This window comes from Ammospiza nelsoni, chromosome 9 (assembly GCF_027579445.1).
Source record: "Ammospiza nelsoni isolate bAmmNel1 chromosome 9, bAmmNel1.pri, whole genome shotgun sequence".
Lineage (NCBI taxonomy): Eukaryota > Metazoa > Chordata > Aves > Passeriformes > Passerellidae > Ammospiza > Ammospiza nelsoni.
In genome coordinates this window covers 9878200-10127660 of record NC_080641.1, presented here as the reverse complement: position 1 = coordinate 10127660, position 249461 = coordinate 9878200, and the positions used below count along the sequence as shown (strand labels likewise).

The window sequence follows — 249461 nt, the reverse complement described above, 5'->3', positions numbered from 1 at the left end:
ACTCCTGAAATCTAGTGATGTGCTTCCATCTGAGAATTGGAACAGGGAAAAGACTGTAACAGTGGAAGGTATTTGAAAGTGACAGAGACCTGCATTTCACAGATCCTGGGCAGGTGATTTGGGGTTTTTTTTTGGTTAATTCCCAAAACAACTGAGGCAAGATGTTGTGATCTTCAGAAGGCAGGTGAAGATCACCTAGCTGTGAGGGGGAGACCTAAACCCCAGCTGAAATACTGAATTGGGCACCCCCCCACACTTGCTAGTTCAGACCCACCTTTGGCAAGAAGTAAAGGATGAGAGGTGGAAGAAATGAGCAGGGCCCATGAGGAGAAGGAGTAAGAGTGTCCTGTTTGGACCCCCATGCTTTTCCCTGAGCTGTTCACAGAAAGCAGCAGCCCATCTCACCCAGTGCAGGGCAGAGGATGTCTGACCCTGCCAGAGCTCATCTCATGTGTAGATATGGTTACCAGACTACCAAGAATGGCAGGGAATGAAAGCAGTCAGCACACCTATTTTATCCTCCTGGCACTGTATCCAGCAGTACAAAATGATTTGGCTCCACAAATAACAAAATGGTGACTCACTTAAGTAGCTGTTATTTACACTGCATGATGAAAACAGAGTTTACAGCTAAAGATAAAGCTTCTGTTAGATTTACTAGTTTGGGCTGGAGAGAAAAAACAAGCAAGGGGTTTTGGATATGCAAAACCCCTTTTAGGTCTTTAGCCATACAATCATTTCCCAAATTTCATTTGTTTTTCCAAATGTATCTGATAGTCTAATAAAACAGTGGTGGCCCCCTGCACCCATGGCAGCTGCCTTTAAGAGCAGTGCTGTGAGGCTGCAGCCTCTGAGGCTGCCCTTGCCATCCCTTGCTTCTTAAGGGTGGATTTGGTACCCCTTAGCTCCCTCTCCTGTCCAGCTGCAGACACATACCGACTGAACTTGTCTGAGGAGGTTTCTGGGTTTCACTCAAAGCAGTTGTTTGGAGCTCTCCCAAATGAAGCAGAAGTTCATTAGATAATGGAATACCCTTAACTCATGAGGCTGGTGTAAGGTGCTCTTCAGTTGTAATGAATTTACAGCATTTTAAACAGCATGGGCTGTGCTCTACAGTGCTACTGTTCTTGCTCTTACATTTGGTGTTTTGATTTCTTCCTCTCTGCCTTTTTATCTGCTTTAAGCAGTAACACTGTGCAGCATTTCCTGGGAGGAGCCAGCCTGCTTGACTTTTCTCATTTATCTAAGACAGACAAAGCATGGCCTTGTGTTTTTCTGTGGCCCTTTTGTGACTGCATCATTTCACTAATGCATTATAATTTTTGTTCTGCTTATCCTCAGAGCATTCTTCAGGGCCAGGCTTTTGTAGCCTGGTTTGCACAGAAAAGACAGACAATAACATCCCCATAGTCCTCCAGGGAGATTTGTTGAAGAGCAAGCAATTGAGATAAAATATTATTTTATAGTTTGATATAAACTCAGCTGTACTTCAGGGCTGGAGCACTCTTCCCTGGACGTCAGCACTGCCCACCAAGGACCTCCTCTGTACAACTTGGAAAGCCACTAAAACCTTACTCAACAAATTGTTTCCTTAAGGTGTTCCTAAAATATACAGAATATAGCAAGCACAGGATGAAGATTAGGGAGAAGCTGCTTCCAATGTTGCTACTTTCAACACATTTAAAAATTGGATTTATCTTGAGGGAAGTACTGCAGCCCCCTTGTTGGTACCTCATAAGACACTTTTTGATGACTGTTGTTGACTGAAAAACTCTTTGATGCCAGTGAAGAAGCTGGTATCCCATATCCAGCACAGACTGAACTGTAAAGCTCTGGGTTTCTTTCTATCCCTGTATTACTAAAGAAAACTGAATCATGACAGCAACAAAGCCTGTGAAGTCTTTCTTGATGTGCAGTGGGGGAATAAAGGGTAGAGGCTCTCAGCAGGCCACATGAGAGCTGTGCTCCAGGACTGGGGCATGGAGCCTAAACCTGTCCTATGTGTGAGTGCTGCTCAGAGCTGAGCCTGATGGACACTCCTGGGCAGACATGTGAGGAGCTCCTGGGCACTGCACAGCTGAGCTAATTGCTGGGCTCACAGAACATCCCAAACCACATCTGTAGAAGGTTTGCAGGGTTTGGCCTAGGACTCTGCTGCTTGCCAGCTGTGGAGGCCACCGGTGAACTTTCAGGCAGCTGCAGTTCAGCCCAAGACTTGCACTTCAGTTTGTCTTTTATTTCTGCAGTGGTGTAGCAGGACTTCCCCTCTGCCACAGAAGATCTTATCTGTTCCATCAGCTGGTGCAACAGCTCAGGGCATCTTCCCCCCTTGCAGCAATGTGCTAATTGGTGAGATAACCCAAGATAGCTGTACTGTAGTGAATTATCTCTGGTACCTGGGAGGTGGAATTCCCAGCTGACCACAAACATCTTGCCTTGAGAGCAGATTGAAGGGAGATAAGCCTTGACTGACAGACATTTCACTTTACAAACTATAAAAGCTACACAAAACTTTGACAAAGGAGAAGTCTTTTGCATATTCCTTGGAAATGTGTGAGGACCTCTCCTCAAGGTTTGGGAGCTGGCCTTGAGTTACTCTTCTGGAAATTGTGTTGAGTTCCATTTCTTGCAGCCCTTGGGGACCATATCCTTGTGCCAGCTCCCAGGCAGTGGGGAAGGCCAGCAGCTGTGGGGGCACAGCAGGAGCTGTGCTTTCTGTGCTTCTCTCCCAGTACCCTTCTCCATAGCAGCTTCCCAAGGTGAAGTGCCTCCTCCTGCTTTGCTCATGGACAGTTTTTCCTGCTCTGCTCACACAGTGAGCTTCCTCTGCCTGTATCACAGACTGCAGAATAGAAATGCCTCCAGTGACATGTGCACCATTTACCTGGCCAGGGATGGCAGCAGGCTGCTGCAGGTGCACTGTGACATGAGCACTGACAGAGGCAGAGGGACACTGAGTGGGGCTCTGCTCCTCTTCCTGCTTTTTGATCAATGTAATAACGTGGACATGATACAAATGTTAGTTGAGGCTCCTTTCTCTCTGCTGCACCCCTGTGTTTCAGCTCCTTCCTGAATGCAGTAGCATGTCTCAGGGAGGGCAGTGGCTGCTGGTGGGGTTATGTCTGTGTACAGTCAGTGCAGCTCAGCTGATGCCTGTTGGTGTTCTCATTGCTACTGCTGTGAGCATCCACCTCAGCTCTGGCCACACAGGAGCTGCTGAGTGACCTAAAGGAATCTGAAGGCAAAGGCATGGATGCCTTGAGGTGGGGAGTGTGTGTGAATATGGAGCAGTGAGGTCTGAGGTTCTCTGATAGCAATCTCCCTAAGCAACTGGAGAAAAATATTAGCTTTTTCACCTTTCAGTGATAAGCAATTTTTTTTCCACTGAAATAAATTGTTGTGTGTTACTGTCATGCCCCTCTGATCTTGGCGAAGTTTAGAGACCCAAATGCATTGTGGGTCTTGTCTAAGCTTGTTTTGTCTAAGTGTTCAGATCATGCTCAGATTTGTGGGAAGTAAAGTAAACTGTAAAGTTTGTAAAATTAGATATTTTTCCCAATGCTTATGTGCAGCCAGAAAATGCAGTGTGTGAATCAGAGAATCCAGGATTAAATAGGGCAAAGTTTTGGAGCAAGAGTCTTTAAATGTTCTGGGAAAAATAATATTGCAACACAGCCAGTCTTGTGCTGGTTAAGGTTGTTTGTTTCTTCTGATATTTCTGTCTCTTACCAGAAACTGAGATAAGACAGCATAAGCTTGGCAAATTGTCATGAAGCCTCAAGCAGAGAAGGAGGAGGCAGGAAATAGCTGATTTTACCAAAATGGTCATGGGGTGAGAGTCTAAGACTGCAAAGGTGAACAGGCTTCCTACTTTAAAGAGTAATTGTCTTTTATTTCTGGGTCTTGACAAGCTGTACAACCTCACAAGCAGCAGCTCCATCTGCTATGAACTCCATGTGGATTTGTGGGCAGCCAGAGAATCTGTGAGTTCCTCCAGGTTGCCTCAAGCAGGGAGAGATCCAGGCTGTCAATGGGGAATTGCAGAGGCAGTGCTGGTGGGGAGGGCCTGGTTCTGGTGCTGTCTCTGCACAGGGAAGCAAATGCTGGCACCTGGGTATTTGTCTTGCCAGTAGAGTGGGAGCTCCTTAGGTCAGGATGGATCAGATGTGGTTCTCTTTGAGGAGAAAAGCTCAGGGAGACTGAGGAGAGTGTGTCCATGTGCTCCTGTCTCATGCTGAACACAGGAGAAGGAGTTGCTTGTTCCTGGGGAAGAGAGGGCTCTGTGACCCAGGGAAATGCCTGAAAAGGCAAGTTGGGAAGTTTCTATGAAAAAACTGATGGGGCAGCAGCTTCTGGGGCTTCCCAGCTAAGAGGAAATAAAAGCATTTTTTATCCAGATGGGAGTTTGCTCAACAGCAGTGCTGGCTTCTGCCACTGGTAAATCCTTGTTGTGTCCACAGTCTTCCATTTATGCTTTAATACCTTCTTGCCGTGAGGTTTATATTTTTAGTTGGGAGGATCCACCCTTCTAATAGAGATTTAGAGATTTGTGGGCACACCTATCCTGTGCTGTGGCTTTCCCCTGCCAGGCCTGCTGTGTCCCACCTGAAGGGTGAGTAAGCCCTCAGGCTGAGCAGCTGTAGTAACTTAACTGTCTGTGTCTTTGATCTCTTCTTTTAGGGGATGCAAGGACCCCCCACAGTGGCTGGAAGTTCACAACATGGGAAGGGGACAATGATGTGGCTCTCAGCAGCTGTGCCCTGACACACCACAGTGCATGGTGGCACAAGAACTCCACCTGATCAACCTCAGTGAGAAGCACGAGGAGAGCAATCACTGTGAGGTGAGCAGCAGAGCTGGTGTGATGATTATCTCTCCATAGCCTGGAGAAAACAAACACACAGAGCTGTGTTCCCTTTCTGTCTTTCCTTGAAGCAGGAGGGATTGCCCTCCAACTCATTTCATTAGAAAGCAAAATGATTAATAACAAAACTTACACTCTTACTCTCTCCTCCCTGGATCCAGAGGACCTGAGCTCATGGTTCCCTGCTTCTTGTGGGCAGAGATCCTTGAGGTGGAGCTGTCTTGGTTTCTGAGGGGAACACCTAAAGGAGCACTCACTAGGAACCACACTGGGTGCTTGCTCACTGTCTGATGTAGCCTTTCCCTTGGGTTTTAGTGCACACCTTGGGGTACATCTCGCTGTACAGGCTTAATTTGGATTCAAGGTGGCTCAGTCCTGTTTTGTTCCAAGCTAGACAGAGGTTTGATCTATATTAATAGTGTCTGAAAGACTGATTATAGTTAAAGTCTCTGGTTATTGGAGGGTTAAATGGTATTTGAGGTGGGCAGTGGTAGACTCCTAGCACCTGGTCTGGGCACTTTAGTAAGAGAAATGTCTTGGTCTTTTCCCAGGGTGTGAACTGGGAGTCATGGAAAGGACATGAATTCTCCATCTCTTTTATCTGTCCTCAGTCTTCCAGTAATGAGCCAGTCCTGGGGAGGAGGAAGAAGTCTTTATCAGAGAAGAGGAAAAAGATTAGGGCTTAAATAGAACTCTGCAGAACAACCCAAAGATAATGTTTCAGTATTTCTTAACAAAGTTTGATTCAGACAGCTTTCTCCAATGCAAAGGAGACAAAGCTGACCAGTGTGCACCCAGGGACATCTGGATCTGCAGGCCAACCTGCTAGCAGCCTCTGGAGCTCCTGGAGGGTGATGTTCCAGATTCTGGGAGGGGGCTGGTGGGGGATCCTGCTTGAAGATACTCTGGTTGGCTAAGCATGACAAGGACCTGCTTGATGCAATACATGCAACTTCTATGGACTTTATGTCAAACAAGCCTTAACACATGTTGTTCTTCTGGAGCCTGGGCTGCAGACTCCTCTTAATTCTGTCCTTCTCTGGAGCCATCCACTTCAGACTTCCAAAAGTAAATTTGAACCTACTAACAAATAATAGCCCCCTAATTTACATCAGAGTGAACTCTTCTGAGACTTATCACCTCTCCCTGTTTTGGTCTGCAGTTCTCATTATCTGGGCACATTCCCTATTCTTCCTGCAGAACTGGGTTTTGGGAAACACTGCCAGTCTGCTGGCCAGGCTCATTAATCCATGTGTGTTCTGTAGACTGGGTTCCAGTATCACATCTCTGCTGGTTAAAATCTTGCTATTTTGCTTGTGTCATTTTTCCCAGCCCAAAGAAAATACAAAGGAGATGTGCAGTAGATTGATGTTCACTCTCCAGGATGAGGCCCAGAACAGGATGAATGTGAGGTCCACTCTCCTCCAGGCTCTGCTCACCATCGCAGACCTACCTCTCTGTACTGCTTGCTTACAGACAATTAACCAAATTCCCTATGTGACTGTTCCATTTGCTGCCTTCTGCTTTTTCATCAGTAGTGTGGCAGGGAGTGATGCTGAAATGATAACACTTGTCATCCACCTCTAAAATGAGCATCCCTTGGAGTTAAACTAATCCTGTGTGCCCCAGTGCATGGTTTCACATTTGACTGCCTTTTAAATTTTTTTTATTTTACTCACAGCCATAAAAGGTGAGGGTTCTTGGTTTTGGGTTTTTTTTTGTGGTTTTTCTTTTTTTTGGGGTTTTTTTTTTTTTGGTTTTTTTTTTTCCCTGAGAAGATATTAAAATTCTGGACAGCCAGCTCCAGCCAGGGAAGAAGTATGAGCTAACCAAATGCTGCTTGGTCAAAGGCTTCCTTGTCTGGGCACACTGGGACATGGTTGTCCCATGTCTTAATGGCTTTTTCTATTGCAGTGCTAAGCTGAGTAATACATTTTAAAGAATCCTTCCTAGACTTTGCAGAAAGTAATAACATCACAAATAAAGGAGGTCTTAAATATTTCTGTCTTCCTTGCTTTGGATGGTAGAATTGTTTTTCTTCCTATTTAAGCATTTTGCATGAAATGGAAGCATTACCCAGGTCTGGAGTGGGACTTTGCAGATTAGGTCTTTGGGGTCTGCTCCAAAACCAAAAACCAAAAAAAAAAAAAAAAAAAAAAAAGATAAAAAAGGGGATTGTGCTCTCTTTGTGACTTGCTTTGTGAAGTGCTTAACTGACCTGTGCTTGCTAGGACCTGGCTGAGGAGAGCCAGCCAGAGCGCTGTGTCTCAAAGGTGAGGACTGAATTCTTCACAGTACTTTCAGGGCTGTGCCTCTTAGGTGGGCAGGTGAGCAGAGACTCATCTGAGCTGTGTTAGGCTATCCAAGCCCTGGTTTGGGGGAAGGAGGAGACTAATGGTGAGAGGAGTGGAAGGGAAAGTTGCACTTGAAGTGTTTTGCAGGCTCTGTGCTAAGAGCCTGAGAGAAGGACATGGGAAAGCATTGAGGGCTCTTTACTGTGAAGTGTTTTCTCCCTGTTGCCCACTTGTCTGTAGGCAAGGACAGATTTCAGTTTGTTATTCAGTTAAAGGGCTCAGTGAAGTCATCAGGAAGGTGGCTGAGAGGGAGAGGAGGACTAATCTCACAGACAGCCACTCTAAAAGTAAGCCTATGCTCTAAAAAACAGCAGGCATTATTGTTACCTGTGACTTTTTCCTGTGCAGCAGCGAAACATAATCCCATCCTAAAGCTGAATCCCCCCTGGGAGCAGGGAGTATTCTTTGTGGTTTAAGTTTTGTTTTTGAGCTAAAGGCACATGAGGCACCTTATTTGCAATTTCTGAGGAGACTCTGTCTGGCACTCCTAATGTTCCTCTCTCACCAGGAAGGGCAAAGTGAGATCTGCTGGAAAAGCGCTGCAGAAAGTCAATATTCCCGAACAGCCACAGGATGGCATCATCTCTTCAGGCAGGACAGACTTCCCGTATCCAGCTGGCCTCTGCTGGAGGGAAAGGACCTTTTTGGGGTTAACTAGAGCCTGTGCTACAGCCGGGGAGGCTGGGACTGCTCAGATAATGCAGTTTGTTTGCCTTGAGGGACTGGCTGTTCTGGTTTTGAGGCTCAGGATGGTTGGGGTAGTGCCATAAAAATGTCATATCCCTTTGCTACCCTTGTTCTGCCATAATATGTGGCCCTGTAACAGTGATGTTGGAGGGCCAACACATTCTGAAAACCTCTGCCTTGCTCTGAGATCACCTAAAAGTTTATATACTGATTTGCAACACATTTAAGGCAGAATTTGAATCCCATAAGGATCCTCACTGCTTTGGCATTGCTGTGTTGATGAGGATTGTCCTGTAGCTGGGTCCTACCAGCCAGGACCTACCTGTTGTGATATATCTGCTGTTTTCTGGGACCCCAGAGAAATGTTTTCACCCAGAGAAATGTATTCCCCCATGAAGAGGAGGGAGAGGATGCCTCTTCCCAAAGATACTGTGTTTCTGTGTTGTTGTGATTTGGAGAGAAGCCTGAAGTGTCTTCCTGTGCTGGACACTTGGCTGGAAAGCAGTGCAGTTACTTTTGGTCACTGCTCTGTGCTTTGTTGGCTGAATAAGTAGTGGAATGGTCAGTGAGGATCCAATTTTTCCACCATAGAGCGATGTAATGGGCATTTTTGCTTCCCTTCAATCTTTAGGCTGCTACAGGATGCTAAACTTCACCTCAGCCACTGCATATCTCTAACCTAGGACCCTGGAACTATCCTTTCCCCGTGCAACTCAGGCTATCCAAGAACACCTTGCCCCAAATCCAGTGTCTAACATCTGGAGAGGGGCAAGAAGCTCCTTTTTACTCCAGGAAGTGAGCCTCTGCCATTTCTAGATGCTCATCTGTGCTCCTGCACTCCTCTTTCCCCAGCCTCTTCCGGAGCCTCAGCTTTGTGGGCAAGGACCAGCTTGGTGCCTCATCCGGATTAGCAGCAGGTTTTTTTTTTTTATTTTTATCATGGAGGCAGAGCTCCATGGTGCAGGATTTGGAAAGGCTCTGCCCAGCAGGCTTGCAGACAGCATGAAATATTTGTCTGATCAAAACCAACTGGGGTTAACTAGTTCTGTGCTGCTGATCCTCTGTAAGAAAAAACAAACCTACAGCCCACCTCCCACAGCACAAACCTTTTGTTCTTCCCACTACTTCTTGCCCTTGGGTAGAGCAGCTTGGCTGTGCTCATTAACAAAGCAAGGCCATTAACTTGATTAAGTTAAGCTGTTTCTTAAAAAAAAAAATCTCTAAGCTGCACAGCTGGCTGCAGGCAGACACTGCACAGCCTCTGCTCTGAGCTCTCCCTGTGTCTTATCTACAGCCAGGACACAGGTACGAGAAAGATTTCCCCAGCAAAATAAACACATGACCAAGAGATGGAAATACAGTGTTTGTTTGCAGTTTAAGAGTAATTTATTTTTCATTAAAAAAAAAAAATTGCACAAGATTTGTTTTGTTGTTGTTCCCTGTTGCATGGACTTGTTCAGGAAAATGGAAGGTTGATACTGAAATGCAGCTGTGGGAGGCAGGGCTGGGGTGTCTGGAGAGCAGGGACCGTGCATTGGAGTTTCTGTACTGTGCATTTCTGCCCCCTTGGTAATGTGGGTGCTGCAGGGTTCCAGCTGCCCAGCTGGTGGATAACAGGTTCCAGTGCACCTCAGGCTTTGCTGCTCTTTTGCTTTTTCCTCCAGAAGCAGCTGATTCAGTGGATGGTTTGGCCCAAACAGCAGACACCAAGGAAGCCAGCCCTGTTCTTTAGGGAGTGTGGAGGCTCAGACCATCCACTGGCTGGATGGATCAGGGCAGGGTTGTATCCTGGTCCCTCCCTGCCCAGCCCGAGGTGGCTTGAATGATGACTTTGGGGAGCCCTTGAAACTCAGACCTAGCTCTGAACTCCCCAAAGCCTGGATCTGGAGATGTGTGTGATCCACAGGTCACATTTTCCTGGCAGTTCTCTGGTTCTTGCAGGAATTGGTGGCCTTCACTTGAAGAGATACTTGCTGTGCTTTCTGGAGAAAAGCCTTCCTGCAGGAAGCCCTGCAAAGCCTCCACACCAGGCAGGCTGTACTCTGACAGTGCTCACTGCCTCAGTGCCCCTGCTTGTTTGGCTGAGCCTCTGGCCTCCCACTGTGTTTCCCTTTACTCTGATTTTTTTTTCTTTATTCCTCCAGGCAGCACCACCCTGCCTCCAGGGCTGCTCCTGCCTCTGGATCACAGCACCTGCATGGGCTCCTCTGGCCACCTGGTGAGCGTGGAGACAGGAGGGCTGAGAAAAGCACTTGGATGGGGAAAGGAGGGAAGGAAGAAGGCATAATACAAGTGCAGTGCTATTTCTAGCCAGTTCTAGGATCTTGGCTAGACTGGGAGCTTGGGACAGAGATCAGAGCTATTTCTCCATTTCCTAGCATGACATGTGGCAAATCCTAATTTTTATACCATTATATGTTGCTTCCTGTTTTGGAGCAGAAGGGAGTCACTAATTTCAATGGTGACAAAGCAAACTGGAAAATAAGGCACATATGGGGTCCATTTAAAGGGCTGTGTGAGGAGGAGCCCAGCCTCATGGCTGTTCCCAGCACAAACCCTGTGACAACATGCAGCCAAACCCTGTGACATGATGTGGCCATCACAGCCCTGCCTGCATTGGACAGAACAGCCTGTGCTGGGACTGGGTGGCACAAACAGCTGCTTCCAGCTGGTGGGTTTGTCCTCCAAGTGAGGGGAAGGTGGCATCACCCTTGCCTGGGCTGGAAGCAGCTGTGCCCAGCAGCTCTGTCCAGGCTTGCCCACGTGGGTTTGGCTGCTTGTTCCCCAGATGCCTGGCTCTGGCTGGCAGCTCTGGGCTCCTCCAGCAGCTTAAGAACTGCAAGAAAATGGAAGGAAGACATCCAGTGTACAGACAGGGCAAAACTCAGATGTGATGAGGCTTCTCATCACACACATGCATCCCTCAATGGAAAAAGAGACTGAGGAGACAGAGCCTGGTGGGGCAGAGTGGGGAGCACAGGAGACTCCCACCTCAAGGGACATAGGATGGGAACACGGGGCAGGTGGGAAGCAGAGCAGGGATGAGAGCTGTGTGTGGTCCTGTTAGCTGATGTGCCCAGCTGAACCATCTTTCCAGAACATGAGGACAGAGAGAGGTGCATGGTCTGCCTGTATAATGTATCCTGTGTAAGGGATGGCTGCACATGGAATTTACTTTGCTTCTACAGCACATTCAAAATCCCAGAGCTGGTCAGTCTGACAGGCATCCAGAAATGTTCAGTGCAGCACACAGAGCTGGCATCAGCTGGGGCAGTACCTGCTCATGGGTCTGTGTGTCTGACACATGGCACAAGGGCTGCAGGGAGAGGTGATGGCTGAGTGTGCCAGGAAACCATGTCTGCTGCTTCAATACTGCTTCCATGTCCCTGGCCCTGCTCCAGAGGGGCCTTTGGTCCTGCTCTTCTTTAGTAGTCATTCAATAAATAACTCTAATGCCCATAGCAAAGCTTTTACACAGCCTCAGGTTGTGTTTCTGCTCTTGCAGTAGCATGGTGAGCTCTTTAATTGCAAGTTTGTACAAAAGAGTCTTTCAAGGAAGGTGTTTTCTTAAGTGCTGGTGCAAAAGGGCTGGTCTGGCAGCCTCCTTCCTCCTGCCTGCCTCTAGCCTAGATGGCAAGGTATCCTTCTGCTGTGCTGCCTTAGCATGGTGTCTGAGGTCTCTAAGGTTGTGCTGAGGGCATCTAGCTTCAGGTGCTCACAGGAGACTTTGGTTTGGTGGCCTGGTAGATGGCACATCTTTGAGCTGTGGGGTAACTCAGCCTTGAGCCCATAAAGCAAGCTGGGTTTGGACGGAGCCTGGACAGTGAAGCTGTGCCACCCCCACAGCAGGGCAAGCAAAGGAGGTGTGGCTGTGCCTGCTTCACTCACAGCAGTCTGTGCTGTGCAGGGGGAACATGCAGGTGGGTGAGCATTGTCCTGTGCACCCCTGTGTGTGTGCTGGCAGCTGAGTGCAGAGGGAGAGCCTGGCACACCCGTCACTGTGTGCCAGCCCCACGGGTGTGCGCTGTGCTTGTGGCAGGAGGAACACAGGACCTGGAGGCAGGTCACCCTTGTGTGCTCACCTGTCCTTTGCAGGGGTCTGTGCCCCGGGGCATGCTGTCATGGTGGGGGAGAAGAGGCTTGCACAGCCTGTGCCTTGTTCCCTGCTGGCCCTTCAGCACGCTGGGGTCAGCCTCTGTCGAAAGTCACCACAAAGTGGCAGCAGCTTTGGTATCTCCTTGCCCCTCCTGGTGCACAGGTGAAAGGAATGGTGGCATCTCAGAGGAGAGGACCTGAACACCCTCCTGTCTGCTAGATGGGTAAGGAGGGTCTCTTGTCCAGCAAGAGCAGCTTGGGCTGAGCTGAAATCCACAGGTCCTCCTCATCCTGCTTCTTCTTCTTCTTCTTTTTCTTCTTGTTCCTGTCAGCATGCAGCTGCCCATTGCTGCTGGAGCCACCTTTCCCTGTGCTTCCTCCCCTCCTTCTGCAGAAGCAGCAGTGGCAGCAGATGAAAATGAAGGCCAGGATGACAACAAAGGGCAGACCCAGGAGCACGGCCAGGCAGACGGTGTTGAAGACGCCTTCCTCATGCTTGGTACGGATGAGCTCCAAGATGGAATTAAAGAAAGAGCTGATCTTCTGCTGCATGTCAGCTCCTGAGTAGGCTGCCTGTGTTGCTCCCTCTGCTTGAAAGGCACCTTGAGATATGCTCAGCTCCTGTAAGCGCTAGTGGGCTCCACAAGAGTCCTTGGATGGTGCCTGCAGAGACAAGAAACCATGTGGATCAGGTGCCTGCTGCCTCAGCAGTTTTCTCCATGGAGCTGCCAGAAGCCTCAGCAGGGTAAGATGTCTCCTGCCTTTGAGGGACCTGGAGCCATGGGGGATGGACCGTGCTGCCTGCTATGTCCCTCTGGGTGTCTTCATCTGAGAAACACAGCCTCCTATCTCCTGGGGTTTGTTCTTGATTGTGGGGATGGGTGAGGAGGGCTTTAGGCATCCTTACTTACCTAGGAATTTAGCCAAGCACAAATCCTGCCCCTTTGGGTTTACACATCAGCCCTGGCTGAGCTATCACAGCATGGAGCTCTTATTAGCCCTTTGCAGGGCATGTTTTGTAGCAGATGAAATACTGTCTGCAGGAGAAGCTCTCCTGTCTAGGAAAGGACTTGCCTGATGCAGACCAGTGACCATTGTGGAGACATAGTACTGCCACAGGAGCCAGGACTGCACATGTCACAGGCCCCTCCTTATTCCCAATCCTGGGACAGGGTACCTTTGGCCAGGCTGTTCCTCAGGGCCCATGGTCTGGGATGGGCAGCACAGAGGCAGGGTCTGTTCCTGCTGCCCTGGCACCCTGGGCACTGCCAGCAGGTTTGGGGTGGGGGCTGTGGCTGAAGCCCCTGTGTTTTGGATGAGGACTGTGGTCAGTGAGACTCACAGGTGGTGGAGCCCAGTGAGCAGCCCTGCACCCACAGCTCCAGGTACCCAGGGCTGGCCACAAAGGCAGCAGCAGGGGAGGATAAGGGTTGGCTGGGGTGGAGGAGCTGCTGCTGCTGTGCCTTACCTGGGAATTGCTCCAAGGGTTTGGGTAGGGCTGAGAAGCATTTCTGTGGCTTGACGTAAGGTTTTCCTCTTCCCTCAGGGAGGGAGAAGTGCTGCTGAGTGCCAGGGCTCTGAGGGAAGCCCTCCTGCAGGGGCAGGGAGCTGCTGCCTCTGCTCACATCTTTCTTCCCCTCCTGTGGCCAGGCAAAGCATCTGAGTAGAGCAGGGGCCTTTGTGCTGCGAGTTTGCAGCTCTGGTTCAACACAGGGGTCACTAAATCAGAGCTTGTACAGATGAAGAGCTGGCAGGGGCAGTATCAGGCTCCAACACCCTATTTCACCCTTGCTCAGCAGTGTCTTTGCCAGCCTTTGGGATTCAAACCCTGCAGCCTCTTGAGGGAATGCTTAAATCCCCACGTGCCCAGGAGGGGAAACTGAGGCATGGTAAAAGGGAAACCAAAAAACTTGAGAGGTACAGCCTGAACACCAAAGATGTCCTACAAGGGTTGCTCCATCTGTCCCCTGTAACTCCTCATCTTTTCTTCTGGCAGCTCTCACAGACCTTGGGGACTTTGAGGGAGGGACAGGAAAGGAACCCAGGCTGGTTTTGGCTGAATCCTCCTTGTCTGCACCACTGCCCTTCCTTGCTTTGCATCTCACTTATTCCTTGTTTGGGATGTGCTAAGGGATGCTCTCTTGTAGGGAGAGTTTTAGGATTCTCCAGCTAGCACCACTGTGCTTCCTCTGCCTCACTGTGCCATTACACCCCAGTCCTAAAGGAAGAACCAAGCCACCAGCCTCACCCAAAAAAGCCACAGGTCCCACCCAACCCTAACCACAGCTCTTGTGATGCTGCTTGGGCAGGAACTCCTGGGCAGCCCCCCAAAAAGCAGCTCCCAAGGGAAAACCTGCCTTCCAAAATGCTGTCCTGGGGCCTCCAGAACTGTACTGGTTTCACTGGTGTCCCCTGGCTGCTGGCATTCAGACCTGACTGCCAGGACGTCAGGAGCTGAATCCCTCAGCATAGATGCCAAACTCTCCATTTGGGATTCCACAAGTGCTCAGATTCTGTTAAAAATAAGGGGTTTATCCATGTCCCTCAGAAACAGACTGACCACTGTGGATTCATTGTTTTGATTTTCATGAGCACACAGCTGAGCTGGCCTCAGTTAGCTGGTGGTTTCTCTTTTGAACATGAATTTCTCTGGGTGCCTTTCTAAAAAATTCTCATTTGAGATTTACTGAATGAAATGCAGTGCTCTGGAAGGTGGTTTTGGCTTTGGCTGGAAGAAGTTTATTAGGATTATTGTTAATACTACTATTATTACTGGATTTTGGTCCAGTCTACTGCATCAAAACTGGCTGTTCCTCACATTCCCTCATTCCACTATCCAACAGGGGACAGCCATATCATCAATATCCCCACCTGAGAAATCACAGGCTACCACTCAGAGACTCAAATCTCATACAACCTCTGCCTAGCCCCTGCCTGGAGCCAACTGGGAGCATCCCAGATCTGCTTTTGCTCACAGGGGAGATAAGTGAGAGCCATTCTTAAGGCCTGCTCCCTGTCCTGACCTTCATCTTCACTTAGGTCTTTTTTTTGGAGCAGCTGTAGTAAAGGTTACACTGCAACATAAATAAACAGAGCAGCTTTTCTTCAGTGTAATCACCCATGTGATGCAGGTTTGCCAATTATCCCTAAGTATCCTGACAGCTCATTATCCAGGCAGGAATCCAGGATGCCTGTGATACACAGGACTCCAAAAAAATAAGTAAAAAACCCATACAATCTCCAAACAACAACTGCCTTAATTTCAGACAAAACAGGATGTACACTTTTATTCCTGCACTGAACTGCTTTATATTTATTGCCTCTAAACTTCTGGGTAGGGAAGGAGGGCTGGAACTTCCTTTTAAACTTGTAATTAATTGTTTGCAGAGGAAAAAAGAATGGGGAGATAAAAAAAAAAATGGGAAAGCCCTTTGATATGTTTCCACTTGAAACTGGAGCTGAATGCACTGCAGAGGCCCTGGCTGATTGTCACTGCTGGAGACATGTGGCCACCCTGGGCAAGCTGGATGTGCTTCCCTTGGAAGGGGAAGTTGGAGGTACCTGCCCCTGCCCTGACCAAGCAGCACCCAAATCCCAGAGCCATCTTCCAGCATGGCCATGCAGCTGGTTTTCAAATGCCTTTTCTCTCTGGTGTGTGCATTGCTTTTTGTTTCGTAGATGAAGGGATGCCTGTGTGCTAAATAATGGGATTCTTCAGTTTCATATAAAAATGGGAGGGGAGGGGAAAGTAAAAAAAACTGATGTGTTTGGAGGCAGCAACTCCAAGGGCAGAGGGGTTACCCAAGGCCACCCATTGCCAGCTGAAAACCTGAGAGCACCATGAGGAGCTGCATTTAGGAATATCCATGCTGCTGCTCAATTTGGTGTGACATCTCCCCTTGGAGATGAACATGCTGTGGTCCAGGATGGCTGTGAACTGCTTGCTGCAAGTATGTGGAGCTGCCATTGGGAGGCCAGCTGAATTTTTTGGGTCAAGATACGGGACCAAAAAACAGGGCCAGGGAGGTACTGGGAGACAGGGCTGTGTCTCAGGGAGGGCTGTGAAGCATCCTGCTAAATGAGCTCTTTGTTTTTGGTGCTGGCAGAGCCAGAGGAAAGCTGACATGGAAACTGGCCTGGGAACTGCTGTGGCCAGGGATGGATGGCTCCAGCTGATGGCAGCTCTGCACGACAGGGCTTCGTGCCACTTGTGTAAGTTTCAATCAACATTGCACATCCAGCATGAGGTTCTTTAATCCACACTGGCTTTGAAAGAGCTGGTTTGCAAGGGTGGGGAGCATCTGCCACTCCTCTGCAGTTATGGGAGGCCATGGGTGGAGAACAAGGTCCTTTTGAGGGACGGCTTGCGATGGCACCACAAACTGTTGGTGTGCAGGGCTTGCCTGGCTGAGCTGGAGAGGTAAAGGCTGCCAGCCTGTGCATGGGGAAACCAAAACAGAGGGGGTTGCCTTGGCAATGCTGGCTTGTCCACATCCTGTGCACTGCAGAGCAACCGCAGTGACTGGGGATGGAGGTAGAGTTTGCAGAACAGCTGCACTTTACTGGAACTGCTGTGCTGTGTCACTGTGGCAGAGGGGACAGAGCTGGAGGTGTTTAGCCAGTTAAGTTCGTTTAGGCCCAACCCTCAACAAGCTCTTAAGTCTTCATGAAGTTTCCTCCAACCTAACAAAGCTCAACCTGCTCCTCTCAGCTGAGATGCTGCCTGACTCAGGCAGGAGTGCTCTAAGGGGCTCCCTGCATCCACAGTGAGAGCAGCAGCAGCAGCTCTGGGGGGAACGGACCTGTGGGGTGTGCCCCAAGTATTTCTGGATTATTTCAACGCTCCTGAGCTCTGTGGCCAGCTGCAACTCAGGACTTGTGGAGGTGACATGAAATCAACTGACCTACAGCCACCCCCACTTCCTTCAAACAGAAGAGAACACACTTTGTGCAGTTGATGCTAAGGAGCACAAAGCAGGAATCACATTATTAAACAACCATTTCCGTCTGTTACTGGCTTTATGTCAGCTTTATACCAACTTTCCACTGCAGTGACAGCTCTGGTTCAGGCAGGGAGAGGCTAATTTTTGTTACAGCCTCTGAGCTCCCTGATCCACCCAGCAGGGACACAGCTATGCTGTCACACAGTGGCACCTATTTTCCCCGCTTGCACCTGCAGACTTAAAGGAAAACTGGATGAAACCTGACACCGAGGGTGAGCAGTTTCCTTAGCAGGGATTGCACGTTGCTGTTTCGGAAATGGTGACTAAGAAGGGTTTTGCCGCCGGTCTCGCAGAACTCGCAGCAGGCTACAGAGACCTTCCTCAAACGTGAAAGACAAACACCAAAAGCCACCACCCAGCAAACACGAGAAGCCGAAGCTTCATCTCTTTCCCACCACCATCAAGCCTTCCTCCCAGAAGCTACGCATAAATGCTTTCATTCCCTAAAGGGAGTGATTTGGAAAACTACTGATATGGATGTTGGATAACAGGGTTAAAGTGAAACTATTTTGCAAGCTGCTGCCTGGAGCCCACTCGTCATCGCCGTCTGCACAAGCGCGGCTGCCGTCGGCCCCGGGATCACCGAGACTGTGGCCATTAGATCAGTTCTGAGTTCAGATATCATCCCTGGATGCACTGGGAGCTCCTCGGAGCCATCCTGGGCTCCTCCAAACTACGGACCGGGCAGTGCTGCCGGTCCGGGCGGGCAGAGCCCCCAGCCACGGCCCTCCCTGGGCTCCATCACTTGTGGCTTTGGTTACAGGAGGCTCAGGGGGCTGCCGGAGAAACACTGGATGCCCCATCCCTGACACTGTTCGGGGTCAGGCTGGACGGTGCTTGGACCAGCCTGGTCTAGTGGAGGGTGTTCCTGCTCATGGCAGGGGTTGGAATGAGGTGTCCCTAAAGTTCCTTCCAGTCAAACCGCTCTAGGATCCCATGCTGTTCAAAGCCACAGTGGTTTTGCGCGCAGCCCCAAGAGCCCGGTGCCAGGCGGGCTGTCCCGGACATACGGCCCCGGAGAGCTGATTGTGCTCATCGCTCTTTCCCCAGACCCCGTTCTCACCCCCTCTCCCCGGGCTGCGCGAAGCAGATGATGTGGCCTTTTAAAAAAATAACTAAAAAGCGAGAAAAGCCCTGGATTTGACTAATACAGCGCCCAGGACAAAGCCCAGCCCCGGGATCGCCCTCCCGGGTACTCCCCGGACCCCCGACCTACCTCAGCGCCGCAGCCCCGTCCCGCCCGCTCGTCCCGCCGGCGTGAGGCGGCTCCGGCAATGGGCCGGGCCCGCCCGCCGCCTCCGCCCCCGGCCCGGCCTCCGGCCCGCCCGGCCCACCTGGGCTCCCCCGCCCTCGGCCGAACCCAAACTGAGGGACACACACACACACACACACACTAAGGGAGTTAGGCTGGGAGAGAGGCGGCCACGGGGCACAAAGCAGCCCCGGACCTGCGCTGAGGAAAGGGAGGGAGCCGAGTGTGTGGCTCGGCGGGCTTTGGTGCAGCCAAGAAGTGTTTTTGGGAGACAGCCGGCAGGGCTTCGGGGCAGTGATGCCGCTGCTGTGGTGAGAGGGCAGGGCAGAACTCCAGCTCCCCAAAAGCAGTGCCAGGAGTACCAGCCTGCACCCCTTCACACTGCCAGCCTGCTGCCTCTCACCTGCACCCAGCACGCCATCAGCACCACCCTGCGTGCTGTCACTCCTGCCCTGCCATCACACCCACCCTCTGTCCCTGCGGCCAGGCACGGGTGATGGAGCATCCCAGGGACTGCCCGAGGTGATGCAGCATCCAGGAGCATTGTGGCTGCTGTACAGCCGTGGATAATGATGGATACTTCAACCTGGCTGTGCAGGGTTTAGTGGTGGCCTTGGCATTCCTGGGTTAAAGGTTGGACTTGATGACCTGAGAGGGCTTTTTTGACTTAAATGATTCTCTGATTCAATATTTTCAAGCTGTGATCCCAGTTCCATTGGGATTGCCACCCCCACCCTTCACTTGCTACTTTCTCTCCCACTTATTTCTTTTTTAACACCGTGGCAGTGATACTCAGAAATTGCTGAATCCCATCTACTTTCCAGTCCTGGGCCCTACAGCTTCCACACAGTGTTGTGATGCTGACAGCTGGGCAAGCTGCAACTAGAAAAATGTTCTGCTGGAATTTTTCTGGTTGGACTGAGTCCTTTTGCATTGCAAAATCCCCACATTTGCCCTCCTTGCCCTCCTTCATGCTCCAGAGCCAGTGGCTTTACTGCTTCAGCCTTGGTGCTGATTTGTGGAACTGGGCTAGCCAGGGCTATCTGACCCTTCAGGGCTCCTGGAAAACAGCCTCACACTCCCAGTGCTGTGACTTGGCAGCACCAGGAGCAATGCAGTTCTGGGAATAGGCGGGAAGGGGGATGGAGGAAAGCTGGCTGCCAGCCTCTGCTGCCCTCCCGCTGCCTTCACCCTAGTGCTGGAGTTGGAGAGGTGAGGGATCCTCAGAAACACACATTGTAGGCTACAGCTTGTGCTAAGTGCCTCCTCATAGCCTTGGGGAAGGTGTTTATGTCCTGTGGGAAACACCAAGGGCTTTTCCCCTAAGGATTTGCTGCTTAGTGCCAGGAACTTTTCCCTTGGTTTTATGCTGGAGGATGAAGATTCCTGGGCTTTGCATCATGTGCTTACTGCATCCCAGTTTCCCTATCCTGACTTATTCCATCCCATCTGTCCATGTCCCAGCTCACCCCATCCTATTTCTCCCTTGTTCCCGGACCCTATCCCAGCTCTCCTCCCTCACTGAGCTGCATTCCCTCTTTTGGGGTACCAAATCCCCCTATGAAAACACCCATCCCAACGCACACAGAAGCACCTGGCTGCTGGCAGTCACCTGAGGGGTACCTGACCACTCTACTGCACCAGAGAGCACAATGCCACCTTTGAGCCCCCTCTAACAGGATTGACTAAAAACATTTATTATCAGAGCTCTCAGAGGGTGAGATATCTGAAAGCATTAGGCTCAAGGGTGCCTGTTCCTGAGCATGGGAATGTGAAAGCCCAGCCTATCCTTGGCACCTGGGATATTTGCTTCATTCCCTGGGCAAACAGCCTCACTGGGGCTCCACACTTCCCTATCACTAATTTAATTTGGCAGAGGCCTTGACAAGGGAGGGGCTGCTGGCCTTGCACCTTGCCTGGATTTTCAGGGTCCCCCCTGAACCTTTGGCAGTCTCTTGGCTTCAGGCAGGAGTGCTTTGCTGATATGGCAGAGGTGGTGGGCATTGCTAGTGCTGATGTCTTGGAGTGCTGCTGCCTGTGAAGGAGTCTTGATGCCATTAAACTCAGATAGACAGACTTTAACAAACTGAGAATTAATGTCAGAATATTCAAATATAGTCAGTCCACTGCTCTAATCCAGCACCCTCCTCCCCATATCTGACCTGTAAAGGTCCCTTCCAACTCCAACTCAAATTCCACAGTGGTCTATAGGAGATGTTTTGAATTAATCTAAACAGCATATGATGCCTGACCCCATGGATGTCTCCTGCAGCAAGGTGTGCCAAAGCTCCTTCCCTTGTAGCATGAGAAAAAGGTACATTTGCAGGGATTTTGAACCTGCCACCTCCTTGTTTTGTTTGGCACGTAGCAGATCTGGGATCCAAGGAATCGTGCTTTGTTTCTCAGAAACTTTAATGGGCGAGAGGAAGCCGTGACTCAGCTGCTGATGAATCACTGCAGCTCCAGATTGTCTCCCTGCTCGCTGGTGCCCCTCAAGCACAGGAACTGAGTGAGCCCATGCCAGGCAAGCTCCTGTCACCTCATGGGATGTCAGTTTGAGCCCAGGCCTCGGACCAGCTGGAAATCAAATCCCACCTCCCACTCCTGTTTTCCATCCATCCTTCCCAAAATCCTTATTTCCATGCTGTATCAAAGCCTTTCCCATGCCAAAAAGCACCCTGACAACTTCAATTTCCTCCTGAGACCCCCCCTCAACCCCTAACTTGATTTTGAAAACACTACTCATTTTACACTGAAAATAGAAACACTCTCTTGCCTCCCCCTTATTTCATTGGATTAATCTAATTTTGTCACCAGTTTTCCCTGTTACACAGCTGTGAGCTTTACTCCTTGGTGACACCCAGCTGGTACCCAGGGTCAGTTTATCTGGGGTTTTCTCAGCATGGTGGGAGTGGTAGAGTGACTGCAGACATGATCACACCTTTCTTTCCCAGCTGCTTCCTCTGCTCTCTGCTGGTGATTTCTATTTGCAGACACTAGTCTGGCTTAAAGTAAGCAATGGAAAACTCTGCTCCCAGAGAAACATTCCTCTCATTTTTCCCCCATGCTTCTGCCTTTTCCCCTCCCTCTCCCCCTCCCACAAAAAAAAGCCTGCAGTTTCAACACCAAAAATAACGCACGCCCTGGTCGTGGGCTGGATAAAAATAGCAGCTCTTGGTATTTAGCAGCAGCAATGGATTTTCTGGCTTTGGAGGAAAATCAGGAGGAGGGCTGGGATGGGATGGTGACTCTTGACGCACGAGTGGAGACAAACACAAAGCTGGTGTTTAGGGAGAAGCTGCTTCATCCCCTCCTCTCCCTCCTTTGTACCAGCTGGGCTCTGTCCCCTCCAGGAAGGGGGAGCTCTGAGGGTAGCTTGGGCTCAGCTGTCCCAGTCCCACCTTGGGCTGTTTTGGTGCTGCCCGTTAGTGTTGTGGCTAAGTCCCATGTAGGCAGGGATGGGGGCACATGCTGCTCTTAGGGAAAATGCCCCAAAGTTGGTGAGTTTTTGGGGGTGCCTCATGCCCACCCATCACTTGGGAGGCTTTGCAGCTGGGCTTGCCAAAGTGAGGTTTGCAGGATCATCCCCCCCTGGTGCTTAGACAAGAAGAATGCTGAGGTGGGGATTGAGGGGGGTCCTCAGGTGCCTCCTCAAATACTGCTGGATGCTTGTAGAGAAAGCTGAGGTGGTGTAAGGGACCTGTGTGCAGGTGAGGAGGAGGGTGGTGAGTGTCTGCTCAGAGCACAGCTCTGTGTTTGGCTGTTTAGAGCTGATTGTTTTGTGTGTGTGAGCCCTCAGGAAGGAGTTCCTGAGGAAATCCTACAAGGCAGCACTAGTGGCAGGCAGGGGGGAGAGGAGACACACTGGGAGGTGGGGAGAGCGCCGGGCTGGGCGAGTCCCACAGCATGACTTGCTGCCTTCCCCTCTGGAAACACTCAAAGATAGTTGTGGGAAAGCCAGGGAAGGAAAACCTGTTGGTGAATGGGCATGCTCCTTCCTCCCCTGAGCATGGAAATGGGGTCAGCAGCAGCCTCCAAGGGCTGCATTTGTGAAAGGTGTGAACCACAGGCAGAGAGGTGAGTGATGCTTGGGCACAGTCTGGTGTCTACAAGGAGCAGCATGTGCCCCCAGTTGTAGGAAGCAGTGGCTCGTGCCTCCTCCAGCCACCCCCAGGGGTTTCCCATGCTGGATGGGTGCTGGATCTGATTTGCCAAAGTTGATTTTTAGGTGAAAAACCGGTTGTGCAGGCCATCCCCGCTGTCACAGTCATTCCTTTGGCTCAGCCCCTCTGTGCAGTCCCTCTGTGCTGGTTTCCTCCAGAGCCTAGCTGAGACAGGCAGGGAGAGCTAATCCAATATATTTTTAACGATATGCAGATGCCAAATTAATACTAGTATTTTGATTATTTTCATTATTTGTTCCCCTCCATAAGCCACTCCCATGGGAGAAGCTGTTCCTGGAGATTTGTGGTGAGCCGATGTCCCTTGGCTCAGGATCACATGAGGATTTTGGCTGGTGGTATTGGAGCCATTGGAATGTTCTGTGCTGCCCTCGGGGCTTAGCTCCTGCCCGGGGGTGGGACTATCTGACCTTTGTTCTTCACACTTCAAAGTCTTCCTGCTCCTCATCTTGTTTGCTACCCCCGTGGGGAGGATGCAGCTGGGTGTCAGGGCTGGGGCAGGGCAGCCTGTTGGGAACTCACCCACCCTCCAGGAGGGAACCGAGAGAGAAATGCAAATTGTGGTGGGTGAAAGAGGGGAAAAAACAACCATGACCTTCCTCCTGGGGGTGTTTTGCCTCTTTCTGCCCCTCTGTGAGGGGAGAGCAGGTTCCTGTGTTTTGAGGGGTAAATTCCCCTCAGACAGGGGCAGAGGCAGCAGAGGGGCAGTTGTGACTGGGGAACCAATCCAAGGAGGGAACAGGGAGATGCCACCTGGTTTTGGCCTGACTTGGGTGCAGCCAGGGGACACTGGACCAGGAGCAAGGACAGATGCTGTCCCCAGGAGTGGTCAGCACTGCCCTGATGCTTTCCCAGCCCCAGCCCCTCTGCTGCTCCTCTCCCAAGTGCCCGTTTCCATCCCCTTCTGAAATTCTTACAGGGAGGATTTCCTACCTCATCCCACTCCTTCCCTTGCTTTTAAGGAGGATTTTTCTCATGACCATTTGCAGAGTTACTTCCTTCAACTCCCTCCTTTGTTGTGACATGGACAACTGCAGGGGACAGCATGGGGACAAAGGCCTGTTGTGGTGAACAGAGGCTGTTTGTGTCCCCAGCACATCCTGGTGTGCTCTGCTCTGCTGGTCAGCAGCCATGCCTGGCCCTGGTCCCTGTGCAGGAGCAATGCCAGGGAGATAACCTGGCTGGGAGCAAGAGGATCAGCCATGCTGCTGGGAGAAGCCTGCTGCAGGATTGCCGCATCCTTTGATGTTCCTGCTGACAGCAGAAAGCAGCCCAAAAATACTGGGAAGGGAGAGAGCTGCTCTAAGGACAAGGGCAGGATGGGTTCTCACTGACACAGGGCAGAGTTAGAAGGGATATTGGAAGAAATTCTTCCCTGTGAGCATGGTATGGCCCTAGCACAGGGTGCCCAGAGAAGCTGTGGCTGTTCCTGGATCCCTGGAAGTGCCCAAGGCCAGGCTGGATGGGACTTGGAGCAACCTGGGATAGTGGAAGCTGTCCCTGCCCATAGCAGAGGGGTTGGAACTAGATCATCTTTCAAAGCCCTTCCCAACCCATTCTAGGATGGATTCTGTGCTTGTTGAAACAAGTTGCAAACAGAAAAATTGCTGGCTATATCACAGGGAAGGGGGATAAGCCTGGAGGCTGCTGTTCACAGCATTCCTCATCCCAGGGAGAGGGGACACATCAATAAAATAATTTAAAATCCCTGCATTTAGATTTGATGTAAATAAATAATTTATAATTTTTTTACACTCTACATAACTAAACATTAGAGCCTGTAGCCCCAGGAGTTAAAATATAAAGATGGGAATGAGAGTTTTAAAAGGGATGATGAACACATGCCGTCTTATGAGGGGAAATTAAAATCTGGGAATGTTGAAGATGCTGCTATAAAAATTACATCTCCTAAGAAATAAAGCGGCTTTGAATCTATGGCACAAAGCTGCCCCTTCATCAACTGCTCCAGCCTTGCTCTGGAGCCATTGCAGCTCCTCCTGCCACACTGTGGCCACTCCTGGGCCAGCATTTCCCTCGTGGTTTTTTTGGGCTGAGGCTGCAGGATGTGTTGTTGGAAATGAGCTCTGGGTTTGGAATGGGTGCCCAAGGTCCTTGCTGAGGACCTTTGTACACCCTCCTGATGTTTGCTGTTGGAACAAAGTTCCTGAGCATCACTCATGCAAAAAGGGGACTTTGGTAAGAGGGCTGTGATGAAATATCTCTGTGTAAAGTGCACATGGGGGGGCTGTGGTGGCTGGAAGTGCCCAAAGAGGAGTCTGGCAGGCTTCTGGGAATGGCTGGAAATATGAGATCCCAGCACGTGTAGGACCATGTCTAGGTTATGGTGATGGCTCTGAGCTGTGCAAGGGCAGAGGGGCCAGAGTGATGAGGGCGTTGGGCACGTGGGATAGGGCAGGAGCATCCCAGGGTGTAGTGTGATGGAGCAAAACACTTCCCTAGCTTAAATCAAAACTTGTAGTGCTTAGAAAGTGCTTTTGCCAGCCCTCATTCCCTTCTCATCCCATCTGAAACATGGAGTTGGGCCTTGACTGTGATTTTGGGAGGTGGTTATGATCCAGAGGGATGCTACAGCTCCCCATGTACCTGCTACCCGCCTTCTCTAGGTACCAAGCTCTGAGTGGTACACTCCTGCCTCTTGTTACTGGTTTTTGCAGTAGGAAGCCTGTGTTTCCTCCAGGTGAACTTTTTGGGAGGTTCTCTGCAGGAAATGGAGGCCGTGGGGGCTTCACTTGGCCCAAGACATGCTGAGTGAGGGTGCACAGCGGAAGGTGTTGCCCTTTTCTTAGAGACCATAAATAAAACACCCTGGACAACTGTTGGTACACAGTTTTGGGTAATTGGGAGTGGGGCTGGGTTGAGCCTCGTCCCCCAACAGGCTATAGCTGTGAGAAGCAGGTGAGCAGCAACGAGCCATGGAGTGCCCAGGGGCGCTGAGCAACCACCAAAGGGAGCAGAGGGCACTCAGGTGCAATGTGTGAACATGAGGGGATAAAAGGTTGGGCTAAAGAACCAGAAGGGAGATGCTTGAAGCCTTCCAAAATTCTGTGGTGATGCTTTGTGTATTATGGCTGTCTCAACTGCAACGTGTGCTGTGACAGACAACAACTTGGCCAGGCACAGTGAGACTGGGGTGATGAGTACAGGTAACCCTTCCTTCCCGTCCCAAACTCATCTCCATCCCTCAGCTCCTCCCTGCACAGGCCTTGCATGAAGGGTCTTCCATGGCACTAACTACCTTCAGACACAAAAAAGTTCATTTATTCTAGACAGTCAAGTCCATCAGGCTTCACGCTTTGCTTTTGGTGTACTAAGGGTCATGACCAAGGTGGGATATCCCCTCTCTCACAAACTTCCTTTTTTGTCTCAGAAAAACGAGCAAGAAAGAGAAGTTGCCACCAAGAAAGCTCCCCTGTTTTGTCTCTACTAAGTCAAATTTAGAAAATGTTGAAGTGGTCTGGAGGAAGAGCTTCTTTCAAGCTTTCTCATCCTGTCTGGCTACGTGTCAAATGTCAAAACTTTAAACAAAGAGGTTTAGGTAAAGTCTTCATGTGAAATAAGAGAAGAATTTCAAAATCTTCTGAAGTTCATATTCACTCTAGAGATTTTTGCTAATTGGTGCTGGGGGTTCTTTGGGTGTTTTTGTTATTGTTTCCCACTGGGATATATTCTGCTGGAATGAGCCTTCCAATCTCCTTTTTGGTGGTGTTTCCATCATGTTGGAAACAGATTGCTGTTTAAATCAGGCAAATGGTTTTCGCTGAGGATTTTGGGGTTGTTTCCCTTTGCTCCCAAGCATTCATACCACAGCTTTGCTTTCTCTGGCTGCAAACTGCAGAGCCAAGAGCCTCTGTAGCTCATGAGAACAGCTAAATTTATTAGCAAAATGTCTCATGCTGGGCTGAGGCCAAATCCCAGCTCCCTGCCTTCCTGTGGTTAATGGACCGACTGTGCTGACCCGACTTCATGGCCATGTTGTTGCTATTTATTTTAACAGCATAGCTGGGCTGGGGGGGACTTGGGAGTCTCTGGTCCCACTTTCTGCCCAAGGCAGCCCCCCTGGGGTTGGATGAGGTTGCTCAGGCTTTTTCCAACCTGGTCTTGAACACCTACATGGATGGAGATGGGATCACCAGCCAAAGCTGGGCTGCCTCAAAACTTCCTCCCACTGTTTTTCTATTACATTGCATGTGCTGGGTCTATCTAACAGCTGTTCTGTTCCTCCAGGTTTGAGTGTGAATCCATGCTAAACCCCCCCATGCTCCTCCCATGGGATAACCAAAGATCAGGGATAGGAGATGTGTGTTCCTTCTTGGCATAAAGCTGGGGCTGAAATCTTGCTGGGCTTGGATACATGAGGCCCCTGGTCCCATGCCGCTCCTGGACAGGCACACAGATCACTCCTTCAGTATCTTTTATTAATGTATAGAAAATGCATTAAAAAAAGGAACTATACATAGCCTAAGAGCGGTCAGGACTAAAAATACTAGTTAACAATGGTTAACAAGCGTTGATCCCATTCTCCAAGCTACATTTTCATTACAGGGTGGGGAAGGTTGTTTAATATATTATTATTTATTTATATTATAGATTTTATTTATGCATTTATTTACTTTTCTTTTCCCCCTCATTTGGTTCCAGTGGTTTGAGTTCATCAGAATCTGAGGCATTTCGTTGCCTCTGCTCTCCCTTCTTATTTATGTTTTTAAACTTTTTTTAACATATTAAGAACATTTCCAGGATAACACCTGTACACAGGGGACTGCTTGTTTGTTTGTTTGTTTAGGTCTTTGTGTCACCATCCTTCTGAGAAGCCACTGAAATCTGAAGAACTGCAGGCTGGGTATTGAGGCAGGTCTAGGCATCAGGATCTCCCAAGGGAAGGCCTTTCCCTCCCACTTACCCCAAATTTCCCCTCTGGAAGGGGCAAGGAGCTGCCACCACCATCCCCTGATGGGTGGCATCCTTTTAGGAAAGGGGAAGGTGATCCTGGAGGTGCTGGTGGTCCCCAGTGGGCTCTGTTGTGTTTTATGGCCATCCCAGGGTGCTTGGCTGGCAGAAACAGGGATGGGCTTGTTCTTTGGCCCCAGAACAGAACCCTTTGTTAGTGGGTGTGAGCATGAATTAAAGGGTTTTTGGCGGGGTGAGAGTTCATTGCTGGCAGTGTTTGGTAAAGTCAAAACTTGTGGGCATGTCTGGGGGGCCCAGGATAGGGGGTGTGTGGTCACCCCCAGATGTGATGGTGGGGACACAGCAGCAGGGCAGCTCTGAGCTGGGATGAAGGTCAGGAGCTGGCATGGAGTTGAGGCACCAGGAGGGTCCTTTGGCTCCTGCTGTAATTTGTCAGGTTGCTCTGAGCCTGCTGTGGGCATGGGGACACCACTGACTGGGTCCTCACCAGTGCATCACTGGGAGTGAAGGTGGCATGAGCTGTGCCTTCCACACCCAGGCACTTCACCTGGGATAAGCATCCCTCTGGGAAGGAGGCAAGAGTGCTTTTAGGCTGATACTCAGCTTTGAGGTGCCCACGTGGCCCAGTTTAGGGCAAATCTGGGAGAGTAAAGTAATGCAAGGATAAGGAGTAGAAGCAGACTTCTCCCCAACCTTTGTGTGGATACTTTCCCTGGTACCTTCCTACCAAAACCCAGCTACCCTTGGGGAGAGCCTGGTCTCTCTCCTTCTTGAAATTATTCATTTATAGATGCCATCACTTTACTAAAAGCAGCTTTTCCTTTCAGGACTCTTTTTCTCTTTGGTTATGTTTCAGTGCAGTGTGCAAGGGGAAGGTGGACTTGGAGAATGGAAACAGAGGGAAATGAATATTGGGCACAAGATGAAAGTCCCTTTGTGTTTCCCTCTAGGATTTTGGGGTTAGAAATAAGAGGTGGCTTTGAAAGGCTGCAGGGTCATGGGCACACACGGTGTTCTGCTGTGTGAAGGGTTTGATGTGCAGCTTCCTGTTACACAAAATGGCATCTCACAGTGGATAGTGTGGTTTGGGTAACAGCCTCATGCTCCTTTTTGGGCTCTGGAACAAGCCTGAGCCACGCAAACCCAGGATGGCAGTGGAGCCACCAGAGCCCAGTGGAAGTTCACATGCTGAAGCCAAGTGTCTCAAGGTGAGCACTGCACCAGATCCAGGCTTGGTTTCTGGGAATTTCAGGGCCAAACTTGGGCTAGCTGGAGAATGAATGAGCTCATCCAGTGATGGAGGGTGAGAAGAAGCTACTTAATTATGGGGCCTTCTGAAGCATCAAAATTAAGCACAAATTTGCTGGCAGGAGCTTTGTCAAAAAAAAAAAAAAAAAAAAAAAACAACAAAAAAAAAAACAACAAAAAAAGTAAGGCAATATAGAAAAATAACTTTCTGGGAAATTGTATCTTGTTTATGGTCAATGTGAACAGGAGACAATGGCACAAATGACTGGGTCATCATTGCTGGTTGTGTGCCTGGGCTTGGGTTGGGTTAGCACCAGGAGAAAGCCATGATGTGTAAAAGTCTTTCCTTTAAAAGACTGTAGCAACTGTCTTTCACCAATGCCATGGAAAGGCAACATCCTGGTATCACATAAGGGGTCAGGGACCAGCACTGATGTATAATAGCACTGGAAGATTGGATATTGTCCAATTTCATACCTGACTATGCAGTTGGGTCAACTGGGCTGACTCATCCTGGTTACAGGACTTGCACAAAGGATGACAGACATGAGGAGGGAGGGAGGGAGAGATATATGTCAGTAAACCTGTTTAGAGAATAATCTGCCTTTTTGAAGATATTCTTTTGAACCTCCTGGAAAAGTTTGGCAAACTTTTTTTTTTTTTCCAAACTTTGTTTGAGTCTTTTGAAAAGAGAGGTTTCTTTCCTTTCTCTTGACTGTGAATGATAAGTGTATGTTTCCATGACATCTCTTCCTTTCTCCTGGGTAGGTAAGAAAACAGCACCATTCAATGCCAGTCTCTGCTGGTTAGAGCCATTGCAGCTTTTGTTGGGATATTTCTGCCTACAAATTCTTGATGGCTTGGAGACAAATTTGCTTTGCTGGTCTACTTAAAGCCTTCTTAGGCTTTAATCAGTTCCATCTGCTGCTTTTTGTTTGCTTTTGGGTCTTAAAGCAGGGTTGGGTTTTCAGGAGGCACGACATGCCACCATCTGTGACAGTAGCCATGTCCTGCAAGAGACCCCATCATCTGCAGCCTCTGACTCACCTGTTCCAAAACTGGTTCATTTGTTGCCTGATTTGATGCCAAGGGGGAGTAAGAAGGGACACCTCATTTACATATGAGATGTTGCTGAGCATCCTTTCTCCAGGCTGAAGGAGAAAGCTGAAGGAACGGGCCCTGTATCTGATCTTAACCTCAGTGTTAGCTGTGATTTCACATGCCAGTATGTGCCATGGAGAAGGAGGTTGTGTTTCCCATTTAATGCTCTTCTTCAGCTCTGCAGCCATCATGAATAACATCAGAACATTAAGGAATGTGACCATAAAAGATACATTGGCCTGAATTATAAGCTACTGCAAAGATGCCTTTATGTTGCCATCTGCAAGATGTTTTTGAGACAAAGCAGCTTCAGTGTGATAAAACCAGATAGCAGTGTTTAGCATTTGTAATGTTCCTTTGGCTGCAAATCCAGTGATGAGCTGCATTGTCCTTGGATGCAGGGATGAGTCCCTTCTTGGAGACCAGGCCAGTGACAATGCCCAGCATTGATCAGAGTCCTTGGAGAAGTGTGACAAGCATGGTGGTTATTTGGGCTCTGTGGAGGTGAGGACGATGACAACAGGGCACAGACAGAGATATCCAAAGGGCCCATCTTCCTTAAGGATGGGAAGAGTGAACTCATTAATTCTTCCAAGGGCCTTGAAGTGCTCCAAAATCTGAATAGAATCCCGTCCAGGAGGGGAAACAGTTGATTTCCTGTTAGAGAGCTGGCAATTCCAAGGCACTGAGATTTGTGTCCCTCTTTTGTGCTGGCATTGAAGAGGGATGGTGTAGGAGAAGGAAGGAAATGGGCATTCCTCAGCTTGCACTTCTCTTGCCTTAGCTGCATTGCCATAATTCCCTGTGTGGGTGGAGGGCCATGGACAGGAGCACCTGACCTGTGACAGCTGCTGGCTTCAGGTTGGGCTACAGTTCTGTGAGATCTTTTTATTGCTGCTCCTCCTTGAGACTCCTCCTTTTGTTTAGGACCAGTGACCTCAGTGAGAGAGAGCATGATGGAATGTAGAAATAACAAAGGAAATGGGTCCTAGGTTTCAGGAACACAAGTAGGGATTCTTCTCCCAAGTCTTCTAATTTAAGTCCTTTCTTCTCCATCAAGTTCAGCATAACCCAGGTGGATGTCATGGGCCTGGAGTGGGCTGAGTTCAGCTTGGAGGAGTGGATAATGAAGGTTGGGGCTGGTGGAGTAATTCTTATTCCCATACACCTCATGCACACGAGGATGACTTTGTGGTGGGACCAACACATGAGCTGTGGACTCTCTGCAGTTTGCCTATGTATGCAGATATTTGCCAAGCCCTCCTGTGAAAACTGGGGATGGGAGGAGCCTTTGCTCATCCTCACTTGGTCCCCAGGTGTCCAGAGCCTGCACACAGGGGAGAGATGGGCCTCTGCCTGCTGGAAGAGTTGGTGTCTACAGGATGGCACGAAGCTTGGGACCTCCCTGCCAGGAGGGGACAGGGAGGCAGGGAGAGGACGGGTGTCCCTGGCCATGACTGGGCTGGAAATGGCCACACCAAGGTACCTGTGGGGAGGGTTTCTGCCACAAGCCCTGTGACAAACATTTCTAACAGGGTTTGCTGGGGATTTCTATGTCTTTTAAAAAAATATCAAAAAATCTGTCTCTTTCTCTTTCTTCTCATGTTAAGGGCCAGAGTATTGGGATAGGGAGACTGGAAATTTGGTATTTCTCTGGGACAGATGCAAAGCAATGAGGTCTTTCCTTTCCCATGGCCTTTCCTTGTGCCATGGTTCCCTCCAGCACTTGTGAGGGGCAGCTTGCTATCTCAGACGAGTAGTAACTTTTTTTTTCCCTTTTCATATTATAAAATACAAACAAATGACAGAAAAGGTCAGGTGGTGGGAGGCAGGAGGGGTTCAGCTGGCTCAGAGCTGTAGGGACCGTCTCTTCCTCCCAGAGATGTTACGGTGGTTGTAAGGTCGCATCTTCATTTCCACAAAGGGGATGGAGAACTCATGGCCTTTCCAATGATACCAGTTAATGCCCTGGCAGGAGGGAGAGAAAGGCAGAGGGTAAGGAAAGACCCTAACAAGAAACTAGGGTGGGAGAGGAAGGAAACTAGGTTGATTGGTGTAGAGAAGATAGAAGGGAAAACCTTGCTGTAGCATGAGCAAGCAGTTCCCCTGCTTCTATGGCTTGATTGTTTTTTTCCCACTGCTCAAATTTCATGTAGGTATTTTTTTTTAGTCTAACACACTACAGCAGATGACTATGGCAGCGTGTGTGAGGCACAAAGCCTAGATGGCTTGAAGGTGGCTCCCTTTGCTCCAGCGGGTGTGGGGTCATGCCACCAGTTCTGACCCTGGTGCACAAATCACACCACCCCAGCCCGAACCTAGGCTTGCTGACATGTTCCCCTGGAAGAAATTCCAGAGGCTTTCAAGTCAGCTCTGCCCTTACCTGACCCTGGTGCACCAATCACCCCAGCCCTAACCTAGGCTTGCTGGCATGTTCCCCTGGAAGAAATTCCAGAGACTTTGAAGGCCTTACCTGACTGTGCCGGGACTCTCCGTACTTGCCATTGAGGTTGGTGCGGTGGCAGTTCTTGTACCACCAGGCCCCTTTGTAGGACATGGCACAGTTGGTCACAGCAACATCGTTGTCCCTGTCCTTGGTGGAGAAGGGGCGTCCCTGGTGATAGGTGAGGGAGTCTCCTGTGGAAAGAGGTGCTGTTAAAGGTGATGGAGTCTGTTATCTGGTCACTTCACAAGAAAATTGGGATATTCTGGTTTTGTGGTAATCATTCCAATCAATGGCCCAAACAGCTGACAGTCTGGGGATAACTGGAATTAACTGGATAACTGAATGTTAACTGGAATTGTTCACAACTGGCTCATCTGAGGTCCTCTGCTGTCTGTTTACGATCAGTGCAGACTGCAGCAAATCTTAGAGACTTCTTGGCATTGTCAGATAAAGTGCTTGGGTATGTGTTTGGATCTGAATTTCAGTGTTTCAGATCATTCAAATTATTTAAATCCCATATTTTGGCATCCCTGATTTCCCAAGGCTTGGCTCTGCTATATAACTTCAGGATGCTTTCAGCTTCCTTCTTTCCTGTTAGCCAAAGGGAGCTCTTTCTCTCAACAGAGATCAAATATTCATCTCTCGAACCAAGATGCTTGGCCACCTTTTCTCTCTTTGGATAAAGGGAAGAAGTTTTTTGGAAGGTATGTAATGTCTTCTTCCACCAAACCCTCTAACTTCATCTTCACTGGATAATTAGACAGCTGCTTTTGTGTGAAAGAAAAGCCGGAGTAAAATATGATGAATTGAGTGATGTACTTACAGGAGACATTCTAAATATGCTCCTTGGTAATCCCTCAGGACATATGAAGTGGATCCATGCTGGCTGTATGCAATCCAGCCATGGAGAGACTATTACTGCCATCCTTGGCAGTAGGTTGGGTGCTTTGTGCCCTGGGATCTGAGGTTAGAGCAAGTGTTTCATTGCACACCACCAAGATTCCTGTCACCTCTCTTCCAGCAGCAACTAAGTGGTATTGAATAGGGAAATTCCTGCATCTTGGCTATGTTGTGGGGTTCCACCTAGTACATGGTGGAAGTTCCATCCTGGGGGCTTGCACTGGGCATGTCTATCCCAGATGAAGGGGCTAGAGTTATACCCCTTCTCCCTTCTTGAGGAAGAGAACCCCTGTGCCCTCCCTCTAGCACCCACTCTCTTCTGCTGGGCAATTCTAACTCCTCTGAATCAACCGAGTAAGCAGGTGTGACAGTGTCCTTGCAAAACTGGGCAGTGTTTGGCCTTTATGTGAGGAAATGACTCAGAGGATTTCAGATTTTTCCATAGCTGTGGAAAGGCAATAAATACAGCCTCCAGCACGACATCAATAGCCAGCTGTGGCTACTGCCAAGTGAGATGACACCTCTGATGGTTGACCTGGTTATTTGAACAGCAATGTCTCTGATATTAAATATCTAATCCCCAATGGAAAATTCCGTGTCCTTAGTGGGATTTATCAGCCTGGTTTAAATGATGGGCTGCAGGAAGGCAGAAAGGACTATGGATGTTTTTCTCACCGCTCTAGACAAGTGAGATTTCATGTTGAGATTTCCTTTACAGTCTTGGACCAACCAGTCACAGGATTTCCCAAGACCCCTGCTAGTAAGGAGGCTGCAAGAATTTCCCAAGACCCTTTCTAGCAAGGGGTCTTGCTGTACCTGAAGTGCCATTGTAGTCCCCAATGCGCAGTTTGTAGAGGCTCCTGGAGTCACCAATGGAGAACTTGTCATAGTAGGCATATGCTGCCTCCTGGCCATCCCTCATGTCTATCCGCAGCTCGTAGCGCCCTTGGGACGTGATCTTGTGGATGTTGTCCAAGCCTGTGGAGACAGTGAAACACCCTATGAGACCTGGTGCCCAGATCTGTTTCATGAGCAAACAAGGAAAGCTCAAGGCAAATAAAACAGTAGTGAGAAATGAGAGCAAGGAGAGGAATCAAAGAGCAGCAGCACTTGTGGTGAGTTTGTGTGTCTCCTGGCACTGCTGGGGTCTGGATCTCTGTCCCCACTTGAGATTCACTTCCCTGTGAGCAGTGGGTTCAAGGCCCAGATTTCTTCAGATTTCTTCATGCTGCTGAAGCTTGGGACATTCAGCTGTTGAACTCTGATGCTACTTTTGTTGTTAAGCTCCCATACGAGCCAGAGTGTGTTTATGCTGCAGTCCCTTTGTCTCATGTTCAGGTTTTGGAGGAGCACACTCAATTTCAGAGCTGCACTGTCTCCCACTCACTCCTTTCCTGCTTTCATTGGACTTTCTGGCCACCAGTGCAAGCTGTAGTCATCCAATGATGGGTTTTGGTCCATGAAAACTGACAGCATACATGTCCCCCTTGTCTCCTAAAGAGAGCAAACTAGGGACCTGTTAACCTTCACAGTGTGCCTCTGCATGAGTTCCTGAAGTGAAGGGCAGGGAATGAACAGAAGGAAAACTGTTTGAGGGAGAACATAGAGGAATGTGGTGAAGGGCAACTTAGGTTTGACACATCAATGAAAGGCAACCAGGGAAGGTCATACCCAGCCAAAACTCATCCTCCAGGTTTCCAAAGCCAACGCGGTAATCTGCCCATTTCCGGAAGAAATCAGTCAGCCCATTCTGCCGCCGCTGGAACACCTGATGTGGAGGGAGAGCAGGGGGAAAACAATAATGATGGAGATGAGAGACAGCTTTGCCAGGCTCTGGACACATAAGGCAAAGACAATAATTTTTCTTTCCATTCTGCCTTTCAGGGGAGAAAATTGCAATGCCTATCCAGTTAGTGTTAATTGCAGGCATGCAATTAATTCATGTGCAGGTGGAGAACCAGAGATATTAGATAATGTCCAAAGCAAATCAATGGTAGAATAGGAAGGAATTGATCTTCGAGGTTTCTGCTTTAGTACATGGTGCCTCTGGTTTTCTAGCATGTAATTCTGCTTTGAGCTGGCTATTTCTGTGATGTCCAAGGAGATGTTCTGAAGCAGAGTGAGAGGGAAATTTACTGGCTAGAAATCAGCATTTGAGGAAGCCCATTTTTTTCAGTTTTGACTATATATCTAGCAGGGTTTTGTGTAATGTGTGTAAGTAAGAGTTTGACATGAATAAGATCAAAGCACCATGGCATTATTTACTTACACTGTCAGTCCATCTACGTCAAGACAAGCAGTGTTTGTGCAGCTCAAAAGCCAAACAGGCATTTGTTTCTATAGTTCTCCTGTGCAGACTCAATTGGGGTGACGCCTGACACCCTCCTTCTGCAGGCAGCGTGAATCATTCCCCGTGAAAGCTACCAGCCATTAATTTCATTTCTAGAACAATAAATCAGCTTCACTCACAGATTTTGCTCTCCAGAAGCACTGAAAACATGCCAAATAAATCAAAGGGCATTTCTCCAAGTGTAACTATTATTACCGGAGCGTGGGCCATTCCCTGCTGCGTGCAAAATGAAGCGTGTGATGCTGAGCCTGCTGTCATTCCTGTGCTTTGCTGGTAGGGGCTCAGTTACTTTGTGGTGGGGACAACATGCCACATGGATACTCACAATCCAGCCCCCTCCATCAGTGGTCATGTCACAGTACACGGGCACCCGCTGGCTGAGGTCCCCGTTGATGGAGATGGTGTAGACCCCGCTCAGCGTGTCTCCGTTCATCAGGTGCTGGGCACAGTCCTGAGGGTTAGCAAACACACGTCCTCCTGCAAAATCAAAGTAAAAAAAAAAAAAGGTAAAATTCAAGCAAAGAGACACCTTTTCCCCATGCTTCAGGCTCCACTGGTTACAATCCAGGAAAAGTCTGTCTTGGCTCCTGCACTCCAAGTAGGCAGTGAGACTTTTTATCTGCCGTCGACCTCAGAGGACTTGCTGGAAAAAAAATGTCTGCATATATTAATTATTCTTCCATATGTCTTATACTGGAAGGGTGCATGGTAATGTCACAATGAATGATGAGGGATGTCACTTCTTGGACCATCTTTCTGCTCTGTGTCTGAAACCCTGGGGTTTAAGCTGTCACCAGCATATTTAGACAGCTGTGAAAATACCAAAAACCTGTTCTCCTCTCAGGACTGCCAGCTCTAATCAAGTTTTATAACAGTACTCATTCCAGGGGGATTCTCCTGATTCTCCCTGCCCTTGGAAATGATGGTGGACTTATGCTGAGCTAATTGTTACTTGCAAGCTGAGCAGGAATGAGTCTATGTGAGATGCTAGAGGTAGGTAGCATGGGCTGTGTGACTGTGCTACAGGTGTTCTCTAATGAGGAAACATCTTATTTTGTGGTCAGAGTTTAGGAGAGTCCTAATTATGACAATTATTCTGGCAGTATCGGAATATCAAGTCTGGAAACATTTTTTTCTTATTTAAGAAAAAAGAGGGAAATAAAATACATCTTTTTGGTGTTGGTATGGATGGTTGGATGATGGAATAAATGAGTACAGAGTTGGCAATGTGGACGTGTTTTCGAGGATGTCTCTGTAACAAACTGAGAAGGTGTGAGGGACCTTCAGATCTTCTGTGCTGTGTGTGTCCATCACAGTTGTGCAGCACCCCATAGGACCAAGGCACAATCCTTGTCTGTTGCTCCCCACTTGGGTCTATTCTCCCCCACCTTGTGACCTGAAGACTTGAAAGTCATTGCTGTGTTCAAATGTTGAAGATCCTCTCTTTTTTTCTCCCCATCTTCATGGTCTGTAGCACAGCCTGGTGAGCCACTGTATTTTATAGCATCCAACAATGAAAACTTCTTCAACAATAACCACTTTGGGCTCCCCTGTGGAGATTGCTTGTTTCTTAATTTATATTCATATCTTTAAGAGCCAAGGAGACCTTGAAAGACATTTCAAACCACTATAAATTATAAATACTGTATCTGTTTCTTCCTTCTGTCTCATCTGTATACAATTCCCTAAGAACCTTATGCAAACATGAAACAAAAGAGGCTGAGCTATTAATATGTCAGGGGGAATAGAAGAACCCGGGATGTGTATGTAAGCAGAAGGAAGCAAAACAATTTAAATTAAGCCTGAGTGGCTTTCTTTACTTTTTTTTTTTTTTTTTTTTTTTTTTTTTTTTTTGTCATTAAAGACAAGTCCTTGTTCTCTGCAAAGTGCCTTGATGCATTGCCAGAGTAAACTGAGTTGCAGATCTGGAAGCTTTGATGAGAGATGCTGTCCATGGTTTGCATTGCCTTGGTGATAGCTCCTGGTTGCTTCTGTCTTATCAATACTGGGGTAAGTGGGAGAAACTGACCTGTTGCTAATGCCCATCTTCATCTTCAAAGCAAGTTAAATGTGTTGGATGCTGCATCAGCTGACAATGGGGACGGATGTTGCTGAGATCTGACACTTCTGTTTGATGGAAAAGGGGCTCTCCTTGCCTGACACAAGTGGGTTTCTGCTGCTTTATCCCACCTGAGAAGTCATCCCCATGCAGCTTCATCCCTGACTCCCAAGCAGCCTCAAAGGTTACATGTCTTTTTCTATCACCTGCCTGAATTGTACTGGATTTATGCACATGTGTAAGAGCCAAGAACAACAGGAGAGCATGTTTTGTAGATGTATTAGAGAAATCATTTCTTCTTTTATTGATGTAAATAGTTTCTGTTATCTTTTAAAAGCAGGTGAAGAGACCTTTGCATGTAACTGAGATGGGGAAGTGTATCCATAGCAGACTCAAAGAAGATTCTCCTAATTTGAGAATTAAACTGGCAGCACAGATGGGCGGAATTTTGGTGGACATCATCTGGAGACTTCTCAGTGCTGTTGATACCCAGGAAAAACATAACTGGATTCCTAGTCCCGAACAAGATGTATTCTGTCTGTAAGTACCCTGGCCTAGCCATGATTTTAAAAGAGGATGAGGCAAAATTTGTTTTGCATAGCTTCTATTGTGAATGGTTGCAGAGGATGGGAGCAATGGTGACATTCTCTTGCAAGAATGTCCATTCTTGGAAGAGTAAGTATTCTGTCTCTGAGGGTCATGGTGACTGTGCATGCCCACCTTTTGATTTAAAAATGAAAACATTCCCATTACTTTAGTGTCTTGGTAGATTGTGAATGCTCCAGAATGAGAGTGGAGAGGAATAATGCAATTAGATAAAGTGGTCACAGGCTCTGCTGTCTGTGACTCTACTGGTGGTGATGGAGATACACTTGCTTGGTATTTCCAGGGATACCCCAACCCTGAACACTTTCAAGGTCAAATTCAACAGGGCTCTGAGCAACCTGATCAAGTTGAAGATGACCTTGCTCACTGCAGGGGGATTGAAGCAGATGACCTTTAAAGATTCTTTCCAAGCCAAAGCATTCTGATTCATTGATATCATGTCCACAGCATGGCTGGGTCCTCTCCCGGCAGCATTCCTGTTGATATGTGTTGTTCCTTTTAGTGGGTATTTTTTCCTCTGTTTATCCACTTGAGGGCAGATATGGGCAAGACAAAAGGGCATGGCAGATGGTTACTGGTCTGAAGCTCAAACCCCCTTGCCCTGGGCTGGGTCTCATGTTTGAATCATAGCTCCTTCAGCCATTAACTTTTTGTAGCGACGCAGCACCGTGGGTCGTGGCATTGTGAGTACCCCTCTTTGGATCATGAAGGAATGCTGCCTGAGGAGGGACGGTCCCTAAGAGCAGTCCATTCCCACCAGTGTGACATGTCGGCCAGCCTGCATGTGTCTGGGTGGATGCAGAGTGAGTGCTCACCTGTGGTGAAGGTGGTGGAGACGAGGCCGCTGCGCACGGCGTTCTGGGCAGCCTGCAGGTGCACCGTGTACTCCGTGGTCTCAGAAAGCCCCTCCAGGCGGATCCACGTGTCCTCTGCATCCACAATCAGCTCCTGTACATGGGTCCCAGAAGGAGGCAGACACCAAGAGCAACAGATGAGAAAAGCGCTGGGAAGCCTAAAGAGCAAGTGAGGAGGGAAGGGAAGCCACAAACTACTGCAGCCCTTGGAGCCTGGCTGAGGAGCAGTGCATGATTGCTTAAACCCTTGGGCTGAGTGAACATGAGATCAGCCAATATACCAAACATTTCAGAATGGTTTGGATGGGGGAAAGTAACCTGGTTTGGAGACGGATTTAAATGTTTGCAGTCAGTGTCCTCTGTCAGTTGCGTCTGCTGGGACCTGTGTGCCTTCAGTAAAAGACATGACTGATTGCCCAAGCAGTGCAAGAAATTGAGCTGGCCAAACCTGGTTATCAGCCAGTTTTGACTCTGTTGATTCCTGTCATGTTCATTTTTCTGCTTGTTGGCCAGTGCCACACAGCATTATTGGACCCTTTGCAAAGATATTATCCTCTGGCTGCTGTGAGCCAATCACACCAGCAAAGGAAATCAGACTGTTTGCCATGACATATTTCTGATTGTGTTTGTTGCAGCTCCTCCAGACAGGCAGATGTGGACACACTCATTAAATAATCAAATGTATTGTATTGCAGAATTAATTAGCTCTCTGTGCCTATCTTCCTTTTTTGCAGGAAGGGTAAATGGCCTTTTTAGCGTCTCTGCAGAATAATACTCTCCCGCCTCAGCTTGCTTGTGTTTCACAAGCTGTGAATTGCCCCTGTTCCTCCAATCTCTCCAGGTAACCCCTCTGTGCCCAGACCAGTAGATGTGCATCAACATTTTACCTTAGGCAATCTCTTCTTGCTTTTTCCTGTCACCCTGCTTAGCAGGAAGTAGTGTCTGCCCTTCTGGCCTCCCTGAGCCACTGAGCATCATTCTTTTGCTTTGTTTGCTTCTCCTGCTTATTTTAACATGGTCTTATGACTTTCTGAGAGAATGAGGCTCTTTGGTGTGAGGACTCACTCACCTTCCTGCTGCCATCGGTGGATCTGTAGGTCATGATGTAATTCTCAATCTCTCCCACGGGAGGAGCCCAGGACAGCAGGGCGCTCCGTCGCGTGACTTCACTGGCTGTCAGATTGGTTGGAGGATCCAAAACTGAAAGAGTGAATAGGAACACAGGGAAGTGAAATTTCTCACACACAACCACCTCAGCCCTGCTTCCCAACTCAGTACACTGGGATTCAACCTTGCAGCACTGAGCTACAGCCCAAAGTCATCCTCACCCTCAGTTTCAAGACCTCATCACCCATCCCCAGGCTTGAACAGAGCTCTGCAAACCCTCTAGAAGTCCTCCTCTACCTGTGCACCACCTTGAGGGTAACAGCTGTGAAATTCATGTGCTATGGGACCTGTCAAGAAAAATGGGTTGTTGTGTTCTTCTGGACTATGGCCTTGGGCAAAAAAAAAGACCTGGTCCGGGGTCTGCTCAGGAAACCACAGCCAGGGGAAATCACCAAAAGAAAGGGATGGATGGATGGATGGATGGATGGATGGATGGATGGATGCTGAAAGAGTAAAAATAATGGTTGATGCTTGTTGTTTAAAATTGTGTTCTTGTGTTGTGCCCTGCACTGGTCATTGGGATTGGTGTTTGTGTTCTTTTGGCACATGGCTACCCCTACACTCTTGCTATGTAACAAGAGCTTTGGCTCAGCCTTGCTGGCTGCTTTTCCTGGGTTGAGTGCCTGGCTAGGGATGAGGAGTGAGGGAAGGGATTGCACGTACGAGTGGTGAAGTTGGTGCTGATGGTCTGGCTGGTGAGAGGCCCGCTGGTGGCATACATAGACACTGTGTAGGTGGTACTGGGCAGCAGGTTGGTCAGCTGGTACTCCTGGTTGTCTCCATCCACGAGAATTGTTTCTCCTGCAACTGTAAGAAAAAAGGGATCAGTTAGGGTATGTGACCGTGTTCACAGGGGTCCAAGGAAGAGGGAAGAGACAAGGATCTGACTCCATGTTTCAGAAGGCTGATTTATTATTTTGTGGTATATATTATATTAAAACTATACTAAAAGAATAGAAGAAAGGATTTCATCAGAAGGCTTGCTAAGAATAGAAAAAGAAAGAATGATAACAAAGGCTTGTGGCTCAGACGGGGAGTCTGAGCCAGCTGACTGTGACTGGCCATTAATTAGAAACAACCACATGAAACCAATCAAAGATGCACCTGTTGCATTCCACAGCAGCAGATAACCATTGTTTACATTTTGTTCCTGAGGCCTCTCGGCTTCTCAGGAGGAAAAATCCTAAGGAAAGGATTTTTCATAAAAGATGTCTTTGACAAGGGTAGACATTCAAGGTGGTTCTCCAAAATGTGTCTCTGGATATGACCTCATGACAAAAAGCACTTCTATTGCTGAAACAGTGGTGCTGTTCAGTCTGAAGGGTGGTCTGATTTTTCCCACAATCCCTATAAAACCCCAAGACAAGGGCTCCTTCCCTTCTCCCTCCGTGAAGGGCTCCCACTGTGCCCTGGTCTTTGGGATGAGAGGCTGGGATGAGCTGAAGCAGAGCCCTGGAGTACCTGCACGGCGGGTGAGGATGAGCACGTAGCTTTCCACCTCCGACAGCGGTGGGTTCCACTGCAGCAGCGCCTCCGTGGGAGTGATGTTGGTGGCTGTGACCCCCAGCGGGACATCCATGGCTGTGTGGGGGAGAGATGCAGAGAGTTAGAGGCACTGGGAGACTGGACTATGAGCTGGAAGGGCTTCCTGTGGCATATCACTCTATTTCCTGCCCTGCTGCCCAGACACATGTGCCTGCACAGGAGTTAGTGCTGCCCAAGCTGGAGTGCAGAGATGTTGTAGTTTGCATTACTCTGCTACCTGAGCTGCTCTTCCACTCTTTTCTAGATGCCCAGTCTGGCTTGTTAGGGATTTTCTTTAGGCTTTGAGGAGTCTGGAGATAGCAGAAGGTTTTATTCTTGCAGCAGATGCTGCTTGTGACAGGGCTTCCCTAGGGATTATTTCTGCAAATCTGTACTCTGTTTAGGAAAGGTTGTCATGATTGCCCAGCAGCATGTTTCTGGCTTCATGGTGCCTGGAACACAGGTTTGTCACTTTTACCCATGACTGCCCATGCATACTTGGGATAAACTTTGCTGAGACATACTTCAAAAGCCCACACTGAGGCCTTGTGAGCCCTGCCTATCATCTCCAGCTTGCTCTCAGTCACCTGAGTATTACTGCAAGCAGGGTGTGCCAGCCCTGGGCAGGGCTGGAGCTGACACTGTCTGGCTGTTCCCTGCCCACCAAGAGCTCCTTCTCACCTGTGTATGCAGTGATGGAGGCCAGCTCGCTCTCCTCCCGGCCCCGCACGCTCTTCAGCTCAATCTCATACTTGGTGGCAGGCTGCAGGTCCTGCAGGGTGTACTCAGTGGCATCCCTGGAGATGGCCATGCTGTCTGTCCTTCCTGCAGAGATGGAGCCAAGAGCTTTGACATCATGGCTGGCCCCATCCCTGGGGCTCAGGAGGGGCTTGGGAGGGGAGGGCAGTTCCACAGGACACTGGAGGTAACTGGCTTTTGTGTCTGCAGGTGCACTCCTGTGTGCCCAGCGCTCTGCTGGCCTGGCCTTTCCAGCATCATCCACAAAACTAGGGCCAAGGGACATGAGGTAGGTGAGGCAAATGAGGGAGCTGGGATTTCAGGACTGAGCCCTGAATTTAACCATCTCTGGGGAGGGCACACTGCTGGGGGCCATTCTGTGTGCCCCTCTGTGTTAAGCTGGCTGCAGTGGTCCCTTCCCATCCCTATCCCAGACATGCCATCCTCTGCTCTGGAGCCAATCCCAGTTACTGGTGGCTTTGCCCAAGGCACTGAGGTGCTGCCTGGGTGACGATGGCCTAGTGGCCTGCTTGGGCCAGCAGATGGAGGGAGGGCTGGAGCTGTGAGCTCAGGGCATGAACAGGAGTGGTGTGGCCCCTTACCTTCAGCAGCACGGTAGGATATCCTGTAGTGGTCAAAGGCAGCGATGGGAGCACTCCAGTAGACCATCATAGACTCCTGGGTGACATTGCCCACCCTGAGGTCCTTTGGTGCATCAATCCCTGGTGAGATGGGGCACAGAGAAAAGCTGTGGGAGGCAGGCCCACTCCCCATGGCCCTGCCTGCCCTCCCCTGTGCCTGCTGGGGGCTGTCCCGTGGTACCTGTAGTGATGGAGCCCAGGACAGGCTCAGAGCTGATGGTGCCATGCACGGCCACCAGGGACACCAGGTACTCTGTAGCTGGCTGCAAGCCCGTCAGGCTGGTGTGCCTGCGGGTGCCATCCAGTGTGACCTGCTGGGCCTCCTCCTCCTCCTCGTCCCGGCGGCTGTAGGTGAGGATGAGGCGGTCTGCTGGTGGGGAGGGGTCACTCCACGTGACATTCACACTGGAGGATGTCAGCTGGGAGAAGTGCAGCTGGGAGATGGGCCGAACACCTGGAAGGTGGAGAGGAGAGTTGCAACCCCAGATCCTTACCTGCAGATCCTTACCTCCATGTTATTCCCAGTGCTTGTATGGGAAATACTTAAAAGAGGTGGAAAAGCTGAAGATTTGGACTCTCCATTGATCTGAAACTGTGCTGGGATCAACCAGCACATCCAGGAGAGGAAAAATGGTGCTTTTCTCAGCTCCACCTGCAAACATCCTCCATTCCAGACCCATACAGTGAGTGATGGAACTGTCCCACTGCAAATGGTATCTGTTGTCTGCACTTCATTAGTGCAGACTTTTCAGCCAGAGGTCCTTGTGAGGTCCCCCAAGGCTTCATTCCTTCTTCCTATGGGCACACAGGCCACCCTGCCCAGAAAGGACAGCATAGGGCTGTCTGTTTCTCCAGTCTGTCTTGTTAGCAAAGCAAGTGTGTTCAGTGCTGCTGCCCAAAGGGATTGTGCCACCACATTGGTAGGGCCATCCTCCTTTTGGGGTCAACTGCTCCTGTGTGGACACACTGACCCCAGCTCTCATCCCCATCACCACCTTAAGGGTTTTGGTGCCAGGGACGCAGTGGGCTGGCAGAGATGCCAACAAGGTCTGTGCCCTTGCCCCCATGGCAGCTTGCGTTTCCCTACCTGTGAAGGCATCCACGGTGGCCTCCAGGCTCTGCTGCCTCCCCCTCTCAGCGATGATGGAGATGGTGTACTCTGTGCCAGGCTCCAGCTCCGAGAGGGTGAGCTGTGACTCGTCCCTGGACACTGTCACTTCAGAGGCCATTCCCGAGGCGGGGGTGAAGGTGACACGGTAGTGGTCGATGGGACCCATGACTTTGGTCCAAGCCAGTGAGATGGACGTCTCAGTGGAGGCTGTCACCAGCAGGTCCCGCGGGCTGTCGAGCTCTGTGGGAGAGGGTTGGTGCAGAGCTTTGTCCCCATGCACACACTGTCCCATGGGGGCATCTGAGCCATAGCAGCCAGCTGTGCTTGGAGCAGGCAGAGGGGCCAAACTCACCAGTCCTGGCATTCATGGTGGCTGGCACGCTCTGCTGGCTGTCCATCACGGCTGAAATCCCAATGCCATACTCTGTTCCTGGCACCAGATCTACCAGGGAGGTCAAAGAACACAACAGGGTTTGAGAGCAGCACCTGGTAGGGTGACCTCAGGGTGTGTGTGACCCCTTCTCCCACCTCCCACTGCTGGGGGCACAGGAGGGCCCTGCAGGGCATCCCTCAGGTCAGAGTTCCTCTGCACATTGCAGAAGAGCTGAGTCTTTTCAAAAAGCCTTGTGGATGCAATTGGACAGGGAATTTGGGTTATTTTAGCTCACAAACAAGCCATTTTTAAAAGTTGTTGCTGAGGTCTGCTGCAATTGCTGGCGGTGAGACAGAAGCTCTTGTGTGTGTGAGCTGAGATGGGAATGATAAAGTAGCTGTGTTTTTTTCCAAAGTGATGCAGGATCAAATATTGTCACAGGGCTGGTATCTTGGAAAGAAATAAACTATGCAGAGTAAATGAAATGCACATTAATTGGGCAAGGTGCAGTCTTTCTGGGAGCTGAATCAAGCCCTGTTCTTTAGGGTGGACTTATCTTGAGGTGCCTCTCTCAAGGAACTTGGGAATTGAGCTTGTCCAGCTCCTTTCCTCTTGCACTGTTTTGTCTCCATGGAATATCTCTTGCCTCTGCCTGTCACTTCTGCTTGGCTGCTGGTGGCTTTATTCCCCTCTTCCCTGTGCTTCATGATCTTTCCCACAAAGCTAGAAAAAGCCATAAACTTTTCAGCTCAGTCTCACTGTGCCTTGCCCAGGGGCAGCATCCCCTGGAGCCACCCAAACCTTTCCCAAGAGGTCGGGAGAGAGGGACACTCTCCTCCCATGCCTTTCTCTTGCTACAGTGCAGTCTTAGTGATGGGGAGAAGATGGACCCCCTGGTCCTGCTCAATAAGTGTCAGAAGTATTCTGGAAAGAATAGCCTGGCAGAAGGTAGGAGAAGGAAGAAATGAGCGTGAGGATATAAACCTTTTCTCTCCCAGCTCTTTTGAGATGAGCAAAATTATGGTTGTTTCTGTGCAAATGCTGATTTTTAATAGAGATTATGGGTCAGGGACAGGCTTACTGCACTTTTAAGTGTAAATCGTTGATAAACTCTGCTCAGTGCCATTCCACACTGCTTTTCCTGTAGGTAGATGAGATTGGCTGAAAGAATTGCTGGTTACTTTCATACCATGGATCCCATCAGGTCCTGGCTGACTGGAAAAAAACCCCAATAGGTTTTGCACAAAGTCCAACAAGAACTGGAGGACATGCCTACTCTGTACATAACAGAGCTATGGGAGATGCTCATGTGCCATCCACACTATGACTATGTACTTGTGTGATGATGGACACACTATATAAAAATTACTCTCTACAAGAATCTGCATGAATCTTGACTTAAGAATCTGCATCTCTGCAGCTTTCTTTAGTTGGGTTTCTTGCAGCCTTACCTGAGTCTGGAAGAGCCTTGGCAGCTTTTTTAGTTTTATTGAGAAAAAAAGAGACTTTAGGCTCTTGCCATATATTCCAAGGCAAGCTCAAGTTAAGTAATGGATATCGTCTCAGTTTGTGTCACTGTTGTGCCTCTGCTCAGGGAGGGGAATTTGGCCCATTTTCAATGCTTCTTCTCACCTAGAAAGCCAATAAATGTCCTAAAGGAAAGCTAGCAGGAGTTCAGCACTGAGTCTCTGATCTCATCCTACTTCTCCCCACACATCCTCATCAAGAACACAGAAGAAACCAGCCCTGATGTTCTTCTTTTTGCATTCCACATTTTTCAAGATAACTGCTCTAATTGCCTTGCTGCCCTCCAGCCTTTCTTGTGACTCTGCTGCTGTCCCTCTAACTTAACTTTTGGCTTTCCCACTGACCTTTCTCCTATAACTTCATATGGCAGATTCCTGAGCCCTTGAAGGTCCTGGGAAAGCAGAGAGTCAACATGGAAGAACCTAGAACCTGTTGTCCTTCCATACTGAAGAACTTCAAGACGAACGAGAGAACATTTTTGCATATAATTCTTTTCTTTACACAAAATATACCACAGGAGCAGCAAATCCATGAGGTAAGCAGTTCTAGTCAAAAAGCAAGGAAATCACATCTCACATGGTGCTTTGCTGTGTTGCTGCATAAGGTGTTTGGGGCTTTCCTGGCAGTGGGAGGTGGGTGGTGTTTGCAGTCCCTATGCTGACCTGAATAATGTGCCACTTGCTCAAAACCAGCATCTCTAGATTTGGGTCTGCTTTGAGCCCAATTTGGAAGAAGGCACAAAACTCAGGCACCCTGGCTCCCCATCACTGCCCATGGGGCATCATTACCCATGGCTCCTTCCAAACAAGCAAAAAAGGGAAGGGTGAAATAATATTTTCCTGTAGATCAGCCTAAACAGGCTTCTTCCCATTTCTCCCTTTGCTCCTTGCCAGCTCTATTTGCCACCTGGACAGATGACACTGTTGAGTCAGGGACAGAAAGACGACTCCAGTGTTCAGGTGGATCAGGAGGCAAAAGGGTTTAATGAAAGTAGCTGGGTCTTTTTACAATGTGACTCATTAAGGTGATACTTGATTGGTCTCCAAGTAGAAACATCTCATATTATTGGTGACTATGAATAGCACACTCTGGAGAACTGTATCTGTAACCATAAACAATGGTTACAGAAAGAGAGATAATAATTGTTTGAATTCTTTCATCTAAGTTCTCTACAGCTTTTGCACAGCTTCCCAGGATTTTCCTGGGAGAACCATGTCTCTCTCTGTTCAGAAGATATATAATTACTACAGACAGATCTTTACTGGAGGTGTGCCCAGAAAATGAGCTCCATCCCAAGGAAAACCTTCTCTCCAGTAAATAGTAAACTCCAGAACAATCTCAAACATATGCCAGCAGAAGGGCAACTGTGTCTTGGTGCTCATTTTGGATTTGCTTTGCCCTCCCTGCTTGAGAGGAGGGGGAGAAAGGGCACTGTGACCGTGTTCACAGGGGTCCGAGGAAGGGGGAAGAGACGAGGATCTGACTCTATGTGTTCAGAAGGCTTGATTTATTATTTTATGATATATATTATATTAAAACTATACTAAAAGAATAGAAGAAAGGATTTCATCAGAAGGCTTGCTAAGAATAGAAAAAGAAGGAATGAATAACAAAGGTTTGTGTCTCAGAGTCCAAGCCAGCTGGCTGTGATTGGCCATTAATTAGAAACAAGCACATGAGACCAATCACAGATCCACCTGTTGCGTTCCACAGCAGCAGATAATCAATGTTTACATTTTGTTCCTGAGGCTTCTCGGCTTCTCAGGAGGAAAACTCCTAAGGAAAAGATTTCTCGGACAATATCACGGCTCCAGGGCGCGAGGGCGCGTGCGTACCTGCGAGGGTGGCGCGGGTGGTGGGGCCGGCGTGGCGCGGCACCAGGAGCTCGTGGTAGTGCTCCCCAGCCAGGGTGCTGTACACCACCCTGTAGCTGTGTGCCTCAGCCTCGCTGTTGTCCCAGGTGAGCTCGAGGCTGGCGGGGCTCCGCGAGCCCACCCGCAGGTTCTTGGGGGCGTCGATCTCTGCGCGACACAAGGGACAGAGGCACGGTGTCACAGCAGGGAACACACCCCGCCGCCCTGCCACAGCCAGGGGGGACAGCCAGGAGATCCTCTTGCCCTGAGCATGGCCTGGCAGGAAGGGCTGGAACATTTGCTCTTACCCCCTGCTCAGCACAGGCTGGGAGATGCCACCCAGGAGGGTGATACAAATGCTGGCAGCATCCTCGGTAAGTTGGTTTGGCAGCTAGTTCTGCGTTATTTCAAAAAGAAAACCATTCTCCCTCATATTAAGGTAAAAGAAACTGAGGCACTATGAGTAAAAGGGCTCTGTAGTAGCCATGCATTGGCCTGAACTGCTCTCAGAAGAGAACCTTGAGCATCTTTACAGGCTCATTCACTCCCAGACACTGCCCAAAGGGTTTGTTTATTGGTGCTGCTCAGGCTGTGTACTGAATCTGCTCTGGTTTGCACAATAAACCCCTCTGGTGAGCAGCACTGGGGCTGGGCACCAGTGGACAGTGGGTAATGGTGATGGATCTGAGTTTGGGAGGGTGCTTTTATGTTGCCTTTTAGAAATAAAGCGAGGAAGGCCAAGGCAGCAAATCATTTGGGGTAAGCATCTCATCTGAAATGTTTATCTGTAGAGATATGTACACACACAATTCACGTCCCACAGTTATTACAGTAGGAGCCTCATAGCGAGCAGTAATGTACATGACAATTTATATACCATAAACCAGCACGGAAATACACGCTCTGACTCCTCCTTTATGGCACGGTAAATTAAATCCCTTAGCTATCTGCAGGCTTAACATTAATTAAAGTTTTACTGACCAGTTAGGGTGCTCAGATAACCACGTTTCTGGATGTGCTGGTTTCAGCTGCTTGACTGCTGATTCGTTGGTCAAGGCACCTGCCTTGGCTCGTGATGCTGAGTGGGAGTGAGTGTCCCCTTGAACTCAGACCTGTGCTGAGCATTTTGGTGCTTTTGAGAATTGTGAATTGAGCTGCGGGTGCTCTTAAGGACATAAACTGCTGAGTTCTAGAGTTCTAAGCTGTGGGTCTGAACAGGCACTGGAGCTGGTGGGGATGTGTGTCTCAGGCAGCTTCAGCCTTGATGCTGCAACAAGACATGGCCGAGATGGAGTTGGTTTGGGGTTTATCATCTAAATATGGGGGTTGAATCCATCCATGCCTTGCCACTGGCATCTGGGATCACCTGGACTGCCCTGGGAACTGAATGAGGGGCACAGGGCATTCATCACAGCTCTCTCACTGACACCCATTACAGCTATGATGCAGCTTATGCCCTTCTCTTGAGCTGGCTGTCGACAGTAATTCCTCTTTGACTTTTTATGGTGGTATTTCCCAGGATTTTGGAGAGTTGGATGGGGAAAGGTGGAAGCCTTGGGGACAAGAAAGAGGACCTTTTGCACTGGAGGTTTAGTGGCTAAACAGCCACTAGGAGTGGTGGGACAGAGGGCAGTTGTAGGGTGTGTATTTTAGGGTGAGCTGAATCTTTTGCTCTGTGATGGGATGCAAGGCACCTGCATTCAGGTGTCACCACTTACACCTGTATCTTAACCACTGTGCTTCCATCCCAGTTCTTCCTTCTAGCACATTAAACCCCAGCTCACTTATGCCAGCAGAAAAAAAAGCATCACTAACCCCAAGATGCAAAAAGCCCTAAGGTTTTCCTTCTTGCTGTGGGACAGCCCATCTGCAGACAGCAGCAATCCACCTACCCATGCTTGCCAAAGAGACTCAAAAATTCAGTTCACACCCAAAAATTCCATTCTCCCAGCCAGGGCAGCTCTCTGTACCTGTGGTGAACTGAGCGAAGGCGGGGCGGCTCTCGTTGGCGCCGCGCAGGGCGCTGACGGCCAGGTGGTAGCGGGCGCCGGGGCGCAGGGCCTGCAGGGAGTACTGGCTGAGGGGGGGCTGCAGGCGGAACGTGGTCCTGCCGCCCTCCCCGTCCGCCAGCCCGTACTTCAGCAGGATGGCGTCCACCTTGGCGCGAGGGGGGCTCCACTCCACGAAGGCCACCGTGTCCGAGACGTCCCGCACCAGGATCTGCGTCGGGCCGTCGATGACTGCGGGGGGGGAAACGGACACCTGTTATTGTGGGAAAGTTGGGTGGGGAAAGGGGGGAGATTTGGGGATGCCAAGGTTCAGGGATGCTTCAGGTTGTCCTTCGAAACGGCTGGAATTGGGATTTGGGCACAAGGGAGAGAGGTGGCATGGGCAAGAGGCATGACTGACCCCAAGATACTTAATGGGTTTGGTTCTCATGGTTCCCAATCCTTTGTCCCAATCTCCTGGCTCTTTGCTGAACCCTCTCCACTTTCTGCAGACACCAGAGCAGGACCCAGCAGCTCTCTCATTGACACCCATTACTATAATGCAGCTCATGCCCTTCTCTTGAGCTGGATGTTGACAATAATTCCTCTTTGGCTTTTTCAGGTGGTATTTCCCAGGATATAAAACTCCTATGTCTAACTGCAACACACGTTCTTTGCGCTAAGATAGCTGCTTGTACTTTTGCATTGAAAAAAACATGCAATTTTCCTTTGTGCCCAGCTCTTCAAACTATCCAAACAACTTTTATTGATGTTCTTCTATGCAATTTACTCTTTTCTGATCCTTTCCATCATTGGCAAAATTTATCAGCAACAGTATTATGTCTTTTGAAAGGTGTTGACAATGTGTTAAATAACGTGGAGCCAAGGACAAGATCCAAGTGTTGAGAACTGAGGAATATCTCTAGAAATGTTCCTGCTTTGGTGCCAGCTCCTGGTTTGTCCTTAAACTGAGGAATCAGCTCATAAAGCTGTTGGTGTCTTGGCAGTGGGAAGAGAGGAGAAAATGCAACTGCTCTGGTGAATCTTCATAACTAGCTGGGTGTGGGGCTATGGTTGGTGTCCAGAAAAACCTTTCAGATAAATGGTTTTTAGAAAAATGAATACTGGGACTCTACTGAGGGAGATTTTTTGACATTTCTGCCTTTTTTCTTTTTTTTTTTCTTTTTTTTTTTTTTTTTTTCCCCACAGAGATTTGAGCCCTTCTTTCTTCCACACCCCCCAACACTCAACCTTTGGATATCATGGGCTCAAGCCTGGCTGATGGATGCTTGGAGTCCAGCAGGACTGGATGGATGGATGGATGGATGGATGGATGGATGGATGGATGGATGGATGGATGGATGGATGGATGGATGGAGCCAAGTCTTGCCATTGCTCCTGTGCCATGGCAGTGCTCATACATGAAGCCTGCTGGGCAGCCTGTGTTATCACAGATGGTCACATAGGTGGTCACAAGGTGGGTGAAAAAGCCCACTTTGGTTCTGTAATTCAGACTATACCTAATATAATGACAGTATACAAAGAAGGGTCTGCTGAATGCTGCACCTGAAGTTCTGGGGACAAGCATGTGGGCAGGGGTGGGGAGGATCGGGGGGTTAGAAAAGGACATGGAGGAATTTGAAGTAGTGAGGTGAGGTCTGTGGGCAAAACAGCAGAGGAGGGAGCCCAGCTGGGAGTCCCAGTGTTCAGGTAGGAGCTGTCTGTCCAGCTTGGCCAGGACCAGGTCATGCATACCCTCAATCTCCAACTGCTTCACGCTGTCCAGCCACCCAGGTGATCCATATCTATTTGGCTGTGTGGCATAAAAACATGGCTTTGCTGCCTGATCCTGGCACAAGATATTGAGGAAGAGCCAGGGTGGTGGGGATGAAGCTCTGGGGGTGTTGCAGAGGAAGGCAGACACCAGCACGGGGATGCCTCCATGGAGCACAGATCCCGGAGCACTCTGCTCCACCTGCACTCCCTGCAAAGGCCAGCCCTTGAGTTTGAAGTACCAGCTTCTATTTTCGCTGACTTCCCAGGGAAAAGAAGTTTCGGCTTTGACCAGGAGATGTCTCTATTAAGCCACATCGAGCTGAACACAGAGGCAAAGCAGGAGGGGAGGACTGTGCTGGGGAAGATCAGCCCTGCAACAACCTGCTGCGGTGGAGGGACCCTCCCTCCACTCTCTCCGCTACCTCAATTAGCAGCACCTCATTACAGCCCTCCGGCAGCTATTTAAGTGCTGTTTCCTCTCGGAACAGCTCAGGCGGAGCTTGTAGACGTCTGCCTGGCTTTCAAGGCAGACTGCACCAAATCTGGTGTGAAGAGCCTCCTCTCCCCCGTGAGCTCTGCCCATCGCTGCCTCTCCTTCAGCAAGAAGGCCCAGTTGAATTTCCTCTGGTCTGCAGGAAGGGTCAGTGAGTGGACAAACAAATTGGTTAGGAAGGGACATGCTGTTGCTCCTGGCTCCCTGCCCTGCTGCCTGATTTGCCTGAATAGGTGGGAGTTGAGGGCATTTATTGGCTCAAAAGCGGGTGGGAGTTTTAATCTGTTATGTATGAGTAAGTAATACATTTGTAAATATATTTCTTGCGGGCATCCAGCCTCCAAAATGTGAGATTAGCAGAGAAGAATAATTTATCCAGCTATACAATAAAAGCAGAACTGAGTTTTCACTCCCAATCCCATTAACCAGTTTCTACACTTGTGATAATTTAGGAGCGAGAGGGACAAAACACTGCACGAGGAAGCTGTGGCTGCAATGTTTGCTGCAAGTTTCATCCCTGCCCATGGGACTTTATTTTTGGGACCTGCTGTGCTGCCCCCGGGTGGGGCTCACTCACGGGTTGAGACGCTGTCAGAGGTGGGAGGGCTTCTGGCTTGTTCCTTCAGGGCCACCACGGTGACAGTGTACTCCTCCCCCGGCTTCAGCCCCGTCTGGTTGAAGGTGGTGACGGTGCTGGGGAGCTGGGCAATCACACCACCCTCGTTATTCTGTCAGGGAATGAAACAAGCATTAACCCTCCCTCACCCGCTGGTGTTTCTGGGGGGACTGATTCACAAAGAGGAGGTGCCCCCCCCATGTTGCATCCTTCCACAGCCCACCCTGCATCCCCAAATCACATGGTCACCTTGGCACACCGCAGCATGGAGGGAGAAAGCTGGGATGAGGTCACCTACCAAGCGTGGAGTGCTTGTGTTGTTGGGCTGCAAAATCCTCCCCATCCCTCCTCCCTCCCCAGCTTCTGTGTATTTGTGCCTGTGCTGCTCAGAAAGAGGAAAGATGATTAAACCAAAGCCTTAGCTAGGCTTGTTTTCCCTGCTCTTCAGGTGCCAGGAGCCTTTTGTTGTTGATGTATAGGTATGAAGCTGTGAGGTCTTTATTTTGCTGTCACCTGCTTTTTAGCCATCTTTAGTACACTCATTTATGCCTTGTGGTTTTGCCCTGTGAGGCTTTAAACAACTGCACATGTCACCTTTCCTGCCAGTGCTTGGACAAAGGATCTTTTCTTGCTGCTGTCTTCACTAATAACATGCTAAACAAATCTTTGCACATAACTCTCAATTCATATTCATCCCTTTTCTCATTAAACAGGAAACCTTCCATTTTAGCCATCAGTTAGCATTTTACCTTTCCTAATTTTCTTTGCTAAATCCATCTTCTCTTTGTCTTTTCCAGCAGATGGGCAATCCTGCCTGACCCAGCTTTTGTGGGGGTGAGAGCATCACAGAGACCATGGAAGGAGAGTGGAAAGAGCTCTGCAGGAAGCTGCAAGCATCCTCGTTGGGCTGCTGAGGACAAAATTAGCATTTCCTCACCCAGTTTTTGGGAAGACAGGTCAGTTTTTCTCACAGAGGTTGTGATGCTTCAGTTATAACTCTTGTTTTTAGCCCTTGGGAATGGGTTTTGGGTTTGTTTGAGGTGTGGAAATATTTCAGCACTTACCCAAGCTTGCAGGGCAGTAAAGGACACAGCACCCTCTGCCTAATTTTAGGGGAAAAGGCAATGATAATGATCGAGACTCCAGAAAGGCCAGTTTTAGCAGCTGATGGGCAGGAACATGACTGTGACTTTATGTCTTAACTCATGGATTTGAGAACTTTAAATCCCAGTGAACTACATTCCTTCCCAACCCAAGACCCTGCATCCAGGAACAGTCCTCCTTTTGCATCTTATCTGCCTTTAAATCCAAAACTGTTTCCATGTATTCTTAAGTTTAAGGTTGAAAAAAGAAACAATGGTTTGCATTTATTTGCTTCAGAGGGATGATGTTCAACTTAATTCCTGAGTAATAGTAAAATGTTTAAAAGAGCTATTTTTTCCTACCAAAAGCTTTTCTCTGATATTTTTCAGCTTTAATCCTGATGGTGACTTCAAATTATCCCAGGGTCTATACCTGCATTACATGAGCTTCAACTTCTCACACAATTTGCATGTGGATGTAGCCAACATCACATCAATAATCTCCCAGCAACTCTTTGGAAATAAAAGGATTGAGTTATTTAAGGCAATTGGGCCCTTGCTTTGTGCTGTGCAATAATACTTCACAGTTAAGAGTATTTAAAACTTTGGGGCCAAATTCTGCAGTTCTCCACTGCCCAGAGCTGCCTTTGATTCCAGTGCAGGTTTTTGTACAAGTGAAAACATCATAATTGAGCTCTTAATCAGCATTTCTTCTACTGCTGGGGCTCGAATGCTCTTATAAAGAGGCTCCATGTACAATTGAAGCTGTACTTATAGCTAAATGGTGTAGAAATTATGAATATAGACTAAATACTCGATGTACAATTTTTGTTGCTGTGCACAGAAAATATGGGGTATTTAGGGCAACATTTTTATCCTTTCATCTTTTCTGGCAGGGTTTCTACCTTCTCGTCACTGCGATTAAAATTAAAATTCCATGGCAGGAATTAAGTGTGCATGTGACTCGGGAGGGGGCTGAAGGTTCTTGTCTGAGAGCCAGCAGCTGCTCACTCTGATCCAGGCTGCTTTGGGGAGCTTTGTGTAGAGAGCAGGGTGAGGAGGAAGAGGAGGAAGAGTCATTGGAAAGGAAAAAGAGGGTGCGACAACAAGAGTGAGGCTGGAAGGTTTTTTCCCCCATCACTGGATTTGTTTTGGGGGACATTTCTTTGAGGACCTGCATTGACACAAAAACTAATGGGGAAACGCAGGCTGGCAGTCTGGGGAATCTGATGTGCAGCACAGAAATGGCAAACACAGGCTGGGTGTTTTGGGGAAGGGGGTAATTGGAAGCTGATTGAGGATGCTCTCCCTGGATGCACCCTGCAGTGCCATGGGTGTAGCAGCAGTACCTTGGGGATGAAGCTGATCTCCCAGCCGTCCAAGGGGAAGGAGAAGGGCTCCCACTGCACCTCTGCTGTTGTCTCTGTGATGGTCTTGAACTTCAGCCCCTGTGGTGTAGCGAGGTCTGCAAGGGAGCAGGGGTGGTGAGCAGAGAGGGGTGGGTGTGCACATGCTGTACCCACCCTGCTCCCCGTGGGTATTTTGTATCTGGGCAATAAAAACAAGGAAACTTTTGGTGTCTGTTAGCAAAATTCTTTTTCCCCTGCTCCACGTGGGTGGGAAGGAAAACAGGGAAATGCCTGGACCTATGGACACTGAGGCATCATCCCACTGCATTATCATGTGAACAGAGTGAATGCTGGGGCTGCAAAGGGGGGTGTGGATAGTTTCTGTTTTTCCCATGCCCTCTGTATCCTTAGTCTCCAAGAAACCCCTCTGGAGGCTGGCATTACAGCTTGATACTCCTGTTTTCCTCTGTGCATCACAGTCCTGGTCAGGACTGTGTTTCTCCTGATGCACAGCAGCATCCCCTCTTGCTGCACCATCACCCACATCATCATGGGGAGTCATCACAGGGAATCATCTGTTCAGGAGGGGGAGGAGAACCTGAGATTTACATGTTATATTGTAGTATTTTCTCTGAGGAGAAGCATGTAATGTTTTGGGCCACATTCTGGGGGCTTCAATCAAACTCTGGAAGTTTTTTCTTTTTTTTAGACATCCAGTTTTTCATCCAAACTGAGTTTTTCTGAAGAGGGTGGACACATTTCCTCCTTTCCTATATCCCTATACTGATACAATTCTTTTTCCCCTTCTTTTTGAAGGCTCAAGTTTCTGCTGCTAGAAGGTTTTTATGTAAAAAGTGAGCCAGCTTGAGCATCCCCTCAGGACACATGGGCAGCAAGCAACAAGTGCAGTAGGATACTTACTGGTCATCACCCTGGAGGTAACGGGGCTGCTGAAGACGTCACTGATGACTGCATAGATGCTGACATTGTAGGCAACACCTGGCTCCAGATCTGTGATGGTGATGCTGCTCCAGTCCCCAGGCACCCTCTGCTGGAGCTGGGTGCCCCCTGGCACGGCAGACTGGTAGGACACCACGTACTCAGTGGCTGCCCCAGTGCTGTCCCAGGCCAGCTCGATGGAGCTGTCGCTGATCCCCGTCACCCGCAGGTTCTCAGGGGGAGACACTGGGGAGGACAGAGGTATGGAGAGTGTCAGGGTGTGCCTGGCTTCTTCCACTCCTGTGGGAGGCTGTGTAGGTCTGCTGGTGGGCACAGGCTGGGTGTTATATGGTACCTGTGGCTGTCTGAACAGCTATAACAAGGTAAAGGCTCAAGAGAACCTGTTGCACTGTTTAGCCCCCATGCTGGGATGTGTGGGAATTTTTAAAATTAGAGGGTTTCGGGGAAATTGTAAAAGATAGGTTTTACAGACAGTAGAATTGTGATTAGAGTTAAGTAGTAGCTATAAAATTGGTTGGTAGAAAAATTAGGTAAGAAGTAGAAAAGTAAGGATAAATAGAACAATGGTTTGTGTGTTGATGTTTGTTTAGAATAACTTTTTAAGTTGTAGAAAAGTATGTTTAGCAAGATACTAGGAAGTTTTAAGCTTAATAATGGAGTTTTGTGCATTGTGTTTTAAGGCTTACAAGTAGGTATTATATTTTAAATAACCAAGCACTGTTTTAACCAAAGGTACGTGTGCTTATAGTGGTTGGATGGAAGTACTGTCATTGAGCTTTTGCTTTGTGTGGTTGGTCAAAAAACTTTTAAAGTAAGTTGAGCATTAAGTTCTTGGTCTGCTGCCTGGGATGTGAACTGATGGCATCTTCTCGTTGTCATAACCATGTAATGAGGCTGATGCTGGAAAACAAACAGCTCAAGGCACATTCCTAGCAGTCTCATCCCGTTTGTGATTTTTACATAGCCCCCAGCCGGCAATAGGATGAACCTCACCAGCTTTTTGCTCATCTCCCAGACTTTTGTCCATATCCCTGGGGGACAGGGATAACGGGAAGGCGAGGGGGGGCTCAATGTGTCCTAAGCGATGCTCTCCGCCCGGTAAGGATTTCTCCCAGATTCACGGCGCTCCTATGGGACTCTGGGCACCTCGAAACCCTTGCTTATGCACCACTTAGGCCTGACTCAAGCCCCACACCCCCTGCTGTACCTTCGGAGCAGTCGTGGCCGCCGTAGCCCGTCTCGCAGACGCAGAGCCCGTCGCGGCAGAGCCCGCGGCCGCCGCAGCCGGCGGGGCAGCGCTGCCGGCCGCAGTCGTGCCCGGCGAAGCCCTCGTGGCACTCGCAGGTGCCGTTCACGCAGCGGCCCCGGCCCGAGCAGTCGCGGGGGCAGCGCAGCTCCGAGCAGTCGTCCCCGGTGAATCCCTCCTCGCACACGCACTCGCCGTCCACGCAGAGCCCGCGGGAGCCGCAGCCGGCGGGGCAGCGCGGCTGGGAGCAGTCCTCGCCGCCGTAGTCGCTGTCGCAGATGCACTGTCCCTCCAGGCACACGCCGCGGCTGGAGCAGCCCCCCGGGCACAGCGGCTCCGAGCAGTTGCTGCCCGCCCAGCCCTCCATGCACACGCAGCTGCACGACTCCAGGCTGAAATTCCCGTGGCCGCTGCACTGCGGGATGTAATCCAGCTGCCCTGCAAGGACGCGGGAGCGAGGGTCAGAACGCGGCGGGTGGGAGGTGGGAAAGGTCGGGGTTGGTCTCAGGTCAGCCCTCTGAAGGGCTGGAGAAGGTGTGGGGCAAGGTGGGGATAGTTCTCTCTCTGGCAAACTGGCGGCTTTAGGGCTAAAAGGGGAAGAATTGGTGGCGTTTGGGTGGATCTTTCCTTAGGGAGCGGTGCCCCCCATAACCGTGGGTGCCACCAGCCTTGTGGTGGTGCAGGGGCTCCCTTTGGTTTCTCTCCAGCTTAGCACTCAACAGGAACTTCCTTAGACCTCTTACTGGAAAAAAACCTTCCCTGGAGAAACCCTCTGCACCAGCCATGACTCCTCTGGTCTCACATCTACACACTTCTCCTTTTTATAGCTGAGAGATCCCCGGCTGCTTTCTCTCTCTCCTCTACGAAGTAGGTATGTACCCAAAGGCATCGTCCTCATCCCTATCCTGGAGAACCTGACTGGGACAGGACTGCTGGCTTTGGGCACACTGAGGTTGTGGAAAAGCAGGGACAGCACCAGGGCTCTGTGGCCAGCACCTCTAATGCCCCCTCTTTACCTGGCAGCCTTGCACAGGATGCTCTGGGGTGAGGAGGGATGATGGGGATGAAGGCACCAGTCACTGACACTGCTAATGCTCCCCTGTTTTGCCCTGAAACAGAGCCATTGCTCCAGCCAAAGGTTTATCCCAGGCAGGCTAACTTTTCCTTGCTGATTTGTACTGCTTTTCCTCATGTGAACCAAGGAAGGACAGAAACCCTTTCTGTAATTCTTCCAGACTTTTCCACCCCAAAGACCCCCCAGCCCCAGGACTCTGTCCCCAGCTAAATTTTCCATCCTAGCTGACCTTTCTGAGCAGCTCTTCCAGTGGGGGATGTAGCAGATGCACATATAAAAGCAGCTCAGTTACATGCTGTGCCAGACAGACACATTTGGGTTACTTTGCAGGACAATTTCCATGCAAACTGCAAATGCTGGGAATGCCAGGCAGGATCTCTTCAGATCTCAGCCTCTAGCTGAGTTATCAAAAGATAAGAGAGGATGCTTCTAAGTGTGCTGGAGAAAAGAGGCTTTCCTCAGGGAAATTGCCTTGGGTGGTGGGATAGGGATCCTGATTCCTTTCCAGTGCAGTGAATTGAAAGCAACTCTGGTAAAAATAAATGAAATTATTCCAGTTTTAGCTCGGCACATCTGTGATGGGAGTGGGGACTCCACCAAGCAATGAATATTTAATGGGACTGTCTATGCATGTTGCAAGTAACCCAAATAGGCCCATCAGAGTTTCAAATTAATTCCTTTAAAACAGGTTTTCCCCATAGCATTTCCTGCGTGATTTTAACCCTCACTTTGCACAGACTGTTTTTCCTGTTTTGTCTTAGTTATTAATGCAGCTGATGGATGTGGGCTGAAGCCATGGCTGGGAACACATTGACTTCCACTGGCCAATGAAAGATGCTAGCCCAAGCCACCCTGCTGTGTGTCCATCCTTGTTTCTCCCTCCCTGACCAGCACACCTTTGGTGGAACTCTTGACCTGAGGATTGATTGCACCCATTTCATTTTAATGTGTCCTGCACACAGAAAAATGTGTCCTTCCACTGGAAAAATCACACTAATAGCTGCAAAACTTAAAAATAAAAAAATGCAGTGAGTACCTTGGGGGTAAAAGGGTTGGTTTTAATTTCTCTTCCTTTCTGTTGCTGTTCTTGGTGTGAAAAGCATTTTTCCCCTGGAAAGATGCCCTGTGTGGATCTCCTTGCTTAGTGTTTTCTTCCCTGCAAGGAGCCCTGGTGTGCTGCAGCCACGAGCAGGGCTGGGCTGCATTTGGGATGGATGGCCTTTGGGACAGCCCCTCTTCCTCCAGACAAGGAGAACTATCAGTATGCTGGCTCCTGGACCATGGAAATGCAGCTGCCAGCCCAAACCGTCCTGACCCATCTCATTTCAGCCTTCAATGGAGTAACCCTAGTGGGACCTCTTGGAGGTCTCCACAAAAGCACATCTTTTTATTCAAATGGAGTATCATGCTGATGGTTTCGTGCCTTTTTTTAAGGGTTTTGTTAGCTTATTTCATTTTTTAAAATATATTTTAATACTTTTTTTTTAACTCAGCTTTTCAGACGTGTTCACTCCCCCTGCAGAGAAGATGAAGGGGCACATTGCCAGCTCCCATGGGGCTGCCTTCAGCCCAGGGACAGCTCAGGAGAGCAGCAGCCACATCTCTGCCCCCTGTCCCACAAGCAGTGGCAGATGTCTAAGAGTGCTGGGAGGAGTGCAGAGCTGGGAGATCCCCCTGCTCACCCCTTACGAGCTGTAATTTCATCCCCAAAGGGGTTCAGCTCTCTCTCCTTTATGGAATTTTCACAGAGTGTGGACAGGCACTCAAGTGACCAAAGCCCTCCCAGGGCTTTTCCTGCCTTAGAGGACTTTAGCTAAGTTTTTTCACTAAATCCACAGCCCCATAATGGGTAAACACTGGTTTTCCTCTGCCACACTCTGAGTAGCACCATCAGGTTTTGCATTATTCCTCCTGCCTCTCTCTCAAGCCCTCAGCCCCCAGCAAGAGCTAACAGGATGGCGTTACTACCTGTGGCTGCATTTTCTTGGCAGCAATTGGAGGTGCATTGGTCCCGGAGGATGGAGACCTCCCTCTCCAGCATCTCAATCCTGCTCAGCAGCTCCTGCAGGGATGGGAGGGAGGTGGAGCACTTGCAGGCCTGCTTGGGCATGTTTATCCTGTGGGTGAAGGTGACCTGGCTCTCGCTGTCGGAGGTCTGCTCCGTGTACTCTGCCAGCCGGTCGTCTTCTGAACTCACCTCCTCGCCCGAAGACTTGAACATGGAGGAGCAGCAGCTGTCCAGGGGGATGTTGATGTTGTAGATGTGGTGGAAGACCATGGGCTGCTCTTTGGTGGGTGGGCTGCAGTTGGTGAGGCCAGCTGCCTCATCCACCACTGTCCTCTGGGCCGGCTCTGTCGTCACCTCCAGGCGGCACTCAAACGGCTTGAGGACAGCGCCCAGCAGGAGCAAGTTGAAGCTGATGACCACACTCCTCAGGATCGGATTTTCACCATCGGTCCCCATTTTCCTGGGAGAGGGAAGAGCCTTCCAAGCTAGTCTTGGTCAGCCAAGAGTGGGGAGGGCCTGGGAACACAGAAGCAAAAGAGCATGGTTGGTGTTAGCCTCGAAACTTCGGCACAGAGAGGAAAATCCTTCTTGTTATCTAGACACATGTGGGGCCAACTTCACCCACATGCAGTCCTGCTGGCTTTGGTGTGTAGGGACACAGTTTGTGGTAATTGGGAGTGGGTTACAGCTGTGGCAGCAGGTGAGCAGCGCTGACAGCAATGAGCCATGGAGTGCCCAGGGGCACTGAGCAACCACCAAAGGGAGCAGAGGGCACTCAGGTGCAATGCATCAACAGGAGGGGATAAAAGGTTGGGCTAAAGAACCAGAAGGGCAGATGCTTGCAGCCTTCTGGGTTGAAGCTTTCTGAAATGGTATCATGTTACTCTGTGTATTGTGGCTATCCCAACTGTGACATTGGTGGAGCCTGAATTAACCTTGAATGGAACCCATGGCTAATGGGAACACCTTGTCATGGCCCTTGAGCAGTGACAAAGACACATTCTTCTTGTTGTTGTAGTTTTTATTTAGGAAACAATTAATCTGGTGCTATCAAAGCACCAAATACTCATCTCTGGGCCACTTAGCACATCTTACTTTGCCACCCTCTGCCAATGCCATAACCTCAAGCAATTGCTACCTCTTGCTTCTAATGCTGCTCTGGAGCTCCTCTCCAGCTCCCTGGGGAGTATCCCTGCTTCCCCCATTACCCTGAATGAATGAAAATATGTTTGCTGGTTTCTCTCCAACAACACCTGGAACTCCTTTGGTAAGCTCTCTTTTTTTTTCCTTGTTTTAGGAAAAGCAAGAAAAATGGAAGTAACTCTGCAATGGGATGGTGCTGACTGTGCTCACAGGCTCTGTAAGTTGCAATTTGGGGCTGCATTCTCAGACCCTGACTCCCTCGAGTCCTCCTCTGCCTTCTGGGCTCCTGGGTGGCCTTGGCTGACCCACAGGGAGATTCCTTGTCTCTGCACAATGGCAGGGACAGGGACTAATGAACACTGACTGCCTCTGATTGACTCATTGGTGCTCAAATCTCAGCACCCCCTCCTTGGCCTCTCCCCTGGTTTTTTTGTGTGTGCTCAGAGTGGAAGTAATTGTGGCCATGGGCCAGCTGCTCCGAGCCAGGCCTGTGCTGCGAAGGAAAACTCCTTGCAGGATTACAGGAGCAGCTTAGGCACAGGGAAATGAAATGCTTCCTCTCCCCCTCTGTGCATCCAGCTTGCCTCAAGAGAGACATCAGAACCTGTTTGTGAGCACAGCTGGATGGGGGAGAGGGGCTCTGTGTGGGTGCAGGAGTGAGGGAGTGGAGATGGATGGTGGATAAAGGAGGGTGAGCAGACACACACAGCACTAATCACAGTGAGCAGGGTGGTTGGGCAGTTAACAACTCCATAACCCACATACTGAACCCATTTATCTGCTGCTAGGAACTGCCAGCCTTATTGATCTGAATCTCTTTATCAGTACATTCATTACAGCTGCCCAGCTCTCCTTCTGAGTGGCAAGTCATGGCCTCATTCCCTCCTGCCCCTTGGGCAGGGCATGATGCTGTGGCGAGGTTGGCATCCCTAGGGAATGATGCCAGGGAGATTTCTTGTAATATCACCGGTTGGGCTCTTAGTTGTGAAGTGGTGAAAAGTCACCATGGTTCAGGCTCAAACCAAGGTGAATCCACAGGACAGGTGGATGCTCCTTGGTGTCCTCCAACCCACAGCAGGCCAGACATCCCTGTTAATCCTCAACTTCTTCACAGAGGTATTACAGCGACCTGAGGAGGTCTTCATGGTGAGAGAGATGGACGAGAATCTTGTTTGATGATCAGAAGGCTGGATTTATTGATATATAATATATAATACATTATAACTATACTAAAAAGAATAAGAAGAGAAGTTGCAGAGCTGCTAAGCTAAGAATAGAATAGAATGGAATCTAAAAACAAGAGAGTTCTCTGTCCCTGTGTTCCAGAGAGCTTGCCCTGTGATTGGCCCTTAATTGTACACATGGAACATGAACCAATCACAGGTGCATCCTATTGCATTCCACAGCAGCTGATAATCATTGTTTATCTTCTCTTTCTGGGGCCTCTGCTTCCCAGAAGATGCACAAATCCCAAAGAAAGGATTTCTATGAAAAAATGTCTGTGACACAGAGGCTTGGGCTGGCAGCTCTGAAGCCCTGCCAAGTTTGTGGATGCATTCCTGAGCTCTGTCATTGCCATCCCCTCTCTGGTCCCGCTCTGTCTCCTGTTCCTGGTTTCACCAGTTTTTGCTTTTCCCTAAAGGAGCCATCACAGTGAGCTCAGCCAGGGTGGGCTGGGAGGACTCTGGGGCTGCAGGAGCAGTCTGGAAGCTTGACTCATGTCTGCCTGGGGAGAGAAATATTCAACATTCTCCTCTGGGTTCCTCATTTTCCTGTGCTCCTGATGCTTCCCAGTCCAGCTCACACTGCACTGGCAGAACCATTAAAAACCATTGGTGGGGGGAACAGAGCCAGGACTGGATGTTTTTCATCTCTCCTTCACAAGGAAAATAAACCAATTTCTGTGTCATTTAATGTGGAAAATTTGCATTAGACCAAATTCACCTAGGTTGCTTTTAGTCTTTTTTTTTAAATGATGGATTTGTTGTCCCTAAGCTCAGACAAAACTCCCAGCTGGTGGCTTTCTGGATGGCTGTGATCCTTTCATCCCTAGAGGTGGCCATGGAAAAGCTCCCATGCAGGGCAGTGAAGGCAGCTTTGGGCCTGTCCCTTTGCTGGTGTCTGCTGTCAATGTCCTTCTCCTTCACTTTCTGCTGGACTGGCACAATGCCTCTCCATCCCAGAGCGGCCTCTGTGTGACCAGGATAGGAAAGCACAACCCTTTGGGGCTGCTTCTATATTTTACCAGAACTGGTTACCTTTAGTTTGTTTTGCCTTTTTTTTCCCCCTAAAATCCCCCTGAAACATGAGTGTTTGAATTAAAGTTCAAATTAAAGAGTTATTACAGTTAATTATGAAGTTTGGCAGGCATTGAGATTTTGGCTCCAAAGCATTTCAACTTTGGGGAGCTGTGAAAGGATCAATCTGCTGCAATTTCTCTGTGGTGCTCAATAAAAAATACAGGCAATAGAAAACTGAGAAAAATATTTGAGGGTTTTGCCAAACATGAACCACAGCAAAGCTCTCTCTTTCCCTCCCCATCAGCCTCTCTCCATCCAGGATTTGTGCCTTATGGGCCAGCAAAGGAAGAAACATAAAAACCCTATTAAATCCACAGCACATCCACCCTAATTATATCTTTTCAGTTATTTTTACATTTTGCTGATGGGCTGTATCTGTGTGAGCAGCTTTATGAGGATGAATGCAGAAGGAAACCTGTGTGGGGGGATGCTTGGAGCAGCTGTGCTGAGAAAGTCATTAATGGTGGGGAAAGTCATTGGAGGGTGGGGGAACAGTATCCCCCAAAATGCAGCATCTGCAGCCCTTTTTTTATAACTTAGCAATGTGAATGTAGCAAATGCAAACTGGGCTCTTGCAGGGTGGGTGCAGAGACATCAGATCTTCACAATGAGTGTGATGCCAGCAGTTTTGTCCGTGGCATTTTGTGGGGACAGTTTAACATTTGGATGGTCCAACAGTATTTCTATTTTTGTGGCAGTTTTGATGAATTGCTTTGGTAAAAAAAAAAAGTCAAGTATTGCCTGGGAAGCTGCTTGAGGACAAAAAAAGCATTTTAATACACAGTATATGGCTGAAGAAACAAATCTTTTTCTAAGTCACTAAAGATGTGAAAATGAAGCAAATGGGTTGGGTTTTTTTGAGTGAGAAATCTCTAAATCTACCCGTTGCATATAGAGATGGATATGTGTGTATATGTATTTATTTACATTTATTGCATTCCCTTTTTCTGAACACCAGGTAAACCCAAGCCCTGCTGTTTGGTGCAGATGACCAACTGGAAAATCAGATTTATTTGGACTTCAGGCCTGTGCTCATCCTCAGTGCTGACCAACAAACCATCAAGAAACAGAGTTTGCTGCTTGTTTCCTTGGCATGGCAGAGGCAAGCAGGTATTTGCTGACAGCCAGCAGTCCCTGGACTGTGTGATCAGAGCTGGGATGTGTTCCCTGCTGCGGCACAACTGGCAGGAGCCAGAGCTCTGTGATGGGTTTGCTCCCACTGCTGTTAATGGTGGGAGAGACCCCAGGGTATGGGGATGTGGGAATCCTCCAAGTGTGTTATTTGCACTTTTTGTCACTGTGATATTTTATGAAAATCCTTTCTCTAGGATTTTTCTCCTGAGAAGCTGAGAAGCCTCAGAAAAGAAATGAAAACAACAATTATCTGATGGGTGTGGGATGTGGTCAGGAGATGGTTTACCAAGAGGTGCATCTTGGATTGGTCTCATGTGGATTGTTTTTACTTGATGACCAATCACCGCCAGCTGTGTCAGACTCTCTGGTCAGTCATGAGTTTTTTATTATCACTCTTTTCTAGCCTTCTGATGTCTCCTTTCTCTTTCTTTAGTATAGTTTTAATATATAATTTTCTTTTAATATAATATATATCATAAAATAATAAATCAGCCTTCTGAAACATGAAGTCAAGATTCTCATCTCTTTCCTCATCCTGGGGACAAGCAAACAGACTTTTGTGTTGAAAAGTGTCCTGCAGGTTTTCCAAAAGCCAAAACCTGCTGATGGATGTTTTTCAGGGCTGCCAAAGCCAAGTGCTTGGTGCAGATGGTGCCTGTTCCATGCTCTGGCAGGGTGCAGCCCATGCATCTTTCCTCTGGGGTTTACAGGGAAGGGAATTCAGCTCCATGGTGTCTCTGGTTGGTTTCCCAGCCTTAGACTTATCATTCCAAGGCAGTCACACAGCTGGAAAACTGACATGGATTGCATTGCAAACTCAGAATCCCAGCTCTGGAGTTTTTTGGGATCTCCAAAGTGAGGCTGCTGTACTCTGGTTTAGGGCAACTCATCATATCCATCCATCAGCATCATTATTGCCTTGGCATTGAAATCTCTCCTGGGTGCCGTGTCCTTCAGCCATGGCAGGTGAGTGTCACCCTGTTTTTTTAAGTTCTTCTAAACCTTCTGATGTTTACATTCTTGTAATGAACTTTCTGACACACTTTATGTAAATAGCTTATTGTTTTACAATCTTTTATGGAGGAGGAGAAATTTGATCCAGTGTCATTGGGGAGGTGACACTGTCACCCTCCAATCCACTGTCACTTTTGGAAATCTATAAATGTTGGAGTCAGAATTAAACGTTCCTTCTTTTTTACATTGAAGAGTGCAGTGTCTGTGTTGTTTTATTTTGTATCCTAAAGCAACAGGTGAGGATGTGTACATGGCAAGGCACTGGCACCCAAGGAGGGGGTCAATCACCATCCTTGGAGGGATTTTAAAAATCTTGTATATAGGGCACCTGGAGACATAGTTTAGTGGTGGGCTTGGCAGTGCCAAATTCATGGTTGAACCCTGATCTTAGAGGTCTTTTCCAGCCCAAATGATTCTAGGATTCTCAGACCCTGTGGTGTGGGCCGTGCTTTTGCTTTGCTTTGTGATTCAGCAAGAAACTCTTGTGATTTCCCTGTCCCACTGGATTATTTCCACAACTTCTCCACTGCTAATGGAGAAATAGTGGAAATATTTCTCCTCAGCAGCTGAAACTGCTGCAAATTTAGTGTCATTAGACTGGTCTGTCAGTAGGATGCTCCTGAGCAGATGTAGAGATGCAGCATGTCCTGCAGACCAATTTCCTCCTGCAGCCTTGTGAGGGAAAGCAGCCCTGGTGCCCAGTTATGACTGAAATACTGATGGGTAATTTGTCTGTTTATAATGGTTTTAATTGTGTTAATTCCAGGGGGAGAGTGAAGGTCCTTGCTGTGCGAAAGCAAATGAAGCCTTCTCCCTTATCAACTCCTTCTGCACCTCCTGCTTAACTGCAACCCTTATCACCCCTCTAAACACAGCCTGTTGCAGGATTTTGGGGGAATTAAAGGAGGTGGAAGGCTTAGAGAAGCAAACCATCCACTCTAACAGTGGTTGCTTGATTGACAGATCCTGTGGACTTATGGGACCAAAGCTGAGGACCAACAAGGAAGCCTGAACCACACCAGAAAACCACAACTGTTTCCATTTCCATCCCATGCTGTCACCATCAGCCCTCAGAGGGGAAATGACCAGTGACACATTTAAGGAGGAAATACTTTGATGCTGTTACCAGTTTTCCCTAACTATATGCAGATGAAGGAATCTATGGATCTCCCAAATGACTGCAAATTCTGCCAGTTTAAAAATTCACACACACCTCTGTCGTTGACATCTACGTTGTGCTTTGCTTTCATTACATATTCTTTTATTGAATTGCCATGGAATATATCAATAGCCTCTGTAAACTCCCACAGGAAAGCAAACACCAGCTTAGTGCAGAGATTTTGGGAGGAATCTCCTTTTATTTTCACATTTAGTCTGCATCCACCATGTCTGGTTTCACATCACCTCAACAGCTGCCTCCTGTGAAGTCTGGGAATCACCAGGTTAAGTCTTATTTTAGTGAGGGTGCCAGCTTTAATCTGAGCCTGTCCCGGCATTTTAAAGAGCAAATTTTGGTGCTGTCTTCATTTATATATATAAATATAAAATATTTATATTTACAGGTATGTTATCAATTCCCCAGTCAAACCGTGTTTAAACACATGCCACAAAGAAGTTCTTGCTCAGTGCAAAATTACCTTTTGTGGCTGGCTTGCCAAGGTGGGCACCTAATTTTACACAGAAGACCAAGGTGTGTGCCCAGTTTCACAGTGAGATCTGTTAGCAGTGAGCTTGCTCTGGCCACTGCCTGTCCCTCTTCACCAGCCCCAGTGCCCCGTGGGCGATGCTGGGATGCAGCACAGGCTGGGAACAATGCTGTGGCACAGGATGACTCATGGGTAAAGGCTTCCCTCTCTTCTCCAGCACGAATATGAAGACCTAGAAGCACCCACAGTGCCCCGTGTCCTGCAGGAAGGTGACCCATTCCCCTCTGCATCCAGGTGAACCAGCCTGGTCCAGTGGTGCCTGAAATCCCAGCTCCTGATGGGAGTTGCTGCCTGCCAACACTGAGCTCTTCCATGTTGGGAAGGATGAAAGTTTGACAAGAAAGTCTCACAGATATGTGTGCTTGGCAGAAAGATTTTTGAATGTAGAGTCTGAATAAGGAATAGAAATGAAAGCAAGTTTTGATATAGAAGAAAAGAATTGCTGAGCCAGTCTTACTGGATAACCAAGAAGGCAAAGGGTGTGTTAGTTAGGGTTTTTATGACTTAGAGCAAAGGATAAACCCACCCCAAACAAGATGTTTTTACCAAGCAGAAAGCACAGGCAAAGAAGTCAGCAAAGTTGCAAGTAGAAAAAAGGTCTCAGAATTTTCCACTGCAAGAAAACTGAAAACCAACTTCTAGCTTAAAGTGTAATGTACTGACTTTTAGTGATTGGAGAATAGTAACATGAATATGGTAATTATGGTAGTTGTGATAGGCTATAGATAAAAGTTAAGGTATAGATTGGTTCTACTGTATTAAGATGCTCAGCAAAGAAAAATACATAATGCATTGTAACCAAAAGAAAAGTCTATAATGCATTGTAACCTAAATTAAGGGTGTCCAGGCCTGCCTGCAGCTGGAGCTGACAGCTGTAGGCACAGCTCTGTCACCCACAACCCTGGACTGCTGTAACACTTGGATGGAATAAACTGCATTTTGCAGAGCTGCCTGGAGTCCCACATCCCTCATTCAGGCTCTTACACTTCCACTCCAACTTGTGAGGCTGGGCATGTGCTTTGAGTTGTGACAGGTGAGTGTTTGGGTACCCTGGCACTAAGCCTGGCCCCTTGAGCACTAGGATTTGATGTCTGTTGGGGTGGCCTCAGCTGCCCTGCTGCCAGGACAGCCCTGTCCTTTGAGATTCCTGCCTGGGCAAAGTCCTCACACCCTGCACTTCACACCATGCATTTATTCACAGGGAGCTGTGAAATGAACCTCCCTGAAATGAACCTCCCAGGCCTGCATGTTGCAGAAGGGTTTATTTCATCCTTCCATAGTGCCTCTGGGAGTTTAAGGAGTTTCACCAGGGAGAGCTGGGGACAGGTCTGGGATAGCTCCTGCTGCTGTTCTCACCAGCACCTCCATTTGCACATAGAGGTGCTTCTGGGTCATCACTCCTGCCCTGTGCCTGGGGAGAGTTTAACTTTGTGAAGCATGATTTTGGGATGGGGACAGACCTTTCAAGATGCTAGCCTTCAGTGCTAAAGCTCTGCACTGTGTTCCCAAGCCCTGTGATGGCCATGGTCCCTGCCCCAGCAGCTCCTGCAGTTCCACTGGAGATGCTGAGAAGCTGTAAATGAGAAATTAGCTGCAATTATGAAACATCACAGGGCATAAATACCCTCTAAATCCTCTTTAATTACATGGTAGCACTTAATTACATGGCAACAAGAATGTAAGCACAAAAATAAATATAATTTCGGTTTTATCTTTAGCAGAGGCACTGGTAATTAATTTTGGAGGGTGATGTAGGACTTGCATGGTGTGGACTCCACTAACACAGTACTGCAAAGGTGCTGCTGCCAGGACAGACAAACCTCACTTCTTCTCCTTCTCCCATTCCCCACTCAGTGTCATCCCTCTGTCTGTCTGTCTGTCTGTCTGCATGGTGATGCACAGGCAGAGACTTGCAGATGTCAGGATAAGGCAGGACCTGTCAGTGAAGTGTCCACTCATCCTCCTTGTCTCAGGTTGAAAGGTGAAGCAGGGTGTGTGTTCTATCCCCATCTGTCAGAGGTGGGGCAGTTATCTTCTGTTCATTGGGCAGTTTTCTTTATCTCTACCATAACCCATCCTCCCTTCAGGAGATCTCTTCTGTCTATGGGCCATTAATTATTAATTAGCTTCTGTTCATGGCCCATTAATTATTAATTATCTCCTGTCCATGGGCCAGCGAGTGTCCCTGCATGGCTGATCCAATTCCACCATCCCATGGGGAGATGCTCCACCCAGGGCAGGAGCCAAGCATTCCTACCTGGATACAATCTGAGCTTTGGGACCCCACAGCAGCCTTTGCCCCCTGCATTGCCGGAGGAGCAGCTTTCTGCTGCCCTGCATTGCCAGAGGGAGCCCAGGCCCATCTCCAGCAGCCCTGGAGCGGCAGAGGAAAACTCCCCCCTTGTGCAGGATCCCTGCTCCAGCAGAAGCACAGCTGGCACTGCAGGAGGGCTGAGCCCCCATGGGGTGGGGCTGGGAGACCACCCTGACACACAGGGGGCAGGGCATAGTCTGACTCTGGCAGTGTTGGTTTGTACTATTCATTTGTATTTTAATTTTCCTAGTACAGAACTGTCATTCCTATTCCCACATCTTTGCCTAAGAGCCCTTTAATTTCAAAATTATAATAATTTGAAGGGAGGGGGTTTACATTTTCCATTTCAGGGGAAGTTCCTTCCTTCCTTAGCAGACACCTGTCTTTTCAAACCGAGGCACTCCTGCATGGAGAGAACCAGGCAGGAGAGCCTCCCTGGTGACACTGCTGAGTGAGGGATGGAAAGAAGACTCCAGTCTTCAGGTGGATCAGGAGGCAAAAGGGTTTCATGAAAGTAGCTGGGTCTTTTTACAGTGTGACTCCCTAAGGTGATACTTGATTTGTCTCAAAGTAGAAACATCTCACACCATTGGTGAACTATGAATAGCACCCTTTAGAGAACCAGATCTATAAACAATGGTTGCAGAAATAGAGATAATAATTGTTTGAATTCTTTTGTCTAAGTTTCCTACAGATTCTACACAGCTTCCCAGGATTTTCCTGGGAGAACCATGTCTCTCTCTGTTCAGAAGATATGTAAGTACCACATCACGGTTCATTCATCCCACCTCAGTTATGCTGGGAACTCCCACTCTATGACCAGCCATGGGGATTTGGATTTTGGGCTTTGTTCCCACTTTGCTCCCAGCATTCTGCTCAGGTGCAGTGAGTGCTTGTGCTCATCTGGCTGCTGCTTGGCTGTCAACTTGCATTAGAGTCTGCAAATCACCCCAGAGCTCCTCAGGGCTGAGCTGAAGAGGATGCAAACCTGGCTTGGGATGATTCTTTGCCAAAATGCTGCCACCCATTACCCCCAGCACGGACTGAGCATATGCCTTGATGAAGATAAAGGGGAGTGCAATGAAGCACAAAGTAACCTTGGAGAGCTTGGATGCACCTTAACCTCTGTCACCCCATACAAAAAAACACTTAATTTAAATGGAGAACAGTGCTGTGGACCAGCAGAGGAAAATCCCTGCTAGTTCCCTGGTTTTTTAAACCATAATTAGTGCATTGCAGCATGCTCCCCTGGGAGCTCTGAGCAGGAGCACACAGGAACTCAGTTTGCTTTCAGTAAAAGCAAACCCACCTGCTGAAGTCAAATAAGCACAGGTTTTTTACTTGCTCTTTGGTTTGCCACATTAGTTATACCCTCACCCAAAATCAGGGGGATGGAAAAGGAATGCTCATTTGGTGCATTTTTGATTAATTTCCCCTTCACATGTAATTTTACACCACAGGGATGAAGCAGAGCTGATGTGATCACAGTTGAGTATGCTGTGACTTTCTCCCAACCTGCTTTATAAGCCCCACACTGGAAAAAATTCAGATTTTCCTTTCTTTTTAATATATTCCTCACACTAAACAGCATGTTACAGTCGATTTACATGCACATGCAACCTGGCAGGCAGCAGCAGGGATTGTGCTGTTTGAACCTTCCAATAATTGATATTTTCTACTTGCCTTCCCATTGTAATTTCCCTGGAATGTAGAGAGCAGCAGCAGATACTTGTGGAACAGATTTGAGGCTGGAGCAAAGCTGCCACGGTGGAGCTGGCTGGAGGGTGATTTTCCTTGGGCAAGGCTTGTTCCAGGCCCTTTGGGGACCTGCAGCATCTCCTCAGGAGGGGAACAACCTTTGGTCAGTGACCACAAGGAGCCTGCAATGATTTTCTATCACATCCCATTGAAAAGACAGAGAGAACATGAGCGAGCTGGAGCAGAGACATGAATCATCTTCCTGCTGCAGAGGCTTCATTTGATAAATAATGTATATGGAGTTTACAGTGATAACTGCTTTCTTCCCACCCAGGCAGCAGGGCTGGGTTTGGATCTATTCCTCCTCCCAGGCAGGGTGACAGACTCTGTTTTGTCAGACAGGTTAATCTGGGGTTTTTCTCACCACTGGCCAGCCACATGTGGGTATGGAGAGGAACTGGCATTCCCAGATGTGGCAGGAGGAAAGAAATTTGCTGGGGGTGCACAGTGGAGAGATCTCCTGAGGTTAATGGATGAATGGCTGAGAGGAGACATTTGGCCCTGTGTCAGAACCCAGGACATCCCTCTGGCTGCCCTGGATGGCTTGAGCCCCTACCAGGGGGCTCAGAGACCTTGGCACAGAGCCCAAGGCCCCTGTGCCTTTGATTTAGCCCTTGGAAAAAACAATTACCAACCTTATATGAAGAATTACAAGTCAAGAAAGTTTAAGTAGAATAACAGTTAGTTTTTCACAGGGTGAAAAGTAGAATTTTGACGTTTTTAGAATGGGGGCTCGGGGTCCCAAATGGAGGAATTTGGGTGTGTCCTGTCCTTTCTCCTTCTTCTTGCCCTCCATCTTCTGGGTGATGGTGGCATTTTTAGATTTGTTTAGAGTAGAAACTCACTGTCTAACATAGGTGATAGGTATTGGCAAGTTACTGTAAATAGTGTATATGTAGTTTTTAGTGTAAAAGATAACACTGCCCCAAGGATGGGCAGTGTGCCTCAACCCAACCTGCCAGACAGACCTCAGTGGGTTGGAGAAAGAATTTTCTAGATAAGAAACAATAAACAACCTTGAGAACAAGAACAGGAGAATCCTGACTCCTTCTTTGACTGCCAGGCTGGGAAAAGAGACTTTCTGACACATCTTGGGGTCAGCTTGACCACAGAGACCCCCAAGAGCCCTGGGCCTGCACAAGGGCACCAGCACCAGGATGCTGCACCCTGCACCCTGCTCCAGCCCCATGCTGCAGAGCTGGCTTCCCCATCCCAGCACCAAGGCCCTCATCCCACCACTGAAATAATTGTTTTGTCTTCAGACATGCTTTCCAAAGAGTACCTGGCCACCTCTCACCTCAGGAAAGATGGGGCCTTGGAGGTGACAGCTACATCGCCTCTGGTTGCCCCTGAGGAGCACTGGAGCAAGGGTTATCCTTTGTGATCCCACGCTGCTGGTACAACAGCATCAAGTGAGGTGTTCCCATCACCTTCCCTGCCCAGTTTTCCTCCCCTTAGAGCATTTCCCCATCACAATGGGCCAATCCAAACTACAGTCCTTGTCCTCCCTCATGTGACATCTCAAGGCATGGAGATGGGAAAATGGGGGCTGAAAGTTGGACTCTTTAGGGAGCAAAAAAAGGAGGAATTTTCTCTTGCCTCTCTTGTTTTTGGGCTTCTGGTGAATAGCAAGAGTGGATGGAGGAGAGAGGAGGACTGTGAGCACTCCTGAGCCTCAGATGTCCTGGTGACTCCAGGATTTCCTGACCTGCAAGAGCCTGTCTGGCCTGAGGGAGCAAGAGGCGCTCACTGGTGTTGCACAGAGCTGGTCTGGGCTTTTAGGAGGTACAATAAGTCATGCTGTGGGTGTGCAGCTCAAATCCCACATTTCCTTAGGTTTTGTCCTCTTGCCAGCTGGGATAGCCTCCATGGACATGTCTGGATCTGAGGAGCTGGCTGGGCACCTGCATGGAGCCACTAGAAGAATATAAAAAGGCTTTCATCAAGGCACACCACAGAAAATGCTCTTTAGTCATTTTTATAGCAGGCCTTGAAGGCTTCGACTGGAGTGATTTGGTTAAAAATAGATTTGTTTCTGTTGGAATTTGGTGGAAAAACCTGGGCTACCATACTAATGAAGGTAAGTGAGAAAACCCATCTCTCTTCCCATTTTACATCCCTGTGGAAGAACTGGAAATAGCTTCAGCACTTTTACTGCAGAGATAAAAAAGATCCTTGTGAGGGGGAAATAGCTGTAGTCAGTGTGGGCTTGCACCAGCTGAAGACCGGAGTTAGGTTAGGGTTTTATTGCCCTATAATAGGCAAGTGGCTCATCAAGGAGTGGAAATAAATGCAAAACATAATTTCATGGAGCCAGTGCACAGTGTGAGAGCTTGGAAGCCAACCCACTGCTTTGCCATGTATTTTATGTGAGACCTTGGTTCTGCTCACTCTATTTCTCCGGCTAGCATTGTATTAGTTCACAAGGAAATACCTAAAATCAATTTTAAGGCTATTTTAATGCTGGAGAACTCTGTGGAGATCTAGGACTCAGGATGAAGGAGAGCTCTCATGTCCTGTGACAGACAGTGATGTAAGTCCCTTCATGAAAGGGTCACAGTTCATCTTTGGATTGACTCCTTGGTCCCCAGTGTCCCTGCATTCAGGCTCAGCACTTTGCATTTCCAATACTTTCATAATTTCTAATCCAAAATTAAACAGGGCCAGTTGAAGCACACTTTCTTTGCTGCCCTCCTTCACTTCTGATCAAAGCAATAGATAAATGATGACAAATGACACACTGTGGCCATTTGAGTAGGGCTTGCTGAACTGAGACATGAAATCTCTTGGACAGCAATTGCAGCAGAGGAAACAGCCAGAAATATTTATATATCAGTTTTGGAGCACAGCAGTTTAAAACTGAGGAATTACTGGCTGCATCCTATTCCTACAGAAAGTGAGGAGCAAATTCTCCTTGATGCCTGCTGGGAGTGGGACAGCCCTGTCAAATTAGGCAAACTCAACCTGCTAATTGAGGGGATTTGGATTGCTGCTCACACACCAGAAACAGAGCAAACAGGAGAGGGTTCAGAGGGATTTAATCCAGGAAATGAGCCCATGGGAACCTCATGAGGTTCAACAAGGTGAAGAGCAAAGCCTTGAGTCTGGGCTGGGACAGCCCCTGCTATAACACAAGCTGAGGAAAGAAGGGATAGAGAGCAGCCCTGGGAAGTTCTTGGAAGGAATGGCAGATGAAGGCAGAGTGTGCTCACAGCCCAGAAAGTGACTCTCATCCTTGGTGGGCAGCATGAGCAGCAGGTCAAGGAGGTGATGCCCACCCTCTGCTTGACCCCACCCCTGGAATGCTGGCCCAGGTCTCCTCAGAACAGGAAAAAAAAACGTGTTGGAGCAGCTCCAGAGAGGCCATGAAGAAGCTCAGAGGGCTGGAGCTCCTCTGCTATGCAGACAGGCTGGGAGAGATGGGGATGTTTCAGGAGAAAATTAGGCTCCAGGGAGACCTTAGAGCACCTTCCAGTGCCTAAAGGGACTTGAAGAGAGCTGGAGAGGGACTTTGGACAAGAGCCTGGAGTGACAGGACGCAGGGAATGGTTTCAGAACTGCCAAGAGCATTTTCCTATGGAATACTGAAATAACAGCCCACAGAGCAGCACCATGGTGGGGGAAGTTTCCTTGGTGCTGCTGTCAGACTCAAATGGTTCATGCCTTGAACAGTGCTGTGAAGGAGTTTTGCCCATTACAGCAAGAGCTGCGTAAAGAAACCACATCCACAGAATCCAGCCCTCCTGGGAGATGCCTGCCTGGAGCCTTGGGCTGTGGGTTAAACTGTCTGGGTAATACAAAAGGAACTCTCTGGTTCCACCATCCCAGCTCTGGGGAGAGGCAGACAAGGCTGGGGGGAAGGAATGCATCCACAGCAAAGCCAGACACAGCAGGAAATCACGCCTGGCTGTGTTTGCCTGGGGGGAGCACAGCCCACAGAGGCCAGGTTTGCACGGACCCCCCCAAAATGAAGAGGAGGAGGTTTTGGGTGGGGGTGGAACCAGAGGCACTGAGCACCCATCCTCCCTTACACAGACCAGCCCTGCTGGGAGCCCCCAGCCCCACAAAGGGCCATCCCCACAGCCAGGGGACATTCCTGTGGGGAGCAGCTGAGGGGGCAGCTGTCATTTGTCATTTTTTCTGACAGAAGAAATGTCATAACCCATCAAAGAGCCCCCAAAGGGCCCCCCAAAGACCCTGCAGCCCAGAATTCACAGGGTGCAAAGTGATGGCACAGACCCAGAGTCTGCTGCTGACCCAGAGTCAGACTGCATCCCCTGCCAGGAGAGGCATCTGGGCATCCCCACCTGGCCTGAGGTGGGAATAGACATTAACCCTTGGCATTCTGGGCACCCTCACCACCAGAAAACCAGCTGGAGAGGCTCATCTGGACACCAGTGGGATCCATGGAAGGGTGACATTTTCTTTATTCTGTCTCTGCTACTCTCTCTCTGTCCCCCCACCTCTTTCCTATTTTTTTCTTCCTCTCTCTCTCTCATACTTGCTATCAAGTCAAATCCATACTATTGACTTTGGCATATGGTCCCATTTTCACCTTAATTCAGGCAGAGGCATTTCTAAGAACTTTATAAATTGGGTCACAACAGCTGCCAATCTGATTTTCCATTCTAGACAGATATTTTAGACCTCAAAGTCCTCTTATTTCGCTGGAACCCTCTGTGTAGCACTTCTCTTTCTCAAAGTCCAAAATACTCCACTAAAATGCAATGAGAAAGGAAAACAGAGCCCTCAGAGATGTGCTTGGTAGGGATGGTGACAGGGATGACTCCACTGCCCAAATTGTGGAAAACAAATTAATTTTACAGTCTGCTCTGAAATTTGGGTGGGTTCTCTTCCTATCCTGGCCGGCATTGCCATGTCTAATGTGGTATTTAGCTGCTCTCTAGGAGATACAACTGAGCTGTGATGTCTCTGATTCCTTGTCTTCTTTTATAAGTGGAGCACACAGAAAAAAATGCTCTTTCAATGCAAGCCTTGGCTGGAAGATCAATAGCAGTTTGATATGTTGGTGTTTTGTTTTGTTTTATTTTATTTTTATATATTTTAATATATTATATATATTATATATATATATTTATATATTTAATATATTTTATGTATTTATATATTTTATATATTTTATATATTTTATATGTATATATGTGTATATATGTATATATAGGTATATATAATATATATTATATAATATATAGTATATATATTTTTATATAGTTTATATATTTTATATTTATATTTATAATTTTTTTTTCTAATATTCAGTTTTGTAGGGCTTGGGGAGTGGGTGGAGAAAACTTTATGTTCATGCAGCAAATGGATATGGCAAGTTTTGCTGCTGGGTTCTGGGATTCATCACAAATTTCCTGTGGCCAGGGGCAGGCAGCAAGCCAGGACTCCCTGTGCTCATCTCAGAGCCTTTCTGCCCAAAGAGATGGACACCCTAGAGCTGGAGCAGGGCTGTGTTTGGCCTCACAGAGGGTCTTTCACTCACTGGTGCTTGTACAGTGCTGCGGGATGCTCTGACAGAAGGTTTTCTGCTTGTAAGTAATTTTAATAATTTTCATTCATGATTTTGTTTCCCAGCAGAGAACTGAGTCTGCTAGACACAGGCCTGCCTTGGCTGCTCTGGAGAAACTAAGGAAACACCAAGCATTGCTAAGAGTTATTTTGAAATTCCACCTCCCTGTACTTCTCCTTCCTCACTCTGCTGCAGGTCTGGCAGGTGAGATGGGTGATTAGAGGGGTGGTGCCAGCCACAGCTAATTAGGGTTAGATCCTGTCAGCCTGTGTGCCTGCACTAATTTCTGTGCTCGTTTTTGCCAGCTGGGATGGGTCAGAGGATTCTGCTGCAGGAGGGGTTGGTGATGCTCTGCACAGGTAATGTAAGAAGGAGAGGAAGGGGGATGTTTGTTGGGGTTTGTGTTCTTCTCTGCTTCAAGAGGAACATCTCAAGTTTGCTGTGGTGCCCATGGGAAGTTCTCTTTCATACTGGGCAGAAAAAATGCCAGCGGACTCCCTAGGAATGCTTCTGTCTCATTCCAGTGTGTGCATTATTAGCATGCCACCCCTGTGCTGCCTTCCTGGAGTCACAGAGCAGGAAATGCATCAATCTCCTGTGGCCTGGCTCTTGTGCTTGCAGTTCAGGTGTGCTGCTTAGGTTGGTTTTCTGCTGTCTCATTCTCTACAATGCTGGGCTGTCCTCTGTACCTCACATTTATATCACATATCAACATATTTATTCTCTATTTTTAGAGAATATACATTATATATATAGAGAGAGAGATGTGTGGTTAACTCCTGATCTATGCCAAGCCAGGGTCACAGAAGGATGTAGCAGTTAATCACAAGTTTGGGGAAGATTCAAGCATTGTCTTTAAATCTTCACGCCCTGAGAAAAATGACATTTAAAAACCAGCATCCAGCCTTAAGCTTCTCACAGCTGCCTGTTATCTAGAAGTGCTTTATTGTTGGGCTACTGTGTTCACAGGGGTTTTAGGACAAGGGAAGAGATGAGAATCTTGACTTTATGTTTCAGAAGGTTGATTATTATTTTATTATATATATTATATTTATAGAAAATTATATACTAAAACTATCCTAAAAGAATAGAAGAAAGGATTTCATTAGAAAGCTGGAAAGGAAAAGGAATGATAATAAAATCTTGTGACTGACTGGAGAGTTTGAGACAGCTGGACAGTGATTGGTTAGTAATTAAAAACAACTACATGAGATTAATTAAAGATGCGCGTGTTGCATTCCACAGCAGATAATTATTGTTTCTATTTTGTTTCTGAGGCTTCTTGGCTTCTCAGGAGAAAAAAATTTAGTAAAAGTATTTTTCAGGAAATATGTCTGTGACAGGCCACAGGTGCACCCATGGTGGGCCACTCCATCCTGCAGGAGATGTGCTCATGGTCTGGGCAGGCACTTCCTACACAGGGAAATGCAAGTTAATGATGAGTTTAAAAATAATGGCATTTGCTGGTTTGGGAGCCCAAAGTTTTGAGGTAAAAAGTGTTGGTGCCAATGGGATCCATTCATCCAACAGCTGTGGTGGGTTCACAGCTCTGGCTGTGTCTGTAATCATGTTCTTGTGTCTACACAGGATCTTCATGGAATCACAGAATAGTCGGAGCTGAAAGAGACCTCCCAGCTTATCCATCTTTCCTTGACATGAGCAGGGACACCTTCCACCAGACCACACTGCTCTGAGCCCTGCCCAACTTGGGCATTTCTAGGGACAGCCCATCCACAGCTCCTCTGGGTGACCTGTGCCCCTCCACTCTAATTACAAAAAATCTTCTTTATTTCTAGTCTAGGCTGGGATTTTTTGGGGGGGATAGACAATGGAAACTTGTCCACATTTCATGAAACATGAAAAATTACCGTTTTTAATTGCTGCGACAGCAGGAACTTAAATCAAATCTTAAATCGCCATAAAACTGTATTAGCTGTGAAAGTCCCTCCTTCCTGGGGCTGGGGGAAAGCACCATGGCAGCTGGAAGGGACAATCATGTATTGCCAAATGCATGGAGAAATGGAGCCTGGGAGCCAATCTGCTCCTGGGCAGCAGCTGTGAGCCCTGCTGAAGGCAGTGGAGCATCCTGAGAGCTCCAGCCCCTGGCTCCAGGCTGGCGCTGCCTGCTGGAGCACGGTGTGGGCTGGAAAAGGCACATGGAGGAACATCAAATCAGCTCACACACTCCTATGGAGCTCAGCTTTGTGTAGTTTCGGTTGAGAAATGGCCCTGAGGTTTGAGTTTATTTTGAGGGAAATCTCTCAAGCCGTGTTTCAGTGGAACTTGTTTTCTAAGTAATCCTAAACTGAGGGGAAGGAGGGGAAATTACTGCAAAGCCAAATTTTGGTGGGTCTTGGCTTCCCGTTGCCAAATGTGGCTGCAGTGCTGATGCCACCAGAGCAGAGTGACTTTTGTGGAGAGCAGCTGCTGCCTGTGAGCTGAGCCTGCCAGGGGAGGACAAATCTCCTCCATTCACTGCTCCAGAGAGCAGGGCAAAGCCTGCCAGGAGGCAGCACCAGCCCAGAACCTGAGGGATGCAGGTGAGGATGTACAGCATGGTGGTCACTGGGGCTTGGCATGGCCTTTGGGATGTTTGCTGTGCTTAGTTGTATCTTTCCTCATGAAAACAGGGGGGAGAGGGCACCCCTCAGTCCTGCACACCCAGCACGCCCAGTCCAGGCTGTGCTTCCCACTCCTGGGCCTTGCCTTCTCCTCTCCCCTCAATCCCAGGCTCTCTTGGGGGTTCTGGAGCAGGGCTGAGGCTAAGAACGCTTTTCTTCCTTTGTAATTTTATTTTTAGCTGCAGCCCTGAGGGTGCAGTGTCAGAGCTGCTGGTGTTTGCCTGGAGGATGACTCAGACTGAGCTGATGCCCAGGTGAGAGAGCTCCTGGATCCACTGCAGGTGTTTGTCTGTCCAGCTGCTCCTGGGCTCTTCAGCAGGGTTGGGAGCAGACAATCTCCTCCCCAGCTGTGCACAGAGCCCATCCAGGTGGTGCCATGTGCTCTGCAGCCCCTGTGTGTCTCTGCTTCTGCACAACATGAGGAAAACCAAATTCCCTGGAGAGAGGGCAGCATGGATGCCCTGACTCACACCCAAAGCAGCTCCTGGGGTGTCCCCACCCACACAGGCATGTAGGGGGATGCAGTATGGGTGAATGAAGGTGGTACAGAATGTAATCTTATCCCCTAAAGAGTTGCAGTTGAACCAATTACTAAAGATCAGGAGCAGCCTGATCTTAACAGGCCACACCTGTAGCCAATTAGAGCAGTGGTATAAAAGAGTGGATTGGTGGCATCTGGAGTCAGATGACAATTGCAAGGACCGGGAACAGTCAGTGCTTAGAGCAGCTGCCTATGAGAAACACTGAGGAGGTATGAGGCTCTGGCAATATGGAATTCATGCACTATAATGATAAGAGAACTCTTGATATATAAGACAACACCTGCACCCCTGGCAGCACTGCCTGGGGCTGCAGGGAGGGTGTGGAGCTCTCTCTGCAGCTCCTGCCCTGTGTTTTAAAGTCAGTGGGCTGCCAAGGAGCATCCCTTGGAGGGGGGTGAGTGAGCGACTGACTGGGGTGGCAGCTCTGCTTTGCCTGAGCAGCTCCAAAGCAGAGGGGACAAACCCGAGGGCCAAGTGTCCCCCAAGGTGCTGCAGGAACTTTGAAGGCAGCCTCATCTCTGCAGGATGCCTCCTTTGAATGAGAGCCCCCTTCCTCTTCCTCCTCCTAGGATTAAGGCTGAGATGTTTTTACTCCCATTTTTGAAATGTACACCAGTAAAGTTTCACGCAGTCCTTTCCTACTGGTTGTTTTATAGAGCAGGTTGCACCTCTCACTGCTTGGGCACCAAAGCAATGCTATGGAAGCCCCCTCTGTCTGTCTGTCTGGCAAACCCTGAACTTGAAAGTGAACATTTGGGTTCAGCCCAAAGCTGGGTCCCAGTAAGCTCTTGGCTGTGACACACCTGATTTTTATTGCAAACTAAATGGCTGGAGAGTCCATCTCTCAAATCCTAACTAAGAAGTAAGAAGAAGCCATAACATCAGGGAAATGTATCTTGAGTGACATTTCCTAGCCTTTTTTACCCCCTTGAAAGCAACAGATCTTAATAGAAAATGGCTTTCTTGCTGGCTCTTGTGGATCATACTCTATTAAAGGGCAAGAATCATTCTCCCTGCCCCAAGAAAACCTGCTCTGGGTGGTTAAAACTCCTACTAGAAAGAGCTGTGAAGTCCTGCAGCTTTCAGGATAATTCATCAGCTCCACTGCTACTGCATCCTGTAGGATTTCCCCACAGGGTACATCTCAGGGAGCTTTGGCTGTGTCCCCCACATCCAGGCACCTACAAAAGGCAAAATAGCATAATTTCTTCTCCTAAAGAATGGGGATTTCACCTCCCTTTCCATTTTCTCTTCCATTTCAGAAGCAGCCTGAGGTCATGCCCAGGTGTTAATGCCTTCACACATTTGGGTTTTCTGCTCTCCTGCCACCCTCCAAGGCTGTCTAATCCCTTGATGGCAGCAATGTTCCTGTGACAAAGGGAGAAAATGGATGACAAAGAGGAGAACGTGGATGGTGCCACCAGCAGCAGGAGCTGGTCCCACTACTGCAGACACCCCAGTGCCTCTGGTGCCAGCACAGCCCCTCACACACCCAGGTTTGCACCCCTGGCTTATCACAGAGCCTGGGAGGGCTTTGGCAGGTGCCTGGAGATCCTGAAGACACAAATCTGGGAACTTAGTGAGAAGCAGGTGGCAGAGTTCAGTTCTTGCTCCATGGGAAGGAAAGTCCTGCTCTGATTCTCCCTCTGGCAGCCAGTACCAGGTCAGAATAATTATTTTTTTAGGCTTTTGTTCTCTATCTTGCCATCCCTGGAGGGCAATCCCTTGGAGGGGCTTTGCCAGTGATGCTCAGAGTGGTGGGAGCCCCCAGGCTGGCATTTCTCTGTGTGGATAGTATTGCTGCAGCATCACAGGCTGGCTGGGCAGAGCTCTGAGAGAAATCAGTCTCCAAACAGCTTAAATGCTTCATTCTAGGGCTGCTGGACAAGCCATTGATCCTTTCCAGCTCTGTCCTGCTGCCTTCCCATGCATTACCATGGATTTCTATCTGTTTTTTTTCTCTGCTGTATTTTTTTTTCAGGTTTTCCTCCTCCATCAGGCAGTGTAAGCAGCTCTTTTCCAAAATAAGCAGCAAATACCCTGATCTACTGAAATCCTTGTACAAACTCCTGCTAATCCCCTGGCCTCCCCTGTGCTGGTGATAAGGGACATTTTCCTGGCACAGACCTCCCATGTCAGAGCTGGCTATTTCACTTTCTCTTCAAACCTCCACTGCCTCCCATGATTTCTATTACATGGCACTGCTCACCAAGTTTCCAACTTGTTATTTACCAGGGCTGGAGCCTGTGGGGATGACAAAAATTGGAGGTTTTTCTACAAACTTCCTCAGGCAGCCAGAGCAGGTCAGTCATTAAGGGCTCTGTGCACGAGTTCATCCTGAAGTGGAGCAGAGCTTCACTCCCAATTTCCCCTCCCATCCCTCACCCTTGTTCTGCTTTCCCTTTGGGAGACCTGTTGCAGTGAATTTTTTTTATTCCCCCCCTGTATCTAGCAGAGTTTGATTTGGCAAGTGTCCAGCAGAGCAAGGACTTGCAATTGCTTTGTCCTTTGGTGATTTAGGTTATTGCAACTTCATGGTTTGCTGTTGGGAAAGAGATTAAGAGCAAAAAGTCCCATCTGTGACTGAAAATGGACTTTTAGTGATAAAAAATGTCCCTGGGTTATCTCTGAGGCTGCTGCAATCTCCAGCATTCTTCTTTTCTCATTTTTTCTCACCCTTAATTTTTTTTTTTTTTTCCTGTTAGGGCTCCTATTTATTTCCCTGGTTCTTTGCATTTGAAGGATATTTCTTGCATGTGTGCAGATGGTACTTCAGGCCATTAAATGCTGTGTTTTTTTAATTTCTGCTGGAAATGGGCAGAATCCAAAGATTTTGAGGAGCTCTGGGTCAAATGCGCTGACAGGTGGCTGATGGACACAGGTTGAGTTGGAACCCATAGGACCAGAGACACTGGATATTTGAGTTGGGGACCAACAGGATGAGAGACACTGGATTTTTACTGTTGGTGAGGGAGGTCAGGATCACCTTGCCAGGAAAAATCACCTGGTTCTACTGACAGGCTACCAAAGCAAGGAGGTGCCACTTATCCACAGGAGAAATGCCAACAAAATGCAGGGGAAAAAAATGTGGTGGTGGGGTCAGAAAAGGGAAGAGAAAGCAAAATAGCAGGGTGATGTCTGTGTGAATGTTGGCAAAATACAAAGGCTGAGGTAGACAGGGCCTTGCTCAGACTAGGGCTTAAATAGCATTACAGGGATTTGGGAGGATGAACAGGAGTTGCTGGGGAAGAGAAGTGAGGAATGAAGGAAAGAAATGTACCAAGAATGGGGTGTGTTTGTCTGTAGGTTAGCAAAGGGCTGGGAACAGCAAATTAAAGAGGTGAGACTGGAGGGACAGAGCTCATGTGGGTTAAAAGGAGGAGGTGGGAGGATGTGGGTGACTCTTAAAACCCAGAGTAGCTCCAGCTTGGTGGCAAATGGCATCTTAAACTCCCTTGTGAGTGACAGAGCAGGACAGAGCTGTTCAGCTCCCTGGGAGTGTTAGGGCAACATCTCCTCTCTAAGGAGGATGGCTGGAAAAGCTGCTGTTCTGAGCTTTATTTGGAATAATAGAGCAGAGCTGGCTGAAAGGAGTGGAAGGTGATTTGGGGAAATAAGTCACGAAACAGCGGAGCCAAGAATGCCGTGAGAAAAGGAGTGAAAACAGCGGAGTAAGGATAATGGGCTGCAAAAATCTGAGAATCAGGCAGCAGCCCCTGGGAAAGTAATCCAAGGGCTTCAGGAGCACAGGGAAGTTGGCAATTGCTTAAAGTGGCTGTGTGAGGAGCACCACAAAAACCCATCCCTAGAAACGAGGGGAAGAGTCTGCAGGGACCTCAGACACAGAGAAAAGAGGCCCCGATGCCAGAGGCCTGGCAATGGGAGCACAGAGCAGCAGCTGAGCAGCTACAAATGGGAGATGGGAAGGTGCAGAACAACCTCCAGTGAGCTGTCCATGCTAAGGCTGGGCAAAACCCTTTTGGAAATGCACAGGAAGGAGCAGAGCTGAGGAAAGCCCCAGAGTGTTGCTCAAATGAAGGGATTCATTGTGGACTTTGCTTCAGCCTTCCCCTGCACCCAGCTAATTAGGACAGGATGATTACACGGGGCAGGAGTCCAGTTTGAACAGAAGAGAGCAGAAGACCTGCCAGGGTATTTAGAGCAGCCAGGTGTGCTGGGGTTAGCAGGCCCTGCTGAACTCCCCTTGGGTGCACTTCCAGAGCTAATCCAACCTGGAAGTGTTCAGGGTTTTCCAATACTGCGGGGCAGGCTGGGGGCTGCAGTGGGGCAGCTTCAGGAGTTAAGGGCTCCAAAATGGAGCAGTGCAGGAAGATGTTATTAAAGAATGAATGTGTAAGAACCTGGAGGATAATGAGGTTAGAAAGTGACACCTGGCATGGGCTTGTCAAGGGCAAGTGAAGTGAAATGAATTTGTAATTTTCTCCTCTGGCAGGAGCAGCAGGCTCATGGAAGGGGAATGGTGCTGGTTGGGATGGGGCTGGGCTAGTGGAGAGTGGCAAGCAGTCTTGGGAGAGCGACCTGCCCTGCAGGGCTGGCTGGGGACCTCGAGCTGAGCTTTAGGGGGAGCTGAAGAGCTGTCTCATTACACAGGATTTAAAACAACCACCTCGATGCATTAAATCAACTGCTTTCTGCATTGTCCCCTATGGCAGGGGGTGCTTGTGCTGCTGCAGGATGATGTGCTCGCTTTTGTGCCCAGCTCTGCCTTTCCCAATTCTTGCCTGTGGTCACCAGGTGGTCCCCATCACCCTCAGCTCTGCTGCAGTGGCTCTTCATCCCTGTCCTTGTGGTGGGCTGCCCTTCCTGGGGGCATGAGGCCACCAGCAGCTGCTTCTCCCCATCCCCACCCCATCCCATCCCATCCCATCCCAGTCTCCTCGGTTCAAGATGTGAAGGGCAGCCCGGCCCTTAAGCAAACACTGCAGGACTTGCCCAGGTGATCTGTCACAGTGCCTTTTATTCTCTCCTCTGTTTTGTAGCCCTTGCTGCAGCTCAGCCTCCCTCCTGCCCAGGATCTGCTCCTCCATTCGCCTCTCCAGGGACAGTGGTCCTGCCGCGCTCCTGGCATGCCTACATTTGTCTCCAGGATTGACCCTTCAGTTATTATTAGCCTCATGGTCACCTCCAGCACAGCCTGTCAGGATGAATCAGAAATAGAATCTTCTCTGCACCACAGTCCCGGTTAAACCGACCATCCCCTTCTACCTGCTGCAGTCATCGCCTCATTATAACTCCATTACCTTTAACAACAACCCCATTACCATCCATTATCTTTCTTAACATCTCCTTTACAAGGCTGTTATTTGCACCTCCTCCTTTACAGCCATCCCCTCTTCAATTACGATTCCATTACCTTTATTACCACCCCATTACAGTCATAATTATTCCCATTACAATTTTGAGAACTGCACCTCCATCCAGGCTGGTCTGTGTCTCCATCAGCCCCATCTCCAGCTTCTCCTGCTCCAAGCTCCTCATTGCTTCCCTCCACCTTCCCCGCATTCCTAACCATCCCCATGCCAATGGTTATATTCTAATTATTTTTCATTATGGTTTTATAGCCTTTTGCTGTTATTGCTTCCTCCATCAGCCGTTCTCATCTCCCTGAAGTACCATAGCTGCAGTGGGGGCTGGGGTGGGAGCTGAGGCTCAGGTCAGTGATGTTATAACTGATCGGCACCAGCCCTGAGCAGGTAATTACAGCCATCCCTGTGCTCTGCAATTCCAGCTCCTCATCTCCATTGCAGCCCTAATTGCTGATGTTATCTCTCTGTTATCCTTCAGCTCATCTCTGGTGCACGAGATGAGGAATGGGGCACGACCACCTCCTGCAGCCCGTGGTGCCCCTCCACCTTGTGAAAAATAGTGGATTTGTCTTTACAAACAGGCTGTGGGTCTGCTGGGAGATAAAACCAGCACTGGGAGATAAAAGAAACAATGGGAAGGATTCCACTGATTGATGAATGGAAAAATGTATTTGCCTTTACAAATAAACTTTAGGTTTGCTGATAAATGAAATTAGACATTGAAAGATGAAAGAAACAATGGGGAAGAAAAACCCCTAAATTCCATATCAATTAAAAATTAAAAGGGAGGGTTCTACATGAGAGGGGAATCCTTGGTATCAGGCGTATCAGGGAGTCTGAACCTTTCAAGTACCTCAGCCAATGGGGAAAGAAAGAAGGGAAATGTGGCTGGGAAATTGGATAAAAGGAGGCTGCATCCTCCAAAAATTTGAGAGATCCCAGGGCAATGCCCCATGGCCTCTCCTTTTGTTCCAATAAAGCCAAAAAGGACTCCTCTGTCTCCTTTTTGGACACAAACCTCTGGTGTTTGTGGATTAATTTTCCTAACAACCTCCTGCCTGGGCAGAGGAGCATCCCTGACCCTGCCTCATTTTCCATCCCTGGCTCAGGACAATGGCTCTACGGACCTTTTACCCTTTACAATTAAAAGAATATCAGTGTGCCTTTAGCAAAAGTGGTTTTGTCACAGGGATTCATAAATTCTCATGGTGCACTGTGAAAATGTTCACAGGGGTCCAAGGATGAGGGAAGAGAGGAGAATCTGACTCCATGTTTCAGAAGGCTGATTTATTATTTTATGATCTATATTATATTAAAACTATACTAAAAGAATAGAAGAAAGGATTTCATCAGAAGGCTGGCTAAGAATAAAAAAAAAAGGAATGAATAACAAAGGTTTGTGGCTTGGACAGAGAGTCCAAGCCAGCTGACTGTGACTGGCCATTAATTAGAAACAAACTAATATGGGCTAATCACAGATCCACTTGTTGCATTCCACAGCAGCAGATAACCATTGTTTACATTTTGTTCCTGAGGCCTCTCAGCTTCTCAGGAGGAAAAATCCTAAGGAAAGGATTTTTCATAAAAGACATCTGTGACACACCACAAAGCATCGCATCCCAGAGAGGCTGTGGAGTCTCTGTCGAAACTCAAAAGCCATTGGGACACATCATGAGTGATGTGCTGGAGCAGGGAGCTGGATGGGATGACCCCAGTGGTCCTTTGTAACCTGAGCTGTTCTGTGATGCCCTGGGTGCTGCTGTCACTGTAGTTTCAGCTGTGTGCCAGCCCCAAGAGCTGCCAGACCTGCTTCTGCTCCATTCCTGCCTCCTTAATTTTCCAGAAGCAACTCTGGGGGCACAGGAGCAGCCCTTGGGAGCTTTTCCATCAGCACTAAGAGGGGAGAAAAGGCTCCTTGAGTGACCTAGAGTGGATTGGACCCTTTAGGGTGCCACAGAGGGGTTGGGTACTGTGCCATACCCTGACCCAGCAGAGCACAAGAGCCCTGCGAGCAGCTCCAGTGCCCCTGCTCCTTGAGGGGACGCTGAGAGACTGGAGTGGTTACAGAGAGAGTCAGGAATCTGCTCAAGGATGGGGAAACCGCCAGCGTTGGAGAGCTCTGGCTGCTTAGTTCATCACCAAGATTGAGAGCTGGCTTCATGGCTTCCTATAAGAATTGTCAAGGCAGGGAAACGCTGAAGAAGGTACTAAAGAGCCCTTTACAGCACAGGAGCAATGCTGGGACCTGAGGCTGGCAGACTGGGGTGAGTGATGCAGGCTGTGGGTGTGAGTGAGAGCGATGGGCATCCCCAGGGCTCCTGGAGGTGGGGGCGATATTCCAGGAGGTGTGTGCCATATTCCAGAGGTGCGAGCGATATTCCTGGCATCCCTGACCCCTGCAGGCGGGTAATTAACAGCGCTGCTGTAAGAGGGGATGTAGCTCGTGTGGGAACGCCCCTGGGTTGTTTCCCACAATCGATAAGCTCCACAAATAATGCATCCCTCGGGGGGGGGGGGGGGGGGGGGGGGGAACAGCTACCTTGTGCTTATCAGATTTTGTGCTTGTTTGGCTTAGCAACGCTGAGAGGGAGCAGGGCTGGGAGGGAAAACTGAGGCTGTAAATGAATCCAGGGCAGTGTGGGAGCAGGCACAGGCAGGGAGGCCAGGCTGGGTGACCCCCGTGCTGTGCAGATCCCCACAGACACCTCTGGGGAGCTCTGCAAGGGGAGAGATGCTCCAATGAAGGCACAGCGAGCTGCTGTGAAAAATGCGGATTTTATGATTGGCTTTTCGCAAATATTAAAATGAATATTATATGTGTTGTGTTAGAAAGTAATGCTGTATTAATTCTCTTAAGTAGTGTGTTAAATATAGTTTTAGGTTATAAAAAAGGTTAAAATAATTTTAGGTTATAAAAAATGTTACATAAACTATGCTATGCAGGATACTTTTTTTTAAAGAAAGGACTTGCAGCGAGATAGCAGCCACAGGACACCTGAATCTTTTAGAGAAAGAGAATTTATTGCTCCATTATCAGAAGAAACGAACTTCTTCCCACCTCAAAGGCGCTGTTAGAATTCAGAGGAGGAAGTTGACACTGACCAGACAGAATCCTGTGTTTGAATGGAGTTTATGCATTCATGTATGAGGTGTATGAATATGCAACAGGCTGTTGCTTTTAAGGGTTAATCCTCTGTTAATGTGGGTCCTTTTTCGGGCTTATTTTGCTTAACTGTGCTTAACTCTTAGTTCCTATTGTCTCATATTGTCTTAATCCTAGTTGTCCAAATTATTATTACTCTAATTGTATTACTGTTTTTATAACCGTTTCATTACTATTAAACTTGTAAAATTTTCACACTGCTATGCAGAGGCAGCTAGCAGATCCCAGCACCACACTGTGCCCCTCCTGCAAAATCTGGGGGAAATTTCCATAATTCTGGCTTGGTTAAAGGCACCAAAGAAAGGGAGATGAAGCCCTTAGCATCACTTCCCTGTTATTTTTTTGCTTCATTCCCTTAACACAGCTGAGCTTGCTGCAAACCACGGGCAGTGCCCTCCGGGAGGGATGTGGGGCACCTTTGCCCTGCCATTCCCACAGGGATTTGGGAAGAGCATTTAAACACCCAGCCATGGCCTCTCCACAGCTCGGGAATAGCCTGGGAAAGGCTGAACACAACCCAGGACAGCAGGAAATGTGAGCTCTCCTGGGATCAAGGGAAAACATTGGACTGAAAAATTGGGAAGAAGCACGAGGATGGAGACTGGTTCTTCTGGCTTGTGGGTTTAATCCATACCCACAGTTTTCCTCTCAAAAAGCATAGCCTGGGATTTCCTGAGAGAGCAGGTGGAGGAGCTGCTCCTCTACCACGACCTGCCACCGGCACTTTGGGTTTTGTACCAAATAAAAGGAGCGAGGAGCTGGCAGGAAGCAGAGAGCGTGGTGGAAAACAACTCTGGGGTTAAAACAACACCCTCAGTAACCTGGCTAGCAGGTTTGTGCAGCACAGCTGCAGCCAGAACATCTGGGAGGCTTTACAAACGAAAAGAAAACACAGGTTTGCTAGCTGTAAAACACAGCTATGATGGGCAGCAGAGCACAGAGGCTCTCACCAGCTTCAATGAGACGGAAACTTCTGGTGAGCTCAGTGAATAATTCTGGGGTTGGGGTGAGGCAGCACCATCTCCCACAGAGCCCCTTGTGAGGCGCTGATCCTGAGCCCACACTCCCTGAGAGCAGACTGCCCACAGTCCATCACCTCCTGGCTGGGGCAGAAAAGCTTTTCCCACCCATCCTTTGCAATCCCAGAGAGCAGCCAAGGAGATGCAGTGAGGAGCAGGAACACCACAAACTGCTGGGCTGAGCAGGGAGAGCCCCTGGGAGCCCTTAACTGCAGCTCAATTACAGCAGTGCTACAGCAGCTGAGGGATAATTCAGTGTCTCCACACTGAGCTTTGCTCCTTGCAATGAGACAGAAACCCCCATGCAGGTGCTGCCTGTGCTGGGGACATCTCTGATGTGCCAGGGGCTGCTGCTGCTCTTTCCTTTAAAGCACCAGCCCCAGGGGCTTTGCTGACAAGTGATTTTCTGCATGTGCCTGGCCTGAGAATGCCCATGTACAGCTCTGGCTGTAGGAATAAATTAATATTTGCTCAGCAGCTGTGTAAGGGGTTTGCTCCCTTCTGCCCCCACTGCTCCCCCCTGCCTGGGAAGCTTTGCTCTGCAGCCTGGCTGCTCCACGGTTTAAATTTCACCTTTTTGGGGGCTAGCACCACCTTCTGATCTAATTTTTGCTCCAACCTCCAACCCTGGTGTGCCCCATCAGGGACTGAGCCCTGCTGCTGCACTGGGAGCAGGATTGCACTGCAGGGACTGAGAGGAGCCAGCCCGTCCCCATCAGGGCATCTCTCCATCACCATCCCTCACAAAAATCCCTTGCTGATGTGGCTGAGGCTTGTTAAAGCTTTCCAGCCCCCATCAAGGCTGCTCTGGGAGCTGGAGCCCAGATGGTATGAACAGATTACTGCAGCCTTCTGGGCTATCCATCCCAGGCACTTTGGCAGGTCTGAATTTCCTCCAAATGACAAAATGACAAAAATAAATAAAATCTCTCAGCATTAAATACCGGGAAGCCCGTGAAATAAAGCTGTGTACACAATGAAAACAAATATATGGTTAAATAACCTCTCTAACAGTATTTCTATAAAATGCCTCTCTAAATAATGGCAAGTGAAAGGCTTGCTCTGTCCTGATTAACCTCAGCTGGGGAAGATTGTCTGTATCAAATCACTGCTGCCAGCCGATTAAAAATTAATTAAACAGAATGGAAAACAAGTCCCAAAACATCCCCTCTACCTTCCCAATTCAGGGGCAAAATAAAAATAGCAATGAACCCCAAAGACTCCAGAGCAAGCACAGCAGAAATCACCCCAGGGTGGAGCAGGTGACAGGGACCTGGGATGGGGTAGGATGAAATGGGATGAAATAGGATGAAATAGGATGAAATAGGAATCGTGGCCATGCTCACTCCATGGAGAGGTTGCAGGACCAGGTGTAAGAGTCCTAAGAGATAAAGGGGATGCTGATACAGATTAATTAAAACAACCTAAGTGAGCCATCCAGTCCTTAGCCTCTTGAACAGAGCCTTTTTTAAATTTTAAAATTTAAATTTTTAAAATAAAAATAAAAGATGAATTTAAAAAAATAAAATATTTGAGTCAGCTAAAGTGACTTTTTAACATTTCTGTCTTATTTTTAGCAAGCCCAGCAGAGCCTTGGCGTCAGTGGATCCGAAGGAAAACCCCAAGTCCCAAACCTCAAGTGTCAGCCAGATAAAACCATCCCAACAAGAGCTTGCTCCAGGACTGAGAGCCAACAGGAGATGATTTTTCATGCAGCACAATCCCATTCCAGAGTGTTTCCAAAGAAAACATCCCAGCAGTATCACTGGAGAGCACTGAGAGGGAAGCAGTGAGCAAACCCAGTGTTTGGTTCCCCCTCTTTCCCTATTTTCCCCAGGAAAAGACTCAAAATAACAGAAAATCCTCAAATGTTTCTTCTCCTATTTATTTTTTTGGTTGTTCCCATTTTCTCAATTATTTTCTCAATAACTGCATAGGAGTTGTTGGGTCTATGGTGCTCCAAGGTCCTCCCTGCCTTGGGATGCACAAGAGGCATCCTAGGCTGGAGCAAGGAAGGAGAAAGGTCCCAGAATTCTGGGGATGAAGGAGGGTACATCCTTCACTGAAGGTGTGCTAGTGACACTGCTGCAATGTCCCTGTGTCCCCCACATGAGCTGGACACAGTTTCAGGTCTCAGGGCAGGACTGGTTCACATCACCAACTCTTCTTGGACATCAGCATCTTGTGAGGGACAGTCCAGTTGCCACCTCTAGGAGGAGTGTATCACACAGATTATTTCATTCTTTGCCTCTCACTGTGTGCCTCTGATACAATAAAGAAGAATAATTGACAGCCAGTGGGACCTGCCATGCTGACACTTTAATGACAGCCTATTTTGAGACACCAGAACTGCAACTCAGTGCTTCTAGAAGTTGTAAAAACTGTTGTAAAAAACTACTTTTTGTCGAAGTGGTTGTAAAAAGTTGTCTCCAGTGATAAGGGGAGCATGACTGCTGCCAGGTCCTTGGGGCATGGGTGTCCCTGCAGGGTTCTGTCCCCAGAATGAGGGGATTGTCCCTGATCCCCACCAGCATCTGACCCTGTGGGACACCTGATGGGTGTGGGGGAGAGCAAAGAATCATCAAGGTGGGTTTTTTTTCCCACCCCAGACCTGCTGTAAAAGGTGCATTTAATCCCGTACCAGTGGCAGGGAGAGAGGGGAGCAAGCCAAGAGCAGAGCTGGGCATGGAGCAGCTGTGTCAGGGGAGATTTGCTCCATCCAGGAGATGCCAAAGGAGATTTTCTGCTTTTTCACTCTGCCCCTCTCCAGCTTTCCAACACCAGGACATCCCTGCATTTTCTCCATTCTAAAACCAGCAGAACCCTCATTATGGGTGTTAGCAGGAGCAGCATGCAGGCAGACACATTGTGGAGCATCTTTTCAGGGTGCCAGGTGATGCAGCCTGCCAGGGGCCCATTAAGGGAGGAATGAGCACTGAAGGAGCTTCTTGCTCTGTTTCAAACAGCTCCTGCCACGCAGGGCACAGAATTCATGTCTGAGCAGATAGCTGGGAAAGCAGGAGGCCAAATAAAGCTTGGTGGGGGAACTGAGCTGCATTTGGGACATGCTGGGGTTTGATTGGATTTCTGTGCCCTCCAGAGATGCCAAGTGGGCCAGCACCATGGGCACCACACTCCCTGACCTTCAGCTCCTGCTGGTGCTCTCATTCTGCTTCTCCTTTATCCCCCTGGCTTTTCATTTGAGTCCTGCACCCCTTGCACATTTACCCAGCCCTCCAGGCACCCCTTGTTTTATCCACTGTCTCTCCTGCCCAGCCTCTGCCCGGTGCTCCTGGTTAGAGCCTTACCTATTTATATCCTTATCCTCTGCCTCCCTTTCCTGTCTCTTTGCCCACACGTCAATCTTGTTTTGGCCTCCATCAGGCACTACCTGGGAGCCACTGCTGCCTCACCTCTGTGCCCTCAGCTCCATCTCCCCACGCAGCAAGATGAGCTGGAGAGCAAGATGATGAAGGAGCACCAGGTGCAGGAGCTCAGCACCCCCCACTGTGGATGCATCCCCTCCCTGATGCACTTTTTGCCTGATTTTTGGGTTAGACTTTGCTCTGTGCACAGATATTAAGAAACTGCAGCTGACAGACACCCAACCTCCTGCATCCTTTCCCCTGGGGATGCTCCACCCTGCAGAGGACGCTGGGATGGGGGACAAACTCCCATTTCAGAGATATCCTGAGGCTGGCAGCTTTCCCCAGCTGCAATTCCAGCCTAGAGGATCATCAGCTGCCATCCCCACTGTCCCATTGCTGCACCTCAGCTCCCTGCCCTCCCTGTTCCCACTCCCCCACTCAGAGCTGCCTCACAGAGTCCAGGCTGTAATTTCTGTGCCTGCTCTCCCTCCCCAAGTGGAGGGAATTTTCCTCTTGCTGATTCACACCTCTGGCACGTCACATTTTATTTTTTTTAGCACTGACGCTGGCTGTGCTCACCCCAGGGAAAGGCTGAAACCCCAAAGTGCTGCTGCTGCTGCTCTGGGGACTGGCCCTCTGCCAGCCACGTGCTGCCAACTCAGCCAAAAAAAAACCTGCATCTGTGCTCAGCAAACCCAAAGAAGGGGTCAAATAAGGGAAATTCCAGGGGTTCATTTTCTCCCTGCCTCCCTAATCCCAACCCTGGGCTCCCAACTGAGTCCTTATGCTGAGTATAGCAAACCTCAGCCTCAATAAAACCAATTTTTTACTATAAAAATGCTCTGGCTCTTCCCTCTGGACCAGCAGAGTGGCACACAAGGTGGAGGGCCCCATGGCCATCACCTGCATCCCTGGTGGGATGGAGCATTTGCAGCCCTGGGAGGGTTTTGGGCAAGGGGAGCATCCTGAGCCTCCCACAGGCCCCTTTTGGGGGGTTCAGCAGCTGGCTTGGGTTTGCACCTCTGCTAACTCCTCCTGGAAATTGTAATTGTGGGAATTCCACCCTTCCCTCTGTTTCTTCTCGCCTCCCCCCACATCCCACCTCTTACAGAGGGATCTCAACCACCAGGAGCAGCACTTCATGCCATGGCAAGCACTTCCAAAGGACTTCTCGATTAATTTTCTATGCTGGGAGCTGTCTTTTACTTCTTGCTGCAGGAAAGGCTCAGGCAGCATCCTCCTGTCCAAACAAACCCCAATTTCAGCATCCCTGCCCTGCCTGCTGGCTTTACCTGGCATGGGAAAACCCCACTGAGCCTTTGTGGGGCCACCACAGCTCCGTGTCCCCATGGTCAGCCCAGGGTGTCAGACACGTTTTATGGAAAATCCTTTTCTTAGGATCCTTTCTCCTGAGAAGCTGAGAGGCCTCAAAAATGTCAACAATAATTAACTGCTGCTGTGGAATGCAACAGGTGCATCTTTGATTGGTCTTGTGTGGTTGTTTCTAATTAATGGCCAACCACAGTCCAGCTGGCTTGGACTCTCTGGTCAGTCACAAGATTTTATTATCATTCTTTTCTATTTCTTTCTTGGCGAGCCTTCTGATGAAATCCTTCCTTCTATTCTTTTAGTATGGTTTTAGTATATAATTTTCTTTATCATCATCATTTAATATAATATAGAAATAATATATATTATATATAAGATATAAATCATACATATATATTTTATATAATATATATTATATATATTACATATAATAGTATATATTATCTATTATATATTATATATCAACATATATATTCTATATCATATACATTTTCATCATATAATATATATTATCTATAATATATTATATATCAACATATATAATATATATGATTTATAATATTATATATATGAATAGAATATATTAGATATATAATATATCATATACATTTTCATAATTTAATATAATATATATAATAAAACAATAAATCAGCCTTCTGAAACATGGAGTCAGAATCCTCATCTCTTCCCTTGTTGGGGTTGCCTGCTAATCCCACATCTGGTGGCCCCAAGTGAGGAACATTCCCACAGCAGGGGACATCTCCTCTCACCCCCATCACCCTGAGGATGCCAGGGAACAATTCTGGAGCCACAAGCCCCAGAGTCACTCACTCAGGGTGGCTTTAGCTGTGGCTGAAGCTGTGCTGTGGTGCCAATCACAGGGAAATGGGCTGTTGGCATTCAGCTGCAGCACCGTCATTAGGGGCAATCACAATGTCCCTAGCAGGGATGAGGCTGTGGGGTGCAGGGAGGAAGGCCGGGGAATGGAAATACAGTAATTAACGGGTGATGGCCGAGTAAGGAGCAGTAACGCTGCTGCCTGTGACATCGTGGGACACTTTCCATATCAAATAAACCACAAATACATCATGAATGGATGAATCTGCCTCGTTTTTCCCCCTCCATCTTTGCATTAAATAGTTTATTTCCAAGTGACCACGAGGAAAAAAGGGAAAGGAGAGGAAAGGATGCAGGTTCCTGTGGGTGATGGAGGGGAAGCCTGGTACCCAGCAGAGTCACCAGTTTGCAGTGCCACTGCCATGCTGGACCCGGGGCTGGGACAGAACAGCTCCAAGGGGGAGCTTTCCCCTCTGCAAAGCCCTTCAGGAGATGCAGCAAGGCAAGAAGCTCCCTTTTCCTGCTCATATTATTGGGGTGTCACCCTCAGTGTGGAGCCCAAGCCAGCAATTTGCTGCACTCTCTCACCTGGAGTGAGTACTTTCATCAGGCCCAAGTGAGGAATGTATTTCTACAGCTGTCTGCAGGATTCAGGAGGAAATACCCCCAAAAATCTGATTTTTCAGCCCTGTTTCATTTTTAGCCTAATAAGGCTGGCTGGTGACAGGTTAGAGTCTAAAGCATCCCAAACCATCCCAGCCTGGGATGCAGGGCTCATCCCTGGGTCTGGTCACAGCCACATCAGCGGCTTAGTGGGATTTGAGAGAGGATTAGACACCAAAGGGGATAACAAGAGAGGATAAAAGATTAGTGGGGATGAAGGACTCTGGCACATGGGGGATGAGAGGCAAATTCTAATTGCCTGGGGTTGGGGAGGAAGGTTCCCTCTGGGACTGTGATTTATGGCTGGGCCCAGGTACACAGAGCAACTGATGTGGCTGCAGCCAGTGCCTTTCCCTAAAAATAAAACAGATTTTTTTTCCCCCACTTTGGGTAGAGAGGTGCACACATTCATGGGCAAAAAGGACTTGAAAGGGAAAATAATTTTGAAGAAAGCATCCCCAGCTTGGGGTCAATTTGTACTCCAGAGATTTAAGTCTGTTGGAGTCCTGTTTAATGTGAGCCCAGTGCTGGCACTGAACAGGTAAATGATGAAGACTGCTGCTTTCTGTGCTGTGGCATCCCCCAAATACACTTATTTTAGGAGGAAGGGAGCTCGTGCTGGGCTGAAGCTCAGCAGCTCCTCTGGGGCAGCTCTGCAGGGCCCCTGGCAGAAGCAGGAGCAGAGGGATGTGCTGCCTGCCCCAGCTCCCTGCACCTCCAGGAGCCAGCCTGGGCTCCCTGCTGCCTTATTTTTGTTTTGTTTCCTTTTTTTTTTTTTTTTTTTCTTGCTAGGTTGGGGCAACACCTCAGGATTGGTCAGAGATGATGTGCAGTCCATACCCTGGATCCCACATTGGGATGATGCAGGGCTGTCCCATGGGCTGGGGATGCCAAAATTCAACCAGAGCCCTGCCTGCCCCCGGGGCTGTGGGACCCAAACTCCTGCAGGCTTGGGAACTAAAGCTGCCAGTGCCAACCTGTCTCAGACATCTTTTATGGAAAATCCATTCCTTAGGATTTTTCCTCCTGAGAAGCTGAGAGGCCTCAGGAACAAAATGTAAACATTGATTATCTGCTGCTGTGGAATGCAACAGGTGCATCTGTGATTGGTCCATGTTGGTTGTTTTTATTAATGGTCAATCACAGTCAGCTGGCTCAGACAGAGAGCCCAGACAAACCTTTGTTATCATTCCTTCTTTTTCTATTCTTAGCCAGCCTTCTGATGAAATCTTTTCTTCTATTCTTTTAGTATACTTTTAATGTAATATATATAATAAAATAATAAATCAAGCCTTCTGAAACACGGAGTCAGATCCTCATCTCTTCCCTCAACCTGAGAGCCCTGTGAACACCGTCACACCAACCCACCCACGCCAGGCAGTGATTTATCAAGAAGCCACCAGGGCCAGGTGCCACAGGCTGTATGTGGAGTGATGGGGTGCCAACACTGGCTGTGTGTGCTTTGGGGGGTCCCTCTGTCCTGCTGGGGTGTGGGTGGGATCCTTGCCCAGCATGGGGGTGCCTGGGGGTGCCCTCAGGGCTGGATGGCCTCAAACCAGCGCTGAGGGGTGAGGAAGGCAGGGATGCTCTGCAGCCTGGCCTGAGTGCACTCAGCATCACCCTGTCCCAAACCCTGCTGGTGTGGGAGAACAGCACATCCCCGGGGCAGGGCCGGGCTTGCAAATGCAGGGACGCTCACCCACGGGCTGCTGATTTCCCCCTGAAATGCCCTCACACCCAGGCAGGCTGCACAGGAGGGAGCTGGGCAGCGGTGAGCAGCGCCCAGATGTGCGGGATGCAGGGACAGCACTCCATCCCTGCTGCAGCTGCTGCACAGCCAGCACAATGCTTCATTCTTCCTGGGCACCGGCAGCTCCATCTCTGCTCTGCTCTGCGCTGCCGTCCCAGTCCCAGCTCTGTGGGGACATCCACCTTCCCCAGCTCCCACATGGTGCTCCTGGTGCTGCTGGGACAGTGTCCCCACCAGTGCTGTTATAAATTGGCTTTTCCCTGCTGGGTATTGCTCTGCCCTCATGGGATCCCTCAGGAATTTTCACCCCAGTTTAATTTTAACCCCCGGGAGGGTTTCTCCTGCACTTACACTGGGATGGAGTCAAAGGCAGCTCTGCTCCTGCCCAGGAGGATACAAGGGCTGAGGCTGGGATATGGTGAGTGAGAGATTGCCTGGGATTTAACAGGCTTTTTAAAGAGCAGATGTAAACCCCAGCCCTCGCTCTTTAGAGTCATTAAATGTCCCCAGGTTCATTCTGCAAAGGGTAGGCACATTAACCTGCTGGCCTGGCTGCCCTCTGTTAACCACATCCTCATCACACCAACTCCCCTGACATTTGAAACTGCTCTTTTTTCCAAGCCCACTGCCTGCTCTCGTTGCCAACCCAACATTTTGAGGCTGGGCATTTGCCTCTTGTCATTCCTGAGGATCTTACAGCATAAATCAAACTATGCAGGAAGAAGAAATAATCTACTAAAGCATCAGGAATAACAACACCTCCATCACAAGGAGATTAATTTTTACTTGAATTAATACACTGAAAGCTGCAGGGAGAAGCCCTCCTTTGGCAGTGAGGGGCAGGGCAGAGCATCACCCCTACCAGGGCTCACAGTGCCTGTTCCAGCTCCCATTTCTATGGAAACCTGCCCCCATCACTCCTTCTCCTGCTAATTTAAGGAAATCAACTTTGTGCTCTCTGAGGAGTTGCCTGGATGGATCCATGGCACTGGGCAGGCAGGGATGTGCCCCTGCCCACCAGCCCCTGACAGGGCCCTGCAGAGCTCAGGGTGGGTGCCCACCCCATTCCTGCTCTCCTGAGCAGGGGAAGGCAGGGCTGCTCCTTATCTCTACCCTTTTCATCTGCTCATGACTGCCTCTCCTCTCCCAACCCTCTTTATCTGCTCTCCCCCCATCCATCCCTCTGCCCAGCTTTGTTTGCATCAGTGAAACACTTGTCCAGGTCAGATGATAAACACAATTCCATTGATTGCTGGGAAGAAAAAGCCCTCCGGAGCAGAGCAGCAGGTTCCTTGCTCTGGCAATCAATAACCCCCAAAGCCCTCCATCCCCCCTCAGAGGGGAGGCAGGGCTGCATGGAGGATGTGACACCTGAGGGTGATGTGTGACATGAGGAACCTGTAAAAGCCTCTCCCAGGCTGCCCCCATGGAGGACAAACCCTCCCAGCTGCTTCCCAAGGCAGTGCCCCAGCCCATCAGCCCCTGCATCCCCTGCATCCCGCTCCTCCTGCCTGGGGCTGGGCAAACATCCCAATTTCAGGCTGGAAGTCAGGGATGCAGGGGAGAGACAGCAGTGAGGAGCAGCCTGCTGTGCTGCTGGAGGGCCCCAGGCTGTCACTGCACCGCCCATGGGGAGCTCCTGTGCCTCTGAGTGAGTGATTCAGCTCTAAAGCCACAATCGATGAGGAGGAATTTAAAGGGATTAGGTGTTTTGCCACTGCTGCAAATGTGGTGCTCCCCACGGTGGTCTCCTCCATCAGGACTTCAGGAATGAGGTGTGTGACCCCCTGGGTACCTACAGGATTCACTCAAGAGACTTTTTTTAGACCCAAAATGCTGAACAGCACAGAATTTACTATGCAAAATGATGCTGTGCCCACCTGTCCAGTCAGTGCTTCATCTCCTCTGTGACAGAACACATACAGGAGGCCAGTGAGCCTCACCATTTAGTGCAGGGAGAAAACAAATTCAATTAAAGTAATAAATAATGAATGAGACATCATTAACAGAGACATAAAAATTATAAATAATAATCTGGGCTGGGAAGAAACAACCCCAAGTGCTCCTTAGGGCCCACATAAACCAGCAGAGCCCTGACCCCAGGGAAGCAGCAAAGCAGGTGTGGTGCAGCATAAGGAGCTGTAATGAATTCAGAGCTTCCACCAGGCTTTAATAAAGTCCTTCTGCAGAGGCTATTAAGGGAACTGAGATGAGAGGTGAAAGTTTGTTATGGATTAGGAGCTGTCTGAGAGACAAAGATGAAAGAGCTGAGCAGTGATGGAGGCACAGGATGAGCTGGGGAGCCTGGGACACCCCTGCCCTGAGAGAGGGGCCTGGGCTGTGCTGGGGCTGCAGGAGATGAGCTGTGCCCATTCTCAGGAGCTGGGCTGGCTCTACAGCAGCAGCTCAAGCTCATTCACTGCCAGTGTGGTGCTCATTGAAAGGAGCCCTGCCCTGGCTGCTGGGGATGCTGATGCCAGCTCCCCACACAGCATCCTGCAGGCTTGCAGGGCTCAGCAGGGCAGCCCAAATCCCCCAAAGGGCTGGGCTCACCCAGCTCAGCCCCAGTGCTGCTGCCAGGGCCCCGGAGCACAGCTCCAGCCGGGATTCACACCCAGCTCCCGCCTGATTTCCATCTCTGGGGCTTGGGGCTGCGTGGGGACAGCTCTGCCTCTCCTGGGGTGCCAGCTTTGTGTCTGTGCCTACTGAGAGGGCTGGGATGACCTTTCCCAAGGGCAAAACAAGCCTGTGGGGTATCCAGAAGCTGAGGGTGGGGTTACACCCCCAGTCCCCCCCAATCTCCTCCAGCCCCAGAGTGGGAGCTGCAGCCACCCAGTGCCTCCAAACCCTGCCCTGCTGGATGGATTTCTGAAATTGGATTGTGACAAACATTTAATACCTAATAGAGCTCACACCAGCACAGTTAATTAAGAAGGTGACTAATCCAATTCACTCGTGGGAGAGCAGAGAGTGAGAGAGGGAGGAAGAGAAGGAGGGAGGCTGCGTTAGTGAGGGGAGGGAGCAACAGAAAATCACTTCAGCTTCCAGCACCTGTCCTTTCATTTTGGGTGTGCACACACACCATGAATAAGGACTTCCCTTCCCTGTTGCAAACTCTGGAGCTGCTGAGCAGAAGCTGAGCTGGCCCAGGCTCTGTGTGAGCTTCACTGGGGTGCCAGGCCAGCTGAGGGTCGGGATATTGGAGCTGGAGCCCCCTTGGCCATGGAAATACCCTCAGTTTTATTTTAGAACACCCTCCAGGGGCTGCCGAGGCACGGACACTGCAGAGCATCCCCTGCTCCACACGGGACCGGTCCCGGGCACGTCAGGCTGGCAGAGCCAGCTGTGGCAACATCTGTATGCCACTCACAGCCCGTGCCCCCGGAGTTGATAAATAAAACAAGTGGAGTTATTTTGGCCGCGGGGACAGGGCTGTCTCCCGGAGCACAGAGCAGCCCTTTCTCCGTCTCTCAGTGCCGCCCGAGTTCATTGTCACTCCCCAGTGGAGAACAGGACGCGGATTGAGCCGGGGTGCCCATCTGGAGAGCCGGAGAGAGACTCTGTTCATATCAGCGCCCAGTGGCATCAATGGCGCTTTTACACCGAGCCCCGGGGCAAACAAAGGCTCGGAGAGAGGCAGAGCAAGGGGGAAAGCCGGGGAGGGCTGGGATGGAGCCGGGGAGGGCTGGGATGGAGCGGGGATGGAGCCGGGGGAGGAGGGAGAGCAGGATGAGCTGGAGAGGAGCACAAGGGGGAAAACACAAATGGAGCAGCTCCATCTAAAGCAGCTTTCCTACAGAAAATGAGGCAGCTGGAGGAGTTCAGGGTGCGGGCAGCAGTGGCTCCAGCGTCAGGCAGCAGGGATGCTGAGCAGGAGCAGAGCCCCGCACCTTTATCACTGCAATTAGTCCTCATTAAGCACGGCTGGCAAAAGGGGATGCTGCCTTAATAATATGACAGGCAGACGGGTTAAAATTGGAGAGGAAAAGAATAAAAACCGGAAACAACCCAAAGGAAAACCAACTAACCAACCAACCAACCTGTGCCCAGGAGTGCTGCCAGTGGCTTCCCAGGACAGCACTGAAAGCACTCGCGGGGAGCCCGGGGTTGTCCTGGGGTGCCCGCGGTGATGGGCGCCTGTCAGACCCAGTAATTAATGAGGAATTACACCCCCAGCTCATCCCTCCTGCGGCCACAAAAGCCCCCAGGGTGCTCCCAGCATCCTCCCCCTTGCAGGAAATAATTACTCAGGTTAAAATTATTTACCAAACGAGGCAATTCTCGGCGCGCTATCTCGCAGCCGTTCGCCTGGTTTACATTGTTACTGGCGCTACGCAATAAATTAGCTGCGTAATTAAAGACGAGCTTAATGCTGATGCTTTGCAGAGGGATTTTCTTTTAAGCCTCTCTGCGAGCAGAGCGCGCTTTAGGTGAGGGGCTGGCAGGACACCGATCCCCCCCCGACAAACATGTCCGTGGCTCGCCCAGGGGACAGCAAGCAGATCGAATCCAATCAATCTGCATGTTAATTACCGGGCAGGCTCTGTCCGCAGGGAGCGGAGCCGCCCGCAGTGGGAGCAGCCAGAGCCGCCCCGGGCGATGCTCCCTGCTCGTCCCCGGTTATCCAGCAGGGACACGATGGGCTCCATCCATCGACAGGACCTGTTCCTGACTGTGCTGATCAGCCAAGCGAGGCTGCAAAACCCCACGGGGATTAGAGACTCATCCACCCAAAAAAAAAAAAAAAAAAAAAAAAAAAAAAAAAAAAAGGGAGGAAAATAAACATCGCACTTCAGGATTCCCCGTTTTTGGTGATTTCTGCTGGCTAACGTGATTTCAGCCAAAACCAAGGAGCCATCAGGGAATGGCTCAAGGGTTTCCCTAGGAAATATCTCCTTCCTGGGGATGCAGCTCTGGGAACACGATGGGGATGGAGATCCAGCATGAGGACCTCTGTGTGAGCCAGGGCATGCCTTGCTCCTGCTGCAGCTCCTCCATCCTGCTCCAGCATGGTGTGGCAGGGCTCAGGGTCACCTCCCGTGCTAGCCATGAGAGGAGAGCCAAGCCCAGCCCTTCCCATGCTGGCTTGGTGGGCACAGCTGCCCCCCAGGGCCTCCTCCCTCCACCAGCAGCCCAAATGCACCAGTATTGAGTGGGCAATCAACGCCCCAACCCAGGCAGCCAGGCCACGCACAGCAATGACAGCAGCTCCAGCTGAGGCAAACAGAGCAGCTTTCCCCTGGGACATGGCCACACTGGCTCCCAGGATGCCAGGAGGCCAAGGCAAGGCTTTTTCCTTCCACCTGGGGGGATTTCTGCACTTCAGAGGGATATCAGCACCCAGGGGAGCAGTTCTGCTGCCAGGCCCCTCCAGCTGCACCCCAGCCTCCAGCCCCGTGTGCCCTCAAGGGGGACATTCTCCCCAAAGGAGTGGGGAAAGAGCAGGGAGCTGCCCTGGGGATGAAGGACAGAGAGCTGAATTGATTTCTCCCTCCTGTGATGGCTCTCATGAGTGGAGGGGAAGGAGAGAGCAAATCCCTCACCTCTGCCAAACCATCCTTCAGGAGAGCAGCCATTACCATTTCCTACACGTGGAGCAGCTACAAGCATCTCATTTCCCCAAAGTGTGTGGGATTTGTGGTTCCAACAGGACAGGGAGTTCTGGCTGGCCCAAAGGAACATCCCACATCAACCCAGGTGCCAGTTGAACACTCCTGGCTAATTTCTCTAGCAATGATCCACACCACCACAGGCTGGCAACAGGCTCCAGGTCTGATCTTCCCCATGGTGACCTGCTGGAGCTCCATGCACCTTGAGGAAAGAGGTGGGGAGCAGAAATCCCTCCCAAAAGGGTTAATTTAGCAATAAAGCTGAGAGAGAGAGAGAGAGGGAAGGGAGAGGCAGGGAGGCTGGGGAGGTTGTAGCTGGGATGGTTTCTAGCATGTCCTGGGTTAAGCTGCCCACAAACCCAAACAGCTCAGCAGGACAATGTCTGGATGAAGATCTCTGCTTACCAGACCTCCTAGGAAAGGGACCTCAGCAGGAACCTTCTTCTGATGATTTTGGGGGAATCCAGACCCCTTCCTAAGCCCCAGCCACCCCAGGGAGCATGAGGGGAGGATTTAGCTTTCCACCAGTATATCTGGCAGTGACCACTCCCAGAGCATCAAACCCCACAGAGGAGGAGGAGGAGATGGGACATCCCACAGCTCTGATACCCCACAGAGGAGAAGGAGGAGATGGAACATGTGCCATCCCACAGCTCTGATCCCCCACCTGCTCATCGTCTCCCAACCTCTGCCATCCCAGATGTGCCAGCAGGACAAGCTCTCCATGGTGGCTGGTTAAAGGCAGCACTGTGTTTTACTGAAGGCAGCTGCTGGAAGCCAGGATTCAGCTTTGCTGCCAGCACCTTGCCAAGGTTCCTGCCCTGGGCATGGGAATTATGGAAATACCAGGCTTTGACATTTAAAAGTAGCAAGGAAAATAAAAGAGGGGGGGAAGAGGGAAAGAACCAAACAATTACCTGGGGCTCATCAAGGAGCTGCTGGGAGAAATTGTGATGGCTAATTATAAAGGGAAAATTAAACTGGGCTCTGGGATGAAGACAACAAGCTGGGGGAAATAGGAAGGCACAGGAGGAGAGGGGTCTCAGCCTGAGGGTGGGATGGTTGGTGCTGAGAGTTTGCCAAGAAGGTTGTTCCTTTGACTGTTTCCCAATGGGAAATACTGCTCAGTGACATTCCTTTGGCTAGGTGAGGCAGGGGTGATGGAGGGGAGATGCCCTCTCAGTGCCCATGGAACCCAGCTGAAGCACCTCCCTTGGGGCTGTGGCAGCCAACAGGGAAAATCCTGGACTGAGAGTCAGCTGAGATGGTGCTGGGCATCCCAGGGCTCATTTCAGGCACATCTGTAAGGCAGACTGGACCTGCCCTGTGGGATAGGAGACTGATGAGGGGAAAACCCCTTCCAGAACAAGACACAGACAAATGACACTTGCTGAACCTGCCCTCTGTTTCCTATTTTGGTTTTGAATTTCCTATCCCCATCCCTTCTGATTTATTTTATTTCTGGAGCAGTGGGGTGGGTGGGGGGAGAGCAGGAACCAATGGTGCTGTCAAACAGGGGGTGCAGAGAGCCTGAGCTCCTAGCACTGGTGGTTTGAGAAGAAGTAGGTTTTCTGAGATGCTGTGATCAAACCAATGAGTGGTCAGATTTTAATATTGGTAGTTACAGCCATGGCACTCAGCAGCCACCTCCCAGTGACCCCAGCCAGAAACTGGGCTGAGAGAACAGAGCCCAACAGCTTGGAGCACCCAACAGGCCCAGATTTACCCTCACTGGGGTTTTGACCCTGGCTGTGGGACCACCTTAGGGATTGAGCAGGATCTAACCCCATTGACATTTTGTTTCTCATTAGTGGCACAATTAACAGCAGAGAGGATTCCAGGCTCTGTCCCTGTCCCTCAGCTGCCTCCTGCTGCCTTTATCTCTTCTGCCTGGGCAGTTCCATCAATGAATTGACTTCTTCCCCTGCCTAATTTATGTCTCCTTTATGTTTGTTTATATAATAAGGTTAAACATCTCCTTTACACCCTACATGCTTGTACTTGTTAATTAGCCTTTTTCTTTGGTTTTAGTGCATTTGCTGAGGGCTCTGACAAGATGAACAGCAGCAAGGAGAGTCTGGGAACCCCACAAACACCCTGTCCAGGGCAGGAGATGAACCCCCCCAAAGCCCAGCAGGTTTGGGTGCCTGTTACCCCCCAGGAGCTGTGGGTGAAGCAGTCAGAGCTGCAGCTCTGTCAGGCTCCCATAGGATTGGTTCCCACTTCTCAACACAGTTTTGAGCTGGTTTAGGGGGATTGGGGAGCTTGGAGCACCACCATCCGGAGAACAGCACGAGATCCACGGTGACAAACTGTCCCTGCAGCTTCACCTTGCTGATGCTCAAATCCACCTGACGAGTGCTGGGAGCAGCTTTGGGGTGCAGGGCAGGGCAGAGCAGGGCTCTGCACCCCACAAACAGCCCCACAAACATGGGAGCCCAGCCTTTCCCTCACTCCCTGAACCCAGGGGAAACCTCAGTCTCAGCCCAGAAACAAGCTGCCTCTTCATCCTTGTTTGCCAGGCCTCGCAGCCAAACCCAGCACCAGCACCACGAGCCCCAGCGGCCAGCAGGGCTTTTCCTGGCTCTGTGGTCCTAGAGATGGATCCAGCCCTGCAGGAGAAGCCCAGCTCCCAGGCAGACATCACGGGGAGAAGGACCCGGTGGGACTGGCAGTGCTCCGGGGCCCCTCTCCCCCACCCAGCCTTGTACAAACCCAGGCATTTGTGGCTCATTGCTGAGAGCACCTGAGATTCAGAGAAACCCCTCATGCTCCACTGAGGGTGCAGGTAAAGCCCCTCCGAGCCTCGTGCCTGCCTGCCAAGCCTCCTCCTCTTGCCCATTCCTCAGTTTCCCCGCCTGCAGACACACGTCCCTCAGGGATGCAGAAACCAATGGCCAAATGTGACCCTTCCTTGATGGGAGATGTCTGCTCTCAGCTGCCCAGCCCAAACACAGGCAGGAGCTTAAAGAGGCGAGGTGCAGCCCATTTCCAGCCAGGACGGCAGGACACAGGGATGCTTCCCTTCCATCGAGCCCCCTGCCGCTCCAGGAAGGATCCCCGCACTGGGCTCAGCCTTCTCCGCCTCTCCGGCTGGATGGATTCTGTCAGAAGCCACAGCAGGTGACTGCTAATGAAGCTCGCCTAATTAATGCGTTCCTCAGACGCGCCCTCGGCGTCCCTTCCTCCTCCAGGTGCTCCATCCACCCCTCCGCCAGCCGTGACCTGGCCAAGCAGGCTCCGCTCCCTGCCTTTGAAAGTCGCACCAGTGCTCAGGTTTAGGGAGCAGCATCCTCCAGCCCAAAGCTCTCCCCTCTTCCAGGGCTCAGCTCTCCTACGGAAAGGCAGCCTTGCTGCTTGAGCAGGCAAAAACCGCGTTCAAACTTTGGTGAATTGAAGCAGAAAGCGGCGGCTAAGGCTCGGCAGAGCCTGGGTGGGTTTCGCGTTCGCCGACAGCATCCAGGGAAGCAGGGATGGAGAGGCTGCTCGGGTTCGTTCCCAGCTCCCGGAGTTGGGGCTGCTGCTGCCCCGCGGGGAGGGGGAGTCGTGGGCAGAAGGGAGGCAGCGGGCTGGGAAGGAGAGATGGAGCCCGGCTTTGGCGGGGACAGGGTGTGAATGAGCCCCCAGCGCTGCCTGCAAGGATGCAGCAAGGAGCCTCCTCCCCCCACGAACTGTCTCCGTGTGACGCAGGTGCCGAGAGCCAAATTTCTTCCATCTCATTCCAGCCACAAAAGGAACTTGCACAAAGTGCAGGCAGCCTTTACCACCCCCCAAAAACAACCAACAGACCCCCTCTCCCCTCGCCCGCGGCCGGGCCGGGCAGACCCCGCGGCGCGGCAATCGCGGCTCCCTCCTTCCCTCCGCCGCTTCCTCCGCGCTCAACTCCGCTGGGCTGGAGAGAGAGGGGCAGCACACACAGCAGAGAGCGCGGGCAGCCGGCGCCGGGCACGGCTGGGGCATCGAGCTGTGCCCGCGGAGCGCTGTGAGCTGTGCCCGCGGAGCGCTGTGAGCTGTGCCCGCGGAGCGCGGGGCAGAGCGGCGCGGAGCTCGGAGCTCGGAGCGGTGACACGGAGCCCGGAGCGCGGAGCTCGCAGCCGTGACACAGAGCTCGGAGCGGTGACACGGAGCTCAGCGCCGCGGAGCGTGGAGCCCAGCCTGCGGAGCGCGGTACCGCGGAGCGCGGAGCCGGGGCACGAAGCCCGGAGCGCGGAGCTCCGAGCCCGGAACGCGAAGTCGGAGCGCGGGGCGCGGAGCTGTCCGCGGTGCTGAGCACACTCACCGGGCCGGGCCGGGCCGAGCCGGGCCGCTCCTGCTGCTGCCGCCGGGATGCTCGTGGGGCGGCCCCGCTCCGCGGGTGCCCGGGCTCGGCCTGGCGCCCTCGCTGGCACCGCAGCCCCTGTGCCTGCTGCGGCCGAGAGCAGCGACCCCGGCACTGCCTCGCTGCCGCTCCGTCCTCTCCTTAAATTTCAGCAGCTCGGTTCCCCCCCCCCCCCGCCCCCCGTTTTTTTTCCTGGCTCTCCCCTGCTCTCGCTCCCCGCTCCGGGCTCTCCCGCACGCCCGCAGCCGCCTAGCGGGCAGAGAGAGGCGGCAGCAGGAAAATCCCACCCGCGCAGCCGGGCGGCACCGCCGCCGCAGCCCTCCCACCGCCGCCGGGCCCCCGCACCCCCTACTTATAGAGGATCTTGCTCTTCTAGTGTATTAATTACAATCGACTTCCAATCCTTAGAATCTGGTTTAAACCCAGAGAAGAGTAATAAACATAATCCTATTCACACTGGCCCTATCACTCACCCTAAGCATCCTCCTAACTGCACTGAACTTTTGACTCGCCCAAATAACCCCCGACTCAGAAAAACTATCCCCATACGAATGCGAGTTCGACCCCCTGGGATGTATCTGCTCGACTCCCCTTCTCAATCCGCTTTTTCTGGTAGCCATCCTCTTCCTCCTGTTTGCCTTAGAAAACAGGAGGGTGTGAGGGGCACGGCAGGCGGGGTCCCCGGACACGGCTCCGGGGCAGCGGGACAGAACGGGAGGGACAGAGGAGAGGGGGAAGGGGGTAAAATTGGGTGCAAACAAAGTGAGAGCCAACTGAGTTTGACCTCTCAGCCTTGCGGGGGTCTGGGTGCAAATCCAGGCACAGGAGTGGTCAGGGGGCTGGGATAGCTCTGCTGTGAGGGAAGGTTGGCAGAGCTGGCCTTGGTCAGCCTGGAGAAGATCCAGGGAGAGCTTAGACCCCCTTCCAGTGCCTGTAGGGGCTCCAAAGACAGGGCTCTGGACAGGGGATGGAGTGACAGGAGATGGAGGAATATGAGATATTTGGATATAGATAGGATATTAGGAAGAAATTCTTCCCTGTGAGAGAACTGAGGTCCTGCACAGGTTGTTCAGAGAGGCTTTGCCTGCCCCATCCCTGGAAGTGTCCAAGGCCAGGCTGGATGGAGCTTGGAGCAGCCTGGTCTTCTGGGGTGGAATGAGATGGTCTTTAAACCCCCTTCCAACCTAAACATTCTGGAATCCTGTAATACTACAGAACAGGTGTGGGTATTACCCAAAACTCTGGGTTCTGACACCCCCCAGCCCCCCAAAGGTTAATTAATATTATTGGGGGAAGGTTGTTACCCAGCTGGGAGGTTGGGGTATCCATTGTACATGACTGGGGAACAGAGCTGCCTGGGGAGGAGGGAGCAGGTAGCCACAGCATATTTGGAGCACTCTAATTCCTTTTAGCATCATAACCTACCTGAATATTGAAAGCAATGAGCCTCCAAAAGCTTTTTGCTCAACAATGAATAGCACTGTTGACAGTAGAAAGTATTTTTTCACAGCTGAGCTGGTGAACCGAAGTTGAGAAGAGCAATTCCACCTAATTCTGCACAAAACTTGGATAGGTTTCTTGGCAAGCTGCTTCCTCAGGTTGGAGACTGTGTCCTGGTATGTTAAAACAGATCTTTTTCAGTCACAGCTATAAGGTGGTCCTAAATGGTCCATGACTCCTCAGGTACAATTTCATGTCCCAATTTCCCCACATTGCTTTGGGTAAATTACCTAATTTACCTCCTACCTCCATAAAAGGGAAGCTCAATGAGAGGTGTAAAGGCCATTAATAGTGATGAGCTGTTCAGCTCTGTAGGTAAGTGATGAGCTGTTCAGCTCTGCACACTTGGATGTGTGGGGAGTCCTTCCCACAGGCATCCTGCACAGAGTGAAACCCACCCTGAGGGAGCCAGCAGGGATTTGGGGATGGGCTCAGACACAGGAGAGAACTAAACCTGGCTGAGCTACACCCTGAGTGCCACCAGGGAGCTGGGAGACAACTTTGCACACTATTGATGCCTTGTCAAGGCTGACCTAGAACAGAGTTAAAGAATAAAAGAGGGATTTATCAAAAGACCTCAATGGATCCACCTTGGGGAGCACAAGAGCCCAGCCAGGGCTGCACCCAAGATGAACCAAAATGGTCACAAAATGGACACCTGGTCACAGGGTCTCACACTTTTATAAGTTCTGGGCCATTTACATATTGGAATTAATTGTCTAATAGCTTTAATTAATTGTCAGTTGTGTATTGGAGTTAATTGTCTAATAGCTTTAGGTTATTAAGTCCCATCCTTCTTGTTTTTCTCTCTTCAGCTCACATTGTTTGTGCTCTTGGGCCTGAGATTTGGATCATTTGTCCTTGGTCCCCCGCTAGAGCAGGAATTGTTTTGTCTCCCTGCTCTGTGCACAGAGCTCACCATCCCCTCATATGAAGCTCAGAGCTACACACTAAAGCAGCACAGAATCTGAAAAATATAAAAGCTAAAGCCTAAGGCATCACTATCATGCAAAAGTTAGAAATGAGATATTTCAGCTTTGGCTCTACAGATGTACCAGCATGACCAAAATCACATTCCTTGGATCACACTGATGGAAAAAAGCCCAAGAAGCCACATGTAAGTTGGAATTGCTGATCAGGCCCTCCTGGCTTTCTCCAGCTGGAGGAGTCACTGTCCAGCCATAACAATGAGCCTGCAAGTCAAAGTCAAGGGCAATGTCCCCAAACTCACCTGTTTGGAGTGTCACCATGCACTAAGGAGTTTCTCAGTCAAGTCCCTCAGAGCAGGTGCCTGGCTGTGAAACCCATGTGCTCCAATTCCTGTGAAGGTTATTCCTTTTTGCAAGGGAAAAGCAGGGTCAAGCAGAGCCCAAAGCTGTGTTTGGACCCTCTTTTAGGGTCCTTAATGAAACCTTAGTGATGCTGAGGAGAGATAGACAAAACCCCTTGCTCTTACATGTACTTCAGAGCAAAGTGCTACCCAAAATGGGACACCAGCTTGTTTTGTGGCCAATACAAGAAGTTTTCCATGGAATGGTCTCTGGAGGAAAGAGCCTGTGGCTTGCAGGAGGCAGGGATGGTCTGAAGGGGTCCCTGGGGGCCATGCTGGGAAGAACTAGAGACTTTAATTTATAAAAATTATTTGGGAGATCATTTCAAATCCCTTTTCTCTCTGTTTTGCTCATGCTCACTTTGGGACTCTGGGCAATAATCACCCACACAGCACAGGCCCCCTCATGTTCCACAAGCCTGCCTTGCTGGTGCCAGTGGGGATTGAGTCTCAGGGGTTTCCATCACTCCAGTGACAGCAAAAGCACCCTCCAGTGAATGAGACCTTCTGAGCTGGCCTGAAAGCCCCAGGATCTCTTCCCTGTGCAGTCTTGGGGGTGATACCCAGCAGTGAAACGCTGCTGTTCCCATCCCTCCCCTCCTGCTGCTCCTCTCTCAAAAAAAACTTGTGTGCAAACAGCTCTGCAGCCAGCACCCGCCCACTTCCCTGAGCTTTACCATCCTTGCTGCTTCCCTGGAGGTGCGTGGCAATGGGAATTCTGCAGAAAAAGTTTGGGAGATGGCTTTGATTCCTTCTGGGAGGGACGCTGGGGAGCACAGCCCCGAGGAGCAGCTCCTGTGTGGGGCCGGCCCCGGCAGCGCCATCCTCCCTCCCCTGCACACACAGGAACCAGCGCGGCTCCCAGCCCCAATCACCAGAAAATTAAACATATGTCTCCACTCACCCAGGCGAGGAATTAGATGTTGATCCGTCCTGATTCCATCTATTTCAATTATAGACAAGGACAGGCACCGCCTTCCCCTCGGGAAGGCTGAACAGTCCCGGCAGGCTTGGTCTGGGCATGGCAGCATCCCAGGCACTGCAGCCCTTTGGAACCTGTGGGGAGGATGCTCAAGGCTGTGGAGATATTTGGGGACCTTGCGCAGATCTGGGGACCAGGCACTGCAGCCCCTTGGAACCTCATGGAGGGCATGTTCAAGGCTGTGGAGATATTTGGGCATCTCAGGTAGATTTGGGGAGCAGGCACTGCAGCCCCTCTGAACCCCATAGGGGTGATGCTCAAGGCTGTGGAGATATTTGGGGACCTCGGGTAGGTTTGCGTTATGGTGGGGGGAGGTTCTTAGGGCTCTGGGTGGATTCTTGAATTTCTAGGGTGGAAGTTTGGAGATCTAGGGAGATACTTGGAGCCCTGGATGGGTGCTCAGGGCCCTGACAGGATGCTCAGAGTAAGGGGCCATGGGGGGCTGGCAGCAGGAGCTTGCAGGATACACAGGGGCTGCAGTAAGAGGGAGCAGCACACTGTAAACCAAAGAGATATTAAAAAGCGTTTGACTGTGATCACGAGAGCAATAAACCCTTCAATCAAAGCCTCCAGATTATCTGCTGTCATAGAATGTGAGCACTGGCAAGGGTGTAGAGAATGGCAAGAGAGCCAAAAAACTGTCCCACAAAAACAGATGTGAGCTTGATGGCAAGGCAGCTCAGGTGCTGTGTTAGTGCTTACCCCCAGGGCTTCAACCCTCCTGGGGATGGGCTGGGAAAGGCACTCCCCAGTGCACTGCAAAGAGCTCCTTCAGTGCAGGTTTTGTTTCCAAAGAGCTGGAGATGCTGCAGCGGTGGGAAATGCAGGCAAGCTCAGGTGGGTGAGGTGCTGGCAGCTCCAGCCTGTGCTGAGGCTGTGTCCAGCTTTGGCCTTGTGGGCAGAAGCAAACACCTTTGCTGTGCAGCCAGGGGAAGTTTGTCAAGCAGTTTCCAGTGTTTTACATGTGAATAAATATCAATATTTATATTGATATCAGCATTGATGTGAGGCCCAGCTGCTGCAGCAGGTGTGTTTAGCCAACATCCCTGTATATATAACACCATTAGGAGAGGAGGCTTTTCAGCAAACATCCCACAGACCTGTGCTCAGGGATCACCAGGAGAACACAAGAAACCAGATGGATTCCTTGATTTTGCATGTTAAGGACAGGCCCAGCTTTGATGCTGAGAGCATGGAGACACATTGAACTTTGAGGGCACAAGGATGTGGCAGCTGCTGGCATTAAGTGTTGGTCTTGTCCCCACCTTTCTCTGTCTCCAGCCCCTCCTTGAGCATGCCCAGGAGAAGACAGACACCCATGGGGCATCAGTGAGATTGGGGTTAGTGGGTGCAGAGCCCTGCCCCATCCTTGGGTTCCAGGCTGCTGCTGGCAGCTATTTCTCTGCTCCTCCCCAGCATCAGCTGTGTCTCCCTGCATTTAACAGTTGTTTTGTTGCCAGCCTGTGCTCAGACACACTCCCAACCACCTCTCCATTGTGTGTGAGATGGCTGGAGCCATGGAGAGTGGAGACAGGGCTGTCACCCTGCAGGGGCTCTCTCTCCTGAGGGTCCCTCTCGGAGCCCAGAGGGAGCTGTGGCAATTCCCAGAGATTGCCCCTGGTGGCTCTGCCATGGGGCTGCCACCCCCAGCCTCAAAACATTGGTTGGGAAGCCACCAGTGGCTTGCTTGGCTCAGCAGGATGGAGACAGGCTGCAGGCAGGAACTGAGAGCAGACATTGGATAGAGCATCTCCTTCCTTTGGTAAACTGAGGTTCTTCCATGCAAAGCAAGCTGAAAATCCCCCCTTCTCTCAGAGCTAAGCCAAAAAGAGGGTTTATCTAAGCCCAGACACATGTACAATAGGCAAAGCACAACAGTCCCCAGCTTTCTAAAACTCTGAGAGCTTTGTGGCATTGTCTTCACTGTTTTCTTCCCCCTCTGTCCCACTGCCCACAGCAGAAGGTGCAGCAGCAAGGCCTTAGATGCTCAGAAATGCCTGGAGCCCCATGGCAGGCAGCTCCAATCTGGCTTTTGTCCCTCTTTGCCTGTTTGGGGTCAGGGTAACACTTCATCATCATTAAAGCATCATCCCTGTGATGAGCCTTTACTTTCTCACCCACCAGCAGTGCCAGACATGCAGACCACCTCTATCAGCAACAAAAACAGCCCTTAAAAGCACAGGCAAGAGACAAACAGCCCTGTGGGCTCAAAACAAGTGGTGCTGAAGCTCCTTGAAGCCTTCTTTTGGAAGCTTTCACCCAAATTCCTGCCTCCCAAGAGGCAGTGCTGACACCTCCCCACCCCTACCATTGAACCCTGTGGGTTTGCATCCCACCAGAAGAGGCTCTGCAGCCCCCAGGCAGAAAAACAGCTTTGAAAAGAGCCATGGGGGAAATGGATACACAGGAGATGTTAGTCCCTGGCTAAATGCAAGGATTTAAAATCCTGATTTCTGTTTGCAAACAAGCATTGTGTGCTCTTGGCACAATCCCTGCTTTGGTGCAGCCTCCCTGCCCCTGTGCAGGAAAGGACAAGCCCCCTTCTCAGCCCAAATTGTCACCTACCTCCTCCACATGAGAGCCTGGGGGTGCTCCATGCCTGGCACACCCTGCACTGGAGCTGCTGGGTTCCCTCTCCCTCCTCCTTCTCCTCCTCCTTGCAGGCCTGTGGGGCACAGGCAGCTCCCCAGCTCTGGTGGGAATTGCAGCACACCTCAGCAACATCAGGACATTACAGATTCCTGGGGTTTTTTCAAGTGCAGAAATGCCCTTTAGCACTGCTATTGCCATGCACGAGGCTTTTTAGATGTCACAGGGATGTAGTGAAATAATTTAAACCCATGTTCAGACCTTTTAATCTGGTATTAAAATGAAACTCTGGCAGCTCCAGAGCTGCACAAAGGAAGGAACCTTTACCCCATGTCTCTGCCTTGGGGTGAAGCCATGCCATTGTGCCTTTGCCAGCAGTTTGGGCACATCCCCAGTGCTCCATGTGCCTCTCCAGGCTCACTCCTGCACACCCACTTTCCTCCAGGAACCAGCACACGTGGGGTTGGCATGGAGGAAAGGTTTTACCACTTTACAGTTTGGATAAAACTGATCCCAGAAGCAGTGAAGGCAAGGCAGGAGTCATCACCCCAAATTTTAGGATTTAAAAATGCCAAAATCCATTTATTTGGGATGGGTCACCACCCCAAACAGCTCCTTTACCAGCTTCTCAGTGGGTCCTGCCCAGCTGGGGGGCACCAGGGGGATGCTTGTCCTGCAAGGAACCAGCACACAGGAACTGGAATTTCCATCACTTGGCTGCACACAAGTTGTTAGGAAAAAAAGAAGATAAATAAAGATAAATGGAGGAGAGCAGAGCATGCTGGCAACCCTTCTCTATCATTCCTTTTCTTCCCTAAGCAGATCAAATTATGACCTGGAATCACTGAATACATATTTTATTATGTGGATAATTTAAAGGATGAGGACAAGACAGGGAATTCATAAGGTACAGTCATGTTAGAAGACAAAGAGTTCCCATTAATCTCCTACAGGGAAAAAAACTGAACAGGAGGAAAGCAGTGGGTGGGGACAGGTTGTAATCGATGCCATCCTCTCCTCTCCTGTCTGGGGCATGCAGGGATGTCTTCTCCACTAGCACCAGACAGAAGCTGCTTCCTAAGATCTCACAAAACAGATGTGGTGCTCTGAGCTCTCCCTGGCTGCACCGCCCTTTGCTAGAAACACAAACCCATCATTGCTCATCCCATTCCAAGAGCTTGGAAACCAGCTCTCCTCCTCCCCTGCCATCCCCAGAGCCCCAGGGAGGGCTGTCCCCTGTCCCCCCCAGGACTCAGAGCCCTCCCTGGGGCTGTGCCATCACGGTCTGCTGGGCTTTGGCCCATTCCAGCCCAGCCTGGTGCCACTGGAGCGTGATGCTCTGCTGACTTTGAGGGGTCAGCCCCCCTTCCCTTCCCCTCAGCACCCCCTGCCCCAGTCAGGCACGGTCTGGCTGCTCTGCAGATCAATGCCAGCTTCAGGATGATTTTTGGTCACCACAGGACCCGGAAAGAGCCACTGGCTCTTGATAATTGTTTTTGTAACTATTAAACAATGTGTCTGTAGTTTATGGCAAACCTCCTTATGCTGCTTCAGCAGAAGTAGCCAAAGAACTTAAGTCAAAATCCAAATAATCTAAATCCTCACTTAAAAAAAATCCTCATTTTCAGCCAGGGATCCATCTGAAGACACAATCCATCTGTGTCTTCAAATAGATCCCTGGCTGAAAATGGAGTTATGACTGAGGAGAAACCAACTTCCCAGATGAATGGGAATACAGAAGACATCAGGGCTTCCAGTCAGTCTGGAAGTGCCCTGAGTAATGACTCAAATATGCAAAATGGGAGCTGACCCCTGGCACCGTGCTGGGGGTGTGAGGGCTCATCCCTGGAGGCAGGACCCTGGCAATGGGACAGGAGCAGCTGCCCTGGTGGCTCCAGAGCAGCTCCTGCTCAGGTCTGAGGGGATAAAAGGAGTGTATTTTCCCTCTTAAACAACCTAAATGGTCTTATGGAGATCTTGACAAGTCAGATTAAGCACTGTAATCAAGACAAACTTGTTGAAATAAGTCCCCTAAGGACAAATTCAGAGCTGCTGATCATGTTCCCATCCCTGGAGAGAGCTGCTGGGATCCTGCAGCATGAGCTGCTCATCCCTCGTGGTCACTGTGGGATGGACAAAGGGACACACAGGTTGCACTGCCCTCACCCCTCCATGGCTCAGGCCATTGCAGCACTGTGCCTGTGGCTCCCTGCACACTGTGCTGGGGGGCCCTCTCTGGGAGGCTCCTGATGCTCAGGGGGTTGTGATGAGTTAATCCTGAAACAAACACTTCTAATTCATGGATTAAAAGCTCCTGGGGCTGCAAGGGCACATCAGTGCTTGTGGGTTTGGGAGTCATGCTGCTGGCTCAGTTTCAGCTATCATGTGCTATTACTCAAGCCTCCTAAAGACAGCCTTTACCTCCAAAATTATTTCCCAAATTCTTATCTTCCCAAATTATTATCTGAGACAGTGTGCTCCACTGTCACAGACATCTTTTCATGAAAAATCCTTTCTTTAGGATTTTTCCTCCTGAGAAGCTGAGAGGAACAAAATGTAAACAATGGTTATCTGCTGCTGTGGAATGCAACAGGTGCATCTGTGATTGGCCCATGTTGGTTTGTTTGTAATTAATGGCCAATCACAGTCAGCTGGCTCCGACAGTGAGTCCTAGCCACAAACCTTTGTTATCATTCTTTCCTATTCTATTCTTAGCCAGCCTTCTGATGAAATCCTTTCTTCTATTCTTTTAGTATAGTTTTAATGTAATATATATCATGAAATAATAAATCAGCCTTTTGAAACATGGAGTCAGATCCTCATCTCTTCCCTCATCCTCAGACTCCTGTGAACATGGTCACACTCCCCAGTTCTCAGATGGCTGGAGGCACTGGAAGGATTTCAGGGATTTCAGGGAGGATGATGGTGTTAGAGATGTTCATAGCATTCACACTCCTCTGCTATTCATGCAAGTCTCCACCCACAAATTTTGGGAGTCAAACAAGAGCACTGAGGTATTACAACTCCCTGAACAGATTTGGGAGACACTGGAGAAGGCAGAACTGAGAGATGAATAAAACCTGTCTCTCTCTGCATGGATCAGAGGTTTTAGGCAAGCAGCTATCAGATGAGATTGGCTTTGTCCCCTCACTCCCTGATGAGCTATTTTCCAGCACAGCCCACTGATGGCAGCAGGCACACTGCAGACTTCATATTCCAGGCAGATGAGAGGCTGTGATGTGCATGTGGAGCCCTCCTTCACCTGAAATGTTCATGATGCAGGGAGCCCTGGGAGATGCTGTGGTCTGGGAGAGGTGGAACCACCTTCTGCCTATCCCCAGCACACTGGTCAGGAAAGTTCATACTAGTTTTCTTTCTCACTATTTATTTCTAAGAGATGTCAAAAAAGCATCACTTTCTTTCCCCTCCTAGGAAATTTTCCCTGCTGCTTGATGTTGGAGGGCAAATTGTTGTCCTGCCTGTGCTGAGTAACAATGACCAGCCATCAGCCAGAGCCAGATTTAACATGTGAAAGCTAAGATGGAGAGATTTTAAACAGCTTCTTGGCAAGACCTACTTAATTCAAATGGCTGGTTAACACACAGAGCAGAGAATTAATCTTGCTTTAACCCAACTAACCATTTTTAAATTAAGAAGAATTTAAAGACTTAACATACCTAAATACTGCCTTGTAACTGAACAGAAATGAGATGATCATCACTTCAAGAATTTGCAGTCCACTCTGAAAGCAAAATTAAAGCAAGCTATGTGGTGATGGTTACTAGAATGCTGGAGGGGGACTGGTGTACAGGTGCTTCTCCAGGAGACAGATGTGGGCTCTGGTCTTTGTGCCACTGATGCTGCTCTTATTTGTGGATCCCATGGTCTCAAGCTTATTTTCTCACCGGCCAAACCTCTCAGATGCCCAGCATTTAAGGTAGGTGACACTCCCTGACCTGTACAGATATTCCATTAACAAGGGCAGGACGTGGTCTCCACACTGCTGAGAGGAAGGAAAACCCCTCTGAGATCAGGTGAGGAGCATCCCATGAGGCTGGGCTCAAGGAGAACCTCTGCAGGCAGTGGTGCAGGCTGGCAGGAGGCAGGATGCCATCACCCCTCTGCCTGCCAGGACACCAGGAGCTGCTGACAGAGCTCTCCACAGTGAACACTCCACTTACCCACCCCTGGACTGCTGCAGGTCCTTGCTGAGTACTTCTGGCCTCCAGAAAAGCAGTGAGAAAGGAAAGAGGACTTTTCAGCTGGAAAGGAGTTAATTTGCCTTCTCAATTATCTGCTGATGTCATTATGACCTTTCATAGTTAAACAAAATTACCCTAAACAAACAGGGCTCAGCACTGGGGTGGAACACTGGCATTAGCAGCTGGCCACACTCACTGCAGGAGAGCCCTGACATATTGATATTAATTTACATTTCCCATTGACCATCATTTTCAATTCCCTCCAGCACTGAATTTTGTAAGCACCGAGGCATGTTCCTCCTACACTTCTGTTAAATGCTTTAAAGTTAATTGAAGATGCTGGCTGGCCAAGAAAGGTTTTAAATTCTCTTTCTCAAAAAATCTGACTCACCTAACACCTCTTACAAGGACATGAGAGCTGGAGGCAAGACCATTTTGGGGCAGCTTCCAGTTGTTACCACTTTGTAACCTGTTTTTTTCAAAAGAAGAAAGTGAGAATAAAGACCCCAAGTGCCCACCATCTGCAATTAATTTCCACAGAGAGAGTGGTTAAGTGCTGGAACAGGTTTTCCAGAGGGACTTGGGAATCTTCAATCCTTGCTTGGTTGAGTTGGTTGAGAATATCTTGGTTGAGAACATTTCCAGGCCCTGAATCACTTCATCCAGCTTGGAGTAAGCTCTGCTCTGCACAGGGGGTTGGACCAAAGACCTCTGCACATCCCTCCCAAAGTCAATCACCCCCCAACTCTAAAAAAGCTGAAAACCTGACAGGAACCATTTGCTGAATTGGTGACTAATTAAAAAAAATATTGACCACATGCTGTTTAAAAAAAACCAAACAAAATTACAGTAATTATATGTGACTTAATTTGTCAACTGTGAAGAGTTACCTGAAGGCAAGAAAATTAAGGGGATTAAAATAAGGAGCATTACCTCTTGTGACAAAGAGACAGAGGCAAAAAATTGCCATCAACTTGTGTTTATGAGCTGCTGTGTTTCTAATTAGGGCCAGACACCAAATTTGCATTTTATCTTGATTGAAACAGAATGAAAACTGAAAAAATAAAGGCAGCCAGTGTTAAACATCTTCCCTGTTCAATTCAAGGAGTTTGAACCTTACAGCATTCAAAATAGATGTTTTTTTTCTTCTGTTTTAAAGATCTTAGCTTTGTCAGAGCAATTTCAATTTAAAAAACAGAGGATCTTCAAGTGGGGGGAGAGAAGGAATGAGCTCACCTGCCAGCAGGCTGGGGTACCACAGCAGCCAGGGCAGTTTGCAAAATAAATAAATAGGCACTGATAAATAAGGCAGAGGCTGGGGGAGACCCACACCTGAAAGCAGAGGAAGCAGGAAGAGCAAAGGTAATGGATCATCACACACATCAGCCTGCTTTGGAGAGGGCTGGCCGGGGAGGATGTCAGCACAGACACTCCACACCAAATTCTCTTAAAATGCAGCAAAATGGAAATCAAACTATGCTCAGTGGGATGTGTCAGACAGCTGCCATCAGGCAGAAGGAACCAATTTTGTTTTCTTCTGCCACAGTGACTCAGGTTACTCATACAAGGGAGAGCTGCAGGTAGCACTCCTGAGCAGGACACGAGCTGCTGTGCTCTCTTCTCTCCTCACTTTCCCCTGCACTGACACACCAGAAATCATGGAAGAAAACCAGAATGCAGCATTTGAGAACCACTGGAGCTCAGCATCACTTTTCTCCCCACAGGACAGACTCTCCAGATGCTACTGGTGGTGTGTCCCACATCCTCCTACCTTTGAAGGAGCACAGATGCCCCCCTAGAAACATGCACCAGCACTGAACCAGGACAGGACCTGTCCCCAGTTCTGCCACAAGGCTTCACCCTGCTTCTTTACTCATATCCTCAAGAGCATCCTTGCTCTTCTTCCCTGCTCTGTGCCCAAAGGGTGTGAGGAGATTACACAATCCTCCTGGGAAGTCAGAGTCAGCCTTATAACATGTGCAGGACAAGAGACCTGAGCAAAGTCCCTGCATCAATCCCAGCCCCTGTGGCATGAAGGAGACACATTCTGCAGTGAGTGAATGGAAGAGGATTCTGTTTGCAGAACAAAACACTTCCCACAGCTATCACTGTCTGCATTGCACCTCTGACACCATGGCAGGGAAAAGATGCTATGCCCACCAAATGCACTTGGGAGCTTAATGAGTTCTGGCAGCAATCCTGACAGTTTAACCTGGCTGCTGCTCGTGAGGACCATCTGCACCTTCTTACCTGCTCTGCTATCCTGCCAAGAAAGCAACAACAACTCTCAGCTTCATGGTTTATTCCCCCTCCATATGTACAATTAAGTGTATGCATGACCATTAAAAATAAGGCTACTTATATCATGGCTCTGAAACACATTACAAACCAACTCCATCCCCTCTCTTGTTCCAACATTCAAAATGCTTGGCTTCCATGGTGTGCAGAGAGGGGCAAACACAACCAGACCACACAGGTGATTGAGTGGTGCAGGGCTTTGGTAACTGGATCTGGAAGCTTCCTCCTCCAGCTGAGATAGTCACAGCCAGGTGAGTGGGAGGCAGATCTTCATCCCACGCTGTCTTGGCAAGCTCAGTCCAGGTTCCAGGAACTGCAGCTCCCTCATCTCAGCACCTTGCTGGTGGCCCACATGGACAGGAGGACAGCTTCATCCTCTCCTTTGGAACTGCCCCTTTGGGGCAAGGAAGGGGTCTAAGGAGAGAACGGAAGGGAAGGTGTTCTTCTCTTCTGGATGACTAGAGGACTTCAGTCTCCAGTGGTGTCAACCTCGGTGACATTTCTCAACATATAATGCGTCTAAAAAAGAATTAATAAATCAAAGGAACAACAGAACTGTATCATGATGGGATTTCAAAGTGGATTGCTTGCATGTCCACGTAAGGCTTAGAGACTTTCTTTTTCCAGTGGGGAGGAAGAGTCCAGATGAAAGTAACTGGAGATGTGCAGCTGAGGACAGCCCTGTGTGCTCCTGTGAGCTCCCTTCACAAGAAAATCTGTTCTCTTATGCAACAAGACAATCTTCCAGCTTCAGCTTGTGGCTCAATAAATTTTATTATTCCTTTTTGTTTTTATTTAAAACAATTTGTTTTCCTATCATAAAAATTAGACAACCATACCACCACCACTAGCAAAGTCTGTGGAGTTAATGTTGATGGCAGACAGCATCCTGGTGTTACCAGTGCCTCAAAATGTCCTAGGAAGTCCAGAAATGGAAAAAAACCCAAACATGATCGTTCTGGGGAGGAACATCAAGGTGGTTTTGGTTTCTTGTCCCACTGTGGTTCTCAGATGAATACTGAAGCATATCAGCAGGACCAAGTACCTCATGCCTTGAGAGAAAACCCTTCATACCAGCTCCAGTACCTGGTTAGTAAGGAAGATGAGACATTTAGAATAGAAATATATGACATTTATAATTTCCTATGTCAGCATATAGATCTCTAAGACAGGACTGACCCTTCTATCTCATCTCCACCCCTTACCCTTTATTTACCAGCATGCAATAATATCCCACAGATGGGAAAAGCACTTGGCAAGCATCCCAATTTTGATGTCTGCTTGTGTGATGATAAATTAGCCACGAAGCAAAACCATCCACAGCTGCCTCATATACCCTCATCTCAGTCACACAGCTCTTGGGAATCTTGTAACAGAGATCAGAGCTTTTGTCATCCCAGCCCTCTGTGCTCTTGTTTCAATTGTGCAGGCTGGGATGGAACAGCAGCATCTGAAGGCATGGGCTAGAGACAGCACACAAAAGTGACTGTGGGGCTGCCAGAGTCTGCATGAACCTGATTTGGCATCCCTGGGAAAAGCTCTAGAGCTGTAGCTCATGGGTGATGCCCAGGATGGCATCTGTCCCCAAAGTGGGGTGGGTCTGGGCACACCCAGCCCTTTCCCAGACCATCCCACCTTCCTGCTGCCAAAGGCAAATGGAGATACCAGAGTTCTGACAGCCCTGGCTGTCTGCACATTGCTCTCTGTCTACCTTCTCTCATTAACAAGGAAAGTGCATGAGCAAAACCTCTCCTCTCTAATCACTGCACTTGCTGCTGGATTCACTTCAAAATATCAAAAGCTTCTGTGCATTTTGTCCATTTTCCTAAGGAGTAGCTGACCAAAGTAACTACCAACCAATTCCAAAACATGATATATAAACAAATCCCCTATGAATGAGAGGCTACAGCATCACATGCTGCAACAGCAGGAGTAACCCAGCCCCTTGTCTCCTAAAAAAGGGGGGGAAAAATCTTGACATGCAATTAAACACAGACCACTCAGGCCTCTCACCCGTCTTGTATTTTTGGTGATTTTCCCAGGTTCAGAGCAGCAGCTCTGGTAAGGCTCTAGAGAACTGCTACTGCCACAGGGATGTGAGGGACAATCAGGACCTCAGCCTTGTGACAGTGACAATGCAGTGTAAAACTCTGCATACAGCATGTAAATGCCTTTACCAGCAGCTCCAGAATGCTGCCAGGGGCTTGGGCTACAAGCTTAGGGCATTAAGCACCAAACCTAACAGCATGGGGGAGGTCAATGCTGCTGTGCAGAATGTGGGATAAAGTCCTGGATTTGGGCTGAGTTTTGCACTGCCTTGGGCACTGGTTTTGCTTGACTGACACAGACATAAAGAATGACAGTCTTCTCCACAGACATTCATTTGACATTCCACAGACAGAAACACATTGAATAGACACTCTGGAAGACTTAATTAAAGAGCTGAGAACCTGGTACTGTGCACAGGGAAGGCTGATGCTTTCACAAAACCCTGTGCTGGCAGCTGCTGTCTGTTACCACCCGTCTGAGCACCAGAGTCAAAGGCAGGGAGCATCCCTGCTCATTTCAGTGCTGCTCCAGCCAGCTGCACACCAGAAGCTCAACTTTCAGCCCTGCTGCCTCTGCAGCAGCCAGAGCACAGCCTTGGGTTAATGCTGGTGAGTTAACACAGCCTGTGCTGCCATGGGAGCCCCTCAGCCTGGGGAGGTGCCTGTGCAAGGCCCTCAGTGCTGCCAGGACCCCAGGGAGCAGCAGCAGCAGGGGCTGGATGGCCACCAGCAACTCTTCCACACCTCACTGCAACTGGTCTCACTGCTGGGGTGAGCCCGCTCACTCCACTGTGTGCCACAGGCAAATACATCATTTAAATTGCAAACCTCCACAGCCAGGATGACCTCCTCTAATGGTTTCTCCTGGCTGTTCAGTGTCTCTTACCTTGCTCTTTACTATCAACAGATTCAAGTGTTTAAATGCAAGATGTGTAAAATAACTTACCTTAATTGTACCCTGACTGTTAGCAGCAATAAGCACGTTGGACTCCTGGAAAAAAAAAAAAGAGGCACTATCAGAACCTGCCATTGCTTTTCCTCCCTCTTTTTTTTTTTTGGATGAAGCAGCAGAGTAGTTATTTTTATCTTAAACATTAGAAGTATATCTAATTTCAAAGGGATCAACTCTTCCTATATCGAAGATGCTTTCAAGGCTACAAGTCTTTATAAGTTACACTACCTTGAAGAATTAGAAAGCAATAATCCTTAGTGCTTGTACAGAGCTTTAAATCTCCCAAGCAATTTACAAACATGAATTAATTCTCATAGCCTCCCTGTGAGGTGGACTAATAAAAATAATGGTTATTTCATCTTTTGGCAGCACATGGACAAAGATCTCCAGCACCCTAACTAAACCAGCTAATCACCGTTACAAAACCCCTCTAGCTCCAAGGCCAAGAGGCTTCAGATGAGTAAAACAAAGAGAAGAGATTAGAGAGCAATAGCAGATGCACCCAGTTTGAAAGGGAAGATAAACAGAGAGGGCTCCAGCCCTGCCTTAAGCAGAGAGGCAGCATCTATTTACCTCCTGCCAATTGATGGAGTTGCATTTGGAGATATCCTGCTTGACTGCAAATTAATGGTCTGCTGCATCAGTCAGGCAAGCCCCAGGCAGATGCTGGAGAAGAGAGAGCATCTTCTCTCCAGACTGCATTCCTCATGTGACCAGCAAGCACAGATGCACCCTCCCCAGCCAAAATCCTATCCAAAATACACACACAAGCACTGGGGTGCTGGCAAGAGCCCCAGAGATGTGGGGAGGAGCAGTGCTCCCAGAGGGGTGACCTGCAGCCATCCTCATGCCAGCAGACACACACGCTGTTGCACCGCCCACAGAGACCTGCTTTCTCTCAAGACAGCTGAGACACATTTTGAAATTTCTCTCACTGCTGCTCCCCATCCCCAGACAAACTTGCTGTAATTATCCCATGCTAAGCACATGCATTTTTAATGAACTCGGTGACTAGAACACGCCCTGCTGTGAAGGGAGTGGGAAGGCAGCTCAGCACAGCCCCTGTGCTGCCTCACCGTGAACTTCAGGACTTTGCACAACCTCAGGATTTGGGACAAAGGAAGAAAAATCCCCTTCAGTGTGAAAATCCATTTATCAGGTAAGAATAGCCTTGTGGTGGACCACTGGGCAAACTGACACAGACAGATTTGTTCACCCTGGTACAATCATTAGAGGATTAGTTAAAACTTCTGATATCATCTCACTAATGATCCTCCAAGTCTAAGCTCCTGAAAAGAAAGTATATCCTCAAAGGAAGAATATACTGCAATTTCTTTTAATTTGGTGGCTAAGAATCTAATGCAGTGAACTCAGCTTCTGGTTAACAACATTAAAATCAAAACCCACTGTGGGGGGTTGATTTTAATATATATAAATATTATCTGGGCACTGAAACAGGGACCAGGATGCCTGATAGGATTTTGGAAGCAAATGAGAGGGACCAGCAGCAATCTACTGTGCAATGCAGGAAACCTGAACCCCTGAGTGCAGATGATGCAGGGTTTGAGTGATTCCTGTTTGCACTGTGAGTGACTGGCAATTCACCCTGCTGCTGCAGTCTGCTGGGGTGCCACTGGAAATGAACTCTGTTCCAATGAACAGTTTTACCTCCTAAATAAAATAAAAATGCCAGAGGGTAATTTACTCTCACTCCCTTGTTCTTCAGAAGCCCCTGGGTGCTGGGTTTTTTTTCAGCAGGGTCTGAGCTAATCACTGCTCTGCTGCTTTCATCCACAACCATGAGATGCAAACAGGAGCAGACAGCAGCAAAATTAGCACCAAATCTGTCACTGAACAGTGATTTGCTTGTTAAGGCACTCCAGCACTGCTTCTCCATGAACACAGCTAAGTAACTTGTTTTTAATCCTCCAAAGAGACAATTCACTTCCTTTTGTGTAGCCTGTAAAACAATCAATACACTCAATGTGTTAAACACCTAGAGAAGACATGAAGTTGTTTAGATCTGCAGGTTTGTAGCTGTGTGCACATGAAACCAATCTTTTTGCCAGGACATGTAGGAATGGAAAGAAAAGCACCATCACCTCTGAACTGGCAGAACACCTATTTCCCCAAACACACTTCTGTGACTACCTGTAGCACTGAGGCATGAAAAGCAGGGCCTCACCATCCATTGTGGCTGCATGTTCTACTTCACCATCATCAATTTGTGTTGTGTTTTTGTGCAGGGCAAGAAGGTTTAAAGACTGGCCTTACTCATCCCTTCCATTTCTGCTGCTTGCAGGAGCCAGCAAATCCCAAAGCAGAGGCACTGGGAATGTGGGAGACCCAGCCCAAGTGAGTAATCCTGCTCTGAAGAAAGCAGTCATTAAAATGACTCTTCTACACATGAATCTTCTCCCATGAGAAGATTTTTTTGCACCTGCAGCCCCTCTTAGCAGGAGAGGCAGAAATAACAAGCTGCTTTTGCTAAAAGAAGACTGAAGAAGAAAAATGAACAAACACAGCAAAGATTGATAGATTAAGGTTTACTGCCTGGCAAACAGAAGCATTTTGTTCTGTGTGGCTGCTAATCTCAACCTTTAGAATCTTGGTCCTCTTAAGGCAATAGAAAAAAGCTCTGGGGACATCAAAATTATGCATCTTCTTGTCTTTTAGTGTTACATATGAATTTAAAAATCTAATTGGCAAAGGTGGGTGCATGTCAGGATTCACGTTAATATAGGGTGCAGTTCCAGAACTGCTCTAACATGCTCCAGGGCTGAAGTTCTGTGTTAAGAGCTATGAAAAACTTCCTGCCTTTTGTTTTTTTTCATTGGACTGCAGAGACAGTATTCTGGGAAATCTGAAGGGCAGTTCCCTGACATGGGAAGGACTTGACACCATCACGAATCTCTGTTATCACACAGGCTGGATATTCACAAGTAGGTTCCATTATGTAAAATGAGGCTGTAAATTGGTCTTGAGTGCAAAGACAGACCTGACAGGAGCACCTCTGAACCTGACATATCCCTGTTTCTCCAGTCTGAATATGACTGCTGGACCCACAGTAATTTTAGAGCATTCACCCATGGGATTTGAAGGGACGTTCACTGATTGCACCAAAAAAAGAAATTTTTGCAGCACATTCTTGATGGCAATGAAAAACAAAATCAAGTTTAGGACCTTCCAGAGGATATGAGATACCTGCTAGAATCATCATTCAAAGGAATTATTCACCTGGTGACAGCTGGATTTTGAAGCACACTGATTTCCTTCCCTCCAAGATGAGCCCTATTTTGGATGGCCCTGGGGAAGCAATTTGTACAGGAAAGGAACAGAGGAGAATTAAAGTCTGCCTGACTGCTGCTATTCATGCAAGAGTAGTCAACATTAAGACAATCAGAAATGCTCTGGATGTTTTGTGAGGTTTGAAAAAACTCAGCTGAACAACTCAGAAGTTGTCAGAGCTGCTGCAGTGCAACAGGGACTCAATGACAGCTGAGGTTGGAGCTTTTCCACTCCTTTACATCCTTGTGTAAGAAAACATTGCTGGGAGGAGAGGACACCAGATGAACAACTGGGAAACCACACACACATCTCCTTGAAGGGACACCCAGTGATACCCAAGTGGGCTCAGCTCCAGGGAGTGAGGAAAGGCTCTGGACAGACTCTCCACCCTCCAGTACCTGCAGGGAGTGAAGAAAAGCTCTGGACAGACCTCCACCCTCCAGGGCTCCTCTCTGCTACTCCTCCTCACCAGTAAAGCTGCCTCACTGCAGCTGCAGGGGCTACACATCCCTCTCACCAGTGGGCTTGTGCAAAATCATAGCTGAGCATTTTAGTCTTCCTCTGTTGACATCAAACCTGTCCCAAAAGGGCTCAAAAGAGATGAGCACAAATCACTAGCAATTTTTTGTCCCTTGAATACAATCCTTACTGAGACTATTCCTCCCTTGTTATCCCACACATATCAATCCTTGAAGTGGAAATCAGAAGGAAAAGCTGAAGAGATCATTCCTTAGGATGGATGTGTTTCCAAGTTATATGTGCACATTTTTTCACATGAAGGACTGGAAATAATTTTTGGCTCTTTCACCATATTGTAAACAACTACAGGCCATAATATTTGCACTTCTTTGTTATGCCACTCATTCTACACAAATAAAGGAGATTTACCTCAAACTTCCAGCACAGCCATCACTCAGGTAAGCATCAATTCCTGGATTTTCAGCTAGGTTTGTTCTATGGATTCCGAGCTAGGGTTCTTAAAGATCTTATTTTAAATTAACAACTTCTCACCTTCCCTCCCCAGCAGATGTTTTGGCTAACAAATGGCTGTGTTTCCAACACTTATTCCAAGGAGCTGGAGCCTAATTAAGCAAAGCTGTTGAATCAGTGGGAAAATCACTTGGGTGAGAAAGCTTGCACTCAATTGTCTTCTGTTATTTACAGGTAGAATAAAAGTATATAGTTGAACTAAATCCAGCGCTGTTTGTATAGAAACTCCATTATTTAAGTAAATTTACTCCTTCCTTACTGAAGGTGGCAACTATTACTCTGCTGCTGGCTTTTAGGATTGAGCTGCAGGCTATCTGCAAGACATATTTCACCAAAACTTTTCCCATCAATGTCACACATAAAGTCTTTCTACACATCTAAATGTGCAAAAGTGGTTCCCCAATAGACCACCACTACTTGACTGCTCTTCATCTTGTAATTAGCAGATTCTAATGGCTTTTCACTCTAATTCTCCTGAGCCCTGGTTATTTTCTTGCAGTATGACACAAATCAGCTTTTTGTTTTTGAAAGAAAATTACAAATTCTAACCCAGGAAACACAATTAAATGTCCAGTGTACAAAAATCAAGAGGTTTTGAAAAGCTGAACTGATTAGATCCCTTCCCAGTGGGACAATGTGCAAATTTTGGGGTTTTTTTCCTATTCTTGTGATACAACTGTTACCAATGAAAGGTGCGCAGTGGGTTGGTTGAAGTGGTGCACAACCCTCTATCCCTGTAAACCACAATTTGCTTTCTATGCCATCACACTCACCTAACATTAACCCTTCTGAGCAAATGTAAAGGAATATTTATTATCTATACTGCGAACACCAGGCTCCAGCAGAAATTAATTACTTTACACCAAGTTGCTTCTTCACAGAACAAGGTCTAACATATAAAAGATGTTATACCAAAATATTTTAGGAGCAGCAACACCCAACTCTTTAGGTATTAAACCTGGAACAGAACATGCACACCCGAACTGTGTCTTTTATTCCTTAGAAACAGTATTTTTATCTAATTCTGAAGGTAATTCCTTTGTACACAGACAGATAAAGCCTCTTTAGGCTTATCTGGCCCCCAGCAAAAAAGAGAAAACTCAATCCATGTGAAAAAGGTGCTGTCTGTGCTTCTTTCTAGATCCAGCTGCAAATACACAAATCTTTTGGGTTTTCGAGTTCACAAATACTACACAATTATACCCACCCAGCATAACAAGGATATTTCCTAAAATGTTAAGCCACAGATTTAAAGATTATGGCACTGCTTTGACTCACTTTCTGTAGAAGGACTTGCCTGCAATCATATACACATATATATAGTTTCTTCTTATGTCAGAATTCATGGGCATACTGGAAAGCTTTTTAGAAAAAAGTTTTCAAACAAATTAGTGTTTTCATCATCCTGCATCATGCAGAGTTTGCAGCTTCCACATCAAATGAATTGCATCTCACTAGGAAATCTGCCCAGGTAGAAATTCAGCATCCCCTTGAATCCCTTCCTTTGTTTTTCAGCAATTCCAAACTTTAATCTCTGTACCTGGGATGCCTTTATTCAAGTTTTCTGACACTTCCACATCTGGTATTTCTACCTGCAACTCAATACACATGACTACAGCTCTTTTTCCGACTCCCTGAAGCAATCTTCTCATTTTGGATTTTACAATGCATTTTTCTCCTTCTATTCAGATCCAACCCAGCAGAAGACAACACTGTGTAACTGGAAGCTTATTTGTTATCAGACATCCCCAGGTCTGTATTCACAGCTCAGGGGTGCCCTGAGGAGAGCAGCAAGGCTTGCTCCAATGACACACTCAAATAAGCAGTAAGCTATCTCTTAGCCAAGTGAGAAACCCCTTCTTCTTAACATGCCCTTTTCATTCCTGCATGTAGCTCTCAAAAAACAATATCAACAAGGCAAATAAGTCAGGGCTAGAAGAAAATAGAAGCACACACATATCCAGTGCTGTACAGAGCCATCAATTTCCTTGTTTCAATGCCATCTTCTGAATTCAAGATGGAAATGGAGGCCAATGAGGTTGATGGGGAGAAGGCAAAGAAAGCTCTGCAAAGGCAGGAGAGCCAGCCAGCAAAGCCCACCCCAGGTACTGCTGATATATTACTGCCTCTGCAATTTAGTCATTCTAGAACAAAACTGCTATTGATGAGCACCTAATTTATTTAGAATCCAAGATGAGAAAATCTCATTAGACACTTATTATTCTGCATCTACTGCAAAGCAAGATCCACAGCTACAACAGCTGCTGCACACTCCCCCATCAGGCAAGGCAGGGAGACATAAGTTAAAACCAAATTATTCTGGTGTTAACCCTGCACCTCCAAAGCACAAGTCTTCCCCTCCTCTCTGTGTAGGAATATTGAGTTCCACTGCCCATTTATCTGTGACAGGGTGTCTAAAGTTACTTGTTCCTATAGTCATAAATCCTGGGATATCAGATGCTCCCCATAAACAATGTGGTCAAGACCTTGAAGGAAATGGCAGCAGTATATAAATACAGCTTACAATAAGCATTCAAAAACCATATACATAAACATACAACAACATTAATATCAATATTGCTAAACCACAGGAAATGGCAAGGCATTACTTTAGTGAAGACAGCTTCTAGCATCAATTCTTTAAAGACTTAAAACTCCTAAATATTCATCTGGCAACGCAATGCCATACACTGCTTGACAATTGCATGGTTTAAGACCTGCATTCCTCCTGCCAACGTCTCCCCCCTTTCCCTTCTATTGTTTGTTGCAGTCAGTCATTACATCATGCTGGAGGTGATGTATTTAATCTCTCCCTAGCCAAGGTCAGGCTGCCCTGCCCAGCAGTGCACGGTGGGGCAAAACCAAGCCTCAGGGTGTTATCATTAATATTGCTATTGCATATGCTCCCTTCCAAATTCACATCAGGAACAAAATACACAATCTGGAGAAACAGCCACCAATCTGCTGCATGAGAGTATTCACACATATCATCTAAATCTGGTACTTTTAGATTTTGATTTTGTGCAGACCAGTGGCAAACCATCAGGGATCAGAGCTGTAAACAGAAATCAGCAGAATGTGAAAAGGCTTTTCTGTTCAAGCTACCCTGAATTAGATAAGACAAGCAATCCGCCCTACAAACACCAGAGCTGTGCAGCCCAGTCCCAAAGCACAGCAAGGACCACAGCTCCCAGCTGCTGCACTGGGAAGGAATGGATGCAGGGAGACTTATGAAGAGAAAGGTTTTCCCCCCAGAAGATGGCTGGGCACTGGAACAGGGTCCTCAGGGAGGTGGTCACAGCAGCAAGCCTGACAGGGCTCAGGATGTGTTTGGACAACACTCTGAGGCATGTGGTAGGGTTGTCAGGGTGTCCTGTGCAGGGCCAGGAGTTGGACTTCATGATTCCTGTGGGTCCCTTCCAACTCATGATATTCTAGGATTCTATTCCAGCTGCTTGGTCCTCTTTAATTTGCAGCACACTCCCTTTACTCCTACTGTGAAAGGCAAACTTCCATCTGCTAAAGCCCTGCTTCAGATCAGATGGTTTTGTTGTGCCTCTTTCAAACTCATGGTATGCTTCTCCCACCTCTCTTATCTTCTCTATTCTTCTCTATTCTTCTTCCTTCGTCTTCCAAGTCAGTGATCTCTCTTCCAGCTCAACTGTACCTAACACTCCTCAGCTCCCTCTTTCAAATCATCTTCACACCTGAATCAGCAATTCTCTTACTTGTGCAAGAACACTTGGATCTTTCCAAGACCATCTGTCCCATATTCTTCAGGACTTTTATATTTCTGAGGTCGTTGTCCCTGGCATAGCATTTCTCATCAAAACCTTACTTTCAGCACTCTGTTGTTGGCTTCAGCTGCCTCTTCCACAGTACTAGGTACATCTTTCCATCTCCTCTTCCTTCTCTAGTGAACTCACCTTTGACAATCCTGCTTACAGCAGTTTCCTCTCCTTTCCCAGTGTCATTTGCTTCAGTCTCTAAATAGCTGAATGATAACGGCTTAAAATTGATCCAACCACCTTGATGTTAATATTTTAAATTATTAAGTCTTAGTTCTCCAATGCCAATAAATCATTTATATGTGCACATTTAATTAACAATCCAATCAGTAAAAACAACTTTGCATTCGCGCCACATGTTTTATCAGAGGAACCAAAGACACATTACAACATTAATTAGGTGTAATAAATGCCCTGGTGAGGTAGTGAAATATTGTGGGGAAACAGAGGCAATACACTTGGTGGATTTGCCCAAGGTTAATCCAGATGTTCCCAAGGAGGTGTTAAACAAAAAGGGCAGGGGTGAAGGTTTAAATGAGGTTTAACTCTCTCCATAAGAATTCCTGTTGGAACTGTAGTATTTACTTCTTTGCAGTTGCATTCTTTTCCAAAAAAAAAAACCTTTGAGGCACAAACCACTGCCATCAAGCATGCTGAAAACCAGCCCTAAATTGTGACAGCCAGTCATGGTCCAACATCATCCCCAGCTGGGGGTTTTGAAAGACACTTTATGACCTTCCCACAGCACAGTTCCCACCTCCACAGACACCTGAGCTCAGGGGATGCTGGACCCTCACCTGCTGCTCTGAGGTCCTAGATGTATATGAGTGTCTGGTAGCTCCAGGTGCTTCAACAGCTCAACCAGCCCATGGGGAATTTCATACCAAGTGTGCCTGAATGACCCAAGCTAACTTCTGGAGACAGGTCTTGCAGCTGTGTAACTGGTGGGTTACATGCTGGCCACTGCTAGTGGGATAGACTGGGAAAAAAACCTTCCTAAACCCCTCACATGACACCATCTCCTCAAGGCAAAAGTCAAAGAATAGAATAATTCATGCATCACAACCAGAGATGGTGGCAATCAATACAGGAAGATGGGTTAATCACAGGTGATGTCAGGAATGATGAAGGGACCAAGCTGAGCCAGGCTGGCTGGGTCAGAAAAAGGGAAACACTTTGGCAGAAATTCATGAAATCAATTTATTTAAAACTGATAATGGATACCTACTCTGCTACTGTTCATTTTATATGGTTGGCTGTCAACAATCTGGGGCAGCCAAGCTGTCTGGGCAACACTAATATGGTGGGGTGACCAGGCTGGAAGCCAGGAGCCCACCAAAGCCAGTCTGTCACTCCCCTCCCTCAGCTGGACAGAGGAGACAAACAGGCTCAGAGTCAAGATGGGGACAGGCAGAGATCACTCTCCAATTACCATCACAGGCAAAACAGGCTCAACTTGGGGCAAATCTAATCAAATCAGAGTACAATAATGAGAAATAAAATCTTAAAAACACCTTCCCCCCACCCCTTCCTTCTTCACAGGCTTAGCTTCACTCCTGACTTTTTCTATCACTTCCCCCTCAGGGACAGAGAGGGACAAGGAACTGGGACCACAATCAGCTCATCACATATTGTCTCTGCCATTCCTTCACTCCTCAAGGGGAAGAGTCCCCAAGCTCTTGGTCTCTGCTCTCTGTCCTCCATGGCAGCAGGGAATTTCCCTGTGCCTGGAGCAGCTTCTTTCTCCTCCTCCTTCCTCACAGAGCTCTGGGTCTGCAGCAGAATTGTTTCTCACATATTCTCACTCCTCTCTCCCTGCTGCAGTTGTGCAGTATTTCCCTCTCAACTCATCCTAAGTACATTATCCCAGAGGTGCTGCCAGCACTGCTGATGGGCTCAGCTTTGGTCAGCACTGCGTCCATCTTGGAGCTGGCTGGCATTGGCTCTGTTGGACAGGGAGGAAACTTTGGGAAAGTTCTCACAGAAGCCACCCCTTCACCCCAAACCTTGCCACACAAACCCACCTAGTACATATCATCTCTGGCAGGTTGTAGCTTTTTTGCCCCATTCTAATGAAAACCACCTCCACTCCCAAGTCTGAGATGACATAGATAATCAAAAAAGGGACAGCTTGAATTGTTCCATTTTTAGTTTCTATGCTTTATCTGTAATAACATCCCTTAAACATACCCAACCATTTTTAAGTGGGACCCCACCACCAAACCAAAGCCAAATCCTGATACAACAGCATCCTAAACCAACCAACTTGGAAAGTTCTGGACATGCATTTAAATCCTGACCATTGCATTAGTGGGTCTCAAAATAATGTTGCAGGGGGACTTGAGTGCTCAATAAACACATTAACTCTCCTAAATGTTTTGCTTATGCCAGCTGGAAAAGAAGGATGATGGTTTCACTGCATCTGCAAGCTTTCTAATTGTGTTAGTGGATGGGCCAGAAGTCTGGCAGCCATGGAAATCTTCATTTCTCTTTAGGCCAAGAACAGTATATTTAATAGCAACAGGAATCGAGTCCCAGTTCCAAGTGTCAGCACTCAGGGTGCTGTCTGAGGCAGGGAATAACAGCAGACGTTCAAGCTGAGGCTGCAGGCAGGGAGTGTGGGGAATTACACATCTGTGGGGAAAGCAGGGCTACAGCAATAGGAAGAAACATACCAGGAAAGCAAAAATATCTCATCCCTGGAGGCTGCTTCCACCCAAGGGCTGCAGGCTGCTTGGTGGTAAGAACAGACAAGAGAAGGATTCCTGCAAGGTGGCCTAGCTTGTAGCTGCATAAACCACTATTTATATAAAAGATACATTTATAAATTTTTTCCTTTTATTTTCTATGCAACACACATGAGCCATAGAAGTGACCTCCACCAGGACCTGGTGAGATAAAAGAAATGATAAATGGTTTCTTGTGGAGAAAACTCAAGGCACAAACATTAACATTAGCATACAGAGAAGCTTCATGAAATTATACCTATACTAATGCTATTTATAATATATGCTGATTTGGGAAAAAGGACTTTGATTTGAGGAGTGAAAGTTTAATTAAGGTAAAACAAAAATTTCCATTAATCTTGATAGAATTCACAGTCTGCTGCTCTCCTCCACCATCCACTTCAGCTAATGCTATAACAGGATCAAGAGCAGCCCAAAGTACCTGAAACCTCCTGCAGTGCAGGCAAGGCTGGGCAAGCTGGACCAGAGCACGTGGCCCTCCCCAGGCTTGGGAAATAGGACACTTTGTCCCCTCAAGGTATTGCTCCAAAATGCCCTAAGTGCAGTTTTCACCAGCCAGGACACACAGGAAAATGAAGAAGGGATGTTGATAAACTTGAGAATGGCGAAGAAAAATGGCCAGAGCCTAAGACCTGCAGGCAGATTCTGAGAGCATGCATCTCATGTCACAAGCACAAGTTTTCTCTTGAGCAGCCAAAATTTCAGTGATACGTAAATCTTCTCCCTGGGTGAATTCAAGTCATAGAGTTTGTATTAAAAACATTTCCTTTCTTCTGTTCCCACAGTACAGGTAAGGCTGAGGTAGCAGAGCAGGGTATCCTCCCCAGCCAGCAGAACCATCTCCTACAGACCTGTGGCCAGGAAGGGGTTTAGGGCTGGCTTGGCTCACAGCCACTGAGGGCTCTGTAAATCTATTATAACTGTATGGAAGAGGGAGCTGACCTGAACTGTGGCCAGGTCATGCCTGCAAAGCTCTTTGGAAGACAGGGATCTTTGCTCTGTACAGTGAAAGATGCTGGGATCTCTGAAAGAAGATATTTCAAAGCCATTTTTGCAGGTCAGTTTTCAAAGTAAAGCCACAATGCAAACTACCAGCTTTCATGACAAAATTGTATGGTATTGATAAAGACAATACAGTAAATTGCATTTTAATAACGTACATAAAAAGTGAAGAACTTCATTAAACAAAACCATGCAGAGTATAGATGATACACATGAAGTTGCTTTCAATATCCCACTCCTGATGGCTTCCCCATTGTATTTATCTGAGGGGAGAAGGGAGTGAGAAGACAGCCGTGCCTTAAGCACCAAGAATGATGAGAGTACAGCTTTATAGCTTTAGTACAATAAATGCAAAGCATGGCATATTCCCTGCTTCATTCTGCAGAATGAACTATTCAAAAGATAATAATGAACTTTGCATCATCTAGAGGACTCAATTGTGCCTTCTGCCTGCTTCCCTAATCTCAGCCATCTAAAACACTCCTGAATCCAGAAGCATGAGGGAAACCAGCAACTAAAATGTATCCAAGAAGTCAGAAATCACTGGATCATTCAGGTGTAGAAAAGCATTTTAGATTTGAAAACTAAGGATGTGAAAAGAACAAACAAGGAAACCCTCCAAGGACTGAGATTAAAGTCAGAAGCAAATACAGGATGTCTTAAGACAAGTTCATTGATTGTGAAAGGGAAAAAAATATCCAAACTCAACACACAATTCTAGACAATACTAGACAGAAATTGTCTATTCTTTCATTCACCTTCCAACTTTCCCTCTCCTCAATTTGCTCATTCACCTCCCTGCAACTCACCCTCCCCAAAGGAATACCAGGAGGCAGCCCCTGAATTCTAATGGCATTTGCTATTCCACTAAATCCCATAGATCTAAACGGGCAAAATTAGCTGAATTCACCTATCAGGCATTCTCCACAGTACTAGAGAAGGCACCTGAAGCTGTAAGATGGGCTTTCTTTTGTTTACAGCTTTTAAATAATTCAGAGAGGAGCTGTCAAGTTGAATCTGCAAAGCTCCCTTGACTTTGGACTTGTGCTATCAGACTGCTTGCCTATTGTTTATAAAGACAAAAAGGAAAACGTTACAGGATCATATGTCTGCACGGGAGGGGAGTCAAGGACTAGGAGAACAAGGGCTGTCAGGACAGAAGTCATAAAAAATACAGATGGGAAAGCAAAAGTAGGCAGTAGGTGAAATACAGATGTACCAGCAAAGCAGCAAGAGCCAGTTGCCAGTTTGGCTGTGCTATAAATACACAATGCTTGCAGTTTCTTGTGGAATATGAAGTCGTCCTTCAAAAAGGAAAGCCCCAAATGCAAATGGTAACTTTAATTAGCAATTAAAAGCCCAACTTCCCAGCTATACAATTGCAGCTGCCTCTCCCAGATCTGTCTCACTTCTGCAAACCCATGACAGCTGTCAGGCAGAGGGCCAGCACTTAATAATCATTCCCAAACCTCAAACAGCACAATTCCATCCTTTCTTTCCTTTTTTTCTGGGCTTTTTGGGCAGACAAAGATTTACTAGGTCCTACCTGGGGACACTAGCAAACCACAGGTGATGGCCCTTGGCATCCCAGGGAGTTCATACATTTCAAGGTGCCTTTTAGAATTTTTATTTTTAAGCGACTCTGTGGCATGCACAGTTCTGATGGGGTTTTGCAGAGTCATTTTCAATCAAAGCTGCAAACCTGACTTTAAAGCAAATGACTGTTTCTTGAAGCAGCAAGAATGGAGAGGGGAGGGAAATCTCAGGACATGCAGCCTGCTCCACTCAAGCACATCCCTCCAACCAGAATGCAATCACCTTTACAGCCAGTTTGCTAAACCTAACAAGAACTTTTTTAAAAGAGCATTTTAATACAAAACCCAATAACTATGATTACAGTCTTACTCTAAGCTACTGAGCTGGATTAACACTTGGCAATTATCCTTAGCTGTGGATGCTGCAAACAAAATCCTGCCCAAGGGCTGTCCCCACGTGGTGGGACATGGCAGCTGAGGATGCTGCAGGAGCTCTCCCATTGCAGGATAACATATGTGTAAGGAGGGGAACGATCTGATTTAGCTGGCTGTCCTAAAGCAGACAGAGACCTCCATTTTGCTCTAGGAAGACTGCAACAGTGGACAAAAAAATGTTTATTTTGCCCATGACCAGTCCCAACTGGTCCCAGCAGCTTCCAGTCCTAGCAAATGTCATGATTACACCAGCCTGTTATACACTGTCTTTTATCCTGGGCTCCTGACCATATCAAATCCTAAATGAAACATGATGTAAGGCATGCTAATAAGCCAAAGAAGAGAGGATTCACATAATAGGAAAATATCATTAAGTGGAAAAGTTTAACTCAGAAGGTCAAAATTATTCTAACCAGAAGAAAGAGATGCTGCATGGGGCACACTCACAGGCCCCAAAGCCTTAAATGTGGCACTGACAGTGCCTTTCCTACTCACTCAGTGACTGCCAGCCAACAGCACAGCCTGGAGCTGCAGTGCCATTAATAATTCCCTAAATTTCTTGGCCTTGAATACACTCCTAAACTCCAGGAACAGCTTGCCAGTGTGCTGCCTGCAAGAGTACCTACAGCAAGATGCTGCTTCACCACTCCTTGACCCATCCTCTTTTCTTAAAAATTATTTTAAATGAGGTATATGCATCTGAAATAAGCAATGCCAGCTCCCAAACTTTACTGGTATAAGTCTGTGCTCAGGTAAGAGCCCTAAAAGGAACACAGGGGCTGTTGAGTTTCCATGTCCCAGCCTGGAAATCCTTTAACTGCTTCCCCCCCATGGTCTCTCCTTGGCCTCAAAGAGCAAAATCCAGTTGATATCATAACTCCATTCCAGGCTGTAACTGGAGATTTAGGATGATCTTACAGGTGTACACACTTCCTGGCAGAATACAAGAGGTTAAAAACAGACTGTAATTTTTGAAAGCATGTTTTTGTTGGGGCTAGCAGCAAAGGGGAGCAGTGGATCACACTGTGGCTCTGCTGCCCAGTGCTGGAGCTTGTCCTCCCCTGGGTTCTCAAAGAGGAATCAAAGCTGCATTAAGGGACTTCATCCATCAATCCATCCTGCACAAACTCAGGAGCAGCTCAGTTTATGGCAGAACTTAAAGCCAACAGAGGCTTTTGCAAATCGAGTAAGCCTTTTTACAGCATATCAAAGTAATTTCTAGCTAATAATCAAAACAGATTTAACCCATTCTGTACTACACCACCTAACAACTTTATTCCAAAAGCCAGAAAGCATTTCACTTTCTAATGAGCCAGCAAATGAGTAAAAGCATCTCTCTTTGTATAATGTACTCAACAAGCAACTCTCTCATGCTTGTGATTTCTCAGCACTGTGAGGCTGAAGTGAGATCTGGGTAATGTTCTACATCACTGTTTAAGAGCAATTCAATCATCTTTGTTCTGGATTAAGTCTTGCTCCCGATTAAATTTAACAGAGCTATGAATAGGAAATCCATGACTTGGGAAGTAGGCAGATTTTATCTTTAAACCCAATTCACAAGTAAAATCATCTCTCTCACAATAGATAATTCTGCTAGTGTTCAAGTTATTTTCACACAGTGGCTATAAAAAAAATATCTCTAGATATCTGAAATGGAAATGACTATTTTTAATGCTCCCTGTCACTCTGAATGCATGCTAAGACTAACAATACTGCATCAAAAAGAAGAGCTCAACAATCACGAAATCCATTAAGCTACCAATGACTAATATAGAAAAAAGGAAGTTGAAAAAGACTCAAGTATATAAAGAATTACCTACTGGGATTACAGGGGTGAACAAAATCCCTTGTGTTGCACTACAGCACTTCTGTACCCTTCAGCTACGTAAACATTAGAATACAAACCCCACCTTTGCTGACAAAGCGTGAGGGAAGACAAACACTTCTGGCATTTGATTTCTTTTTTTTTTTTAGCTAATCTGCTTCATCCTCCCTTGATTTTAGATTTTGTTTCTGAAGAGTTGCTGCTGTTGACTCATTCCTCAACAGGCACCACAGAGCTGAAGCACGTGGTATGTACTCTGCTTTTCTCTGAGCCTGATGATGCTTAAAATGTTCCAGAGCAGAGATGGGGAGAAATAGAGGACAACATACAGGGGACATAAGAAAATAAAAATGACTGTTCTCTGTCAGGATTCCACAACCTCTTTCTTATCACAGCAAACTTGCATGCAGAGCTATGAACATCAGGAGAAAAGCTCCCACAAAGAGCTCATGATCATGTCCTGCCCTACCTAAACCACCCAAGAAGAGATACAGGACTGTATCATGAAATGGCCTCTAAAATAAAGCCACACAAACAGCACATACACAGTATGTGTTTGTGGGGATAAGGAGACAGAGACACTGGCATTTGGTGTCACATTCATTACTTCATTAACTTTGATATGTGATGAGCTGGGCTCAAATTTCACATTCATGTGCTACCTGAAATCAATACAGAAGCCTCAGCCAGACTGAAAGTATATTATAAACTTCCAATCTGTTTGCAAAGAAAAACAGCAGAAACTTAAAAAACCTATATGATAAAAGTTCTCTTAACTCCCCATCTCACTCCAGAATGGATAATTCACAGGTTCACAATGAATAGCAAAATCCAAAAATTTACTGGCGGGCTGAAGAGGAGACTGTCCTTGTTCCTGCTGCCATGCTCAGACATCTCTGCTGTTTAGGGAAAACCAAAGGGAATTATGAGAGGAAGAGGAGAGGTGGCAGCAGAGGTGGCCAGGAGGCACAGAAAGGGACTGAGTTCACATTCAGGATATGCTGGGAAAGATGCGGCCAAATTGCATCCCTTCACCTGTAACAGTACATTCAGAAACATTTATCTGAAAGCAATCTCCAAAGCAGTATTTTTCTTAAACCTCTGAGCCTTTGTTTACTTTTGGAAAGCGAAATATGTATATTATTCTTATGTTTTGAAACAAAGAAAACGTCCAAGCTCCCAATGCTGGCTGCTGCCTGTTATAACAGCAGAAGAAAAGTTGCTAAATCCTGTTCTACTTCCAATTTCCCCACAACCATATCTTTTTTATGCATTTCCCAACAATTTAAATTTCTTATGTTGCATTGTCAAGCAAAGAATGAGCCTGGGAAAAACAGAAAGCCAACGGCATCCTTTTGTAGTAAATAAGGATATTTGTATTTCATTTTCACTAATTTTCTCTCCTTTTTGCTGGCCCAAATTTATCTTTTCAAATGCTGGAGCTAATGTGCAAGTTGTGAAGCAAGACATACAGAGAAGAACTATTAACCTATTTTAATGAAGGATATGTCACTCTAAACAAATCAAGATCTCCCCCAAGCACACACTCTCCAGACCAGAGCAGCTTGCTGTTACTTAAGTCTTTAGAGAAACTTGGCTAGAGCAATCTGCTTTGTAGGTCTTTCCTGGAAGGAAAAAAAGGCAGCAAGGTCTCAATTGATCAACTTAGAAACTAGGAGAAAGAATCATGTGTGCCTGATTAACATGAGGATTCTTGGCTGGTGATGCTGAGCCTCTGCCAGCATGGGTCATGAGGAGGGACACAGCTTCTCCTGCTCCCACTGCAGTTTATTTATGTGCTATCTGCAGATTACAGGTAAAAGGAACTTTATTTATTTAATAGATCAGAACCAAACTTTCTTCCCAGTATATGTAATATTACCTATATTCTCTCCAGTATCTCATTATTATAAATACTTGGGGAACAATGCTCTGCCTCATCTGCCCCAGCTACACCTCTCTGCTTAACTTAATATTCACTTCAGATATACTAAAGTAAAACTAAAAAATCCAGTACTGTACCAAACAGCTCACTTCTCTCCAGCTTTAGGAACTAGCTAAGCATTTTGGAAGTGATTATGACATACAATGCCATAAGAGACAATTATTTAAAGCAGCACTTGCCTCACAGAATTCAAAACACCTCGTGCGAGGGTGAACGCCCATCAGCTGCACAACCCCAAATTTAACAGTGCCATTTCTGTCAAAAAAGGCACTCATTACATTACTAAACATAACTTTCCTGTCATACTGGCTTTCTCTTCCTTAGAAAAGACTGATTATTATAACTCTGTGTGTAACCTATATAAAATAATTATGTCTCCTAATCACATATCAGGTAGTTTCAATTCAGACATAAGATTGCCTCCAAAGGAGGGACCATTTTCACTCCATGCACATACCTAGCTCATCTAGAATTAGAGCAGAACACCACCAAAAGAAATTTAAACATGTTTAAAGGATACAAACCCATGTGGCTGCTAGAAAACCCCTCTGAGTAGTTGTTTTTTGCAAGCCTTTATTCTCTCTTTACTAACATGCAACACAGTTGGCACTAAGCTGGTCACAAATTAGTGGATATCAAAAGGCCTTGGGATTTTGTTACTCTCAACAGAAGGGCAGAGGGCACACAAAAAACTTCAGAATGGATACCCAAAGCCAAGCAGTAACTCTATTAATGCACAGATATACACAAAGTAAAGCTTTTGCAGAGAAAACCACCTATGCATAAATGCTCCTACTTCCAATTCACCCAGAGGTTAAATTATCTGATCAAAATCTTGTGCTGGAAAGGAAAAAAATCCGCTCATATTTTTTCCACTTCATTTAGACTGTGTAAAACATTAAATTCTGTCATTAAAATTGCTTAATTAGGAGTGCTAGAGCAAAAGGTTGATGCAGCTCATGAATTGTAACTGCTGAATGGTGGTGGCCTGGCAGCACTTGCCATAGATATTAGCACTGAAGAATGGGGAAAAGGAAAAAGAAAAACACACTATTGCAAAGTTGGTTTGACTTTAATTGAAGCACTGTCACTTGTTAGAGGGAATGAGGTTATAAACCAAATTCCAACAGCACTGACAGCAGACCACCACCCTTGTGGGGCAATTCTGCATCTGCACAGAAGCTGGCTTCAAAGGCAGTGGTCAGCTCAGTGCAAAACCTACCTCATTCTTGCTTTGCTCTGGCTGCTCTGAAACCAAAGTCCTGCTTTAGCAGTAAGTGCTGGGACACACAGCTCTACTACTCCTGCAGCTCCTGCCTTTAATGCTCCCCTTCATCTGCTCTGCAGCACACCAAATACTGCCTGACTGATACCAGCTCCCAGCACTCAGACCTCATCTCACTGGCACTTTGTGCCAACCAGGGACTTCAGCAGATGGCACTTCACACAGAAACAGCCAGCATGAACCTAGCAGTGCAAAGTAAAGCAAAGGCTGCTCATGCAGGAGATGCTCTGACTCAGAGGAAACCAGCTTTAGTGAGAGCTTGACATCAGGCAATATTGGCTCAGTACCTACAGAACTTGCCAGGATCCTGCTGTGACCTACTGCTTGCAGGGGGCTCTGCTCCAGGACACTACACAGAATATACATTAGATACAGTGGGTCCAGAGGAGGCCACTGAGCTGATTACAGGGTGGAACACTACTCCTGTGAGGACAGGTGGGGGTTTTCAGCCTGGAGAAGAGAAGGCTCCAGGAAGACTTTCTTGCAGCCTTCCAGTATTCAAAAGGAGCCTATAAGAAAGATGGGGACAAACCTTTTTGTAGGGTCTGTTGCAACAGGACAAGGGCAAATGGTTTTAAATTGAAAGAAGGTCAGTTTAGAACAGATGTAATGAAGTTTTTTTTATAATGAGGGTGTCCAGAGATGTGGTGGAAGCTCCATCCCTGGGAGTGTTCAAGGCCTGGTTGGATGGGACTCTCAGCAAAGGGGTCCAGGTTTACTGCAGGAGGTTGGACTAGATGGTCTTTAAATGTGCATTCCAACCCAAACTACTCCATGATTCTGTGATTATAAGTCCCCCCAAAAAATACCAGGAATGAGCCTTCCTCCCCAAAGGCTAAGAGCTATAGGAGGGCAGCGACAGAATACCTGCCATCTGTAATTCCCACAGCAGCTGAAATGCCCCAAGGCAAAGGCACAATGCTAAGATAAGGCATGCTAAGAGACAAGTGTACACTTCATGATAAATATCCTTCCAGGCATCATTTGAAACCCCCCCCAAACAACAGCCTAATCAGTTATTTAATCAGTGGCTTTAGAGCCCAATGGAGTACATATCAGGGGCCCAACTGTTGAGACTGGTTGGAAAGGGAATGCAGCTGTCCAGTAATTTAATTCTAAAAGTAAGTGCTTCCTGAATATGAACCTGCACTTTTTTTTCTCTCCACCCCAGTATAAGTAAGACAAATAATTTTCTTTGAAGATGTGCTGTTTGGGACATAGCTTATGTAAGTGCCACATGATACATACTGCTGTACCTTGCAACATATGGTTCAGTAGCAAGCTGAGGATGGAGTTGGAATGAAGTCTAGGTTCCATGTGAACTCCTGACTTCAGTTCATCTGTTATAAAACTCATACTTGAATAAAGAACTGATAGTTACTAAAGCAGTCAAGTGCCCATAGGAGAAAAACATTCACTTACATGTTTAACAACAGCTACAGAGAGATTTCTTTGCATCCCCAGCTCACCATGTGTAACACACAAATATGATTTGCAATTGCACTGGGATGCTCTCATTTTTTTCAAAGCTTAGGAAACAGCAAGAGCCTGCTCACACCTCTATTTGCACCAGCAATGATCTGCAATCCATTATCTCTACAGCTGTACCATTGGGATCAGCTACTGGAATGGTAATGTCAGCAGCACTCAGTGATGTTGGCCACTGTGTCATTCACTCAGTCTAGGAAAGATGACTCCAATAAGAAAGACCTCAGATCTATCTACAGCACATGCTCTACTCCTCTTGGCATTAGAAGAGATGCACTGGTAAGCAAATATCATCTGTAAAAGTCTGAAAGAGTAAATACTGTCTCCATTCAGGAAATATAGACTTTCATCTGCCTTCAATTCAAGACAACGTTGACCCTGTGGCAATTTTCTTTGATTATGCAAGGAAAAAAAAAAGCCTCACCTTGCAGAAGGAGAGAAACTGAGTTTGCAAATGTAAAGCTAAAACCAACAAAGAAGAAAAACCTGAGCCACCTACATTTCTTGAAGAAGCTATTCTTAAAATAGAAGCCACAATGATATCAGAGTGCTGCAGTACCACAGGGGACCTGAACTTGAGAGATGAGCAGAAGTGCCAGACTCAGCCCTGGGTCCTCAGCAGTGGCAGCTGCTCTGCATCCAGGAAAGGAAGAGTTAGCACAGCTCCTGACACACCAGGCACCTGCTGTGTGCCACATTGAGCCTAAACAGCAACAGAAATGGTGCAAGACACTGCCCCAAACACACTAGGCAGGAGGAGCACAGGGGACAGAGGCTGGGTTTTCAGGGAATCTCCTGACTCCCTTCACTGTGATCATGTCCTCACTAGGAGGAAGCTCAGAGGGTATCCTGCAACCAGGGAGAAGACAGGAAAGAAAGAACATTTACCAGTATTTTTCTTCTTCTACAGAACACTCAAAATTAAACATTTCCTCATGAAGCTGGTCATTTGTATAATCACATTATCAAGATGGTGTTTCACATGGACTGGAGTGTCAACAGACTGAGATGTCAATACAGTGCATGAACTGTTAATAATATAACATTCTTCCCCCCCCCCCCCCCCCCCCCAAATTTCTCCACACTTGTACACAAGTCTGTGACACACACAGGTTTTTGACAGGGAATAAGATATTGTCAGTCACCTGAGTATTTTTAAAATAATTCTCCTTAGCCACAGAATAAATAGAGCCCAAACCAGAGTATTTGAAGAGATACGGATATGAAAGGATATGAGAATGTTCAGAGCAATGGATCATGGATAGCTTGTGACATCTTTTATCTGCAAGTAGAAATTATTCTGCATAAGAAAATAGTTTTCAAGCAGCACATAAAGCAATATAAACAGTGTGTGTTAGTACACATAACTAATATGCTAAAATCTGAGGGGAGGAAAAAACCAAGCATGACATCCGCTGATGTTCTAGGTCTCATTTGTTTTTAAAGAAAATTTTAGATTTTCAAATGAGTAAAGGAGCAGTAGACATGAAAAAGGTAGGATGGAAGAGAAATCAAATACGTTTATACCTAAGGAAAGAACAAAATAAAAGTCAAAGAAAGCTGTGTTTAAAGCATTGCCAATGACCAAAGAGAGCAGAGGGCATGTCAAGAGGAGTGGGAAGCCATCACACAGACAGCTGTGAGCACTGCACCATGCAGGCTATGGGGATTACACAGCTTTCCAAGGAGAGAGACAGCGGACCTTTCTTTGAAGATTTTCAGGTGGGGGAGAAAAAACCAGCAGAATAAATCTGATCAAAGCCACCACTTGCTTTTTTCAGAAGCTGATCCTTCTCAGCCTTCCATAAACTGCTGTGCATTGCAAGCACAAGAATGAAGATGAACACCTCTGTGTTTCCAGCATGAAGAAGTGGTGTGGGACTGCACTGGAGGGGAACCTGCAAGGATTCTAGCTTGGGAGATGCTGCACACAAATGCTCTTGGCCAGTCTTGGTCTAGGAAAGAAAGGAGGAGTCAGAAACCAGCAGATGCCCTTCCAGAAAATACCACAGCTGGAACTACTCATGCTGTGACCTGTGGCACAGCTGGGGTCTCATCACTCCAGGCAGGAATTGACCTCCTAAGCTTTTGGATTCTACCTAGGTATTTCCTGACATCTGAACAGGTAAGTTGAGGATGCTGTGAAAATAAAACACCACTGAGTTGAAGCTGGTAGTAAAAATTCTCACCAATTTGAAGATTTTAAAATTTCAGCAGCAAAGAGAGACAATGAAGTTTCAGGTGCTTGTTTTACCCCCAAAATCCTGCTGGAATTTGTGCTTCAAGCTACAAGAGGTATAGTTACAGCTGACACAAGTTACTTAAGAATGACACTGAATTACCATTCAGTTACTTGGGAATGACAAAGGAGGTTTCAATTTTATGTTCATAAGTCACCCAAATTAATTAGCGCTTTAAAGTGGCAATGAATCATTTCCTGAAATAATTTGTATTGGCTAAATTAATTCCTGTGAAGGGAGCCAATTTGCTGATTGTAAATTATAAGAGCCCCAGACTAGCTCCTGTGTACACTGTGTACCATTTATAAGACTATTGGGAAACAAAGGATGGCTACTTTTCATCAGTGAACAAGACTGCAGCCCTATTAAGTGACTAACTTACAGTGCTACAATTACAGGTTTCTATTTAAAGAATCCAAGCCAGACATCATTAAGAAACAAAGCTGGATGTTTAGAAAAAAGGAAAACTAAACAGAAGAAAAGCTTGTTTCCTGAAGAGGTGCACCAAAAACCTATTTGAAGGGAATATTTCATCCTCTTAGATTAACAAAGAGAAGTTTAGATGTGCAAGGCTAATTATGAATACACTTTTACCACAGGGCAATGCCCAAAGCCAACCTGAAGCCTGGAGTTCCAGAGCTGCTAACCCATGGTTAGATGACTGTTTTGAGACCTCCATAAATTTAAATTACTTTTGAGGAGTGATGAAGTGAGAAAACACATACATGGGTTTCTACTCAGGTGGAAGAGATGCTTTCCTTCCTCCTAGGAGAATTCATCCACCCAGTACATCCCACCACCCACCCATCTCTGGTTAAAGACAGCAGCACCCTTCTTTAATGGATTCCCCTTCTTTACTCCTCCAAAAGAAAAAAATGTATAATGCTTTACCTAAGCTAATTTGCATGGCTTTCTCCTGTTCTTATCTGCATCTCCTCACTGGTATCAAAGCCTTGACATTTCTGCTTGTGAAATCCTTCCCTGCTAACCTGCTTATCAGCAGTAATGAATACTTGTGCAAACAGGTACAAAATTAAATGGCTTCTTTACAGTGATTATGATAGATTGAGCCATGCTTAATCTACATAATCAAATTGCTTCTGTGTTCAGCTGTAATGCCTTTTTGCTGCCCTGGGAGCAGGTTCAGCCTTGGTTTCTCTTTTAACAGCTGCTTTCTGAGAAACACTAACCATGCCTGGGAAAAGGGCTACTTTAGGTGCAATCATTTAACACAGCATGTTTGAGGTACATAAACTCTACAAGAGGGTGTAAACAACCAGTGTCCCCTTTGGGGAAGGAGAAAACATCCTGTAGGACACATAAGGGACAGCAAAGCACAAACCAATCTCCTCCAGCTATGATCCACATAGCCAGATGTAATTGCAATGAGCCTTCTAAGAGAGATGACAACTCTACCTGTTTAAATGCACTGAGCTACCACCACTACTGTAATTTTCTTTCCCTATGCAAGAGCCTCCCTGTATTCAAGAGCATTCCCTGTTTACATGCTACTAAAACAGAAGACTGTTGTTTTCAATCTCAAGACTAGATTCTTGATTCAAATCAAGCTGGTTAAAATGGACAGCAAGGGTGTATTATAAAATCCTTGACTTGGGAAATTAAAGGATTTAGTCCAGGGAATGCTCTGAAAAGCATCTCCATGTCTAAATCATGTTTATTAAATCACTTAGCCAAAAGAATCCTGAAGCTTTCTCTTTTAAATATTGATCAACTTTTAGCATAAAACAAGAAGGGAGAAATGTTTTTCCCCACAAACAATAAGTTGGTGCTGTTTTAAAAATATCCAACAGCCTACTTGCCTTTGTCCAAAACACAGCAGTGCAAGAATCAGGTTTGCTTCATGGTCAGCCTGCTGGGAGGCTTTTCATTTGCCTGTTTTTCTCCAAAGAGTCTAACAGAACAAGTAGCCTACAAGCTAGTGCTTATTTCTAAACACTTTTATAAATTGTAAAGTGAGTAAACCTGGTGCAAGATGCTAATAAGCACTCAGGGAGAATAATTTTTCTTCCTCATTATGGCTTTGATATAGGTAAAAAGAAGGTGCTGCTGGACCTCTCAGTCAGAAAGGTGACAGCTCCAATAAAAAAGGCCTCTGCATCTTTGTAAGTAAAGCAAAATCAATGCAGAAGGGAAAAGAATAAAAAGATGGGTTCTGGCAAGGGCCACTAGCACAGCTTGACTTAGGCTCAGGAGGATGTAAAAGCCTGAATTACATAAAAATAGATTTAAAGAAAGAATCAATGACATTTAATCTGAAAGTTTTGGTTAAGTTTTAATTAGGATCTGAGATTCTGCACTTAAGTGCATGAAGTGAAGGAGTACATGTACTCATGCTTCCCAAGATAACTGACAGATCTGAAACTTACTCATCTCATCTCAAAAGGTTAATTAAAGAACAATCCTTGACAGCAACACTGGATGGAAACTGAGAATCAGCTTCACTGGGGAGAGGCTGTGCTGGCATCTCCCACCCTCAGCAACAAACTGAAGATGCTGCCCTGTGACCACAGCATGGAGATGAGCAAGATGCTTCCAACCAGCCCAGCAAGAAATGGAGCAGAGTGTGCCCACAGCATGGTAAAACTTGCTTACTGTGCTGCCTGGATCTGGGGCTGTGCTGGGGCTCTGCATGGCTGCTGGTCTGGAGCTGCTTGCACACACAGAGTTCTGCAGCAGAGCAGGTGGGATCACAGTCAGCACTGAGAGGTATGTGTGCTAACTCTTATAATTAGGAAACTAAGGCTGAGTGGCTCACCCAGGATCAAAATTGTAATTAAGCTGAAAATAGGCTGTGGGTTCCCCAAATCCTACAGATGCTGACAGCATTTTGAGGCATAGGCCTTCTCTGCTTCAGCCCAGGAAAACAACCCCAAAAATCAGCTTTTAGGGAAGCCTGTATATGCAAAGCTCATTAAAAAAAAAAACAAAACAAAACAAAACAAAAAAACATGACAAATTGAAGAAACTTTATCAAAATGAAGAATAGGAGAGTTTCATCATTTGAGTAAGACTTCGTGGACATAAGTGAACTTTGGCTGTGCAGTAATTCAATTTCCTAAGTACATAAGCAAAGTCTCAATTAGGTCAGAGAGGATTGCTGCAGCAGTAGAAGAGAAGAGGAATGTGCAGCTGGATCAGTGAAAAGATGGTGCAAGTAAACACTGAGGCCTCTTGGCAGAAGCAAGTGAGGCTGCTTGCTTGGTATGTACCACAGGCAGAGGCAAAAATCACCTGCAGGCAGCTTTTTGCTGCTCTCTTTCAAAGCTAGAGCCAGGTAGTGTGGCTGCCACAGGAGAAACAGGCTCATTTAGAAGCAGCCCAGGGAAAAGCAGATGAATGCTAGAGAAAAAAAAAAAAAGACCAGAACAGCAATGGATTCTGAATGCTGCTTAATGGAGTGAAGCCTGAACATTATTTGGTGTGATCTTGACGGGCCTGATTTAACTGTTACATTTTTGTATGGTATTTTTCATCCTGATTATGAAGAATTGTTTCACAGCCCTTGGTGACAGCTTAGAAGTTTCTCAGCCACTTAAGCAGAAGGTCTATCAGAGCACATTTATCAGAGAAGAGACTGCTGAGGAGTGGACAGCAACAGACATAACCCCACGGGTGAGACATCTCTGCTTCTTCCTGTAGAAGAGATGCCCAGACGAGCAATAGGCAAGACAATCCAAGCACTGAAGTCAAGGCAGCTCAAGGAAGGGCATTTCTGGAAACACAGGTTCCCACAGCATGTTTTTATCCAGCAGAAAGACAAATTACCAAACCTGCAACAGCCACTCTTCACCTGAGACGTGTATACCAAACCCTACAAAATGCCCAGCCAGAAAAAGCTGGTGATCCTACATCACCAACTGTCATTCTGTTCAAACCACAGCAGCCCACTTCTTACTTTTAAACACAAAGAGCAGTTCCAGACACGGGTTTATTTTGATTTTGACTCAGAAGTGTTCATCTGAAGTGAGTTTAGGTCACAGTTGTCAGGGTAGTGTCTACACATGCAGAAAGCAGATTGGTAGACATTGTCTTTGTGAATAGGACATCTCAGGACAGCAATTATGCAACATTTCACTTCATCTGCTTGGAAGAGTGCATTTAAGATCAACTCCATTTTGCCCCCTCCCAACAGGCCCCTTCAAGTATCTGATCTGCAAATCTTGTACACACAAGAGTTACTTGCTCCATATTTTTAATGCAAGGTTTTCAAGAGCACCCTGAATTCAAAAAAAGCATTCTGAAAGGCCACACTCACAAATGTACTAATGTACTAATGTACTGTACTAATGTGGCAGGCTGCACCAGGTCTGCCTGCCACATTAGTACACATGCTAGGGATGTGAATTCAGTGCTATTGGAACAGGCACTTTACATATCTACTCATCTAAACACAAAGGCTGTGTTCCAATGAGCAAACCCAGACAGGCACAGCAACATTGAGGCAAGGCTTCACAATGAGTATCTTCAACAAAACCCCCACTAATGCACCCACAAAAACCATCAGATGCCAGAAATACAATGCTGCTTTTGGGATTTTAGATAGCATACAGAGGAATTCAAACACCCAGGTGGAAGAGTTAACATCACAGCAATCTCTTCTCCCCCAGCATTTCAGTTACCCTGCAAATCATCAAGGTTCTCACAATGACCTGCAAGTACCTTTACTTTTCCCATGAATAGGAAAATCCCAAGCACAGTCAAACCCTCTTGCTGAGGCTATTTTGTGAGAAAGCAGGAGGCATTCCTTCTTCACCAGAGCAGAAAGCTTACCCCATCTGGAAGTGCCCTCCAGCACACGGCGCTCACAAACTCATTTGTGTCGTCTTCTTTCCGGTCCTTGTCCAGGACACTTTTGACTGTATCAAACTTGAATGTCAGCAGTGTCTTTGAGAGGCCCTTATAGTATAAGTAAAGGGAATTATTTTCACTTCCTAGAAATAAAAAATACAAGAATACAGGATCAGATTTTGTAAAAACAAACAGAAATAAGGGTTCTTAGCTCTTAAGAGGTTCTTAGTTCTTTCACTGCTTAAAACAAGCAGAAATAAGGGTTCTTAGCTCTTTCATTGCTTAAAACAAGCCCAGACATTTCCCTGCAGTTGTCATCGTGGTCATGGCGCCCTGGCTGCTGGAAGTGCTCCACAGCAAACTTCCATCACACTTAATAACAGGACATGTTTTTATTACAAGACAACTGCAGCATGCAGCACACCTGCAAAACACCCAGGATTCCAAGAACCCTCCACAAACTCCTCAAGGCAAAGCATTTTGGGCAGAGTATCTGCACCACCACATGAATCACTGCTACATCCAGCCTGCTCAGAGCCACAGCTCAAAGGCAGGTAGCACTATCAAAGTTTTGCCTGCCATAATCAAGTATGACAACTTGGTCTGTGGAGGCTTAAGCAAGGAAGAGCAGACTGTACAGGCTTTATTTAGAAATCCATCCCAATTTCTGCCTTGCAAGCTGCACAGCAATCAGGGAACACACAAGCTAAGGTCCTCCCTTCAGTGCTGGCACAGCTGTCCTGCTCATCCCACAGCTATCAGCCTGTCACTGCCTTCCCAGCAAGAGCTGTGGATTTACAGAGCTTTACAGATTTTAAGCAGTGAAAGGACAGAACAGCCAAAGGGGTAGCTAATGATTCAGCCTTCTAAGGAGCTGTTTGCAATGTGGGCACTCTTCTCTTCACCATGCAGAATGCCACACTAAGTGACAACTACTGGATCCTCACGTGGCCCAGGCTACTGGTGGTGCATAAAGATGTGCCAATTGTTGATCTTGAAATAGATAAATTATATCAGCAGCACTGACATTAGTAGTTCATTTTGATGACAGCAAGCCTGAATCATCATGCACAAACAACTCATCTGCGACAGAAGAAAACCATCTACAGAGCCCCTTAGGTCAGGACTGCCACTGCCATTCCCTGGGAGGGGAAGGAGTGTGGAAATTCAGAAAATAGCACAAGTGGTGGTGTGCTTTGCTACTAGTGAGGCCTCAGCTCTGAGGAGCCCTGTCAGCACACCAGGGTGGCTGCTCTACTCACCACAGGCAATGTAGTCTCCGTTGGACGCCAGCCCCACAAAGTTCTTCTCGTTGATGTGACCCTTGAAGGAGCGCAGGCAGTGAGGCTTCCCTACGTTCCACAGCTTCAGCTGACTGTCTGTTGACCTGAAAACAACACTTAAATTTACCCTGCTGCCATATGGCAGGAACTCCTTCCTCCCTGGCCACCCTGCTCCTCAACACTCCAATGACAATGTAAATGTAGGAAGCCTTAGTGCACAACAGGAGATTTATCTCACTTTCAATCATCTGCAGCTCAGCTTGAGCTCAGAAAGATATCACCTTATTTTAAAAGCCTGTCAAAACACATTACACGTTTGAATAAAAACTTCCCTGAAGTATTACTCTTCCTTTCTCCTATCAATTGCAGAGCCCTCCTCTGAACTGCACGGCCTCTGGGCTATCACTGCCTCCTCCAGATCCTCACAGATCCAAGACACACCAAAGTTATTTATATTTTAAACCTTTATAGCACAGATAAAATCTGTTCCCTTCTCTGTGCCAGCTGCAACTCTCATTCATGTCTTTCCAGGGCTTGGGTAGGAGCAGTCTCCTCACTCACCAGTGCCCTGAAGCACATTCTCTTCCTCCTCCTGCCCAATACCAAACAGCAGCACAGAAAAACCCATGGGGGCTCAGAGCTGCTGTTAAAATTAAATCTGTTTTTCTCATGTGTAATCAAGACTGCACAGATACAGAACTCAAGCTTCTACCCTTTTCACCTTGTCAGGGAAAGTTCAATATTACTATTCAAAATATAGAAAACATGTTTGGATTGAATCACAATCATTGTTTCCCATGATTCCCCAAAATGCAAATATACCTGCCTTCAAAACGTTTTTCTGTTTACTGTGAGAAAACATTTTGCCTTTGGGGTTACTAATCTGCTGCCTGGCAGATCTCAAATAGGAAGATCCAACATTTCCAGGAGATACAGGATTAATTTCTTCCTCCAAAGCTGAAGAGACATGAAGATAATCTCTCACTTCACTGGCATTATTTCCTAGCAATCCCAGCTTACATGGCTCTGGTGTTCTGGCACTCACTGAGATACACAGCTGGGGAACAAAGGTGATAAGGTGGAACTGAAGCCCCATGAAGCCATTTTAAAGAAAGGGATAGTGCTGTTCTGATCCCCAGGATTGGGAGCAGGACCTGTCAGCCTCCTGGCTGGGAGGGAGGGGAAGCAGGCCATGCTCCTCCACCCAGGTCATGTCACCAACCTTGCTGCTCCCTGAATATTTAGAGTTGAAAGGAAAAACTCAAATCACACAACATCCATCAAATATCACCAATGACGTAAGACATGAGCCCTGCACCAACATCCCATTTACCTAAAAATATAGCACAAAAGAGGAGAGCTGCACCTTGTGCTATCCTGCAAAAAAGCTTATCTCAGTCCTCAATGACAGCTGGAATGACAAAGGAGCGATAAGGGAGCTACAGCAAGATTTGTTAGGCAGTATTATTAGTTAGGATGAGGTCAGATCAGAAAGAAGGTATGAATTTTATCTGTAACACTGTGACTTAAACAGGAATGCATTCCTAACCCCAGGATGGGGAGGCCCAACACAGAGCATTCAGCTTCTCTGCCTGGTGCTTGTTCCGCACCTGTGCCTGCCCTGTACTGCTGCTCATTTTCCCTTCCCTTGTCCTTACTCTCATAGGAACAGCTCACAGAAGGTAAAAAGGAGTATATACTCCTGCTTGTTTTTTTTTGGCCCACAAGTACAGGCAGGTACTTTCTGTGCTATTAGTACAGGTATATTTTTAAAAAGCTGCTTTTAAAAGCTTCAGAGTTGCCTGGACACTAAACTTTCATGCAGGAAGGAAAAAAAAAAAAAACCAGCAAAAGACTAATCCCTGTCCACAAGCAGTCAGATTCCTGTGACAGCTGCTGCTCTTAGCTTCCCCTCAAGAAGACCTCAGATACACAGGCACTTCACCTCTATATTTTACTTGCATACCTACTAGGTGTCTTCATTAAAATAAAAACACTTAAGTCTATTACTAATGGGGAGTTTTAACTGTTTATGAATTTCCATCAAGCTCTAGCCATGTTTATATTGTTTAGGATAAGCAAGCCACGAAAGAAGAAAGCTATCCACCCTTGAACTGCAAGGAGAGACAAAGGCCATTGATCCTGGTGGTGTTACACTGCTCTTCTGGTTTCATATTCTCTCCAAAACAACATCTTGGATGTGCTGCTCTGTTAAATCTGTCTCTCTGTAAATCAGCACTGTAATCAATGTGTTGTGCTAAATACCAGGCAGTTCTGAACACCCCTGAGGTCAAAACCTATCTCTACAAGGCAAAGAAAATCAATGCAATCCATAAAACAGCTTTAGCTAGAAATTTAGAGACTCTGAATATATATATATATATATATAATTTTTTTCTTAAATCAGTGCTTGATTTTTGAGAATCACTACACTACTGTTGCCTCTACCCAGTCTGCAAAGGGAAAGGCAGGAAAAATAATTTGCTCTGACATTTCTCCCCGTTCACACACCAGAAGGCAGGTGGACCCTTCAGTCAGTCCCCTCACCCTGCTGCTGCCTGTCCAAGTCTGACAGCTCTAACAGCTCAATCAATAACTCCTCTCAGAACTTTGGGAGATGCTTTCTCACAATGCTGGCCCAAACAGAACAGGGCCATTCTGTCCTAAAGTATCCCATAAATGATGCTCCACTTGATTATGGCTGTAAAACATTCCCAGCCTCCTCCTGTTTCTATTAAACACTTTGTCTAACAGAGATTCGGTTCAAAGCATTAAATTTAATTTTCTCTGTGTTCCAGATATGAATTTGCAGCTTTATATAGAGTTATAATGTTAATGGAAGTAAGAAGAGAGAAGCTGATTAAATATAAACAGTACCAAAAGCCACCAGGGAATCCTCCATTATGCGGCTCAGCTCACAGTAACTCCCTTGCAGCCTGAAAACACCTTAAAATGCTGTATTTCACTGGGTAAAAACATGGGACAGAACCAAGCTGGATAACCACTGGCTCAGCACAAGGCAGCTAGAGCTGCTCCTGTGATCCATCCCTGCTGCCCTCAGGGGTTAGACATGAATGTGTCTGGATCCAAGATTCCCCTGCAGCCCCTCACCCTCCCCATCAGATAAGAGGGTTCACCTCTGGTTTGCAGCCAGCCACTGCCAATTTTCACTAGGGGACCTAGTGAAAATTCATTCATTCAATCCCATGTGACTGAAAATGCATTCAGAAGGGAGGCAGCCACATCTGGCTTTGGAGCAGACACATCTGGCCATGTAACTGAACAGAAGCTGGAGAATATTGTTCCTCAGGGCCTCCACAGCAGATCTTATGGTCTGCCCTGGCTGAAGAGCTGCATGCTATTAGTCACAAAACACAGCTTCTCTTTGTCCACTTTCTAACCCAAATATAAGCCCAAAAGGGGCCTTCACAGAGCAGATAATAAATTACCAGAGAACAGATCAAACAGTCAGTTCTTCTTGAGCTGCTTTCAGGCTGTGGCTAAACCTCCTCTTCAGACCATATACATAGCAGTACTATTTGATCTCTTCTGTCACTCATCAGTTGTGTTCTACTGCAGGTTATTATCCCCAGGGCTCTGCCAGCAGCTTTCTCCATCACAGAGCCCTGGTCAGGAGCATCCTCAGTGCACACACACTGCCTGCCCAGCCACTCCAATTGCCATTTCCAACTCCCAGCCTCCTTCTTTTACTTCCTCAAGCTGTCCCCTCTTTGAAAACTGTTGAAGAACTCAAGGGTAAAAACTCAGTCTGCCTGCAAAGTCCACCTGCAGCTTCCCAAAGTAAGCACTTGGGCACAGGAGCCACGTCTAGTTGTCTTCATATTCCTCTTAAGCATTTCAGCTCCACAAGACAGAGCACAGCCAAGTGACACCACAAATGAAATTCTATTTTTGACTTGGAGAAAAGCAACGATCTGCCTCCCAAAAGCACAGCAGCCTGTGAGAGCAGCCACCCACACAGGTGAACTTGCTCAGCAGCTCTGAAGAGCACAGAGAAGTGAGGGCTGCACAGTTTTTAGCCCACATTGTTGCATTGTGATTTCAGGATTTACCTCAGAAACCCAGTTCCTCCCATGATAATTCCCTCCCAGGTGTATCAGTCACCTCTCCTTCCCCCTCCCTTGCCCCCTCCCAGCACTGTCTGTCAATCCTGGAATTCCAGAAGGGCGTCGAGTGATTGGCAGAATTCACAGGATGCTCTCTACCCCTGGGGGGACACTGGGCCATCCAGGTGTCTTCTGTCCCTTGAGACCTGGTTGATGGCTTCCTACCCCTTCCCTCCCCATCTCCCCTGGGTAAAAGGGTGAGCAAACCACACGGTTGAGAGTTCTGTTGGAGTAGTTGCTCCATTCAGAGGCCTGTGGGCCAGAATAAACCTCTGGATCCAAACCCTCCATCAGAACCGACTCCTTTCCTTCACCATCACTCTAAAGCTTCTCCACCAGAGGTAAACCCAAGGGGCAGACCCTGTTATGGGGGAAAGCTGCATCCCACAGCCACCAGAGCTCCTGCAGGCCTGGACTTGTCCCCACGGGCCCAGCTGCAGCACCCAGCCAGCCAAAAGTGTCTGTGGGGTGAAACACCACAGTTGGTGCTATTTGGTAAAGCAGCAAGGGCCAGACAAGCTCAGGCACGTCCCATCTGGCTATATTAGGAAATATTCCAACACTACCTAAGAGGCAACACTTACGCAGAGACGATTTCTTCGCCGCTGACGAACTTTGCGTAGGAGACGGCCTTGCGGTGCCCCTTGAACACCATGATGGGCTGCTTAGTGTTGCGGAGGTCATAGTAGTGAACACAGTGATCTGCACACCAGGAAAGAAAGGAATTTACATTTTGTCACTGACATGTTTTACGAAAATCCTTTAGCTAGATTTATTTATTAAATAAATGTAATACTTTTAATTATTAAATTAATTTTAATTATTCAATTACTTTTTCTCCTGAGAAGCTAAGAAGCCTCAGAAAGAAATGTAAACAATAATTATCTGATGGCTGTGGAACGTGGTCTGGAGATGGTTTATCAACAGGTGCATCTTGGATTGGTTGCATGTGAATTGTTTTTAATTAATGGCCAATCACAGCCAGCTGTGTCAGATTCTCTTGAGTCTGTCACGAGATTTTATTATTCATTCTTTTCTAGCCTTCTGATGAAATCCTTTTTTCTATTCTTTTAGTATAGTTTTAGAATATAGCTTTCATAAAATATAATGTAACTATAGTATAATGTAACTTGGTATAGTATAATGTAACTTTCATATAATGTAACCTTCACATAATATGATGTTAATATAATATATACTTTTCATATAATAGAATGTAACAATTTTCATATAATTTCCCATATAATCTAGCATAATTTTCATATAATATAATACCACATAATTTTAATATAATATATAATGTTCATATCATATATTGTTATATAATAATGTCAGCCTTTTGAAACATGGAGTCAAGATTCTCATCTCTTCCCTTGTCCTGGGGACCCTCAAGCACCTCCACATTTAATCATTTGGGAAGGATGCACAGGACTTGGAATGATCACAATAAAAATCCTGCCTGCAGTTTCCACATCTCACTTCAAGCCCTGTCTAGGATAAACAGTCTGTGCTACAGCAAAAGAGGATTCTTCAAACAGCCCCAAAATTCATTCGACAAGGGGCCATGCTCCCTTTCAAAGGGTCAGGAAGGGAAGAAGGTGCATTCACATGTGTGTGCCTGTACGTGTGTGCTGCAAACTCCATGACCCTGTTCAAGGCAGCAGCTAAAAGGACTCTCACCTCTCCTGCCTGCCTTCTCAGCTCCCTGCCCATCCACTCCAATTGCCTTTTCCAATTCCCAGCCTCCTCCTTTTCCTTCCTCAAGCTGGCCCCTCTTTGAAAATTGTTGAAGAATTCAAGGGTAAAAACTCAGTCTGCTACTTAAACTGGACTGTGGAAAAACAGGATTAAATTTGTCATGCTTGCTTCTGGATGGATAACCTTCCTACCTTTGCCTTTTGCTTCTCTCCTCTGACTTTATTACCAATCAAGAAAGAATTAGCATTTCTGCTAATGAGGGAACAGACTAAATTCCAGTTCATTTTAAGATTTAATTCACAGATGTGCCCTAGTGCCACAACCATATGAAAGGGATCACAGCAGAATTAGTGATACGTTTGCTTTTCTGCACAGCCAAATGTCAATTCCCAAGAAACCAGAAAAACAAGAAGAGAAACCTCATGAGACCCAAGCCCCAAACACCCCCACAGTGCTCCTTCCAGCTCAACAAGGTTAATAAGCTTCTTCCTTCCCAACTTTCAGCCTTTAATGTTGAATTTCATTTAATCACCCCTTGCTATTCATGAAGAACAGGGAGGGAAGGCCACACACATGGAAACCAAGCTGGACATCTCTCTCACTGAGCAATTTGTGATACCCAGACATTGCTGAAATCTGCTCTGACCCTCCTCCCACTGAAATAATGTCCCACTGGTGGAAGCTGATCACAAAGACTACATAGAAATTAATTAAAAGCCAATAGCTACAGCTATTTTTGTATTTGTACAGCATTTCAAAGCTGGGTGTTGTCCTCTGTACAACTGAGAGAGCTGCTGTCTCAAAATCCCATGTGGTTTGAGGGATAACCAGGTTTACATCAATCACCAGAGCAGCAAGGGGAGCTCCTCCCCCAGATTAAGGAGCTAATTGGGGGTCATGGAGTGGGGACTGTGTCAGAAACACCTTCAATAAAATAAGGTGGGCAGGCAAGTCACCTTCCCCTCTCACTGCTTCCAGCACTTTACTGTCTGCAGATGAGCACCTCAGAGGTCTCTCTGGGTAAGGATTTCTGGCTCCCTTCCTTCTCAAGGTGTAAAGCAGATGCTCCAAGCAGCCACACCAAGTTTTCTCCACCACTTACACTGCCAAATTACTCTTATGTTGAAACCCAGCAGCTCCTGCACCCCTTACTATCAGCACTGAAGATGCTTTGCCCCAAGCACTCTTTCAAACAGCTCCTGTGTCTTTCATCTCTGAAATACTAAACTTCCAACCAACCAAATCTCAGTGTGCTCCTATCATTTGGGTATTTTAATTAGCTGTACAGCAACATGATGTTGCAACAGGCTAATTGCACAATGGGTTAATTTTCTAAGGGACTCTGAATTAAGCATTAATACTGTAACAAGATCTGGGCATCTTGGTCCCTTCTACTTCCCTGAAAGCTGGAGCCAAGAAACTCCACAGTTTTCATTTATGCAGCAGACCTGTGGGAGCTGTGAAACAGTTAACTGGCAATTACTATTTTAATGAGCAGAATTATTCTAGCAGGGTTTTTTATTAGGAGTCAGTTAGTGGATAAGCCTTTCAAGTCTATTTTTGCTTACAGTTTCAACACTGGCCCACCATTAGGGCACCTTTTTGAGCACAGATTTCATCCTTCAAGAAAATAGCAGGGAAAGGGATACCTGCATGTGAGCAGCTGGAGCAATGCAGAGAGGAGAGAGCTGGAGCAGGGCAGACAAGTCTATTTGCAGAAGAGAAGCATGAAGTTGCATTCACCTTCCAAACATCCCAGTAAACAGCTCAAAGCCTGGCAGCATCTGGCCCCAGCACGGCTGTGCCTCTGGGCATCAGCAGGGCAATCAATCACTGTCTGCTCTCATCACAACAGGTCTGAGGCAATCAGCAAGGCCACTGGGCTCCAAAATTAGCCACTTAATTATTAATTGATTATTTCATCCGACAAAGTGTTGGCGCCCAAATGGGTTTTAGTTTTTTGTTTGTTTTTTTTTTTTTTTAAATTCAATTGAAGCAGCTATTTTTAAGTAGATACATGAAGATGAATGCTCAGTGCACTCATTAAAATCTGAACAGGTGGTCATGTTTTACAATTAAAGAGATACTCTCTCTTGTAGGCCATATGGACTTCACAAAAAACATGATAAAAATGCCATCTGCTGAGGAAGTAGAGAGCCCCAAAGTGAAGTGAAATGAGAAAAATACAACTCCCAGAGATCTCAGCAAAATCCTTGCCTGGTGGACTTTGATGAGCTGAAATTGTCTGGGATGGGCAGCATCTCTGGCACACCAGCAGGTCAGAGGTGAGGTGGCAGGGTGATCTGGGAGGCTCAGAAAATGAGATTTTCCCAAGAGGCAGATGAAGGTGGGGTAAATGGAGTGGGCAATGAGGGGAATCAAACACTTCCTGCACTCCACAAGAACCTATCAGCTCCTCCAGCATCCCTGGCAGACCATGCTCCACTGCCAACCAGCAACACCAGGGGTGTTTGTTTCCTGTTTGCTCCTTAAAATTAACATTAATTTCATAATTCAGCTAATCCCTACCCCAACTAGAAAACTCACTCAGAACAAGTTCATTTTAGAATTCACATTTAAAGAGTTAAAGCCTCCTGCCTGCCCAGCCCTTGGGCAGCAACAGCTCCCTGCTTCACCTTTTCTTCTGCATTCAGGCTTAATTTAAATATTGATGAAATAAAGGGAAAGAACATGTATATATTTCATAACAAATTAAACACTCCAGAACAATCCTCATCTAGTTCAATGTCACTGCAGAAGCTGAGCATGACAGAAATCTGCTGCTATACCTTCTGAATTCAAATGTTTGCTGGCAAGTCGTTTTATTTTTTATACATGTATTTTTAAGTGATCTCAGAAGGCAAAAAGGACAGCTGAGCTCTGCCATTGCTGCAGAGGTCTCTGACCACAAGCCTGAGTTTTTAAATAGCACTTTTCCATTACTCTCAGCTTACTTCCCTTAAGACACTGCTGCTTTCACCTTTGAGCCATCAAGTGACAACTAATCAAGGATTCAGACTTCTCCAAACTCTTGAGATCTTGCCACCTCTTCAGTAAATACAACCCATGTCAGGAAAGGATGGCATCCCTCTCTGCTCAGCTGCTCATAAATTCACACGACTCCAGCTGGCAGGAAAAGGCCAAAAGAGAAGGATGGGTTTGTGCTGAACAAGGTGAAAGGATCAGCACCTCCTCAGCCTCAATTCTCACATTCAGCTTGGTTGCAGGGGTAGGGATGCAGTAAATGAGCTCACGAGTTGGTTACATAGTCATAGAAAATCAGGTTTCAGAACTTCTAAAATAAGAGAATTGGGAATTGCTAATGGAGCCAGCAGCATCATAGGTAACCTCCGAGTTATTAAGAAAAATGGAATTGATCTTGGGTTTTTAGTTGTTTAAACAAAAGAAAGAAAAGGACAGAGTCTGTTTTTCCCAAAAGTGATTTTCCTTACATTCAGACTTGTTAAAAAAATTTACAAAACTGTTGCTACCAGCAGGCTTTAGGTTCAACACTACCTATTGTAAAGCTCTTACTGTGCGGGGATGCACAGCAGCTCCACAAAGAGCAGCAAGGGTTATGACAGGGTGGCACACAGCAGCAGTTCTATCTTTCACTGAGCACCCCCCCACACAAAATCAGAGAGCAGAGCAACCCCACTCTCCAGGTAACATTCATCTTGTAGGTCATGTGTTTCACCCATTTTCACCATGAACATTAATCAGCATCAGCTAATTCACAAGACCCCCCCCAGGCTTTTTTCAACCAAGAACCACTTACTTGAAGGAATATCAAGCCAAGGACAGCAAAACAAAAATTTACCTGCAATGCAACAGTTTTATATTCAAAGGATGCAGCCACTAGAAAGACCCAAGAGCTGCATACAAAGGTTCTGTGGCTCTCCTCTGGAAAACTAAATTGCTGGAGAATCAATGCCCATTTTTCTTATTTCAATCATTTAAAAATGCACATTTTTCAACTGTTCAATATTTAGATTATTGATCCATTAAAAAAAGAAGTCCTTTACATTACTTGGATTTCTCAGCACTCACAGACTTGAGAATATAATGATGCTCCTTGTTCCACAGCAGATAAATGTCACAGACAAGAAAATGCCCATATTGAAATGCACAGCTGTCAGGTAGGCAGCCAGATGTTAATTAAGTGGTCTGGTAGAATTATTCTGTGATCAAGGCACATTTTTGACTTTTTTAAAATAAAATACATCTTCAATAACAAACCTAAAGGTCAAAATAATTTCATATATTAATGCTCTGGCTAGAGCCTGCAGTCCTGCATATCTCATGCTACAGATCTTTTACTGAAACAGAAGCTCAGGCTGGAGTGTAATCTTTAATGTGCTCTTGTGCTTCTCTACCATGATGGTCTGATTTGTTACATTTAGTAACTCATGTCCTCAGCTCATGATTGTGCCATGTTCCTCATTTGTCTGTTTTCCTCCATGTGAACTTCAAGCTTGGATCAAGGCTGGCTTGTTTTCACCAGTGAAACTCTGTACATCAGCAGTAACAATGAGAGACATTTATAGTCTGAGGGGGTGTATTTAAATGACCTCTTTAACAAGGCAAACTAGTCAGAGCAAATTTGGTGCAAGATACCTCTGCTTGCCATCAATTAGATTATGCTGGGGAAGCCAAAAGAACAGCAAAACAAAAGGGTATAAAACAAGCCCACAAGATGCTTTTCATCAAGTGAAAGAGGAGAGACATGACTTTGTAACATTTCAATTTCAGTTTTATTCCATTGCCTAAAAAAAGAAAAGATTTCAGAGTTCCTGGAGGAAGCTTCTATCACTCAAACATTGAAGGGGTTAGCTGAAATCCAATTATATATATATTTAAACATCTACCTACACAAATTGATCTTTTTTCACTCGTTTCTCCTCTGTATACCAAGTGTAAGCAAGATCACTCAGTTTTCAGGGCTCTGAGAATTGTATCTAGGCAACTTGTTTAGCAGGGAAATATAACTACATCCTTATGCATTCGAGTGTCCAGAGTACAGTGGTTCAAATCAAAGCTTGCTTTGAGTGTCTCTGGGTAAAAGGAAAGAGCACCCACTGTTATTTCCCTACCTGATGTGTCATCCTGATGAGTATTTGCTGAACAGAGATAAACAAGAGGTAGAACAACAGAACTTTAGATGGGTTAACCAAGTCTCTTTTTTGGCCAAGCTCAGTGTGATTTCTTGCTCTAAAAAAGGAAGCTGGAATCCACAAAGGTAAAGTCTTTGACTGGACTAAAAATGGAAACAGGATCAGGAGACTCAAAGACCTCAGTTTGCACCAGGAAAAACCTTTCTTCTGTTAGGGAGGAGAAAGAGGAAGGAGATAAAAAGGAAAAACATCCTGGTTTAAAAATAAACTCAAATCACTGTACTTCCATACAGTACACTGAGGATGACATGGCACAGGAGGGTACCTTGGTCCTTAGAGAAACCTGAACAAGGGCCAGGTAAACAACACCTGAGGAAAGGCTGCCATCAGAGCCCAAACCCTGCAAATTAAATGTTCGAAAAGACATTTCCTTAAATTCCAGAGGAAATCTAAAAAGGCCATCTTCCTAGCTCCAGAATTACTTACAGACTTACTGAAAAGTCATTAATAAAAAAAGTGGAACTTCCCCAGTGGATCTTCTATGTACCTATGCACCAGGAAATGGAGCCTCCCTGCCAAGGCAATGATATCAAAGGCTGTTTGAAAGACAACTTAGAATTTAATTATGAGGAAGCTCAAATGAAACTTAATCCTATATAGAATGCCATATCTGTCAGAAATCCATTTTTGCTCAAGGGCCCTGAAAGTCATGGAATACTGTAGGTTGGAAGGGACCTCTGAAATCCAGCCGTTCCAACTGGCAAGTCAAGGATGGGACAACTGCAAAGTTGGATTCAATTTCCAAGTTAAATAAATGTGTTCAAGAGCCCTACTCAGTCACAGTCTAAGCATTTCCAAAGACAATTCTATAAACTCTTCCCTCAGCTGTCTTGAAAGTGCTCTTATGTCAAAGGATTAGGGAGAATTTTTTTAAATACAAACTTGCCTAAGCTATTTGCTCTTGACATAAGAAAGGCAAGGCATTAGCCCACCTCTCAGCACTACAGCAATAATGTTTGGGCTGTGTTTTGCTGCACAGGTTTCTGGCTTCTCAGATCTTTCAGGTTTTGTCTATCGACACCCACACAATGGGGGTGGCATGAAGCACTGTCATACAACCTTAGCTCTCCTTTAATTCACTTTTCTTTTTTCTTACTAGTGAAAAAGAAAAAGAACAGCTCAATTTTAACTGCTGCCAAGCCTGTAATACCAAACAACAGTACTTGCAGATCTTCATGCGCCTGAGGTGGCTTTATTCAGAAAGTATGGGGTACAGATTTAATCCTCCCTACAGCAGAAAGGCAGGCTGGAGAGTTTGAACATCCTTATGTGGGTCTTGCTCTGGAGAGAAGACTGGGGACATAGGACAGCTGAACATTCCATCTTTGGGAATAATTCAACTCAACAAGACAAGTGAAGTTTCATGGAATGACAATTCCCCCAAAAAAATCTCTTCCAGGGCAGAAGAGACAGCAGGGAGGAAAAAAAGGATCTTTATTTCAGCAACAGAAATGCAGGGTAGCATTTGGGCATTTGACAAAGAATGGTGAAGAAGCCTTCCAGCCAACAAAACAGTATAAAAAGATCTATTTCAATTGAGAGAGTAATACTGGAATGGGATATGATGAGCACAAGGTTTGGTCTATCACAAACCACTTCTGGGAGGGAAGACAGTGAGAGTTTCCACTACATAAAAGAGATGCTTCAGGAAAAGAAAAGAGATGACAATGCATTAGGGACAGGGAGAAGTGGACTTGAATTCACAGGAACAAAGGCCTGCACTAAAAATTAGCACAAGAATTTTCTGAAGAAGGAATTAGATAATATCAACACAGTAAGTTGACATCAGTGCCCTCTGTACAAACAATTTCCTTTACTGTAAAGGCAAGAGATCAAAAATGGGTTTGATACAGCCTGAAGCAAAGAACCTTTGCAGACAAAACTGTCTGGAGCATCCTGCTGAAGAATGCAGTGTGCTGCTTCTCTCCTGCAGCATGACAAATCACATGAGGAGCAGACAGCAGAATGTCACTCATGACCCATGTCACTGCAACACCTTCCCCCAGAACTCTGCAGCACAGGTAAAGCTAACTGTGCTAAAAAAAGCTAATTTTTAAATTTTTCCTGTTTGTACCTTCCCTTCCAAAAAAGCCCCAATAAAGCAAGAAAAATTTATCCCAACAGCCATTATCACAGGCACATTAAAATGTTTGCTGGATATGGCTTTGTATTCACAATTTTTTCTTCCAGTAGAAACTGCAAGTGCTCTGTTTCTATAATTAAGACAAAATTACTCATTTGATGCCTTTGCTTTTTTCTCCTCCTTTTACCTGGAGTTTCCTTTGCAGTGAAGGAACAGTTTTTCTCTGAATAACCATTTTTCTGCAGCCCTGGGGAAATCTCAGCAATCTCTTTTAGAAGCAATGCTCTGGTCCACAGCAGCAAACTCTAACAATGCCCTTATTTTGTATTTCAGGTGTGTGTCCAAGATGATTTGGGATGCAGTACTTCATTTATATTTGCTCTCAGAGCTCTGTCTAGACAAGTGGTACCAGACTCCTGGGGAGGTCCTGCACACCCTATCTTCATAGGTGTCAAACATTCAGTGGCCACCCAAAAAGGGACTGAACTTGAGAAAAGCATTCAATACATATTTTCCCTGCAGGTGAAAACCTCCCCCATGTGCTCTAAAGACTATACAAGATTAAGCAAGGTCTGTATGATTCATTTTGCTGGTAGCAAAATCTTCAAAAAGCCCAAACAACTAAACCCTTTAAAGTGAGGAAGCCACAGAGCCCATGATGTTAGTGAGGAGATGAAAGGAAGTTTCTAAAGCAGAGCAAGGCACATGGGTATTTGGAGATGACAACTTAATCTCATTTTCCTACACTGCAATACAGATGATGGGCAACAGCCTCCAAAGATTAGATTTAAGGAATCCAATGGAAATCCACCCTCAAAAAAATCATATTTAGGGAATTCAACACAAATCCAGCACAGGTTTTCATTTAAACAAAGAAAACAGCTTTGAGAAGAAGGAAAATGACCAACAGCGTTCTGTTTAGGAAAATGGATGATAAAAGGGGCACACTGAGAAAGCTCCACTCCATGAAAACTGAAATAAAGAGCTGAGGTTAGACTGAATGTCTGTCAGTTTAATCTCTGGCAAAACCAACAGCACAATAAGACCCTTCCACAAAAGAAAGGCTCAAGGGTGTCCCAGCACAGGGTTTCAGGTCAGCACTTGAAATATTTTAACAGAGCTCTGCAGGAAACACTATACCCTGCTTCAGCCAGGGATTTGCATCTCCTACTCACACCAGCTGTACTATTTTTTAAAAAATATACACCAACACTAGCATTCCTCTAAAGATCTATATCTCCCTCTGCTGAACAGATAAAGAGAACAGCAGCCTTGATGGGAACTGCCAACTGGGTTTTTAACCTTTGTATTCCACAGATTCCCTATAGCTCAAAGTTACAGATGACATTTGCCAGGTTATGGATAATGGTCTTTACACACTGGGGACATTTTGTTACTGGCTTGTCTAAAGCTTTTGATCCAGCAGCCCATAAAGCCTTCACCCTAAATAACTTGTCTTACATTAAGGAGAGAAGGAAGAGACATAAAACATTAGATATTAATCAGTTGACAAAAGGGCTCTGAAGGGAGAGGGAACCAAAACAGATTTCTCTAGAACTCTTTTGAAACTTTGACCTTTATGGTTTTAAAGAGCTATAGCAATTTCTCACAGGAGTAAGGGATAGATGGTTTTTGCGCAATTCAAGGGTTGTTGTCTATCAGACTGCCGGAGAAACAAAATATTCAGTACACAGAAGCAGGATTTACTAATGCTACAAAACTAATGAAGAAATAGCAGTAATAACCTGAAGTTTTGGAAAGAATTCATTCTTTCTATCTGAAAGAGGAAAAAATAATTACACACTGTTCAGATGCAACATTCAGTTATGCGCCTAACACAGCTTTTCTCACTGACTATGTAAATGCATAACTCTACATACACTAGTGCCTGTAAGCTGATGTCCAAAATAAATTTTATGACACCTAAAACATGTGAACAGGCATTTTATGTAAAAGGTGCTTCAATCCATGCTGTTTAAATAGACTAGACCTTGGAAGAGATGAAACAGGAGCCATACTTGTACATGGAGTGCTGGGTACATCTATAAAAGCTAAAAATACCATGGCACTTGCTGAACACATCTCTCTCAATTCAGACACATACTGTACACAACAAACACTCTTCATAATGCCAAAGCCATGTCAGCTCTGGTTCTTGAAAGAAACAAAGTTGCACAAGTCACAGAGCTGTGATGGAGGGAAAGGGCAGCACAGTCAGATTCCCTGGAAGCACACACTCCAAGAGGTCAAGATTGTGTAGACAAGGCCTTGAGGCATTACAAAAGATGGATGTGAAAGGAACATCCTCCCTAGGATTTTAAGAGTGCATTTATGAAGCTTTCAGGTTTCTGTTGTATTAGCAGACATCATAAAAAGAGAATCAAAGAGGCTTCAGAGCAGCCAAAGCAGCTCTAAGGAAAGGGAAGTGCAGGCTCCTGAGAACCTGAGTTGGATTATCAGTCAAACCTGATTTTAGTCCAGAACTACATTTTGCTTCACAAGCCTGAGGAGATATTAGTGTTAACTAGCTGCTGGAGATGATTATCTGATTCATTACCTAAACTGACCTCACAGCAGACTCTAGTGGAAGAGAGGAATAGAAGTGTCACAATTGCTAAAATCCAAGCTTCAGATAAGAAGGCTTAAACAAAAGGTATGGTGGGTTGTGTACACAGGGAAACAAGCACAGGAATGTGATGATACACAGGTAGCCAAGGTGGAAAAGAAACAACATACCCTAAGTAGGCAATGAAACAAGTCATGTGAAAAGTAACTGGTTTTCCACATGCATCTACAGTCTCATTTTTTGTCATTTTCTTGAGATTTAAATGGCTGATATGAACCTTGCACAAACATTCAAAACTCTACTCTTAAAGACTCATGCAATGTTTAGATGCTCAGACACTGAAAAGATGCCCTTGAGATGAGAGTCCACGCTGCACTCACTGGTTACAGATTTGCCTGTGCTATGTGACAATCTTCACCAGTTAGTATGGAAGCACAGTACCCAAATAAAAGCCTGGAACAGTTAATCCATGCAGTCTGAACAGGAGAAAACACAGGAAGCCATTACAGAGGATGTCATTCCAAAGAGCAATTCCTTTGAATGAGCTACCAGTAAAACTGCAGAGGTTGGAAAGCATTAAACTCTTAAGGGATACAGCAATAGCTAGCAGCAAGAGCAATTTGGTGTTCTGAGAAAAAGATGAATGTTGGAGTTGGCTATCTGTTCCTGAATTCCAAGGCTCATTTCAATTTAAATTTGAATTTCGTCACATTGACTAAATGACTTCTGTGCCAGTTGTAAGACAAAATGTTCATGAAAAGAATATTTAAGCAAACAATTAGCACGCTCATTTCTGCCAATGACAGATTTATCCTTTTCTCTAGAGAATCAAATGGAGCTTTTCAAGTTCATTTTATTCATTCACTTGTTACTGAAGTGTGATGACCTCTGGGACAAAGTTAGGAAACTCCCCAGTAGGTCTCTATATTGTTAGTCACTATTCATTGCAATTGCTTTATCCAAGACAAGTCAGATACTGCTTTTTCTGTGTAAGTAAAAAAGTTCTATCAGCTCTTGAACTCTCAAGGCTTATGTGAAAATTGCACATGCAACACATCCTGCACACTGATGAGAGGTTTCATGTCCCTTTGTGATTTCCTAGGAAGCAGTGGCAGCAAGGCAGGAAGACACTACCTGACAGATCTGGCAGCATCTCTGATGTGCAGGAACAGAAAAATCAGCTTAACTACAAAGATCTTAAGTTCAAATAACATGGTATAGGTGCAGTTCTTCTCACTGTCAGTCCTGAGCAGAAGTACAATGTGATCCACCTACCAGAGCCAGAAAGATCGCCTTCACCAATCTTTGTCCTTTTGTCCTTCACCAAGGACAGCAGAAGGCTTGGTTTGATATCTCACCTTCATTTACATCGCAGGGTCCATGAAGAGGGATGGCATGTAAGTCAAACCTTCAAAGATTTGCCCTCACCTAAAAAATCCCACTAAGCTCAGTGTTTCCACTAAAGTAAGGACTTTGTGACAGAAATATGATCACAGCCTTACTGGCCAAAAATACAGATTCCAACAAACAACCCTTAACTGACTGAAGTGCTGTAAATGCTTTCCCATGCAAAACAAACAAAGGCTTTGCAGTGAATTCTGGAATGAGTTTGAATTAAAGGTGACAAATGTGCACTTCCAAAACACAAATCTTGTCCCCTACTTCCCCTGCCAACAGCCTCAGAGATCATGGACTAGGGGAAGGTTTATTATTACCTACCCACAAAATGAAAAGACACACTGCAGGTAAAGCCCTATCCAAGTAATGGGCAAGCCCTGAACTGCTGCATGCCACTGCTTTCATCAAGGTTGAATTCTGAGCACTCACTGCTATGAAGTTTCTCACAGGTTTGAAAGGAATGCCTAACCTTTCTCCGTGCCTTTAAACACTGAGTTCAGTTCATACACTGAAGGTAATCTCATAGCTCAAGCCCTAACTCCACCCTAAACATGTCATATATTCACACAAATAGATCCTTCCTGAGCCACTGCAGGCTTTCAACAGAATACACTGCTCACCCATGAGAATCTATTAAGGTAAGACCTTGCTCTCAGCTGGAAAACATTAATTCTCTTCCAAAAAGGCACACTATACCTTCTTGGTCATTAATATCCCATCATTCTTCTGAGCTGAGTGACAAGGCAGGTAAGTCACCCAGATCTGAGACAATGTACAAGGCTAACTCTACAGGGAGATGTTTGGAAAAGAGAAATCACTGCTCCAGTTACTGCAGCAGAAAAATCAATATTTCACTGGCCAGGAGAGTCTCCAAGTGGCCCCACTTGGACACCAGGTATATTAGAAAAATGGAATGATGATGATAAAAAAGCCGCTTTTGACCCTGAAGTGTAAGTGCATCAGGGTGCTGCAGAGGCCTGAAGGGGTGGGTAAATAGCTGCAAATGAAAACAAAGGTGTTAACACAACAACAGGAGTCCTTCATAATGCTGCTACTGATCCCTAGCTTTAAATTAGTTTTATGACCATTCAGAACCAGAATACAACACCATTGTGCAGTGCTAAAGATGGTGCACAGGAAACATCCTTAAACAGCCTGGAAAACGTGGTGGGGAAGGACAAAATCACCTTCAAAGGAAAAGCAGAAAGTGGGGAAGGGAATAAGGAAGAGAGAGAGCTGGTGAGAGAGGAGAAGCTCAGCATTAAGAGCACACCTTATGTTCACTGAGGGTTTGCCCCTTGTTAGCAAAGACTGGCATTGGTACAGGCTGCCAAAAACCTGTCCGGGGCTGGCACTGGTGCTCAGTGGATCAGAGAATACCCTAATCCAGAAAAAAGGCAGTTCAGTTTTGGCCATGCAATTGGTAGAGTGAAGGAAGAGATGGAAAAGCAAAACCTGGCCGTGTTTAGGAGGGAGTATGGCATCGCCAATGCAGGCAGCCTCCAACTCTGCTGCTCTAAGCAGTAAGATCAGCATCAATCAGCACCACCCCACTTTTTCCCTGCTGCGGTCACTTCATCTGAACCCACACTAACAAGAGTTTGTGACAACATAGCAAAGCTGTTTTAGAGACTGACCAAAGCTAAAACTAATGCAGCAAAACCTTAAGTTCTGACTATGCTGCAGCTGTTCTGTTGCTATCCTGTCCATATGCGTTTCTCTGATGCTTGCACTTATTTTGTGAAGCTCCTGCAGAGGAGACAGTCTCTGTCCTGCATCTCTGCAGCCCTAAGAAACCTTTCTCAGCCCTCAAACCCCCCTCAATTGTGGGTCCTACAGGGAAAAAATTCAGTGTTTGAGGAGATGATGCACCTAATGTCACAGAAACTTCAGGTCTCTGAATTCTTACAAAACCTCTGCATAATATATGGGAAATAAAAAGTCAGTGAAAGCTGCTGACACTATTACAGCAGGCTGGGAATAAAACATTCCTACTATCAATAGCTACACTGAGCTCACTGGAGTTAGCAGACAGTCTGATCTCACCCAGACTGCACAACATGGCCATTCCAGCTGCGAAGTGCATGATGCATTTTCAGCCCTTAGTTTTCTTTTTAAAGCAGGGAAACGGCACTGCTAGAAAATATATGGGTTAAGGACATCAGTGCTATTGCTGAGGCAGAACAATAACAACTTCAGCCATGATTTATATAGCTAATTTCAGAATAAAACCCTATCTGTTTTTAAAAAAAGACCACAGAATGACCTGATTTTGTATTTGGCAGTGATTACAGTTTATACTGGACAATGTTTCAACTCAGAAAGCATGCAAATAGAATATTTCATTAAAGTAACAGACAAAAGGGGTCTTTTCTTCTTTATGTGCCCTCTCCACTGCAACAGATTTTATCAGGCTGCAGCCAGACACACCAGCTTTCCTCTCACCTGAAGTGCCTGATTTTAAGTGAATTACTTCTCAAACCAATATCCATTTCTCTCTTCTATAGGCTCTATTTCTAGTTTATGGCCCATTTGTTCTGTTTTAAGCTACTCAAGATAATTTTTTTTTTGGTCATCTAAAAGCTTCAGAGTGAAGAGTCCAGAAAAGAAACTTATATATCATCCACATTAGATGCTAATCCTGGGATTTGCTTTTATAGTGGCATCTAAAGCTTGTTTTCCTACATCATCTGAAGCCAACTCAGTGCTCTCTACTAGAGAAGAGTGTTCCTCATGGAGATATACAGTCTAACAATGGTTTTAAAGATGGTTATATTTAAATGAAAGCATCACAGCAAATCCTGTGACAGAACCCCCCCATTTCAGTCACTGTGCCACAAGGTTCACAGCCTGACTTTGCTTCATTCTCTGTAAGGAATCTTGAACCAGAGATCTGGGTTTAACAAAACCATTTCCACCTGCACCCAGTTTCCATGCTGCATTGCCAAATAAAAGGAGGACACTGAAGGACTGGAGGGGTGGATTTGGAAGCAAAGTCAGGCTGTGAACCCTGTGCTGCATCAGCTCACCTAATTCATGGCCTGTGTTGGTAGATCTCTAAGGGACCTTGCTTACAATTTTTCCTGTAAAAGAGAGTTTTAAAAATGGAAAAGGCAGAAAGGTACTTCTCAACCTTTCACCTGTGCACAATGCAGCATCATGGGCTGTGTGGGCCAACAGTCAAAATATTACAAAAAAGTGAGAAGAAATGTAAGACAGGGTGGAAAGGACAAGGACCTTAAGATGGTCATCCTGTTTCTGTGGTGAAGGCAAGGGAGGAACCAGCACAGAGATGCTGATCTAGCTGAAGTATCTGATTAGGAAAACCCACTTCAAGGAGTCATTCTGAACAGATGGATGCAATTGGGCAAGATGCAATTGTCAAGGGCAGAGCTTTTCTTAAGCAAAGTGTGAAAGAACAGGACATTATGAAAAGATGTTCCAGCTTTATGAATGGTTAAGAGAGAACCTTTAAAGAAAATAAAAATGTCAACCTGAAAACATTTCTACTTCAGTCAAAATTACATTGCTTAAAGAAGTGATGCTGGCTTTCAGCTATTCTGCATACAGAAAAAAGGAACTGAAACGTGCATGTAATTAATAGTATAGTAAATCAATTTACCTCTTTCCTTTTATAGCTCAAATACTACGTACCAATACTTTCTCCCTAACAATTTTATGAATTGCTTACCTCATCAAGTCTTAAACTATAGATATATACATATATACACACAAAAATACAGACACATATATAGCATTAAGCTCCATCAAATCAACAAATAAATTGAGAGCATATACAGAAACAGCACTTCTGTTTAAATGCAATACAAGACTGAGTGGGGCATGAAATGCTCAGAAGTCTCGGCTCTTCTATCCTTGAACAGATCACTGAATAAGTAATTGAAACAGTTTTCAAAATGTGAAAATCCTCTTAGCATGTGAGCAAGCCAAGGCAGGGCTAAGGCAGGTTTCTGAAATTGGCCACTACACTGATCACTGAATTAGTGTTTAGTATTATGGACTGTTCATTTTTATTTCTGCCAGGGGCAAAAAGGAGTGATCAAGTCAGTGTGCCCTGTTCCCTGCTTGTTTTTCCCAGTACTAGTCAAGGAAGTCAGCTTTGAATCTTCCTTTATTAATTTTATAGCCTATGTGACAACTCATGCCATTCAACAGTTATGTTCCTTTTTCCACAAACTAAATGAAATTATTAAGCAAGACTAGCTGAAGCTGATGGAGAAGAAAAACCTTTGTCTCCATCATAATACATTAAACATGACTGTGTTACTATATGGGGTATGAAAGTAGACACTAACTCATTTCTTTGCTCTGATTATTTTTTAGGAGTTCACAAATAATGTCTTTCAAAATTCCAGTGTTTCTTTTAATATGCCCCATTTTCCCCACATGTATTTATGGCTGAAAGATCAATTAGAATTCCATTGTGAGAAGTAATTTCAATTGGTTCAATTACCCCATGTAATTGTTTCAGCAATCATAATATCAATCAAATATCCATTTTAATTTTTATTTAGAGATTCAATTACCAAACATCAGTACTTCTTTCAGTACTTCTTTCCCTTTCACCCCTCAGCATCCTCTAAATCATATAAACATGCATGCAGTCCTTTAAAACCTCCATGAAACTTTTAGGGCTTCCTAATGCTTCTTTCTCAACACACTTGCTGAGGACAAACCCATTTTTTTAGATCTGGGTGTGGGGACAGAGACACTCCCATCTGCTCCTACCCCATGAGCCCTCCAGCTTCAAAAGCCTTCCTTGATTTATCTGTGCCTTATCCCCCTCTGCCTTTCAGGTGGCACAGAATCCCAGTTATCTAGTCATTGTCTTTACAGAAGAATTCTGTTTCATAGTGCTTTTACAGGAATATTTTAATCAGTGGCTGATCCATTTGGAGCTAGTGCTCATCATTCCTTAGAGAGTCCCTTCTCATTCAAATGCTGCTAGTAGGCATTGTTGTTCAACTATTTTTACATGTAATTCACTAAAATTCAGAGAGATGACTATCAAGCAAGTCAATATTTTACACTCCAGCTTGAATCCATTTTTGGATTCAAAATGCAAGTTAATTTTTTGCCTCATAAGAGTTACAACCAAAGTAGAACCAGCCTCAAAATGAGAACACCCGAATGAAATGGCAAACTAGTGGTTGCAAAAATGATCAACATATCTCCCACAGTCCAGAGAGAACAAATGTTGTCAGAACAAGTAGTTACAAGTCCATTAAAACTCCCCAAGGAGAAAGAAATGCAGAGTTGGTTTAAACATTTATAGGCACCTGTGAGTTTTAGTTACTGTATGCATAGCACAGTACAGCTTCCTCCCAAAGCGACACCTGCTCTGCTCTCAGATCTTTGTGTTATCACCAAGAACCATTTAATCTAAGTGAATAAAAGGCTCCTTGTGCCTTCCCCACTGACTAATTCAAAAAAATAAAAATGTTAACAGCCATCTTTGCCCAGCCTAGGAAAACATGAGCCCACCCACAGGGATTGTAGTTGGAGCTATGGGAACATGCACAGCTTTACAGCACACTTCAGGTAAAACCAGTTAAAATCCCCAGTATGGCTTTGTGGCATTTATAGAACAATATTATAAATCAGAAAGAGCAGCACTCATCATGATAACACATTGAGGCTCCCAGAGCTGAGCTCTGCCTGGTTGCCTTAGAGATCCCAATAAATGCACTGGGTGATTTCTTTACCTGCCTTATCTCTGATAAAGGCACCCAAATGAAAAAGCCAGGCTGGGGCATGACACTGACACAGCACTGTGGCACTTAAAATGTCTCTGAGTAAAACTTCTCAACTGCAAAGACACTTCAGTCTTGGGCACAGCAGCCAACCTCACATCTCTGGGGAGAGTAAGGAATAAAGGAAGGAAGAAACAATATCCCTTTGCTCCAAATCCCTTTTACCTACCTGCACAGCCAAAAGCTAGGTGATACCTAGAAGATGGGCTGAATTTGACACAACACACGTTAGCCTTGGCCTCAATGCTTGCAACTGAGTTGTCCAAGTTGGTAGACCACAGTTTCACTAGAGAAAGGGAAAAAGAGACATGAATCAACAAAAAACAAAAACATGAACTTCATCTGAAAGGCCTAATATCTAGCTGTTTAATGAACAACATTCTGGAAAGCCTCAGTTGCTAAAACATTAGTGAGTCTGAAGGGTCAGCTGTCACTGGTGGTTGGCAAGTTTGAGAATATTCTCAAGACCACATTGTAAATATCAGAGCAGGTGATTAACCACATGCTATAATCTCAGTGCTTAAGGTTACTGCAGTGCAGATTCATACAACCAAGGACAGGAAGACTTGCATTCTTTTTTGTTCCTTGTCACTGTGCTGGGATGCAAGAACTCCATGCTCCACAGCAAAATTGCTTTGCACAGAATAAAGATACCTAATTGCATGCACAGTGAGTGAGAACAACTTGTTTTATTCTTGAGAAACTGGCACAGACAGGAGAGAAATCAGTATGTTGGCTTCCTATGATGCAATAATCCCTTGGTACAAGAACTTCACTGTTCTATGAGAGTGCCTCATGAACACTGATTAAACTATGTGCTAGAAAGGACTCTTCCACCAAGCACTCCAGTGCTTCAGAGAATGACCAACAAAAAACATCAGGGCTTTTCAAAAGACAGCCTTCCCCACCTGCCAGAAACTCTTCAAGCACCATTTAACCTTAAGATGAAGAGTACCAGGTGCTCCTCACATAGTTAATCTTCTTATTAAAAGCTAAACAATGCACTGCCTTTGGTCCAGATAAAGGAGCAGCAGATTGGCATCAAGCCCCACTGATTCATACAAGCAGAAAAAACAAACATCTCCCCTCCCTCTTTTCTCGATGAGTGGATCAAGCTGTACTGGAGTATCACAGTCTGAGGCTGGAAGCAAAGCAAGCTATGTTAAAGATGTTATTAACATATGTTTAACATATTATCAATGTTAAACATGCAGTTGCTACATGAAGGGTTAAAATCCCCTCAAGAGATCCCCTTGAGCTGCAAGGGCTTCTTCAGATCTGTGGCCAACAGATCCTCCAGTCTTCTTACTGAAAGATCACTTTGGAGGTGAAGTGAGCAAAAATGGCAAAACAACAGGAACCTTGCAAGCCACTGTGATCAATACATGAGAGATCAGCAACTTTATGGGGTGTCCCCCACCCTCTGAGGGGCCCTCTGTGTCACCTGCTGGCCAGCATTTCCCAGGGGCTTTGAGGGAGAGGCAAGGCTTCCAGCTGGATTATCCAAGGACGTTTTAGAAGATGAAGGAAAAGGAGGAACACTGGCAGGTTGGTTCCAGTGTTCTTTTTGATAGTATGGCAAGCAATGAAAGCAACAAGGCTGGGCTGATTCTGACCATACAAGGATGGAGGAAACAGCACAGCTCAGGGCACACCAAGGAATCATTGTAAATACAGCACTGTGTGCATATCTGGCAGCTGCCTGGAACCATCAGAAAGCAGCACACAAAGACACCAGCAGAAATACAAACCCCAGGGGCATATTCTGTTTGCCCACAAGCATTATGTAAAATTCAATGAAAACAGCACCCAGCCTCAGGTTGGTTTTCAGAAATAAATGCATTCTCATTGATCAGAGCTATAATACTCATCCTAAACACCTGGCTACATTTTTAAACGAAAGAACAGCTTTGCAAGCATGGCTTAAGAAGCTCTCTTCTCCCAGGCAAGATGAGATGATAAAGCCTCTCCACCATGTTCTGCACTTGGGAACAGAGGGGAATAGGAAAGAATTTCAGAGAGCAAGAAAATATTTACATTTTGCTTAAAAGAACAGACACCAAGAGATGAGTAGTCTAAGTTCTGGTGGCAGTAAAGGCCATCAAGTTTATGGATGAGATAAGTAAGAAGCAAATAAAACATGTTTATGAGAGAACAGTGTCAGCAGACAACACCACTTCAACTTGAGGAGTGTGGGGTGGGTACATGATCTCAAGTTCAGAGCAATACTCTGCCAAAATCTAGTATTTAAACAACACTTTGGCTTTCTTTGAAGCTTCCCACCCAGGTACTTAAAGCTGCATCCAAAGCAGCCAAGTCTCTCCTTGACCCCCCCCAACAAACAAATGGCCATCTGGTCCCAGCTCAGTATCAAAAGCTAATTGAGGGCTCTGCTTCAGTTTGGCTCCTTTTTTCATTCAAGCTTGCAGGTCATAAGCTGAGCCATTTAATCTGGTGAAGAGACAATCCATGTGCTCAAAGTCATCATAATATTTGTTACAAGTGACAGGCACAGATTACAGCCTGCAATTTCTGTGATCTAACTGCTGTGAGATATGCAGGGCTCCAATTAAATCTTAGTCAGTACCATAAAAAGGATAGATGGGACACATAACACATAATGAAACATGTCAAGTTTTACCTAGAACTGCCCATTATTTTTTAAAAAGAACTGACAGGTTAATAAAGCATAATTCATAAGGGTAGAGTTTATTTGCTGCAGCTTTCATGGGTTTTGCTGGGGTCGAGGCAGTAATTATCCAACACAGATGTCTTGGTAACATCCAGAATTGTGTTGATGAGACAAGCAACCATCTGAGATTGACTATTTCTGAAACACATGTTCTCAAAGCATATTTTCTCTCATTTTGCAGCTGCTGAGAGACATCTTGATGTGGCTAAATACCTATCCCTCACTATTGTATTAAAAAGATGCCTCCAGAACAGTTTTTTCAGTTTAAAATGCTTTGGCCTTTTCAAGATATTTTTTTAGTTGAAGATTTACACCAAATGTGTAAGTTCATCAGTTAATTTTCCATGCATCAGTTCTGTGTCTAAACACTGACTGGAAGAGGCAGAAGCTTGTACTACAATAGCTGAAGGTTGATGTTCACAGTTGGTACACTGAGTAAGGATGTTTCATCCAGCCTGTCACTTGTGAGTTCTTATCTGCTCATCTGCTGCTACTCTGGAGAAGCTCTAAGCCAGGAATAGGATCTTGCTACCAGAAAATTCATTTGCAGAGATTAGCAGAATCCCTAGGAAAGGAGAAAGCTGCTGAATTGTCCTGCTAGGCAGAATTTTGGATCCACTGCCTCATGCAGGGGTCAGGAAGGTGGTGTAAACTGGTGACTGGCAGTAGGCAGTGACTGCAGGGCACTCTTTGCATAAGGCACAGACTTTACTGCCAATAAAAAATAAACATCAACATCATCTTGACTTCTTCAAGGCAATTCCACTAAATCAATCCAACAACCTCACAAATCTCCAGAAAATTACTGAATTTTTAGCCAGAAAAATGACCAAATTGAAGGTTCAGCTAGATATTTTGAGAGCAATAAATACCAACACCTCAAGTCAAGCGAAGCCAAAGGAACGAAGCATCAATGAAAATGAAGTCCCAAACAATCCAGTGGAAGTTGGTGGAGCAGACTCCACCAGTCTCAGGCCATTTCCCCTCTGTAGAAGGCTTTTTTTTTAAATGAAGCCATATCTGCATATCTGTGTTGGCTTGCTGAATTAAGTGCACTGTAAAAAAAATAGCTGCAGGACTAGTACCAGGATCTCATTTATTGAGGCAGCATGGAAATTACTTTCTTTAGATGTAATGAGACACAGGCCTGCATTCCTCCTTGCCAGGAGACAATGAAAAGTAACTATTGCTACAAACTCAGAGCTCTCAGTGCTCCTGCTCTATCCTACCTCTCACTTTTGAGCCAGGAATAATGAAGGAACTACAGATGTAAAACCAAGATGCTTTCTTAATTTGAATTTATCAGTGCTTCTTCTATTTTCTTCAGCTTCAGAGAGCTTCAAAAACAGTCAGACCACAATAATATTTGATCATCTCAAAGAAATGTATCTATCCCAGTGAACACAAATTCTACTCACAGAGCATCACCAAATATTTCACTGTCCATCATCTGCTAACTTTACAATAGCCATGAAACTCCACCCCCAATTCAGAACAGACAGCTGAAAGTCATTAGCTAAGTGGATTAGCTCTAGCCCTGTCCTGGTACTTTGATGCCATCATTTTGCCTTGACAAAATTAATCTTTTCTTCTCCAAGAGCAGAAATTCACCCTTTCCTACTTACATGAGTATCACAGCTCCTGCCATTATTATGTGCACAAAAGAATTTAAATTAAGGCTGTGCCTACTCCCCAAGCTCCTTGCAGAACAAGTAAACACCAATTTTGCTCACTGCTATCTAGTTAGAGTATACCTTTGGGTCCCTACAGACATACACAAGCACTTCTGCCCCTTGAAAAAGAGAGTGCAAAACAACTGTAGATGAAAGTGAAGGGTTTGTACACACACTAGTTATTCTAAGTACAATAATGCTTTTATGCTGTCATTATCTGCTGTGAAAGTAGGAAGATCTTCCACAGATAAGCATATTCTGGATTATTTTCATCTCACAAGATGGACAATGCAAGAACCTGGGGCCTAGGGATGCTGCTGCTAATTACAGGATAATAATTTTCTGCCTAACAGCACTGTTAGCATCCCCTATGCAGTGCCTGAGCCCTGGCAGAGAGAGCTGAAAAGGATTTTTCATTCATAAGCACCTTCTCCAACACACATCTACTTTCAGAATTAGCTTCTGACTTGAAAAAAAGAGGAGAGACAGGCAGATACACAGCAAGCAGGAAGAACTGGCAAAGCTGTCCCTTTTTTGGCTGCCTTGTCCTGACCACTTGACAGGGAAATGTGATACTTGTGTTTGTGATGAGATTAGCTCCTGCACACCCGGTGTGGCCTCAAAGGGGCAGAGAAATCAAAGAGGACAGGAAAAGTAGATAAAGGATCTCTCCTGCCACTCTACCTGGCCACACATGTATTATTGTGTATTAAAAACTGACCAGAACTCAGCCAAACCACCATGAACACTAGCAGAAGGACAAAATTTTAAGTTAGGCAGGTTACAATGAAGACATTTGTCATGAGTGTTACCATTCCCTCACATTTAATCCTTTCAGTGTGATCAAATGGAAGATGGACACTACAACATTAATGTGGACATTTTGCTGCTATTGATCTGTACCTCAAAAACTTCTAAAATCTCTGCTGAGACTCAATTTGTCTCTAAAGGGCTCTTAATATATGCAAATCACAGGCAAGTCATGGTAAAAAATAGAGGATAAAATGTTCCAGACCAGTTTTATCCACCAAAACCCCAATACACCTTCAAAAGACCTTTGTGAATTGAAATGCAGGTTATGTGGATCTGCAGGCTTTATTAGAATAATTTCTAAGTAAACAGTACACTTCTACAGACAATTACTGAAGAAGTGAACAGTTAAAATGAAGACAGAAGCTCTGCCTGCAGCTTGGCTTTGCAAAACTGGACACCTTGTTAACATGCTAATAAATGCAGATCCACCTGCCAGATTAGCTTTTTATATGCATGGCAAGAGTGGGGAGCACTGATGAAGAGGCTGTTAACTTACAAGGTGAATATTCACTCCTGCTGCATTTAAGCACACAGAAAACATACCTGTCTTCCACCAGAAAAGGAAGGGGAAGTGTACTGAAAACATTTTAAACTCACCTTAAATAAAAAATAATCACTAAAGTTTTATAAATGGAATTACCAGCTTTGGGAACTGTAGTGACAGGACAAGGGGAGGGGTTTCATACTGCCAGAAGGCAGGGTTGGATGGGATATTGGGAAGGAATTCTTCCCTGTGAGGGTGGGCAGGCCCTGGCACAGGGTGCCCAGAGATGCTGTGGCTGCCCCTGGATCCTTGGCAGTGTCCAAGGCCAGGCTGGATGGGGCTTGGAGCAACCTGGGACAGTGGAAGGTGTCCCTGCCCACAGCAGAGGCTGGAAAAAAATGAGCTTTAAAGGCCCCTTCCAACCCAAACCATTCTATGACTCTATTATTGCAAATGTAATTGAGGAACATTAATTTCTTTTGGAACAGCATTTAAAAGCTTTTTGGAAGAGTGCTCCAGAGCACTCTTTGTAGGAGCAGCTTACAAAGTTTAGCACTGATGAAAAATTAATTTATCATTTCAAAGCAAATCATGAAGAGCTCTGTCCAGAGCTCTCTATCAGCCCATCTGGGAGAAGTGATCTCCACTGCTTAGGAAAGGAACTTTTAAGCTCTTGCTGTTAAATAACTCTGATTTGATATGTAAAAATTACAAATAAAACTCTTATTCATTAGAGAGGAAGAATTCTACACCTCCCTCAGTGCTATCCTCTTCTTCAGGAGCTTCCTATATAGAAGAGGAACATTTTTTACCACCATGTAGAAGGGCTTGACTGAAGGGCTTTTTCAAATGGGCCCAGGAGTGTGGAAGGCTGAGAGCTGCTCCCAGCACTCCTACACAATCCACCATCCAGCTCCTTAAAGCTCCAAGAAACAGTCTTTAACATGCAGAGCTACAGGTAAAAGAGCAGCAGGCATTCTTTAACTGCTGCTGTTTTACTGACAGCCTTGTTTTTGAAATATAAATACATGCTGTTCTTTTGAAAGGCCCCGAGGCTTTAACTCAACAAGTTTAACTAATGTTAAAACACATTTTGGTTTGTTTGGAGGAGAATGTTAGCTGAGAGTACATTACACAAAAAAATGTGAAGCAAGAGATGTTAATCCAAACAAAGCCTCTCTTTTTCCAAGATCCAAACTGTTCAGTAATATCTTGCCACATTACCTCAGCAATTACAATACTGAAGGCAGCTGAGGAATCAGCTTCTTGAAATAGCACATTTTTGTTCTTCCCATTGAATACACAGAGCTTGTGTCTTCTATACAGAGTCTGAAATAAAACATTACCTTTGGCATCATCAGAGCCTGAAGCCAATAGCTTAGGGTCCATCAAGTTAAAGTCAACACTCCAGCACCTTTTCTCATGCTCCTATTGAGAGAAACAAGAACAACATTGCAAGGTAGTGAGCTGTAATATGATAAAACAGTAAAGGAAAACACACATGTTTGGTGTAAATTGTCAGCAGGGACCAGGAGACAGAAGCTTACTATGGTTAGCAGTTTTTCAAAAAATATCTTTTCTCCTAATCAGATTGATCCTATCAATATGCTAGACATGCCAGGAAAGCAGAGAACACTAGACTGGCTTTTTTAAGAATTAAAACTGATTTCATTTCTACTTGGAAAGAGAAAAAAAAATCAGGATACACACATTAAAAACCTGGTTTTGCAGCATTATTTGACTGTCTGTGGTTCCACTATGACTGGCTGCTTATCCTAGCTTGTAGCTGTATCTTTCAATATTAATAAGCAATTTTTAAGTATTTCCCAATACTGACAAGATGCTCATTTCAACCACCTCCTCTCTGAAAGTCCAGGAAATCCTCACCTTCCTGCTGAGATATTAAGTAAGTCTCCTGGAGTCTAATCCTCTGTTTTACCACTGAAAGAAATATTATTAAGACTGCACACTCTTCCTCAAAACACAGAAGAGCTGTAATTGCTATGCTACCCATCCCACATGAAAGCAGAGCATTACACTGAATAAAATCTGAAATTCAGTCAAAACCCTTGTGTAAAGCCTTCACACAGGCTTACAAGACAAAAAGCTCACAAGGATGAAGTCACTAAAGGGTTTCAGTACATGCAAAGCAGATGTCAATGTCTCTATGCAAATCCAAATAAAAAATTTAAGTAATTTTATAGAAGCAAAATGAGTTTGTTTTAACACAAGCAACAGCTGGTCGTCTCTAGGTTCATTATTCGGCCTCAAAGAATTGCAAAATGTATTTGAGGGGAAAACAGACTAGATTTATTCTGTCCAGTATAATTTCTCTTTCATTGAGATATGCAAAGGATTAGTGAAAACAGGCATTATAAAATGACTAAAAAACAATGAGAAGGTAAACGGTGGCCTAAATAGGAACTTTTTAAAAAACCTTCCTCGTTTGTTTCATAATTACCATTGAAATCAACTGCAAAGCTCCCATAGTGTGACATATTAGGACTGAAACAACAAACTTGAGTTTCCTAGATTGGCACAATTCCTCACTAGCTTACAGGACAGGGGTTAACAAGGCTCCTTCTGTCTGGAAATGAAGACCTGCATTAATCAGTAAATTCTAAATCTGCTGATTAGACATAAAACTTATGTTGAACTGTCAAGGAGTCTGTAGTTCATCCATTATCACTGACCAGTTCCAATGGACTGTGCTACCTACACCACAACCTGCAGCACCTCCAGCCTCCTCCCAAACACAACAGCCCTCTTCCATCCTCCTTGTTCTGATCATGAGCTCCTCAGAAGCCATTAGATACAAACACAATGTTTGAGTTTCACAAAGAAACAAAATGCCAGAAACTCCTCCTGACCAGGTCTTGTGTGGGGAAGGACCTGCCTTGCTCTGCCTTGTGCTCCCTTCTCCCAGCCTCATTCAAGGCTGCATTTTGCTCTTCTGCATCTCAAGCACCTGTGCTGGCCATCACTGCAGTTTTACAAAAGGCTTTTGACAAAGACTGAAGTGTGCTGTTATCTTATTGCAGGGGTTCCATACTGTTGTCTCCTTATCACAAGAATTCCATACCTTCCTGGTGTTTCCCATGAGCAGCTCCTCAGAGCACTGACTCTTCTTCACAAAGCAGCCAACTGACCCCAGCTCCCTTCTCACCCAGCCACCCCCCTCTTTTATAGCACTCTTCTTCTCATTGGTCACAGCTGTGGCCTGTTAAAGCCAGGCCTATTCCTGATCTTTGATAATTGGCCCAGCTGAAACTCCTTAGGGGTAAGATTACTTTCTACACTATCTTTATTTTTCCTTATATTCTATCCCCCTACAGAAGTGGAACAGGTATGGAGCAAATGAAGCTTCTAAAGAAAGGTGAGACAGCTTCCAGGAACTGATTTCTCCTTGTGTAGATTCCCTACCCAAAAGCAGCAGCAGAAAAACCTAACTGCCTCACAACTGTGAGAGGAAGACAGAGCTGCCTCCCTTGGAGGACTACAGCTCAATAAAGCTGTGCAGATGAGAGGCATTTCCCAAACAGGAGGAATATCAATTTCCTGTGGAACAGAAAGGCCTTTTGCTGGACTAGGAGCAGCACCTCAGACTGTACATGCAACAGGAAATGTTCCTTGTTGGGTGTGTGTTACCTGGTAGACCTTGGATCTCTGTCCTGTGAATCCATCCCAAAGGATGACGGTGCCCTCATAGTCACTGCTGGCTAGCAGGTTCTTGTGGTAACTACTCCAGCTGATACAGCTTAAAAAGAGCAAACCCTGGTCAGTCTTGCAGTAAATCAACATACAACACAAAAATCACTCTTGCAATACATTAGGCAATGAGTATCTTTGCAAAGTAGACAGCACCTTGATGAAAACACCCCACTGAAACATGCAGCTTAGGGGAAAAAAAACCAAAACCCATTAGAAATAGAACAAACATTATTCCACAAACTAAAAGCAAAACTTTGTTTGCTGAAGAGATATTTGCCCCTTGATATGAAGTGCTAGGGTCTAGAGTTTTTTAAAAATGCAATTATTTCAAACACTGATTTTTTTTGCTATTTGAATACCACACAAATTCTCAGAGAGCTCAAGGTTTGACTCCTTAACCTCTCAGCAATAGACACTACTGTTATTATTACCATAAACAAATTATTATACCATAAATTAATAATAATAATTACCATCATACTATATTATACTATATTATTATACCAAATTATTATTATACCATATACTACTTACCTAAGAGTAGCTGTATATGTAAAATTCATAGATGCATGGACTGTAAATCAACCTCTCCTGCAGCACACAGCTAATATCCTATATATGTAGCTATGTGCACATGAAAATTTGACTTCTGAGAAACTACTTCCAGCTAGTTATGCTAAATGCTAAAAATGCCTTCACATCCAGGAGGAAACAGCAATTTGTTTACTATGAATATTTTAGGAAATGCTTCTGATCAAGAACTGGAAAATCTATCACACAGGATTTTATTTCAAGCTGAATTGAGGGGCTGTGCAAAACTAAATATGATTCCACTGGCAAACTCTAATGATCAGCAGAGAAAACAAGAGCAGCAGCACTGCCAAGTCACACTCACAGCATTCTGGCACCATGCCTCCACTCTGACTCCCAAAGACAGAGGTAAGAAAATTTGTAATACTTGTTCACCAATTTCTGGACCATCTGGCAAAGAAGCATGCCAGTAGGTATCAAGTGTGATGCACAGAGCAGAAGCTGAGCTGACAGATCCCATTCATGCAGGTCCTCGAGCAGCTCTGACACGGATAACTGGATCATGGGAGCCTTGGGGCCAAGTTTTAACCAACAATACAAACCAGAAGTCCACAATTCTGTAACTTCTTAGTACTGCTTTGATCAGAGCAGCTACACATTGAAATATGATACAGATACATGGATACTGAATTAGGATTGCTGAATTCTGGTTCCACTATACCCTTCAATCCTGTTTTCCTTAATAATTTACACACAGAAGAGGAAAAATCCTTTTCCTTTCTCATAGTAGTTAAACATTTATTTTTCCATTACTTAAGTAACAGTAAGGAGCATTGGCATTCTCCTCCTGACTACACTGAAACTTAACAGCATTCCTTGGTTTTTAAACTTTACATTCAGAAACTTAAAATTTTATTTACCCAATATAAGTCATCATTTTTAACCACCAGCTGCTAAGATGATGGTTGCAGTGATACAGCTCATGCAATGGTTTCCCTGGCTTTACCTCTTCCATGATTTGTCATTAATGAGAAGATGTTAAGTCAAGTATCCCTAACCCTTGTAGGCATGAGAGCTGTCCACAAATGCACCATCAAGGAGCCATCATTATTTCAGTTCTACTTCCATTAGGTTCCCACACAGAAAAGCAGGTCTTGACAGCCTATGATTCACTAGAAGCCTTATTCCAAGAAGCTTAGTGACTCCCCGAGTTCCAAATGGAGCTGGCAGGCACTGCCCACCAGTTCCATGCGGTGAAGGTTGCAGCAGCCCAGAGTTAACCACATCTGACACCTGGAGTCATGTTTCCAGCTGGAGCAGTCTCTGATGGAAGCAAAAGCAGCTCAGAGCCCTAGAGCTCCACCACACTGAGCTGGGGCTGGGAACAGTCTCCAGCCGCTGGCAGGGAGGTAGAAACCAGACCACAGGACACCTTTATCCGTCCAAACCTGTCCTCCCAACCAGATTAACTCCTCTCAAGTCAGGGCTTCAAGGAGCTTAAGGAAGAAAGGAAATGATCTGTGAGTGAAGCCATCATGTACAAGCAGAAAGAATACAACCCAGAGCCATATCTTAAAAAGCCATCTCCTATCTGGATGGCTTTGAGAGGACATCAGACAACACCAGCAAGTGAAAAGGCTGCTAGATGAAAGCTGATGTGCTGGTGACACTTTGGATACTTAGAGGATGAATATTCTCTTCATACTCAGGTGGAACAATCGCATAACCACATCTTGTCAAAAAAAAAAATCACCCCAGACAATGAAAATTAAGAATTACTAAGTAGGTAGAAAGATGTAAAGGACAAGAGTTTAACAGTTCTGTTTGAGATGTGATAGATTTACAATACTTCACTGATGGTACAAATGGAGAAAAACATGGTTTCTGTGCCCAAAAGCATTTTCATTAGTTCTGGCACAGCAAAGATCCCACTGCAGCATGATGGTGTTAAACAAGGGGTTAACATTCATTTGGAAAGCATTTATAGACAGACTTAGAGGGGAAAACAGGAACTGACAGGTAAAAAATGGTTAGGGATTTGCAGCCACTAAGTGGTTCAATTAACACCCTCTAAGTCACACACACCATAAATCTTTCATTTTTAAGTAATATGATTAAAAGATCATAGTAAGACAAAATCAACTCTGTTCCAGCTCTCTGCCTTAATTCTGCCCTCATCCCCACCCAACTTTCTTTACAAAGTCTGAAACTAGAGCTTTTCCTTTAACATTCCAATACCTAAGCTTCTTTCTAATTTAAATTCTCCAAATTAACCTTTGTAGAGGGCAATTTAGGGTTAGATCAGCTAGAGGGGAACTCCCTTTGCAGGTAGGCTGTCCTTTCATAGAAATCACAGAATGCTTTGGGGTAGAAAAAAACTTAAATGTCCCCTCATTCCATTCCTCTGCCAGGGGCAGGAACTCCTTCCACCATCCCAGGTTGCTCCAAGCCCTGTCCAACCTGGCTTTGGACACTTCCAGGGATGGGGCAGCCACAGCTTCTCTGACAACCCGAGTTGTACCACCCTCTGAGCAGACAGCTTCCTAACACAACCTAAACCTCTCCTCTTTCAGCTTAAAACCATTCCCCCCTTGTCCTATCATTCTCTGCACCTCTAAAAGTCACTCTGTAAGAAGTCCTTTGGTTGTATCCTCTGGCATCTGTGACAATCCACACCAGGAAGAAGGCTGTCCTGGACCTGGGATGTGTTTCTCTTCCATATGGCTTTCCTGGGACCTGCAGAGGGCTGAGAACTCTCTGCCACATTCCCCTTAAGGGAGCCACTGATCTTTCTTCCATGCCCAACACAGGCAATTTTGCTGAAGCTTTAAAGACATCTATTTTTTTGGGTTCCCTTGAGATGCCATCATGGGTAACAAACTCAAAAAAGGCATAGCGGAGCAAGCTGGAGAAGGGCAAAGGAAAGTCAAAGGTGATATGAACCAAAAATGCAGCTTACACAGTCCTCAGATTAACTATCAAGCTCCTAGAAATTAATAAAAATAACCTTTTGTAAACAACCTTTAGATGGTCTGCAGCCACATCCAGAAGAAACTGAAGTATGAAGGCTCTGAGATATTATATAAAAATCACTACCTAGGGCTGAGAGAATGTATAATTCACTGGACTAAAAGGCATTGTGTGATGCCATCTTTTATTTTAAGTACGGTAGCTGTATTTTTTTCCCCAGTTTTTGCTTTGTTCTTTAATCCAGAGAGAGAGTGATAGTCACACCCCAGAGATTTATCTTATCAGAAGTTGTGATAGCTTTCCTTTCTAGGGGATTAAGCTGGAGCAACTGTAGTTGAAAGCTAATCACCAACCTCAGAAAAACCCTCCTAACCTCAACATCTGATCCAGCCACAGAAATCCTGACCCTGTAGAGATTCATGTGCATCCTTCATTTTATTCAGACACACAAGTGGGCCAGCTCAGTTAGTGTTGTCAGTTATGCTGATCTTTCTTTCATGAGACAGTATTTTTATGGCTAATATGTCTCAAATCCAGCTCAAGCTACCCAGTGTCAACCACTCCTCTGGCAGTGAGAGCTAAATCAAGTTAAAGCTTTTAATAAGGCACAAACTCCTGTGGTGTGATCTGCTTCTGAGCACCAAGTGCTTCAGACCCACTCTGTCACCATGAGCCAGCTGATGACTGGTAGTTTTAGGACTGAAATGTTTTTAAGAGCATGATCTACTACTGCAAAGGACATCCACATGAATAACAACACGAAACAAATACTTCAGAGACATATGGAATTATATTACTGTGATGAATGTTTTAAAATAAACCCCTTTTTTCCTAATCAATTCAAAGAAAACCTCTGCTATGGTTAAAAACAAATACTTCTGGAGAAAAATTTCATCTTCTTGCAAAGTGAATTAGTGATTCCAAAAACCTGAATTAATGCAAGTTGAAGACATATTTCCTTATAACCTGTTTATTGTCAAACATCCTCTGCATTGGAAATACAGGCACCCAACACAACCAGCTCATACCATTCCAAATTGCAGAGTCTACAATGAAAAAGACAATATGACAAGTTTTTGCTTAATTTAAAGTTAATAGCAAGAAGTGGCTGCCATTTTCAAAGCTGACAGCAATACACCCATGAAGCACTATTAGGATATAGCAATCACATATTTGATTTATTGACACCAAAAAATGAAAACTGTAAAATATTAGCAGCCTCCTAAAAAAGAAAGAATACTGATGCCTTGCTTTTACTGCAATTGACTAAACAGATGCAGCTGATTTTGGAGGTTTGTGGTAACATCTATCACTGAAGTACAGATGCTGCAAACACACGGTGGTGAGCATGCAGAATACTAAACACAGATTTCAAAAGCATGTTTACCTAACCACACTCACACATCATCTGCTGTAGATTAACAAGGCCTAAAGCCAATTTTTTACCTGAATGCTAGATCTCCTTTTTTTTCTCCCCCTGTGACCTATGGCAAAACAACAAATGTGCCTCTTGAATAAATCAGAGCAGAGCTGTGGCTTGCTGCTAGCCATTCCTCTTTGTCCTTTCCCATCTCCTGCACGGGGGGAGCTGCAGATTAGTGCCTGCCATAGCTAGGGACACAGCAAGTCATAATTAGCTCACAGGGTGCTGTTTATAGCTACTACACAATGCCAGGATTTGTTTCTTGTACTGAAGCTATGAATCTGTAAATGGGATTTTTATGAGGATTTATGTGTCATCTTGTGTTTTTCCTGGAAGCTTATGCCACTGTTGTTCCCAGGGGATGTGATGCACATTTACCAGAAACCCAACACACCGACTTCCTCCCCGCTCTTCAAAATAGGGATAAGAAGGCTTAGCAGATGATGAAAAAGAATGTATTTAAGAAGCAGGTGGGTGTAAAAAAAGGGGGTTGGAAAAGAGGAAGAGACTCAGCTACAGCTGGTACCAGGGCTCTGCTCCAGGAAAGCCTACAATCAATTACTGCTGGCACGAAGCTCAAGCTTTCAGCAGGCACCCAGCTGGCACATGGCAGAGCAGGGCTGGGCTGGCACCAGCCCCGGCACGGGCTTCCCTTCCCGCAGCTGCTCTGGGCCAGACTTGCTCTTGGCCAGACACAAGTCCTCACAAATGCTGTCACCTGTCTGCTTTTATAAAAGCCCATCAGAGCCTCTGCTCCTCTGAAAGCTGAGTCACCAACATCATCGCTAATGATTTATGTTCCGGCATCATTGCTCTGAACAAGGTTAACCAGGATCAATTTAACCAGGAGAGACATGTCACCAAATCCCATCTGCACACAGACCCCTGCATCTCTGCCAAGAAGAAAAATACCACCTATTTGCTAGAGCAGAAATATGTTTGTCTTTGATAACAGAAGGGGCACTCACAGGTAAAGTCTCCTGGAGAAGCTGCACTTTCACCCAAATTAAGATCAACGGCTTTAAACTGAGGCTTTTTACAAAGAGCAGGCTCCACTTATTTAGATTTTTCTATTACAATATGGGCACATTTTCAGCACACTGCAATATTCCATAATGAAATTGCAGCCTTCATCTCTAACTTCTCCCTCAAGCTATGCCACTTCAGAAAAGCAAGCAATTATGCTGCTTGACGCTGCAGCAGTGAGCCCCGGCACCGGTGACTGGCAGCACAGCTAATGGATATAGCAAGGATGCCTCTGACTGACAGACCAACTTTATTTGTCAAAGCCAAAAGCACCTACCTGCCAAAGGAAGCCTGATATAATTGGAGGAGGTTGATGGGGAAAAAACCCCCACCATTTATTTCTTCAAAAGAATGAGAGAAACTAGGGCAAGAAAATGAGAGAGGACCCAAACCCCCTCTGCTGAGGAAGAGGGTCAGGGGACAGTACATTTAGCATTGTCATATACACATAAAATATATACGTGCATGAAATTTGAGAATGAGAAAAATCTTGAAAGCAAGCAGCATCCTGGCTGGAGCACAAAGCCAACATGAGTAACACCAGAGAAAGCCCTAATGTGACCCTCCTCAGTGGCAGCTGTGGGGGAAGGGGAATTAACAACTCTCAGGGTAGCTCCCCTGTCAAAACTGAAACTGCAAGTTTGGTATTTCTTGGACAACTTGAAACAAATTCCAAACACATATTGCTTTTCTCCTTCTAATTAAGCAAAAGGTATTAATAGACTGCGAGATGGTTCTCCTACTATTCTGCTCATCTCTCCACAAAAATGAAGCTGAATGGTGCAAACTCAGGTAAAAATGCAGAATATTTCACCAGCCCAGCCAAACACAAGCTCCATAATCAGTACAGCATATCAATACAAACCACTCAGGCTGCTTTTACCCACTGTGAAATCTAGTCCCAGGGTCAGCTGCATTTACATCTTTCCCTTCATAAAATACTGTTATGTAATTCCTGGGAACAATGAGCACAAGCAACACAGGAATGACTGAGCTATCTTTAGAAATGTGTCAGCTACAAAACAAAGCGTGACTTTTACGCTCTAAAATAGGCTCACAAACATTCTTAATTTTGTTGCACAACATTTTGTTTTCATGGAAGCTGGACTGTTACATAAATTTATTACTTGCACTTTCACGGGTGCTTTACTGCTTTTAAAACGTAGAGTAACAAATAAAAACAAATTATTGCAACAGAGATGCTGGAGACTTGTATTATAATACTGAATGGGTTTGATTGCCTCTATTATTTACTTCTGAGGTTTAAGAGATTTTTTGAATTAGAATTTTAAAGTTATTTAGCTGGATTCTTTCAGTTGAGTTTCTAACATGGTGGTCTATATTTCATTGGTTTAATACATCTAAAGGGATAAAAAAATGGATTCACAGTAATGATAGCACAGAAGCAAAAAAAATCAAGAAAGGTCCTTTCTCAGGAGCTTTATATTATGAGGCCCAGCAGAACAGTACTTCAGGCAGACAAAAATTCCCAGGTAGAAGATGCCAGTGAGGAACATTTCCTGAGAACTAGCAACCTCTCAGAAGAACAGAAAGGATCTGGTCAATGAAGAGAACATGAAGAATCAGTAACTGTTAAGAAGAACTAGGTACAGAGGTTACCTTGGACAAGCTATGACTTTACCTGGAACATGTATCCACCACTTTGAGCAGGTATCCAACAGCATTTGCAAGTTTACTTCCCTGTTGCCTTTTCTCCTCCAGATATGTGGGCTTTGTTCATCAAGCCTTGGATGAACCCAGTAAACACAAGTAACAGTGCCTGTGCCACCCAATCTCCATCAGTGCCTGCATTCCTCCTTTCCTCTCCAATTCCCATAGAGAAAGCAGAACAATTGCTACACAAACAATCAAGTGGAAAAGGCACTCTGAGTTCAAATATAAATCAATGCCTACCTGATTTTGGAATTACAGGTCATTTCATTCTCAGGGTAGTGAATATCCACTGCATCCTGAATGACTGTACCATACTCATAGACTTTAATCTTCTTTGTCACTCCAGCGATGGCAAAGTAGTCACAGTCTCGGTCGAACTCAATACTGAGAAACAAAAATATAGGTTGAGAATTCTGTAAAAATACCCCACATACTTACCAGGAGGATATTTTACCTCCTAAACATCCTGGTATGGCAGAGTTGAAAATCACAGTTTGCAGTGTGGACCTACCCAGTTCAGAACACCCTGGTCAGATCTGGCACACACCCCAACAGTGTGGAGTTCTTGCTCTAAGCATTGTTCCCTAATCCATCCCCCAACAACACACACAGCTCCATTTTTGTGGCAACACAATCACCCTCCACAGCCAGGGTATTTGTTCACATGCTCTGGAGGTTTTTCAGTCCAGCCACACCATCTACACTGCATGGTACCCAAAGGTCAAAGCCAAGAGCTTGTCCTGGAAACATGCTTAACATTCCATGGCATGACTGCCCATTGATTCCTCCTGTGTACAACAGCTTCAGGAACTTTTAAAGTACTAATACAGAGCAAAGCAGCATTTGTGAAAAAAAAAACCCTTCTAAATTCCCTGGGTAACCACAGGGGGTTGAAATCAGATCATCAGTACTGTAAAAACAACTATGACTTCCATTTAGGGTTGCTTGTGCAAACAGAGGCACCTTCTTTCTTGACCTGCAGGGCAAGTTTGTAATAAATATCAATGAAGCTGGAAGTAAAAGCAGTCAACTTATAACAAAGTTAAGCTGCAAATGAGAAAAGCCTGAGGTTGTAGCGAAACACATCTAAGAGAAAGGCAGGCAACAGGTTACAAACAGCTAATGTCATTCCTACCTTCACAGCTTGGAAGGGCTTGAGAGAAATCTGCTAGACATCCAGCAGCTGGGGAAGTAATCCTACTTCCCAGGAGCTTCTGCTTTCCTGCAGCCCATGGCACTGCTGGCAGGGCAGGTGCACATACACCTGTCTCCTCTGAGGGCATCAGCCTCAATGAGACACTCCCCAGAAAGGGTGGGAGCAGCATTTGCCCTCACTCAGGAGGTTTCTATGGTCAGTAACCAGCTGTCCCCAAGTCTTCTGATTAAGCAATCAGTCTACTGTTTAGACAGGTCTCTTTTGGAGTTCTTCATTTAAATCCCTGCTGTCTTTATCACTTTGGTTTTTTCCCCCTTAAGAATCCAGAGCGTTTATGAACCACAGAGGAAGTTCTTAATGGCAGCAGGAAAAACTGAATTTACACTAATTCCACATTCAAAATCCTGAGAGTAGGGGCATTTAAGGTACCCCTCTACAATTAGAAGGCATTAAACCAATTACAAGAAGAGAAAAGGCTCTTCAGGCTGCCCCCATTGCTGTAACAGCATGAGCTTTCCGCTCCTCACAGAGCTGAGGAGTCAAAGGCAATGCAATGTTTCCAAGGGAAGATAAATTTAAACACCAACAGAATTTTCAAGTCCTTGCAAAGGAGATATTATCAAGTTATTTTTAAACTATGGAGAGAAAAGACTGTTGATATGCAGTCTGTGGCTTTAAAATAATTCAATGAAGCAGCTTGAAACTTGGCCATTTAACTCAGGCACCCAAACTTCTCCCAGGAGTGGCAGGAGATGGCCCCACTCACAAGTGACTGCTAGAAAACCTAATCAGGTGCAGCCTGCAGAATCATGAGCCTCCAAAATGCAGGGAGGAACATGCTTATGGCTGGGGAATTAAACAGGCATGCAGGCATCTATTTAAATAAAATGGGAGAGGGAAAGAAGTCACCTAAGCATCCAGGCTGCTCTCCCCACTCCCCAGATCTGCACTAATCTAAATCACTTTTTATACACACAGGATGAAAATACCATTCAGGTCTATCTTGTTTTGTCAGCTCACCCTATTCTGTGGAAGAACTTTATAATCAAAGCCTCTATAACAATACAAAGGATTTACTTGTACCACAATCTTAATTGAACTACTGTCTCTTCTCCTGTTCTCTGCCCTGTGGATTCAGGTAAAGCACAACTAAAGTGATGGCAGTGATTCATCTGCCTGGATTCAATTTAAACCCTCAGCCTTCTGCTGAAGAAAGAAAAAGAATGCATTACAATGTCTGGTAAAAAGCCAAGTTATTAGAGCAGAATAGAACCTCTCTCATTTGGGTTGGGTTTGCTTCTCTAGTATTAATTCTTTTTTTTTTTTTTTTAATAGAGACATGCTGTAGACAAAACAAATTAGTGTTTAAAGAGGCCCATAAAAGTTAACACATCATTAAAAAAATAAAAAGCCTTAAGTAATAGAATTGTCAGACCTGTGACCTTCAAACAGCATCAAAGACACTGCAGGGAGAAAAAGAATGCAGAAATAAACAACTACAGTGCAGACCAACACACACCTGCACCTTGGCCTCCCATCACCTGTGCTCAGTCCTGGAACAGCCAGTGTTCTCTCTTTCTGCCAGTCAGCTTTTCAACAGTGATTTACAAATAAAAATAGGAACAATCTAACTACCTAATCAAGTGCATTCTCCATAGAGAACTGTTCCTAGTACTTGCAAAGCTCTGCTTACACCTGGACTAAACAGCATTAGGACAAACAGCCTACCTGCACAGCAACCATCATTTTAATGCTTTTTCTTGCAAGTCTTTTAAATACACTTAGTATTATACAAGCCTTATTTGCATTTAACTGGCTCGTGGGTACTCCTGTCACCTGCTGCTTGAAGTCTTTGTGTCAATGTAAGCTCTTGCTTATCTATATGAAAATTCACTGGAGAATTGAAGTTTTGTTTTGTCTTGTCAAAAGACTCAAAAGAGCCAGCTCAGAAATACAACATTCCGTTTTGCAGGTGATACATTTCCACAGTCCTAGTGAATTCCTCATTAGCACAATAACAACATGCAATAGAATAACAGGAAATAATTAAAACCTCCAGTGAAATTACCTTCTGGACCAGCAGTGGTCCTTGCTCCTCAAAGATGTACTTGTTAAAAACAGTTATCAACTGCTCCTTTTTGTTCAACCTATTTTTAAACTCCACATTTCTGACCAACCAAGACTAAGCAAATTTCTATAAGGAATCTTTTGGGGACATATGAACTGCTGGATATTTGAAAGAGCTTTATGAACATGCCACAGAATTACTTACAGAAATCAGATTGAAAGGATCTGACAGTTTTGTTTTAGGGAAAATAGAAGAGAGACATCTCTCATTCCCAAATCACTGCTTTCCAACATCTTATGGAAATATCACTAAGGGCTGCTAGAAAGTAAGCACATCCTCAAGGGTTCTGGTTTCTCCACTGCTTGTCTTAATTCCCAATCTGTGAGATTATAAATCAACTGCTTTATTTTAATGGTAAAGCCTGTGACCTTGGAGAACACTCATAGCTAACAAATAGAATTATGAAATAAATTGCTTCTGAAACATGCCTGGAAGCCTGCTTTGGTGTTGAGGATAGAGCAGCAGGGAAAGAGTAAAGAAGGAGTATTTAGCAGCTCTGCCATTGTGTAAAGCCTTAGTACATTTGCATCCTGCTGGTGTGTGCAGTTGTTCTCCACATCCCCGGAGGATGAGCTGGAGTTAGGGAATGCATACAGATGGGCAACTAAATTGATTAAAGGAATAGAGCAGCTGCCTCCCCAAAAGGGTTATGAGCAAGGCAACAGCAAGACTGGTGTTCAACAAGTCACACTACAGCTAGGAGGTACTGGCCAGAAGATTTGATCTGGAACAGAGGAGGGTTTCCTCCCTCCCAGTTACACTTTTTAAGAAGCACACACATGTTTCAGGTAGTAACTCCTGACAACAGCAATCCATGTACAGCTGGTTCACACCAGATATCAACAGGGATGCACTATACCCACTGTTTGAAAACAGGAGAAGGCAGGGAGAAGGCATCGAAGTGCATTTGCCTTTAATGCACCACCAGTTAAAGGTAAAGGTCTTCAGCCCACTGCCCCTCTCCCCTTCACATACACAGCCTACAATTGCCACTGTAACCAAAAATGCCTCAGCCCTGACTCCTTACCAAGATCTGTGAATGTAGGAGTTGCCATTTTTACAAAGTAGATGATTCAGTCCCTCTCATGGAGCTGTATATATCTATATAGATATATAAATAGAGACACACACACAGACATACTGTCCTCTCTGGATATACCAAAGGCTTTCAATTCTGTTTCTCCCCAGCCTAGTGCTGTTTCTATTTCTGTATCTCTAACATCAACTCCTATCTTGCTGTGGAATCCCATATTTAATGACAACATGAATATATTGTTGGGACTTAATTGGTGAGAAGAATGAGAGATGCCAGAAGCAGTTTTCATCCTTCACTTTTATTTCCTTAAAGTCTTTCTTACTCTGTGCTTCCACTGCATGGCCTCCTCCAAGGGGTGTCCTGTCACTCCTAACAATCCCAAGCCTGGCTGTCTTTTTCCAATGCTCATTTTGAGGCACCAAAGCCAAAGATTAGATATTTAGGTTACAATCCAACACTGTGGGCACCGCTGTAGGCTGTTAAGCACCTGGGGCCAATACAGAAATCAGTATTAATATCACACACTTGAGAGACTGCTTACAACAGACTGATATTTTAAGTAATTAAGGAAGGTAATTAGTGTCACTAGGTATGCACTACTAGCATACTAACATGTTTTTTTAAAAACAAAGCTATATTCAGGCATAGGAAGCTGCAGTAAAGCACTCAGACTTTGTGTTCTATCAGCTCAAAGCCTACATTTTGTCACACACAAAAACCAAAGCTACTGAAACAAAGGATATGAAGTTTCAGTACCAAAAGCTTGTTCTGCTAAAGCTGTGAGTGGATGAAATAAACCACTGAGGTTTTTCTCTATAATAAAGCAGCAGTTCCATTAGTTACTCCTTACTCCAGAGCACCACCACCTAAGTAAGGTCACTGCTTTTATTTCTGAGTCCTTAATCTGTGTCACAGGGACAAGGACAGACCACCACTGCAGAACATATTTCTTGATTCAAACTCCCAGGCTGCCAGATATTTTCTAAAATATAAACTGAGCAAGCATGTCATGATCCCAGACAGGTAGCTGCTATCTCTAGTCAGAAAGGACCACTTAAACCTCAATTCTCTGTAAACTGTTATTTGGATAGATAAGTTAAATGCATAAATGAGATTATCACTCAAAGTCATTCTATCAGACAGCAAACACTTTTATCCTGAAGAATCACATTACCTTAGGTTAGATGTGACCCCTAGATCACCAGAAATTTGCCAGATTTGTCCTCTGATCAAGGTGAAGTCATCTTAGCTACTCTCAGTGGATCAGATTCAGGTCTAATGGATGTCTAATAAAAACCATGGGACAGAGGACCCTAAGCTATTTCAGACTGATGCCATTCTTTGGAGTTGCTTGGAATATCCCAGCTCCAGTGGCTCCATTGAATGTAGCCAAGGTACCCTTCCCACCTCCTCTCCTCCTCCAGGCTCCGAACATCCAATGAGAATGTTACCCTTAATCAAACCCCTATATGAACCACAAAAACCAGAGACTGGAAAGTCAGCTGTGTGTGTTAATTAACTTTCCCCCACCATCAGGGAAACAGGCTGGGAAGGCTGCTGCATTAGCCCAGCAAAGCCTGCACTGCACAGGGAAGGACAGTCCTGAGCTCTGGGCTCCCTTGGAAAGACATCATTGCACAGCCATGCTGCAGTCCCACTGTCAGGATCTCTCTTACAGGCACAGTAGCCTGGAGGGCTGTTCTGCTCTGTTTGAAGAAAGGCATAAAAAGGTACTACATTAACAAAGTAATGGCATTAGACCTAGTTCCAGGCCCACTTCTTGCTTATAAAAATCCTTTTAAGTGTAATGAAATGCCAGCAGTTCTAACAGAGACCACTTCATAATACTCCTGTTCCATAAAGAGCTTGTTTAAAGGAGAATATTAAACCTGAATCGAGGAGATTTGGTGGGCTCAGATCCATCTCACAGCTCAGAAATCAAACCCAACAGAGTGACTTTTATGCTTTGTCATCTCTAGATAAAACGGAGTCGTTCTTTTTTCAAACCCAATGAGAGCATATAGTGCGGTGAGATTAATTGGGCTTCTTGCATTAGCTCAGTTTTCAGAACTATGCTCCTCTCTACTTTGCAAAGAAGTTACCATTAACCTAATCTCCTCTAAATACAACCCAAAATATCCCAGAAAGCCATAGCAGAGTCCCAGTCTTGGCTGTAAGATTATAGCTAGAGACAGCCTCTTCGACTGCATTAGGTTTTTTCCCATACATGCATTAGGGGAACTTGGCTTAATTAACACTAATGATGAGAAAACCTATAGGGAACTGCTGAATTCTGCAAGCCACCAAAAAAAAGCATATTGATAAAATGCCACTTTACTGCTGGGCGATGCTCTTCTGCTTGTTGAAGAGAAGATGACAACAATGCCAGGGTTTCTATGCCAGATCCACAGAAGTACAATGAGCTGCTGCAAACAACTACCCTGCAACTTAATGAGGATTAGATTCAGTTTTTCCACAAACACAATTTAAAATAATTTCCTGGAGCAGGGGAAATTTAACTAAAAATGCCAACAGTTAAACGCAGAGCGTTCCTTATGACACTATTTAAAATTCAAGCCAAATGATCAGTCTGCCTGCTGCAGTATTTTGGGTAACCTATATCTGTATTTGAAACCCAGGAGGTACCATTTCACCCAGCTGGGCTGGTACACAGTGGGTTATGAACAGCTGGCAGCAGGCACAACAGAGTCAACATTTTCAAACTTTAAGGTGGAAAAGGTTACAGCTATCCAAACATTCTCATCTGCCTTCAAGTTTGGGAAGTGTTTCCAGTACAGAATCACTGAATGGATAAGGCTGGAAGCCACCACAGTGGGTCATCTGGTGCCACCTCCCTTCTCCAGCAGGATCACCCCAGAGCACATGGCACAGCCTTGCATCCAGATGGTTCTGGAATATCTCAGGAGACTCCACGCCCTGTCTGGGCAATCTGCCAGTGCACCATCACTGCACAGGAAAGAAGTTCCTCATGTTCAGCTGGAACAGAACATAGCAGCCTCTACCCAAGCTAAGGTTTTAGAGAGGAAACCCTGCTCCACAACAGCCTGTAAGATAGTCTGAACAAAAGCATCATCTTATCATTAAGTAGGAAGGAATTCAGTTGTAGCAAGTACTGAAATGCCTTCTAGATATAAAACTTGTTTCCAAGCCACCTTTTTGTTACTACACCAACAAGGATTTTGTTTCTTTAAAACTGAGCACAGCAACAGCTGACAGAGCTGATGAGGCAGGGGAACAAACAGATCTGAAAGAGAATTCTCCATCAATACTCGGACTTTAAACAATGCACTCTGTCTGTAGGCTCCTGTTAATGCTTCCTCCATGATTTGGCAGCAGCAGCTGTTTGTCTCCAGCTGACCACACTGCCAGAGGTCCCATTTCACAGACAAATCACCACCCCAAGCCTCTGCCTTTTCCTGACACTGCCACCAGTCCTCCAGCCAGACACCCTGCAGAGAATCAGGAGGGACAGCTGGAGACAGTAACCTCTTTAGACAACCCAGCTCAATCCAACAGGCACCAGCCTTCCTAAATACCAAATCCATACACCACATATGAGCCTTTCCCAAGCAGCCAGAGGATGGGCTTGGGCAATTAACTGCAATGTTCCCATTGCCTGGTAATGACAGAACAAGGTTAAAGCATTTCTCATCCAGCTGAAAAAACTGTTTAATGAGATTTGTTTTGATGGCACTTTGAATCTTATTTCATCAGTATTTTGAATGCTATCCTTTTTTTACTTTTTCTAAAGAATGATTTATGTATACCCTTAATTCCACAGTCTCACAGAGAAGTTCTTCTGACTTCACTTACACAAATGTATGCACACACTTTATATAATCCCATGAAAACAAACATCACTTCATAGCTTATTCTGTGTTATTTATTACCTTATTCTATGAAACAACTATGCAGCACATAAATCCCAAACATGCCTCAGAAACTGTATTTATTAATGGAAACGATGATATATTAATAATCATGAGCTCAAGCCTCTTCTCCAGGCTGAGCTGCTTGTAAGGTTTATTCTCAGAATCGTTTAAGCCCACACCACATATCTTTGACGCTTTAAGACACTCTTATTATATTGCTCAACTACCCACCATTTAACAGGCTAATGTCTCTAGTTGGCCAGGAACAAACAAAAAAAATCCAAAGGTATGCTAATACTTTTCAGATCATTAGCTCTTCAAAAAATTCAGGCATTTACAACAAATATGGCTAGAAAATTAAAAGAATACTGTAATAAGATACAGAAATCCATGTTCTATTAATAAGAGGTTTGTGTCTTTATGCAGAAAAAAGAATTCACTGTATCAACACTCAATGCCAAATGAAAGCTATAAAATTGGGGGGGATTAAATGAAATCCATCTTTGACTTTTACAAACACTCAGAATGCGAACTGTATGTGCAAGATGCTGGAACCACAGTTTTTGTGGCTTGCCCATCCAGTTCTTGAGGCCAAGACACCACTGCTGCCTGATGACATCCATTACCACATTAACATCACCAGGAATGGAAGGGCAGCTACCTCCAGCCTCACTGAAAAGACTTTCATCCTGAGCAATCAAAAGGGGTGGATACAATGATGCAAGGAAATTTTCATATGTTAAAGATGCCATTTTGGTTTTTGCTTTTTTTTCTATATGCTTTTTTCTCTGTATTCTTTGCACACATATTTGTAGCTCTGGAGACTATTGTATTATTGGCTAGTTTTCCCAGTAATTTTCCATGCCCACTCCATAGGCAGAAAGATAAAACAAATTCCAGGGCCCCAATACTATCTTGATTCTTCCTGGTTACCAAGGTTGAGAAGAATTCTTCAAGACACATTTTCATAAAGTACAGCTAGTACCAAGGTGGGGTGGTCCAGAGAAGGAGCTTGACCTGGAGGGGAATTGCATCACCACTTGCCCTCCTAATTGATGTTTTTTTGTCAATTTTGCTCATTTGCTAAACTGTATTTCACCCCATGTCGACAGGCTTTTGTGGATATTCTCCATGACAGCCTCTGAAGGCCTCAAAATAAAGATCCACTTTTATATTACCTTCTATCCTATATTGAAAGCATGTGTTGTTTCATTTCTAGGTTGAAAAAGGCATCAGTACCATCCTCCTACCTGAATACTGATTTCTCAAAGTACACTTCTGACACTACAGCATCCATTGTGAGTTCCTGCACTTTCAGGAAACCTCTCTTCAAAAGAAAAGCAGTCTTAAATCCAATAAATACAACCCTCTTGAAATTGTAAAGAGTGATCATAAGGTTTGTAGAAGTGAAATACCCTTTGCACTACACATGTTCAAGCCACACACAGAATTCCTCCTTAAATTCTTCTCAAAACTAAGGGCAGAGGAAGATGCTCAGTAGAAAGTGAGGGCAAAATGTACAATTTCTAATGCTCTGGTCATGTACCTTTATCACAAGTACAGTCCCCAAGACTCTGAGGTCTCTAGCCCAATAACCTGGTCAGAGCAGAGGCAGCTCTGATCACGCCAGGTTACTCAGGGCTTTCTTCAGCCTGTTCTTGAATGAATCTGAGGATGGAGCTCTCATCCCTTTGAGAATCCTACTCCAAAACTGGATTATCCCATGCTGCAGGCAGTGACTGCTACATGGCAAAGCATGGAAACACCTTGCATAAACTGCATATTGATTTTTTAAGATATTGAAAGAAAAAAAGAAAAAACCTGAAGAGCAATCACTATTTAAAACATTTTGTTTATAAGCCAGTTCCCAAATGAATCAAAAGATTGCTCAATACTTTTAACAGATCATTTATGACAATTCATAAAGTTGAAATTCAACTAAAAATTCTCATCTAATTGTCTGCAGATGAAGACAGGTTTCAAGTACTAAGAGAGCTTAATGAGAAAAAGATTTTTCCTACTGCCAAATTGTCTGAAATTAGTAGGAAAAAGATTAGGTTCCACTGGCAGCCATGCCACTTCATTCATTAACCTCCCAATTTCAAGTTAAGTTTTAGCTCTTATGTTGATGAAAGAAAAAACTTCTCTCTGCAGCATCACTGTGGTCACCAGAAGGTTTACTTTGCAGGTCAAGACTGGAGATAAAAGCAAATAAGCTCTTTTCTGGTGTCAGTCCTTGGTACCAGCAGCCCATCCTGGGACTTGGAGGGCTGTGTTCCAGGGCAGTGTCCCTGAACTCTGAATTCAGAGATCAGCACTGACCCCTGCATAACCCTTTGGCTGGGTACAAGTCACATTTAGCTTCTGCTCAAGGGACCCAGACCACAATCATGTACTAGGAAATTTATCAGTTCAGCACTCCAGAGAAAGATGGGAAAGTAAGGAAAGGCTCTGTGCTTTACTCAGCTCTAATTAAACAAAAATCCCATTTCAGCCCCAGACAATGCATGATCTAAAACCCAGAACTTCAGATGAAGGAAAGTAAGAGAGCCACAGGAGAAGCACAAACCTCAAGTAAGTTTAGGGAATTATACTTCAAGTTTCCTTGGTAATTCTGCAATTTAGGTTACCTTACCCAAACATTTCTCACTCCCTTCTACTTTTGGGAATAGTTCAAATAAGACAGATTTGTCCAGCTTTGAGCTGCCACTTGTAAATAAGAGTCCATTTTAAAAATGGTTTATTTAATAGGCTATAAGTAAAAATCCAGCCTTCCTCATTTCTTAAGGAGCAGCATCTACTACACTAAAACATAATCCTGTTTCCATTTCATTAATTTAATTTTACCTGCAAGAAGCATTGCTGGTCACAAACTTTAATAAAATGGCTCATCTAATCCTAGGCAGCCCAAGCATTAAAAAAAAAAAAAAGGCTTGTTATGGTGGATTCAGAATTAAAAAGTATCTTGTTAAAGTCTGGATCTGAGAATTTATATGGACAAATAATTACAGTCCAAAGTAAAAAGGGCAACAGAAAAATTAAACAGTTCAATGAATACATTAAAAACTCACTCATAATGGATTTTTTTCTTTTAAGCTCACCTTTGAAGAAAGAATTTCAGGTCATATTACTGAAAGGCTGAACACAAACAAATATGCCATCTTGAAACAGATCTTGAAACAGAAAGTCATACTGTTTGGATGCTAAGAGATAGCTCTTCACATCTCATTCATTACTTAGAAGCAATGGAACAATGAGCAAGCAATGGAAAAAATATAATGGACACCAAAGGTAAGATGCAGTTTTTGAACACTGGATCAAGATTCAACCAAGGCTTCTCCATCCAAAACTTCAAGTTGTTTATTTGCCTCTATGTAAATCACTGAGCCTTTAGATAGTGATAGAGCCTTTAGATTTAGATAGTTAGTGTCACCTATCCAAAACCTTTTAAATGTCACTTTAAGATCTTTCAGAGAAATAGTAAACTAATCTGGAAGAATTTGAAGTCTGAGCCAATGACAGAAACCCACACAAAGCCCCCAAACTTTAGAGTTTCCTCATGTTCCCAAAGCTGGGAATCATGGAGCAGGGAGAACCAGCTTTCTGGTACCCAGGCTTCATAGAGACACCTCATTGTGGTACATTTCTTGGATTTTCCTGTTCTTTTTCTCAGATATGAAAGACTGCCACATTATTCTCTGAAGGCCCCTGACAGTGGTAAAGCAATTTTCTCCATAAATCATTGTAATGCTAACGCAGCAGTTTACAGACTCATCTTTAAAAGAAAGACTTTACATTTACTGCCACTGCCAGCAGAGAGAAGGAAAGTTAAGCTCTGACAACTGCTCTGTCTGGGGGAATAATAAATGGAAAATTTATTCCTTGGCCCAATTCTAACAAAATTTAATATACTTGTGAAAACTGTAAATACTTTGTACTTAAGAGAAGTGAGTGCATTAAAAAGCCATTTAGCATACTGAGATACTTGCACATTCATCCTGCAAGCATGCTGAAGTCCAATTGATGTTACAGCCAAACTCAGTAACCTGCAACAGCAAAGCCTCAAATGTCCTTTCCCTGAACATTCTTCTTGATAATCTGGTATTCCTGAAGAAAATAAGGGAAAAAGGACAAAGGGTTGAAATTTTCCTTCTCTGCTTCCTCTTTCTAAAAGGCAACTGGAGCATTCCTAAACATTAAATCAAATTTTTTTTTAGTAACACTGTTTACAGTTGTTTATTACATATGTTTACATATGTAATACAGTTGTATACATATGTTTACAGTTCTTTAGTAGTCCACAGTTAAGTCCAGACATCCATAAACATTCTTACCACAAGGCTCTCAGGAGGGTATTGCTGCTGCCCAGTTCCACAGTTTTTTCAGCCTATTTGTACACAGTCTTTAATTACACTTTTCACCCTGTTAGCATAAACCCAATTTTATTTCACTTCTAAACATCAGTGTTTTACAGATAAGGATTATTTACCTCCTTCTCCTTTGTGAACCTAAAGGTAATACATCTTATTAAAAAAAAAAAAGTTTTTTAAGCCAGCAGATCTTTTGGAGTCATCTGTGAACTTTATGTAGGGTTAGAGCAATCAAACCAAACCTTTTGCATGCTGTCCATCTGTAACAGCAACTTATTAAAAAAAAAAACAAAAACACAAGGAAATTTAACTTCTGGTCAGTTCTATTTGCATTTTGAAGTATACTTAAAATATCTCTTTAAAATACTGCCTAAGAATTTTATGAAGACTTCTTACGTATTAGTCTTGTATTAACTCTGTATTTAAATCCATTTGTCTCAATAGCAACAGCTAAACACCAAGACTTAACCTTCTGCCATTTCATCACTGTTTCCTACTGCATGCCCAGGAAAACATCTAAAGATCAGTGAAGTGTTCCAAATAAACAATAAAACTGTCACAGCATCTTAAAAGCATTATTTCACTTTTTAGATACCTTAATTTGGCTCACGTGTGAATACTTAAAAGCTGTTCTTATTTAGTTCACAGACTCTCACAACTTGAGGCTATCAGTTTAAATGAAAAAAAAAAAAGGTGAACACCAGACTGTGTTGGCCAACACATTCTAAGTGTAAATTCTTGATTAACAAATTCTGATTTACAGGAACTGTTTGAATAGTCAGAAGCCAACAAGAGAAATGGCAGCAGCACATTCAGCAAAGCTGCTTTACCAAAGCACCGAAGGACATGCTCAGATGTGAACTGTCTGAGCCTGCACACTAAAACCTCTGAAAATTTCTCAAATGCTTTGACCAATAAAAAGCATGAGCAGGGGAGAACACTGACTTGGAAACCAAGTTATTTTTCAGTAAAATGCATTTAATTACCAGTTCTAGGACTGGCTTGTATCTTCATTATGACAGTAACAAACATTTTCAAACTTATATTTCACCCAAAAATCAGAATACGAGTGAGGTTTACTGTCCTTCCAGCATTTTCTAAGCAAATACCACAAAAATGCTGCTTTTGCAGAATGTCAAGGAGAAGAAAGGGCAAAGGAGCAAAATCCAATCCATGCTGAACTAGTAGCTGAGAAAGTTTGTCCACATTGCAGTGAGATTCCCATCTGCATTTCATTGCAGCTGGTGTGAACCCAATCAGTGCAGGTTAAAGATACGTCAGATTCCTGATTACTGTGCTCTGACCTCTGCCTGAGTCGGACATTACACATTCCTGCTACATATTGCAGTAGTTAAGGAATCAATGCTGCTTTAAACAAAATCTCTGCTACACAATGCCTCCAATTGCTTCAATAGTGCAAATTTCTGGGGTCCCTCAACAAACATTCAAGCTCTTTTGTCACTTTCTGTGTGGCCCCTTTATAAGGCGCTAGATGAAAAGTCAGAAAACACAAGTTTAATCTATCTTGTCAACACAATGTTTTTTCCAAGACCTCAGGTACGGTCTCTTTGGATTTCCTGCTCCCCATATATAGAACAGGGATGATACTACTCCTTCTCTCAAGGGACTGCTGTGAACAAACATTTAAATCAGTGAAATGTGCTTGCAAGAAGCTCAAACAGGTCCTGTACATATGCCAAGCAGAGAAGATTTCCTAGTTAAGATATTCCATCATTTTTCTACCCCAAGGAGCTCCAAAGACAACCTACCACAAATAAGCAAAACCCCCAGGGTGGGAGAAACCAGTTTAAGGTTAGTGCTGCAGCAACTCCCATCCTCTTCATGTGCTCTATTATATAGCCTGATCCCTAAGGGAGCTGGTTCATGGACCTGAACTAGAGGAAAATGATTCTGCTGAAAGACAGTCAAAAGCATTTCACCAGCTATGTGTCAAATTTGGTCCACAGGAGGCTCAGATGAGCTTCAACAGCAGTACACAGGACATGATCACCCTGCACAGCTGGGACACAGAGGAATTGCTGGCAAGAACAGAACTGTTCATTGGCTTTATAACACTGCCTCACTAGTGTTCAGCACTATAAACAGCTTCAAAAGCCCAAGACTTCAAGCAATCACAGCTAAAAACAACTCAGCTTTTTAATATTTGCCATTGTGATTGGACCTATCAACAAAATATAAAACCACCACAGATTCTTAAGACTACCAAACAAGATGCTTGGCTTTTAAAATGCTAGAACTGCATCACTTACAACACAACTAAGCTAACATGAAGACAGCAGGCTTTGTACAACAGCTGCTGATACTGGCACCTCAAAGATTCTGGATTTGGTCTTAATCAATACCAACAGGAATAAAAAGTACTACTGACGTACCTGAGTGCTTTCACAGAACAATAGTCACAAAATCATCACACACAGTCACACATCGGTGAAACTATTTTTGGGAAATATATATTTTTGGCATATACACCAACAATAATTTGCTTAATATGGGTTATTAAGTCAGCCTCAGGAGCCCACACCCAGATGGTCAGCACTGAGTGTGCCCTACCTGGACACTATGCTGGAGCCATTGTAGAGGTCACTGGCGTAGGACAGTGTTGCCAGCGGTCGGACAGAATTGTAGCGCGTGAACTTGGACAGACACTCCTGAAACTCATCCAGCTGGCTGGTGGTTCTGCTGTCATCTAGGAAGGGGCAGCAACATTGGAGGGGGAGGAAAAAGAGTAAGAAGGTAAAACCAACAGCAAACACAAAAATCAACACCTATGTCTCCAGATGATGCTTGTTATTTGGGGAGAATTCTTGGTTAAAACCAGGCGCTCTCATCTCTGGCGTTCTTTGAAGGCATTCTGAGCTTTTCAGAGCACAAATGAAATCTGGGTGAACCTACTGTGCTGAGAATCTGCCTAGAAGTCAAATACAATTTTGTAAGCTCATTTATTTCACTCACATTCAGAGCCCATGGGCCATATAGATTATTAACAGAAAACTTTTAAGCATATCAAAATACACTGCAAAGGATATGTCTAGTTTTCAACAGAGGTGAAAGTATATCCCTTTCCCTGTTCTGTTACAGTATGTCTACATTTGGTGTCAATTACATTCAAAATACTTTTAGTAAAAAATACTTCTCTTGTTATTCCAAAAGCAACAGAGCTAAGGGAGAATCATTTCAGGGCTGGAAAAGGAAGACAAGCATGAAACCAGAAGGCTCCCTGTACTAAAAGTTTTGTGAAAATTATGACCTTCAACAGACAAGGTGAAATTGAGCCAGCTTGAATAATGATGATAAATATTCTGTGGGAAATGGAACAGTTTACTACAAAAGTTAAAAGCAAATTGCAGTGTAGATAGTTGAAAGTCATTTACTGAATTCTCAGAAGTCCTAACTTTTCTTAGTAGGAACGTAATTTTATTTAAACCATTTTAAATTTTAGTATTTTGTAAATAAGGAAAAATTCCTAACTTAGAGCAATGCTTGAAAAGTAAATCTGAATTCCCACTATGATCATGTACCCACAGTCAAACATCAGTTAGTGCCTTCAGGCTTCATAATGACCCCTCAAATGTGCAGCAATTCTCAGAATCCCCTCTTTAATGCTTCCACCCTCACTTTCTTTTTGCACCAGTTCATTTTAGGGGAGCTCCAGCTAACACTGCTGGTTCACAGGTACTGCACACCTCAGCATCCAATGCAGCAGCAGAGAAACCACACATACCCACAACAAAGATGCAATTCCACCCACTAGTTAAGCCAGCCTTATCAGCAGCATAAGGAAACAACAAGATCCATTTATTAGAAAGGCTTGGAAATACCAGGGTGTAAAAAAGAGAGGCTGATCTATAAAAGCAAAATCCAGCTGTGATTTCTTATGGGAAAACACAGAGAATAATAATTTCTGCACTCTGGTAATTCCTTGCCATCAGAAATTGTTATCTATGCTTGTAAGGCATTTTGAAGTGTTCTTCATATGCACTGTTTAATGTTTGAGCCTATAAAGGAACAGTGAAGGCTAGTAATTAGCATGTTTGGGGTACTAGCAAATACATTATCCATGTTAGAGGGACGAAAAGGTGCAAAATGAACAAAGTGCTGCTCTAAATTAACATCATCAGCCCCTGACCACTACAGGCAACAGCTCGAGAAGCAACACAAACATCAGTCAGGGTTTTTCAAAGACTCTCTTCTCCTTCAGCACTGTGATAGGGACAAATAGCTGCCACCCTTCTATTTCCCTCATTTAGAGATCAAGCACACAGTCCTCCTATAATTTATTCTCTGTGTGTGCCTGGAAAACCGAATATTATTTCTCAAGACATTTTCCCCACTGAAGTGCAAGGCCATTTGATAATTACAGTAATGTTATGTCTCCACTCCCTACTCAAACAGTCAGAGGCACTTCGTGCAAAAAGCTTTAAATCCACATTAAATCCCATTTAAAATGTGTCAAAATGCAGGAATGACTCAGGAGAGGAAAACTTAATCAAGTATCATAGGTTATCCCTTATTTAGGGGAAAACCTGCACTTGCAAATCCTCTGCTCTTGGTGCAACTGACACATACAAATACAAAAAACCAATTTCACTGCATTCATATTTATAGTTCCAATTATGAAGAAGAATGCCTTCTACAAGGGAATGCTGGGAAAAGCCCCATTTGTTATCCTTGGTTAATAAGTTTTATTTTTACATAAACACAGTTATGCATCACCAAGACAGCTCTGCATGAAAACATCTCAGTGTGAGCTGTGAAGAAGTGCATTCTGCAAAGCACCTGCTAGCACTACACAGGGATCTGGCTGGACACATGCAAAGTGCTTCTCCAGTCTTTCAGATATTGAAGTAACCTCCCAACATGCTGCATTCCTTATTAAAATCATTTTGCTGTGCACAATGAGAACTGAGCCAGTCTATACTCTCAAGCAGGTAGAAGATGCATTTACTTTTAAGAGTGAGCTTCCCTAAGACATGCTGCAGCTTTTATATTTGGAGCTATTTATAAATTAACTTTTAAAATTTATTTATTTTAAAGAGACTAAAATGAAATTAATGGAGAAGAAAAAAGCAGTGGTTTCTACCCCAGCAATCCTGGCTTGTGAGGTTGGTCCTTGCCTTCCAAGGCAATAAGTAAATATACTTTGCTGCAGCAATCTGTGCCTGGTTTCCTCTCCTCCCTAAGTGGTGTCTCCCACCCCCTGAGGGCTGGCTGCTTTCCTTGCAGTCTGTCACACTCAATATGGGCTGCAGCTCAAAGCTTGGTGCTGCAAATCTCTTGCCTGCCACAGTCCACTGCCTGAAGCTTTGCTTGCCAAGCTGGTTTCTCCTCCAGAGAGGCTACAGAACAACTCTCCTTGCCCTCAAGACACACTTATTTGACCCTCTCATTTCTTAGGAGGATCTTGTGCGTAATTAAGACCCATGCATCTATTAGGCAATTACTCTAGCTGCTGTCACACTGTTACTCAATTATGAATGAGGCAATCTAAGCAATTTTGAAAACAGCTTCTAATTCTCCAAAACAGGCCTTAAATCTAAGGTGTGCCCCATGGGACAACAGCACTGCTGCACACTCAGCTTCTGTAGTCCAAACCATTTGTTAACCAAGACACAATCTAGATAAAGGATAACCTCCACATGTCCTCTTGCATGCTAAATACAGGAGAATGTATCCATTTATGTTTATACCTTTGTAGCATTTCAATAGCAATGCTTACAAATACTGGGTTTATACCACATCTAGTGGAAAGACAACAACCTCTGCTTTCAAGCATTTTCATCTTCAGAACAGGCACCAGAGAAATTGTTACTGTGGATGTTGCCCTTCACAGTAAGGGATTACATGTGCCCCTCCAAAGTGACAGGATTAAGTTTTCCAAATTTAGCAACTTCAAAGATTGGTCTAGAATAGCAAAACGGGATGATCTGAGGAACACAAATGTGTATAGTGACATTCTCATGCAAAGAAGAGAAAACTGCTCTCTCAAAAGCAAAGTTTTTCTGCAAGAGGTGCCTGACATCAGAGGTGGAACACCACATGAGAACTCACCCGAGACACGAGTCATCCTGGTGGAGAAATAGCACTGCTCCAGGTCCTCAAAATGGGCTGTGAGGCGCTTGCGCCGTGAGGCCAGCGTGCTGTTATACCACGGCTGCTTTTTGGTCTGAGGGGAGAAGGGACAACACTTCAGGAAGCCAAAAGCCAGGCCTGGATTTCCCTTCTATAGATTTTACCCAAATATAAGCAATTATACAATATGTGCAATAGGTCAGAAGTGTAAAATGACAATAAATGAAGGATCTTGGCACTGTCAACAGTTATTTCTTAGAGTCCTATGCTGCACCCTTTAACGTAACAAAAACAAATCCCTGCTTTTAGACAGTTTTTGTTTCCTGAACCTTAGTAAATTTAGTGATTCTGGCTTCACATGCAGGACAGGCAATCCCAAACCTTGGGGAGTCCTGTCTTGCATTTATACAGATAGACAGCATAGGCCAACTTGCAGCTTCACAAATCAAACAGATTGTACAACAAATACTCCTCAGATCCTTGGCAGACAGCTCATTAAAAGAGAAGGAAATGTTTACTTTAATGAGTTAGTTACTGAATTACTTCTTTTGAAGCAACTCAGTAACTCTCTGTAAAACTAAGCAAATAAAGCAGAAGCAGAAGACAGCATGAAGTTCAAAGGTTAATTGAAAAGAAGTTCCTGAAGCTCATCATTAAAGCCATTTCCCAACCTACCCAAACAGTAATAGTGAGATGTAGGAGCAAAGGATTTAAACTACGTGAGTAATCTTTCCTGCAGGAGCAGACACAGAAAATGCAGTACTCACCATTTTAATCACAAGTGATGAAAAGGAATGAAACCCTCTACTACACAAGAGGCACAAAGAGCTCCTTGCTTTAGGTTCTGTTTAAGAAGCCTCACATACCACATCCTCAAAGCTACATTTTCAAAGATTTAAGAACCATCAAGCTCCCTAATGAACAACATCCTTGAGAAGTATAGGGACTGTAACGCTACTCAATGGCACTAACAAAACCCACCTCGTGTCCAACTCCCCCTCAATCCATGCAGGGGAACAGCCTGTCCTCATTACAGCCACCCACCAAGCCAATGAGAATAAGTTTACAGCCCACTTCAATTTTGTTTGTACCTGTATGAAAAGCAATCTAACATTTCAGGAAAAAAAGCAAACCCCAAGCAGTGAAACCTCCAAGCCAGCCCTTCCCACACACTGACATGGTGGCTCACGCTTGCCTGTGACAGCACCCATGGTCCTCACAGCTTGTTTCATCTCAAAAGCAGCTCCAACCTCAACACACAACACTGGGAAGTGCTCCTACATCAATACCTTGAAGTACCATTTTCTAAAATTTTACATCTTTAAAAAACTCTTAATAGAACACTTCTATAGTCTCTTCCTATCATTTTTGTGCACCAGCCTCCAATGTCTCAGTCTCCCTCAGCACATCAGTAGTAATTTGGACTCAAGGCAACTTCAGGCACTGAACAATCATTTCAGTCTTAAGTTAAGGCTGCCTGAACCACAATGAGTGACAAACCCAAACTCAAGCCTGACCTGCCAGATCCCAGTCCACACTGTGATGGAATCCATCATGTAAGACTTTGCCCACTGTATACCAAAGAAGATCCCTGAGGAGCACCTGGCAACCCAGCTGTGCTGAGAACCAAGCAAGGGACACTAACCCACAGTTATCACACCACCCCCAGCTAAGCATTTCAACCTGCTCACACTTTGCCAAAAAACAGATATTCAGTTTCTATGAAGCTTCCTCCCTGACTACTTTCTAAGCAATACTGGGCAACAGGAAGAAAAAATTAGAAGATATAGAAGAGATACCCAAGCAATTTTTATTCAATGGCTGAAACTACTATGGTTGCCCTAGTTGAGAATATCAGATTGGACTCCTCTGTTATCAGGAGTCATTTTACTGTCTGAACTCCATCAGATACTCTAAAGACTCCTCTAACAACTGTGAAAAAGCTTCTTAGCTGCACACAAGCTCCTTATTTCTAGCAGAAAAAAGGTTCTGCCATTAAATACTACCCACAGAATTCCCCAGGGCCTAAGTGACTTGTCCACTATTTACTTGTGAAGCTCATCCTCTGGAAAAGAGCTGTCCTAGAGCTTTGTGGTATATAAATTCTTCCCTAACAACATGTTTGTGGGCAATGTAATTATAGTAGTGAGAAAGGAAGGCTGTGCAGTCCATCCTAGATAACTCTTACTGCCAGCAGTGCCCAATATGTTATTTTTGCCATGGCTGACAATTAAGGAAAAACCCCACAATTTAATTTATATTCTTAAAACTCTTTTTATGCTAAAGTCTTGCTAAAATTAGACTACCTTTGAACAGAAGTGTTTAACTTCAAGAGTTCTCTTTGAACTCCCCATCCAAACATATTTTAAAGTTTAATTTGAAAATTTGTACTTGAGAGTACAGATCTTGCACTCTTGAGGACAAGAAATCACATTTGAGGACAAAAAAGATTATTCTCACACAAATAAGGCTGTCATACAGAATGACTAGAAAGTCTGAGTTGTTTGTTTTGTGAGCTCACCAGCAGGGTAGCTATGCTATTAATTTTGGCTTTGAAATAGGAAGTACTGAGACAAGTAATGTCACTGGAGAGCAAATACACTGTAGCACATCTGAGTCCTGAACATAAAAACTCCAATCTACATTACACCTGCCCTCTGAAATGGGGTAGAACTACAACTCTATGCAAGCAAAAACCTCCAAAGACCAGAGTAGCAGGAACAACAAGCATATTCCCACAGACAAATAGATGGAATTTTCTAATTATCAATTAGTTACACAGCTGTATTTAAACATATATGTGCCCAGGTGTTTTTTTCTTTACATCAAATAAGATACAACAGCACTTCAACCTGTTAATTTACCAGTTTCATGCTGGTGTGTGCCAGGGATGGTCACCACCACCACCACCAGAGAGCAGCCAAGGCACAGCTGGGATGTGCCCAGCAGTCCATCTGCCCAAATGAAAGCTGTAAAACCTTTTTGGAACTGTGATCTGAGTATGAATGTCGCCTCCCCAGCCCAGCTGAATCCCTCCAAGATGCAAGACTACAGAAGTGCTGCTTGGAATTTGGGAGGCCCTACAGATCAGACAGTTTGGAGGCTGCCTGCCAAACAGCTCCATTCTATATGCAACTTTTTACCCTCTATATGAATCTATATTGGTTTGTAAAAGGCCCTGATGAGGACAAATGACATAACTGTGCCTGGAGATTCTTATTGTTTTTGCTTTCAAAGTTAAGTTTGATCTGCAGCTATTTAAGCCAAGGCAAAAGGTTGGGGATTTGTGTCCCTTCCCCAGTGCTGCCCACATGGGATATGAAGAACAAACTATATCCCCTGTTCCATGGAAGAGTCAGCTTTAAGAAAAAAGTCAGATGTCTAAACACATTACACCAGGTCTCTCACAAGTGGGCACAATCATTCCTACAGCTGCAGCTGCCCATACAACCAGTTAAAAGCATTGTCAAGGCTCCAGCTGACCAGTACTCAGGAGATGGATGAAGATGCACCTCAACCCTGCCCAACCTCCCCATCCACCCTCCCCTTCCCCCCATGCAGACGTTTATATATTATCTTACCTGAGAACTGCCACTGAAGCCTGGAGGCTGGCTATACTCGGTGGAGTCAATAATACTACTGCAAAAATAAAAGAAATAGTCTGCTTAAATCACTGCACAGCCATCCTTTATCATTTTTAACCTGTTTGCTATTCCCTCCTTGACATTCTGCAGCATACTTGCCTTTGAAATCCATTTTACAGACAGGGAACACAAGGTTTTATTTTGTTTGGAGGGTTAGCAGTGATTTTTTTAAAAAAATACAGAATTTTCCTAGAGCAGAATGCTGTCACACACAATTATGTGTAGTGCAGTCAAATAATTTCTAATTAGAATGCAAATGCATATCTTTCATATGAAATATGCAGCACAAGACATTCTGAAAATAACATGGTACCACTGGTTTTCAATTCCTTAAAGAAAGAAAGAAAAAAGAGAAGTGTCTGGCATTTGAATCAACACTGGAAAGGGAAAAGCTAGAGAAATCAATGTAAGATAGACACTACTCTAAACAGACAATTAAGGAAATACAGAAATAACCTATAAAAATACTGACAGCCAGGATTACTATTAGTAGAAAACACTACACCATATTATAGTATCTATAATGACACAACATACCTTTTAAATCACTGTTTTCAAAACACAGCATAGACATGCAAACTCAATGGAATTTAATTTTCAAAACTGCAAAAACACCTCCTGATCCAAGCAGAAAACAGGTGGTTCAGTGCTCTTGGACATACAGGCAAAAAATTCAGCTCTCACAGTAAGACACCAGAGCCAGATAAAAGCACACTTATCACTCAAATTTCATACACCTCCAGGACAGGTAAAGATTAACATAAAATAACAATTTTATTGATTATGCAGAATACATTATGAAAATCACCATTATTAATTTCTAAAAAATCTTTTTAACTGCTTTGCTTCTCTATGTCATTTGACTTGGACAGAGAAGAAAGTAGCTGGAATCATTGTTCTCAATATTCTCAGTCTTTCTTAGGAGATAACCTTAGATTTTAAGCACTGCCTGGAAAAGCTGAAGGTTTCTTTAAAAAGCTTCTAGAACACTGCTGTAGGTCTTAGTTTTGTCAAAGATAATTTTACCAATTCCTGCTTATGTAGCAGCTGACAAAACTCCTGCACAAACCTGAGAATCTTGGTCAGAAACAAACTGGTTTGGCTGAACTGCTGGCAGGGCACCTGTAAGTCTGGAAGAATGAACCAATGGTACCAATGTTTAAATATTTCTATGAATGTTTTCAAGCTCCCCTGGAAGTGGAAACAGAAGATGAGACGTAACCACTGATGAGACTTAAAAAATTAACTTGGCAAATGAGACTGATTGGACTTCTGTTCCAGGCATGACAAAAGCTGCAAACAAAGAAAATCTGAGGGATAAAAATCATTATTTGCACAAGCTATTGTAAGGGAAAAAACAGCAGAGCCATTTCAGGCATGGCTGAGGACAATGAACTTTAAATTAGAATGTGGCTGCATGACATAATGAAACAGGGACAGCAGATCCTGCCAGAACTGCAGGAATAACACATTCAGCTAGAAAGCAATGAAAAAGTACTCCACTCTGAGACAGGTACAGCGGCAATTAACAGCAAAACACTGAGACTTAGAGTGCCTGGTCTTGTTTTGTTGCAGCTTGGCTGGTGATGTAAAGCCTTCAAGAGAGTAGACGTCATCTCCCTAACCAGAGTAAAAATTCAAAGACATTTCTGTGCTGTGCCCATAGCTGAGTTAACTCATATGTACTTGAATGTTTCTCCCTTCAATAAAGGGGAAGCAAGTAATCAGAGAATTACAGCACCCTCCAAGTTTTTTTAAAAGATGTACCATTAGGTTCAGTTTGAAAATTCAGCTACACTCAAATGACATTTAAAAACCCAGAACAACAACAACAGCAACAAAGGCAACCCACAGACTATAAATCCCATTACAGGGATGGGAGGAGGTAATTAGAATAAATGGAGGGGAAGGAGGATCAGGATTTCAATAACTGAACCAGAGTTACCAAGCAACTCATTTCTAGATCAGAATTATCCTTCAGACTCCTATTAGTGATAGCTTGTTATTGCTTTTAGTCCTGGATAGCATCACAGAGTAGCTGCTTATTCCTATCTTCTGTTTGCACCATTTACTGGGAGCAGAAATAACACACATGCCTGTTCAGAAAAGCCATACACAGAACTATTTGTTCTCTTCCCTTATTCTTCCCCTCTTGTTCTCTATTAGTATACAAACCAAGCAATAGGCAACACTGTAAACAAGCAGTGTGCTATTACCCAATTTAATGTTTCATCACACCCTGTGTAGGCACAAGAGAAAACACGTGTTTCTTGCAGCCAAGGATGTACTGAACATCATAACCGTGCTGGGGTTTTTGCTGAAGAGCTTCTGAAGGAAGCTGGGGGAAGGCAAAGTAATTTCACATTTTGAAGATGTTACAAATGGGGAAGAAAAAAGCTACAAACAATGAAAAGAAACAGAAAGTTAATGAAGCAAGCGTGTGATTTAAAGGAAGCAGATGAATAAGGGCAAGTCACCAGAGACCAGATAAAACTGAATTCCAAAGAACTCTATTTTCTTGAACTTTAAATACAAAGGCTAAAGAAGTTTTCTTCCTCTCAGCACTAGTCTGTGATAACCTTGTACTATTTATAAGGAACATTACTAAAGTGTTATACAATTATATTTCATTAGCAGTGTGTTAAGTATGTGAAGTTATATTTCAATTTAAATACACCGTTTTAATTCACTGATAAGCTATAAAGAGTCTCTGCAAGTTCAATATCATTTTAACATGGAAGTGAATCCATCCCAAACTATATTTATATTTCACTCTTAGTGGTTCATGGCATCTCTAAAATGCACTCTGGAGATTAAATATTTCAGTTAAGAGAAAAAAAAAATCAGTATATTTCACATTAGCTGCTCTGCAGCATTCTTGCCAAGGAGGAATGTTGTTGAAATATTCTTCAAAACTTTCACTTAATGTTGAAAATAAAATTAGTTTCAAGTGGTAGACCTTCCTGGAATCTAATGTATGGTAATTCACACCAATGCAATTACTTGAATTATATAAAACTGTCAAAATGGGGCAGGGATAGAGGTTACAGGAGTAGCTTCTGGGAACAACTGATGCCTGGTCAGATAACTCTTCCACACACTGATTTCTCTTCTACCACTCAAGGCTACTTCTCACACAGGAATGTCACCAAGAAAAATATAAGGGGTTTTCTAAAGCAGAGAGAAAAAGGCAATCCCACATTCCTTAGAAAATACCTAAATATCCTATTATATCACACCCCTGGCATGTTGTACCAGGGGAAAACCCCAAAATTCAAGACACAGCCAAGACGGACCCAGACAGGCAGGAATAAAGAGCCCATGGTCTCTGCACCCATCATGGCTCCATCCCACTGCCCCCTGCCAGCAGACCCCAGGTGAAGCACATTCATCCACAGATCACTACAATTCTTTTTGATATTATCTTACATCTTCACATGCAAGAACTGAGATTGATTGACCCCTAGGACATGAAATTAATAGGCATAAAGGAATGTTAAGGAATTCTCAGTAGACAGAAACCAGTGTATTTCTCACTGCAGACTGTTCTCCCCTCCACTCTTTTACTGAAATTCCTGGGCTTAAAATGCTATTCCAGCTTTCAACAGATAAAAAAGTTCTTTGGGGGCTTCTTTGTTAGCTCAGCTCAAGTAACAGAGATACATTTCTACACATAAGTAGAATCTCCTGTTAAAAGAGAAAGGTTTCTAGGCCTGGAGGCATCCAACATCTAACAAATTGATGTTGCCCAACCAGTGCTCAAGTTTACCCCAAGCATCTGTACTATGGAGTAAAACCAATCTATTTAATAGCCAATAACCAGAAAAGCAGTGGAACCTGACAAGAATCTCATCAGTTTCACAAAGCTGCTTCTTGGCAAAACAGCAATACCCGATATCAAGAAACAAATTTGTACCCAAAAAGAATTGAAGAAGCAGTGAAGAACTGAATTAGAAATGCTGTTCCCATCCATTGTGACCATATTCCTGTCCTTTCCCTCAGGGCAGCCAGAACTACATAGAAATATGAGAGATATTGGTCTCATGTCTAGAAATAGCATCTTGGTAGGAAATTCCAGCCAATATTGCTGGGTTCCTCACAACAGCACTGTATCTAAGTCTCTGTAAGGGAAGAAATCTGATCATTTTTTACTTCTGGGCTATTAGGTTTAGAGCTGCTAACTGCAAAAAAAAAAAATCTACCAGTACAATTTCATAACAGAAAATGACAGTTCAGAGAACTCTACTTCTAAGAGATAGCAGAGATGATCACTTAATAACATAACTGGCCCTGTTGAAATTAGAGCAAAAGACATGCCTGTAAAGTAGAGCACTTCAAACTCTGGCACTTACAACTTGGATACAAGAAGCATCTGCATTATTATCATCAAGAAACCAGACTGTGCAATATTCCAGACAAAAATACACATGAAATTATGTTATTAGAAAGGCATTTCATTAAATCAAACCAGACAGCAGATAAACAGAATCAATAGGCTGTACATTTCAAATTCTGATCTGAGCCCATACCTTTAGCTATCCATGCTGATTAGGGAAGCCAGAGCACTCCAATATCATCCAAAATTAAGACCTTTCATGTGCCAAGCAGAACAGCACAATGTTCAGAAAAGGTAGCATATAAATAACAGAAATATTTTATTCCATAGCAAAGGCTTATGACTCAAGTTTACTAATTCACATGACATTTAAAGCCATCAGTTTTCCATGGCATCTGAATCAGAGCAGATTTCTCATCCAAATGCAGGCTCAGATGACTTTTTCTTTACTTCTTTGTTCACATAAAGTTTACGGCAATTACAAGCACAACAGGAAAATACTGTGCAGCACTCAAAAACCAGTTTGCTTGTGTTTTGGCACTGCTTGGAAAGCACTAGTAAGTAGAGTGAAACATGTACAGTTTAAAATCCAAGTTGAGTTGCAAGCTCCATACCTGTGTGAAGGTGAGGGAGCCTCAAACTGTGGCACTGTGCTGTCCTCACTGACTGGGGAGTACAGGCCACTCATCTCCTGAAACAGAAAGCCATGTTACATCAGAGCTGACAAAACATGTATGTCTAATGCATGTGTTCACAGATTACTGCTGCTTTTCCATGCAGGTAACCAACTGTGTCTACATTTAATTAACTCTTACCTAAAAATCTTAACCTATACCTGAGAAATTAATTGATTTTCTTCCATTTTTTTCAGTTACCATTTGAAACAGGTTTCAAAAATCCTATAGCTGTGGTGTTCTGTGTTTCAAGAGTGGCAGTTTTGGAGCTTACACTCCAAAAAACCCAACAGAGATTTGGTTATCATCCAACTGCCTCTAACGCAGCATCTCCCTTAAATCTGGCAGAACAAGCAAGCTGTAACTGCATTTTTGAGATATGTGCAAACTTATCTAACAGCCTTCAGAACTGGAAAGTAAAGCTGGATATGGGTCATGGCAAGAACAGTCACAAGGCAACAGGGCAAAGGTGGTGCCACAGACTTAAAAGTAGATGTCAGTCCTCTGTGGGACCACTGCACAAGAGATAAACTTTGCACATAAACTTGGCTTTGTCCCTCCCAGCCTAAGTCACTGCTGTGTACCCAGTATGAGACTGGCTTTCATCTGTTTGGGAAATGGAAGCTATGAAGGATGCATCAGCTCATTAGTTGAGGGGCAAAGTGTTCTCAGGACAATTATTACTTGTGCTTTCAAACTCCCACTAGGTGCCTATTAGTTGGTAGGTAGAAAGAAGGATATTTGTGACAAGAGAGATCCCAGGCTTTAGAGGTCAGAGCCAAGGTCAGCATCACACCCCAGGAATACAGCCCACTGAAATGCCTGATTAAAGAGCACAGAAACAGGTAGCTGGATGCTCTTTGAGAGATCTCACAGCTTTTGGGAATAGTTTCTCCTAGATCTCAAGACTTATTTTACCAGTGAGAAGAAAACATACTAAGGTATATTTATTTCACCAAAGCTGAGAAACGTTTAGGAAAAGAAGTCTGAAAAAAATCCAAATAGCTATCAGATAAATGGGAATTCTTGCAGTTGTCAGTCGTATTTCTATTTTGCTAATTCATCAGCATACATATTAATTGCATTAAGAAATCTAAAAGGCTTTTTGGGAGGTAGTTGGGAACACATGCTGACCAAAGCAGACCTACAAACTGATTCCCAAGAAGCTTTAAGGGAATGATATTTGGAGAGGTGGCAGTCTGATGTATTCCTGAAACATCAGCTTCCTACTGCAAGATTAAACATCAGAATGATTATAGGAAAGGACCAAGAGGAACCTAGAGTCACTGAAGACAGAAGGATTGCACTAATGGGGTTACAAATTCTTGGAAAATAATACTTAGCAAAAATGTCAAGAGATTGCCATTAGTACAGAATTAAGAGAACTCTACCAGGAGGTAGCAGGAATAATTCTGACATGCAGCAGGAGCTGGTTTTGTTCCAGTCTCTGCATAACAACCTCTTCTGAATCTCCAACACCTCTCCATTTTAAGACTTAGATGCTGCTAAGGTTTAAACAGTCTGTGCAAACAGCCAGCAACATACAAAAATCTTAAATTCTGATCAATATACCAGCTGCTGATTTCTAGCAACTACTCTAAAATACTTACTAGCAACACAAAGACATGATTATATAAGAGCTACCTAACATCAGCCTGCACACATCAACTAAATGAACAAATTAAAGAAAGAGCATCATCTGTTCATTTTCCCATTACTGACTTAAATGCCATAAATTTAAGCCGGCAGCCTCACAGCAAGGCAGACAGCTTGATGAAAATGAAAAATTGCCAGAGTCAGAACAATGTCTGGGTACCTCACCTCTACACGTTTAATATCTTCTTCCAGAACACTTAGCTCCTTCTGGATCTGCTCCAATTGCTGTGGAAAAGAGAATGGGAGAAGTCTAAATCAATCTGCACTGCACCACCAAGATAAATTACAATCTTTCCAGAGAGGAACCTGAACTATCTTCACTGGTGTGCCACACAATTCAAAAATCACCAGGCAGGAAGTTCAAATGTACATATTAACATAAGTGTGCACACAAACCACATTCAGGACAAAGCTGTTACTTTGAAACAATGTGAAACAAGAGCAGGAGGTATTTTGATGTCAATCACAGAGATCCACATAATTCAAAGTCATACTGTAATGCTCTTCTAACATGTCTCAGGTAAGGTGTAACTGGTTTGCAAACACTGAGTATAGAATCACAATGTGGTGTGGGTTAGATGTGACCTTAAAGATTATCTCATTCCATCCTCTGCTCCAGGCAGGGACACTTTCCATTAGACCAGGTTGCTCCAAGCCCTTCAACCCTGGTCCTGAACACTTCCAGGATCCAGGGGCAGCCACAGCTTCTCTGGGCACCCTGTGCCAGGGCCTGCCCACCCTCACAGGGAAGAATTTTTCCCTAATATCTAAACTCACTCTTCCACTTTTAAACCATTCCCACTTGTCCAGTCACAATTAGAAAAAAACACAGTGAAAGACAATGATCATTTCACCCTTCAACTAAACACAAAATGTTTTGCTAAAAGGTATCAAGACTAATTCTCATCCCAGCTGTTAACCTGTCTCTTGCCAATTTAAACTTTGTCATTAAGTTTCTGTATTGGAAAAAACCTGTTTTGACCACCAGAGCAAGATTTGCTCCTGGCACAGAGCAAGCACCACATGGTATCAAGGCACCACTCCTTCCAAAGGTGTGATACTTACCTTGGATTACACCACAAACTGCAGTCAATTTGAGGGCTACACCTGAAAAGGTCAGAAGGAGACTTCCCCTCTCACCAGCCAACATTTCCTTTCCCTTCTCTGTGCCACACATAATATCTTCCAGGTTTTTAGTCACTCAGCAAGCTGGTTTCACTCACCTCAAGCAACTGAAGCCACAGACTTGACAACTGTTTACACCTAAGCAAGGACATCATCTCCTTACCTGATTATTCAGCAGCTATATCCTACCCAAACACCCATAGAGCCTAAACCCAGCCTTGCAGGGCCCAAACACACACACATTCTCCTCTAGGTGAGAGCTCCTGACAAAACACAGCTCCCCTGCAAGTCTGGTTCAGTGAGACACATAAATGTAATAAATACACAAAGAACTGGAAATCCACCTGACTCTCCACAGCTTCCAGTAAAAATTTAGAGACAGCCAGCAAGGTGACCCATGACCGGAAGCATTTACTGAATTTACAGTATTTACTGTTAAGTCCATTGAAAGTTTAAGCACAACACATTCTCCAAAAATATAAATTTTTGTACTTTCAGCTTTACAACAGAATATTAAATTGCCCAAATCCAAAGTTACTAGTTTGGTGAGACATATTACTCTCAGTATGATATATTCCAAAGAATATCTGGCAAGCTACTCCCAAAGAATTATTCACTCCAGTGCTCAAGTTTGATCCTTTAAGAGGCAGAAGTTTTTGCTTAAACAAAAAACACAATTTAAACCACTCTCATAGTGAGGCATTCCAAACATCTGTGTGTTCTGCATTAAATAATCCACCATTTTAATTTACCTTTTAAACACTAACAAAAGCTTTTGTCTCTGAAAACAGAAGAAATGACTGATGGATCCACACCTATTTCCAACATGGCTGCTTCTTTGAATAAGATGACATTAGAAACGTATCCTAATCTCTGTACTCTGAAAGTTTCAGTTTACATTTAATTTGAGGCACAGACAGCACAAGTTTAATGGTCTAGAACTAGACTGCCACAGATAATTTACAAATCACTACACCATAACAGATAATTCCATTTTCACTCTCGAAACCTACAGCAAGAATAGCAGGTGGTGCTACAGCTCCAAGATTAAGTGACACTTGCACAGCATGGGTCCTGCCTGAACCCAGCTCTAGAAAATACCATTAGTCCCCCACATTCATAAATCCCATTTAAAAAGAAGCTACAATACCACTTACAAGTTCCAAAATTACAGTGAGGAAATCAGCTATTCTACAATGTACTGGCTCACAGCCAAACTGGGCCTCTGAAAAATAATTGACAGTTGTTGCCATGACATAAACAGGATATTTTTTATAGGAACAATAGCAGAGACTTTTTATTGGCCAGCTTTCATTAACTATTGCACACAGCCAAGAGCATGAGATCTGGTACTTTTATTTATCAATTCTTCCTTCTAGTTACAACCTAACATAAACATACCCAACAGCAGCAACTCCAAAAAGGAGTGTTCCTGCTTGTTTTAGGAGGAGTCTTCTCATGCCATCAGCATAAAATGAATTCATGTCTACACTGAAACCTTTGGTTTCTTGGTATGTTAGTTGAAGTGTTTTAATCTATCAAAGACCTTAAATCAATCCACATTCATTACAATTAAATTCTGAAAAATGAGACTACAATTTATAATTGCCAGCCTTTGAGGGACAGGTAAGGAAAACTAAATGAATTATAGTTCTTGCAGTCTATTCAGATTTAAGAGCTCTTAATTTAATTTTCACTGTTGGGCACAGAAAGCAAGCCAAGTCCTGTCCCAGTGATGGGCAGAATCACACCTGTAAGACTTTGGATGGAGTCAGCAAAAGCACTTCCAACAAACACTGAAATGTATGCTTGGAGAGAAGCACATACTATAAACTCTCTTTTCAGACACAGATGCTTTCCCAGAAACTAAAAGGCCAATATGGACAAGGAGAAGGTCCTTAATTCAGTGGTTAAACCTCAATTTCAATTTGAGTGAATGAACTACAATAAGCAGGTGTGTAACATTCTGGTCCCATTTTTCACATCAGGGCATATATATAGAAGAACAGCTACAACTTCAAAACATTTTTATAACCCTGGAAAAGGGATTTTGGATGTTCAAGAAGCTACCAAGAACTTACACTTTACCATGACCTCACCAGGTCATGGTCATTTTGTTTTTGGTAACCATCTACTAACAAAACTATCTGAGTACAGCATTAAGGTTTCATCCTGGAGCTTCCTGTTTTTCCTGGAGCAAGGGCCCCTTGGGAGGCAGCAACTTCCTGCCTTGTGTTTGTACAGCATGGACAGCAAGCACTCCTGACTGGATCTCCTGGTGCCAGTTCTAAGGGTTTGCAAAAAACTAAAAGCTCAGCAGAGCCTCCCAGTGCCACAAAGACAGCCTAGGAAAATGCACATGGGAAGGAGCCATAGGACCTTGACCAACTCTTTCCTAGAAATCCTAGAAAAAGCACAGAACAGCAAAGAACAAAAAAAAAAAAAAACCAAACAAAAGGCTTTTTCTTGATAAAGCAAAGTACAGCAGGATTTATTTTCTACAGAAATACTGCAAAATCAGCAACACTATTCTAATAAGCAGCTTAAACAGAGCATCTGGATTCACACCTTTTGGAAGCTCACAGGCCATTTTATGTACAGTAACACACCTTCCAGGCTCTGATCCAGACTCTCTGTGGAGTAGATAGATCCACAGATCTATCATAGATCCATAGATACCATAGATCCAGACAAACAGACCAGACTATTATTAGAGAAAACATCGTTTTCCCAGACACACAAAGCCATTGCACCAACCAGGATGAGACAAAAATTATCACCTGCCCACCCAAGGAGGATAAACCAGGCAGTCACTGTAAATAAACCTTTAATTCTGTCCTGTAGCTTCATCCATCCAAATCAGAATCTTCCTACTTCCTGTTCTTCCACCAAGTACTTTATCAACAAGCCACAGTGCAAACTTCACTATCAACAGCTGAAACTTTTCTAAAGGTACCCAGTGAAATTAATTTCTGTCTGTAGAATACAATACCTCAATGACAATGCACAATAAGATCAGTTTCTCTCTCTGGAAGTCTTGTCTGTCTCTGGGTTTTCTTTCCATTATTGGTTTGGATGCAGAGCCTTTTACAACATACAGGGCAACTGTGGCATTAAAGTCATCTTCAGACCTTAGAGAAATTTTAGTCTTAGAAACTAATTTCAAATATCACTTATTTTGACAAAATACCTCTCTGTTACAATTTCCTTGCACAACTAGAAGCAGGTGCAAGACTTTTATTAGTATGAAGACAAGAACACCTGAGCCTCCACAAGTTTCACTAGTGAAATATGGCATTCAAGCCTCTTAAACACGTGGACAGTCCATCTATAACACATTTATCTGCTGAGAATATTTCTTCTCTGATCAATACTTCCTCCAAATGATAAATGTTTCCTCACAACTGGGGAAGAGCTAACAGAAAGGCTTGAGAGCATCCAGGCTGTTTAACACATAGAATTCCCAAAGGCAGGAGAAGGGAGATGCCAGGCTGATAAAGTATATTTCGTATCTTTTATACTCCTCCCCCTCATTTACATCCTACAGTATGGAGGAAATATGTTCTGAAAGCTTAGTGATAGGGTCTGACAGAAAAGCCTCCTGAGATAAGGACACCCGGGGAAGGGAACAAAGCTGCCTAAACAACTAGACTAATTGCCTTGGAGTTTAATGTATCAGTAATAGGTGCTTTCTTTGCAAGACCTCTCCAGTGCAGCAAGGAGAGCCAGCTGTATACACTGATACCACTATGACAATTTTTAGTTTGCTGCTCACACACTCCCTGTATCCTTGGGCTTCTTATCACGGCTTCTGGAGCTCACATCTCTCATTCAGTAACTCAGAAATGCAAATAGATTTAAATACCAGGTAAGTGCAGTGGATAGGGACCAGATTACTCCAGCTATAAATTCCCAGGAGTCCTGAAATGTAATCAAGACCACATGACAACAAAAGAGCATGACTGATTCCTGGTTCTGCCACCTCCTCTTGCTTACTCATTAGTTCATCCATGTGTGAACATGCAGAACATAAGGCTTGACAGGTGAAGTGATTAACACAGGGTAATGACATCCCTGGAGAATTCATGCTTAGAATTCCCAGCAATTAGCCCACAATAACTAATAACTCCTCTTATTTTTAGTGTCTAACATTTGAGAGTGCAAAGAACAGCGATGATTCTGAAACGCTGAGCAGGCACTCGGTGCCACAAGCCTGAGACACTTCAGGATTATTTTTCTGTCCCAGGATGTTTTATCAGCTAAAAACCAGACTTATGCATTAGCAGACTTCAAAGAGGCCTTGTTTGTTAGACCTGAGAGACTTAATATTACATTATGAGAAAGAAAAAATAAAAATGAAGTGACATCTGCCAAGGGAAACATGAATGCACCCAGAGAAAAGCACCTGTGTAGAACTTGATTTGTGATACCAATCATCAAGCTCAGTATTCTCCTTCAGTAAGCAATGGTGCTGCTTGACAGAAACACCATCAGGTAGCTGAGCTAATAATATTTAAGCATAAATTATCTATATGATATATATGGTGCTGTCTAACTGTTTGAAGACATTCAAATACTGACCAGACAATTAGCAAGGTCTCTTCTTTAAAGTACTGAACATAAAAGTGGGGAGAATTAACTGATATAATCAGTTTGCTCACAAAGTGTTCAAGATGAAAGAACACGTGAACATTTAAAATTAACAAAGTTAAATTTGCAAAAGCATTTATGCAACACACGTGTGCAAGCAAGAACTCTAAGAAGTCACAGGCAGCTGCATTTGGTTTCCTTGGAAAATAGTAATAAACAGCCACCACTACCAAGATATAATGTTTCATTATTAAAGTTGACCTTCCAGACTTTTCAGTCCTTAATATCAACAGAACAGGACTCTGGATTAAAAAAACAAAAAGCAGAGTGTGCATTCAATTAACTGTGTAGACATATGGAAAGGCACTCAGCCATGCTAAGTCTGCCTTAGGGACAGACATCCAACTGCTGTGAGTGATCAATACATTACTCCCCTCCAAAACTATCTGTTGTTTGTGTGAAAAAGTATTTTTTTAAGCTTTAGACATTTGTTTTCAATCTTTTCTAAAGTAAGACTTTTTTTTCTATTTCTATTGCCAAGGATTTGGGTTTTTGCCATATTGCTCTAGGTCAAAAAGAAAACAAAATACATAAACTTCAAAAGAAAAAGGGCTTGCAAGCACCTTCGTGCAAAAAACATGCAGTAAATTCTAGCCTGAGAGATCAACATTTTGAAAAGTTATGAAGAGATCAAAACAGGATTTCTAATAGAAACTGCTGCAGGTGCTGAACCTCACATTTATCTTCTAGAGAAATTATGAGAAGGTGGCAAAGAGGCATTTGTCAAAAGACTTGACTGCACCAATATTCTGAAGTACAAGTCTAAAAGATAGTTTTCTTCTAGCTGTAAGCCCACTGCAATATGCTCAGAAGTCACCATTTCATTAATGCAAGAGGAAAAAATCCATAATTTACGAGTGAAGTAGGCAAGGAGGGTTACAGGTGGTTAATCATCTGCTCTGAACTTGGGAAATACTATACAGGTACACTAGCTCTGAGGCAATATCTGTATTCAGTTACAAAAGTCCCTCTGTAAGAACTTGGAGTATGTAGTAAATGAAACTTGTTAATAAAATCTTGCACTAAATAGTATTCAAAGAGATATATTAAGAAGCAAAGTTTAAAAAGTTCCATTAAACATTTAAGCCAAAAATTAGAAAGAAAAACTCAGGAGCATACATTAAAAAAATAGTTTTTATTTATTAAGAACTTATCTTTACAGCTATGGCTTACTGAGTGAAATTGCATTTACTCTGCAGCTATCCAAGCTTGAATTAAGAAAGGAAAAAAGGTCATGCTCCTCCCCATAATATGACTCAATGATGTGCAATACATCACTGTTCCAGGGTCCACACATATTGCTTGAGCTCAGTTCTTAAACAGTCACTGTCAGAACCCAAAAAATTCCTCTAACTACCCTGAAGGACTAGACACCCTGACAGGGGGCTCAGAGATCTTAGCACAGAGTCAATAAAAACAATTACCAACTTTGTGCTAAAAGTTACAAACCACAAAAGTTTAAATAGAATGATGGTGAATTTATCACTAAGTGAAAATGTAAAATTTTAAAGTTTTTAGAATAGAAGTTCAAGAAGCAAAATAAAAGAATCTAAGCATGTCCAGTCTTTCTCCTTCTTCTTGTCCTCCTCTTCTCCTGTAATAGCAGCACTTTTAGATTAAAAACAGTCTAAGTGATAAGTATTAAAAAATTATTGTAAATAATGTACATGTAGTTTTTTGTATTAAAAAATAACCACCCAAAGCAGTCAGTAAGCCTCAACCCAACCTACCCAACAAACCACAGCAAGCCAGAGAAAAAATGTTATAGATTAAAAAAAAATAAATAAACAACCTTGAAAATGAGAGCCAAAGAATCCTGTCGTCTTCATCAGTCTCAAAGCTAAGAAAAAAAGACTTTCTAACACCTCAAAGTCATCTCAACACCAAAAACCTGGTCAAGTCACCTCTCACAGGATCAAAAGAAGCTCTGATAACCTTGACTGCATCATTAATATGGTCACTTAACCCCCCCATACTCACCTTCCAAGCCACCATCCCAGGCTTTCTGCAGTCTGGATACCTCACCACTGCCTTACCCCAAGCACAAACTCCTCTGTTATCCCCACAAAGCCCCTCCAGAAAGGGGTGCTTGCCACAAGCTCCACCAGCTACAGAAAGGACCTCATCATTTACCAAAGAGGAAGCACCAATTTCTCTATGTGTAAACTGACTGCCAAGACAGATTTTGAGATATAAAACTACCCTAAGGACTGGTCTATACTTTGCATGCATCTACCACTGATTTTTATCTTTCTTACCCTTATCAAGCAAGAGCAAAGACTGCTACAAGTCTGACAAGTCCTCATTTTCCTCAGAATAAATGGCAAGGCCAGACACTAAGCTCTAGGGCAGGGACAGAATTGACAGGCCTGCACAGAAGTCTTTGCAGATGTGACAGTCTGCATTTCACACTGGAATATAGAGGGGGGTACAAAATAACATAGAAGTAGTCCTGGCAACAGAGGGAATACACAAGCAGGGACATGGAGGAGCTGAAATAAACTATATTTCCCAACTGCCTTCAGGATGTTCTGAAGGCTGTTTTCAGAGATCTGCAGGCAAAATTAAGTTTCTTTGGCCTTAAAAGATGTTACCCTTTAAAAATTATTACTAAAGACAAAGAAACAGATACTGATGCAGATGAGAAAGGCATCCCAGGTACTGAAACTCACTGAATCAAGGTTGAAAGAGACCTTCAAGATGATCTAGTCCAACCACCACCATACTAACTCCTAAACCATATCCCCCAATCCATATCCAGATGCCTCTTGGACATGTCTATAGACTGTGACTCCACCAGCTCCCTGGGCAATTTACTCAAATACCTGACCACTCTTTCAGTGAAAACAATTTTTTCTAGTATCTAATCTGAACCTCTCCTGGTGCAGCTTGAGGCCATTTCCCCTCATCTTTTCACCTGAGACATGGCAGAAGAGCCTGACTCCCCCCACTACAACATCCTGTCAGGCAGTTAGAGCAATGAGATCCCCACTGAGCCTCCTTTTCTCCACACTAAACAACCCCAGCTCTCTGAGCTGCTCCTTATAAGATCTTTTCCAGACCCTTCACCAGCTCTCCTGCCCTTCTCTGGAATTACCACAACCCTTGTTGGTTTTGGCCATGGATATCTGCTGGTGGACAGACTCCAGACTTGCTTTGGAATGACTCCATAACCGGACCCTCAATCCATTCTGGATAAGGCTTCTTACACCTGTATATGATTTCAAGTTTGAAATTACAGTCACACTGTTGGGTCTTATGCTCTTTACATCTTTTCTCAGAAACCATGGACCACAAGAGCTCATCCTTCTACTGTTTTCATGATCATTTTTCTAGGTTTCTGGACTATTTGTGGTATCAGGGTTTATGCACTGCATAACCTTATAAAAGAAGAGTCCCAAACCATGTGTATCTGATTACAGAACCCTCTCATATTCCTTGAGACACTCATTTTAGGACAAACAAGGAAAAAGCACAGAATATTAATTCTTTTATGTCACCATATTAGTCATGCTATTTGATAAACTAAAGGAAAAACTTGGTAGTGAAAATATTTTCACTCCATCCCAATCGTTGATATTTTTCTGTGTTGGGAAAACAATCTTCTTTAAAGAAATTGATGTTCATTTACACCAAGGAGTCTCTGTATTCCCACATGCTTCACCAGCTTGAGATGAGAAGGCAAATGATTAAAAATTGAAGCTGTCATACATAAAGAGATTAATTTCCCTTCAAACCCATGTGTCTGCTGCCTGAGATTTCCCCCAACACGCCTTGAGTTATTCTTTGCAGAAATAATGCCAGGCTGACACATCACTTCACCAGAAATGCACTGGGAGAAAGCAGCACACAACACTTCACCAACTGAAACACAAAACAAGTTACCTCTCGTTTGTTTCTCCTGGCAACTTTAAGGAATTCCATAAGGATCTGCAATTGGGCAGCATGGGACTCCTGTAACACAGCAAATAAGGAAGTGTAACTCTTCCATGTACATCAAGAGAAACAAATACTCATTTTACACACAGAGATCCACACAGCACACAAACTACTTTCATTTAGAGGTTACCAAGAGGAAAATAGCTTAAGGAGGATTTTTGAAATGTTTTTTTAGTTTTACTTTATCTCACAAGTCTTAAAGTTCTGTTTGGTTCACAATGAGTTTTTATGTGAAGGCAACAGTCATTGTAATAATGTTCTTAATAATAAGTTGAAATGCTTCTTTTTTCTTTGGCTACTGCATCTGAAATAGATTTTGGGATACAGCTTCCTCACAGACTGTCCTTCTACCCTGGAAGATCCTTAGCATCCACTTCATGATCAACATACTAAAGGATTAAGTATTTATATAAAAAAACCACTTTTCCCAAAATTTACATTTATGCTTATGTAGAAGTTACTGCTGAAGATTTCTCCAGAGTGAAAGACAACAATAAAGTCACTGATGAAACTAAACCATCCCAATATATTTTTCATAACAGGTTTTTATCTCAGCCATCTGCATCGTATTTTCACCCAAGAACTTGACAGGGCAAGATGAAGAGAACCATAAGAGTAAAAATAACTAAGACCTATATAACAGCATTAATATAGCCCTAATCATATCACAGCATTCCAAGTTATTTTCACCACTTATCAAAATATTTATTATTAAAGGATTGTGAACATACATTTAAAAAGGATCAAGATATAGGAGCACACAAAATCCAGGAAAGGAGGAGGGGACAGGGAAGGTAAAGACATTGAATGCAAAACCACTATTTTTCTACAGTTATTTTTTTACTCCCCATGATCTGATAATAAGTGTGAGGTAAGTAAAGCTAGACAAGAAAAATGCTTTTAAATTATTCTTTAAATGTCAGGTGTGATTTCACTTTTTAGGCTTAGCATCCTTAGAAGATATTCATACTCAGTAATACTTAAACAGTCATATGCCTTCTTTGCTTCAGATCTGTCACAAATCATACTAAAAGGTACACAGAGGAAAAAAGTTTTATTCTCTTTTTCCCTACCAAAACTTCACTGAACCACAAAAACATATTTACAAGTCCCCATGCAATGAGGCAACATAACAGTCAAGCATATTTTAGGGTTACTTTCTTTCCATCAGAACCACAAGTTGTAAATATTGATTCTTTAAGAGTGTATAATTAAGATATTCCCAATACAACTTTCACTCACATGTTTTAAAGCATTGTCAAAATCCACCCTTCTATTCAAAGTTCACTGGGTCAAATACTGTAATAATCCAGTCTAATTTTAAGGTCTGGTTCACATAACTTGAAAATGATCACTTGAAATGAACAGCATGGAATGGCCAACTTCACAGAGAACAAACCTAAACCAACCACATTTCAGTCAAACCATAGGAACAGCTTGCTTCATATTGGCTAAATCTTCAAACCAGCTTCATAAACAAGACATCTGAACTTTTCTTTCAAACATTAAATACTGAAAAAGCCTTCAGGAAAGGTGGTCATTCAGATTCTAAGTGTTCCAGCAGAAACTAAAGGGTGTGACCCTTTTCACATGCTCACTGTGTTAATTCTTTAATCTATATTCTGGACTTGTTCATCCTTATTACTAAGAAAGATCTGACATTTACTTGTGCAACAGACAATTAGCAAACTTCTTCACGTGCTTGTCTGTGTCCTATGAATCATTTTCTCTTATACTTTTCTGTTTTCCCTGCTTGTTTATACAACCCTGCCAGCAACAGCATTATAAGCATGTTATGGGCATCACAGCTGAGATGTTACTTCACTACAAAGGTCAGCAAAACAGCCACCTTTTAAACACCAAAACACAAAAGAAAATACTAAGCAATTAATTCACCAACAGAATCTTGCTTCCAGGAAAAGGTATCAAAAGAAAAAAAAAACTTGTAAATACACAGTGTTTATTTAAAAAAGAGAAACTTCTTACTGCTTCCAACTGCTTCTTCTTTTGCACCAGCAGCTCCAGCATCAGGTTGACATTGGCTAAGTCAAGATTGTCTTGATCAGTTCCCAACAAATCTTGAATTATCTGCCACCTGTGGCCATTCTAAAAAGAGAACAAGAGATGTGGAAGAGATGGTGAGTCCAAGCCATCCAGGGCTGCATAAGCCATCCAACAACAGCTATTAAAAGCAACACAGCAATATTTCATCTCTGTAAAACTGCAACCCAGTTTTCATGCACTCAGATGCCCAATTCTGCCATGTGTGCAGGATATGGCTCCTCTGACCTACTGTGGAACTTCTTATCTTATTTGGAATATATTTGTGCTTCATGAAAGCATATTTGCTGCTGCTGCTGGGAAAAGATTATTTCACAGCAACAATTTTATCTGATTTGTGCCCCAGCTTCTGAGAACATGTTTCTTTGGAGAGAAAAAAAAAACCTTCACATTTATCCAAGCTTAGCTGGATTACATCTGAAATACTGTTATGCACCAATACCTTTTAATTTTTTTAAGATCAAGTAATAGGTAAAACCCTCATGCTAAACTCAAATCAAAGAGGGTAGTATCAGCTTATTTTTCCTACTGTCACCTTTCAGATTACTCCTCCTAAGTGTAAGGGAAATGTGAAAGCTGGGAAGAAGATGGAGCTCATCAGGTTGATCTCATTTAAACTGCTTGGAGCTGTGGGGGACTCCTCAGAGAACCAAAATATTACTATACAGCCCATTCTTCCCTGAAGGCTCGTTTCTCTTCTTCTTATCAATAAAAAAGGTATCTTTAAGCACAGGAAAATCAAAATAATAGGTTAATGCCAGCACAGCTTTACATCAAAAAGCTTCAGGAACCAACAGGAACAGCTGAGACGTCTAAAGAACACCTAAGAAACAAAACTGGACTAAAAAATCCTGTCCTAAAAAAAGCTATGACACTAAATCAATTTATTTAAATTGGCAAGAACTAGAAATACCATCCAGTCTAAATCAGATAGTCTCAAGGGCTGTAGCCTTTTTCTATTAAGTACATTAAGAAAAATAAAATATATAACATCCATATAGAATGCACAATTTTCATTCAGTGCTCAACAGAACCTACGGAAACTATTCAGCCAAAAAGTCAATTTCAATCTGGAATAACTGGGGAAAAACCCATGGTTTTTAAGCAAGTGAACAAGATTTGAGACACATTTTAACAGACTAATGCACTAATTAATTGTGCTACTGCTAAACTACTCAAATGTTCAAACATGCCTTAACATGATTTCTTAATGAGACCATGACTATTGCATTTGCTGCAATGTGTCTTGGATGACTTCCCTTAACACCAAAAGTAATACAAGGCACATTAAAGAAGGGACACAGGAGCAACATTACTCTTTTTTAGATGTGTGTATTTTTATTTGCTTCCAAAAGGTAGACACACCACTGTTTTGGGCATGAAGTCATGGTAGATTGTCCACTTATTGATAATTATCAAAAATAGGTGCATCTACAAGCAGAGCTTTTAAAGGGTAAAACCAATTTCCAAGAAGCTACTGTATATGCCTTCAGGTCAGTTGCGTGCATTTCAAATCATATCTGGTTTATGCATATTTTATATTAAACATGGTATATGCATATTTTATAATGAATATAAAACTTACTGTGAGTAAACAAATGAATCTTTAAAGAATGCTCTTTGCAAACACTGACAGCACCAGCTTCTGCAACACAGCCCTTAAATTAATACCACTTTAATATAAGCTTTTAGAAACAGGTACTCCATGGTTTTTAATATTATTTTGCAATCTTATTTATGAATTACAAAAGACAAGAACGTCAGACATAGCAGGTCAAGCATGAAAGTTTTTTGGCTCATGTCATATATTCTTTTTGATCTTAATGCACAAGAGCATCCACAGGTGCTGTAGAGAGGTCCTGATGAACTGAGGATACAGATCCTGCTCTGACTGTGTGACATGAAGCAAGTCTAGAAGATATCCAGGCAGTTTTTTGCGGCATCTGAACCACAACACCAGACTCCAAACACATCTTTCTCCCTCTTGTGGTTGATATCGGCATTCCTGAAGTTTCCTGATAGAACAAAGCTCCTCACATGTGATCAGACAAGCCCATGGCACTTCTAATCATTCACTGCTTTCATTGTAGCTGTAATTTCCAACACTAAAGGAAAATTATTACCTTTAAACAAGTGTACTTCCATGGGCAGTTTCCCAGGTTATATGCAATACATCAAAGGACACTTGCCTATGCTAACACAGCTTCTCTCTGCACATATTGCTGGAGGAAGAACAGCAGTTAACAAGGTAGAGGGATCTACTGCCACTGATATTGGTATTATTCCCTCTTAAAGCAAGTTAAAGCATCAGCTCAGCAGTGCAATCTCTTCTCAGTTAAGCCATGTAATTACAAATGCTGCACAGAATCATTAAATGAATATAAAGTAAAAAAGTTGGAACATACGGTGCTACTCACTGAATGGTCCAGTTTGAGTCTTTTCTCCTCAGATCTTTGCTTCTGTTTAAGAATTAATTCATTAACTAAAAAAAAAAAAATAAGATATCAAAGAGATTTATTTAAAGTTCACCAAAACAGTATGTAAGACTACCTCAATGTATTTACTTTAGTTACTAATTCCACTGTAAGATGTTTTTCAGTAATTAAAACAGTAGAAGATGTCTCCACTTTTTTTTCCTTACCAATTTATTCTGTGGAGGTTTTTTGTAACATATATAAATACTTTTTAGAAATCATCAACAAATGCAATGCCTACACATTCTCCAAATTGATTCAGTTCCTTTTTCTAAACACCCATGGTTCCCTGAGAAAGTTTTTCAACTCCAAGGCAAAAGTATATCACAGAAGAGTATGAGGGAGATAAATCAGGTAATGTTCTATTATAGACCAAAAAAAAAAAAAAAAAAAAAAGCACAGCTGAATAGAACAACTTTTTCCTTGAATTTTCATGTGCATTTCTAAAGATATACTTTTACTATAATTTAATTTTACACCAATCTAGAGAATGCAAAGAGAAAGATAACTTCAATCCTTTGTACACATATACACACAAGCTCTTCCCCCTCCAACACACACCTCAAATCCCTGGACACACAAGTGTGCAAACACTCTTTGGCCCAACATGCACTCCAAGACCTGCCTCAGCACCATCTCCAGCACAACATGATTAGGTCTAAATCAGGATGCCCATTGTTGAAGCATTCCTTGGCTACTGTGGCTTTTCAGATTTTTATTTTTAAATGGGTATCTCAGCACATGAAATCAACATCTGCTCTAATTTATTTCACACTGCAATGTGTTTCCTTTAATATTTTCTGCACAAAACTAAGTTTTAAAGTGAATTTTCACCCAGCAACATATACTCCCTCTTTAAGAGGCAGTTAGGATTGCATATAGGTACATGTATGAATATTTTCTCTGTATCTGATTTACACCTACATCCATCACGTGAGCCTCACTACTGCAGCCAAAACAGCACAGTATCTAACACCACCTCCACCCTTTCAGTGTCCAAGCTTTGTAAACAGGCCATGTCCTTTATTACTAGGCAGACAAGAGTGCAAGAAAATAAAAGTAAAGAGATTCACATCTCTAGCCATAAGAAAAACAGCTTTGCTTTTCACAGTATGGAAACAGCAGCAAGTTAATCTCACTACTGTCACTAAGCACACAGAACTGCTGGAGGCAGTGCAGTATTAACAATTTATAGCACTAACCTTTTTTATATAAAAATGACAACCAAGGGGCTGATATTTGGATTTTATGTTCAACATCCAGAAGACTGTAATTTACAGGACAAATTTACAAGTGCCTTCCTTCCTTAACAACTAAGATGTTTCTCATGCAAATAAGCCTAAAGCTCACCTAAGAAGTTGGGATAAAGATGATCTATGTTGTCCACAACATAGTTGCATTTGGGACATCTGTTATTGTCCTCCAGGCTCTGGTGAATACATTTATAGCTGTTCAAAAACAAAAGACAAGAAACAAAACAAGTGAGCCCACACGAAGGAACAAAACATAAGCACAAGGTAAATAATATCAGCCTTAGACAAGGTGCATTGTTTGTGTTGCCAGCTAACAGCTGTGCTGCCAAGAACCTACAGTGGAGTCAAAATGTTCCAGTGTTTGAACTCGGAGTGTGCTACAGCAGAAAGCAAAGGTTTCTGGCAAGGATTACAAAATTTGGTCAAGTATTTCACTCTTATTTCCCTGAGGATTACTGCAATGTGGATACTCCAGCCACAACACCATCTCAGATTCATGCTCCCCACCACTTCCACAGGCAGAGGTAGCAAACAGATTGAATTACTCAAAAGCAACTCTTCTAGATTAGCTGAATACTTAGCAATCAACATTAAAAGCATTTTAGGTAATTGAGCAGAGGAAACACCTTGACCAACTTCTTCTATTTCCCCCCACAACTGCTTTTCTTACTATCAGTGGCTTCAGAGGTGCTCACTCTTGAATTGGGGGACAGAAGAATAAGAAGATGCACTTTAGCATCAGGTTTAAAAGAGCCCGCTTGAAGTCAGAGCCCGATAGCGACACCAGATATAAACATTGCTCCACTCCTAAATAAAAGTATTACAATGTTTCTCATCTTGGCCCTCTAAAAAGTTACAGGTCACAGGGATAAAGTGTTTCCACAGAGGGCACAAAGTCCGCTGCTATCTCACCTGTTGCAAATCAAAGCTCTTCTGAAAGTTACCTGAATCTGCTGCCTGAGAAAGTACTTTATACTACTATAATATCACTTCTTACAAGGTTTATTTCTAATTAGCAGGCACCATAAGAGTATAACATAGACAGGACACTATAGGACATCATGGTTCAACATTTGTACCAATCCCTAGAGGAGATGAGAACTACAAGTGGCTCCAGAAGTGCCCCTAGAGAGTTCTTGCACTTCTCCATGGAAGATGTGCTCCTCATGGCACCCAGAGATAACACACTGAAAAGTGAATGGGGCCAAGCCAGTTCAACACAACAGGAAAGCCTGAAGCACATCCTCTCTCACGAGGTCTAAAATAATTGCAATGCACAATGTGCAAGCCACTTCAAACTGTGCACAGTCTTGCACAAAGGCAAGGAGGAGCTGCCAACACTGCTCTCAACACCTCTAAAGAGGTGATGCCAATAGAGATAAATTAACAAACTGCTCTGACTCTGGATAGTGGGTGTTACCAGCAGCTTATGAACATTCTATTTATTTACAGAGGAAATATGGTAGCACAGCACTACTTCTTAAAGACACTTGGATTTTTTTTCTTTTTAATCTAACAGGTACCCATCTTTTAAAAATTTATTTCAACCTCCTTCTTCAGTGTAGGGACAAAAGACAGAAAAGAAACAAACTCAGAATGAAAGGGTATCTCAGCAACACCTGCCTGTGTTACAAATCTCTTACAAATGCTGTAAGAGATGGACATTTTTTCTAATACAAGAAACCAAATATTACCAGAAGCTGTGTCCACATTTCGTCATGTAGGCCTCTTCAATCATATCAAAACAGATGGGGCTGGAAACAAAGCAAAACAAAAATCAGAAAGATGTCTTTTTTATGTTAAAATATGAAGAAAAGTATTATTAACTCAAAGCAACCACTTAATTATGCTTAGGTAATAATCTCCTGTATGCAAAATGAAAGGACATACTAATGCAACAGCAACCAAGCAGTATAAAGATCAAAAGGGCAATCCACAGTTCTTTGAACTCTGAATGATACTGTAGTTTGCTACAATTAGAAACCAGTAAGTGTTCACCCTTAAGCTTTTAACACCTGCAGACAACCCAAACAAAGCCAGAGGATCTTCAACAAGCAACGCTGCAGGAAAACCTTCACACTATCTGTACTAGGGTTCAAACAAAAAGTAAAAAAAAACTGGCTTTTTTTACAGGAATAGACAATGAGTATATAAATGATACCAAAACTAGTCTCTCTTTTTTTTTTCAGACAATAGCTATCTATAATTTTTAAAAGTGGCACAAAGAGGCAGAGCAGATCAGCAATAGCAATGATGTCATGAGAACAAGGACTAATAAATGGGTGGAGAAGGTGCAAACGAGGGGGTGTGCCTGCAGAGCACTGCCAGGGTTGAGGCTGCAGGAGAGCAGGATGAAACCAACAGGCAGCAGGTGAGACCAAGCCAAAGTGGGAAAGGTGGAATAACGAGTTAGTGACCAGAGCATAGCCAGCTCTCTGTGAGGGATCACCAAGAACCAAGCAGGGACCTGAAGAGAAGGATGTGTGAGCAAGCAGTGCTCCACAGGAACCTGAGCACAACAGGAGACAGGAATCCAGTGAGATGGGAAGAAATCTGGCTCCTCTGTCTGTGACATGTTTGAAAGGAAAATGAAACACAAATGAAAGAAGAGGAAAGCTGCATCCATCATACTTCCAGTGACTCCTGTGGCTGCTCTCCCTGCTAACTGGTGGGATTTGCTGTCACAAATCATCTCCAGGTCTTGGCAAGCTATCCAGCATAATGCCATGGGCAGCAACATCACAATTCTGCACATAACACATGGATCAGCTGGGTCACAAGCTTCAGCTTGTTTTCACTGCCTTACAGAGACCCAAACGCTCCCCCTCTCACTCCCTCAAGTCCACACCAATCTCAGTTCCGAGAGGCTTTCACCAGCACTTGTTTTCTTCAGAAACAGCCTCCTCCCACCTTCTGCCAACAAGACAGTTCTCACCGAAGGAGCTGTTAATAAACTGTTAACAACTTCTGCGAAGCAGGAATCTTTTCTGCATCCAAAACTCAGATCAGACTGAAAAAAGCAATGTTTGTCTGAGCAGGGGAGGGGAGCATCTCCACAGAAGGCATTCTCCATTCTGTAATCTATTTTAGAGTTTACTAATGTATACTCTATATAAGCACAGTTGTTACCCCATTAGAAAAGAAATCTCAACAAAAACAGGAGAGAGGAGACACCTTAAATACTTTTTAAGCACACAGAGATGAAGCTGTGGCCCCTGCTAATGCAAGCCCCTGCTCTGAATCACTATACTGGAAAACACAGCTGTCATGAAAGGTTTGTCCAGCCTAACATACAAGCCAGGTTGTCCTAAATATTCCATCAAATCACCAGTATAAACACAACATAAAGGGAAACAAATCAAACCAGAATGCTACTCTCTGAACCGACCGAGCCATCTCAAAAGAGGCCTCAAAAATAATTAATACACACCTGTTCCTCTTCCACCCTGACAGACCTTTTTCTACACTTGCCTTGAGTAGCACCAACTTCAGGAGTCCAAGTCACTTTTTTCAAGTTATTTAGTTTCAAGGCACTGTTTAGTCAGAGTAAATCACAAACTCAGCCAGCACAGGCTGATTATTAGGAGAATAAGGAGGATAAGGCACCTCTGAATTCTGTTAGCTTGACTTGAAAAGAGCAAGTCTAAGACTTAGGGTTAGATGAGTATCTAATTGTAGTTTCTCCCTACTGGCACTGGTGGTGAACAGTTCAACTTCTTGACCTTCTATTCACACTGATGTATATGCTCTGTGTCATGCCAGAAACTGCTATTCCCCACAGGGCCAGAGGTGATGCTCCTAATGCCCTGCAGCAATCAGCAAGGCTGTAACGCTCCCCTGTCTGCAGGAGAACATCACAAATTAGAGCTAAAATAGGAAGATTACCTCCTAACATGCCAGCCACACGAGATCACTGTTCCCAAACTACTCCTTCATACCAGTTTGACTGGAGAAGTGACAGAGCCAAAACAGTTGAGAAAAAGCAATCAGAGCCAACAAATAGAGCTATTCAGTACCGGGGACATCATTAAAGGTACTGAAGGTTCCATTAAGAACTGTTTCCCCTGAAATGCTCCCTGATTTACAAGTGGAAACAAGATTGATATATTTTAATACATACTGAAGCCAAGCTGACTGCAACACGTGAAAGTTGCTATGCAACAGTTGCTTGAAGCTAATCTAACACAAAGGGAAAGTTAAGAAAGAAGTGGAGGGATGGGAACTTGCGACATGTTACAGTTTGTAGTGTAACTGCAGCTGGGAAGCACAAGCGTGGTGCAATCAAGGCTTCTGTGCATGAGGCAGCTGATTCTCTACTTGTCTTAAGCAGCAATCAGGTTAAAACGATGCAAACAACTTCAGCAAGTCAAAAATGTCACTGATCTCTGGGAAATAAGGCATCAGTACCTAATAAACACTATTTTTAATCCAGCACGGCAAAGGTTTACCATTCTTTCCCTGCAGGGCAGACCTCAAACATTTTAAACATCTACCTTAATCAAGTTCATGGCTCTAAGTTTTACCAGTTGTTTTCCCGGCACCTCCCAAGAGTGCTAATGTCACCCTACTGCTCCACAAACACCTGGCTGAAGTGGTCACTATGATATTTAAACACACTTCAACAGCAAACAAGTTTTACTATAGCGCCTGCCTCCTATTCAGCTCCTCTCTGGTCTAATCAGAGACCAGGACTTCTGCAGGCTCTGTCCTTCCCGTGGAAGGTGGCCAGGTTAAAGATCACTGCTGGTACTATCTACTCACTATGAAGCTCTAATGTAACAACAGGTAGTAAAACTCCTGGTACATGGTATGCCAACAGCTTGCTGTGTTTTTAGTTTGTGACTTCAGGGCAAATTTGTAATATTCCTTACTAAAATTGCTTTCCAGACCACAAAAACAGGAATGACTACACTCAGCCCATGCCTGGATTAACAGGTAACCAGCTGAGGAAAGAACTGGCTTTAAAAAGCCATGAACCTGCAAGCCCGGGTGGCACACAGCCCTTCCCACAGCTGAGCTGTGGTACTGGGTGCTGAACTCCAGATCAGCATGCAACACCCCCCTCCCATCCACGATTTGTGCCAGAGCTCAGAAACAAGGACTGCTATGGAGCAGGCACTGAAGAGCCAGGTGAGAGCCGCTCCTTGCAGGCAGCCAAGCAGACAGTAACTGGTTTTAACGAGGTTTAGTCAACCACTAACTGGGAGGGCTAATACAAGGCCTGGGAAAACTAACCAATTACATTGCTGGGCAGCAGAAAATCACCTGATTAGAGAAGCCCCTCTCAGACACTCTCCAGGCAAGTGGAAAGACACCTGGCTACAGGAGCAGCACAAAAATACCTTTATGTTCTGCAGCCTGCACTAAGAGAAACAAAGTTTTCCCTTTTATAATAAAGTTCTCCACTAAGTCAGACCCACCTGCAGTCCTGACTGGAGTTACACATTTCCAGGCAGAAGGTGACACACACCACAAACAGGAGACACCTGCAAACTCCGGAGCATACACCTGCTAAACATTTCACAACCCAAAGCAGCAAAACATGACAATGTTTACCCTGGAGCCTCTGCCTCACTTGAGACAGTGCTTTCAGAATACAGACAAGGGAATTTGCACTTGCAACTTGATGTTCAAAACTCACCCAAACTTCTTTATGCTTTCCCACCTTCCACTGGGTACAGGAATAATCTACCCCTGAGTTTTACAGCTGTGGCTAACAGCAACTCACAGCTCACGTTCAGAAAAATTATCAAGTGCTCTCTGCAGCTAGCAGCATCTTGAATTATCCTTACAGAGGCAAAAAGGGCATAGGGGGAAGCTTCTGTTTCTCACATTGAGATATGTAAAGCTTGTTTAAATCAATTATTTAAATGAACACACACCTGCCTTCTTGAACATTGCTCAAAACTCCAGAGCTGCCCAGTTTGGTTTATTTCTACAGAACTGTATTGCTAACTCAAATTAGAAAAAAGATGGATACTGTTATTTGAAGCTAGAACAATAATAAGTAAGAACAAGCCCTTTAGCCCACAGAAATATAGAGCAGTGAAAAACCCAAGTTAACTATAATCATTGTCTGCTCTTAAAGCTTCTGACCTGCACTTCAGTACGCTCAGTGTGGCTCTTGTAAATACTAAGAAAAGACATTTTGCCCTGAGTACTACCGGGCTGATTTCTTTCCTCTCACTTGTTCAGTCAGTGGTGCTTCTCAATGAAGAGAAAACAGCTAATTACAGGTTCTCCTTAAGGCATGTACAGTACTTACCTGCAGGAAAAAAAAGCAAGAACCTCAGCTTTCTGAGCCATCTAAAAATATGTTAAGTCTACAAATTGGTTATGGGTGTAATTTCCTTTCCAAACCCCTCATTTCTACAACAGACAACAAAATAGGAAATAAGAGCTGACTGGAAAGGGCAGGGAGCCATGCTGGCAGAACTCTACTGCCAGAGTGTAAGAGCAGAGGGAACAGAGGAGAATGGGGACTTGTAATTGTGTTCATACCCCATCACCAGAAAACTTGTGAGCAACTGAGCTCACACCAAGAGCTCTTAAATCCACCTAACATGGCCTAGAACCAGAGCAGGGCATCAGCTGATGACAGCAGTCCTCTCATCCCCATTCTGCTACTGAGCAAACTACTAACTACAGTAACAAGCAGTAATTTTTGACTGTTACTTATTCCTAAAAAGAATTACTTACTGTTTTTCTTGCCACTAGCTTCTTAGCAGCTTCAGGTTTTCACTTCAGCAGCAAAGGTATTTCCTATCAACTCTGCTAAACACTTTACAAGCTGTACAGTTAAGCCACAGGGTTTTGAGACAATACCTGTCCTCTGGGAGATGCCTCACATCCAATCCTCACCTGTAAGTCAGAGCTTACATTAGAGCAGTCAAAATCATCTTGGAAGCTGTGGCCCACTTATAATCTTTTTTTTTGTTTACTATTTCCTTTCCATACATGACTTTCCTACAACTTGACCCTTTTCTCTGTTTGCATTTCCCAGACGCAAACACCTAACCTTCTTTCCTGTTCCCACATTTTAGCACATCCAGCCAGCTACAAAAATCAAACCTACTTCTTATGTTGGGAGGTTTGAAACCCACCCAGCAACAGGTTCTCTTCAAAACTACAAATTACCAACAGTTCTCACACCATGGGCCTTAGTTTGCCAATTATGCTGAAAGGTGATTTCCAGCTATGAGCTACAGCTGGATGGCTGGATGCTAGAAAACAACATGTGAAAAATGTTTAAACCATCACAGAAGAAATTCCCTACTAATCTGGTTTTAGGTGCCTGCCTGACACAAAACTTATTGCTGTTTTAAACTAGACAACTCTTCCCAGCAACACGGGCAAACCAAGCCAGCTTTGCTGGAGCTATCAACCATCATGAGGCTCCTTGGAGTCCCTTCAGAGGGGCACTTAACCCTCTGCTGAATCCTCTTCCCAAGATGAGAGGGCTCCCGACCACCTGAGGTCACACTGTCCAGGAAAGCAAGGCAGCTGCTGTGTTGTCAGAACATCTCATGCTGCAGGGCCTTTCCAACAACTTGGGTGCACTCAAGGAGGAACCTGCCAGGAATAACCTGACTCTGCTTAAAAATAGAGAGGGTGGAGGCAATGCTGCTACACAGGGCTAAAACCAGACAAAACCAGAGAATCAGGCTGGAAAAGACCTCTGAGATCAAGTCCAACCTATGACCCCATACCACCATATCAACTAGTGGTGTCAACTAGCTGAGTGCTGTGTTCTCTGAATAGCTCCAGGGATGGTGACTCCACCACCACCCTGGGCATAATCAACCCTTCTAGGAAGAAATTTTTCCTAACATCCAAAATAAACCTCCCCTGGCGCAGCTTAAGTCTGTGTCCACTTGTCCTGTTGCTAGCTAACAGAGAGGAGACTCTGATCCCCACCTGGCTGCAACATCCTGTCACAAAGTTCTAAAAAGTGATAAAGTCCCCCTCTGAGCTGCTTCTCCTCCCTGGGCTCCCCATCTCCCCTCCCAGCTGGTCCTGGTGCTCCAGCCCCGCTGCCCTTTTCTGGACCCTCTCTAACAGCTCCATGTCCTTCCTGAATTGAGAGGCCCAGAAGTGGACACAGCACTGGAGGTGCGGCCTCAGCAGAGCCCAGCACAGAGGGACAATCACTTCCCTGGCCCTGCTGGCCACACCATTTCAGACAGAGAGAGGCACAAAAGAGGGAAAAGCCCAAAGCCACAATGCCCGGAGGGCAGCAGCCGCTCCAGCGCCAGGAGGGGCTGCCGGCTGCTCCCTCCTCCCGCCGCTATTCCACACACACTCTCCAGGCTTCCCGACGGCATGGCGGCGCCCCGGCTTCCCCCAGCGACATATCGCCTCACCACACGAAGTCGTTGCTCTTGTCCTCGTAGGAGTTCATGAGCCCGTTGCAGAGCGGGGTGAGCAGCGGCCTCTTCCTGCCGCCGCCCCCCGGCGCCGCGGAGGAGCCGCCGGGCCGCGCCGCCCCCGCCGCCAGCCGGGCCAGCCCCGCGCCCGACCCCGACACGGCCGCCGCCACCAGCACGGGCCGCGCCGCCGCGCCGCCCGAGGAGGACGAGCCGGGGGCCATGGCCGCCGAAGAGGAGGAGGAGGATGACGAGGAAGAGGAGGAAGAGGAGGCCGGTGTGGCGGCGGGCGGCACGGCGGGGTGCGGCGGGCGGCTGCTCGACATGCCGAGGCCGGGCCGGGCCGGGCGGAGCGGCCTCAGCGCATCCCCGTGCGCACAGAGAAAAATTAAGTTCCTTCAAAGACAAAAAAAAAAAAAAAAGAGAGGGAAGGGACAAAAAAAAAAAAAAAAAAAAGAAAGAAAAAGGAGAAAATCCCACAATTAAAAAAAATAAAAAATCCAAAGCAAAACGGCGGCCCCGGCGCGGCGCTTGTTCAAGCTTTATTGACAGACGGACAGGGCGGCCGCGCGTGCGCGGGGCGGGGCCGCGCCCCTGAGGGGCGGGGCAGGGCGGGGCCAAGCTGCGCTCCCCTCAGGGACCGGCGGCAGCCGGGGCTGCTGGGGGCTGTGGATTTCCTCTCACAGCCTCGGAGTGCGGGTCAGGAGCTTCTAGCTGTACCTTAAGCTGCTCCTTCTGACACCACATCTAGTGGTGCGCAGTCCTGAGGCACAAATCTGTTGAGCGGCCGAGGGAGTTGGTGGGGCTCAGCTTGTAGAAAAGGAAGCTCAGGGGGACCTTCTCGCTCCCTGCGACCACCTGACAAGGGGTCGTGGCCAGGTGAGGGTTGGACATAGTCCCAAGCTGAGCCAGGGGAGGTTCAGGCGGGACATAGGGAGGAATTTTTTCACGCTAAAGGGTGGTTATGTATTGGAATGGGCTGCCCAGGGAGGCGGGGAAGTCACTGTCCTTGGAGGTGTTTAAGGAAACACTGCATGTGGTGCATGGTACTCAGTTCCATGGTCTGGTTGGCGGTTTTGGGTCATAAGCTGGGCTCAATGACCTCATGTGTTATGAGTAGAAAAGCTGCCAATTTTTTTAAAAGGTTGCAGAGTTCACAGGTTGGCCTAGTTGCTGCCAGGGTGGAGTTCTAACTGTTTATTGTTTTAATCACCTGTCGTTTTCGTTAACTACCTGTTCTTGTGATGGTTCAGAATTCCCCCTTTTGTCGAGTGGCACCCTGCTGCTTCCTGGAGGATGGCACCCAGGACGGTGAAGAGGGGGGGACATCGAGTCAGCGTGCAAATGACATCGGAACCAGCATGTAACAGGAGAAGCCCCTCACCAAACCTCGCAAAAAACCCCTAAAAACAATGAGCCAACACAAAATTGACGAATCAAAGTGATGTCTAGACGTGAGGAACAGAATCCAGTGTCCGCTAAGATCCTTTTCACCCCTAACCTAAAAGATGTCGGCTAGACGGAGGACTTCGAAAACTGGAAGATCGGGAATCTCCTGAAGCTCTCTTGAGGATGGAAGGCCCTACTTTGCCTGCATACCAATAGACAAAGCTGCACTTTTTCTCCTCCTCTGTCACTCCTGGAAGCGGTGGTGGCATGAGTGTGACCCGTCGGTTCTCCACTACCGAGCTGGAGCTGATCACTTTTAATAAAGGCATAAAAAAGGAAAAAGATCTCCTGCCCTGTTTATTTCATCATGGGTCTTTTTTGGGGGGCTCATGGGTATTTTCCAACCTGAGTCTGTGATTCTGTGATCTCCTTCATAACACTGAGGGGAAGGTAGCCATGCCTCAGAGGGAAATGTGCCAGGCTGTCACTCAGAGACCCTCCCTGAGTCCCCAGCACCACAAAGAGATCCTGTGAAGGGCAGGGCTGATCCGTCTCAGGATGTTCTTCACCTTAGATACGTACCCCAAAAGGCAGCTTTAAGCATGCTGAGCTTTATCCCGTGCCCCACACAAAGAAATGGATCCATGGACTGAGGCCAACTGAGTGAGGTTCAACAAGTGCCCAGTCTGCGCTTGGGCCACAAGAATCCCAGGCAGTGCAACAGACTGGAGGAGAAGTGGAGGAGGACCTGAGGGTGCAGCAGCCTCACCTCAAGTGCTCTGTCCAATTCTGGGCCTCTCACTGCAGTAAAGACTTTGAGGGGCTGGAGTGGCTCCAGAGAAGGGCAAAAAGGCTGGGAAAGGGGCTGGAGGACAAGTCCTCTGAGGAGCAGCTGAGGGAGCTCTGGGGGCTCATGCTGATGAAAAAGAGGCTCAGGGAGGACTTTATCACTCTAAAACCCCCTGATAAGGAGGGGGTAGCCAGGTGGGGATCAGGCTCTGCTCTCAGGTAACAAGTGACAGGAGAAGAGGAAACGACAACAACCTGGTCAGAGGAGGTTAAGGTTGGACATCAGGAAGAATTTCTTCATGAAAAAGGTTGTTAGGCATTAGAATAGGCTGCCCATGGTGGTGGTGTCCCCATCCCTGGAGCTGTTCAAGAAGTGACTGGACATGGCACTCAGTGCTCTAGTCTGGGTGACAAGGTGGTGATCACTCACAGGTTGGACTAGATGATCTTGGAGGTATTTTCCAACCTAAATAATCCTGTGAAAGATGTCTGGTGATGAGTGAACAGCTTTTCCCAGGTTTGTGCCAGCTCTCTGCTGCCTGGGTGGGTGAGAATCCCAATGGTGAGGACCACGGCCTGTTGGGTTCCTCTTTCCCAACAGCAGGCCTGAGTTTTACAGAGCAAGGACAGACCAGTTTCTGCACAATTTCATTAGTAAAGTGTTGATAAAGGATGCCCCAAAGATGTTTTGGGTGTTAGGAGAAATGTTGTCCCCAGACCCAGCCTTTTGCAAATCAAACTGAAAAGTTCGTTAAACACAGCATTTGTCAACTCCTTGGCTGGGCCAGAAGTCCTGTGGAGAGATAGCTGCTGTTCCCTTTAATTTCTCTTTCAACAGCCTATGGAAACACATTGCCTCCTTTGCATTGAGTAACTGTATTATCTGCAGTCAGCTTTACTTGTTAGAGTGGAGGAGGCAGCTGGAGAAACACCGGGGCATTCCCAGAGGAGGGTAACCCTAAACCCAGGTATGGGAAAACGCCCAGAAAGATCGGCACTGCAGCACTCCTCCCAGCAGGGACAGCAGAGCGAGCTGTAAAACCAGTATGGGAGCTGGTAAAACTGGTCTGAGAGAGAGAAAAGGGTGCTTCAGGTAGGCAGTATTGGTCAGGAGACCTCCCAGGCATGCAGCAGGGATGCTGGATGACAAATGTCCCAAGGGCAGCACCGCAAAAGGCAACTCTGGATTTACCCTGTGGATGCAGCTGAAGGGGTAGAGCTGTGCAGTGCTCCTCCTGACCTCCCCTCTCAGAGGTGCTGGAATGCCATTGGGTGTTTGCCTCTGTAAGTTTATCTCTCATGTTGGGAAAAATCACCAAGGCAGTCAGCAAAACCCAAAATGTCTCTGAGGAATCTGATTCAAGCCAGGAAATTCAAAGTTAGAGTCCCTGTGAGATCCAGCTCAGCAGTCTCACCTTTACAAGCTGACATCTGCCATTAGAGTCACTCCCATGATTTAACTCTTTGTTGCCGTTATTAAAAATATTTTTAATATAGTTTTGGGGGCTCTTTTTAGTGGGTATTTTTTGGGTTTGGATTTTTTTAAAAGTCATTAGGTTCCCCTGCTTTCTGTAAATAGCCTTGTTACTCAATACTAGCTCCATAAAATCATTGAAGTGTAGTGATTCCCCTTGTTTTCAGTGGAAGCAAAAGAGAATTGCTGGTATTTAGACCATTCTTTCAGCCTGGCGGTTGGTGTCTGCGTGCATCTTATTTTCTATTGCTAAGAGAAAGGGAAGTCTCATTTCCTTCTCTTCCAGAGGGATCAAAAACTTTATGGATGAGTGGCTACAATAGACTTTCAGAAGCAGTAAGCAGTAGTATTGGCAATAGCACAACCCCATGCTTCACACTGAAATACTGGCTGATCCTTAAAAGTTTGCTGATGCCATTACTGACTGCTCCAGAGAGGAAAAAATGACACAAGCAAAAGCTGTTAAAGATCAAATATAGGAGCATTTATGCCTGTACATAACTGGCCTTCACAACATCCCCTGCACCCGCAGCCCTGGCAATGGGTGTGACTCCCAGCACTTGGGAAGAGATCCCTGGTTCCTGAGCTTTAGGATACCATTATGAGCTCTTGGAGACCCTCTGAGTGAACACCTTCTTTTCACTTCATTTCCCAATGCCCAGGTGCATTGGGA

General features: G+C 45.4%; 3 protein-coding genes, 1 long non-coding RNA gene and 1 other non-coding gene across 10 annotated transcripts; 1 reads left to right on the top strand and 4 right to left on the bottom strand.

Moving 5' to 3' along the window:
* Positions 1–9261: 9261 nt before the first annotated feature.
* On the bottom strand, positions 9262–18272 carry KIAA0040 (KIAA0040 ortholog). 2 transcript variants are annotated; one of them, XM_059478611.1, is made up of 3 exons: positions 18220–18236; positions 13469–13640; positions 9262–12663 (listed from the first exon to the last, which is right to left on the bottom strand). In XM_059478611.1, the coding sequence occupies exon 3, from the start codon at positions 12550–12552 to the stop codon at positions 12217–12219; it is 336 nt and encodes a 111-aa protein (XP_059334594.1). In that variant the 5' UTR covers positions 12553–12663; positions 13469–13640; positions 18220–18236; the 3' UTR covers positions 9262–12216. The 2 variants fall into 2 exon arrangements, with proteins under 2 accessions (XP_059334594.1, XP_059334593.1); XM_059478610.1 differs by lacking the exon at positions 13469–13640 and having other exon boundaries at positions 18220–18272.
* Positions 18273–31339: 13067 nt separating this feature from the next.
* TNR (tenascin R) lies at positions 31340–60912 on the bottom strand. Its single transcript, XM_059478311.1, has 21 exons — positions 60417–60912; positions 57335–57811; positions 56089–56352; positions 55168–55283; positions 52698–52848; positions 49834–50103; positions 47846–48031; positions 44463–44552; positions 44087–44350; positions 43181–43453; positions 42961–43080; positions 42302–42445; positions 41558–41677; positions 40760–40903; positions 39999–40129; positions 38891–39023; positions 35736–35887; positions 34732–34828; positions 33877–34038; positions 32188–32351; positions 31340–31682 (listed from the first exon to the last, which is right to left on the bottom strand). The coding sequence occupies exons 1-21, from the start codon at positions 60910–60912 to the stop codon at positions 31563–31565; spliced, it is 4074 nt and encodes a 1357-aa protein (XP_059334294.1). The 3' UTR covers positions 31340–31562.
* Positions 60913–120797: 59885 nt separating this feature from the next.
* On the bottom strand, positions 120798–245551 carry COP1 (COP1 E3 ubiquitin ligase). 5 transcript variants are annotated; one of them, XM_059478676.1, is made up of 20 exons: positions 245134–245551; positions 238465–238524; positions 236868–236965; positions 235449–235525; positions 232969–233088; positions 230929–230997; positions 221434–221493; positions 219553–219629; positions 214540–214597; positions 210938–211052; positions 207440–207575; positions 192526–192669; positions 184599–184707; positions 182297–182378; positions 175458–175574; positions 157180–157297; positions 152448–152572; positions 151168–151328; positions 123803–123847; positions 120798–121894 (listed from the first exon to the last, which is right to left on the bottom strand). In XM_059478676.1, the coding sequence occupies exons 1-20, from the start codon at positions 245460–245462 to the stop codon at positions 121877–121879; spliced, it is 2118 nt and encodes a 705-aa protein (XP_059334659.1). In that variant the 5' UTR covers positions 245463–245551; the 3' UTR covers positions 120798–121876. The 5 variants fall into 5 exon arrangements, with proteins under 5 accessions (XP_059334659.1, XP_059334660.1, XP_059334662.1 ...); XM_059478677.1 differs by having other exon boundaries at positions 235461–235525; XM_059478679.1 differs by lacking the exon at positions 245134–245551 and adding an exon at positions 243470–243894.
* On the bottom strand, positions 137674–137809 carry LOC132077287 (small Cajal body-specific RNA 3). Its single transcript, XR_009419042.1, has one exon. It is a non-coding gene; the product is annotated as a small Cajal body-specific RNA 3 (non-coding RNA).
* Positions 245552–245782: 231 nt separating the features above from the next.
* LOC132077134 (uncharacterized) lies at positions 245783–246867 on the top strand. Its single transcript, XR_009419005.1, has 2 exons — positions 245783–246015; positions 246390–246867. It is a non-coding gene; the product is annotated as an uncharacterized LOC132077134 (long non-coding RNA).
* The last annotated feature ends 2594 nt before the right edge of the window (positions 246868–249461 follow it).

What these genes read in the sequence shown, in the direction of transcription:
- KIAA0040 (XM_059478610.1), bottom strand. Translation starts at nt 12,552, where the DNA reads ATGCAGCAGAAGATCAGCTCTTTCTTTAATTCCATCTTGGAGCTCATC.
- TNR (XM_059478311.1), bottom strand. Translation starts at nt 60,912, where the DNA reads ATGGGGACCGATGGTGAAAATCCGATCCTGAGGAGTGTGGTCATCAGC. An exon ending in CTTCGCTCAGTTCACCACAG is followed by an intron (nt 48,032 to 49,833) that starts GTACAGAGAGCT and finishes TGTGTCGCGCAG; the next exon opens with AGATCGACGCCCCCAAGAAC. An exon ending in CAGCACCAACTTCACCACTC is followed by an intron (nt 40,130 to 40,759) that starts GTACGTGCAATC and finishes TCACTCTTTCAG; the next exon opens with TTTTGGATCCTCCAACCAAT.
- COP1 (XM_059478676.1), bottom strand. Translation starts at nt 245,462, where the DNA reads ATGTCGAGCAGCCGCCCGCCGCACCCCGCCGTGCCGCCCGCCGCCACA. An exon ending in AAGATATTAAACGTGTAGAG is followed by an intron (nt 219,630 to 221,433) that starts GTGAGGTACCCA and finishes TTTCTGTTTCAG; the next exon opens with GAGATGAGTGGCCTGTACTC. An exon ending in CAGGATGACTCGTGTCTCGG is followed by an intron (nt 207,576 to 210,937) that starts GTGAGTTCTCAT and finishes GCCCCTTCCTAG; the next exon opens with ATGACAGCAGAACCACCAGC.